At 55.5% G+C, this 222,406-nt stretch overlaps 9 protein-coding genes across 19 annotated transcripts; 3 read left to right on the plus strand and 6 right to left on the minus strand.

Annotated features, from left to right (window-relative positions):
* Nucleotides 1-2,773: 2,773 nt before the first annotated feature.
* On the minus strand, nt 2,774-8,165 carry LOC130263687 (promotilin-like). 2 transcript variants are annotated; one of them, XM_056511395.1, is made up of 5 exons: nt 8,128-8,165; nt 6,342-6,477; nt 4,813-4,935; nt 3,595-3,694; nt 2,774-2,893 (listed from the first exon to the last, which is right to left on the minus strand). In XM_056511395.1, the coding sequence occupies exons 2-5, from the start codon at nt 6,456-6,458 to the stop codon at nt 2,886-2,888; spliced, it is 348 nt and encodes a 115-aa protein (XP_056367370.1). In that variant the 5' UTR covers nt 6,459-6,477; nt 8,128-8,165; the 3' UTR covers nt 2,774-2,885. The 2 variants fall into 2 exon arrangements, with proteins under 2 accessions (XP_056367370.1, XP_056367369.1); XM_056511394.1 differs by having other exon boundaries at nt 3,595-3,697.
* An 11,655-nt stretch (nt 8,166-19,820) lies between these two features.
* Nucleotides 19,821-23,773, plus strand: LOC130263642 (green-sensitive opsin). The gene is made up of 5 exons (XM_056511308.1): nt 19,821-20,181; nt 21,726-21,894; nt 22,134-22,299; nt 22,775-23,014; nt 23,642-23,773. The coding sequence occupies exons 1-5, from the start codon at nt 19,821-19,823 to the stop codon at nt 23,771-23,773; spliced, it is 1,068 nt and encodes a 355-aa protein (XP_056367283.1).
* A 73,959-nt stretch (nt 23,774-97,732) lies between these two features.
* GRM4 (glutamate metabotropic receptor 4) lies at nt 97,733-137,253 on the minus strand. 3 transcript variants are annotated; one of them, XM_056511560.1, is made up of 11 exons: nt 137,087-137,253; nt 130,295-131,069; nt 123,382-123,598; nt 116,856-116,991; nt 113,755-113,909; nt 113,195-113,335; nt 109,350-109,550; nt 108,513-108,649; nt 107,152-108,087; nt 99,983-100,229; nt 97,733-98,512 (listed from the first exon to the last, which is right to left on the minus strand). In XM_056511560.1, the coding sequence occupies exons 2-11, from the start codon at nt 130,811-130,813 to the stop codon at nt 98,463-98,465; spliced, it is 2,739 nt and encodes a 912-aa protein (XP_056367535.1). In that variant the 5' UTR covers nt 130,814-131,069; nt 137,087-137,253; the 3' UTR covers nt 97,733-98,462. The 3 variants fall into 3 exon arrangements, with proteins under 3 accessions (XP_056367535.1, XP_056367534.1, XP_056367536.1); XM_056511559.1 differs by lacking the exon at nt 137,087-137,253 and adding an exon at nt 136,138-136,235 and having other exon boundaries at nt 97,743-98,512; XM_056511561.1 differs by lacking the exon at nt 137,087-137,253 and adding an exon at nt 133,933-133,978 and having other exon boundaries at nt 97,743-98,512.
* Nucleotides 137,254-150,441: 13,188 nt separating this feature from the next.
* On the plus strand, nt 150,442-157,823 carry HMGA1 (high mobility group AT-hook 1). 6 transcript variants are annotated; one of them, XM_056511506.1, is made up of 6 exons: nt 150,442-150,579; nt 150,814-150,937; nt 154,317-154,421; nt 155,109-155,189; nt 155,562-155,612; nt 156,680-156,815. In XM_056511506.1, exons 3-6 carry the CDS (start codon nt 154,320-154,322, stop codon nt 156,731-156,733), a joined length of 288 nt encoding a protein of 95 aa, XP_056367481.1. In that variant the 5' UTR covers nt 150,442-150,579; nt 150,814-150,937; nt 154,317-154,319; the 3' UTR covers nt 156,734-156,815. The 6 variants fall into 6 exon arrangements, with proteins under 6 accessions (XP_056367481.1, XP_056367480.1, XP_056367476.1 ...); XM_056511505.1 differs by having other exon boundaries at nt 150,443-150,579; nt 155,106-155,189; XM_056511501.1 differs by having other exon boundaries at nt 150,444-150,579; nt 155,562-155,616; nt 156,680-157,823.
* A 97-nt stretch (nt 157,824-157,920) lies between these two features.
* SMIM29 (small integral membrane protein 29) lies at nt 157,921-159,994 on the minus strand. 2 transcript variants are annotated; one of them, XM_056511507.1, is made up of 5 exons: nt 159,951-159,994; nt 158,974-159,147; nt 158,870-158,895; nt 158,694-158,799; nt 157,921-158,401 (listed from the first exon to the last, which is right to left on the minus strand). In XM_056511507.1, exons 2-5 carry the CDS (start codon nt 159,082-159,084, stop codon nt 158,339-158,341), a joined length of 306 nt encoding a protein of 101 aa, XP_056367482.1. In that variant the 5' UTR covers nt 159,085-159,147; nt 159,951-159,994; the 3' UTR covers nt 157,921-158,338. The 2 variants fall into 2 exon arrangements, with proteins under 2 accessions (XP_056367482.1, XP_056367483.1); XM_056511508.1 differs by lacking the exon at nt 159,951-159,994 and adding an exon at nt 159,713-159,893.
* A 7,038-nt stretch (nt 159,995-167,032) lies between these two features.
* On the minus strand, nt 167,033-191,069 carry NUDT3 (nudix hydrolase 3). The gene is made up of 5 exons (XM_056511595.1): nt 190,710-191,069; nt 179,676-179,786; nt 170,943-170,987; nt 170,233-170,317; nt 167,033-169,463 (listed from the first exon to the last, which is right to left on the minus strand). The coding sequence occupies exons 1-5, from the start codon at nt 190,806-190,808 to the stop codon at nt 169,294-169,296; spliced, it is 510 nt and encodes a 169-aa protein (XP_056367570.1). The 5' UTR covers nt 190,809-191,069; the 3' UTR covers nt 167,033-169,293.
* Nucleotides 191,070-192,152: 1,083 nt separating this feature from the next.
* RPS10 (ribosomal protein S10) lies at nt 192,153-196,153 on the minus strand. Its single transcript, XM_056511596.1, has 6 exons — nt 196,047-196,153; nt 195,373-195,522; nt 195,028-195,199; nt 192,991-193,068; nt 192,623-192,678; nt 192,153-192,246 (listed from the first exon to the last, which is right to left on the minus strand). The coding sequence occupies exons 2-6, from the start codon at nt 195,520-195,522 to the stop codon at nt 192,205-192,207; spliced, it is 498 nt and encodes a 165-aa protein (XP_056367571.1). The 5' UTR covers nt 196,047-196,153; the 3' UTR covers nt 192,153-192,204.
* Nucleotides 196,154-196,559: 406 nt separating this feature from the next.
* On the plus strand, nt 196,560-211,024 carry PACSIN1 (protein kinase C and casein kinase substrate in neurons 1). Of its 2 annotated transcripts, none has more exons than XM_056511597.1 (10): nt 196,560-196,894; nt 206,521-206,641; nt 206,957-207,113; nt 207,219-207,454; nt 207,617-207,772; nt 208,083-208,258; nt 208,466-208,586; nt 208,666-208,790; nt 208,908-209,101; nt 209,418-211,024. In XM_056511597.1, exons 2-10 carry the CDS (start codon nt 206,579-206,581, stop codon nt 209,525-209,527), a joined length of 1,338 nt encoding a protein of 445 aa, XP_056367572.1. In that variant the 5' UTR covers nt 196,560-196,894; nt 206,521-206,578; the 3' UTR covers nt 209,528-211,024. The 2 variants fall into 2 exon arrangements, with proteins under 2 accessions (XP_056367572.1, XP_056367573.1); XM_056511598.1 differs by lacking the exon at nt 196,560-196,894 and adding an exon at nt 200,735-200,829.
* Nucleotides 209,778-218,994, minus strand: SPDEF (SAM pointed domain containing ETS transcription factor). The gene is made up of 6 exons (XM_056511599.1): nt 218,692-218,994; nt 214,027-214,500; nt 213,535-213,732; nt 213,396-213,443; nt 213,006-213,146; nt 209,778-212,911 (listed from the first exon to the last, which is right to left on the minus strand). The coding sequence occupies exons 2-6, from the start codon at nt 214,472-214,474 to the stop codon at nt 212,733-212,735; spliced, it is 1,014 nt and encodes a 337-aa protein (XP_056367574.1). The 5' UTR covers nt 214,475-214,500; nt 218,692-218,994; the 3' UTR covers nt 209,778-212,732.
* Between the last annotated feature and the right edge of the window lie 3,412 nt (nt 218,995-222,406).

The raw sequence follows: 222,406 nt of genomic DNA on the forward strand, positions 1-222,406 counted from the left end.
GCCCCTTCATCATCCTGGTGGCTCTGGGAGCACCGAGCGGTGCCGAGGCTGCAGATGGGCTCGGCAAAAAGCGTTTTTTTGGCTGGAAACAGCCAGAACTGGCTGTGGGAAGCTGGGACAGCGTGAAGGGACAGCCTCCACCTTCCCTGCCAGCCCAGAAGTGCCTCAGAGCTGCTGGCAGCGGCGCCGGTGCCAGAGGAGCAGACGCTGCTCCGGTTCTGGCAGCCTGGGGACAGGGCTGGTGTGAGCAGAGCCTGGGAGTGGAGCACCCAAACCCTGCAGCTGAACCCAACCCCACATCCCCACTCACCTCCTCATCCCTGGGTTCTGGGTGTCAGCCCTGCACACGGCACCTGAGTGTGCCCGTTTGTCACCCTGTCACTCACAGCCGCTGCTGTGACCCAGGAGCCCTCATCCTGCCCCTCCTGGGCCTGCTCAGCACCTTGGGAAGTCAGAGGTGACTCCATTCCCTTCCCTCCTCTTTCCCTGCCTCTGTCCCCCAGACACTGGGCTGCTCATCCCACCATGGAATTCTTGTTTGGTTTCTGGAGCAGCAGATTCTTCCTGCCTGCCTGCTGGGTGCTGCTGGCTGTGCCAAAGCACCTTCCAGGGCAGGGGAAAATCTTCACAGACCTGTTCTGAAACCTGGAGATCGCTTCCTTCCTACCCAGAGCCACAGCCCTGACAGCCTGGAAGGGGCTGCTTGGGATCCTTCCATCTTTTTCCAGTGGAAACATTTCTGCTTCTCCTGCTCAGGCCCCTGAGGGTGGAAGGAATTTACTCCCAAAAGTTGAAGGTGTACTTTGGTGCATGTTTGGACATCACAGTTGGTGCAGCAAGACAGGACAGGAGTTTCTGTGGTCTCAGCCATTACATCCTGAGCTCATTTATAACTGGGACAATTGGGAAGAGCCACTGGCAGAATCCATGGCTGGGGTCAAAGCTGGCCCTTGCTGATGCAGCTTGTCTGGCTCCAAGGGTAAGAGCAGAGTCCTGCTGGTGGATTTCCCTCTGGAATTTTCCACAGCGTCAGCCCCACCATCCCCCTGGTGGGAAATTGTCCAGGAAGCAAATCCAAGAGGCTCATGTTCACTTTCCTGCTTTCCATCACTGGAAAACTTTCCTTCCTGGGTGGCTCAGGGGAGGTGTTAGCCTGGAAAACCATGGGAGTGAAGGAGCTGAGAAAAGGGCACAGGGGAGGGACAGCTCTGACCCACAGTGGAGCTTATGGAGGGGGTTTGGGAGCACTTTGCTCCGTGAGGGGGAATTCTCCTTTGTTTTCATGTGGCAGAATCAAACCTGGAGTAAAGGTTTGGGTGTCTCTGAAGTAGCAAGGCAAGAGGCCCTGTGAAGGGAACAGGGCTCTGACCTTGCTGCACACTGGTGTGAATGTGGCACAGCTCCCATGCCAGCTCTTCCACGGGCAGCACCCTCTGCAGATGGAGCTCCTGCAGCCCAGACTGCTCTCACTCCCAGCCTAATGGAATGTGCAATTTCCCATCTCCCTCCCACTCAGAGTCATTACAGAGCTTCCACACTGCCTCAGCAAGACTGGGAGAGCTGATCAGTCCCTGGACAAGGAGTGTGCCTTTGGATCAAACATTAGAGCTGTAATCCACTGCACGCTGCCTGTTCCATTACCCACTGGGAGCTCTCTCCTCTCCCGAGGGCTGCTTGTGGCAGGGTGTTGTTCCAGCACAAACAGAGCTCTTGGAATGAGCTCAGTGAGAACAGAACTCCTGTTAGCTTGGGAGGATAAAATTGGATTGGAATTGGATATATTCACGTACATACCATTGATCTCATCCATCCGTACTTTACATATGTTGGATTTCCTGCTGCCAGCAGAGAGGAGTAGCTCTCAGATAAGCCAAAGGTATGGAAATGGAGAGCAGGATGTTCAAGTGGAATTAGGATTTCACCTCGGGGTGTGTTGGAGAGGCAGGAGAAAGGGCAGAGCGCTGTTCCTCACCATGCTGGTGGATTTACAGCACCAGGCTGATGGAAGGGTTTGGGCACAGGGAGGGCTCCTGCATTCTCCAGCAGTGTGGGAATGTGCCAGAGCACCCTCCTGGAGCAGGTAGCTGGGTTAGGGACACCCAGGTCCCCCCGTCATGTCACCACTTTGGCCAGGAGATCTGGTAAAGGTTTGCCTCAGTTTCCCTCATTGCCAAAAAGGAGGGCTAAGACTTAGTACTCCTCAAAGATTGATTCCTCAGGCTTTGCCACACACTTTCACCAAATCCCAGAATCCTTGAGGCTGGAAAGCCCTTCAGGATCATTGACTCCAAGCTGTGCCAAATCCCCACCTCGTCCCCAGCCCAGAGCACTGAGTGCCACATCCAGGTGACACCTCCAGGGATGGGCACTCCAAACCTCCCTGGGCAGCCCCTGCCCATCCCTGACCACCCTTTCCATGGAGAAATTCCTGCTGGTGTCCACTCAAAGCCTCCCCTGGCCCAGCCTGAGGCTGTTCCCTCTCCTCCTGTCCCTGTTCCCTGGGATGAGATCCCAAATCCCCCCAGCTGCCCCCTCCTGTCAGGGAGTTGTGCAGAGCCAGAAATTCCCCCTGAGCCTCCTTTTCTCCAGGCTGAGCCCCTTTCCCAACTCCTTTAGCTCCTCACAGGATCCTCCAGAGGAGTGCTCAGGAAAAAGGGGTGTTCTCCAGAACCTGGAGCCTTCCCCCTCTCCTCTTTCCCACACTGGGCACTCCCCGTCTGTTTGAGAGGCTCGTGGGACAGAAGACACAAATCCTCCTTTTAATTACGCTGCACATTTATTATCTCACCTCAAATTTTGTTAATCTCTCTCACAGATTTCGTTTACATAAGTGGAGGCTTTCAGCTTGAGCAGCTCCAGCGCTTTCTCTTCTGATCCTGCAGATATCAGTCAGCTAAATAGAAAAGAGAGAAAAGCACAAGTGTCCTTAAATCTGGCATTCAGTCTTTCCAGAGCTTTATGTGTTGCTGCCTCCTCCTCAGCTCCTCAGCTGAAAGCTCAGAGGCAAACTGGGATTGGCAGAGCAGAGCAATCCCACAGGGACAGCAGGACCCCCTTTCCTGGCCTTAAACATCCCAGGAAAGGCAGAGGTGCAGGGACAGCCCCACCTAACCATCCCTCAACCTGCAGGCACAACAGCCTGCCCCTGGATATTTGCTGCTGCAATTCCCACACACCATTTCCCAAAGGAGAAGGAGGATTTGCAGCAAATTGGAGTGTAATTAAGTGTCAGTGTTAAGCCCCCGTGCAGGCAGCGAGTGCTCCGAGCTGGCAGCACGTGCTGAGCTGCCTCGCAGGTACAGCTGCTGGTGGGAGCTCTGCTGGAAATTGTTCCCTGGAGACTGAGGACTTTTTGGGAGGAGGAGGAGGAGAGAAGTGGCAAACAGAGCTGCTGGGAAGGGTTGTGCTGCTGCCACTCAATATCAGCACCCCTAGAAGGGTGCACACAGGAGAGGCTGGGGTCTGAGGGCTCCACAAAGTGAGCAGGCATGACACAAAAACCCTGCTGGGAATAGAAATATCCCCATGCTGATGAGCTGGTGAGAAGAAGGAAAGGCAGAATTCCCAAGGCAGAAATCAACCCTCTGACTGTACCGTCTGGGGTGTCCTGTAACAGCTCTGCCAGCAGTTTATCCAGGACATCTTGGTATTTTTCCAGCTGCCTTGGGGTGAGCCAAGCTCTGACAGGAAGGGCCTGCTGTGGAGGGAACCAGAGAAGTCAGAATGAAAAGGTGAGGGGAGCAGAGGGAGGGAAGCTGGGGTGCTTTGATCCCACTTGGATCGAGCTGATGGAGGGTTTAGGGTGGATTTGGAGGGAAGAGGATGATCCTCATATAGGGAAAAGCAACATTTTGAAGGCAACACGCTCTTGAGTTGTTCAGAGTGCTGTTGCATAACGCGTGGGCTGGCTCAGAAATCCAGATAAAGGCACCTCCTGGCAGCAGGGACTGCGAAGAAAATAATTTCTGAACCTTCTAATCCTCCACTGTGTGGCACATCAACCCTTCCAGCCTGAGCCTGCAGAGCTCCTGCCCCAGCAAGAGCTGAGGACGAGCTGTGGTCCTGCTCCAGCCTGCTGGGCTTGGAGCCAGCTGTGCCCAAAGCAAAGAGCTCTGTTGTGGTGCTGGTCAGCTGTGGGGATGTGCTGGCTATTTCACACTTGGAACTCGGATTTTTTGCTGTTTAAATCCTGTTCAAACTGAGTGTTGGTGCATCATGAGTGCCGGAGGAGTTGCACATTAAGCTGTGCCTTGGCCAAATTTCAGCCTGGTTGGTCCTGCTGGGTCTGTCCCTATTTGGGGGGACCTGCACCCTCCTTTTGCTGGCAGAGAACAGCCAAGATCCCTGCAGGAGGGAAAAGCTCCCTGTGCTCAAGTGGAAAAGCACAGTTTTCAGACTTGGCTTGCTGGTAAGTCTGCCTTTGAGGGCTTAGCCTGGCACTTCAATCCCTAAAATTGTCCATTTTCTGCTCTGTATACAGACTTTGGGCCCAGGTTTTTAAATAAGGCCTTGCCAGTGCAGAGAACTGTGGGGTCAGAGGTGACACTGAGCAGGAGCTGAAGCAGAACTGGGAGTCCCTGCCTTGCACCTGGCTGGGCTTCACTGCCTGGCAAAGGCACCTTGAGCTGTTCCCATCTTCCTCAGGGAGAAGCACTTGGGTCTCAGGGGTGACCTGGCTGCTGAACAACCAAGATAATTTGTGGGGTGGAGCTAAAACTTGTCTCTGATGTAAGCAGGCAGGCTGGCAGAGGACATCTCTTGGACTCCTTGTCCCCTGCACGTCCTCGTGGGCTTCTCAGAGGCTCCACATACCTGAAGGGTCTTGGCTGGGTTGACATCCACACCAGACTGCTCAGAGAAACCTTCCTCCTCCAGCTGCTGCAGTGAGCTCAGGGATTTCTTCTGCCCTGCCCTGTTCCTCTCCTTTTCCTGCAGCTTTGGGGCAGAGAGCAGAGGGGGCACTTGGTGATACTGGGATCAGCAGCAAACCCATTCTGTGCTGTCCCTGCAGCCAGGAACCCACAGAGATGGGCACAGGACCAGGGGATAGGGGAATCCTGGGATCATCTGTGCCCTGAGTGGCTTTTAGGGACTAAGAGATGGGGGAATCCTGGAATCAGCTGTTCCTTGAGTGGCTTTTAGGGACTGAGGGATGGGGGAATCCTCCTGGAATCAGCTGTGCCTTGAGTGGCTTCTGAGAACTGAGGGATGGGGGAATCCTGGAATCAGCTGTGCCCTGAGTGGCTTTTAGGGAATAGGGATGGGGAATCCTCCTGGGAAAGGTCCATCAGCTGTGCCCTGAGTGGCCTTTAGGGACTGAAACCCAGCAGTGCAAGGTCAGGTTACGGGTAGGGTGTGAAGGTCTGCAGTAAACAAGACCCACGTGTGGTGGGGAAGCTGTCACAGGCCATGGGAGCTGGCAGCACTGGGACCTCACCCAGCTGTCCCACAGAGCTTGGCCTGGCTCTGTTCTGGAGCTCTGGGATGAAATAAAACCGAGCCCAGCACGTGCAGAGCCCTGCCCAAAGCCCCGTGCAGAGGTCACGCTTTCCCAGCCTTTCTGCCGGTCTGCAATGTCAGCCCGTTCCCATTTATGGGGCTAAAGTTGCCTTCAGGACCCTCTGGGAAAAGCCAGAGGTGCTTTGGGTTGTGACAGATGCAGCAGGACACGTCAAATGCGGCACAGGCCACGCTCAGTGTCCAGCCTGAGAGCACAGGAGGAGCAGGGACTCCTTTGGGAGGCAGATTTCCCCTTTGTCCATCCAAAAACCTCAATCCCTGGCAGACACGGAGCTACAAGAACTGTGGGATACAAACCCAGCCCGTGTGGGTCCCCATCCTCCTCAAGAGCATTTTGTGCTCCCCACAAAAAGCAGTTGTTACCCAGGGATGGGCGCTGGAAATGGGATTTCTCCCAGCACCGGGGCTGCGTTCCTCAAGCTGCCGTCTCTGAGCCTGCCTGACACCTTTCAGCGCTATTTGTTTCACTTCAAAAGGAAAAACGTTCTCTCAGCACGTCCCAGAGGTGACAACCAGCCGGGGGATGGTTAATTATTTGTTACAACAAAAGAGCCATCACTGAGCTGATGGGAGGCTGCAGCTGCTCTGGGAAGAATTCCAGCACCGAGGAAAGGGAAAGGACACGCAGGGAGTGCAGGTGACACCCCCACAGGTGTGGCACAGGGGTCCAGGCTCTTCCTTTTATCTCACACCTTAAAAATTCCTTCTGCTTCCCCCCCTCCAAAGCCGTGGATTTGGGGAGAAGGATATCACAGAGTCTCCTGTTGATGGTGTGCAGTTTGGGGGATGCTTTGCTGGTTTATTCATTCCAGAGGGGTTACCTGCATTTTCTGGAAGTCACTCTGGGTGAAAAAGGGCATGAAGCCTTGGGTCTGCTCAGCCAGCACGGACAGCAGGGACACCAGCAGCAAACTGGCCACCACCTTCCTCGAAACCATCCTGAGAGCCGGGACAGCACTGAAAGGAGACACCGGGGCAGGAGTGGGGTTTGACAAAAAACGCCTTTGGCTCTGCACCAGCTGCAATCCAGCTCAGCCCCAGCCCACCAGAGGGATATTTACTCTTCCAGTTGCTCCTGAGCTGAGAATAGAAGTGCCTTGACTGACAATTCTCTTCTCAAAGCTGTTTGTGTAAACAGATTTGTTCTTGAGCAACACCTCCAGAGATTTCAAGCCCAGCCCTCCAGGACTGCTGGAGCCTCCCCTGCAGCTGTGTTGGTTTCAGACCTGAACACATCCACAGCAAACCCATCAATCCCAGAGATGCTACAAAGAGAAAAACCTGCACAGGTTTTGTTAATTTTGTTTTGATTTTCTCACCACTGGAAACCTTCCTGGATGGACTGGATCTTTTAAGAAGCCTCATTGAGTGCAAGGGAGATGGGAAAGGCCTTTTCCATCCTGGCTCTGTCTGAGCCTGGAATAAAGGGCTTTAAAAACCACCTCTAAAGTGATCTAACTGTGGCTTCACGTCAGGAAAGGACTTATGTAAACATTGAATGTTCTCTTTAAATATTAAAATATTCTCTCTGGACAGGCTTAATGAAGTCTGGTCCTACAGCTTAACTTCTCCACCTGATTGGAGCCTGATCCTTAATTAGTTTCAGCAGCCTCTTGGTTTGGACATTATTGAGAAGACATTGTTAGGTCAGATTTGTCTCCTGAATTAGATTTCCCATAAGTATCAGCTGGGATTGAACTGAGGGCCAGTGGAAGTTAATAAATATTCCCTTTCCATGGCACCTGTCAGTCACATCTCTGCTCTCCCTTCCCTGGGCACTGCACTGCTGCCATCTCCCCTGGGCCACCAGAGCCTCCTCCTGCCCTGGGACATCCCAGGGTGTCCCAGCCCTGTTTCCTGCAAGGATCCAGGCAGGAATTCTCAGGCTCTCCCCTTGCAATGCAACCTCAGCAGCATCAATCTTTGGTGCTTTTTTCATTTGTTCTATCACTGCAGTAAATATAAAAATAAATAAAATACTGCTGAATACAAAGAAAATAAACCCAGTCACCTCCTTCATCTCTTCTTGGTTCATGCCTTTGGGAATTGATTCTCTCCCTCTTCTCCCAGAAAAACACCCACACAGGCTTCTCCACTCAGAAATCTCCCTGCTTGGGCAGGACCTTTATTCCAGCTCAGCACCTCCCCAGGCAGAGAGCATTTGGTGGATTTGCTTCCCAGCTCCAAAGGGAAAAGAAAAAAGCAGGAGGACCAAGTTCAGCATCAGCACTGTGGGCACACAGGGCTGGGACAGCTCTGCTCACCCCCAAAACCAGTCAAGTGCCACTGGGGGCAGGAGGGGTGGGCAGCTGGCACAGTGACAGCACAGGACATTCACCTGCCGCGTGTCTCCCAAAAATTCCACCCTTCCCTGGCACTAGGACCTGTCTGAGGGTGGTTTTCTGCCTGCTCAGAGCAGCTCCCCGAGCACAGAGGGCTCCCCACAGCTCTGCTGGGTGCCCACAGGGGGCAGGAGCTGCTGGAATCGATGCACCTGAGATGGGGATGAGCCAAAAGCACCTTCCCCCGTGTCTCAGCATCGATTTTGTTCCCTCCTCCCCCTCCTCTGAGCTGGCTCTGCTGTGGGCAAGAGGTGCCAAGACCTACCTGGGAGCAGCCACAGGACACTGGAGCTCAGAGCTCTTCTCCCTCCTGTCACACCTGGATGCTGCTGCTGGGTCCCCTCCCTTTATAAACCATCCAGGCACTGCATCACTCACCTGTGGCCCTGTCCAGCTGCCTGGCCTGCCTGGAAACAGCTTTCCCAGGCAGGGAATGTTGTTATCTGCACTGGAGTGTTCTGAATTTCTCGTTTCCAGGCAGAGCCCCTCTGCTCCCTCTGTTCCCAGATCTGTGCTGCCTCACTTTCCCCATCTCTAAGATAAATTCCTCTCTCCTGGTTTGTTTTACATCCTAAGCCTGCAGGATAAGGTTTTTAAGATGTGACTGCCCCAGCACTAAAGTGACACCTGTGTCAATTATATTTCTACTGTAATTGCAAATCACAATAATATCAAAATTGCCACTTGGAGTCTTCGACTGATCCTCGCTGGCACACTGATCCCCCTCGGGAGCACAAACCCTGCACTGCCATCCCTCTCCAGACAAACGAGGTGCTGAGAGAGGGAGGGATTGTGCAAGAGCTCATCTGTGCTCATCCAGCCGCGAGCTGATGCCAGAGGGTTTGGGATCAGGCCAGGCACATCCCGGAGCAGCCAGGAGAGGGGCAGGAGGGAAAAACGAGCTGGGAAACCATGAAATCCTCCTGCATCCGACGGGATCTGTGCGCTGGGAGAGCGGGAGCAGCAGAGGCTGGGGAGGGATATCGGGAACAGCCATTGCCCAGCCCGGGAATGGCATTGTCACCTGGGAATGGCATTGTCATTAGGAATGGCATTTGTCACCCGGGAATGGCATTGTCACCCGGGAATGGCATTTGTCACCCGGGAATGGCATTGTCACCTTGGAATGGCATTGTCATTAGGAATGGCATTTGTCACCCGGGAATGGCACTGTCACCCGGAAATGGCATTGTCCAGCCCGGGAATGGCACTGTCACCTGGGAATGGCATTGTCACCCGGGAGTGGCATTGTCATTGGGAATGCCATTTGTCACTTGGGAATGGCATTGTCATTTGGGAATGGCACTGTCATTGGGAATGGCATTGTCACCCGGGAATGGCATTTGTCACCCGGGGATGGCGTTTGTCACCTGGCCCCATCGCAGCCAGTCAATAGGACACGGGCACACCAGGTGTCACCTGGACCCGCAGCCGTCAATAACGCTCGATTTGGGACAGAGTCCTCCTGGAAAACCTCGTGCCCAGCACTCAGGTGCTTCCCGGATCCCGGGGCATCCTCTCCACTTATCCCCCCTAGGCAAGCTCCCAGAGAGTCCAGCACAGCTTCGCTCCCTGGAAACCTCCCTGGGAATGTGGCTGGAGGTGATGGAAAGGATGTCACCCGCACAATGTGGGGTTGTCCCCTCCCTTCCCTAAGCAATTTGCACAAACCTCACCCGATTCCCATTTAATTGACTTTTCCAGTCCTTTTCTTCGCATGCTTATGATGGATGCAGCTGACGAGTCAGCAGATGGTGCTGGGAAGTGACAAATTGGTTACCAAGAAAGGTCACTTTTCCAAAGCACTCAACTTTCCCGTGTCTTGTCCCTCTGTCCCTCCAAGACGTGTCTGGCTGGCAGCTCTCCATCCATCTGGGTTGGAGCCTCCTGCCTCGGGAAGGACAACCTTCCAAATCAAACAGAGGGATGAAAATTAATCATATCTGTATTAGCTGCATGCAGCCTGCCAGCTTCACCTCTTCATTATGCAAGAGTGCTCCGGCAGGAAGGAATGGTGCAGCTGAAAATAAAGGATCTGGAAGTGCCAGGGCAGGTGGGAGCAACAGGCACCTCCTGGCTCTGGCTCAGCCCAGTCCACAAACTCAGCTTTTGGCACATCCTGCCTGCAAAACAAGGATAAATGAAAATTAAAAAAAAAATCCCAGCTGGAGGTCTCGCTGCCAGCACTGTAATTCCAAAATTCCATCCTGCAGCATCCCTGGCACAGCTTGCAACCTGCAGCCCCCTAAACCCCTCTTTGGGCTCCAAATGGCAGCAGAGGTTAGAGGCTCAACAGAAACATGATGTGCAGGATGGGTTTGGGTGCAGCTCTGCTTGTTCTGAAAGCTGAACGTTTGGCATGGCTGGGAGTCGTTTTCCCAGGAAACTGGCAGTGGAAGTGCAGCCACTGGGGCTGGGAGCAGCTGCAGTGTCAAGGAACACGGGGCAGAACGAGCTGCCCGTGCCAGCAGCACGGAGCTTCCCCCTCTGTGCTCCCCCTCCGAGCTGCTCCAAGCTCGGGGTGTTTGGGAGGACTAAAATCCTGCCTGGGGGTTCCCAGCAAAGCTTCTAGTTTAGGGCTGAGCATCACCAAGGGCCACATCCCCTTTCCCCCACATCCAACAACTGCTTGGGTGGAGCTGGGAATGGGGGACAGGATTTTGTGCAGCACCAGTTGCTCCCCCAGCCCTGCCGGACCCACCATTAGGAAATTTGGATTGGAAAAATCCCACACTCTACCTCTGGTTCCCTTCCTGGAGCCCCCAGGAATCCATTCTCACCCCATTCCCATGGAATTATTTTGGCTTGGGTCAGATGGGTCCAAAAGCCAGCAGGGGGTTGAAGGGCTGAGGTCTCACAGTGAGGTCACTTTGGGCTCCTGCTCAGGAAATCTTCTCCCAGCCCAGGCAGATGTTCCAGCTGCTGCCCCTGCATGGATGTGCCACAGATTTCATGGACTCCTGGGGCAGATTTTCATGCAGTTTTCCAAATATTAATATTAATTTCCAAATATTAATTAATACTCATTTACAGAATCACAGGCTGGGTCTGGATTTGCCCCTTCCTGTTCCCATCCCACTCCAGTGTAATTCCAGATCATTCCTGGCAATTCCTGGCTGGGGGAGGAGCAATAGGGAGGATTCACCTCCTGCTGCCTCCCCAGCCCAGTTCAGCTCCTGGTTCTGACAGTACAGGTCTCAGATTAATGGGGAATTTGTCTCATGGAGTTTCTGCCTCTCCCACTCTGGAGGCTCCAGGGGCTGCAGACACAGGGAAGGTTTGGGGGAGCAGCAGAGGCTCAGGAGCCTGTCAGGGGCAGGGATCTCACTTTTACCTCACTTTTATCTCACTTTACCTCCTCTATACACCCACCTGCAGCTCCCAGAGCTCCCTGAGGAGCAGCTCCATTGCAGCAGCTCTGGGATTGGGATTTACAGCCCAAAATTCAGACCAAAGCCTCTCTAGAAACCAACCCTGAGATGACCTGAGCACCCCAAAACTGGGGAAATTCTGTCTGTTGGTTCAGTTTCTCCATTAAAGAGTAAAAGAGAGGGGAAATTATTTTCTGGACAATTCTCTTTCACTGGGAATTAAAAAATAAAAAAAAAATTAAAAATCCCTTTTTCTAATAAAATAAATGTCTGTGCTTATAAAAACTTTCTCTTCTCTCAAATACGGAAAGAAATAAACAGGAGAAAAATGTTTCCTTGCCTCGTTTCTCTACATTTTTTGGTCACTCCTTTGCCACCCTCTCCCCGATCTGGAAGAAGTGAAGAGAGAGAGGAGAGGAGGTGAGAAAACACGATGGATTCAGCTCAGCTGTTCCCATTTTGGTTTTCAAATCTGAGCCACCCGGTTTTCACTTGAGGGATCAGGAATATTTTTAGGAATGGAACAAAATGCAGCCTCACACCCAGGGAGGGGCTGGGTGATGTCTCTGGGAACCCCACTGAGCTTTTGGGGTGCTGTGACCCCAGCAGGTGATGGGAGAGCCCAGCCAAGCCCTGGGCTGAGCTCAGAGGCAGGGAAATCACTCAGATTTCAGCCCAAGAGGTCCCTGCCCTGCTCACAGGGGATATTTATTGGCCTTGATGAGAAGAATTCAGCTTTTCCTCACTCCAGGCACCCTCTGACCTTTCACTGCCTCATTCCCTCCCTGCCCTGCTCCTGTATCAAACACCAGTGGATCAGGTTGAGCCCTGCAAGACAGCACCACCAAAGCACCTGAAAAAGCCCCAAATGGGTTTTTTTTGGGCATCTCACTCCATCCCATCAGCAGCAGGAGGATGGAGGATATTCCTTTGCTCCCCTGCCAAGTCCAGCCCCGTGCAGGTGAAGGGTTCAGGGAAGCTCAGGTGGGAGCAGGATCCAAACACCAGGACAGAGACACTCCTGGGACCATTGAGAGGGAAAGAGGGGTAGGGAAAACAACTGGGGGGAAGAAAAGGAAGAAAGGAAGGAAGGAAGGAAGGAAGGAAGGAAGGAAGGAAGGAAGGAAGGAAGGAAGGAAGGAAGGAAGGAAGAAAGGAAGAAAGAAAGAAAGAAAGAAAGAAAGAAAGAAAGAACTATTGGGGGAAGGGGGAAAGAAGGGCAGGAAAATTGGGAGTGGAAGAAGAGGAGGGAAAAGAAAAAGAGAGGGAAAGAAGGGAAGGGAAAACAAGCAGGAGGAGGATAAAAGGAGGGCAAGAAACAAAGAAGGTGGGAAGAAGAGGAGGAAAAGAAAGAAAAGAGGAGGGAAAGAAGAGCAGGGGAAACAACTGGGGGTTAGAAGAGGAGGGAAAGAAAGAAGAGGGAGGACAGAAAGGGTCCAGGTTGTGCTCAGCAGTGCTGCTGCCAGCAGTTTTCCCAAGACTGGATGATGCCAGGTTCCCAGGATTTATTGGTGCTCTCCCAGAGTCTCCCTGTTCATGCCAGCACCCCTCAGCAGTCAGTGGCCATTTATCTGCCACACAGGAGAAGGGTTCAGGCTCTCGAGGCACCAATTCATCCTGGGAGGAACAAGGAGTTAGAGCTGGATGGCTCTGGGTGAAAAAGAGACTGACATGTGGCAGGTCAGTGATCCTGGGAGAGACTGGGGAGAAGGAGCAGCAGCACAGCACATCCATCCCAGCTGGGATATGGGAATAACAGGATGGAAAACTGTGACAGCAGCAGAAAGATGTGCAGAGCCTGGGGGCCTGAGCAGCCAGGCCTGATCCCAGCACAGGGCTCACTTTGGATCAAATGCCTGTTTAATCCGTGGGAGTTTTGCTTAGGAGTGGAACAGCAACCTCAGCGAAAGCCTCTCAACCACAAAGGCTTTAGAGGGCTAAACAGTAAAGATTGGGAATTAAGGAGAATGAATATTAATGAAAGGGGTGGGAAAATCCATCATTTCTCCAGGCAGTCCTGCCCGTGCTCCTCTGCACGGGGCTGTTTCATTTACAGCTCTGTGGGGCAGGAGCTGCACCTGCTGGGATGGAACTGGGATGGAACTGGGATGGCACGAGCCACACAGAGCCTGGAGAGAGCCCACATCCCATGAGAGAGGGGAAAGAAAGCAGGAACTGCCCAAAAAACCAGCAGAGAACGGATTCAGTGTGCAGCAAACCCTGCGCTGGTGTCAGTGGCTGCAGGTCAAACCCAGAGCCAGCACTGTTACATAAAGGGATGGGGAGCAGCCCAGCCTGGGCTGGATGGAGGAAATGAATCCAATTACAGGATGAAGGGCACAGGGAGAGAGAGGATGGACACATTTGGTCTGCAGCAAATCCCTAAAAGGCTTTAAAGCAGGGACAGCAAGGAGAGGAATCACAGTGCAGGACACACAGCCACCACCCAGAGGAGCTGGGGCTTGGAATGGGGCAGGAGGCAGGAATGGGGCTCTGCACCTGGCTGGGGGAGAAACTCTGTGTCCTGGTTTGGAGGACAGGTGTCTGCCAATACAGGCAGGAGCTTCACTTTGAAATGGAGAATGTAAAACCCCTCTCTCCAAATTATTATCATTTGGAAATTAAGGGGCTCTCAGGCAGAGATATGGGAATTAGGAGTAACAGTTCTTTACAAGGAAAATTCAAATAGAAATGCAGTATTACACAGAACAATCCCAACCCCTGCCAGAGTCAGAATCCAAGCTGACACCCGTCAGTCAGTCAGGGTGTTGGCACAGTCCCATTCAATGGTGGCTGCATCCTCCTGCAGTGGCAGATGTGGTTCAGCTGGAGCAGTGCTCCTGGAGAAGGTGCAGTTTCCTCTGAAGCTCCAGGGATGATGTGGAAAGGTCTGGCTTTCCTCTGGGATCCAGTGGCAAAGGCTGCTCTGCTGTTCCAAATCTCAGTTTTTATCTGGGTAGGAAAGGCTTGGCTCCTCCCCTGGCTGGAGCATCTCCCATGGGATGATGGAATTTTATCAGTCATGCCCTGGGACTCAGTGGCCATGAACAGGAGATATCTCCTGGAGGGAGGATGGGCTGTGGGAAGATAAAGATGATTGCCCAGCTGGTTTAAAGATGGCCCATTAGCAGATAATACGTACCCAGATGGGGATAGAATCCACATTTCTGGCCACATCAACCCAACACACTCTGCCAGGATGTGGCTGCTGGGGGCTGGGACACCAGTTTGGCTGTTCCTGGGGATGTTGGAGCGAGGAGCCAGCCCAGCCCTGCTGGAAAGAGGAAACAAGCAGGCAACCCCCAAATTTCCTCTGTGCTGATCCCCATAAGATTATTACCCAGCTGCCCGTGTCACAGCAGGCTCCAGACTTCCACTGAGAAAAATAAGGGCTTGTATTAGAAAGAGAAAAAAAAAAATAAATAAATTGACCCAGTTATGACAAAACAAAGCAGCACGTTCAGGGCATGGCTGTGGAAGCCCATGAGCAGCCACAAGGCCCTCAGGAGTAACAGGATTCCACTTCAAATGAGACTTACAAATTAAAAATAAAAGTGCTGGATTATTTCTGTTGTGCCTGAACCCCCTTTCCTGGCTGCTCAGCTGGGCTCAAATGGACACTGTAGGGTAAAAAATGAAGAATTTGGGTAAAGCCTCTCTGACTTTGCAGTCCAACACCTGCCCCTGGTCAGGAGAAGGAGGACAGCTGCATGTTGGATCCCAAAAATCTCAGTTTTTTGAGCTTTCTGTGCTTTCTAGCACTGGAGAACACTGCTTTTGACCTGAGACCTTGGAGAAGCTTCCAAATTTGAGTGATGGAGTTAAAACCACGAGTGTGCAGTGAAACAGAGGTGTGTGCTTTCACATGGTGAAGGGTTTAGAATACAGTAATAGGTATAGGACAAGATGAAGGATTTTGGGTGGTGTCTATTTTGGTGCTCATCTTCCTTCTTCATGGTTTCAGGCAGTAGTTTCTGGTTGGTCAGTCAGTGTCACACTGAGGGTCATGGGAATGTAGTTATTTGGTTAAAAGGATAAATAATTTAGGTGTTAATTCTCTGTTGGACTGTTGAGCTTTAAGAGCAGCTGGATCTTGCTCCATTTTGCTCACTTCTAGCAGGTAGCTGGAAGTGCTGTTGAACACTCTGTACTCTTTGATAAAATTCAATAAACAACCAAACCCAAACATGAGAAAATCCGTTTCCTTCGTGTATTTTTTCAATCCTAGCTCTGAGTGAAGACAGAAGAGACTGAGACAAACCATTAATTAAGCAGTGCAGAACTCCCACCACTGATACAGCTGCACACAGATCCCTGACCCCCATCTCCCCCTGGCAACTCTTTCCCAACTCCTCAGAGAGCCCAGAAACCAGACTGAAACCCGGACTGGCTCCAGTTTGCACACCAGGAAGCTCAGAGCTGTGTTTTTCCAGGAGCAGGGCTTGCTCCAGGAGCGGGATTTGCCGCCTGCTCCTCGCTGCAGGGCTGGGGGAAGGTCTTGCACACCTGCCCACTCTGCCACAGCCCCGGGTTGTCACCGAGGGAGAAGCGTTGGCAGCGCCACGCGGAGCGGAGCAGGTTCGCAGCTGAGCCTGGATTGCTCAGCTCCTGGCAGGGAAATGCAGGGCCCGAGGAGTGCCTGCCTCTGCAAGGAAACCCTGCAGAGCTGGAGAGACATTACCTGCGTGGGGGAAAGGCTGGGAGCTGGCAGAGTGTGCAAATACCACCAGAAGAGGGATTTGGAGAAGAGGTTGGGTAAGGGGGAGCTCTGTCTGCATCCCAGCTGCTCTAAGGCTTGGGGGAGAGCCTGGAGCATGATGGAAAACCTGCATGGAAAATGGGAGCTGGTGTCCCTCCTGCTCAAATTTTGTGCAGGCAGCCTGCTGTGCACTCTTATTTTTTGGGACAGAAGCAAGGAAACCTCCTCATGCACCCCCAGCCCTGGCTGGTGCCACTAACCATGGCCAGGTAATCCCTGCTGGGGAGGAGGGCAGCCCAGTGAACCCAATTGTAAATACATCAGTGTCCTCCTTCTCCCTGCCACACGTTTAAATCTATTTGATCCACTCTAATGGATTGATCTACAAGTTTGTGCACACACATCCTGCTTTGGACGGGCGGCTGGCAGCGCCTCGCCCATCACGGCCTGTCAGCTCCACTCAGCCTCACCTCCAGCACAGAGAGAATCCAATTACAGGATAAAGGGTTTTCTTCCCCTCCATATGGTCTCTATAACGCTCTGGCTTTATCTTGCCTTAACCCCTTTCCTGGTGTGGGAGCTCCCAAGCCCAGCCTAAGCGGCTCAGCACCGTGACAGGGGTGGCTGCTATGTGATACAGGATGTGGGGTCTTCCCAGGGCACCCAGAGGCACATTCCTCCCTCTTTTCCTGCCCACTGGGGAGGAATGAGCCCCCACAGGAGGGATATTTGGGGCAGCAGTGGTTACAAAAGCAGCCAGAGCACAGGAGTGAGCTCAGCCGTGCGCCAGCCCAGCACCAGGAGCTCAGCACAGATGTTCCCTTCATGACTGATTTTTTGTGCTTTTGCATTTCCCTCCACCTTGCCCTGCCAGGTGTTCCCTGGGTGCCCCTGGGCGAGGGGCTCCAGTGGCTGCTGTGCCCAGCAGGGCAGGGGATGGGCACCACCAAGGGCTCCAGGAGCCCCTCCCTGTGTGAGCTCTGCCTGTGGCTGATCCCTGTGAACCAGGCGTGTCGGCTCTGTGCAAGCTGGTTATTTGATTATAATTATCATCCCTTGCTTTACACAGGGCATGAAAGCCCAGAGCAGCTCAGGGCCCCGTCACGAACAAACAATGAGAGAGAGACAATCCCAGCTCAGAGCAAAGCAGGAAAACCTGAAAGGGGCGAGAAAAGCCTTTTCTGGAGAGCAGCAAAGCTCTCCTCCTGCATTAGGAATTTGCTGTTGTCATAGACAGCACAGGAGCTCTCCAGGAGAGAGAGCAGCTCATAAACTTTCCCTGCTAACAGACACCAAATGAAAGCCTTATCTTTCCGAGGGCGCATTCAGGACACGTCCTGGAGGGACCAGCCACACTCCCCGGTGTCATTTCCCTGCTCTGGGTTTACTCGAGGCCTTGGCCATTGCTCCGGCTGCAGGCAGCTCTAAATCCACCAGCAGTGACCCAAGGGGACAGCTGGGGACAGAGGGGACAGCTCTCACACAGCACGGGTGGCTCAGCCTTACCTGCTTTCCCAGAGTGGGGGAAGGACCAGTTGAAACCCTCTCAGCCCAGTTGTCCCTTAGAATGGTGACTGGGAAAGCCAAATCTCCTCCACACTCAGCTGCCAGGGCGAGGGGAGAGGATCTGCTGAGCCAGGAAAGGTCCCTCTCCCAAAAAGTGCCCCCCAGCACCAGCCTCAGTGTCCCTCTTCCCCCCACAGCTTCCTCTGCACCACTCTTGACTTTAGGGGAGAGCAGGACACCCCAAAGGGGAGCCAGGAAGGGATGGGGGGTGACAATTAACTTTCCCATGGGATACCCATGTCCACATGCAGAAGCACCAGAGCCTTGGGATGCTGCAGGTGCTGCAGTGAGGTACAAGTGTTTTTAAAGTCAAATATTGGAGCTGAAGACTTGTCTTCTCTTTTGAAGGTGGGTCACAGTGAAATATTGGAGAGGTGCTGTCTCCCATGGGAGCTGGAATTGAGATGGATGCACTGCTGGTTTTGTGGATTAGAATTTCTGGGATCTCAGAATTCACACAGAATTCACAGAATTTTGGGTGGAAGAGACCTTCAAATCATCGAGTCTAACCCATGTCCTAACACTTCAACTAGACCATGGCACCAAGTGCCACATCCAGGCTTTTTTAAACACATCCAGGGATGGTGGTTCTACCACGTCCCCAGACAGACCATTCCACTACTTTAGCACTCTTTCCACTAAAAACTTTTTCCTAATATCCAACCTAATTTTCCCTTGACACAGTTTGAGGGAGATCTCCTTTGATATTCAACTCATTCTGCGACAATGCACTCGATTTTTGTACATCTGGAGCCCGACCACGGCCAGGAGAGGCAGGAAATTCCTCCAGGGAAATCTCTGTGAGAGCAAGGCTGTGGGACTCCTCCACTTTCCACTCAACCCCTCGAGGAAGACCTGGACCAGGAGTTTGGTGAGTGCTGGTTTCACAGTGTGATGATTCCAAGGGTCACATCCACCCCATGGGGAGCCCTCATGGGGGGCACCTGAGGCTGGCCTGACCCATTTCCCTGCTCCATGTCCTACTTCTGCTGCTGCTGGATGCACTCAGGAGGATCAGGGATTAGGACAGCATCCATCCCTTCCGCTCACAGCCTCCAGCTCGGAGGCGCGTAGGAGACCTCGCCCATCCCAGGGACCACGGTGACTTTTTCCATGGGCTGTGCCTTGGGGAGGGCAGCGAGGAGGAGGAGGAGGAGGAGGAGGAGGAGGAGGAGGCCCAGCTTAGCTCGTTATCCGATCAGCTCCCTTAACGCCCCACATCCCCAGGATTAATGGAAGAGCTTCCCTAAGGCGCCTTAGGCAGGTCCCCTGGAGAAGGAGCAGCACCCATGACCCAGAAGGAAGGAATGGGGAAGAAGAACGTGGATGAGATGGAGCACTGGCACTGGCCGTGCTGGGATGGGGATCCCACACTCCCTGCTGAGAGCCTGGGGAGAGCTGGGAGGCTGAGAGCCTCTCTTCCATCCCTCTGGCTCTCCCAGGCTGGGCTGGTCTCTCTGCACAAAGATCAGGACATCTTTGCTGTCCTTTGCCCCGTGGCACAACCAGGGGTGTGATCAAGAGCCTTGCCCCAAAACACTACATTTACCAAAAAATTGGGATGGGAAGTGACTTCCCCTCCTACCTTTGCCCAGCTCCAGGCCCTTGGCTGTGGCAGCAGAGCCTGGATTTGCTCTGGGATGGGAACACCAGCAGCCTCCACACTGAACCAGGCACTGAAACAGCTCAGACCCACAAAGCTCAGTCCAGTCTTCCCCCAGTGACCTCCCCAAGCTCAGTGGGGCAAAGACTCACTCCCCAGTCCCCAAATGGTCTCACAGGGTCCTTCAGCCACCCAGGGACACCCCGAACCTGTAGACCCCAGCACAGCCCCATAACCACATCGGCCACTCCCGAATTCCCCACTGCTCCTCCCACCTTCGCCCCTCTTCCCAAGCGCTCCCCACCCCATCCCTTCCTGGCCCCAACACCTTAAACAACATTAAACACTTAATGGCAATTAATACGCTTTAATGCAGGTTTTGGGGCCAACTGGCTGCTTAGAGGGTGCTTAAACCATCAACCCCTCTCAATCCCGTTGCCCTTGTCACACAAAGTTAGCCGAGCCCCTCGTCAGGCTGCCCCCTCCCTCGAGGAGGCCGGAGGGTATAAAACCACCCCGGGGGCGGCACGGCGCAGGGCACCACCACCTCCATCCCACCTTCTGCTGCTCCCTGTCATTCCAATTTTTAGATCGTGGGGGGAATCCTCTCGCTGCGCGCTGGGAAGGGGTGGGGTTTCCCTTTTTCCATTAGCCAGGGTGGGAGCGCAATTCGCTGCAGCAAACCCCTCAGGCAGTGCAGCTCCCGCAGCCAGGGCAGCATGAACGGGACGGAGGGGATCAACTTTTACGTGCCTATGTCCAACAAGACGGGCGTGGTGCGGAGCCCCTTCGAGTACCCGCAGTACTACCTGGCCGAGCCCTGGAAATACCGCCTCGTCTGCTGCTACATCTTCTTCCTCATCTCCACCGGCTTCCCCATCAACTTCCTCACCCTCCTGGTCACCTTCAAGCACAAGAAGCTGCGGCAGCCCCTCAACTACGTCCTGGTGAACCTGGCAGTGGCTGACCTGTTCATGGCGTGCTTTGGGTTCACCGTCACCTTCTACACCGCCTGGAACGGCTACTTCGTGTTCGGCCCCATCGGCTGCGCCGTGGAGGGATTCTTCGCCACGCTGGGAGGTAAGGGCTGGGAGTGGGGGCTTGGGGGTTCCTTCTGCAGGGCTTTGGGAGTCTGGTTCCGTCCCTTCATGGCATTGTTGGGGTGTGCAGCATCGTTCCCCCTCATCCTGCGGCTTAAAACTGGGGAGGAAAACAGATTTCTGCGTGTTTGACGTCGATAGAAAGAAACCTCCATGGCATGGTGGCAGGGGAAGGAAGCCTGGGAAGGGATCCTCATTTGTAGGATCCAGCTTGGGGTCACCTGGCCCTGCTGGTCACTGGGGGTGTCACACCAAGGTGGTTACCAGAGACCTGCCAGGGGTGACCACAGCGTGTTCCCAAATCAACGCCAAGCAGCTCAGACCAAGCACTTGATCACCTTAGAGGTCTTTTCCCAGCCTTCACTATTCCATGATTATTCCTTTGCCCAAAGGCTTCCCTTTTTGGGGAAATGGAGGGTTTAGAAGGGGAAGACAAATCCCCCAGGAAGGGAACCTCACAGAAGAGCTAGAGGCATGGAGAGATGAGAGGGCTCAGAGCTTATCCAGGGGCAAAAGGAAGGGGAGGAGGATCCAGGCTGTTCCCAGGCTCTGCAGGGATGGCTCAGCTCTGTCCCAGCTGCACCAGATTTGGGTGCCCTTGGGATTTTCCTTGAGGCGTTTCTCAGGGACAACAACACTTTGCCCTGTGGAAAAAACAGGGAGAATTCACTCAGCAGCCGGAGCCCACGCAGCCAGCCCTGCCCACGCCACACCTCGTGATGGATCTGACAGCCAACAGTCCTTGTTGGAGACACCCAGAGCCACCACACAGGCTTTGCTTTCATTCCTCTAAACAAGGCCATTCCCCACAACGACACTGTTCTAAAAATACTCATTTTAAAAACATGGATATTCTGCCAAAGGCACAGCTGAGTGCCCTGGTCCAAGCCAAGGAGCAAGGAAAGGTTTGGCTTTGGGGTCAGAAGATCCCAAATTCTGCCCCATCCCCACTCAGTGAGCCTTGGGCAGCGTTATTTTGCCTTTCCAATGTTTGCACCTCTCAGAGGAGGAGGAGGCTCCTGTTCCCAGGAAGCAGCAGGTCCCCAGCGAATCCCAGCACAGGGTGTCCTTATCAGCAGCTTATCACAGCTGGGGGCATTAGCAGGCTTACAGCACCGACTGAGCACTCCCAAATCCCCCGAAGTTTAATTATCCCTCAGAAATCCATGTGCACGTTTGCCCACCCACACAGCCCTCCCCACACCTCCCCCTGTTCCAGCGCCAGCGGAAGGCTCGTGAAATGCACATTTAAAGGAATCAACAGGTTTGGAGACATCTGGCAGCATTGCCTGGAATTGTGCTTCCCCACACCCAGGTGGGATTCACCCCCTTGATTTTTAATTCATTAAAACCCCCACGGTGATTCCTCCTCCGCCCCCAGCATCCCTGCACGTTACGGGTGGAGGATTCCCAGTTTTTCAGCAGGATGCTGCTCATCCCACGCTGATCCCCGTCCCTGGAAGCAGCAAGGTGGAGCCCAGAGGAGCTCTGACCTCTCCGTGGGCTCTCCCCTCCTCCCCTCAGGCCAGGTCGCCCTGTGGTCGCTGGTTGTCCTGGCCATCGAGCGCTACATCGTCATCTGCAAGCCCATGGGCAACTTCCGCTTCTCCGCCAGCCACGCCATGGTGGGCATCGCCTTCACCTGGGTCATGGCCATCTCCTGCGCCGCCCCGCCGCTCTTCGGCTGGTCCAGGTGAGCCAGGAGCCCCAGCAGCAGCTCCCGGATCCCTCCATCCACGCAGGGACAGCAGGCCGGGAATGCTCAGCCTCGGAGCGTCCCGTTCCATGGGAGGGAGGGAGTGTCACAGCAAGCTGGCACTGCGTGCTGCAGTGCACTCAGACCACGAGTGCCACCCTTGCAGCATCCCCCATCCTCAGGGAATTCCATCCCTGCTGCCCCAAGGAGCAGATCCTGACCTCTCTCACCGCCAGGTACATCCCGGAGGGGATGCAGTGCTCCTGCGGGCCCGACTACTACACCCACAACCCCGACTTCCACAACGAGTCCTACGTGCTCTACATGTTCGTCATCCACTTCATCATCCCCGTCGTCATCATCTTCTTCTCCTACGGGCGCCTCGTTTGCAAAGTCCGGGAGGTAACGGCCGAGGGGACTGGCGGGGACAGGGCAGGCTGTGGCCACCACTGAGGGCCCAGCCAGGGTTTGCCAGGCCTTTTTCAGGTTCTGAGCTCTTTTTCTCTTTCTCAGGCTGGGAGGCTTTTCCCAGTGTCTCAGCCTTTCCCAGGATGATAACTTTCTGGTAAACAGGAAGGAATTAATAAACAGAGATTAACACCTGGTGTTGACTGAGAAACAGTTTCGTGTTGTACATGACAGGAGATGTTTTCTCCTATTGTCCAATGAATTACTGTCCTGTTTGAGACTTGTGAACCACTCTATAAATACGGTTTGGTGTTTTTAATAAAGTGCTTCTTTAGCTTCTCACGCTCAAGAAGTCATTGCTGTCATTACATGTGACTCTCAGCGTCCTGCCACAGCAGCGGCTCAGGCAGGACAGGGGACGTGGGTTGTGGGTGGGAATCTGCCCCTTCACCACCCTCTGTGCCCACAGGCAGCTGCCCAGCAGCAGGAATCAGCCACGACGCAGAAGGCGGAGAAGGAGGTGACGCGGATGGTGATCCTCATGGTGCTGGGCTTCATGCTGGCCTGGACGCCCTACGCCGTGGTGGCGTTCTGGATCTTCACCAACAAGGGCGCCGACTTCACGGCCACGCTGATGGCAGTGCCTGCCTTCTTCTCCAAGAGCTCCTCCCTCTACAACCCCATCATCTACGTGCTCATGAACAAGCAGGTGAGGCGCCCCGGGATGGGCAGCACCTCTGGGGGCTCCACGGGCACTTTATCCTTCCAGGAGGGGCTGGATCTCAGTCCCTGCAGATTCCTGTAGCACTTTATCCTTCCCAGGAGGGGCTGGATCTCAGTCCCTGCAGATTCCTGTAGCACTTTGTCCTTCCCAGGAGGGGCTGGATCTCAGTCCCTGCAGGGATTCCTGTAGCACTTTATCCTTCCCAGGAGGGGCTGGATCTCAGTCCCTGCAGATTCCTGTAGCACTTTATCCTTCCCAGGAGGGGCTGGATCTCAGTTCCTGCAGATTCCTGTAGCACTTTGTCCTTCCCAGGAGGGGCTGGATCTCAGTCCTTGAGGGACTCCTGTAGCACTTTATCCTTCCCAGGAGGGGCTGGATCTCAGTCCCTGCAGATTCCTGTAGCACTTTATCCTTCCCAGGAGGGGCTGGATCTCAGTCCCTGCAGATTCCTGTAGCACTTTATCCTTCCCAGAAGGGGCTGGATCTCGGTCCCTGCAGGGACTCCTGTAGCACTTTATCCTTCCCAGAAGGGGCTGGATCTCTGCAGGAATCCCTGTAGCACGTCCCTGCTGGCCCCCCAGTGCCACATTCTCATTTATCTCCCCTCCCCAGTTCCGTAACTGCATGATCACCACGATCTGCTGTGGCAAGAACCCCTTTGGGGATGAAGACACCTCCTCCAGCGTGTCCCAGAGCAAGACTGAGGTCTCCTCCGTCTCCTCCAGCCAAGTATCACCCGCATAGAGCATGGACAGTTTGGACTGGGGTGACCTGCCGAGCTCGGGGATGCCCCACAGCCGCTCCCTCGTGCCCCAGCCCCTCCCCTGCAGCAGAATTTAGCTGTGCCCGTCCTGCCATAGCTTGTCCTGTGCACACCCCACCCCACACTTCCATGGGGACCCACGGGTGGCACTCTGAGCTCTGCCGCTCCGAGCCCAGCTCCCAGGAGCACCTCACCTCTGGGGGACTGTCCCTGCTGTCCCCTTCGGGCTCAAACAGCAGTGGTCAGTGGGGACCCCAAAGCTTTTCCTGCCTGAGTCCTGCTCCCCGCCAGCACCGCCCATCCTTGGGCTCCTGGGAGGGTCACAGGAGCATCCAGGCCTCATTTGCAAAAATCTAAATATTCTGGCTAAGCCCCAGGAGCAGGAGCCTGAGGCTGGGGTGGCCCCACCTGCCCCTCACCAGGGCCTGAGCCTGGGGCTCTCTGGAGCCGTGCTCCCGCTGGGATTCCCACCAGGAATCGATTCCTGCAGTCTCTATAAATCAATGTAACAAACGGAGCCTCCAGCGGGCTCTGCTCCCAGCCCAGCTCCCTCTATCCCCAAGACAACACTGTAGATATATTTTTTTGTCTTGGAACCTGTAAATATTTGCTCACCCTTTGAAGTCTTCATCCCTCTCAGGCCTTTCCTTTCTTCTCCTCTTCCCAACTCCAAAGCAGAGAAATTTCCTTTCCACCTCTGCTCTGGCTGGACAGGCACAGCCAACCTTGGAGGGAGGGGCTGGGACCCGAGCGCTTTCCTGTACATATTTTATAAATAAATAATCTCATGTCAGCACAAGGAGGTCTGCAGTCAAGGAGTAGGGATTTAAAAAACCACGCAATAAACAGCAGCAGCACAGAGAAAAACACAGATGCTCAGTCCTTGTCCTTTCTCTTGGGCTGTGGGGATGATGGTGGCCAGCGGGGGGAAACACGATGCTGCTCCTGGAGACACCAACGTGCAAAGTCCCAAAATCCCAAAAGAAGGGGGATCTGTGGGTGACACCATCCCCCACAAGGTGACAGCCCCATTAGCTGGGCATCAAATCTGTTTAGAGGAAAAAAAGAGACAGACACAGCACAGCTCTCACTGCCCAGCCACTGCTTTGGTGTTTTTTTAATATTTAAGATTTCCCCATGTACCCTTAAATAAAGCTCCAGCTGAGAGCTTCTCTCAGAGTTCAAGTCCCCGCTCCAGGAGGCATCGTGACAGAATTGGCAGAGTCAGGGAAAAACTGTTCCCTGTGGCAGAGAATTCATTCTGGAGCGGCTGGAGAGTGATCCTGGTGCCATCACTGCCAGAGCCTCGCCCTCCTCCCCTCCCTGCCCAGCTCACACCTGCCCTCTCCCGTGTTTTCCCTCCTTTTTGGCTCCAAGGCCATCAAAACCAGCGGGAAGCCCCAGGCTCATCCCCGGGATGGGCAGGCAGGGATAGGAAGCACTTTTTGCCCCAAAACTCCAGGTCCTGGCAGGGGGGAGGATGCAGCCCCAGCCCCGGCTCTCCAGGCACCCTCCTGAACCTGCACCCTCCCAAAATCGGGGCTCCTGGCCAGGATTGCCCTGGAGCAGCTCCCACACCTCTCCTGCTGTGCTGAATAATTCATGGCCACTCTGCCCATCCCAGGTGCCTTTTTTCCTTCCCTACAAAGCCCCAAGCACGGTTCCTTCTGTTCCTTTAAAGACACTGGGGCTGTTTTACAGCAAGCAGCTGAACCTGTGGAGGAGCCCTTGGCATCCCTTATCCCTCCCCCAAGATTCCAGAGTGAAAATATTCCAGGAACAGAGCCCTGGACCCCCTGAACAGGCCTGGCCGTGTATCCTCCACGTTTGTGATTATTCTTAAATGCTGCAGCTCTAGCCCAGGAATTCCTTCTGCTGTGGTGCAGTGATGCTGGGAGAATCCACCAGGAATCCAGAAGGAATCCACCAGGAATCCAGAAGGGATTCACCAGGAATACACCAGGAATTCAGAAGGGATTCACCAGGAATACACCAGGAATCCAATCCCTAAAAAACCCCAAAATTATCCAAGCTCAGAACTGATTTCTTCAAACCATGGGGGCAGCCACCAGACAACCAAAACCCCAAACCTCACCCAGCCCAACAGACCCAACCCTTCCATGGCAGAAAGCATCTCATTCAAAGATTCCTCTTGAAAAACCACCCAGGAGTTCTTTGTTTCCATTTTTCCATAAACACATGGATATATCCAGGCACTGCATTTGCAACCAGCAGGGACCATCCTGGCACCACCAGCTGCTCCAGCACCACTGGCCTGGCACTGCTGCCACCTAAATTCAGATTCAAACTGAGGAAAGCAGCCAGACCTATCCAGGGAATGGAGACAGCTGGAATCTGGGGCCCAAAGGGCATTTCAGTGTCTGACTCCCACCTTTCTGCAGCTGGGACTGTTCCTCCTCATCCCAGCACTGCTGTCAGCTGGTTTGGGAAAACTGCAGTAATTGGCTCGATTCATTTTAAATCAGTTCTCGTTTGTGCAAGCAGCACTCGGGGAGAAGCAGCTCGGAGTTAATCACATCCTGATTTGGAGCATCTGCAGGGATGAGGGGGAAATCTCACTGAGGTGCTCTTGGTCTCTGTCCCACAGCCCTGGGCACAGAGAGCCCCCAAAAAAGGGCCAAACCAGGGTCCTGTCCCTGTGCTGCTCCCCACAGTCCTGATCCTGCCCAGGGCTGATCTCTCCAGGCACTGCCTGGATTCCTTTTGTATCCCATCAGTGCAGAAGGAGCAGCTCCATGCCAGAGGGTCTGGCTCTGCCCATTTGTCTCTGCCACAGGAAAAACATCTCCTTGTCCAGCCACTCCAGCAGCTCTGGCAACAAGAAATTAAAACCCTCCAACACTCCCCCCTTCCCTCTGTGCCATCACACACAGACACAGATACCAGGGGGAAAAGCTGCTCCTTAAGGGAAAAACTGCTGGGATTAGAGCTTGGGAGTGCCCCTGACAGTGCCAGGGGGATCTTGCACAGCCCCAGCAGCCCAGGGAGATTCAGGCAGATTTGCCTCCCACCCAGGAGGGTTCAGGAGCCCCCACATTTGTGTCACTTCCCAGCACGGCCACCTTTGTGTCACATCCCCAGCCCCAATCCATCACAGCTGCCTGTGTCACGTTAGCAGCAATAAAAGGACTCAAACAGCAATTCCTTACTTTTATGAACAAATGGCCCTGGCTGGATGATTCAGGCAGCATTCAATTCCCAGTCAGAAAGTGTCAGCAAAATCCCAGCCTCTCACATGGAGGTGGATAACTGCAAATGAAAGGGAGGAATTATTAGCACTTAATACTGGCTGGGTTTGCACTCCCCAGTGCTCCTCTCTGGGAGGTGCCAAACGCTCCAGCAGCTGGGAGGGCCCTGCCAAGGGGGGCTGCAGGGATTGGGGTGATGGTTTTGGACACTGGGATCAACCTCACCCCACTGCCAGGGCCCTGCCCCAGCCCAGCCCTGCTAGAATCCCTTGTCTGCTCCAGCCTGTCCTTTCCAGAATCCTTTTACCTGCAGCCCGCCCCTCAAGAGCCCCTTTTCTCCTCCAGACTGTCCTTTCCACAGCCCCTTTTCTCCTCTGATCCATCCTCCCCAGAATCCTTTTTTCCTCCAGCTTGTTCCATCCAGAACCCCTTTTCTCCTCCCATCCCATCCCATGCCCCTTTTCTGTTTCCTCCTCTTTCTCATCCTCTCCAGAACCCCTTTTTTCCTCCATACCATCCTCTGCAGAACCCCTTTTTCTCCTCCAGATTTTCCCTTCCAGAACCCCTTTTCTCCTCCATCCCATCCCAACCCATCCCATCCCAAGCCCCTTTCTCTCTTTCCTCTTTCTCATCCTCTCCAGAACCCCTTTTTCTCCTCCAGACTTTCCCTTCCAGAACCCCTTTTCTCCTCCATCCCATCCCAAGCCCTTTTCTCCTCCCCACACCCCCTCTCCCATCTCCCCCTCCCCACCCTCCCATTCTCAGCTCGCTGCCACCACCACGGGAGCCTCAGGGACCCCAACCCCTTGGTGGCACAATCCCCAATCTCCAGAGGGATCTGGGGATGTTCCCCCATGCACCTGGGGCTGCTCCTGGCCATGCAGAAGCGCCCTCCAGCCTCCTCCAGACTCTCCATTTCTCCTTCACCCAGCCTGCCCGTATTTTTCTTGTTCATCAGACTGACAAATGGGCAGAAAACAGACTCCTGGCGATTTCCTGCACAGGCTGCCCACTCCTCCTCTCCCCTCGGCAATGACTGAGAGCTGAAAAAGCAGGAATAGCATATAAATTTCCTCCCTGCTTTAATAGATACCTCTATTACCTTGTGCTTTCCCCCAGCTCGCTGTGCAGCTCCTGCTGCCCGCCAGGCAGACGTGATAAACCAAAATTCCCATTTTTGTGGGGAACCAGCAGCAGGGCTCAGGCAGGCTGGGAGGGGTGAAGCTCCCACCTCGGGGGCCTGGCTGCAGCTTCACACCATCCTACAGGGACATAAATTAATCCATTTATGACTGAAGGGGAGCTGGGGTTTGTGTTTTGGACACCCTGTCCTGTGCCCCTCGGGGTGAGCCTGGGCTTTCCTGAAGGGTGAGAACAAGGACAAACCCTGCTGAGGGTGCAGGGGGAGCAGGAGGGTTTGGTGGTGGAGGAAAACCTGTTACAGCTGTGATCCAGCTGTGGGCAAAGCCAGGGCTGGATTTCTCCTCCCAAATCCTTTCTGGGGACAGGATGTGTCACTGTCCCCTGGCCAGTGCAGGAACATCCCAGCGGGATGCAGAGAACTCACTCCATCCCCACCCCATCTGAAGGAAAAAACCACGGAGCTGTTCCACCCCGAGCCCCTGGGGCACCGCTGTCCCCTGTGCCACCCACTGTCCCCATCCCCCTCGGCTCCTCCTCCCCCAGAGCTGCATTGATGGCTTTGCAAAGCCGGGGAAAAAAAAAAAAAAATTAAAAAACACCTTCAAAGGAGCATTAGGAGGTGGCAGCCACCCAATTCCCCCCTCAGCCAGCGATTGCTGTGTCTCATCCGCTTCCTGGAGTCTATTTAACTTCTAAATTTAACAAGCTCCTAAACAAGCAGCAGCAGCAAGTGGCAGCGCCCGGCTCCCACCCTGCGAGTGGCATTTGGGGGCCCAGCCCGGGAATGGGAAATTTCTCCAATGTCTCTTTGATTTATGGCTCTCGTTAATTCTCCAGGAGGGCCCCGAGCTGCCCCGAGTGCACCGAACCTCCGAGGGATAAATAATTTACCAGATGGTTAAATATTCTTTAAGGTCTAGAGAACATCAGCGGGAGCGGGGATTTGGGAGGGGGAGTGACACGAAAGTGCAAATTGAGCACAAAAAAGGGGGAGGGGATGGCCTGGAGCAGGGAAGGGACGGATCGGGATATGTCGGGAAGGGAAGGATCGGGACATGTCGGGAAGGGACGGATCGGGACATGTCGGGAAAGGACGGATCGGGATATGTCGGGAAGGGAAGGATCGGGACATGTCGGGAAGGGACAGATCGGGACATGTCGGGAAGGGAAGGACCAGGATCAGCACAGCCACGGCTTTTGGGGAATATCCCGTCCAGATGTGCCCTGCCAGCTGTGCCATGCAGATGTTCAGGGCTGTCCTGCCCCTCCAAGGGAAAGGATGAACCGGGAGCAGGGAGGGAAGGGAGGAAGGTGTCAGAGGATGCTGATGCCCCAAACTGGCACCGCCTGGTGCCCTCGGGGGCCGAGCTGGAGATTTTGGCAGCAGGACCTTGATGAAATGTGGTGCCAAGGGGATTTTCCCACCTCCTTTCCTCCTCCTCCGCTGGGATCAGGGCAGCATTCCCAGCGAGGAATCCCAGGGAGGGAGAGCACGGAGCAAGAGCAGAGGTGGGAGAGGAGAGTCCAAGCGCTCCTGCTGCGAGCTCCCAGCACTTTCCAGCCTCAGCTCGGGATGTTTTGGGCTCCCCAGAGCAGCGGGGCAGCGGAGGTAGATGGCAGCAGAGCCTTCTCCTTGTAGGGATGTGAGAGCCCCGACCCCGATCCCTGCTGCACCCAGCGCTCCCGGCCAGCCCCCAGCTCGGATTTTCAGCAGCCCCGAGCTGGGATGGGTCTGCCCAGGGAGGCGCTGGAGCCACCTGCATCTGTTTAAATAAATACTGGATGTGCCATGGTTTAGGTGAGGTGTTAGGGCAGGGTTGGACTCGATCTTGAAGTTCTCTTCCAACCTGGTCATTCTGTGAATTTATTTTTTTTTCTGTAAATGTGTCAGGGGTGGCTCAGACTCCTCTGTGCCCCGTGTTTGGCTCTGTGCTGCATTCCTGGACACCCCCACAAACTCTCACCCTGAGCTCAGGTTTGGGGCTTTAATTCAGTTTTCTCTGCTGGTCCTTTTGGGGAACACATGGATTTTGTCACAACTTGTCCTAATTCAAAACCCGATCTCAGCCCCTCCGGGTGCCTGACGAGGCTCAGCACATGATCAACAAATTAAAAAATGCTTTAGGGAACTCTTTCCCCCAAAATCCCTGCCAGAGGAGGCCCTGCTGTCCAGCCTCTAAAAGGAGGCAGGGAGGAGCATTACTAACATTAATTAATAACATTAATAATGTGTCCTGAACCACGGGAAGAGGAGCTGGGACTGCAGCCAGGAGGGACCCCAGACCCAGGGGCTGAGCCCCTTCTCTGCCTTCGCTGAGGGCTGTGGGGAGGAGGGGCTGGCACCTGGATTTAGGACCTGATTAGAGCCCAAAATAAACCAGAGTGTTTATTTGGATTTATACCCAAGGGTCAGAGAGGAGAGAGACCCTTAGGGCTGAGCTGGGACAAAAATCCTGAGCATTACTGAGTCCTGCTTGTTTAAAGGAACAAAAAAATACAGTTTTTCCTATTTCCTATCCCAAAGGAGTGAGGGAGGGGTCTCATCCTGCCCCTGCCCTGAGTTCTGGGGAATCCTGGGGCTCCTAAAGCCAGGAATTCCTGAGCAGGAGCAGCTCCCAGCATCAGGCAGTGGGGGCTGGATAAATCCATGCCATGGGCACAGGGAGGGACCAAGGCACAGCCACTGATGCCTTTTTTTTTTTTTTTTTTTTTTTTTTTTTTTTTTTGAGGGCAGCACTCACCACCTCCTTTTCCTCTTTTTTTTTTTTTTTTTTTTTCCTATTTTTCCTCCTTTTCCTCATTCTCCTCCTCCCTCTCCGGGCTGCAGCCTCCCTCCTGTGGTGCAGATGGCCCAGCATATGGGCAGCCTCCCCTCGTGCTCGCACCTCGTAAGCAGATCCTGCCAGGTTTAAAGAGGAAAAGCTTAATTAAGCAGTTGTGTGTGTACAATTACGTCCTTAATTATCTCCGCGTTTCACTTCTTTGTTGTTCCCCGTTTGCGAGAAGTTTGGGAACAACCACAGGCGTCCAGCAGCAGCTTTTTCCTTCCTTGTTTTCTCTTTTCCTGCCTCATTTTAGGGATTTCTGGGTGGATTCATCGACCCCAGCTCGGTTCCCAAACCAGAGCAGCGCTGCCCACACAAAGTGCAAGTTTAACTGCTCAAAAGCTGCCTCAGCCTCAGTTTTATCACACCCCACATTTGTGCTCCAGCAGCACCGACACCCTCGGGAATAAACAGACCCTGGGAAAGCATCGTCAGGGTGAGGCTTAATTCTCCCATACCCCAAAATGCCACCCAAAGGGCCGCCCTGACTAATTAATTCCTCTAATTACTCCATTCCCCCCCGTTTCCCAGCTGACACATCTCCAGGGACATCCCGGGGTGTCCTGGTCCCCTCCTCACCCTCCAGGGTCTGGAGGCACCTGCAGAGATCAGGGACAAGAGATGGCACAAAAATACAGTTAATTTGTGGTGGTGCTTTTATTTTATGCTCAGAGCACTAAACAGCCATAAACATCCCGAGCTGGATGTGGAGCTGGGGGTGTTTTTATTGTTTGTAAGTCCTTGAAATTTAGCCATGAAGCTTTTATTAAAAATAACCCCAAACTCTCGTTTCTCTAATTGAATGTATTTCAAACCCCACATGCCTGCATTTGTACCCAGGTATGTTTATATCACCACCAGTTAATTTTTATTTACTTTCTAGTGAAACTCATCTTCCCCCTTAATTCCCAGGCTTGTATTTGCTTTCAAATCAGAATTGGACCCAACAATCAGCCGTATATTTTAGGTGCCATTAAATCCTCTCTGCTCTCCCAGAGCAAACCAGCTCGGAGCACAGCAGTGACCTCCCCTTCCCTCTCCAGGCATCCCAGCGGGGAAAATGAGTCAAGTGAGAGGTGTCAAGTGCCGGGAATGAGCCGGGGAATGATCTGGGCTGCAAAGGGAGGAGATTGGAGGGAAAGAGGAGAGGAACAATCCGTCCCTCGGTCAGGGATGGAGGGATTTGGGGTGGCTGGGGAGGGTTCAGCAGGCAGGCGAGCTCCAGGAGCAGGGAAAGCTCAACCTCATCGCATCCCCCACCCCTGCGGACCCAGAGCTGCCAGGAAAGGCTTCGTGTCCCTGTCCGACCTGCGAACAGGGCTGGAGCTCATCAACCCCTTCCCCACCGGCCGGGGCGAGCTGGAGGGGCTGGGGACTGCCCGCTGCTCCCTGCTCCCGAGCTGCCACAAAAATCTGCCTCTCCGGTCTGTCCGTCCGTCTGTCTGTCCCTGCGCTGGCCCCGGGACAGAGCACAACGTCTCCAAGTGGGGCTGGGGCCCCAGTTCCCTGCCCCGCTCCCAGATTCCCTGTTCTGCTCCCCAATTCCTCTTCTCCACTCCCAAATTCCCTGTTCTGCTCCCCAATTCCCCTTCTCCACTCTCCAATTCCCCATTCCTTCTCCCCAATTCCCATCACTCCCCAATTCTCCACTCCACTCCCCAATTCCCTTCTCCACCCCCAGTTCCCTGCCCCGCTCCCCAATTCCCTTCTGCACTCCCCAATTCCCTATTCCTTCTCCTCTCCCCAATTCCCTGTTCTGCTCCCCAATTCCCCACTCCACTCCCCAATTCCCCATTCCTTCCCCCCAATTCCTGCCCCGCTCCCCAATTCCCCACTCTGCTCCCCAGTTCCCTTCTCCACTTCCCATTTCCTCTCTCCATTCCCCAATTCCCCATTCCTTCTCCCCAATTCCTTTCTACACACCCCAATTCCCTGTTCTGCTCCCCAATTCCCCATTCCATCCCCCCAATTCCTCCCTCCTTCCCCCCAATTCCCCTCTCCTTGCCCCCAGTTCCTGCCCCTCGGGGAGCACCCGCCGTGCGGAGCTCGATGCCGGAGCCGAGGGCAGGAGCGGCTCGGTGATTAAACACCGCTGAGGAAAGCTGCGATTCCGGAGGAGCTTTTCATCCTCTGCCGCAGCCGAGGGATGCGGGAACGCTCCAGAGCCTGGAGGTTTTGGAGATGTCTCACCCCAGCCTGGGGCTGGTTTTGGGGCGCAGCGGGGAGAGGATTTGGCACCATCAGCATCGGGATCGACACAGCCGAGTCCACGCCGCTTCTGTCCGGCCCCAACATCCCCATGCAGGCAGTTTTTGGGAGCACAGGGCAGGGAAATGCGCTGCACCCCAAACCCACATCCCCGAGGATGCTGAGAAGGCAGATTCAGGGAGCCCAGCGCTCTCCTGGCCCCGCTGTCTCTCGGTTTTTCCCAATTCCCGCGCTGTCCAGCAGGAATTACACCCTGCGGGAATTGCACCCTGCGGGAATTACACCAGGCAGCGCCGGCAGCCCAAAGAAAACACAATATTTTAAAGTCCTTCTCAGCCTAACCATCCCCAGCGCTATTAATAACACTTGTAAGGAGTTGTTCTTGAATAGATATGATTTTTATCTTGACAGCGTCTCCCTAAATCATTTTTATCCCCACGAAGTTTGCGAGGAGCAGATTTTCTGAGGGCCATTTATCTTGGCAAATATCCCCACCCCTGTTTATTGCTCAGTCTCTCTTTAGTTGCGGATGGGGCTGTTCCCCACCCTCAGCTCCCAAATCCCTCTGTCCCCTCCCTCCATCCCCCTCCACGTGTGTTTTACTGGTGGCAGCAAAATAAAATCAAATCCTCAAATCTCTGTGGCTGAGAAGCTGTTGGGAGGTGGGAAGGGGGTGTGAGCTCGCTGCCAAACATCCTCCTGTCTTCCCTCCCCCCGCGTCTTCAGCGACAATTCCAGTTCGTAAAAAGGCACAAAACCCCCCCTGAATTATCAGATTTTCTCGGCAGAAAAGCGGCCGCAGCCCCCTCGTTGTGGCAGATGGACAAAGGCACAGGAAAAGCTCGAGGCAGGGAAAGCAGTGGGGGACATTCCGGCTGTCACATCCATCACTTGCTTGGAAATAAAGACTTTTTTTAAGAGGAGAGCTGCGGGGAAAGGAGCAGATTCTCTGATATAGCTCGGGAAACACCGATTCTGCCGGCAGATGGTCCGGGCTGCTCCTCCTGGGGGGATGAACCCATCCCGGGGCTGCTGAACTCACCCCGAAGTGCTGAGCTCATCCTAAAGGTGCTGAACTTACCCAAAAGTTGCTGAACCAACCCCAAAGTGCTCAACTGACGTGCTGAGCTCACCCTAAAGGTGCTGAACTAACCCAGGGGATGCTGAACCCACCCCAAAGGTGCTGAACTCACCCTGAAAATGCCAAACTTGCAGGGACCGCATCAGGACCCTCCCAGATTTCAATGCCTGAGGGCAGAGCATCCCCTGGAGGGTCCCACCCAGCCCCCAGCCCTGGGGAGGGCAGAGCAGCTCAAAAGTGACTGGGAGAGGAAAGGGGAGGAGGGAGGAAGGAGCCGCTAGAGCCGGGAGTAATAAAATATTCCAGAACTCGATTAAGAAATGACAGGCAGGGCTGGGCAGGCGGTCCCGCTGCAGCCGGGCCCGGAGCAGGCGGCTCCGGTGGGATTTGGGGAGTTTATGGGATGTGGCACTTGGCCATCCCGCTGTGCAAATCAACCTGTGCACGGCTGGAGCCCAACAATCCGCCTCCTGTTGCTCCCAAAGCCCTTGTAAAGGAACACCTGATACCAGGCCCCGGTTAACAGCTCCGCCGGGAAATGCTGGAGCTGCTTCCAGGATTAATAATTCCATGATTGCAGGAGCTGAGCAGGGGAGCCAGCAGAGCCCAGGGGGATGGAGGCAGCAGAGCTTGGTGCCCACGAGGATTCCCAGAGGTGAATCCCTCACTCACCATGGGACAGAGGGCACCTCACACAGCTGGAGCTGGAGCTGGGGAAGCTGTTCCAGGAAAGTTCCAGGTGTGAGGGAGCCCAGCCTGCAGCCAGCCCGAGGGGCAGAGCTGACCTTTGCAGCTCAGCTGGAACCACAGAATGAGAATCTCTCTTCATCCCTAACACGGGTTTTTGGGGGAAAACAGGAGAGCCCTGAGCACCCGCATGGCCAGGAAGGGGTGACCTGGCATCGCTGGGGCTGGGGAGTTTGGGGTGATGCAGCTGCGGGGTCCAGGCTCACCCCACTCGTCCTGCCAAAAACCCTCTCCTGGGAATGGCACCAGGAGCCTGAGGCTTGGCACAGAGCTGCTGGAGGGCTCCTGTGGCTGTCACCGTGCCCGGGACATCGGGGCTGGAGGAATCCCCACGGCTTTACAGGACCGTGGGATCCCCCATAAGGAGCCACCCACACCAGGGTCCCTGCAGAGCTGCGCCAGGAGCTGGCAGGAGCCTCTGGGCCACAGCCACCTCCTTCAGGAAGGGCCAAAAAGCCCTGGGGAGGTGAAATTCCGTGATCTGAGCTCACCTCCCTGCCCAGGGGAGCAGAGGGACCAGGGGGTGCTGAGCTCATGGAACGGGGATTTGGGAATGGCTCTTGCTGGGGGAAGTTTCTCCCCCCAGGTGTGGGCAGGAGGCTCCTCCCGGCTGTCAGCAGCGCTGCGGAGCTGGCACCGGGTAATTAAACCTTTTATTCGGTGCCTGGAGGCGCGAAAGCATCAAGGGCTCTTATCAAAGCACGAACCCAGCGGGGCTGGCTCTGTGCAGAGGGGAGGGAGAGATGCCAAAGCTGCCTGGAAGAAAGTTTGGGCTTCACCCTCCTCTCGCGGCTCTTTGAATCCATCCTGTGAAGATCTAATCCGCGTTCAGCCGTGTGTCTGCAGGGCTCGGCTGGGCAGAGCCAAACCCTCCTGTCCCAGCAGCTCCAGTCCCTCACCCTCAGCTCTGCCCTGGCTCGGGATCCCGGCTCAGAGATCCCATGGATCCTCAGCATAAAGGGAATTTCTCTCTCCATCCACCCCAAACACCACCCTGAGCATGAGATGTGACCAGGGGCTCCTCCACCAGCTCTGTTGTGTCATTTGGGGATGCTCAGAGTGAAGGGACAGCAGCAGCCACTCACAACAGGCAGAGCAGGCTGTGCCTGGGGATGGGGGGACAGAAAACACCCCAAAAGTGCTGGCAGAGGTGCTGGCTGCAGCCCTGTCCCACACACAGCTCAGTGCAGGGAGCGGGGACAGGTCCTGGCTCTGCCCCAGGACCCTCCGTGTGTCCCCAGCAGCACAGACAGAGCTCAGCCCCTCTCGTGTTTTGGGGAGCAGCACAGAGGGGATGTGACAGCAGCTCCAAGGCAGAGTGAATTTTCCAGCTCTCGGATACAAGGAAGAATCATAACGTCGTTTATCATCTTTAAAGATACGCAGAGTTGGCGAGAGAGAATGAATTCTTCTTCATAAGCCAGTTCCCAGGATATTTTTACTGTGCATCATAAATTATAATACCTTTTTATTTTTGCTTTATGGCCTGTCCCCCGCCAATTCTGGTGATCTACATCCTCATCCCCCCCAGTGCTTTAGGAACAATCCCTGCCTGTCTCTCTCCTCCTCCCCTCAGCTCCCCAATCTCTCTCCTTCCACCAGCATCTCTCTTTCCCCTTGTCCACCCACGGATTTGGGGTTGGGGACAGGTGGCAGTCACCAGGAGCCCAGGGAGCTCCCCCTGCCCAGCCCAGCACGTCCATGGCACGGGATCCTCCATTCCCAGCAGGAGCTGGAAGGGTCTCAGGGTTTCCACAGCTCCTTTCTTTGCAAAACCTCCCCTCTTTAAGGGAAAATCTGTTTACAAAGCTCACTAGGTGGGGAACCCCATGAGAGAGGGGTGGCCAGGACTTCTCCCATAGCCTCACACCCCTCCAGGGGGGGAATTCACCCTAAAGCAGGAGCTGGCGAGGAGAGGTGAGTGTTTATCCCTGTGAATATGGAGATTTGCCTCGATGAGGCTGACTGAGAACATTACATTCGCCACGCTAAGCCGCAGAGCCTCGGGGCTTTGCGCGGGGCTCAGGCTCCCGTCAGGGAGAGGATTTTTTCAGCGTGTTGGGATTTACAGGAAAACAGGAATCTCCCGGGAAGAGCCAGCACGGCTGATGGTGCTGACAGCATGGTGATTCCCCGAGCTGTGCGGTGATCCAGGGCAGGGGCTGCGTTCCCCGAGCCCAGATGGGACTTTTAGGGCGAACAGAAAATCCTGATTGCAGTCATTCCCATTTTCCAGCGTTTTCACGGCAATCTGCAGCCTGTGCTCACCTCCTCCGTGTGGGACGGGTCTCTTGCACAGACCCACGTGGATAAATAAACCTTCTGATAAATAAACCCCCAAATCCAGCACGGGGGGTGGGCAGGGAGGAGCAGGAGCCGCTGGATGTGGAGCTGCGCTTGGCTGCTCCCTCCCCACCGCATCTGGGGCTTCTCGGGGGGAAAATGAGAGCAGGGGAGCAGGTTAACAGCCAGGAAAATGACTGCTAGCAGCGCGGCCAGGGGCTCGTTCCATCCCGTGTTACCGGAGCCTCGGTGGTTACTCGCCGGTAGTTAAAAGGCAGCGCCGTGTTATTGCCGGGGGTGCCAGGGACCGGAGGCTCATTAGCAGCAGGATGCCAGAGCATTCCCAGAAAAATCCCAGCAGCATTCCCAGAGTATTCCCAATATAATCCCAGCAGCATTCCCAGAGCATTCCCAGAAGAATCCCAGCAGAATTCCCAGAGCATTCCCAGCAGTATTCCCAGCAACATTTCCAGAGCATTCCCAGAGCATCCCCAGCCCATTCCCAGAGCATTCCCAGCACATTCCCAACTGCATCCCCCAGCCCATTCCCAGAGCATTCCCACAGCATTCCCAGAATAATCCCATCAGAATTCCAGAACATTCCCAGAATAATCCCATCAGAATTCCAGAGCATTCCCAGAATAATCCCATCAGAATTCCAGAGCATTCCCAGAATAATCCCAGCACATTCCCAACTTCATCCCCAGCCCATTCCAAGCCCATTCCCAGCAGCATTCCCAGCAACATTTCCAGAGCATTCCCAGAATAATCCCAGAGCATCCCCAGCCCATTCCCAGCGCATTTCCAGATCATTCCCAGCGCGTTCCCGGGCCGTGCTGGAAGCTGGAGCCGAGCAGGGCTCAGGGAGAGTGTGCAGGAAGCAGCACGGGGGGGATGGAAGGGCTGGGAACGGACACTCAGCTCTGCCAGAGCCTGGGGCAGGGAAGGGACACGGGGATGGGATGGGCTGGGGACCATTTGGGGTTTTAGCCACCCAAAATCTGGGAAAAGGAGGATGGAAGAGACTCGGAGAGGAGGATGGAAGAGGCTCGGTGGTGACTGCCAGCAGGGTCACCCCTTGTTCAGCCCATCATCAGTGTCTGGGGCTGCCTCTGAGCACAGCCAGCTCTGGAATCCCAAACTGAAGGGACAGAAAACAGCTCTGTGCGTGGCCCGGGGCGGTTCTGGGCAGCTGGAGGCAGAGCAAGGTCCGCGGTGTTGGGGACACATCGGCCCCGGGGCGGCCACGAGCCCTGCGAGGAGCGGCTGGGAACAGGGCAGCAGTGACAAATGAGTTTAATTCCTGGGCAGACACCGATGGGAGGGGGTGATTAATGAGCCCAGCACCTCCTCGTGGCCTCAGGAGCTCAGAGAGGTATTTTGGCAGAGGGTGGAGCAGCGGGGACTGGAGGGTGGAGGAACTGAGAGCAGACAGGAGGTGACAGCCGCTCACCAAGCCCCTCTCCCTCCTGCCCACGCCGCCCCTCTGACCATCTCCCAGCTCTGGCTCCTTCCCAGAGGTTGATGGATTAAAATCCTTCCATCATTTCTCCCGTCCTCTTCTCTCCCTCTTACCCCATCAAACACAGAGCCTGGCATGCCTGGCGCTCCAGGGAGGCATCACAGGGCTCCTTCCCCGAGCTGATGTGCCAGCACTGGTCCTTCCCTCCCTGCAGGAGCAGCGTGCAACTGGTTAAACTGGGAGCTGGGCTTCTCTCCTGCTGCATCCACTGGGATGTATTCCCAGAGGCAGCGATGCCATCACAGCCTGGCTGGGACCTTGGCTCCAGCTCTCCTCCCCTGCCCTGTCTGGAGCTGCTGGTGCCCCCCGCTCTCCCCCCGAGTGTTTCTGACTCCCAGCCCTGCTCTGGGTCCAGCTGGCTCCGGGGCTGTGCCAGGAGCAGCCCCTGGAGCGTTGGGCACAGCAGCTGCTGGTGCTGATTAAAACCAGAGAAACCCAACAATTCCCAGGCTGTGACAGCACCTGCTGCTGCTGGGGACAGGGCAGGGGCGGGGCTGGGTCCCCGATTCCTCCTTGGATCCCTCAATGCAAAAAATGCAAGTGTGCACATCCCAAAGGGAACAGGATGGGGATGTCCCACCCCAGAGGGATCCAGGGATGTCCAAACCCCAGAGGGATCCAGGGATGGGGATGTCCAACCCCACAGGGATCCAGGGATGTCCAAACCCCACAGGGATCCAGGGATGTCCAACCCCACAGGGATCCAGGCATGTCCAAACCCCACAGGGATCCAGGGATGGGAATGTCCAACCCCACAGGGATCCAGGGATGTCCCACCCCACAGGGATCCAGGGATGTCCAAACCCCACAGGGATCCAGGGATGGGGATGTCCAACCCCACAGGGATCCAGGGATGTCCAAACCTCCAAACCCCACAGGGATCCAGGGATGTCCAAACCCCACAGGGATCCAGGGATGTCCAACCCCACAGGGATCCAGGGATGTCCAAACCCCACAGGGATCCAGGGATGGGGATGTCCAACCCCACAGGGATCCAGGGATGTCCAACCCCACAGGGATCCAGGGATATCCAAATCCCACAGGGATCCAGGGATGTCCAACCCCCACAGGGATCCAGGGATGTCCAACCCCACAGGGATCCAGGGATGTCCAAACCCCACAGGGATCCAGGGATGTCCAACCCCACAGGGATCCAGCACCACGGATCTGGTGGAGCGTCTGGATGTGCCACAGGGCAGGAGCAGGGACACGCTGAGGTCACGAGTGTCCCCTGTGTGTGCCTGGCTCTCAGCTCCTCCAACGCCTGCACTCGTGTCTCTGCCAGCTGGGACACACCTGGACACGTGTGTCACTTCCAGCAGATCCCAAAAAAGCACATGGACACGCCCGAAATCCCAGAAAGTCCCCAGGGAAGGATCTGGACACACCTCAAGTCCCCAGGGAAGCACACGGACACCTCGTGTCCCCACCCAGCTCTGAGCAGCCTCCCCACCCAGCCCAGCCTCTCCTCATTAATATCCACAGCTGAATTATTTATTACAAGCAGATGTTCGAGTTTAAAGAGTGCTAAGAGGATATCCGTGGTTAATCAATTTATTTTTAACTAGTTTATGTGTTTATTACCGCCAGAATTTGGACTTCAGCTGCCGTTTGGAATTATCCCTCATTCATCACCGTGTGCTGCTTGGATACCTGTGCTGGGTCCTTGGGGACCACGGGAGAGCCACAAATCTGCTGTTTCCTGGCCAGGGACTGGGTTTGTTTATTCTCTCATTCCCATACACTGCACAAAATCCAGGCACTGAGCTGGAACACGCTGTGAACTCCCCAAAAATGAGTTTTGCCTCCATGGGCAGCAGCCAAGCTGGGCTGGGAGAGGAGGGAATCTCCTGGGAAAGATGGGGAGGGAGGAGGAGATGTTTGGGGCAGGACTCCAGGCCTCTTGGGAAGAACTGGAAATGAACTCTGGTTGTCTCTCTCCACTTCTCCTGCTCCCCTCAGCCCTCCAGGTAAGTCCTTTGCTTCTCTGGGAGCTCCCTGGATACTCCCAATGCTCCCGGTTAAATCACTGGGAACGGGGCCCATAAAATGCCCTGAAGGTAACTCTGGGACGAGACCACACAAAATCCAGGACACACCAAGAGGGTGCAATTTGTGCTCCACAGGTGCCCAGTGCCAACAAACCTCAGGTGTTCTCCAAACCCTTTAAAACAGATGAGCAATTTGGGAAGCAGGAGCAGGGAGAGGAGCATCCTCCAGGCTCCAGCAGCTCCCAGTGCTACCCTGGGACACATTTGGGAGGTGCTGGGCACAAGGAGGTGAACACAGAGCCCTCATCCCATGGGATGTCCCTCTGGAATGCAGCCAGCTCCGTGCTCGCTGCCACAGCCATCCCAAATCCCCGGGGAACCCGAGGGATCCCCCAGCCCGTTCATCACCCAAAGTCTTAAAGAACCTGTCAGCCGTGAGGGACTCGAACATTTCAGCTTGTCACCATTTCCAGGAGATATTGGGGGGAAAAAACCGAGGAAGAGGAGGAGGAGGAAGATAAATGGTCCCAGGAAGGAAGGAGATGGGAGACACAAAAGCGAGGAGGGGGTTAGGCTGCGCTGGGAGCACAGCAATTAAAGCCACCCTGAGCTCACCCAATTAAAGCGACTGGAGAGAGGAGGAATCCCAAAGGATAATTTCCCCGCAAATTGCTCGTTTGTCTCTCTCAGTGTGTGATGCTGGAACGCTTTGGTGTCAGTCAAGCCATGGAGCTGAGCCCTGGGGAGATGTTGGGAATTTAGCAGGCAAAAGGCAGCGCTTCCTACAATAAATCCGAGTGAATCCAGAGCTCCTGCAAGGCGGTGAGAAGGGTGCAGGAGGGAGGGGGGTGGATGGAGCACCCTGACCCTGCCCGGTGTCTGGATGGGATTCCTGCCATCCCCTTCCAGGACAGCAGCTGCTGCTCCTGTCCCTCTGCACGAGCTCTGACATTCCCAGCCCTGACTGCTCCACAAAGCCAGGGCCAAACACAGACCGGGAGATTTTCCGTGCCAGCGTCCAAACCTGGCGCTGTGGGGATGGGGGAATGCAGGAAACCCGAGCTGGACACTGAGCAGAGCAGAGTTCCAGAGGAGAGGAGAACCCTGGAGTGCCCAGAGCCAAACCCAAAGCACGGAGCAAAGGGAGGACATACAGCTTGGAGAAGCATCTCCAAGAAAAGCCCAGCCCTGAAACAGCAACCTCTGCAAAGCCAGGGCTCCGTGATGGGCTGAGGAGCTCCGGGACAGCCGTGGGATGGGTGGGAGCTGGGTCACAGCCTGAGGCTCACGGGGTGCAGCCAGGTGTCCCCCAGCAGCTCCCACAGCGGGTGGGAAGAGCACCATGTGGTTCCTGGCCCCTTCCTCACTCCTTCAGTCCCCATTCCCTGCTCCCCACTCCTTCTCCAGTTCTCATTCCCTACTCAGTCCTTCCTCTTTTTCAGTCTTCATTCCCTGCTCTCCAGCCCTTCTTCCCTCCTCTCCAGCAGCTCCTTCCCCATCCCCACTCCTTCATTCCCTGCTCCCCAGATCTTCTCATTTCCCAACCCTCGTTCCTTGCTCCCCAGCCATTCCTCCCCGCTTTCCATCCCTCTTTCTCCTCTCTCCTCATCCAACACCGGCGCCCCGGGTGCTGCAGCCGCTTTGCCAGCGCCGCAACCCCGCATCAGCCTGGCAGCGTTCAAGGGCCGTGCGTGTGCTCCTGCCAGCCCGGCACTGTCCCTTGTCACCTCCCCAGCACTGCCCCTTGTCACCTCCCCAGCACTGCCCCTTGTCACCGCCCGCCACCGCAACATTTCGCGCATGATTTCCCCAACCGCTGCCGGAGGCGTCGGCAGCCGCTGCTCCGGGGGTTTTGATCTCTTGTTTGCAGTAAATCTCTTTTTACGTTGTTTTTTCTTTATTTATTCTCCTTCTGCTTCTCCGAGTGATCCCCCCTCTGTGGTTAGTGGTGCCCTCGTGGACTTTCTGCCAAAAAGCATCGAACGAGGGCAGGGAGGCGTTCAGCACTTCTGGGGTGATCCAACCTTCTGGCGTTCCTCATCATCCCTGGCCCAGCCTGGGATTCATCCTCCCTCTGCTCTCCCTCTGACCCCCCAAAACACCCAGGGTAAAACCCAGAGCTGTCTCTGTCCTGCTCCCTGATCAGAGGGAAGGAAAAGGCACTTTTCAACCTGCACAGAGCTCAAGAAATAATCATAAACCTGTAGGTAAGAAAACTCCCCAAGAGCTCCACAGACCCCGACTCTAAAACAGGGATGCAGCACAGAGAGGGCACCCGCATAGCCAGGGAACATCAGGAAAACCCCACACCTTTATTCACCTGTCCCTCCAAAATGCCCCACTCCGGCCCTCGGGGGCACACCCAGGTGGTTGCAGGAGATTAATGACCTTGGCAAAAAGTAATTACACCCCGGGCCTGTGCCGTTAATGACTGCGTATTCTCCCTGTCAATGCGCCTTAATTGAAAATGAGTAGGCGACTCGCTTGGCAGTGGAGTCGGCTGCAAAGCGTCGGCGCTGTATTAATTGTAGTAATTAGCAGTCACTTTAGGCTGGAGTCAGCTATAAATAGGGGGTCCGTTCGTTTGGCAGAGAGTGTGATTTAAAATGCAAATATAATCGGCGTAAATCGCTTCTCTGCCCCAGCCCCCCGGATCTGATGCTGCTCTGGTGAGTTTGACTCCCAGAGATAAATCTCGGGGTGGGCTCAGTAGCCGAGGCACAGAGGTTTGTCCCCAGCAGTGATTTTGGTGTGCCAGGGGGATGGACAGCCCCCCAAATCAGCCCCGAACACTCCCCACCCCACGCTGAGGGGTTGGAGTGTGCAGGATAAACCCCAAAACACACGTGGTGCAGAGCTGACCACAAAGCCAAGCTCTGACCTGGATTGGGAATGCTGCAGGGACAAAATTTTTGGGGAAAAAAACCCCAACCAAGCGCTGTGAAGATACAGGAAAAGGGAACGAGTGGGGTCCCAGGCACTCTCTGGAGCGCTCAGCCCCTTCCTGACACGCTCCATTTATTTGATTATTTCCGAAGGAAGGACAAGTGAGAAGGGAAGGAGGAATTATCTCTTATTAATGCAGAATCGCTAAATTACAGCCTGTGCAAGCAGGGACAAAGTAATGCGCTAAACTAAAATCATGGCTCTGAAAGATCCCCAAAGCAGAGGCATTAAAAATTCAAAAACAAACACAAGAAATGCCTTTTAACTGCTGGGCAGTCCTGGATTTAACAGGGACCGTCCAACCCCCTGCCTGTGCTGGGTCGTGGAGCTGTGGGGAGCACCTGAGCGAGAAAAAATTATTTTAAGGAATTAAAAAAATAATAAAAAAGAGTGAGGGGAGGAATGAACAGGTCCTTGGTGCCAGCATTTGTGAGAAGTTCCTGCTAATTGTGGCTGCACTTGAAATATGTTCCCCCTGTGGCACGGGGAACACGTCAGATATAATATAATATAATATAATATAATATAATATAATATAATATAATATAATATAATATAATATAATATAATATAATATAATATAATATAATATAATATAATATAATATAATATAATATAATATAATATAATATAATATAATATAATATAATATAATTACGGTATATGTAATATATATAAGATTATATATGTATTATATACTTACATGTATATAATATGCAAGTACATATTATTAACTTCTCACGAACATTAAAAAGAATGCTATATGTGTAATTTTGGAAAACTTTGCTGTATGAATATAATTTCTTTTAGTTCTGTTATTAACAAAACTCAGAAATAGTAGTGTGATAAATACATATTTTTCTTGGACTACAACATGGTGATGTAAAAAGCTTTTGTTCATGTAGCTAACTCAGAGAATGGTAAAAAAAAATTTATAATCAGGGAAATCTTCATATTCTTGGATTACTGGACACCAGAACCCCAGGGAAGGAATTTATTGATCTTCCATTATCAGGGAGTACCAATAGGAGGGAGCTAAAAGGAGAAATTAAAAAATGTTGATTTATAGGTTGGAGGGGGGATGATTTTGAATAATGCATGAAAATCTATGAATATGCAACATGTTGATCCCAGCTGTATAACCTTTTGCATTATAGTTTGTCTGTTATTGTCTTTTATTAAACCTTTTTAAATGTACCAGGAAAGTGAATCTCGTTTTTCACAGGGGGGACAGTGGCCTTCTTCTCTTTCTTTCTCTTTCTCTTTCTCTTTCTCTTTCTCTTTTTTTCTCTTTTTCTCTTTTTCTCTTTTTCTCTTTTTCTCTTTTTCTCTTTTTCTCTTTCGCTTCTCCCAGACTCTGGGGACCCCATGGGCAAAGGGAGCAGCATTTTCCCCTCACTCTGGGGCTCCAGGCTCTGCTTGCACCACTCCAAACCACAGGTGACCCCTCTGTGTGCCCAGGGTGGTGCCACTCACCTCTGGCTTCAAGGAGCCAAACCCTGGAGCTGCCAGAGCTGCTGGATTTGGAGGACAGAGTTTATCAGGATTCTTGCTGAGTCCAGAGAAAAAAGCCACCCATGTGTCTTGGGTTGCAATGCAGGATGTGGCCAGAAATGTGGATTCTGTCCCAGTGCCCCTGATCTCCTGGCACACATTATCTGCTCATGGGCCATCTTTAAACCAGCTGGGCAATCATCTTTATCTTCCCACAGCCCATCCTCCCTCCAGGAGATATCTCCTGTTCATGGCCACTGAGTCCCAGGGCATGACTGATAAAATTCCATCATCCCACTGGGAGATGCTCCAGCCAGGGGAGGAGCCAAGCCTTTCCTACCCAGAGAAAAACTGAGATTTGGAACACCAGAGCAGCCTTTGCCACTGGATCCCAGAGGAAAGCCAGACCCTTGCACATCATCCCTGGAGCTTCAGAGGAAACTGCACCTTCTCCAGGAGCACTGCTCCAGCTGAACCACATCTGCCCCTGCAGGAGGATGCAGCCACCATTGAATGGGACTGTGCCAACACCCTGACTGACTGACGGGTGTCAGCTTGGATTCTGACTCTGGCAGGGTTGGGATTGTTCTGTGTAATACTGCATTTCTATTTGAATTTTCCTAGTAAAGAACTGTTATTCCTACTTCCCATGTCTTTGCCTGAGAGCCCCTTAATTTCCAAATGATAATAATTTGGAGGGAGGGGTGATCCAAAGAGAAGCTCCTGCCTGTATTGGCAGACACCTGTCCTTCAAACCAGGACACCTTGGAATTTCCTGTGCTTTGCTCACAGACCCATGGCAGGGATTTGCCCCACAGTGCTTCCCTCTGCTTTCAGGACAGGAATGTTCAAAGCAGGGGATGGCTCTGCTGCTGCAGGAATTAAAGGAACTTGGCTTTCATTCACACAACTCCAAAGCCCCTCATGTGCAAGATCTTCATGGGATGTGACTTCCCCCAACCCTCCTGGAGCTTTGCCCTCTCCAAGGGAGCTGTGGCTCCGTGAGTTTCACCAGCTGTGCTTTGAGAGCTGCCTCTCACCACTTCTCTTATCATGAGAGAGACAGGAGAATTAAAAAAAAAAAAATTGAAATAACTTGAAAATAAATACAGAAGCAACTTTGGCATGGAAGGCAGAGCAGGCCTGATCTTTTGCTTGACTTGCTCTGGAAATTGCTTCTCCACTGCCCGTTTATGCACATTAATTGAGCGTCTGGCCTGGCTGTGAGTCTGTTTAAGCCCTCAATCAATCCCCTCCTGGACAAGTGTGAGATCAATAGGGTGGTAATTTAATAAAGGGCATTTTCAGTTGGCTTTTAAAAGCCACAGAGGGGATTTAATTCTTCCCTAATTTTTAAGAAGGGGTGGTGGAAGAAGGGAACAGTGGGAGAAGGGACCCAGGCTCTCCCCTCCAGCAGCAGAATTCCAGACAAGGCTGTGCTGAACTCCTGGGCTCTCCTGCCTGTTCCTCATCCTTCCTGAGACATGTGACAAACACAACAGCCCTGCTGTGACCCTGCCAGCGCTCCCACAGGCCGGAATTTTTACAGGGGCTTCCCTTTGTTGTCCAGAGCTGCCCAGTGTGTTAAAACAAGGAGCTGCTGATGGTGCCCATCGGGGGCACTGCCAGGAGTCCCCAGCTCCATTGGCAAAGGCTCAGCATCACCTGGAGGAGTTTCCTGTGCCAGGAATGCCAGCCTGGGAGGGCAACTCCAGCTTTGATGGCTCCATTCTCCACTGAGGACCTGGATGGAGTTGTGGGAGGTTCCTGGAGCTGTGGAAGTTTCCTTGCCTGCAGCAGAGTGTTGGAACGAGGTGATCTTTAGAGTCCCTTCCAACCCAAACAATTCTGTGCTTCTGGGATTCCATGAAGTTGTTTTGTGCCAGCAGGATGGGGGAGAGTCCTGGGTGTCAGGAGCTTGAATTGGGTCCTTTCCCACCTATCATCAGCCTGGAAATTAAAAATCTGCCTGTGATTAGCAGCAATTGCAGTGGGGCAGGAAAGCATCTCCAATCCCTGGAGAGAGGATCTGGCTGGACACTCTCCCTTGAGCAGCAGCCACATAGGAGAGGAACTGGAGGAGCCCAAACCTATAAATAAAAGCCATGAATTAAACAAGATTCTTGCTGTTTGGAAGGGTGAAATGAATCCTGGGTCACTTAGAAATACCAGCTACTGCCACAAACACAACGGGGGAATAACAATAAGTGTTTGTCATCACTTGTTGTTTATTGAGTGGCATTTTGAAGGCCCCAACCTCACCCTGCCTGTGAGCGTGGAAGCCCCAACCCACACTGAAAAGCACCAACCTCCCCTGAAAAAAAGCAGGGGAGCTGTCCCAGCTTTAAAGCTGGGCAGGAATTTTCCCAGAGAGGTTAATTTGGCATCGTTTGGCAGAGCCAGGATCCCAGCCCAGCCTCCTGCCCTCCCAGCCAGGCTGGGACAACCAGCACAAGGACAACGGGGACCCTCCTTCATTTAGTACCTAATGAACCCGGCTGTGGTTCCCAAATTCCAGGCGTGGCTCTGAAACCTTTTTAACTCCCTAATTATCCTCCAGTTGTTCACCCCGACCTCGTGGCTCAGTGCAATGCAGGTAGAGCTGGGAAAGCCATGGCCAGCCCCTCTCAATTCCCCAAAATCCAATGGTTTGTCCTGTCAGAGTGTGGAACAGAGAGCAAGGGATTGGAGATGCTTTCCTGCCCCACTGCAATTGCTGCTAATCACAGGCAGATTTTTAATTTCCAGGCTGATGATAGGTGGGAAAGGACCCAATTCAAGCTCCTGACACCCAGGACTCTCCCCCATCCTGCTGGGACAAAACAACTTCATGGAATCCCAGAAGCACAGAATTGTTTGGGTTGGAAGGGACTCTAAAGATCACCTCGTTCCAACACTCTGCTGCAGGCAAGGAAACTTCCACAGCTCCAGGAACCTCCCACAACTCCATCCAGGTCCTCAGTGGAGAATGGAGCCATCAAAGCTGGAGTTGCCCTCCCAGGCTGGCATTCCTGGCACAGGAAACTCCTCCAGGTGATGCTGAGCCTTTGCCAATGGAGCTGGGGACTCCTGGCAATGCCCCTGATGGGCACCATCAGCAGCTCCTTGTTTTAACACACTGGGCAGTTCTGGACAACAAAGGGAAGCCCCTGTAATCACCTCGTGGGGCTGTTCTGTCCCTGTCACTCGCTGGGTAGCACAAATTTAATCACAGGTGTCAGATTTTCTTGATTCCTGCTCTCCCTGATTGGCCTCACTGTTAGTACCAGCTCAAAGCTTTTGCTTCTCTGAGGCTCCTGTTCCCCTCCTGCAGCAGCCACCACCTCATTCCCCTTCTCCTTCCATCCCTCCTGTCCCAAACATCCCAGAGCTGAAGATATGTGGAAGTTGAGGCTCCCAGGACTGAATGTGCCATTAAGAAGAGCAAGGGCACCACAGGATGTTCACCCCAAATCATCCTGGAGCCTTGGGATGCACTGAGGGATGCGCTCCAAACCTCTGAGGCTTTTTTTTAATTTTTAAAAGAATAAATACCCTGGACAAGTGGGTGAAATCAGGAATTAAGCCTTGCCCAGGCTCTGTAAATGCCCCCAGGCCCTGAGCTTGCCCAGGTGAGAGGCCCCAGGATCTGGAGGCTCCCAGGATCCAGCTCTGGGTTCCAGCACCTCCTCCCCTGCCAGGGCACCAGCCCAGCCTGGCAGATGCTCTGGGCACAAACCCTCAGGCACTCAGAGCCTCTCCAGTCCCAGGCTCCCAAAAAGACCTTCAGAGTGAGCAGCACTGTCAACAAATGTATTTCAATTAAAAAAAAACAAAAAAAAAAACAAAAAAAAAAAAAAAAAAAAAAAAAACAAAAAAACACCAACCCAAACCTAAACCTGATGTGATTTTAAATTGGAAAATAAATTAATCGCACTGGAGACAGAGGAGAGAATTATTAAAATCTACGTAGCTTTCCACGTTTTCCTCCCAAAATGAAGAGGTTGGATGCTCAGCTGGGGTAAATCTCCTCTAAGTGACACCTGTGTTAATGATCCTGCCCTGATTTACACCACGGGAGGAACTGGCGCCCTCTCTGCCTGGGCGTCTCTGCACATCTGTCCTGCCAGAACCAATAAATAAAACTCGAACAAAAAATATTCATCCACCATTTATTCTGCTTAATTATTTAAACTTCAGATTCTGGAAATAATAAAGGAGTAATAAAGAAGAGATTTACCATCCAGCACAATTGCTGGGAGCACTCTGGGTAATTTCCTCCTTCACATTTTAATCTCTCCCTCTCTTTCACTTCCTTTTTGCCTCGCCAAATTGAATCAATTTATTAAAATTGTTGCCAAACTGTTTTGCTCTGATGTGCTGGTGGTGATGAAGAGGAATGGGCTGCTCTGTCCCCCCCAGGTGTCCCACCCAAAGAAGGGGCCACGTGGCCACCCTGGGAGCTTTAATGACTGATTAGAGGCAGACTTGGAGGGTGATGGATCAGGAGAAGGATCCAGCCAAGAGGTCCCAGCTCCCAAAGATGGGCTGCAGAATTTAAAAATTCCTGCAGAAACCTGGCTGAGCTTCCAGCCTCAAAAAGTTGGGATGGGCAAAGCCAACTTCCTTTAAAAGACACTTTCCTTGATCTCTGCTGGAGCAGTCACAGGAAAAAAAAAATTACCTTCCCCATGTCGTGGGATGCTGCTGGGAACCAGGGAAAAGCAGCCTTGAAGCCTTGGGTTTCTTAGCCTGCTCAAGGAAAAGAAATTATAACAATGATTAAACACCTGCTGGAGACATGATGTTCTGCAGAAAGCATGATTTCAGAGAGGTGTTGCCTTCCTGGGCCAATGTGCCTTTTCTGTTCTGTGCACTAGCTACCCTGTATAAATACAGTGTTTCCTTAAATAAAGCTCTCCTCTGCTTCTACATTACACAAAGAACTATGTTGCATTATCCTTTCAGCCACTCCTATAGCCAAAATGCAACATCCCCACTGCCCAAAAATCAGCTGGGGATGGTTTCTGGATTTTTGGAGCTCTGAGTCTTGCTGGTCTTGGAGAGATCCACCTCTCCAGGTTTCATCAGGAGCTCACCACCACTCAAAAAAAGCAGCAAGGCAGTCCCTGGGGATGGGCACCAGGTGTAAAAGTGAACAGAAAGTGTTTGAGAAGATTAAAACTGCAGCTAAGTGTGGAGCCCACAGAGCTCCATCCCCAAATTTCCAGCACTGAAGGCTGAACAAAGCCACAGCCTGGCCAAGGGGCCAGGGACCCCCAATCCCACCCCTTTCCCCCAAGCTCCCTGCAAAGTGGCCTTTCCTTTTCCCAGAGCCACAGAAATAAATTTAAATTTTAAAACATGGGGGAAATTATTCACCATGGAGATTCACAGAGACAGCAATTAATTAATAAAAATAAGTATTGCTAATACTGGGCTTTCATGCAGCCCTTTAAATTGCAAATTCCTCTCAAAGCATGCACTATTAATTAAATCATTTGCATCCACTGTGACCCTCAGATAGAATTATTTATCCTGATAAATAATATTTTATTTATCCTGACAAACTTTTTTTTTTTTTATGCTGATAAATAATTGGTGAGGAAATGTAGGGCTGGCAACAAGGCCTGGCCTGAGCCTGCCTGCTGCACAGCGCTGTCTGCCTCAATCAGCCTCAGCCCCTGGGCCCCCCCAGCTGATTTCCAGCCTCTCAGAACACAAATAACAATTCTCCATCCCACATCCTTCCAGAAGAATGCTGTGGTTTTGGAGGAGCCAAGGCCTGGGGCGGTTTGAGGGCTGTGTGTCAGGGCCAGATGGATGCTGGGGATGGATCCTTCCCGATGCCACCAGAGCCTGGACCCGCAGCTGTCACCCCAAGTCCTGCAGGATTTTCAGGGGATAGAACAATGCTCTGTCCTGGCTGGACAGCTGGGCAGGACAGGCTGGGGACAGAGGGGCTCTGACAGAGCCAGAGCAAGGACGAGGTTCTGAGCTGCCTGAAAAACCCAGGGCAGAGCCTGAGCCGCAGGAAAGTGAAGCAGGAATTCCCTACAGGAACCAATGCCAGCATCCCAGGAAAATTAATCCACAAACACCAGAGGTTTATGTCCAAAACTGAGAGGAGTTCTGTAACTTTATTGGAATAAAGGGAGAGGCCGTGGGGCGTTCCCCTGGGGTCTCTCAGATTTTTAAAGGACACAGCCTCCTTTTTTGTCCTAATTTCCCATCTTCATTTCCCTCTCTCCTTCCCCATGGGCTGAGGTACTTGAGAGCTACAGACTTCCCAAAACCCAAATTCCTAAGACCCCCTTCTAATGTAAAACCCTCCCCTTTTTCCTTTTCCCTTGAATCAATCACTGGAATTCCTATGGGATTTATGCTTCTTCCCATTGTTTTTTTCATCTCTCAGTATCCAATTGGATTTATCAGCAGACCCCAATTTGTTTATAAAGACAAATCCCTCATTCCTTTCACTGGGTGGCTCCAGCTGGGCCTTGTGACCCCCCAATGGGTGAATCCTCACTTCCCCTATGGAAACCCGACCCTTCCTGCAGCCGTCCCTGCACAGGGGGGAATTCGTCCCCATCCCCAGCCCCACTCTTGAGATGAACTTTTCCCTCTGGGAGCAGAGGAATCCCCCTAAAAAAACACTCCCTCTCCTGGTCCAGCTGCCCCATTGTGGTTTTTTTCGCCTTTCCTGAGTCAGAATTTTGTCTTTGCCATTGCTGGGCAGGTTTTAAAGGATTTAAAGCTTGAGGCATCCCCCGGTGCCAGCCCGGAGAGGCACAACGGATGAGTTCAACCTGTGCTCGTTTTCCCTGAGTTTTTCCCCAAAAATCCACCTCAGCAGCACCCCTCCATCCCCAAACCCATCCCTGGGTGGCTCCGCAGTGAAGTGCTCGCTGCCAGGGCTCCCGGCGCTTTGGTGTGTAAATTAGAATTATTTCCACGCTCAGGGAAGGGAGGGGGAGGCAGCGCTGGATCCCAGCCCGGCTGAAAAATGACACCGAGCTGCTCCAGCTGTTCCTCAGCCATTCCACTTGTCTGCTGTAAAGTGGTTCTTTAAAGAGACCCGGGGGATTCCTGCACCTCCTGCCCCAGCCTGGGGCCGGGAGCAGCGAGGAGGGGATGCAGAGCAGGGCTGGGAGGAAGGATCTGCTTCTCCAGGGCATGGGAGAGCTGCAGAAAACAGACAGAAGGACAGAGGGGACAGCACTCAGCACCTGCCCCTGTGACTCTGCTGCAGCCACCTGGAGCAGTGGATGTGGGTTGGCAAAAAGTCCGATTGCAGGAATTGCAGAGCCAGCAGCAGGCATCACCTGCTCTGGAAATTAAACATCCAGCTCCAGTGGAGGTGTCAGCTCCTCACCTGCAACTGAATTCGATACAATCAACTGAGTTTTTGACAGTCTGCATCAAGCAAAACCCCAAAAAAAGCCAAACAAAACCCAAAAAGAGAAAAGAAAAAACACGACAAGCTAAACCCCAGCCGTGCACCAAAGCGATTGATCCTGTCAGAAGGAGGAAAAAGGCACCCAACAGAATCACAGAGCGAGAAGTTGCAAACCAGCAAGAGGTGACAAGTAATTATAGAACAGGGAAATGCAGAGGGAACTCATTTGGATGAGCAGCGACTGATTAACAGGCCCAACATTTATTTTCTTTATTTATGGCCTGGCATCACGGGAAATTGATACAGAGCAGCCCATATACAACATGGCTGGTGACATGTTCAGCAAATGAAGAAGCTGGGAAGAAATCAAACTGAATTATCCCCGCTGTTCCTCAGCCCATCCTCGCCTCTCCCATCCTCCAGAGGGAGGAGCAGGGCTGGCACAGCCCCGTGTGGCAGCTCGGTGTCCCCACAGCAGCAGGAGGGGACAGCCAGGCCACATCCCCATAGCCATCACTGCCTGGCTGGTGGCCACAGAGCTGCGTTGTCACTTCAGCCCAGGTGATGCTGTGAGAGCTCCCCTCAAACCATCCCCCCCCTGCTCAATTTGGAGGTTAATTAGGGTGGGATCGAGCCCATGATCCTCCCACCTGGAGCCCCAGGCGTCTCACAGAGGTTTTTAAATCCCAAGTGATCCCAATCCCTCTCCTCCCTCCTCCACCTCACGGAGGAACATTAATTTCCAATTAACGCTCGAGCTCTGTGCCCTCTGAGGACTGAGCTGCTCATCCCGGCAGGATTTGCTCCCCAGGGAGAAGCACGAGCTGCTGTTGCATTTTAGGCTATAGGAGAGTGGCAAAAAGGATAATGCAACGTAGTTCCTCGTGTAATGGAGAAGCAAAAGAGAGAGAGAGAGCTTTATTTAAAGAAACACTGCACTTTATATGGGGTAGTACGTGAAAAACAAAGTAGAAAAGACTCATTGGTCCAAGAAGGCAACACCTCTCTGAAAACATGCTTTATGCAAAACATCACAAGACACTGACACGGCTCTCACACACCCTGCAGGCGTTTAATCATTGTTTTAACTTCTTATCCTTGTGCAGCCTAAAAAACTCGAGGCTTCAAGGCTGCTTTTTCCCTGGTTCCCAGCAGTATCCCACGACAAGCGGCAGCCCATGGGATGGCAGGAGAGCCGCCCCATTCCCGGGACAAAAGCAGGACCATGGGAGGCTCCCCGTGCTCAGGCAGCCGGGGAAAGGCTGTGCCACACACGGCTCTGCCCGGGGATGAAAAGCAGCGGTGGCTTTGATGGAAAACTCCTTGACTGCAGAAAAAGGGATGAGAAGCCGCAGCACCTTGCAGAGGATCCCCCAGGAAATGAGGAGGGGAGAGGGCAGAGCCCAGAGATGCAGCAGAATTGGCCCTGATGTCATGGTTCTTACACTGGAAAATGCAAAAAAATTTTTTTCCACTGGCTTTTTATAGAAACCGGTTGTGTTGGGTTGATGTGGCCAGAAAATTATCTGTATTCTATCACCATTTGTTGAAGCCGGGTGGGGTGGTGATTTCCTTATCTCCGTGGCACATACTGTCTGCTAATGGGCCATCTTTAAGACAAGGTGGGGCAATCATCTTTATCTTTTCCACATCTGCCACTGCAGGAGGATGCAGCCACCATTTAATGGGACTGCTGCCAACACCCTGACTGACTGACAGGTTGTGTTCTGACTCTGGCCGTGTTTTGGGATTGTTCTTTGTAATACTGCATTTCTATTTTAATTTTCCTAGTAAAGAACTGTTATTCCTAATTCCCATATCTTTGCCTGAGAGCCCCTTAATTTCTAAATTATAATAATTTGGAGGGAGGGGGTTTACATTTTCCATTTTAGGTCTTCTGCCTGTATTGGCAGACACCTGTCCTCCAAACTAGGACACTGGTCAACAGCAGTAAAAGTCCATCCCAAGCAGAACGGGAGGAGCTTTGCAGGTGCTCAGAGCAGAGCATCTCCTCCTGGTTTGCCTTCACAAGTGCCAGCTCTCATCAGGATCTTGCGTTTTGTGCTGGAGCCTGGATGTGGTTAGGACAAAAAGGAGAAAAGCTTTCGACTGGCTAAGAACAGGCTACTCGAGTCCATCCAAAACAGGTTTAAAAATTTATAATTCCCTTCCATGCACTGTGCTATAAACTCTCCTTTCTGCTGCAGTTTCCTGCTGTCACCCAGGCTGGGCACCTCTGCAGCTGCCCCAGTTCTGCTCAGGGGTGACAGGAGCCCCTTCAAATCCCCTCTGTGCCTCATCCCAAGGCTGCCCAGCACCGTGGAGGGGTGTGGGATGCTCCAGCCCCCATGGCTGAGGGTCTGCGAACCAAAAAGTGCCATTGTCAGCCCCCAGTGTGAGCAGTGAAACCCCCCCGTGCTCAGCAGAGCCCGGAGCGCCCCTTTAAGAGGGACACTGGGTTATGAAACACGGGTGATTTAAATGCAAATGAGTGAAAAAACACAACTTCCTTTATTAAAATGGAAATTGCACTTCAAGTCGTTCCCCACAGCCCCGGGGTGTCCTGGTGCTGGCAGCAGCCACATCCTGAGCCACCACCTCGGTGTTTTGGGGGGACAGGGTGCCATGACCAGGCTGTGCCAGGGAAGTCATTCCCAGCCCTCTGTCTCCTGCACATTTCCTATTGTGAGAGGTGTCACTCAGCTGCAGCTTCCTGAGATCAGCTGTCCCCGTAGTGCTGTGCTGAAGGGAATAATAATTATTTTCCCATTTCCCGAGATCTCCTGACAAAATTTGTTCCTGTAGGAATAGAAAAAGGAAAATAACAAAATAAAGGCGGCCATGCCTCTCTGTTCCTCCCTGGGACAGTGAGGAATTGGGATTTTGGGACACTTGGAGCCCAAGGCAGAGAATCAGGGCTGATTCCTCCCTTGCAGCTCCCCATAACCCCCATCCCGTGTGACACTGGGATCTCCACCTGCCCTACTCCTCCAGGCACTCCTGGCTGTTGCCTTCAGCCACCAGCTGGCTCAAGCTGCTGGAAGATTACTGAGGGTAGCAGGGACTGGGAAAGCCCCAAGTGGTTATCCTCTCCAGCAAGCCCATTCCCGCAGGAGAGCATTTAATTGCCTTTTGAAGGATCCCAGAGCCTCTGCTGGAGCTTCCTGACCACCCAACCGTCCTGGCATTTATTCGTCCACGGGGCCTGACTTGAACTTTGTTTTCCTTTCACTTCCTATTACTGTTCCCCTAATCCTCTCCTCCAGCCCTTTCCCGTCCTTCATCCCGCATCTCCCGCTCTGTCCTTCCCTGCTGTGCCTCTCAAGCATCCCTGTTCTGATCCTCACCACGGGAAATGTCACTGTGAGGCACGGCAGGGCTGAGACGGACCTGAAACCAAACCCTGCCTGTAAACAGCCCCGAGCGCTGGCCAGGGCAGCCAGGGAGAGCCCAGAACGGCCAGAGAGAGACCAGGATGGCCAGAGAGAGACCAGGATGGCCAGAGAGAGACCAGCATGGCCAGAGAGAGACCAGCATGGCCAGAGAGAGACCAGCATGGCCAGGGAGAGCCCAGAACGGCCAGAGAGAGACCAGAATGGCCAGAGAGAGACCAGAATGGCCAGGGAGAGACCAGAATGGCCAGGGAGAGACCAGGATGGCCAGAGAGAGACCAGAATGGTCAGAGAGAGACCAGGATGGCCAGGGAGAGACCAGCATGGCCAGGGAGAGACCAGCATGGCCAGAGAGAGACCAGGATGGCCAGAGAAAGATCAGAATGGCCAGAGAGAGACCAGGATGGCCAGAGAGAGACCAGCATGGCCAGAGAGAGACCAGGATGGCCAGAGAGAGACCAGAATGGCCAGAGAGAGACCAGCATGGCCAGGGAGAGACCAGGATGGCCAGAGAGAGATCAGAATGGCCAGAGAGAGACCAGGACGGCCAGAGAGAGACCAGAATGGCCAGGGAGAGACCAGAATGGCCAGAGAGAGACCAGGATGGCCAGGGAGAGCCCAGAATGGTCAGAGAGAGACCAGCATGGCCAGAGAGAGACCAGGATGGCCAGAGAGAGACCAGGATGGCCAGGGAGAGACCAGCATGGCCAGGGAGAGACCAGGATGGCCAGAGAGAGACCAGAATGGCCAGAGAGAGACCAGGATGGCCAGGGAGAGACCAGGATGGCCAGGGAGAGCCCAGAACGGCCACAAAGGGTCTGGCACAGCCAGGGAGAGCCCAGAATGGCCAGGCAGAGACTGGCAGGACCCACACAAACCCCTCCTTGACCTCCATCAGGGCAGGGACAGAGCCTCAGCCTGTGCTGGGGGCAGTCGCCTTCTGGCTCTCACCTCTTCCACCTCCCAGGATTTTAGGAGCAGGAATGGGGAGAGGAGGCAGGTGCTGCTCGCCCACCACGGGCAGGGTGCTGAACAAACCACGGGAGAGACCAGAACTTTCTCATTTTCAGCACTTTAGAGAAATTACCCATTCACTTAAGGCATCTAAAAATTCATGTGTGACAAACCCAAGCGACGCCATGAAGCCTCCACACTCTGTGAAACTCTGGAGGAAGTTTTGCCGAGCAAATCCTCCAGGAGCTGCCCAAGAGGTCGCAGCCTCCATCCTCCAGCCCGGTCCTGCAGCTCCAGCACCATTTAATCACCATTTGGAGTTTAGCATCCAGCATAACTGGCTCATCGTCAGGCATTGTGCCAGCGTCGTGAAGCATCACTTCATCCATCATTGTCTCCCAAGCTGTCTCTCCTGCCTCCCGGGCATCATTCCTGCCTCTCCCAAAAAGCCACCAAGCCACCGAGCAGGCTCTGGGCCAGCGCCCAAGTTACAGCTCCTGAGGAATGAGCAGGACTCGCTGCTCCCTAATCGGGTCCCGTCTGCTGCTTGCAGAGCTGATGAATTTATTTTCATTACGTTTAATCCAGGGATGTTCTCCTCCTCCCACCTTCCCTCCAGTCCGGCTGCTGAAGCAGCAGGGCTCGGGAAAGGAGCCACCTTCCAGTTGATTTCTCATCCAGCAGAGCCAGGTCCGTGTTCCTGTCCCATTTAATTAGCACAGAGAGAGAACTGGGCTGTGCAGGGAGCAGCGGTGGAGCCGCCACAGGAACAGCAGCAGCAGGATGGGCAGGGGCTCCCCCAGCTAGTTCTCCCTCTCCTCACACCCAAACCCCCTGTGCCATCCAAACCAGCGTCCCCAGGTAGAGCAGAGATGCTCCAAACTGGATTTGCTGAGTCCCCAGCTTGTTGATGGATTGTGCAGCTCGGGGGATGGATTGTGCAGCTCCTCACCTGTCACAGCCAGGTGTCACTCCCAGGTGGCAGGAGCTGAGTCACGAGTGAGATGTGTCTACATCCTCCCCATTTCCCTGCACCTGGTGGGGAGCAATCGCTAAATCACCTCTCTCCTGCTGCTCCATCACCCAGCCAGGCTGCGGGGACACAGAGGGGAGAGGTTTGAAGCAGTTCTCTAGGATAAAAACAATTAAAAATAAGGATAACAACGATTCAGAGCCAGAGGAACTTTGTGAACAACTCTATTCCCAGTGCCAGGGTTGGGCTGAGCCCAGAGAAGCTGCGTTTTGGGGTTTGATGATGGCAGAGATGCAGGGAGGGAGCAGGGGCAGCATCTCAGGATCTGCTGCTCCAGCAGGGCAGGATTTAGGGACCCAAGATCATTCCAGAGCTGCTGGAACAGCCCTGGGCCGGTGCCCTGAGCAGGGCCCACAGCACCTTCACTGTTCAGTGCTGAGATGTGGAAAGGAGGGAAAGTTTTAGGGCCAGAGAGAACAAAACTCTTGTGTAATCAGTGCTGAATTATGCAGCAGGAATTGCAGGGGAAATATCCTTGGAGGCTGAATTTCCCATCGTGAGGAACTGCTCAGTGTTTGGAGCACACTAATTATTCCTCAAACAAGGATGAGCTGTAATTGGAGGGGTTTATCACTCACACTTTGCAATGATGTATTGGAGTGGCAATAAATAAATAAACCCCAGAGTAAAAGGAAGGTGGCAGGTTCCAGATTCCAGCCAGGAGCAGGGAAGGGAGCGGGACAGCATTTCTCAGGACTGGGGGCTGGTTCCAGAGATTCCAGAGGGTGCCCTGGGACAGCTTTTCCCCAGCTTGAGCTGAAAAAAGATGTCAGGGACCCATCCAGCCTCAGCAGAGCTGCCAAAGCAAACCCCACACCAGGGGTTCTTTTCATCCTTGCAGAGTTTGGGATCTGGATCAGTGCAAGGAAGCCCCTGCTGCCCTGCCTGGTTTTGGGTCAGGTCATTGACTGGGGAAGAACAAAAGCTCGAATTTCTCACCCTGAGCTCCACTCACACCTCGGAGCATTTCTGCATTGACTTGCAAAGCCTTTGAATCCACATTTCCCACGCTGAGACCAGACTGGAGCTGAGCAATAACAGGGATGCCATAAACTCCATCTCTCCCAGTAGTGAAATCCTGTTCAACACATTCTTAATATTCAATTACTATTTATGTAACATGCAGCAAAGGATTAGCCCATTAAACTGAAATTAAGTGCTTCGTTCATTAATTAATACAACTTATTTCAAGTGCTGCCAACATTTATCCCTGGAAATGTATTGTTTAAAACTAAAACTCGCAAATGAAGGGAAAGGAAGATGTTTGCTTGTTGCTTTTATGTGTTCTCAGAGATGAGTTATGGAGCCTGTGAAGGATCCATCCAGAATGCAGGAGGGGAATCTCTCAGGGAGCAGCAGAGGAGAAATCCTGGTTGGAAATGGTTTGTGTCTCCCTAGGCAGATCCAGCCCTGTATTTCCTCCATTTCAGCTGGAACAGAATAGAGAAAATCCTTCTTTTCCCAGCCTCAACAACCAGGGAAACCAAACATCCAGCCCCCAGCTCCTGGGGACTCCAGATGTCACCACCCCATGGATGTGGCAGCTCCAGTTCTGTGGGGTCGGATCTGTGCTCAGACCCTCAGTGACTGCTGCCACAGGACCACAGGCTGGTTATCCCATCCCTAAACTCCTTGGAGAGCCACATCCTGGTCCCACTCAGCCTCCAGGAATTACCCAGTTGGCCCATCAAACCTCCAGCACCGGCAGCAAGCGCCGGGAACCAGCGTGAAATCTAAATTAAGTCGAGAGTCTCTTTCCAAAACAAATTTCTTCTTGAAGAAGCAAGCCCAGACTTCATTACAACAACTCAATTATCCACGAGGCTGAGCTCTAGAGACAAGAGCTCCCCACGAGTGCTTCTCTGTGCTCTGCTCCCGTCACAACATTCCCTGCCTGCAAAAAGGAGGGTGGGGAACAGCTGGAGCTTCCCAAAACTGGGAATGGGAGGATTGGGGAAAGATGGAGCTTCCCAAAACTGGGAATGGGAGGAGCAGAAACAACTGGAGCTTCTCAAAACTGGAAATGGGAGGATTTGGAACAGCTGGAGCTTCCCCCAAACTGGAAATGGGAGGAACAGGAACAACTGGAGCTTCCCCCAAACTGGAAATAGGAGGAACAGGAACAACTGGAGCTTCTCAAAACTGGAAATGGGAGGATTGGGAACAGCTGGAGCTTCCCCAAACTGGAAATGGGAGGGTCAGGAACAACTGGAGCTTCCCAAAACTGGGAATGGGAGGATTGGGAACAGCTGGAGCTTCCCCAAACTGGGAATGGGAGGATTGGGAACAGCTGGAGCTTCCCCCAAACTGGAAATGGGAGGATTGGGAACAGCTGGAGCTTCCCCCAAACTGGAAATAGGAGGAACAGGAACAACTGGAGCTTCCCAAAACTGGGAATGGGAGGATTGGGAACAGCTGGAGCTTCCCCAGCACTGCCCATAAAACAAATCCCAGGAACAGAGGCAGAACTGGAGCTTCTCTGTGGCAGGGCCTGTCCCGGGCTGGGTTTCTGTGAGCTCCCTCCAGGGCCACTCTTGAGGGTGGAAAAGCAGAATTTGATCCCCAGAGCGCCCCATCTCTCAGGAAGAGGAATTAAACACGAGGTACAAGAGCTGTAAATTCATTTCTAAGCCTGTGGGTCTCTCTCTGCTGAAGGAACTCTGCTGGATTAATATTTTTTGAGTCATCTTTCACTTCAGATGATGTCTTTGGAAATCAAGTGACCCTGCTGGCTCTGCAGTAGCTTGGGCACCCTGAGCATCTCTACATTCCCAGGTTGTCCTGCAGAATCCTCCCTGCCAACCACAAAATCCCAAAATCTCCACTTCCAAGAGATGGAAACTCTGAGCTGTGGCTTCCAAGCACCCCAGTTCCCACTTTGAGACCCTCCTGCTCCACCCCCAGCTCCAACTTCCAGCCTCCATCTCTTTTGGGAAGCACCAAGGAGCAGTTTCCTCCTGTTTCCCCTCCTTTCCTTCCCGATTTCCAGCTGCCATTAGCTCTGTTTCCATCCCAGCAGCAGCTTTCCATGGACTCCTGGGGAGGTCACAAAACTCCGGGCTTTTTACAGAAATCCATCAAATCGCCTCTGAAAAAAAAAAAGCAAAAAACCCAAAACAAAACCCTGCAGGAAATTTTCCTGTCTGTTATTTTCTGGATTGAAGAAAGGGGGGAAAAAAGCAAAAAGAAGAATTTACAGGTAATTTCCTTGTCAAAAGTTCCTGTCTGTAAATACAATCAAGATAAGAGTGACACGGCAAATAGCTCCTTTTCTCTCCTGAATGAATTATTCAATTCGCCACTGATCCCCTCTAACTGCTCCAGGATTGCCTTCTGCTTCCCTGATTTATTTTACTTTATTTAGTTCTGTAGAGAAGCGCTGCCAATAATCGAAAGGAATTCAGGCAATTTCAGGATTCAACAAATCCCTCCCGCAGCCCCTGCAGCTCAGCCCGACCCCGGCTCCCCCCGGCTCCTTCCCACTCTGATCCAGGATTTTTTCTTCCCCAGGAGAAATCCCTGGAGTTAATCCAGATTATCCTTCCCTTGGAATGGAGCTGAATTTTGGTTGCAGAGACCCTACAGGGGTAGGGGTGTCCCATAAATCTCCCTTCCCGTTCCCAAAGGATGGAGGAAATCCCACCCAGGGGATGATGATGTCCCTGCAGGCAGCTCCTCCTCGGTCTTGTCCCTTAATTCTCCTTCTTGGAGAGACCACAGCCCCCATTAGGAACTGGGAATTCACCTCTCTAAACACCTTCGGGGAATTTTTTTTTTTTTTAGGACAACCCCAAAATCCCTGCGACACATCAATAAAGAGCAGCGCTGCAGCCGGCGGGGGAAGCAAGGAAATGATATTACAGCTAAAAAACCTCTGCAGCCGCACCAAAGCTAATAAAAATATGACTGGAGAACAGAACAGTTTCGGAGCCGCCAAATAATATCCTGAGGATGATTCAATTACAGGGGATTAGTGCCAGTCTGGCTGCAGAGCCCAAAGTTCCTCCACGAGGTTTGGAAGCGAGGGGCAGGTGACGACTTCATAAACCCCCAGCCCGCGGTGTGGGGGCTCCGAAGAATGCAAGAACAGGAGCAGCAAAGCAGAACCCAGACAAATAAACCCCTCATTCGACTCACGAAACAAATCACGGGGATTTCTGTTCTTTTTTCCCCGGAGCAGGTTTCAGGCAGGGCAGCGTTTCTTTAGGTTATCGATTAGCAATTAGAGAGGTGTTTTAGCTGCTTCTCTGCTGTGTCCGTTATTCCCTCCAGAATTTCAATTCCACAAGAGCGATTTCCACCCAGCAGTGGGGGCCAGGAAAGCAGCACTGCCTGACCCCCCCTGCCCCCAGGCTTGACAAAAAGCCTCGGGGAGGAGTGGGGAAGGCAGCACTCCGAAAAAGAAAAATAGGCTGGAAAGGAGAAGAAATAATCTGGGTTCAGTCCAGCAGGAAGCTTCACCCTGTGGTTTTTGGGAAGGGAAGGATGAGGAGAGGGGTTGGGATCACAGGGTGATCACAGGGACAGGATATGGGGACCTGCTGGTGCCTCTGTTACTGTCACCCACAGTTTTGGGGGGCTGGCCCCACAAAATGCCACCACAGTGTCCAACAGCTGCCACCAGTGAGGGGAGGCTCTGTGGGCAGAAGGCAAAGCTGGATGGGGCTTTGAACACCCTGGAGAATGTCCCTGCCCATTGCAGGACGGGCTTTAAGGTCCCTTCCAACCCAAACCAATTGAGGTTTCAGTGATTCCAGCACTGGCCACAAACCCCAGAACATTCCAGCCCAGAATCGATGGAGGAAAACCGCCGGAGTCTCCAAGGAAAGAAAGGCCAGACCCTTTCTTCAACAGCAATTTTCAAACCTTTTTATTTTGTTCCTTGTAAAAAGGGGAAAATAAAAGGGGAAGAAATAACAAACTGATTTCAGATAATTTGCTGGGGCTCCGGGTGCATTGTAAATGTGTGCTCCAGCCAACCGGCAATTTGATGAATTTCAGCCCTGCTTTTGTGTCGCTGCTTGCCGAGCAACATCCTCCACCGAAATTGTGGCTGCCTTAATGTTCTCTTTAGCACACGGCATAATTGCCCCCTGCAATTTGTTGCCTGGAAAGGTTACCAGGAAAGAAAAGAAAAGGGACAGGAGGACAACTTTGTTGGTGGGGGAACAAGGGAGAGAGAAAGCTGATGGCATTTGAAACGTGATTTATTCCAGGGCAAGGGATGCCGTTGCAGGAAGGCACAGCAGCTTCCCAGAGAGGGTTTGGTGGGGATGGAGCTGCCACAGGGATGGATCCGAGCAGCTCAGCGTGGGCTGGACATCCCTGCGCCCCAGGGCACGGAGCAGGAGGAGGGATGGCCACAGCAAAACAGGCAGCAGAGGGGAAGGAAGGAGGAAATCCTGTTGGAAAGGCTGGAGCAGGGGTGGGGAGGGGGCGGCAGGCGGCGGCAGCAGCCAGTGTTTATTAATTTTCTGCTTGGCTGCTCTCGCTGCCACAGCTCCGAGATCATGGAGCCGCTCCACACTCTATTAAATAATTCAATCTGCGAAGAATCCAAGTGTGTAAGCGAACACTCTTATGCGTCTTAAAATTTAATTGTGGAGCTAAACAAGATGAAGTGCAAGGAAGACATAAAAGATATGAAAATAGATGCTGCAGCTTTTGTTTCTCTGGCTGCTCCAGCCCTGCCCAGGAGCCTCTCCCCATTTTTCACACGCTGCCGCTAAAGAGTCTGAGCCTCCTTCATCTGCTCCCCTCCCCTTTGCTATTTACAGCTGTGTTTGCAAGCAGCAGGCCTGCAAATCACTTAATATCCATTAGAGCAGCTCCATTCACCCTGCTGGCTCCTGCTCTGCAGCCGTTCCCTTATAAATCCTCGTGTTCCAGGGTTTAGGGAATCAGCTGGGAGCACTTGCTCCGGCCGCCCCTTCGAGCCCACAGCCTCCCCCTTCCCAGCCTGCAGAGCCTTTCCTGCTCCTGCAAATCCTTTCCTTCCTTTCTGGAGGGAGAAAAGCCCCTCCACGCTGAGACTCCCCCCAAACCAGCCCTGCTGGAGGGTGAATCTCAGCTCTCTGAGGGTCAGGTGTGAGCCAGAGCCTTCCTGGGTGGAGGGATGGGAGCATCCCACACCCTGTGCCACTGCCCAGAAAACTGGGGAACCTCAGAGGAGGGACGAGGGTCTGAGATTTATATGGAAAGAGCAGTGAATTTGTCTCTTGGGACTGGGGGGTGAAGGAGAAGCCATCACTCCCAGAGGGTCAAAGCAGAAATCCTCATGAGCTCAACTGCAAGCCAGCCTCACATCCAAGGCGAGGCTTGGATCACATCAGCAATGAAGTGAGAGCAGCCCTGGAGGTTCAAAGCCCAGCTGTGAGCATTAGAGATTTGCTCAGAACATCTGCAAGTGCACAAAACACCTGTTCCTGCCCCAAAAGCCACACACCAGCTCAGGGCTGGTCCCACAGCCCCAACAGCTGGTCCAGCCCTGCTCCCAGAGCAGATCCTCTGGGGCTGGATCCCAGGGAATGGCTCAATCCTGAGCCACTGAGCTGCCAACACCCCAGGAGGGGGGTTTGGAGTGGGAACACAGGGCTGGGTGTCCCCTCTGCAGCTCAGAGCTGCAGCAGCACTGTGCAAACCATCCCCACAAAAACTACTCACACAGAGCTGCTGCATTTCCCCCTCAGTGCTGGAAGATCAATCACAGCCCTGGCTCATGACAGGAGCAGCCAGCTCAGCCCCTCCTGCACCCAAATTTGTGGAATTTCAGCTTTGTTGTTACACCCAGGCTCACAGGTGTATTCATGTAATTTCTTCTTGCAAAGGGCAGCAAGTGAGACCTCGGGCTGCTTTGTCTTCATTTGTTCTGCTGATGAGATTTTTGGGTTGCTCCAGGGGCTGGTGGGATGGGAACTGCCACAAAACCCTGCCAAGCTCCACAGCTTGAACCTCATCAGTTCCCCAAAATTTGGGGTGGGTTGCTGGGTGGGGGAAGAGGAGCTGAGACAGCAAATCAATATCAATAATCAATAAAATACACCAGCTTTGCTGAAGAATCCAGCAGGCTGAGGCACACTGGGACAGGGACCAACAGCAAAGGTTCCACATGGATGTTCCCACCCCAAAAAAACTGAGGGGGTCTCACCCAGCCCCCCACACTCCTCCCTGCCATCCCCCAGTGTTAGAGCTGCTCCAGCACTGACAGTGATTGACAGAGGGCAGAGCAACAGGTGAATTAAACAGGCACAGCCGCCAGGAGTGGTGCTAAATGTCAGAAAAGATCAACCCTGGCGCTGGCAGCGCGGCTCTGCTCCCGCCGAGAGAGGTGATGGAGTGGAAAAGCAGCCTGCAGAGAGGGGAGGGGGCTCGGGAGGGTGCTGAGCACGGCTCACAGCCTCGCCAGGAGCCCAGGGTGGGAACCATCACTTTGGATCCATCAGCTTCAAGGTCTGAGCCAGGGATCATCTCCTCCCCCTGGACAGGAGGGACCTGCACAGGAACCTCTCAGATCTGTGTTGCAGGCGCTGTGTGTCCTCCTTTGCCTGCCATGTGAGCATCAGGAGAGCAGTGCAGGTATGAGAACTAACCCTAACCCTAATCCTAACCCTGATCCTAACCCTAACCCTAATCCTAACCCTGATCCTAACCCTGATCCTAACCCTAACCCTGATCCTAACCCTAACCCTGATCCTAACCCTAACCCTGATCCTAACCCTAACCCTGATCCTAACCCTGATCCTCACCCTGATCCTAACCCTAACCCTAACCCTAATCCTAACCCTGATCCTAACCCTAACCCTAATCCTAACCCTGATCCTAACCCTGATCCTAACCCTAACTCTAACCCTGATCCTCACCCTAACCCTAACCCTAATCCTAACCCTGATCCTAACCCTAACCCTGATCCTAACCCTAACCCTGATCCTAACCCTAACTCTGATCCTAGCCCTAACCCTAACCCTAACCCTGATCCTAACCCTAACCCTGATCCTAACCTTAATTCTAACCCTGATCCTAACCCACTGGCTGTTCCAGATGGAACCCAAGACCAACCAGCCTCCCAGGTCCTGCCTGCCTTGCACAGTGCCAGGATCCAGGTAAAAACTTCCTGCACCCCACGAGGGATGTGCCTCTTCTCTCCTCCCTTCCCTTCCCCACCCAGCACATTCCCCCAGGATAACCAGAGAGAAAACAGTATCTGTATTCAAGAACACCGGCCCTAAAATAATGTTATTTTGCAGTAGTGCCACTTAAAATCTCGAGCAGTTGAAAAACCAATTTGCACTTAGAAACATTCAATTTGTTTGCAGGTGTTTTCCTCTTAAGTGGCACCAGCTAATGGGGGCTGGCAGGGGAGCCCCAGGTGCCACATTCTGGGGCCAGTGTGGGATGTTCCAGGAGAGTCCTGGGGCTGGAGCACTGGGAAATTCATTTGTCACCTTAAACGAGTGGGGACAGAAAGGGGCTGAGCTGAGCAGCCTCCAGCATGTGGTAGTGTGGAGGGTAGACCCTGGTCCTGTGGGAGGACTTGGGGGACAGAGAGGGATGTGGGGACAGAGAAGGACACAGGGAACAGAGTGGGATGAGTGACAAGTCCAGGCTTTGCCCAGCAGAGAGTCGGGAGGTGAGAGGGAGGGGAAAGGGGCCAAGGGTCCTCTCCTGCTGCCCTGGGATGGAGCTGCCAAGACTCGCTCTGCCCACGAGATTCCCTCTTCCCAGCAAGAAGGCAGAGTGACTAACCCCAAACCCAAACCACAAATCAACATAATCGATGTCCCCGACACCCGGCGCCCCCGTCCCTCACCCTGCAGCCGGAGCCTGGAGGTGTGAGGCTATTGATCCCCCGGATGCCCGTGTGATTGGAGTCTGCAATCCAATGCCTGCCAAGTCCAGCCGAGCCCAAACCTCTCAAATCATGTTGACACGTTTAGGAGGTGCCGGGCGCTTCATCCTCCCCGGTCCAATATGTAATTATGTCCTTGTCACCGTGATGTAGGGGCTTGGCAGGGCAATAAAACCCCCGGGGCCCCGCGGCCGCTCGGCGCCGCCGGCCAGAGCGGCTGCTGCCAATTCCTGGCTGTAGTTAGACTGCAGGAAATAGAGCTCCATAAAGCGGCGTGTGGATCACGGCTCAAAGTTTGTCTGCGAAAACAGGTGGGGAGATGTCAGGGGCTGCTGTCACCTCAGGGGTTTGAGCGTTATTCACTTCCTCCCCTTCCTGCTGCCAGCCAGGGGAAGGGCTGGAAATGCAGGATCTAACCCTGCTCCTTTCATTTCTCTGCTTCAGACACCGCCAGACTGATCTCAACAGACCTTCCAGAGACTGCCAAACCCTCCCCTCTATTTGTGGCATCCTGGAATTTGCTGTCAAACCGGTGTTTCCCAGCCTGTCTGTGTGCCCTGAGGGCTCCAGGACAGCCCAGGCACGGGTGGGCACAGCACGGTGCCCCTTCCTGCTGTCACAGCCTGCCAGCCTGGAAGGACATCAGTGGCTTTTAGCATGGCACAGCCAGACCCTCACCAGCAGCCGTGGCAAATTCCCTTTCTGATTCCCTAATCCCTTCAAAGCCCTCGAAGCTGCTCGGGAAGTTCCCACCAGTCCTGCTGGGAGCGGGGTGCTGGGAGGCAGCGGAGCTGCTCCCCTGTTTGATGTTCCCCCAAAGAGCACAGACAGTTCCCAGCAGCTTGATTCTTCCCCTCAGGGCTCGGCAAGCATAATTTTTCTTCACTAATACTTCTTTTGCTTGATGAGCTGTCGATGGCAGGAGGATTTAATCTCCCATGCCCTCGCTCTCTCCCAGATCCACGAAGGTGAAGGCACTTCATTACAGAAGCACTCAGCTGTCCGTTCCTATCGATCACACCCTGGCATGGGTGACCTTGGATCGATGAGCTGCCGATTATTTCGTGCCTGTTTGTCCACACCAAATGCCAGCAGGGCCACTACCAGCACCTGCACCCAGCTCTTGAAAGGAGCCTGGAGCAGCTCAGGAACTCACAGGCAGGAGCAGGGACACACAACCAACTCAGACACCAGGATTTGCCATCTGGGTACAATTTATCTCTCCTTTAAGTGGATTCAGGCCTTGGGCTTGATGTTTCCCAGAGTCCATCCTGGGCAACATCTCTCTGAGTAAGGGCAGTCCCACTCCCAACTCCCTGAGCAATTCCCCATCACAGCTTTGCTTTCAGGAGCCCAAGATTCCCATCAGGAGAAGGGCAGTGAGAGCCAGGAGAGATGGTGATGGGAGAGGTCAGCCCAGGGGAGTGACAGAGCCCCTCACTTTGCTCCCAGACCCAAACCTCCACCCTCAACTCTCTGGTGATTCATCCGCCTCCGCCACGTCCGTTCCAACCAGTCACTGCCTTACTTTTTAATCAAATCCTTTGCTTCCCTTCCCTTCAGGAGCCAGAGCCATTTTTCTATTACATCCTGATTGATCAGGCCCTCGCCAGCCGCTGTCAGCACCGTCCTGGTGCTTCATTTCCCATCCCCACACAGCGGGCTGTGGGCTGAGCCCGCTCGCTCCTGCACCAGCAAACAAATACATAAATGCACACAATTAAGGAGAGAAGACAGGGGAAATTTGATCCTACTTTTGATTTGCTGCCCCCAGCTCCACACCACGCATCAAAGGGAGGGAGAAGCCGGTTTTAACCCTGGAACACGGGGGCAGAGGAGGAGGAGGACACGGAGGTGAGCCCGCAATGCTGCTCAGCGCCAGGAGAAAGAGACTCCATCCTTGTGCTGTGCAAAAAAAAAAAAAAAAAAAAAAAAAAAAAAGCAGGAGGAGAGTCTCCAGGGCTGCTCATTGCTCGTGCTAATGAGTTGTTTTCCACTGCAAGGAACCAGGAGAACAAGCCCAGACTCTGCTAAACAAGGACTGTGGCTACGCCAGGTCAGAGATCAGCCACCCCCCGAAGAGAGCGCTGACAAGACGGTAAAACCACGGAATTAAACCTCTTTTCCCTCCTCCCTGCTCATTGCTTGGCAAATTGAACAACTCCAGCGTGTGGACACATGGCTGCAAAAGGCTCGGAGGTGCCTCGTATGGCTCGGACACCCCTGGCATCACTGTGGGCTTTGGAGGGCGAGGTGTGCCTGTGTTCCATGGGACAGAGCCAGGACAGGAGCCTGTCTGCCTGACCACTGCAAAACCCCACACCAGTGAGGCTGGACAAGCCCATCCTCACCGCTCCGTCACCGAGTGTCACCGCCTGTCCCAGCACAAGGCAGGGACAGCCGGATCAGCCCCATCCCGGCTGCTGGCGGATCCCTGCTGGCACGGAGCTGCCTTATCTGGGCTGGCACAGCAGCGCGGGGCTGCCCTGCCACCAGCCCCCGGCGGATTACAAGCCTTTATCAGTTTATCAGGGGACAAAAGGCGCTCAGCAGAAGGGTTCAGAGACAGTGCGAGTGGCTGATAAGAGATCACCCGGCTCCTCAGACACCCCAGCCACGCCTGGCACATCACGGGCGGCAGGACCCTGGTGCAGAACGGGTGCTCTGGGCAGCCCTGGTGGTGTCCCTGGTTCAGCCCTGGTGGTGTCCCTGGTTCTGTCCCTGGTTCTGTCCCTGGTGCAGCCCTGGTGCTCTCCCTGGCTCTGTCCCTGGTTCTATCCCTGGCGCAGCTCTGGGCACTGCGGGCACTGGGGAATCCAGCTGAGGTGCCGGGGTGAGCGGAGAGGTGGGAGCGGCTCCCCAAACCCAGGCTGGGGTCTGCTCTCCCTGCCTGAGCCCTGGGTGCCTCTCTGGGGTACAAACCCCTCAGGGTTTCCAGGGGGGTGGCAGTGCCCAAAAAAGAGCAAAAACCGCTGGGTGGGTGAAGCACCAAGGCAACATCTGTGGGAGAACCAGTGGAAAATCCCCAGGAGGTTTTAATTTTCCTTCCAAACTTTCACCCAGCTCCATCACTTCTGCTTCTCCACCTCCTCCTTTCCTTTATTCTTTTTCTTTTTTTTCCCCCCTCCTATTCCTCTTAATTAACAGTGTAATGGAACTCAATTCATTTGCAATCTATTCTGGCAAGAAACAACACTCCCCGGACTCCAAATGACCTGACTAATAGGGTTAGATGCTGTAAAAAAAGTGCAAGGCAAAAATTTTTAGTTTCCTCATCCTAATTATCTCCTCTGAGTACCACGACAGCGCTGTGACACAGCGGCACCGAGCCCTCCCCGAGGCTGCGAGGGGGACACGCTCTGCCTGGGCACGCTCCCTGCATTTCAGAGCTTCAAAAAAAAAAGCTGATTTTTCCCTCAGGCTCCCATAACACACAGCCCAAGGCGACCAGTGGGAACTGGAGAGGGATGAGGAGCAAGGGGCCGGCGAACTGGGCGAGCTGGTGTTCGCCACTGTGAGGGTGAGAGGGGAACGTGGATAAATAGGCTGGCAGTTAACGCTATTTAGAGACAGACAGACACAGCAGGTAAATAATGATAATGATCTTCTAACGAGCTCGCATCTGCACAGCACCTTGCCTCCAACTGAATCCCGAAATGCTTTACAAAAAATGAAACGATCCCAGCACGGTCCTGCAGCTCTTTCCTGGTTTGTTGCCAGCGCTGAAGGGGGATGTGGGGTGTGCTGGCTCCTCTCAGTGCTCCCAGCTCCGGGCCTGAGCACCCTCGGGACAATCCCAAAACGCAGACCAGGACCTGTTTGGAAAAGCCGCTCCTGCATGGCATCCTCGGATTTTTTCCAGCCGGGTACCTCCCAGCTCTGGGAACCATCATTTAGGAGCTCTTGAACAGATTCTTTTGGCATGTGACCTAAAAATGAAAGTTTTGATCCAACCCTTGGTTTCCTCACGAGCTCGGGGCAGAAGCTTTCAACAGACCTGGTTTAGGGCAACCTCCAAATCCTGATCCACCTCCAGGTTAATCACCACAGTAACCCGGAGCTGTTCTGAACTCTCTGCGGGCTGGAACGGCTGTGATTCCCCAAGCTGTAGGGGAATCTCGCCTCCAAAACCTTTGAAGTAAAAGGTGAGTATTCAGGGCTCAGTTCCAGTCCAGCCCTGCTCTAATTTCCAACTCTATTTGTTCTATTGAGTGGTTATCAAGTTAAAAATGCAAGGACTATGGATTTCTTTCCAGCTTAAACATCTGAAAACAAATGTGCTAATGAGCGATCTGACCACTATAAAAATGATTACTGACAGCACTTCAAGGACCCAACTTTACAGCCTTCAAAAGCACCAAGAGCAGCAGAATGCAGCCGGCTGTCCCAGGGCCATCCATCCAGCCTTGGCCAGCGGGAATTTCCAGATGAATGCTTATGGGAGAATAAAACAGTCAGGGAGGAAGAAAGGAAAGCCAGGAATCAAATAATCTCTTGCCAAAGCTGCTCCAAGCCTCCTACGACTGATTCGTGCTTAAGAGGCCGCGGGATGAGATTTCCAGATGCTCTGAATCTCTTCCACCACTGCAGCCCAGCACGGCAGAGAGCAACGCTCCGGGTGCGAAGGGACCCTCCCGGTGCAGGTGGGACTTTTCCTCCCGGAGATTTCCAGGCACAGCCTCACCGAGGGCTCTTTCCTGCGGGAGATTTCCTCCTACACCCACCAAAGGGAGAGAGGGAAGGAGGGAAAGAGAGAAATTATCGAGCTACTGGGATCCAGTTTGGAGGTATTGAACAAAACCGTGCCCTTGCTCAGTCCCGGTGACTGATGGAGCAGTTGGAGCTGCCCATCTGTTAGGATATAATCCTCACTGAAGGAACAAAGAGCGGCATTAAAAACCAAATCCTGCTCCATTTAAACACAGATTGGAGATTTATGGGCGTTTCACCGGCCCCTTGTTCCTCTAGTGATTGCCCATTCCGGGCGCTCTTTGTTTTCACAAACAACAGCCCATTCTCTCCGCCATCGCTTTAGAGCCGGGAAAAGGGACAGGTGCCAAAGATAAAGTTATTTAAGGTGTCATTCGAACATCCCCTGGAAGGGACAGGAGGGACAGAGCCAGCTTGAGACCACGGATGGGATCCTCTGGCATGGGTTGACAAGAGCGGGGCTGGCACTGGGAAGCGCTGCCATGGGGGATCCCATCCCCAATCCCATCCCATTATCCCATTATCCCATTATCCCATCCCATCCCCATGGGCTGGTGGGGAACACAAAGATTCCTCAGGGGACAACCTGGCCCCATTCCACCGTCCCGGGCAGTGCCAAGTCCGTGCCAGGAGCAGCTCAGGGAAGGAAGAGACCCCACACTCGCCACTCAGAAACCTCTCCTGGGTGAGACTGAATTAGACAAGATTGCGGCAGGAGGAGGGGGAAGAGCAGCTCAGCTCCAGCTCAGCTCCAGGGCGTGAGCAGGACCTTCCCATGCTGGCAGCTGGGCTAGAACAGGCGGCAGGAGGCAGAGACACAGCTCAGGCTTTGTCACCGATCTGCTGTCCCTCAGCTTTGCTCTCATCCTGCGTTTGCTCTCCTTGTCCCTCCAGACTGCAGCATCTTTCACACCGAGAGCTCAGAGCCTGCCCAGCACGGACAGCTCCAGTCTGAGGGAATCTCATCCCTGCAGTGAAATCGGTAATACAAATAAAAAGGAAAATAAAGGGCAAGAACGTTCCCTAGGGTGGTTTCCTCCCCATCCCCGAGACCAACCAGCCTCAGGCAGAGGGGCAGGGTCCTGCTGCAGGTCTGCCCTGCGCAGGCAGCCACGAGCAGCCAGAATTCCCAATCCCAGGGCAGCAGCAGCCCAGCCTGATTCCAAGGGCACGCCAGGATGCAGAGAACACTCTCCTGCCTTCAGATGAATTGAAAGTTAACCACAAATTGCTAAAAGCATGTCAGGGGATGAAAGAGGCTCTGCTGCTGACTAATTGGCGCTCAGGAGCAGCCCAGCTTTGGGTGGTTTTGCCAGAGCCATCCTTGCCCTGGCAGCTCCCACTCAGGTTTGCTTTAAGCCCTCATGCATTTGCAAGCCTGGCTGCTCCAGCCCTGCGCTCCTGCTGGGAGCTGAGAGCCCAGGGCTGATCCTGCGGGTTTGGAGCAGCCACTCGCAGGTCCCCTGCCTTGCAGAGCAAGTCGCTCCAGCTGCTCTGCCAAAGGCTCCTGAGGAGCCAGCGCCTCTCCTGGCACCCACAGCTGGCTCGGCAGGGCCGGCGGCACCAGCAGACTGCAGCCACCAGCCCTGGCTGGCACAGCACAGAGCCCACACTGACAGAGCAGGGGGCTGGCTTTGGAGTCACCTTCGTGTCCCCAAAGGCTGGGAGCTCGACCCCAGAGCTTTTCATGGATAAAGCCTTCATGGCCAGCATGCAGGGTAAGGGAAATTTAAGAGCTAGAGAAGTGAAAATCTTTTCCCAGGGTCCCTGCATTGCTTGGGACATAGCCCTGCTGTTCTGCCCAGGGTGATCCGATATTTCCCCTCCTTAGACACCTCTGCCCAGGTCTGGAAGTTCCCACAAAAGGCTGGGAGTGAGTGTGCCAGGGCACTGCCCAGCACGTCCCAGCCCAGCACGAGTCCAAACCCCAGCCCTCTGCAGATGAGCTCTGCGGAGGAAGCACCGACTGTGGCACGGAGCATCCCCCGCACGTCAGCAGAGCTCAGCCAGCACAGCCCTCCAAGGCTCGGGGAGGAGGGGAAACAACTGCTTCCCTCCCATAAAACACGAGTTTTATCAGCTTGGAAAGTCAAATGGCTTTGCAGGAGGATGAACAGCAGGGAAAGCTGCCCACATCGGCCCGATGTGAACTGGGAGACACAGAAGCACCTCCCAGGCCGGTGCAGCTCATCCTCGGAGATGAGGTTCTGCAGAACACGGTTCTGCTCATCCCAGCAGCTCCTTTCAGGTTAAATCATGCAGTCTCCATCCGAGAGGAGTGCCCCGATGGAAACCGAAGAGACAAACAAAATCCAGGCGACCCAGAGCAGTCACAACTTGCTTCCCTCTTGAGCACCAACAACTTCCCCAGCGCGTCCCAGAGCGATCCTGTCCCCTGTCTGTCCCCTTGCTGTCCCATCCCCCTGCGATGTCCCGTCCCCTTCCCCCGCTCCGGCTCGGCAGGCTCCCATCGATCGGGGATGAATCAGGCGGCTCGGATCGCCGCTTCTCACAAGTACAGCTCGCAGATCACGCAAACACATCCTCCCAGCAGAACACTTCAGAGAACCTTCGCAAGCAATTAACGTCGCCGGGCTCCCACCGGGGAGTGGGGGACATTAAAGGGAACAAGCTCTGCAACCACACAAACTCCGATTAGTTTGTTGACACCGACAGATCGGTGTTTTCTCCTTGCTCGTGAGACTGCTCCCGCTTCCAGGGAATTATCCTGCAGGAGGAGCTGGGTTTGTTCCTTCTCAGGGGGTTCTTTCTACACTCCAGTTTTGTCAGGCTGGGGCTGATCTTTGATTCCCAGAGGGATCAAACACCCTCAATTCCCTCATGGCATTAGGACTTCATAAAGAATTTATCCAAGCAATTGATGGGAAGAGTAGAACCTTCATTCCCATTTCACCATACCCCAAAGCCCCAGGCCATCCTTTCTTCCCCTAAATCCACTGGTTTGTCCCTTCCTCCGTTCCTGGAGAGGTGACCAGCAGGGAGCTGCTGCCCAGCAGGCACGGGGTGATGCTGCCAGTACAAACACCAATAATTACAGCACATTTACACCCCACAGCTTGCACTGCGCTGGATGAACTCATTTCAGTCAGCAACAGCGGGTCAAGCCAACAGTAACTTGTCTCCATCAGACCTACGGCAGGGCCAGGGGAGCTGCGGGAGGGAGAAGCCCTTTTATCCTAATTAAAGCACAACCTGGCAGAGCTCAGCTCCCACCTTTCCAACACCTTCCACCAAACTGCTTAATCACAGGCAAATGAGTTTTTGTAATTACAGCAGGAAGGGATTTATCTCGGGACGCAGGGGTGGAGTAGCAGGACAGAGAAAGGCGGTGTCAGCAAAGATCTCCGAGTCCCTAAATCCCTCCCTGATCCATTCCAGAGCCAGCAAACATCAGTTTCTGTGCGCTCAGACTCCAGGGATCGGCTCTGTGTGCTCTCTGCCACTAAACAACTTCTCCAGGAGGGAGCAGGAGCATCCCTGGGAAGGGAAGGATCCGTGGCAGGTGGGCAGTCACCCGTGCTGTGCTCAGGGAGTTTTGTTCCTGGCTGAGAAACCCAAACCCGAATCTGTTTTTTCCTCTCAAGACAAATGAAGATGTTTTTTCCAAGCTGAAATGGGATTTAACCACTGGACTGATTTTTTTTTTTTCCTGCAGCACTGTTCTGTCACAGCCTAAAAGAGGAAGAGAGGAGATGAGGGCACTGAAAAGGGGCTCCTGCAGCAGCTCCCCCTCCTCTACATCCATCCCCTGCTCTTGCAAACAGCTGGAAAAAGGAATTCCTCGGCTTCACCAGGGTCTTGTCTCAGCAGCTGAGTTTAAGTCAATATTTATTCACTGTATAGGCAACTTCAGTCAGGAAAACAAACTCGGGAAAACAAACACTGAGCACAGTGCCTGGGAGAGGCAGGGCTTGGCTTAGCACCATCTCCATTTTTCCTGGGGAAATCTCTGGAGCTGGAGCTGCTCTTGGAGAGCTCTGGAGCCCGTGGCACTGTCACCAGCAGCCCGGGGACCTGCCTGAAGCCACCAAGACCAACACAATGTGTGTCTGCTCAGGACTGGCAGTGTAACCGAGCAGGAGCTGCAGCCCCAGCCCCCGGTGATTGATGCTTCACACATGCAAATGGGCAGCACGGCCTCTCTCTGAAAGCTCAGCAGGATTTTTCCATCTCCGCTGCCTCCCCAAGGAAAACGGGGCACGGAATTCATTCACATCAGGCCATCACCGAGTCCATTTCCCAGTGTCTGGCTGCACCTCCCTCAAAATCAAGAGGAAAAACATTTCCCTCAAGCTCTGGGTTTGGAATTGAGTGAATGCAGAGCACTCAGAGCCCAAACAAACACAAGGAAGGGGCTGAAGGCTCCAAGCGCTGCCTGTCCAAGGCTGCCTCGGGCAGTCCCTGCGCTCCCAGATCCTGCCTGGCAATGGTTTGGGAGCTGCAGATCACATCTCACCTTCAGAGCACACTGCCACAGCAGACCCTGGCTTTTCCCAACCCCTTCCTCTTCTTTGCACAGAAATTCTTCCATTCCCACAGAATTTCCCACCTCTCCTGGTGGGTTTTCCTGAAGGGCTGGGCAGAGTCTTGGCTGCACCCCCGGGAATCCCATGGGCTCAGTGAAGCAGCTCCAGCCTTTGGATTAAACTGGCAGGAACATTAATTTTAAAAAAATTAAAAAAAAAAAAAAAAAAAAAAAAAAGACGAAAAAACAAAGAAGACCAAAACTACAACAGCAACAACAACAAAAATCAGAAGCTTCTGTTACACCCAGAAGCAGCAGGTTCATGCACTTTTGGAAGCACTTCTGAAAGGCAGATTAGATCAATACAAAGATGGAAAGCACGGGCAGCACACAGGCAGCAGTCCCTTGTTTTATTCCACACAAGATCACATTAAAAAAAAAAAAAAATTAAAATTGCCTAAACAAAAAAAAAAAAAACAAAAAAAAACAAAAAAAAAAAAAAAATACAGTCAGAAAAGCAGAGCAGGAACAATGATTTCTTGATTTCCGATATTTTATTTTCCCCACCAGCGACTTCCAGATCAAATCCACCCAGTTTCCAAGCCCCAGCCAGGGCTCTTCGCCCCCCCAGCTCAAGCTGAGCTCTTTGCCTTCACACCCCAAGCCCAGCTCCAGCCTCCCGCCCTGGAGCTGCCCCAAACAGGGCAGGGGGGCTCCAGTTCCCTCCTCCGCCGCTGCAGAAGGAATAGAAACCAAAACCCAGCCAAGTTCATTTCTGTGCCCCGGGACAGCGCCCCGGGTTTCTCGTTCTGGAGCCTGTCCTGGAGCCCCGCGCTCGATGCTTTCCCCTCGCTCCATTCGCTCAGAGCGCCCGACTCGGAGTGTTAATTAAAGGTTAATGAGCGTGCCCAGAGCACAGACATCAGTGCCCTCTACTGGGACCAGTCAGAAGGGTCAGCGGGGAGCACTGGGCACCTGCGTGGGTGGATGAGCCTGGAGGGGGAAACCCCGCTGGGTGTGGGAGAGGAGCGGTACCTCCATCCCATCCCATCCCTTCCCATCCCATCCCATCCCATCCCATCCCATCCCATCCCATCCCATCCCATCCCATCCCATCCCATCCCATCCCATCCCATCCCATCCCATTATCCCATGCCATCCCATGCCATCCCATCCCATCCCATCCCATCCCATCCCATCCCATTATCCCATGCCATCCCATGCCATCCCATCCCATCCCATCCCATCCCATCCCATCCCATCCCATCCCATCCCATCCCATCCCATCCCATCCCATCCCATCCCATCCCATCCCATCCCATCCCATCCCATCCATGGCTCCAGGATGGAAATGCCCCCAGGGAGCACCGGGACCAGCCCGTCCCTCCTCCCTGAGCTCCATCCACACCGTCCCCAGGCCGGGCTCCTCCCTGAATGGGCTGTGACAGCGCTCGGGAAAAGCAAATCCCCAGGGAAAGGGGAGGAAGGGGAAGGTGGGCTTCACAATTTATAAAACCACTCTCGGTTTGACTGCATTAGCTTTGCCTTAGGCTCCAAAACACGACGAAAGCCAAGCAGTGAGGGGGGAGAGGGACTGGGGGGAGAGGGGGGATGGCAACGAAGGAGAAAGCTGTAATTGCAATTGCTGGAATTCACTTTTAATGCTGGCTGCTGAATACAGTAAACACACTCTCAAGTCCAGGGAATAAGAATTGATTTTTTTTTTTTTTTTTGCAAGTGTTCCAGTGAAAAGCTTCAAATCAATCCTGTTCTGTCAGACACTTTTTTGCCTCTTGGCCTCCAATTACTCACTCACCACATCCACCCTTCTCAGATCTCACCTTCACCAGGCACACCTGATGCTGAAGGAGCTCTGTTTGATCCAGAATCCCACCCTGCACAGCCAGTGGGGCCAGGGAGGGATTCACATCCAGAGGAGAGGAGAGGAGAGGAGAGGAGAGGAGAGGAGAGGAGAGGAGAGGAGAGGAGAGGAGAGGAGAGGAGAGGAGAGGAGAGGAGAGGAGAGGAGAGGAGAGGAGAGGAGAGGAGAGGAGAGGAGAGGAGAGGAGAGGAGAGGAGAGGAGAGGAGAGGAGAGGAGAGGAGAGGAGAGGAGAGGAGAGGAGAGGAGAGGAGAGGAGAGGAGAGGAGAGGAGAGGAGAGGAGAGGAGAGGAGAGGAGAGGAGAGGAGAGGAGAGGAGAGGAGAGGAGAGGAGAGGAGAGGAGAGGAGAGGAGAGGAGAGGGAAACACCAAGCAGTCAGTCAATCCCAGTGGGAGCCTCCTCCAGTTCTCCAGGAGCCACAGGACCAGGTACCTTCCCAAAGTTTCGTTTTCCTGCTATGGCTGAGCCAAGGCAAAAGCTGGATTTCCTTCCCAAGCATTTGCAGGTTCTGGTGATGTTTGATCCCTGCCAGGTTTCCCAGAGGCAGGAGAAAAGGGAGGTGGGCTCTGTGTGACATCCCAGCAAGTCCCACCAGCTGCTCAGCCCCTGCTGGAAAGCTTCAAAGCGAGAGGAAAAGTGTCAGTGAGGCAGGGAACCACTCCAGGCTCCTTTGTACCCCTGCAGGGGGACGGTGTCAGACTGCAGCCAGAGTGTGGAGTGGCTTTGATTGTCTCCCTGTGAGGTGAGGGGAGGAGGATGCTGTCAGGGCTTTGATGCTTCCCAGGACTCTACCCCCTGGATGGCAGCATTTCATCCGTGTGCTCCATGAGCAGAGGGAGGAACATTGTCTGGGACAGACACAGCAGTCTCCTATAAACTCAAGGGTTACTCAATGATCTTGGAGGTTCTTTTCAACATAATTGATTTTGTGACAATAAGGCAAAGCTGATTCTTTGTCAAGTTTTAATTGCAGGTGAGGCTTGAACAACTTCTCTGCTCCCATGGCAGAGGGAAGCTCCAGCTGCCCGTGCTCATGGCACAATCCCACACTGTGGAAGCCAGTGCTGTGCCAGGGAAATGCCACCCAGGAGGGGACAGCGCTGTCCTTACAGCCTGGTCACACACATCCTGCCAGAAAGCCACAGCTGACATTTCCAAGAACAAAACTTTCTCCAAAGCAGGCACAGATGGAAGCAGACACTGATGTCCCACAGATCCTGCCACATGTGCTCTCCCTTTTCCTCCCTGTTTTCCCCACATGGATCAAGATGTCCTGGCACAGAGGATTTGCTCTCATTCCCAACACCCAGCACAAGAAAGAGTTACCACTGCAGTGACATGACCTTCAGCTGCTCACAGCCCAGACACTTCCTCCTGACAGCTCCCACATTCACCCTCAAATTATATGTACTGTATATGACTGTTAAGAATAATCACAGTATTTGCAGTGGTGTGTTAGGCACCAAATTATGTAGAGGCAAAGCGATTAGAGAGCAGAACAAAGTGGTTGTTCATGCAGCTAATGGCCAAAGTACCACAATTTTCCATCAAGACAATTTGCAGCCAGCATAGCATCTTCTCACTCCCCAGCCAGGAGCAGCTTTGCATGAAATCTTCAAAAACAACTCTGTTATCTCAAGTCTCAACAGCAGAGCTCAGAGGGGGTTGTAACAGGCCTGATAGTCTTTAATTCTTCTCACCCCACTGCCTTTCCCTCCTGTCCCAAGTGCCTTCCTCTGGGAGATGTGGCTGTGCTGCAGCCAAGTTGTGTACCCAGTACTTAATGGCATTAAAACTTCTGCTGACTCCCATCTTTAGATAAAAACCTGCTCTTTAGGTTTGTTTACTAAAAATCAAAATCAATAACCATCTCAGCTTGCTGTCCTACAAGCCTGCAGTCTCAGCCAAGCATCCAGAGCCCTGTTTTCCTGGAGGATGCCAGAATCTGCTCAAGCCATACACAAAATTCATGCCTTCCACCATCACCAAAGTCTTTTCATGGATAAGACGTCCTGGTCCAGGACCCCCTTGAGGTCCTCCCTCTTTTTTTCCATGGGTCTTGTCCAAAAAACCAATCACTTGCTTTATAAACCTGTCCAAGTCTAGAAGGAGCTCACCGGTGCCAGGTCCTTGGAAATAAGAGATCCAACACAGTAATTGCTGTAGTCAAATGTCAGATTGTCCCATGGGGAAGGAAGGAAACACCAGAACTTCTAGGGAGAGTAGGAATCTCAGGCTGGGGCTGATGGGAAACTCAAACAAAGGATGGAGAAGGTGCAGGAACTGCAGGGAAGGAAGAGAGGAGACTTTGGGAGCAGGAGAACAGGAGCGCTGGTGCCCTTGATAGCTCTGGCTCCAAGGTTGATGGAGCTGCCAGGAGGTACAGCATGTTCTCTCCTATTGATCTATCAATGTCTGCTCTCCAGAGGAGGGGTTACTCACTTCTGATAACACAGCAAGGTTGCCTCTGATGAAAATCAATGGCTCTGACTATCCAGCCTCCATTTAATTACATCACGCTGTAAATCCAGTGGGAGCAGAGCAGGGACAGTCCCCACCACCAGCTCTGCTCCCTGCTCATGCATCTTCTCAGGATGTCCTGGTCTGAAGGACAGGTGTCTGCCAATGAAGGCAGGAGCTTCTCTTTCCAATGGAGAATGCAAAACCCCTCCCTCCAAATTATTATCATTTGGAAGTTAAGGGGCTCTCAGGCAAAGATATGGGAATTAGGAAGAACAGTTCTTTACTAGGAAAATTCAAATAGAAATGCAGTATTACACAGAACAATCCCAAACCCTGCCAGAGTCAGAATCCAAGCTGACACCCGTCAGTCAGTCAGGGTGTTGGCACAGTCCCATTCAATGGTGGCTGCATCCTCCTGCAGGGGCAGATGTGGTTCAGCTGGAGCAGTGCTCCTGGAGAAGGTGCAGTTTCCTCTGAAGCTCCAGGGATGATGTGGAAAGGTCTGGCTTTCCTCTGGAATCCAGTGGCAAAGGCTGCTCTGGTGTTCCAAATGTCAGTTTTTATCTGGGTAGGAAAGGCTTGGCTCCTCCCCTGGCTGGAGCATCTCCCAGTGGGATGATGGAATTTTATCAGTCATGCCCTGGGACTCAGTGGCCATGAACAGGAGATATCTCCTGGAGGGAGGATGGGCTGTGGGAAGATAAAGATGATTGCCCAGCTGGTTTAAAGATGGCCCATGAGCAGATAATGTGTGCCAGGAGATCAGGGTCACTGCCCCACCTGTTTTCAGCAGATGGGGACAGAATTCACATTTCTGATCACATCCTGTATTGCAGCCCAAGATACAGGATTATCAGGATAAATGGCCTTAATGAGTGGAGTTTTGCTGTCTGTTCCTTAGCCAAGGAACGGACACGGGGACTTCTCCATCACCTTGGCCCACAGCTGGCAAAGCTGGCCAGGAAGAGAAGGACACCAGAGATGTACAGGCACATTCCTGGCAATTAGCTGTGTGGGAAGGAGGATTGGATTAAGACTGAGTGTGAGATCAGGCAGCTTTTTACAAGCTAAATAAGCAACAAGCAGTTTGAGAGAGATTTCTCCCCCTGTTTACAAGGCCAACCAAGGCCAGGTTAATTAATCTCTCTTTCCAGCTGCCCTTCTCACTAGGGCTTGTTCTTCACTTTGAGCAAAACACCCGAGACAGCTGCTCAGATCTCTCACATTGCAGGGTGATGAAAACAAAGGCACAGATGAAAATTGCTTTAGAGCTTAGCCTCTCACAGAAAACAAACGTGCTCGTGCTGTAATTAGGACTAGGCATGCAAAAAAAATAACAAAAAAGCAAACCAGATCTTTGACCCGTGGTTAACCAGGGATAGTAAATAAAAATAACAACAATCCCTTCCCCCACACACGGAGCACACACAGAGGCACAAAACCAGGCAGGCCTGTTTTCCTGGAGCTCACAAAAGAGGGTGGTTGGTGTCTCTTGATCCTGCACAAAGGCAGATCCCAGGCACAGGCGGCGGCTCCGGCAGCGACGCCCTATCAAAACAAGGCATTCAAACACCCTCTGCTGCCCCTGGGGAGAGTTTATACCCGGCACAGACACGCAGCCAGCAGTGGTTCATGAATTGCTCGGAGCTGTTCAGCTCCAGCAGCCGAGGCTGCGGTACAGAGCATCATCTGAATGGCACAGCCCCAGCCAGCAGCTGGACATGCCAGCACTGCCATTTGGAGCTGCCCTGCCTCCTCCTCTTCCTCCTCCCCCAGACATGGTTTAAGGCATTTAGTGGCAGAGATAAATTCTCCTGTGTTTGTATCAATGAAAAGGTCCCCAAAAAATGTTTTCTTTCCCTCGCCATTAACAGCACAATTACAGCTGTGAGGTCTCAGCCCTCCCCACACAAACACACTCCAGGAGCTCATCCCGGCTCCTTTCCCAGCACTTCTGCAGAAAACAGAAGGCAAAGGCACAGCAGGCACCAGCAGCAGACACTTCACAGCCCTGCAGCCAGCCAGCAGCTAAACCAAGGAGCTGTGGTGCTTTAACACAGCTGGCAAACATCTGTGTGTGGGTCTCCTGTCTGGGGAGGGCTGCAGGGAGCTGAAACTCCCCAGGTTTATGGGGGTTTGGGTGATGGGGTTGATGGGCAGCAGGATCTATCTGGCTGTCCAGAAATCTCAGTCAGCACCAGACTTTTCCCTGTCCCAAGAAAACATTTCTACTCTCACCAACCCCATGGCCAGCAGCAACAAAAAAACAGCTCAGAAAGTGCAAGAGCTGTCCTGGCTGGGCTGTAGGACAGCCTGCAGGTCCTGCAGGGCTGCCTGAGCATCCCCCACAAGAGATGTCTCCCTTCCTGCTGTCTCCAAGCATGTCCCCTCTGCCACGGCTCTGCAGCCAGGCTGGGAGCAGGAGGCAGGTGCCAAAGCCTTGAGTCACCAGGCTCAGAGCCCTGCCAGAGGCTGGCACGTCCCCAGGATCTGGGGACACGGGGAAGGAGCAGTCTCCATGTGTGCTCGCTGCTCCTCGGCGCCCAGACGTCATCTCCAGCCCACTTGCTGAAGGCTGACGCGTTCCAGGGAGGGATAAAACACTCTCAGGAACAGCTCTTCCTCCTCAGCAAGGGTGTCCTGAAGGGATTGCCAAAAATATGCTTTTCTCTGGGTTTTTGTGAGGGTTCTGCTGGCAAAAGCACAAGCTGCCACTCCAGGGAAAGGGGCTCTGGAGCCAGGCGTGCATCCTGCAAACACAGGGGCAAAAGGCTGCCTGGTCAGGAGTCATCAGCAAATTTTGGTTGGAGGGATTGTGGCAGGGATTGTCAGGAGAGAGAGGAAAGGAAAATACCCTTAATTTCTAAATTATCTTATTTCTTAGCCCTTTGTTATCAATTTCTTTGAGATATGGCCATGGATATCAGCAGACAACTTGCTCTCCTTATCCCTGGCTGTGGAACAACCCTAAAACAGGGAAACTGCTCCTGTTGGCCCAGTGACCTTGGAGATCAACTCCCCTTTCTCTGCTGTCAGCAGAAGGACTGGGCTAAGATACCAACAGCACATTCCCAAGATCCCTTCCTCCAGCGTGGCTCAAATTGGCTGATGCATTAGGAGATTATTGGGGTGGAAAGGGCAGGGGAGAGGGATGGAATGCAATCACCAGGGCTTCATTTCTCCTGGAAGCTCTATTAATGGCCAAGGAGCCCTTTGGCACATAGATAAGCCCCAGGCAGAGGGTAGCAGTGAGGAAGGCAGAAGGAAAATGCCTGCTGGGATTGATGCTTTCCTGCTCCACTGGCAGCTTGTCCCAGGCTTTCCCTGCATCAGCATTCACACAGGACAGTTCCCTGTCACACACAGCAAGAGCTGACCACTAATTAATCCCAGTGCCAACACTGCCCAACCTTTCCCGCTCCTCCCACGTTAATTTATTTAATTTATTGCTGTATTATTGCCAGACCCACGAGTTAACTTCTCTCCAAGCATCTGCAAAGGGGAAAGATCTGGAAGTTATCCCAGGGCCGTGTAAGACAGGAAATCATTTCCCACATCAGGTCCTGAGGCTCTCTTTGGTCATGTAAACACACACAAATCAATTGGCTGCAGGATGGATGCCAGAGGTGGGAGACAGGTATTCCAGGGAGCCTGGAGCCTGTGCTCTGGGAAGAACATCCTTTATCCTGGCTGGCTTTGATGGAGGGATGCCAGCTGGCATCAGGGAAGGTTTATCCCTTGTCACAGAGCTCCACAGCAGCGCTGGGAACACTCAGGCCCAGGAGCAAAGTCTCAGAGTGGATTCAGCAGACCTGGGCCAGTTCCCATCTCCAGGAGCCTCTGGCCTGGCACGGCGTGGCCCAGAACGTGGCACAGCTCAGTCTGGCTGGACTGAGTTCAGAGCTCCACACTCACACCCCCTGTGACGCCGTTTCCCTGCTCTGAGCCCTCCCAGCCGAGCTTGTTAAGCCTCATCACAAACTGTAAAGCTCAAGCCCAGCTCTGCCACCGCCCCGAGCTCGCCACCCAAGCGTTGGGAGATCTCTGCACGACTCCAGCAAATCATTTCATCCCTGCCCCTCCTTTCCTCTGAGGGATCATTCCTCCTCTGTTCCCCCATCCCTGGCATAAAGACCAAGCCCAGATTTAGTGGCTGGCACTGGGGGTCCCCAGCCAAGCTGATGGCCCAGCCATTGATCCCTTTGGATTTTAGCTTTTATATTTTTCATATATTTGTAATCCTGTAATTCTTTAGTGTATAGCTCTAAACTCCATATACAGTGCTGGCTGCTGCTTTCCCGTTTTGACAAAACAATTCCTCTCCAGGCCTGGGAATCAAGGACACCTCACTGACTCAGGCCCTGAGAGATGGAAACAAAAGTGACTTGAGGGGAAGTAAATTTGGGATAAATGACTTTATTACCTGAAGCTGTGATGGGAAGATTAACCCCCCAATATGCAAATGGACCAAACTTATAAAAGTGTGAAAACCCATCACCCATCATCCTGGGTTTTTTTTTGTGTGTAGCCCTTTGGGGGGGCTTTGCCTGCCTGAAATGCACTTCAATTAACATAACCCCTTTTTATTCCCTTTTTTCACTAGCCCATATTTTTAGGTAGCCCCAGAAAGGCATCAGAGTGGTGAGGAGGCTGTCCCTGCTCCCCACTGGAGCTGCAGCAGTGAGGATTAATTCCCCAGTGAGCTGTCCCTGAGCTGCAGCCCCCAAGGCTGCTGGCAGCACACGTGCTGCGGCGGCACGAGGAGCTGACCGAGCAGCTTATCGCCTTCCCCCCGGCTTATTACACCTCAACAGCTTTGTATCAGGGAGAAAGGAACACCAGGAACCATCTCAGGCAGCGCTGGAGCAGCCTTTGAGAGCAGGGAGCTGAGATAAACACACACCCTGCTTTGTCAGGGCTCCTTATCTGCCGCAGAGGGGTCTGTGCAGGGCAGGGAAGGAGCCCACAGATATCTCAGCAGGCTCTGTGCTGGCAGCTTCCCACCAGGAGAAGGTTTCTGTTCCATCAGCAGCCTGAGTGGGGTCAGCAGCTTCTCCCCCAGCACCCCCTGGCACGGGGACAGAAGGACAAAGCTCACCAAGGGAAATGCAGGTGGGAAATGCAGGTGGGAAATGCAGGTGGGAAATGCAGGTGGGAAATGCAGGTGGGAAATGCAATGCCGTGGCCAAGAGCCCTCCCTGGCAAACGCTGGGTCAAGCACAGTGGCCATGAGGGCTGGGGATGTGAGCTGGGGAGGGAAAGGATTTAACCCCAAGGATTTAACCCAGGCAGGCAGCAAAGTTCAATCACATCCAGGGCTCGGTGGGGTGAGCTCCAGTCACCAGCTCAAACACAGCCCATGGTGCCTGGCTTCCCTCTTCCAGCTCAAACTCAGCGCAGATTCCTCCTTTCTTCCTCTAGCATGGATCAATCCATGGAAATGAGCTCCAGCTCGGGGCACGTTGTTGGAATATGCTTAGAGATGCAGTTTAAAGAAACCAAAGGCATCCTGGAGCCCCAGGCAAGCTCCCTGCAGCGAAAACACCGACGTGGTGTAAAGCAGATTTTTCCTTTAATTTTGGACTCCCTCGGGCTGAGGGGAGCCGGGAGGTGAGGGCAGGTGGGCACCGTGCAGGGGGCTCTGCCCCACGCTGGCATCACCTCAGCCTGCAGGTGAGCTCCCCTGCCTCGACAGCAGGGCATGCAGAGGAAGTGTTTCTAATTAAGAAACCCTCAGAAAGCAGCTTTGGAATGAAATAATATAAAGGAAAAAATAATTAGGGGAAAAAAAAAAAAAAAAAAAAAAGGAAAAACAACCATATCTCAATTGCAAAGTTCCTGCCTGAGCTGTTTCATTTCCATTTTGCACCACAATAGGAAGAGAGCAAACAATGGCTGAGAGGAAGCAGCTTGATTGTGGGGAGGCAAAGTGCCACCAAGCTCGTTTTTCATCAAACATGGGTGACCCGGTTAAAAAAAAAAAATTAAAATATAAATATATGCATTTCCTCACTTCATTATCTCTCCCCAAAAAAAACCAGCACCTCAGGACAGCTCATTGCAGCTCCCAGCCCTGCTGCCCTGCACAGCCTCAGACCTGCTCAGTTTTCTCTCCCTAGAGTGGAGATTTGGGAAAGAAAGGGACATTGCAGTGCCACCATTCCCAGTGCCACCAAAACTATTCCCAGTGCCACCAAAACCATTCCCAGTGCCACCATTCTAGTGCCATTATTCCCAGTGCCACCAAAAGACCACAGTTCCAATGCCACCATTCTCAGTGCCACCATTCCCAGCACCACCATTCCCAGCACCACCATTCCCAGTGTCACCATTCCCAGTGCCACAATTCCTGTGCCACCATTCCCTGTGCCACCATTCCAATGCCACCATTCCCAGTGCCACCAAAGGGCCACCATTCCCAGTGCCACCATTCCAGGTCCACCATTCCAGTGCCACCATTCCCAGTGCCACCATTCCAATGCCACCATTCCCAGTGCCACTATTCCCAGTGTCACCATTCCCAGTGCCACCATTCCAATGCCACCATTCCCGGTGCCACCATTCCAATGCCACCATTCCCAGTGCCACTATTCCCAGTGCCACCACTCCAGGTGCCACAATTCCTGTGCCACCATTCCCAGTGCCACCAAAGGGCCATCATTCCAGGTCCACCATTCCAGTGCTGCCATTCCTAGTGCCACCAAAGGACCACGGTTCCAATGCCACCATTCCAATGCCACCATTCCCAGTGATGCCATTCCAGTGCCACCATTCCTGGTGCCACCATCCCAGTGCCACCATTCCAGTGACACCATTCCAATGCCACCAAAGGGCCACCTCTGTCAGGCTGGAGCTCATCCCACCCAAAGAGGAGAATGAGGAAGAAAACTCCGCCAGCATCACTCCCAGGAGGGCCGGGAGGGCGTCCCTTGCCAGCAGGGCGCCTGTTCGGGGTGACAGCTCGGGTGACAGCTCGGGGTGACAACTCTGGTGACAGCGATCGGAGGGATTCACCACCAGCGTTCCCATGGTGACAGGCACTCGGTACCGCGTGTGAAACACTCCACTCGCTTATTGATTGAGCCGCCGTCAAATTCAATCACAAGTGAAAATGGATTTTTTAATGCGACTATTAGCTGCTTTTGAAAGGCAAATTGAGTTCAGTTATACCGAGGCAGCCATCAAAAAACAATTTGCCGTCAGGCAGACGGGCCGGAGAGGAGCCCGGCCGGGAGCAGCGGCTGCGCGCCCGCGGATCGGGAGATCCGAGACGGGGCTATGGGGAAACACGGCTTTTCCTCCTCAAAAACGCGCCGGATGAGGAAGGTGAGGTGCGAGGATGGGCTTTGAGGGGTGGCATGAACACGGCTGCTTGTGGTTGGAAAGGAGCAGAGGGTCTAAGGAGCAGTTTTTGAAACCCAAGCAGGGTTTCGGGGTGAGCACGATGGATGCTGTCCCCAAATACTGGGGAGCAAAGGGAGAAGGACGCACAGCCCACAGTGCTGTGGTGATACCCAGAGTGTGTCATCCCTCCCTGTGTCACCCCTCCCTGTGTCACCACAACCCGACAAAGCTCATTTCCTTCCAGCCGCTGGAAAATAAGATTTTTCCCTCGCTGATTAGGGAAGCAGATTCTCATTACTATGTTAAGTGAGGATCAATATCGCAGCCAAGTCTGAAATCAGCCCTGTCTGGTGAGGTGCTGAGCACACCAGTTTCCCCAGTTTGGGGCTGAGCAGCATCTCTGGGAGGCATCCACAGGGATGGAGATGGAGGAAGGAGCTGGGACAGGACAGAGCAGTTTTTAACTGAGTTTGAAGTTCAGACAAAACTCTGCCAGATGTGGGAGGAGTTGCCTGTACACACAAATTTTTAAATAAAACCATCTAGATGTTTAAAATTCTATAGAAAAATAAATAAATATATTTTACCCCCACAGAGCCTAAAGATTATAATAGAGCCCTCTAATTAAAAATCCATTGTTTTCAGCCCCCAAGAACCCTCCAATAAATAAATAAAAATCCAGCTTCACGTTGGGGTGCCACCTTTCCTGATTCTCCTCTCAATCCCACGAGCGAACTCACAGGCCTTATTAAACATTGCAGGAGCAGTCCAGGAATTTCTAGAGCAGCATAATCCAAAGATCTGCTTTCAAAGAGCCTCTGCTTCCCGCAAAGCTCCAGCCTCTGCTAATGAGAGCTTAACCACATGTTTGTGGTGGATGAAATAGTATCATTTTGCAATTATTATCATTCAAACATTATTTATTTAACCCGCAGCCACATTATATTGACTGCAGAATTGCTGTCATTTTTACTTTTGATGGCTCTCTTATTGAGCTGAGTGTGAGGAATTATGTTCCCAGTGTGGGGGAGGCTCTCCCTGCTCCCTCAGCCTCTCTCCAGCCAGGTCCAAGTCTCTGCCCCAGGGTTGGTGGTGTTTGGTACCAGAATGCCCCAAAATGGGCATTTTCCCATCTTTTCCTCTGCTTCACTGGTCATATTTGGGTTATTAATCTGTTCTGACCAGCAACACAAAGCCCTGTGCACCAAAGAGTTCCAGGCAAGGACAGAAGGTGGATTTGGTGTCACCCCCCAGCAGCTCTGAAATCTCTTTTGTAAGAGCTGGAGAGGGGAGGCAGCAGCTGAGGAGATCTGTGCACCTCTGAAATTCCAAATACAGGGATAACAGAGAGCCTTGGGCTCAAAACCCTTCTCCAAGGGAGCAGCAAGATGAGCCTCAGCCAACATCCCTGGGGTTTGCAGCAAAATAAACACCAAGGGGTGCAGACTCAAGATCTGAATGTCAGCAGGGTGGAAAAAAGTCCAGCCTCCCTCTCCCTCCTGGCCCTGGTTCTTCTCTCACACGTCACTCTCCCAAAGCCTGGCAAGATGTATTCACACAACAGGAAATCCAGCATTCCCCTTCGCCTTCTTCTTTCTTCCTCTCCTTTAATTTTCCCCAAATGTAAATGAGGAAGTCATCTCTCCTCCGGTGATGAAACATCTGCCTGGAGAAGCTTGCAGTGCAATGCAACATATTTTGATCACTGCTCCATCTAATTACAGAGAAGAGAAGAGAAGAGAAAAATCACAAAGCAGGGTTTGGGACTTTTTTTTTTTTTTCCCCCAAAACACAAGGCATCTGAAAAATAATAGAAAAACAGCAACACTGACAATCAGAGCAGAGGCAGCTTCCCCATCAGGCTTGAAAAACAGCACTGGAATACAGAACCTGCTTGGAAGGAGAGGGATTTCAGGGTGAGATAGGGAAAGATGAATTGCTCGTGCCAAGGACATGAGGGAATGGAATTGGAATCTTGGTATCCTCAAAGCCAGAGGCTGCTCCAGCCAGGCCACAGCGATCTGGCTGCACATCCATCCCTTGGGGCTCACCAGGGCCAGGTTCGTGCATCTCCCTGTCTTGGGCTGCAGTACAGGATGTGACCAGAAATGTGGATTCTGTCCCCATCTGCTGAAAAGAGGTGGGGCAGTGACCCTGATCTCCTGGCACACATTATCTGCTCATGGGCCATCTTTAAACCAGCTGGGCAATCATCTTTATCTTCCCACAGCCCATCCTCCCTCCAGGAGATATCTCCTGTTCATGGCCACTGAGTCCCAGGGCATGACTGATAAAATTCCATCATCCCATGGGAGATGCTCCAGCCAGGGGAGGAGCCAAGCCTTTCCTACCCAGAGAAAAACTGAGATTTGGGACACCAAGGAACCTTCTTTCCACTGGATCCCAGAGGAAAGCCAGACCTTTCCACATCATCCCCGGAGCTTCAGAGGAAACTGCACCTTCTCCAGGAGCACTGCTCCAGCTGAACCACATCTGCCCCTGCAGGAGGATGCAGCCACCATTGAATGGGACTGTGCCAACACCCTGACTGACTGACGGGTGTCAGCTTGGATTCTGACTCTGGCAGGGGTTGGGATTGTTCTGTGTAATACTGCATTTCTATTTGAATTTTCCTAGTAAAGAACTGTTATTCCTAGTTACCCTATCTTTGCCTGAGAGCCCCTTAATTTCCAAATTATAATAATTTGTAGGGAGGGGTTTTACATTCTCCATTTCAAAGAGAAGCTCCTGCCTTTATTGGCAGACACCTGTCCTTCAAACCAGGACACTCCCTCACACCCAGAGCACAGGGGAAGGAAGGACAGGAGGGAAGAGCCTCAAAGAGCAACTCATGGTCGCAAGTTTGAAACCCCACCAAACACTCGATCAGGAGCCAAGATGCAGAGGGAGCAAAGCCTGAAGCTCAAAACTGGGATGCACTGGCTCACCCAAGACTGGGACAATAATTCTTCTCCAGGAGCAAACCCAGGTTCTTCCAGGGAAGCTCTGGAATCTCAGACACAGCTTCAACCTGGCACAGGCAGGGGCAGAGCCCTGGCGCTGGCCTGGGCTCCTGAAGTGGCAACAGGAGAGGCCTCAAAGGCACAGCAGGCAGCACCACCCACACCCCTCGGCATTCCAGAGGGGCTGATTGCTTCCCTTGTTTATCTCTGAAAAACTCCACCGTGAAGCACAGGCGGGGTGCAGCCTCCAGCCGCTCGAGGATGTTGTTCACCGCGGGAAACGGAGCGTTTAGGAGCTCCAAATAAAACCCTAATCATAATCGTTGCTGTTCCCCTGTCTTGCTCTTCAAGCTCAAAGGGAGTCCATGGCTAAGCAGCAGCAAGCAGCACCTCTAACGAGACCTTGCATGGCAAGAAACCAAGCCCAGCACCGGGGGAGCCTGTTCAGCAGCCTGACTGGAGGAACGCTGACAGGTTGTTTATAGCAGCTTACAGAAAGGCAGTGCAAAATAAACAGGAGGCTACCTGCCTTCCACCCCTCTCCCACCCAGATCTCCAAGGGAAAACTTGATTTCCCTTCTAAATGTTTCAAGTTTCCAGAACAGGAAAACAAAACGCTGCCTGTGATGAATGGAGGTTGGCAGCTGGTGGGGACAGGTACGGCACTTCAAGCAGTGGGAAACTGGCCCAAAACATTCAGGAGCTGCAAGGAAACAAAAAAAGCTGATGGGAAGGATGCCCACAGACAGGCAGGGGGGTCCCAAGCCCCTGTTTTTCTTCACAGAGATTTGTCAGCAGCGTTCTGCTGGCAAACAGGCCCCTGTCCATCCTGCCTGCCAGCTCCAAGGATCGTCCTCGCCGTTTGTTATCCTGCCTGAGCAGGAATTCACACAAGTGAGCAGCAGGTGCCTGTCTGGAGCCAACAGTGCACAATGGTTTAATCCAAGTCCATCTGCACGTGGAGAACAGGGGGAAGAGCTGGAGCCTACAGAGCTCATCACCACCACCAGGAAAACAAACTGATCCACTTCAAAATCGCGCCTGTCACAGACACCCAGAGCTGCTCCTGGAAGGTCACATCCCTCCTCGTCCAAATCCAAGTCTTGGCTGTCAGGGAGAGAGAAAAGCACAGGCCTGAGGCTCTCCAAGATGGAATTAATCCTCTGAATTCTCCCCTGTGGGCACAGGCACGTGTGTGTGTGTGTGTGGGGAGTGCGTTGTCACCTTGGCAGAGCGCCGTGTGCTCCCTCCTTGAGTACAGCTGGTGCTGACAAGGTCAGCAGCAAGAAGAAAACTCACCCTGGGCTAACGGGAGGCAGAGAGTTGGAAGATTAGTCACCATCCAGAGATCTGTGTTTCCTGGGAAATAAAGCAGCTGACGAGGGGTGGAGGACATGAGGGACAGGACAGTGTGGGGATTCCACGCTGGAATTCAGCCCCTGGCTCTGCCCCAAATCCACACAGCCTCTGCTTCCCTCTCTGCGTGTCCTGATTCACCTCCCGCTCCCCTCGGGGCACTGGAAGCTCCCTGGAGTTTGCCAAGGGCAAGTTCTTGCAAGCACAACCAAAATCCCCGAGTCCCCCCAGGGCCAAAAAGGGAGAACTGGCCCTAACCCCAGCCAGGACAGACAGACAGACAGGGGCTCCTCCCCAGCTATTCCTGCTGTCTCCCAGGACACAGGAGAGTTCCCAAGCGGATCTGTCAGTCTATTTGGAGCATCAATGTTTGCCTAAGCAAATAGCTGGGATAGCTCCCCAAATAGCAGGAGGGCTGGTTAATTGGGAGGAAGGCAGAGAAGCACAGAGCAAAACACACGCGGGCAACACCAAAGGCAGGGAAGAGCACGGCTGAGGGGATCTGGCCACCCCAAGGACACGTTTGCCCTCCATCCATTGTTTTCTCTGTCCCAGCACCACTGTCAACAACACTTTCTGCATATGCAAATAGGACCATACTCCCGCAATTACATGGCAATCAGAGGCAAATTACATTCTTGCTGTTTACTTTCAGTGTCCTTAATTAATCCGGTTATTAGACGATTAATGAAGCTTGTTTGGTGAAAAACTCATAGCATTTACAGCTTGGGCTCACGCGTGCAGCCGGCTGGCATCTGGCACGTGGGGCTGGAGGCGTCCAGCGCCTGTCCCCAAGGCCAGCACAGCAGGGTGACACCGACACCGGCCCCGCAGGGCTCCAGGGGGGCTCAGGGCTCGGCTTTTCCAGCTGTGCCTCCTCTCCGGGAGCTCAGTGCTGCAGCTCAAGCCGAGCAGAGCATCCCAGCCCCGAGTCTGGAGACACAGCCCCCGCCTCCCTGCTCCTCTCCAAGGGCAGCAGGACCCGCACCGGCAGCTCCCACCGCTCCGGCAGCTGCTGGAGAACGTTCCCAGCTCCGTGCAGCCGCTGGTCCCCATCATCCTCCTCCTCAGGCTGCTCCCTGCCCACCCCAAAGGTCACCCCAGCTCGTGTTTGGTTAAGCTGCCGATAATGAAGTGGCATGTTCATCTAATGATCAAATTGCTGCACCGCGAGCATGAAAGGCTGAGGAGAACTAATTAAGAAGCTCATTTGCATACTCCAGCCTTTCCGGTGCACGTATGGGGTTCCCATAGCAACCGGTACAAAAGCTGGTGATGGTGTGTGGGTTTCAGTGGGTTTTAAGTGCTGTTCCTCCCCTTTGTCATCCCCTGCAGATCACAAAGGCTCTGCGAGGAAGGTGCGGTGACACCGGGCTGGGGAGGGACATTTCTGCACAGCAGGGGTGGGGGACAAACGAGCTGCGAGCGTGGCAGGGGTCCGAGCCCGCCCCCAGTGCCACCAGCTCAGGTACCCGAGAGGGGAGCAGCGATCTGGGGGCTGAGGACACACTTGAATAGAAATCCCTGGCCCGATACTGCTCTACCCAAAACTTTCCTGAGTCACTTTGGCCTCAGCTCCGTGAGGAGGCAGCAGCTCCAGAGGGAAGTTTTGCGGGGGACTGCAGCAAATCCCGCAGCATCCCAGAGCCCTGAGGAGGGACTGGCTGCAGGGAGCTCGGGGTGACGCCTGCAGCACCCGGCGACATGGGGACACTGTGGGATGGGACCCTGGGACACCGTGGGATGGAGACCCTGGGACACTGTGAGATGGGACCCTGGGACATGGGGACACCGTGGGATGGGATCCTGGGACACGGTGGGATGGAGACCCTGGGACACTGTGGGATGGGACCCTGGGACATGGGGACACTGTGGGATGGGACCCTGGGACACTGTGGGATGGGACCCTGGGACACCGTGGGATGGGACCCTGGGACACCGTGGGATGGAGACCCTGAGACACGGTGGGATGGGACCCTGGGACATGGGGACACGGTGGGATGGGACCCGAAATGCTGCACCCCAGTGTGGGAAGGAGGAAAGCAGCCCCGGCCAGGTGAGGGTGGCAGCTCCAGTCCCCGCAGTGCGGTGCAGTCCAGCCCCGGCTCCTTCCATCATGTCACTTTTCCTAAGCACCGAGATTTCTTTTCTGCTTTGTATTTCTGGCAAGAAATCTTTGCATTTAGATAAGGAATAAAGCCTGGAATCAGATCTGAACTCTGCAGCAGAGATCAACATTTTAATGAATTAAATATATTCCAAACTAAATGTAACCTCTTAGCGCTCACATTTTTTGAGTGAGACTAACTTAAAGAAAAAGCCAACAATCCAACTCATTTCAGCTCTCCCCGACTGTGAACTGGCCACAGGCCAATCAATTATCTCGAATTTATTCGTTATTCAACTTCTCTCCAACAGCCAATTTCCAGGCTGTGAATTGCAGGTGAGCGGCTCCTGCGGCCGCGGCTGCGCTCTCCTTCCGGACCAGTTTGCAGGCACTGGTTTCACTGGTTTGCCCAGGAGCTCTGCTGGCCCGGGGCCACCAGCGAGGCAGGACACTCGTGGTGGCACGTTGGGCGTCAGACAGCAGCGGGGGGACTGCGGGGACAGCGGCTGTGTGACATCCAGCAGCCGCGTTGGCAGATGCAAATCGAGCCCGAGCATCCCCCGAGGGCTGCGCGGCGCTGTCAGCCCTGGCAAGAGACAATTAATTCCTCCCTGTTAATTCGGGGCTGCGCAGGGAGAGCAGAGCCGCTCGGGTTTGGTCGCTGGGGGCAGAAGCTGCAGCTGGATGAAGCCCTGCGTGCCCACAGATGTTTGCTCGGCTGGGAAGGGCGATTTTGGGAGTCCAGCCGCAATTCCAGAGCCTGGCGTTTGGGTGAGGGAGGAGAAGGATGCCAAGGAGCAGCAGCTGGTCCCTCCTCTTCAAACACCTCACCTCGCTATTTCCAAGCCAAACCAGGAGCTTTTCCTCTGTCCCCAGCCTACCCAGCACCCTGGAACGAGCTCCCAACCCATCAAGCTGGAAGAAGTCCCCTTGCCCATCCAAAGCTTTCTCCTCCCCTAACATTGTTTTCGTTCCCCCCCCCCCTTTTTTTTTTATTCTCAATAAAAACATAATTACAGGCTTTTAAAAAAAGCAAATTATAGTGACATACTTTAATTATCTCCAAGCAATGGAGGACTAAATTACACAGTCAGGGAATCGGAGGTTACCTAAAAATAAAAGCAAGAAGCTTCATTAAATGCTAATTGCAGCTTTCACCACTGAAGTGAGATTTCAACACAGACCACCATTGACTCACTGGGCCCTACAAGAGAACATTGGGGCTGGGGGGAGCCCGTGGCTCCAACCACCCTCCAGAGGCTCCACTGCTGCTGGACCAGCAGGGCTGGGTGCTGCCACCTCCCTCCAGGGCACCCACTGTCCCCTCAACCCAACCCAGAGGCACTGCCCACCTTCCCAGCAGCATTGAGGGGCTCATCACAGCCCCTCCAGTGCTTTGGAGCAGAAAAACGAGCTTCAGTTTTATCCTGAAAAAAACCACAGCACCCACCTCAACTTTGCTGCCTGTGCTCTGAACCCGATCCCCACCTCACTCTGAGCCCCACTGGGTCCTTGGGGTGAAAATGAGTCCTTGGGGCTCTCCTGGTGGCAATGGAGCCCTGTCCTCCTGTCCTCTCCAAACTCAGCCCTGTTCTTCCCATCCCCTTCCTCCAGATTCCCTCCCCAGAGAGCTCCTACAGGAGATCTCCAGGCCCAGAGGGAGCTGATGTTCCCCAGGACACAGGAAGGGAGGCACGAGGTGGCAGGCAGGCTGGAAAATTCACAGAGAAATTATCTTGTTTTTCCATTTCCCATCGAGTTGGCCTAATTATGCCACCAAAGTCTGTAATTTGCCTCTCACAGAAGAGAGTTAATGACTGGTTCCAGGCTGCTGCTGCTCCAGGCAGGGGCACAGCTCCCACTGCAGCCCCCAGCTGTGCCCTGGAACCCCAAAAGTTCCTGCTTGTCCCTGGAGAAGGGAGCTCAGGAGAAGAGCTGGAAATTGGGAACAGCAGCCAAGGACAACAGAAAGTTCCAGGAGGAAGAAAGATTCAAGCAGGGGATGGAGGGAGCTGGCACCAACCCAGGTTTTTTTCCTTGCCATTTCTCAAAGTCCCAGAAAAAGTGAAAAATCTGCAGGTCAAGCACTCAGGAAACTCAGGCAATTATCGTTGTTTAAATTCAACAGCCCTTCACAGAAATAAGAGAAAATCAGACAAGTGCTTTTAAAGCTCTAAGGGAAGCAAGGAGGAAAAACGATGGCAACAATTTCCAGGTACCTAATTGAAAAAATAAAAATAAAAATAAAAATAAATTTAAAAAAATATAACCAAAATACCAAAAAGCCAGGAATCTGATATCCAGGAATCAGCATCCAATCTGCTCTTCTCCCCAGCCACTGGCAGAGCTACCCTCAAAAATATTGAGCAAAGCAAAAAAGCAGAATCTGGATCCTCATAGGTCCCTGCTGCAACATCCAGAGCAGAGCCTGGCTGGATCCCCATCCATCTCAATGGCTCACAGGCTGCTCCCTTTTAATTAGCTCCCATAATCAAAGAGGTTGTTGGAATTAAACAGCACTGTACCATGAGGTGCTGGATAAAATCCACCAGCTGTGTTGGGAGGTCACTGCATCCACCACTGGGATGGGCTGGGAGGGACAGGGGTCCTTCAGCAGCTCAGGTTTGGGGTGACAAGAACAGGGGGGTTCAGAACACCCCCCTCACAGGCACGGCAAGGGGAGCAGGTGGAGGCTGGAATTAAGCCAGAATCAGCCTTTCCAGCCATTATCCAGCAGAATTCAGGGTGAAAGCTGCTCCTGACACCGTGGGAGCCGAATCCCCGAGCCAGAAGCTGCACCAGAGACATCAGCTGGGGTTTTCTCAGAGCCCTCTGAACCAGGCAGAGCCTCACATCCCATCTGACAGTGATGGATGCTCTGGGAATGAGCAGCTTTTTCTCCTGAGAAGCTCTTTTGACAAGTATGATCTTATCAAAGTTTCCAGCTTTTCATTATGCTGCTTTTTTTTTTTCCTTTTTTAACTCTTGCCTTCCAGCCAGGCTCTGTCCTCTGTGCACAGGCAGGGAGAGGCTGTGATTCCCTCTGGCACCAATTCCTGGCTGAGGCTTCCCTGGGGCTCAGGGCATCCAGGTGCTCCCCACACACCCCAGGGTGAGAGCAGAGCTGGGATTAACACACAAACAGCTCTAGAATTGTGTAAAATGCTGGGGTGACATCACACAGGCTCAGAGAGGGGGAAATAGCACTTTGGGGTTGGGGGAACAGGCACAAAGGGACAGGGAGCCATCCCAGCACCTCCTCCCAGGCCAGCTCCAACATTTTATTGGGCAGCTGGAACAAAGCTTGTCCAGAAGCTGGAGGCACCCAGCATCTCTCTGCCTCCTTTCCTCCTCTCCCAAAAAAGAGAGGTTTGGATTCTCCTCTCCTGACCCAGCAGCCAACAAGCACAGCCAGCCCCAACCCAAGAGGGAAACACTTGGAATGCCCAGGCCAGAGACACCAAAGTCCCCCAAAAAGGCACAGCCCAGACTCTGGGGACAGCCACATCCCCCAGAGCCCCCCAAAACCTTCCCTGGCACCCCCCAAAACCAATCACCAAGAGACAGCAAACACCAAGTGCAAAACCAGGGTCTTTTATTAGAAATCTCCTCGTATAAAAATGATCATGCTCTACACAGTCATCGAATAATTCATAAACATCCAGGCACTGAACTTTGTTTTTTTGTGTGTTTTTGTTTTTTGACTGGTCAGTACATAAAGCAGACATATTTCAATCCATATGGTCATCACATACATTAAGGAACCACCTATAGAAATCAGCACTTTGAACACAGTCTAGGTTTTATTTTATTTTATTTTGCTGTCTGTTTTTTTTTAATGTAATTTTAAAGTATTTTTATTTATTTTTCCTTTTTGCAACATATAGAATTTGGTAGGATATGGGGGTAGAGAGTGAAGAGGGACGGAGGAAGACAGGAACGAAAGAAAACGGAGGATTAAAAAAAAATAAAAAGTGGAAACAGAAGGTTCTGCACAACCACAAACAATCTCACAAATTCCAGAAAAGGGAAAATGTTGGGGCTCTTATTTTTTTTCTCTCTCTTTTTTTTTTTTTTTTTGCCAAAATACAGAAGAAAAAAACAAAACCCAAAGACCTGCTGAAGTCTGTCCCGTCTCCGTCCCCGCGCTCCGCTGTTCCTCCGTGGGAGCCATGCATTGCCACTGTGGGCACTGGAAGAGTTTTAGTGTTTTTTTATGGATTTTTTTGCTGCTGTTGATGGCATTTTTCCCCTGGGGTGTGTCCACCAGTTGCCACCTCGCTGTGCTGTGCCTCTGTCCCTCCAGGAGCTAAATGGCGTGGTTGCTGTAGCTGACATAGGTCTGCTTGGTGGCCAGTGCTGCAAGGAGACACAGAGCCCACGAGGATCATCAGCAGGGCCACCTTCCCCTCCTGCCCCCCTGATTGTGCCAGGGGGTGACAGCAGGGCTGTGGCAGGGTTTGCTCAGGGATCCTTCCCCACTGAGCCCCTGTGGGTGCTCCTGAAGGGGCATCACCCCAAAGAGAGCCCTCAGGATGTGCCATGAGCAGTGGGAATGTGGCCTCAAGAACCACGTGTGTTCCCTCAGCAACCTCCTGCGGACAGATCCACCTTCCACAGCTCAGCCTGGGACAAGCCATGGGGTCCCAGGGGGTTCTGGGGTCCCAGCTGGGTACAAAATCAACCATCCTGGCTGTCCCCTCAACCAGAGGGTGCCACAGGGACACAACCCTGTGCCACCCCCCAGCTTCCCCAGCCCTCAGACACACCAGGAGAGGAGGCAGCGACGGCTCCAAAGCCACCACACGTCCCAGAGTGGCACTGGGGGACACAGCAAAAGCCACAGAGCAATGAAATCCCCACTCCCTGCAGCTCTGTGCCACTGCCCTCGGTGGGGACAACGCTCTGCTGAGACCCCCATGAGGTCCCCAGGTACCACAGGGTCAGCAGGCACAGGAACACCCTCCAGCCATGGGTATGGGCAAGTGCTGGCACAGCTGGCACAGCCTGAGTGGCCCAAACGTGTCCCCATGGAGCCCACAGGGAGGGGACACGGGCAGCTCACGGTGCCTGGCTGGCAGGGGAACCTTGCTGCAGGTTTCCAACTGGTGTTCCCAGATAACAATTAGATAGAGCAGAAGGAATTGGAGCTGACAGAGCTATTTGTTAGCTGCGATGTTTTCGTAGCTGATCTGCCCGTATCAAAGCCCTGTGAATTATTTATTCTGTTGTTTATTTAAGGATACGTGACCCGGCAGTGACAGAGTGAAAAATGTCCCCTCAGTGCTGTGCTGACGTCCCCCTGCACCTCTGCTGTGCCCATTCCCTCCCTGGGCACCACCAGAGCTGCCAGCCCTGCTCACCCCCAGCCCAGTGTGGCATCCACTGGAGTCAGGGATGTGCCCATTCCCTCCCTGGGCACCACAGCCCAGCTCACCCCGAGCTCCTCTAGCCCAGTGTGGCACATGCTGGAGTCAGGGATGTGCCCATTCCCTCCCTGGGCACCACCACAGCTGCCAGCCCTGCTCACCCCCAGCCCCCTGTGGCACCCACTGGACCCAGGGATGTGCCCATTCCCTATCTTGGCACTACCAGAGCTGCCAGCCCAGCTCACCCCAAGCTCCCCTAGCCCAGTGTGGCACCCATTTGACTCAGGGATGTGCCCATTCTCTCCCTGGGCACCACCAGAGCTGCCAGCCCTGCTCACCCCCAGCCCCCTGTGGCACCCACTGGACCCAGGGATGTGCAGATGGAGCTCAGCTCTCCCCGTTCTCGGTGTTTAAGATCCCCAGGAAATCCCGCTGGGAGCCCCTGCAGGAGCCACCTCACCTTGTGTTTCCAGGTTTTCGCAGAGCTCCGACTTGGCCTCTCCGTTGGGGCGGAATCCTCCCTTCTGGGAGAACTTGTTGGACATGGTGGCCGCTGTCACCACGGCCTTGAGGCTGCGCTTGCGCTTGGGGACGTTCTGCTCCGGGTGGAAGAGGATGATGTACACCTTGGGCATGTAGAGCATGCCCAGGGACACCGAGGCACTCAGACTCACCGAGATGGTGAGCGTCGTGGTCTGGATGTACATCTGCAAGACACAAGGCCACCAGCTGAGAGCTGCCCCAAGCCCCTGGGCTCCAAAAGGTGTCCTGGGCTGCAGTGCAGGATGTGGCCAGAAATGTGGATTCTGTCCCAGTGCCCCTGATCTCCTGGCACACATTATCCGCTCATGGGCCATCTTTAAACCAGCTGGGCAATCATCTTTATCTTCCCACAGCCCATCCTCCCTCCAGGAGATATCTCCTGTTCATGGCCACTGAGTCCCAGGGCATGACTGATAAAATTCCATCATCCCACTGGGAGATGCTCCAGCCAGGGGAGGAGCCAAGCCTTTCCTACCCAGATAAAAACTGACATTTGGAACACCAGAGCAGCCTTTGCCACTGGATCCCAGAGGAAAGCCAGACCTTTCCACATCATCCCTGGAGCTTCAGAGGAAACTGCACCTTCTCCAGGAGCACTGCTCCAGCTGAACCACATCTGCCCCTGCAGGAGGATGCAGCCACCATTGAATGGGACTGTGCCAACACCCTGACTGACTGACGGGTGTCAGCTTGGATTCTGACTCTGGCAGGGCTGGGATTGTTCTGTGTAATACTGCATTTCTATTTTAATGTTCCTAGTAAAGAACTGTTATTCCTAATTCCCATATCTTTGCCTGAGAGCCCCTAAATTTCAAAATTACAATAATAATTTGGAGGGAGGGGGTTTACATTCTCCATTGGAAAGAGAAGTTTCTCCCTTTATTGGAACACACCTGTCCTTCAAACCAGGACAAAAGGGAAAGGAGGAAATGGGGGAACAAGGGAAAGTTGGGGTTAAATGAATGCAGTGGGGAGACAGTTCTGGAATGTTGGCAGTGCTGGGTGTTCAACATGAGGTTTGATGCTCCACCAGCCTCAGGCCAGGAGCTGCAAGGCTGGTGCTGGGCACAGCAAGGAAACCTGATCCCATGGCACACCCCACTGCCCTTCTCCCTTCAACAGGTAATTCCCATTCCCCAGCTGACTCCTGGGCTCTTGTCATGTAAGTCACATATTACACACCAACGCTGCCTTTTTGCAGTCAAAACTAATTTCACGCTCACTGTCCAGGACTAACAGTGACAGATGTTTTGCAAAATGAAAGCCCATTAATCTGACTGTAGAATAATCCATTTTTCTATGGAGAGCAGTTGGCAGGCTCCTCTCAAGCCGGGGCATCTGAAGCAGGTGGCAAGTGGAGGCAGAGACCCCCTCCCTCTGCCCATCCCACCTCTTGGGGAGGCTGGGAGGGCAACTCCCTGCTCCGTGGGCATCCCTGCTCTGCCAGCACCTGGCTCCTTCCTCTCCAGCATCCCCTTCTCCAGCAGGCTCTGGGGATGAGCAGGGAGGGGGGTCTGGGTCTCCAGATGCCTTTGCACATCCCTGTGTGCAGGTCAAGGCTTTAGAAGGAGCCTTAAAGCAGTTCCTGAGCTCCAGCTGTGACTCAGAGTCCAGGGATCCCCCTGCAGGTGTTTCCCAGGTGGGGTTTCATGTCCTGGGAGGAGGCAGCACCTGCAGGAGCCAGGGAAGCCTGGGGGCTGTAACAGCAGCCAGAGGAGGGTTCCCCATGTGCCCAGGGCACACATTTCACCTGAGGCTTTCTGAAGTGAAAAGATGATGGAGAGCACACTCTGAGGCAGAGGCTCTGCACAGATCCCAAAAGTGAGAGCTGGTGGGGCACAGCTGCTCCAGGACCCCTCCAGAACCCACAGATCCCACCTGTGACCCCCCCAAAGCCAAGCAGCACCTGGCCCAGAAGGGAAAATCAACCAAGCTTGTTCTGAGTCAACTGAAAAACTTTGGTTTGTCCCCAGAATAAAACCTCCTGCTGTCACACACGCCGGTTTGTTTGTTCCACCTTCTCTCTCTAGGCAGTTTTTGGAAATAAAAATGTCATTTCATCAAGCAAAGTCAAAACACATCTCTGTGCCAGAATATGTGCACTTTTTTATTTCTTTCTTTTTTTTTTTTTTTTTTTTTTTTCCCTCCTCCAACTCTCCAGGCTCTGCCATGGGTGTCCTGGACTGGCCAGGAATGAGGGAAACACCCAGACCCCAACTCCAGGCACCCCAAGCCCTGCCTGGGGACCAGACCCCGTGGGGCACAGCTGAGCTCAGCACCCCTCCTCTCCCTGCCTTCCCTTGCCAATCCAGCAATTTCCATATTTTGTGCCTCTGCAGAGTCCCCCCTCCCTGTGCCTTGGGGGTGTTTCAGCAAGGAGGGAGAGAGTAGCTGAGCTGAGCTGAGCTGAGCTGAGCTGAGCTGAGCTCAGACACCTCCATGTGCGCTCCCCTGGGACCCCACCAGCACCAGCCCCAGCTCCCACCCCACTCTCTGCCCCCTGCAGCACTTTTGGGGTCTCACAGGGCCCTGTGGCACCTTTCCCCCCAGGATGTGTTTGCAGGAAGCGTTTTCTGCCCCCTCCAGCCCCCGCAGCTGCATCTCGCCGCAGCAAACCCCTCACCAGCTCAGACAGGAATATTTTTAGCCCTGGAGACTCCACACAGCCGTGGAGCTCTGCTCAGTTAACCTTTTGCCACTGCGAAAAAAAATGACCATTTCTCACAGTTTCACTTCCTACTCTCTTAATTGGCTTCCAGCCCAGGACTCTGCTTTGCCCCTCTGCTAACAGCACTGGAGCTTCCCCCAGAGCCCTGGGAAGTGTGAATGTGCTTATTGAGGAACTTCCAGCTCTTGCTGCCTCGTGGGCTGGATCAAAGAGCACAGCCAGCCCTGGCTCAGGGCAATGACGCTGAGGGACAGCAGTTACCCAAAATGACCCCACACCAGCCTCACACCCAGCTTTGCCCAAGCTTTGGTGAGCTCATCCTGCCCAAGGGAGCAGCCCAGGCTTGAGGCACAACCCAGGCATTAAATTTCTGCATCAATGGGAAGCTGTTCCCACTCTAAATCCACACCTGGCCCTGCCACAAGGGGTTTTGCACCGTGGAAGGGCAAACCTGCTCAGCGCTCCAAACGCCACTGGACAGTCCCTCTCACTCCTTCCCTCTCCCTCTTTTCCCTGGCTAAAAGCAAATGTGATAAACAGGGAAGCAGACAATGACTCCACTGTTCTGCTGCCACCTTATCAGCACAGGAAATTGTCTCTTTCTTTAGATCCTCTGTTATTGCTATTTCTGTAATCCGCCGGGATCGGCGGGGATAAGAGGTTCTTTTCAGAAAAGGCTTGGGGGACTTGTTACAATAATGTGCCACCTCCATGTAAAGTTGTGGGCACGAGGTAAAGCAAATAGAAGTAGAAACGGGGATTATCATCCAGCTCCTGCAGAGCACCAGGCAGCCTTGGCTGCAGCCCTGCAGCCTCAGGTCAGGGTAGAAAAACCAGGGGTTCACGGGTGTGGGTTTGCCCTGTGGCGTCCTCAGGACTTCAGCCATGAGAAACAGCCCAGACAATGCTCCTGGATTTTTTTTTCTCAAGGGTTCAGACACTCCACGGAGCCCAGGAGGCCTCAGTCCCAGCAGCAGTGGGGTGAAGGTGGTGGGATCCCTCCCAGGGCGAGCTGGGGCTGCCCCGTGGGTGATGCCAATGCCAGTGCCACCAGCTGTCACCCAAGGACACACTCAGAGCCACATCCTCCACACAGGCTGTGCAACAGATCCTTTTCAACCTTCTTCTCCCCAGGAGTGCAAACCAACAACTAAAGCACTGAGGGAGCCCCAATCATCTTCTCCCTGCAGCCTCATTTGAGCACATCCATCATCCCTCAGCTGTGACTCAGGGACACTCAAAACCACATTGATATAGCCTGGGGACACTCAGAGCCCATTCCCATGGCTCAGGGACACTCAGAGCCCATTCCCACAGCCTGGGGACACTCAGAGCCCATTCCCATGGCTCAGGGACACTCAGAGCCCATTCCCACAGCCTGGGGACACTCAGACCCCATTCCCATGGCTCAGGGACACTCAGAGCCCATTCCCACAGCCTGGGACACTCAGAGCCCATTCCCATGGCTTGGGGACACTCAGAGCCCATTCCCACAGCCTGGGGACACTCAGAGCCCACTCCCATGGCTTGGGGACACTCAGAGCCCATTCCCATGGCTCAGGGACACTCAGAGCCCACTCCCACGGCTCAGGGACACTCAGAGCTCATTCCCATGGCTCAGGGACACTCAGAGCCCATTCCCATGGCTCAGGGACACTCAGAGCCCATTCCCACAGCCTGGGACACTCAGAGCCCATTCCCATGGCTCAGGGACACTCAGAGCCCATTCCCACAGCCTGGGGACACTCAGAGCCCATTCCCATGGCTCAGGGACACTCAGAGCCCATTCCCACAGCCTGGGGACACTCAGAGCCCACTCCCACGGCTCAGGGACACTCAGAGCTCATTCCCATGGCTTGGGAACACTCAGAGCCCATTCCCATGGCTCAGGGACACTCAGAGCTTATTTCCATGGCTTGGGGACACTCAGAGCCCATTCCCACCACTTAGGGACACTCAGAGCCCATTCCCATGGCTCAGGGACACTCAGAGCTTATTTCCATGGCTTGGGGACACTCAGAGCCCATTCCCATGGTTTGGGGACACTCAGAGCTCATTCCCATGGCTTGGGGACACTCAGAGCCCATTCCCATGGCTCAGGGACACTCAGAGCCCATTCCCACAGCCTGGGGACACTCAGACCCCATTCCCATGGCTCAGGGACACTCAGAGCCCATTCCCACAGCCTGGGACACTCAGAGCCCATTCCCATGGCTTGGGGACACTCAGAGCCCATTCCCATGGCTTGGGGACACTCAGAGCCCATTCCCACAGCCTGGGGACACTCAGAGCCCACTCCCATGGCTTGGGGACACTCAGAGCCCATTCCCATGGCTCAGGGACACTCAGAGCCCACTCCCACGGCTCAGGGACACTCAGAGCTCATTCCCATGGCTCAGGGACACTCAGAGCCCATTCCCACAGCCTGGGACACTCAGAGCCCATTCCCATGGCTTGGGGACACTCAGAGCCCATTCCCACAGCCTGGGGACACTCAGAGCCCACTCCCACGGCTCAGGGACACTCAGAGCTCATTCCCATGGCTTGGGGACACTCAGAGCCCACTCCCATGGCTCAGGGACACTCAGAGGCCACTCCCACATCAGCAGAGCAGATCTCCAAGCTGGAATCCCAAAGCCCCTCCGGGCTTGGCTCAGCAGGCTGGCGGCAGGGCTGGGCTGTGAGACAGAGCTCTGCGTCTGAGGGGAGTTTAAACATCACTTTTTCCGCCTCTAATCAGCTTGTTAGCAGCCTAATAACAGAGCAGGCCTGTGCATTACAACCCCCAACGAGAGGCACAGCCTATTGTGGAGCTCTGCCTGACAGGCAGCGTTCAGCAGCCCTAAATTATCCCGTGACAAGCTGCAGTGAAGAGGTGAGCAACCTTGCGCATAATCTACAATCATTATCATTTCCATCTTTATTACCCACAGTATGCCAAGCACATTAAGGAGGCTTTCAGGGAGCTTTTGTTTTGCAATAATTTCTTAAAAAACCTGCTTTCTTGTTAGTATCTCCCCTGCCATCTCATCAAAATGGAAATGCTGCAAAAGGCTCCATTTATTTCCTTTAATTCTCCTTCACACTTCCAGCCAGAGAAGGCCTGGTGGGACTTTTTGGTTGAGCCAAGGTCAGGGGTGGCTGGGCAGACTCAGCCTCCTCGAGGGATGGATGTTCTGACAAGAGATGCTGCAGGACACGACAAACTCAGGTGTCCACAGCAAAAGCTCCCTCAGCAAACATTTGCAAGAGGTGTGTCCTGAAGCCATGGTGTCAGCAGCACGGGGACACACTCAGGGGATCCAGAGAGGGGTTTGGGTGCTGGGACACCCCAGGGATCTCCAGCAGCTCCAAGGTTTGTTCATCAGAGCAGCCTGGGCTGGCAGGCGGGAGCTGTTTGACAGAAATGCGATGATTCCTGTTTTGGCTGGCAGGCAAAAGGATTTGGGTCTCATTCATGAGATTTTTATTCTTTGTTCTTAATCCCTCACACTTGAGCACGGAGCCTCATCCAGGCTGGCCTTGGTCCCAAGGGAACTCTGCACTGGGAACAGGAGCTGGCTGGGCAGCACCAGGTCCCTTTCTGTGCAGAAATTGTGCCCATGACACTGGGGACCTGCCCTGGGGGATCATCCTTCCCCAGCCCACACTGCAGCAGCCTGTGCTGCTCACTGCCCCAATCCACGAGGGGCAGTGGGGCCAACAGAGCGTGGAGAACTTCCCGTCCTGTTGGGAAGGATAAGAACTGACAGGAAGGTCTCACAGATGTGTATGTATAACAGAAAGATCTTTGAATGTAGAATCTGAAGAAGGTACAGAAATGATAGCAAGTTTTGATGGAGAAGAGAAGAATTGCTGAGCCAGTCTTACAGGATAAGTAAGAAGGCAAAGAGCAAGTGGGTTGGAAGAGGCTTTTGTGACTTAGAGTAAAGGATAAATCCACCTCAAACAAAAGATGTTTTTACCAAGCAGAAAGGTTTTCCCAGACAAACAAAAATGCCATGTTGCAAGTAGAGAAAAGATCTCCAAAATTTCCACTGCAAGAAAACTGAAAAACAACTCCTAACTTAAAATGTAATGTACTAACTCTTTGTAATTGGAAAATAGTAACATGAATATGGTAATGTTAGTAGTCATGATAGGCTATAGGTAATAGTAAAGGTATTGATTGGTTGTCATGTTTTAAGATGCTCTGTAATGAAAAGTATTTAATGCATTGTAACCAGAACTAGAAGAAGCTTTCAGACGAACCCACAGCTGGGGCTGATAGGCCACGACCCATGAACTGCTGCATCATTTGGATACAACAAACAACATTTTAAAGAGCCCTCCTGGAGCTCTGCATCCTTCATTTTAGGCTCTTACACCACCCCCATTCCCAAGCTGACCAGGGCCAGGCCTCTCCCCTCCTCCCTTACCTTTTCCGCCGACTGCGACGTCCCAAAAAATATGGGGATGAAAGCTAACCACACAATGCAAGTGGTGTACATGGTGAACCCAATGGGCTTGGCTTCGTTAAAGGTCTCGGGGACCCCGCGGGTCTTAATGGCGTACACAGTGCAGGTGACCATGAGGAGCATGCTGTACCCGAGCAGGCAGATGAGGGACAGGTCCGAAATGTCACACTTGAGGATGCCCCGGGCAAAGTGGGGGTTTGTAGTCCGCTGGTCCTCGTAGTCAATGACGGAGTGGGACGGGTCCACGATGAACCAGATGCAGACGCCGACGAGCTGCAGGGAGATGAGGCTGAAGGTGATGACCAGCTGCGAGGCGGGGCTGATGAAGCGCGGGGCGCTCACCGACTTCTTGCCCTGCTCGAAGATGCGGTAGATGCGGTTGGTCTTGGTGAGCAGCGCGGCGTAGCTGATGCTCATGCCCAGCCCCAGGAAGATGCGCCGCAGCGAGCAGGTGCTCAGGTCGGGCTCGGCGATCATCAGGAAGGTGGTGGCGTAGCACAGGAAGATGCCCGTGAGCAGCACGTAGCTGAGCTCCCGCCCCGACGCCTTGACGATGGGCGTGTCGTTGTAGCGCACGAAGGTGATCACCACGAACAGCGTGGCGAGGATGCCCACGATGGCGATGAACACGGGCACCACCGCCCAGGGCGAGCTCCACTCCAGCTTGATGATGGGGATGGGCGTGCAGCTGGTGTGGTTCTCGTTGGGCCGCTCGTTGAAGTGGCAGCGCTTGCAGTGGAACTCGTCCAGCTGGTACTGGTAGCCGTCGCAGCGCTCGCAGTGCCAGCAGCACGGGATGCCCTTCACCAGCTTCTTCCTCTCGCCCGGCTTGCAGGGCAGGCTGCAGATGGAGCTGGGCTGCTGGCTCCCACCCCCCGGCCACAGCATGTTCTCCACCTGCGGGGCAGATGGCACCAGCCATGCTGAGGGCACACCTGGCCACAGGGGATGCCCTGTCCTGCCCTGCTTGGATCTGGGCCCTCAACCCATCAGCACATCCCACAGAGGGTCCCAGCCCAAGCTGGCATGGGGACAGGCAGGTGGTGAAGCTTTCCATTGGTCTTTTGGGAAGATGCAACACCAGGAACCCAAAATGAAGTCCCTCCTTCACTAAGGAAACTCTATCTGCTCTGCTGTGGCTCCTGTCCCCTGTCCCATACCCAGACTCTCTAGGGTGTGGTCACACGTGCTGAAGCACAAGGGGACACCTTCCCCTCTGCCCCTGCCACCTTTGGCTGCCTGCCTTTGCACCCAGGGGCTCCCAGACTCTGTGTGTTGGGAAGAGAAACCTGCAGGACCTTCCCCTTGGACCACGCCCTTACCTTGAGGTGCAGGTGGTCTGTCCACTGCCCGATGACTTTGTACTCGGGGGTGGAGTTCCTGATCTGGTACTGGTAGATGTCATAACGCCCTGGAGCATCTCCGTTCTCATTGAATGTCACAGGAGTCCCAGCAATGCCTGCAGGAAAGGGGGGTCAGCACCCACAGCACCCCCAGCAGCCCCCACCCTGCTGATGGGCTCCAGGGGAGCTCTGCCTTGATGCTCCCCCCTCACTGCTTCTTTTAAGAAAGGGGCAAAAGCTGCTTTAGAAGTTCAATCAAGTGAATTCTGGAGATAAACACTAATGAAAGCGAGGAAGAGAAGAATCAAGAGAGAGGGGAAAATAAATAAAAGAGACACTGTGGAGGAGATCAGAGGGTGGAGATAAATAGAAATAATAAGGGGACCAGACAGAAAATGTTTATTAAGGAGAGAGGGCAGAGGAAAAGATGGGCTTGCAGAGGAGATCTGAGGCAGACAAGGGGAGAGCAGCGGGAGGCAGTGGGACCTGTGCCAGCTGGGAGAGAGAACTGGCAGGGGGAGAGGCTGGGCAGAGCAGCAGGTGAGGGCAGGGTGAGGGCAGGGTGAGGGCAGGGCAGCAGGTGAGGGCAGGATTGCTGCTGGATTTACACTGCAAAGGCTCTCAGGAGATGTGGAAGCTCAGACCTCCTCACCTGCTGATCCACTGCCCTCCCTCCACACTGCATTCGCAGCGCAGCAGCTGCCAAATGGCACCAAAAAATAAACTGTGGGTGCTGCTGTGTGACCCACACTGGGGACAGCCAGGGCACAGCACACCTGAGAAGCTCACAGCACACCTGAGAAGCTCACAGCACACCTGAGAAGTTGACGTTTCGGATGTACTTGAGCAGCTCCACGCCGTCCACCGGGTCCATGCGGGGGCACAGCCCCACCTTGCCGGGGCACAGGTTCTTGTGCATGTTGTGCAGGGCGTGTCCCATGGCGTAGACGGCGTCGATGACGAACTGCACCTTCCCCTCCTGCTCGTAGGAGGAGTCCTGGCCGATCCTCTCCCGGTCTGTGGGGACAGGGGAAGGGGGTTGCACCTCCTGTGCCCCTCCTGTCCCCCCCCAGCATGTGTCTGCTGCAAACGAGCCCACCCTGGGCTGGAGGAGCTGGAAATTCCAACCCCATTGCCAAACCTGCACACTCAGGGGACGCACAGCCAAGGAACATTCCTTGGGGAACACCCAGCTGACCTCCCCATCAGGTGGTTCTGAAAGTGTGGGTGCTGGCACCCTGCTGTGTTTCCAAAAGCCCTTGGGATGTCACATCCCTGTGCCATCCCTGAACTCCCAGGTCCCCCAGCAGGACACGGGCTGGGCTGTGACCAACATCCCACCCTCACCCCTGCGTGTTTCATCCCTCCATCTCCTGGGAGTTTCCACCAGCTCAGGCTCCACCAGGGGTGCCAAGGACCGCCCAGGCAGCATCCATCACTGCCTGCCTGTCCCTCATCTCACTGCCAAAGCCTCCTGTCACCCACTCCCCTGTCACCCTCCCGCCTTGCTGACCCCACAGCATCCCTGGCTGGCAGGATCCTGCAAGGATCTGACAATTACCAGTGACAGCTGCCTTCCCCCCTGTCATAAGCGCCCTTAATGGGACCACAGACATGTTTATCACTTAGCAGAAGACACCGATTAACACAGCACGCTGTTAATTACAGCTAAGAGAGCATCTCCCAAGGGGCCCCGGCCTCTGCCCCTCCATCCCTGCCCCGAGGCACGGCTGGGCATCCTGCCAGCTCTCCAAAGCCAAGGAGGGTTTGTCAGGGAGCCGAGGGCACCACCTCCCTCCTCTGGAGAGGCTGCACATCCTAGAAAGCCACGCCGGGATGCCCAAAATTAAGTGCAGCTCCACCAGGCAGGGACGCACCCTGCTGCAAGGTGGGATTCACACCTGATCCCTTCCTCCCCTGCTGTGGGGGATGGGATGAAGCTCCAGTGAGAGGGAGCAGCACTGGAGGTCCCCATGCCGGGACCTGTGCCACTGACATGACACTAAAATGAATTGATAACGAACTGACCGACAGGAAAAGATGATATCAGGGAGGTGAATTCATAGCCCATCCTTCAAAGTTATAAAAACACTTTTGGAACGTGGAGATTACTCATGCAAAGCCCTGCAGGTGATCCCTCCTTCCACATTATTGACAGGAGCCATTAATCTTCCCCCTCAACTTCAGGCCCTTCCCCATATTCATCTCCGAAGGTGCAGACAGGCCACTCTGTCTTGTCAAGATAATTACCCATTAAAAGAGGAGCTGTAATAGACTGTCCAGGGGAGCTGAGCCCGTGGGGATGTCACAGCCCTGCCACCATCCACAGCACTGTCCCACCCAAGGGACACACAGGACCAGTGCTGCTGCCTTACAGCTCAGCTTCCCTCAGCCACCTCCGTCCCACTACATCCCAAAATCCAACCCGCTGCAACAGCACAGGCTGTGCAGGCTGGATTTGCATCCCTGTGCCAAGGCTGAGCAGTGCAGATAAGGAGACATCCCTGGGGCTGTCCCTCTGTCTGTCAGCACCTTGCCCCAGCCCCAGCTGCTTTTTTCCAGACGGGAATTAGGCGGGTGCACAGAGGGGCAATGCGGAGCAGACAGCCGCGGCTTGTTCCCAACCTGGAGACAATAAATCTCTGCCAAGCTCCAATAGATGAGGGCCACGGAAGGGAGGTGACCTGCTGATTATAATGGCAGGGTTGTGCGTCGTTCTACAGCGCTGGTAATTAATTTTCAAGAGCGTGACGAGGCTCGGCGGCCCCCTCGGAGGAGGGACGCAGCTCTTCCCCAGCGGCGGATGAGACGGGATTAGAATCAATTCCCAGCACACCCCGGTCCTGCCTTTTGGCAGGAGTTAATCAAAATCGCTCCCAGCACTTCCATGGGGAGCTGGGATGGAGAATCTCCAAATCTTGTGGGTGCTGGCGGCAGCACCCAGCACGCCTTGCTGTGGTTTTGGGCTGGGTGAGCCCAGCTGGGAGCAGGGACGGTCCCTCCACAAACATCTGATGGGTTGCTAGGGTTGGTCTCCCACCAGCACCACCAGGAATTCCATCAGCTCAGCCCTCACCTTCCTCCCAGCCCTCCAATCTAGGAACAGGAGCCGGGTTCAGGGTGAGATCCTCTGGTTTGACTTTTGGGGTAGAATAAACAAGCCAAGCTGGAGTTTCTTGGGCATGAGGAAACCTGAGGAAAACAGCCCCAAACTGGGTATTTGCATGAGCCCTGCAAGGCAGGAGCTCATGGATCTGCAGGGGCAGGAGATTTGCTTCACCAGGCGTTAGTTCCCTGCTCTATCTGCCAAGCAATCACGCGGGAGATGGTTTATTTGCTGACAAATTCCCATGATTTAAAGACAGCTCCTAGGACATTTGCCACGTCGTAGTTTCAGCTGCTTCCACTGACACCTTAGCCCTGAAATATCACCTGTTTAAAAGCTACATCACGGTGGAGATGAGGAGATCAGCACTCCCAGGGCCTGCTCATGCATCTCCTGGTGCTGAGGATTCCGTGATGCTCTGGGGAAGGATGAGGAGCTCTTGGCTACCCAAAGCCATGGCCACTGGCCAGTTTTCTGGTGAGCCCTTGCTGCTTGCCCAGCTCCCACCCACCCAGATAACCAGCTGAACATCTGGAGAATGCCTGCAAGGACAGGGATGTGGGAACACCATCCCAATCACCAGCTGAACATCTGGGGAATGCCTGCAAGGACAGGGATGTGGGAACACCATCCCAATCACCAGCTGAACCATTTTGGGAATGCCTGCAAGGACAGGGATGTGGGAACACCATCCCAATCACCAGCTGAACATCTGGGGAATGCCTGCAAGGACAGGGATGTGGGAACACCATCCCAATGACCAGCTGAACATCTGGAGAATGCCTGCAAGGACAGGGATGTGGGAACACCATCCAGACCACCAGCTGAACCTTTTGGGAATGCCTGCAAGGACAGGGATGTGGGAACACCATCCCATTCACCAGCTGAACATCTGGGAAAGCCTGCAGGGACAGGGATGTGGGAACACCATCCCATTCACCAGCTGAACATCTGGGAATGCCTGCAAGGACAGGGATGTGGGAACACCATCCCAATCACCAGCTGAACATCTGGGAAAGCCTGCAAGGACAGGGATGTGGGAACACCATCCCACCCATCCTCAGTGGTGAAAGCAGGGGGAAAACCAAAACTTTCAGAATCCAACTTCGCAGGCACAGCCAGGTCCCTCTGTCTGACGGATGGCTTCAACAGACACCCCTCCCAAGGGGACCAAGGGATGTGCCAATGTCCCCAAGTCCTGCCACGTCGCAGCCCGCGAGCCACGGCGCCGTCATCTGTCTTCAGCCGGTGCCAGGCAGGCAGTAAATCTCTCCCATCTCTCAGTAAACATGTCACCTCCCCGAGCCTCCAACCATCACCTGACAGCAGCGCTGTCAGCAAGACAGATCCCCGGCTGCCTTGTTTACTGCACTCGTCCCTAAAGCCTCTTTTGGCTGGAAATGACTCAAAATGCACAGTGGGGCTTGAGGAAGGAGTTGGGAATCTGCAATTGAGCTCTGGCAGGATCCCCACCAGGCAAAGAGCTCCATGCTCACAGCCAGAACCGCAGCCCCCATGAGCCCCCACCCTCCCACAGCAGCCCCCCAGCTCTTACTGGTGCATTTCTTGATGCTGCTGCCCTTCCTCAGCGCGTGCCGGCTCAGCTTGCAGTGGAAATTCTCCTCCCAGAACTCGGCAAACCAGATGTTCCGGCGGTTGTTGTCCAGGGTCCTGCTGGAGAAGTAGCGGTCGAAACCTGCCCAGGGAGAAAGTGCACAAAGGGGATAAATCCCACAGAGATGGATCACACAGTCCCAAATTCCCCAGGCAGAGGGGAAGGGAGCTGTTGTGAGCGATGGGGACACAGAGTGTGGTGGGATTGTGTCCAAAGTGCCACTTGGGCAGAGATGGGAGTGGAAAATCCGCTCAGGGAAGAACCTCTGCACAGCAGAGACTTTCTGGGACTTTGAGAGCAACAGGAAACATCTCTCTAGGTACACTGGTGATAAAGGGAGAGTAGGGGAAACAAGGCACGTGGAAAATGAGGTGATTGGTGGGGAAATCAGGAGGTCTTTAAGGTCCCTTCCAACCCATCTGTGAATCCATGATGGTCTCACAGCCAAAACCTGCAGTTAAGGAGGACAAGCTCAGGGGCCCGTGGAGCACAGCCCATACCTCTGACTGAGACCCTCTTGGGCAGGATGGTGACAGAGCCCTCAGCCACCTCCTCCAGGTGCAGGACTGGGGCAATTTTGGAGCCCCAGCTGTCCGAGCCCATCCAGATGAAGTGACCCGTCTGGTTCGCCCTCTTGGCCGCCTCCAGCACCCTTCTGTGGAAAGAAGCAGCAGAGGCTGGGCCACCAACTCCTTGTCTGAGCCACCAAATTCTTGTCTGGCCCCAGGGACGTGGGGATGCTGGCACAGTGCTGGTGGCATCTCCTGCTCCAGGCACAACCCAGTGTATATGGACATAACAAAACCCAATGGTGCCACTCAGTTCCCACACCCTCTGTCCTCCCAGCCTGGGCACACAGGCTGCTTCTCCCACTTCATTTGCATATTTGCTGACTGGTAATTGAATTTCCCCTTAATTACCCAACATTAAGAAAGGGAAAAAAAAAAAGAATCAGGTTATGCCGCAGCAGGCAGGGAAAGCAGCAGCGTGGAGAGCACGTGCTCCCAGCATGGCCAGCCCTGGGAGAGGAGCAGCCAGTGCTGCCAGCGCCCAGAATGGAGCTAAACTGGGCTCTGCTGGGCTCAACTGGGCTCTGCTGGGCTCAACTGGCAGCTGAGCAGCAGCTGGGAGCAGAGATGCCATCGGTCCTGCTGAGCATCCCTCCTGGTGCCAGACACTCAGACACGCCTGCGCACTTCTCCAGTGCCAGCCAGGTCAGAAACTCGGTGGGAGGATGGGAATGGAGCATTCCTGGATGTGACCCTCCAGGCTCTGTCCCTCGGGGCTCCTGTGGGTCCCCAGCCATGTGGGAGTGGGGCCCAGGGCAGCTCCATCTCCCTGTGCAGAGCCAAGGCAGGTTGTGACTCACCCCCCGAGTCAGAGCTGATCATTTCAAGTCCAGATGGTGTTTGAAATGTGAAATAAAGGAAAAAAATCCCATAGAAATCCAGCAGAGAGTGCAGACGAGATGGGAAGAGGCAGGCCTGCAGTGGGAGCTGTGCAGGCTGCTCTGTGCTCATCCCAGGGCACTGGGATGCTCATCCCTGGGCTCTGGGCACATCCCACCCTAGGACAGTCTCAGCCCCTGTCCCACTCTGTGACAGCAGCACCTCCAGCTGCCCCTGGCCCCTGTGCAGGGCAGGATCTCCCCAGGACACTCCTGTGGGATCAGTGATTTACACCCAAACTGAGCCAGGCAAGAATTCCAGCTACAACCTCCCCAGTCTGTCCTTCCCATCTCCCAGGCTCCACAATCCAGGATCATGGAGAGCCCCACTCCTGGGCTAAAGGATGCTGCAGAACCCCGCTGCCCAGGGCTGCAGTCCCATTTGGATGGATAAATTCGAGCCCTGGTAACAGGAGCTGCCATTTATCCTGCAAGGTAAATCCCTTTTCCCTCTCACCCCCACTCGATGTCGGCTCCGCAGACATTTCTATTAAGGCAGGCAAAAAGAAACTGGGAGAGTTTGCACATCTGATGTAAACTGATTTAAACTTGCAGTTTACCCACATTTGCATAATGTTTGCTGATTAATAAATTAGACACTTAGGAAATCAGGGGTAGCTCCATGTGAATCATTCTGCTCCATAAACAACAGAGCTGCAGCCGCCGCTTCGCCTGCAGAGCAGCTCATCACCCTCAAGTGCAGCCACAGCCCCGGCCCTGCTGGGCACAAACTGATGGGGAGGTCCCCAAAAGGTCCCTGAAAGGTCCCCAAGATCTGTTCCTCTGCCTCACTGGGGCTGGGGCTGCTCTGCAGAGCACAACCAGTGCCTTGGTCCTACCCTGGCCAGTTTGGAGCAGCCCCTGCGTGGTGTGAAGCAGCAGCTCGTGATATCCAGGGCTTCCAAAACCAACAGAAGTGGGATTTTCCTCTGTTGGGCTCTGTGTGGCTGTGGTTGGATGGCAGCCACTTGCCAGGTGGCCACTCTGAGTGGGTCCCCACTGCAGACATTCCCTGCCACGTCATGCAGTGCATCCCCTCCCCACTGCAGACACAAACCAGTGCATCCCAGTGCAACCCAGTGCATCCCAATGCATCCCAATGCATCCCAGTGCATCCCAGGGCATCCCAGTGCAACCCAGTGCATCCCAGTGCATCCCAGGGCATCCCAGTGCAACCCAGTGCAACCCAGTGCATCCCAGTGCATCCCAGTGGAACCCAGTGCATCCCAGTGCACCCCAGTGCATCCCAGTGCATCCCAGTGCAACCCAGTGCATCTCACTGGAATCCAGTGCATCCCAGTGCATCCCAGTGGAACCCAGTGCATCCCAGTGCACCCCAGTGCATCCCAGTGCACCCCAGTGCATCCCAGTGCAACCCAGTGCATCTCACTGGAATCCAGTGCATCCCAGTGCATCCCAGTGGAACCCAGTGCATCCCAGTGCACCCCAGTGCATCCCAGGGCATCCCAGTGCATCCCAGTGCATCCCAATGCATCCTAGTGCAATCCAGTGCACCCCAGTGCATCCCAGTGCAACCCAGTGCATCCCAGTGCATCCCAGTGCAACCCAGTGCATCTCACTGGAACTCAGTGCACCCCAGTGCATCCCAGTGCATCCCAGTACATCCCAGTGCACCCCAGTGCATCCCAATGCATCCCAGTGCATCCCAGTGCATCCCAGTGCAAGCCAGTGCATCCCAATGCATCCCAGTGCATCCCAGTGCATCTCAGTGGAACCCAGTGCATCCCAGTGCATCCCAATGCATCCCAGTGCACCCCAGTGCACCCCAGTGCAACCCAGTGCATCCCAATGTATCTCACTGGAACTCAGTGCATCCCAGTTCATCTCAGTGCACCCCAGTGCATTCCAGTGCACCCCAATGCATCCCAGTGCACCCCAGTACATCCCAGTGCATCCCAGTGCATCCCAGTACACCCCAGTGCACCCCAGTGCATCCCAGTGCACCCCAGTACATCCCAGTGCACCCCAGTGCATCCCAGTGCATCCCAATGCATCCTAGTGCAATCCAGTGCAATCCAGTGCATCCCAGTGCATCCCAGTGCATCCCAGTGCATCCCAGTGCATCCCAGTGCACCCCAGTGCATCCCAGTGGAACCCAGTGCATCCCTCCCAGCCAGGCCAGCCCCTCCACACCTGATATCGTCCTCGTTGGCGAAGATGATGACAGCTCTGGCGTGGGAGGTCTCCAGCAGCCGGCGGATGATCTTGTCAAACTCACCCGGTTTGGGCTCCCTCGGGATCTTCACGGACTGGGCCACGCAGACCCCGCCTGTGGCAGAGAGAGCCTGGCACTGGGACACCCCACAGTCCCCATTGCCTGGGGATGGCCCCTCAGCCCACACCTCCTGCCAGCACCCAGCCCCCAGGACATGTCCCCCATCCCTGTCCTTACCCCTCCTCTCCCAGGTCACTGCCTTCACCCCTCCTCTTCCCCCAGCTCAGCCCTTCTGCCCCACATTCCCCCCAGTCTGTATCTCTGCAGCTCCTCTCTGCCTCCCACCCACTCCTCTGGTACCTGTCACCTTCAGCCACCACCACATCACACTCCAAATGTCCCTAGGACAGACACACGGTCCCATCCTGAATTTTCCAGCCTGTTCCAAGCACCAGCCCCTCCCCAGCCCAAGATTTGCAGATTTCTGCACACAGAATGGTCAAACCCTGGCAAAACCATCCCATGGAAAGAGCAGCCAGGCCCTGCAAAGGGGTTTATTCCCATCCCCATAGCACTGGCCAAGTTCCAGCCCAGCTTTCCAAGGAGCCACTGCAAAAGCAGGTAATTAAAAATTAAAAGAGACAACTGGAAGATCAATTGGAAGAGCCCCCACACTTCACTGCTGGGCTCCCAACCTCCAGCTCCAAAATGCCAGAACCCTCCTGCTCCTGCATTTCTGCAGATGCCAATAAAGAGGGAGATGGGAGAGAAAATTAAACATTGTGGGACCTTCTGGATGTAATTGATGGTCCCAATTTGCATAGTAAATGACACGGCTGATGCCTCCTGCCACTAACAGATCACAGCTTAAGCAAAGGTCAGCATAATTACCACCCAGGGCTGGGAGAGACTCCCAGAGCACGGCCCTGGAGAGGAGCAGGACAGGACAGGGTGGGGACAGGCTCCAGGAGACTTCACTCCCTACCTGGGGCTGCAGAAAAAATGGGAAAAACCCAAGAGCAGAGCAATGTGCTGGGTGCTGAGCAGGCAGGGAGGGATGCAGGGATCAGGCACAGCATCCCCACCCTGTCCTCACCGGCCAGGGCTTTCCAGGGGTGTTTTTGGGGTTTGTTTTCCTGTGGTAAGAAATTGGGCCAATTTGCTGGTTGTTTCCCATATGGGGAGCCAGATGGATGGAGAGGAGGGAGTTGGATAAACAGACAGATCAGCCAGGCGAGGCGGGCAGCAGCCGGCAGCGCCAGCAGGGCAGGAACGTCCCAGCCTGGGGACACGAGCCCTGGTCACCACCGAGCCCCCAGCCAGGCCAGGGTGTCACAGCACACTGCCAGGGGCCAGTGCAGCTTAATTACAGTTTCCATGGCAATCAATGGAGAAAATCCAACAAAAGCAGCAGTTTGCAAACACTGAGAGCCTCACAAAAGCCCCGGCAGGGCCAGGCGGGAGCGCGCACACCAGGGCTGGCACGGGCACACACCTGAGTGCCACCAGGCACTGGAGCCAGGGAACAGCTCCCTGCACACGTGGCAGAGGAGATGGGCCCATAAATAACCAAGGAAAGAGGTTAAATCGATGGCAGCTCAGAAACGACCGTGATGTTACTCAGCTGCTTCGTTAAATCAAACTAACGAGGAACGCGGCTCCTGCAGGTGACAGCCTGCAGGGCTGGGGAGCCCCTGGTTCCCACAGCAGATGCTGGCAATGGTTTTACCTTCTTAATTAATGAAAATATAATCGAGTAAGTCCAGGGTGTCGGGGGGGCAGGGGCTGCATGCTTTGGGGCGCTGTGTCTAATATCTGCATTATTCACACCCCCAGCACCACAGGCGGACAGGATTTGCTCCCACTGTCTTCACACAAAAATCCATTTAGTCAAAACACTCCTCTAAAGCCAGAAATCAAAGTGAGGAGGTGGCAGCCATCGGGAGGAGGCGACCACTCTCTCTGTTCCAGTAGGATGGCACAGCACTGCTCCCTGACTTGGGACAAGGTGTGACTCTGGGAGAAGGCAGCAGGTGAAGCGTGGGGACCCCTCTCCTCCTCCCCCAGCTTGGAAAAGGACCAAAGAGGAACAGGAATATTGGGGATGGAGGGGAACATCCCACAGGCAGCTGCTGGAGGCAGTTTGGAGCCAGGCAGTGGGGGGATGCTCAGAGGAGATCCTGCACGTTTCATCACTGGTGGCACAGGATGCAGGGCACCTATGGTAAAAAACAGTCAGGAAAACCCAGCCAGGAAAACCCAGCCTGAGCCCCCTTCCAGTGACATCCTCAGGCTCATGGCCCTATCCCCCCATCCCACTGGGGTCTCTCCACAGCCCCAGGGACTCTCCCAGCGCCACCAGGGAAGCTCCTGCTGTCAAACACGGGTCAGGGTTTAATCTCCACCATTACAGCTCGGTGGGAGTGCAGCCACTCCGGCTTCCCCTCTTGATTGCTGCTGTTTAATTAGCTCTTGGCTCAGGGGGTTCTGCCTGGGCTCCTGCAGAGCCTGCCAAGCTTGCAGCAAGCAGGGACTGGGGAAGGGGAAAAGAAGACCCTGGCCCAGGACTCACTGTGTCACTTCAAAGCCTTGAGGAAGCAACTGATTATAGGAGATCAGGGACAGAAATCTGTGCCTTCTCTGGAGCATGGTGAGAGCAAAGCACTGCAGTCAAACCTCCTGCCTCAAGAATTTGGGAGTGGCTTTTTGGGGGCGACCTCCTGGTGCAGCCACCGCGAGTAATGAGCCCGGCTGGAACCAGAAAGAGACAGCCAGGGATGTCACATGGGGATGAGCAAACACATCACAAATATACATCAGGCTCTTAACTAAAAATATGGAAAACTTAGTGAAGGATGAAACAACAGAGGGGGCGAAAACGGCAGCAAAATTGATCCAGGTACACAACTCAGGAGTCCTGCGCTGGGCTGGGAATATTCCCCTCTGCACAGACACAAGGTGTGGCACACACCAGCTCTGTTACACAAACACCCATCCCAGGCCTCATCCCCAAGAGCCTGGAGACAGCAGAGACCTCAATGATGCAGAGCCAGAGGATGCTGGGTGGGTCTGCCCGACCCCAAAATGATGCCACAGGTCAGGGGTGTGGGGAAATGCTGGACAGAGGGGCTGGAGGTGGGGACAGCAGGGACACCTCGGTGTGACAGTCACTGCCAGTGCAGGATGCTCTGGGGGAGTAGGATGGATTTTGGGGGCAGAATGCACTTAAAACGCTTAAAGATGGCTGAAGAAAACGCATCCTTTGCAGACTGAACATCTCTGCAGTGCTAAAAACCAAACAGCAGCACTCCAGCAAACAAGAACTCTCCAGCCACCAGTGCAGCCACCAGCAACCTCCAGGGGCCAAGAGCATCATCGCCAGAGCGGCTGCAAATATGGATAAAGATAAAAAGATAAATGAATAAAGATGTAACAGCCACCCAGGTCAGTCTGTCGTGGTAGCCCAGGGCCAGCCCCAGCTGCAAGAATAACCCATCTCCAGGGCCAGCTTTCCCCTGCATCGCTGTCGGAGGTCGCTTTGTGCCTCAAGCAGAACTGTTTTCCACTGCGCTGCGAAGCTTCAACGTGAGGCTCTGCTAAAAATTGAAACTGAAGGTCAAGTTGATAATGCATCAGAAAGCAAACAGCTTGAGTGCGAGCTGCTAACGACAGCAATGAGCATTATTGCCTGATGGAAATAAAACCCGACTCTGAAGGCTCAGGCTTGGCATGAGAAATGAAGCGGAGCGCTGTGGGGAGGAGAGCAGGAGCTGCTCGCCCTGAGCCGGGTGGGTGAGGAACCTTTGGGGGCTGGGGATGGGACTGAGATTGTTCCTGCCTGTTCCCCCAGCATAAACACCCCCACAGGGGATTTCCAGCCAGCCAGCCCCTGGCACAGGCCAGATCCTCACTCAGCTCACAGCTCTGTCCGTCCCTCTGACGGGCTGGAGGCGCCTGGAAGCAGCGACAAATCTGCAGGGTCCTTCAGGCTGCTGGAGAAATGCAACTGAGAGCCAGGAATATCCCACAGAGGGCACAGATCCTTCACCCTTTCCCAAAGGATCTGTGCTTGTGGCAAGGTGTTTGACAGCAGCAGAGCCCTTTGCTCAGGGGAAGACAGAGAGGTGAAGCTGGCAGAGCCTGGCTCTTCCTCCAGCCATGGGTGGCGTGGCACGACTTGGGGGGTTTAAATAAATAAAATTAAGGAAAAAAAATTGAAAAGTATGTTTTTGGTCCAGCCTCACCATTATTGATGACTGTGGCTCTACTTCCATGGGCAAAGCAGTGTGGATGACACCCCACACTCGCTCCCAAGGGAGATGCTCCAGGGAGCAGCTCAGAGCCCACCCAGGGCCCCACACAGACACTTCCCAAAAATCTCCATCCTGCAGCGTGTCAGGGACACAGCATCACCACCGGCACCACACGGGCTGCCCTCACACTGCAGGCACCGTGGAAATCTGCTTTTTGATAACTAAATTATCACTAATGCACATAATGGCCGGGTTATGTGGATACCCAAATTACAGGAGTGCCGCAGCCCCGGATTAACACGGGGCTGTTTGGCTCCGTGTGAGCTCCTTCACTCTGCAATTACGCTGTCAGATCGTTAACATCTGGTTAGAGGAGCTCCTGGTAACAACAGGTATCTCCAAGAAAAAGAGCTCAAGCCACAGCAGGACCACCAGTCAAAACCACCACTCCTTACTGGTGCTTAGTGCAGGAGGAGCGTGGGTTTGAATCGTGCCTGTCGTGATCCCAGGGGGATGCACCCATGGATGGGGCAGCAGAGCATCCCCCAGCCCCTCCCCAAACCTGCCAGGCACTGTCACACACACCCAGCACAGCCCCTTTGCAGCTCCACACCCCCTCGGAGCGTCCCCACGCGCTGCTCCTTGCCAAGCCACAGCCCCGTGAAAAATATTCTGCTTTTCGAGTGAAAATCCTGAAGAGCAGCTCCCAAGCTGGATCCCCAGATGGGTTTCTCTGCATACTAAAAGCACAGCCAGCTCCTGTGCCAGGGCACACGCACGAGAGACGGAATTAAGGCTGCTCCTATTTATAGGGCTTTGATTAGGAGCTCATCACCTCCAAGTTTTTATTCCCTTTATCCATTTATAAGGCCATAACGCAGTTTGACTGGCTCCAGATAGGCCGGTGTCCCACCGACTTTGCCAGAACCTAATGTGCCATTCAGACACACTTAAGCCTGTAATAAGCAGCAGCCTGCGCCCTGCAGGGGTTTAACTGTCTCCAAAAACACCCTTTAGCTCCTGTCCCACCCCGTGCTGGGGGGCTGAGGTGATGCCAGAGCCAGGAGTGACCCCAGTGCTGTGCCAGCCCCTCCGTGGGGTCCTGGAGCAGCTCTGAGTTTGTGGCAGCAGCACCCACAGCAGCGATTCCCAGGGCTCCTCACCCATCCTGGGGTTGATTTTGAGTCCCCACAAGCTCCTGTGCTGCTCCCAAGGCTGCTAATCCCCCCTAAGCATCCCAGAGTTCCTGTCAGCAAAATGCTTTCTGCCTCCAGACAAATCCTCCCAAAGAGTTTTGCTGAGCACGGACTTTCTGCCTGTCCAAAGCCCATAGACAAATTAAAGCACCTGCCCTGGGGATAATTCCACTAAAATTGGGTGCAGCTCGTGGTGGTGCCAGCTTGATTTTCTATTAAAACCTGAGAGTGTTTGTAAAAGTCTTGTCTCCTGGAAGGCGCCTAGTGCCGTGGCTCAGAGAGGGAGGGGTGAGACCAGCTCGGTGGAGCAGGGACTGGGATCTCAAGATGCTTCCCCAAAGCAGCCAGAGGCAGCCCAGGATTGCTGCTCCCAAGCCTTGCTGGAAAACTTGGATCTTTGGGCAGCCCCAAAAGCCACACTGCATCGGGGCCATCCCCCAAACCACACCATCCATCACCTCATCCCAGCTCAGCAGCCCCAAAACCCACACTGCATTGGGGCCATCCCCCAAACCACACCATCCACCACCTCATCCTCATCCCAGCTCAGCAGCCCCAAAACCCACACTGCATCGGAGCCATCCCCCAAACCACACCATCCACCACCTCATCCTCATCCCAGCTCAGCAGCCCCAAAACCCACACTGCATCGGGGCCATCCCCCAAACCACACCATCCACCACCTCATCCCAGCTCAGCAGCCCCAAAACCCACACTGCACTGGGGCCATCCCCCAAACCACACCATCCATCACCTCATCCCAGCTCAGCAGCCCCAAAACCCACACTGCACTGGGGCCATCCCCCAAACCACACCATCCATCACCTCATCCCAGCTCAGCAGCCCCAAAACCCACACTGCATCGGAGCCATCCCCCAAACCACACCATCCACCACCTCATCCTCATCCCAGCTCAGCAGCCCCAAAACCCACACTGCACTGGGGCCATCCCCCAAACCACACCATCCACCACCTCATCCTCATCCCAGCTCAGCCCAAGGCGTCCCACCAGACACTTCCCTCCATCCCTTCCCTTCTCAGAGAAATCCACTCACCATCCTCCCTGGACTTCTGGATGAAGGCCTCCACCCCGCTTTCGCCGTAGCTGCCCTCGGAGGCCAAGGTGGAGACGTAATTCCACTTGAGGGCTTTGACAATGTCCACCATGGCCTGGGCCTGGTAGGTGTCCGAGGGGACGACGCGAGAGAAGAAGTCGTAGCGGCTGTTGTCGCTCAGGTCCGGCGCCGTGGAGGCGTAGCTGATCTGGGGGATCTGGGATGGAGCAGGGGAAGGCACAGAATCAGGGCAAGGAGGGGATGGTCTCCACCCCACAGCCATGGCCACGCTCCCAGAGCCCTGCTCTGGGGCAGAGGGAGGTGGGAAGTGAGGATGAGTATGAGGTAAGTGCAGCATGTGCCACCATCAGGTGTTCTATGGGACATCAGGGTTTGGGAGCTCAGGAACACCCAGCAGCACCCCAAAAGGGTTTCTGCAAAGAGAAACCAAAGAAAAAAACATAATTCTGTCCTAGCCAGCACTGCCAGGGTCTACACTCCCCAGGAAGGACAAATCCACCCCATCCTGCCCCCCCTCCCCAGCCCTAAATAAGCCCCTTAAATTAACCAGAGCCCTGCACCTCCCCCAGCACGTTGGAATGATTTAGCACCACAGGATCAGGCAATGTTTAACACTTACACAGCACTTTCCATCTCCAAAACGCACCACACATTCTCATTTATCTTAAAGATGGAAAAGGCTTATTAAATTATCAAGCCCAGGTTCTCCCCAGCAGCTGTGGGAATCCAAGTTGGTGTAATAAGCCCCAGGCACCTCACTGGGAGCCCAGCTGGGAGCTGCATCCCAGGGCCACCCCACAGACCCTCCTGGGTGTCCCAACCCTCCTGGCCCCACTCCATCCTCCTCCAGTCCTGTATCTCCAGCTCCTCCTTTGTTTCTCTGTGATTTCCCCTCTCCCACTCCTGCCTCTCTCTATTAAATGCAATTCTGGTGTTATAAACCCACGACTGCACCTGAATGCTAAAAGGCCCCTGGAAAGGAGCAGCCACCCTTCTACCTGCCTGAGAAACAGGAGATGAAAAAAGGGAGAGATGGAGCGGGAGAGGGAGAGGAAGGAATCTTTATCAAGGCACAAACAGGATTACTCCCCGTGACAATCTGCTTTGTGCTCTGTTCCAAGGGGCTCTGATCTGCTGGTTGGGGATCTCTGGCTGGAGCCTGGTGCATGAGGCTCCATTAAAATTCTGCTCAGCAGGTGAAGCGCTCACCTGGCAATCGCTCATCCCAGGGGGAGCAGGGGGGCTGCCCCCAGCACAGCCCCTGCTCTTCCCTGCCAAGCCTGCAGGATGGCCACAGCTCAGGATGGAGGCACAGGCAGCAGCAGCAGTGCCCATGTCAAAGGCAATTTAGGAGCAATGATCCCAAAATTATTTTCCCCCTGCCAAGAGTTTTGGTTCAACCTCTTCCACAGGGCTCTGATGATGGAGAGTTCCCAGCTATTCCCCATCCCATCCTGGGATTAAACCCTGGCCTGCCCATCCTGCTCCAGCCTCAGCTGGAAAACAAAGCCCAGAAAATACCTGTTGATCCTCAGGCCACGGGCTGGAAGCTGTATTTTAATAAACAAAAGGAAAGGGGTTTTTGTCTCACTCCTCTGCCTTGGATGAAAGTGAAAATAAAATACCAGTTCCCAAGTGACCATTTCATAGATTTCTTCTGCCTTTTCCCCCCTCTGCCTTTTTGATAGCCCAACTCCTGGCACCAGCTATTTTCTCAGATAAAAGACAAAAGTCCTTTTAGGTACATAAAAGCAAAATGCAGGCAGGGAATTCAAGGTTCTTAGAAAGATGCAGTGTGAAGAGGGAGCTGGAAACATCTCTCAGTTGCAAAGTTGGGCACTGGTGGTCTCTTGTCTGGCTCATCTCCAGCCTGGGACAAGCACTGTGTTGAGGAAATTAGTAAATCTCCTGAACCTCGAGAGTTCCTTGTCCCACCAAAAGTGGAGAGTGATCCCAGGGCAGGGGGTAAAACCTTCCTTGTCGTGTTTTGAATCAAAAACCATCACCCAGAAGCACCCCAAGCCTGGAGGAACATCCCTTGGGGTAAGAGAGAGGTGGGAAGTGGGGTTGGGGGTGTCATCCTGCTCCCCCTGGGTCAATGGACTGGTGTGGCTGACTTCAAATGCTCTGGGAAAGCTGCATTTGGCACCTGCCATCATCACCTATCATCAACGTGCCTCAGGAGCTGCTGTGGTGTTTTCTCCACCAGCAGAAGACAGAATCCCCCCAGATTGGGAAGAATTAGGCAAAGGTGGAGATTTCAGCACATCCCAGCACAAGCTTAAACCATTTATGTCAACATCAGGCTAAGCAGGCAGGAAAGAAGAACCAAAAACCAACCAAAAATCAATCAAAAACCAACCAAAAACCCCAAAACCAGAGCCAGAGCTGGGCACACTGCTCAGGAGCACCCCACGAGCAGGGGCTCCTGCACCAACCCTCCCAATGCCAGAAACAGGGTCGGGAGCAGCTAATTCCCTCCCCATAATTATTAATTTCACGCATATCTTATGCAGACCCTGGTTCGCCGACAAGATGGAATTGATTTAATTAGAATTTCCATCATCGAGCCGTTTGGATGGCAGCTTTTAATTAGGGAGAGCGTTAAGCACCGCAGGGGCTGCTCAGAACTCAGCGCTGGGATGGAAGGAGCTGCAGCCCCATCCTTGGGCACGGGGTCAGGCCCAGGATCCTGCCCTCAGCATCTCCCTGGAGAGGGAAAAAGCAAAGATAAAACTCCAGGAAGCACAGCAGGTGTGCAGAATGCTGTCCCTGATCCCTGCATCACCTGTCCTGTCCCTCTCCTCAACAAGCTGTGCCCAGGAACCCCTCACAGCTCAGGGCAGCCCAGGGGAGCCAGGCAGCCTCGATTTGTTTCAATAAGTGAAGAGCAAAGAACTGAAGTGGCAGCAGAGGGTGATGAATCAGAGCATCCCCAGCCGGCCGCCACCTTCCTGCTCACTGAAGGTGATTTACCTGCTGAGCGGGGAAGCGTGTCCTGAATCGCTCCAGCCCACTGCCCCCACTGCCTTGGGGTACCCAGTGTGAGCCAGGGGGGCTCAGCACTGCCATGGGGGGCTCAGCACTGCCTGGGGGGGCTCAGCACTGCCTGGGGGGCTCAGCACTCACAGGGGGGCTCAGCACTGCCTGGGGGGCTCAGCACTGCAATGGGGGGCTCAGCACTGCCTGGGGGGCTCAGCACTGCCATGGGGGGCTCAGCACTGCCTGGGGGGCTCAGCACTGTGAGGGGGGGCTCAGCACTGCAATGGGGGGCTCAGCACTGCCATGGGGGGCTCAGCACTGCAATGGGGGGCTCAGCACTGCCAGGAGGGGCTCAGCACTGCCAGGGGTGCTCAGCACTGCAATGGGGGGCTCAGCACTGCCATGGGGGGGCTCAGCACTCACAGGGGGGCTCAGCACTGCCGGGGGGGCTCAGCACTGCCATGGGGGGGCTCAGCACTGCAATGGGGGGCTCAGCACTCACAGGGGGGCTCAGCACTGCAATGGGGGCTCAGCACTGCCATGGGGGACTCAGCACTGCCATGGGGGGCTCAGCACTGCCATGGGGGGCTCAGCACTGCCAGGAGGGGCTCAGCACTGCCATGGGGGGCTCAGCACTGCCTGGGGGGCTCAGCACTGCAATGGGGGGCTCAGCACTGCCAGGGGGGGCTCAGCACTGCCAGGGGGGGCTCAGCACTGCAATGGGGGGCTCAGCACTCACAGGGGGGCTCAGCACTGCCAGGAGGGGCTCAGCACTGCAATGGGGGGCTCAGCACTGCCAGGAGGGGCTCAGCACTGCAATGGGGGGCTCAGCACTCACAGGGGGGCTCAGCACTGCCATGGGGGGTTCAGCACTGCAATGGGGGGCTCAGCACTGCTGGGGACGGCTCAGCACTGCTGGGGAGGGCTCAGCACTGCAATGGGGGGGCTCAGCACTCACAGGGGGGCTCAGCACTGCCATGGGGGGTTCAGCACTGCAATGGGGGGCTCAGCACTGCTGGGGAGGGCTCAGCACTGCCAGGGGGGGCTCAGCACTGCAATGGGGGGGCTCAGCACTGCCATGGGGGGTTCAGCACTGCAATGGGGGGGCTCAGCACTGCTGGGGAGGGCTCAGCACTGCAATGGGGGGGCTCAGCTCCGCCATGGGGGGCTCAGCACTCACAGGGAGGGCTCAGCACTGCAGGAGGGGCCCAGCACCCGGGGCTGCCCCAGCTCTGCCCCTGCCAGCCCCAGGCAGCACAGCCTCGTGCACCTGCAGGTGCGGCTGCAGCGCCGTCCCCAGGTGAATTATTCATGTTGTACAACAGCCCTGCGCTGCAGAGAGCGGCTGCCACCGAGGAAACAATCACTTCAAAGTGCCTGGCACGTGTCAAACCCAGCCTCTGGCTGCTCACCCCACCTTGGCACAGCTCTTTTTGGGTGGGGACAAAAAAACACACCTCAGATCCCAAAGCAGCTTTTAGGGGATCCCGTCTGCAGGAGGGATCCTGGTTTCCTTGGCACCATCAGCGCTGTGGTGGGCAGAGCTGGGGCTGGAGAGGCAGCAGGAAGGGGTGGGAAGCAGCTGGAACGTGCCAGAGCGCTCTGGCAGTGACGCCACAGAGATGCTATCACACGGGAAAGGGGAAAGGATTTTCTGCAGGCAGAGCGACGAGGAGTGATGAAAGCGGCTTGGACAGAGGATGCTGCATCTGCAAGTTGTTCCACTGATGTACAGCTTTAATTAGGAGGCGGCAGCTAACGAAGGACCCGTTATTTATTTATGTAGTGCAGGAGCAACAACAGCCCTGGCAGGGAGGAGCAAGGCTGGCCCAGCAGGGAGGGCTGGGGGCTGTGCAGGGGATGGAGCAGGGATGGAGCACAGGAGGGTGTGGGATGGTACAACGGGACCACAGCAGGGAGAGCATCATTTTGAGGCAGGAACAGCCACCTGCAATGCACTCATGGTCACAGGAGAGAAGGGGGAAAACGGGGGGGCTGCTGTGCCCCAATCCCAGCCAGGGCTCTGCAGGACTTGTGCAGACTCCTCGCCTTGGTGGACTTTAATTCATTCCATGCTGGAGCTCTCCCAGATGTTCTGGAGTCTTTCCAGATGTGCTGAGAACCACTCGAGCACTCCAGAAACCAGAGGGCACTCGGAACACCCCACAGGGAGGGTCCCCTGCCCCAGCTCCCAGCACTTTCCACCAGCGTCGCCGTGCTGGGGCAGCACCGAGGGGGACAGGAGTGACACAGCAGCAGGGAGCAGAGGCAGTGCCGTGCCCCAGGGAATGGGCAGAGGCAGCTGCCTGTGCCTGAGGCAGCCAGCACTTTGCTGAACCTCGGAGCAGAGTCACCCGCGCTTAAAGGTCAGCGGCGGCGCGAAATGGAAGTCGCCTTATTCTCATTTTAAGCATGTCCCTGCCATAAAAGCAGTGTTTGAATAACAAAGAGCAGCAGAAGCACTCGGGTCGGAAAAGCCTCCACAACCCCCAAATCTCCAGTCCCTGCCTGGTGCAGGAATGGCTGTGCCCAGATGGGTGGGATGGGATTCCCAATCCCATGGGAACGGTGTCCCTGTGCTGGGAATACTGAGGAGGGCACCAACCCCCACGCTGGGATTCACTGCTGTCCAGGAAATGCTGAGATTTTCCTTATTCTCCTCTCCCAAAGGGTTTTGAGGTCTTCATCCTCTACCTGTTCATCCCCCCCCTATCATTCCTGCCCTGTTGGGCTGGGATCAGCTCTGGATTAAAGCTTCTAGGGTTCTGGATGCACCAGCAGCAGCACCAGTGCCTGGCTGCTCAGCTGGACCAGGGCTGCCCAAGGACTAAAACTGGAGGAGAAGGATGAGGGGAAAAAAAGAAAGAACCTATAAAGACTTCACTTGCCCTCAACTATTCTGACTGTCACTCTCCTGCCTCCTTCCACACTGCCAGCATCCCTCCTCCTCTCCAGAGCAAGTATTCAATCTTTTTTGTCTTGGCAAATAGCTTTTAAGTTCCTCCCACTCCCTCTAATTTATATTATTTTAATTATTGAATAGCCCTCTCACTCGTCGCCTGGAACATTAACACATTTCTTTAAAAAAAGGGACCCAGAAAAATCAAACTCCATCAGCAATCTGGTTTTTCCGTCTTCACTAACAGCTTCCAGCCCTCCCAGGAGGGGACCCAGCTCTCAGCACGGGGGGCTGGAAGAGGAAGAGGAGGGGGAAGAGAGAGGGGGAAACAGCGCCAATCCTGCAGAACACAGGGGCTTCAGGGTGCTGGGAGAAGGCAAAGACGGGATGGGGTCCCCATTGCCACTGGAGGTGCAGAATATTTACATTTCTCTCTCATTTCTGCAGAGGAACCCTTGTTCAGACGCTCTGCAGCCCAGGGACGTGGTTGTGGATAAATAAATGTACAGCAAGGAGAGGAATTATCAACTCCTCAGCATTCCTGCAGCTGGCACAGAGCAGGAGGGAGAGCTCTACTCATCCCACCACAGCCTGAGCACCCCTGGGGCTGGTGGCACAGCACAAGTGTCCCCAGCCTGGCTGATGTCCCCAAGCCGGAGCAGAGCTGCCCCCTGGCATTGGCCACCCTGGCTCAGGTGGGATTTACATTTTGGCCATCCCCCGGAACCAGCACCAAACCCACCCTCAGCCCTCCTCCCATCCAGCCCCCATCATGGGGTGGGAGCACCAGTGCCACAAAGCCGGGGGAGATGAGACAGAAATCCTGTTCCGAGTGTCGTCACTGCAGGGGTGGGGAGGAAAGGATCCCCAGGGACCTGGGGGAGGCAGGAGAAGCATTTCAACAACACCAGCTCTGCCTCCCCCCAGCTGTGGAGGGTGAAACCGGTGGAGAAGCACCACCAAAGCACCTGCAGCGGGTTTCGCCGAGGAGCTCCCTCCAGCTGGCCCTACCTTGAAGAGCCGCAGGATGTTGGCCACCATGATGGACACGGAGCTGCCCGAGGCGCCGATGACGCCGACCACCCGCTCGGGCTTGGTGATGATGGGGGGCCCGCCGCTGACGCAGCGCACCTCGGTGCTGTCCTTCTCGATGAGCGCCTGCACGAAGGTCAGCGACTGCTCCAGGGCGTGCGTGTCCCGCGAGCACGTGTCCAGGATGCGCGCGCCCAGCGTGATGTTGGGCAGCAGCTCGGGGTCGTTGTTGATGCGGTCCAGGGCGAAGAGCATGGCCTCCAGGCGGTGGATGCCCTTCTCCTTCTTCAGCTCCCCGCAGGCCTTGCCCTCGGCGCCGCGGCCGTGCACGGGGAAGAGCCCCCCGAGCGTGATGTCGCCGTCGATGCGGATGGAGTTCATGTGCGGGTAGCCCTGGCCTTTGGGCTTGGCAGCACCCCCGGGCGCCCACCCCCAGCCGCAGGCACTCAGGAGGAGGCAGAAGGACAAACGCTCCATGCAAAAGTGAGCCCCGCTCATCGCCAAGGCCGTGCTGGGGCAGAGCTCGGGCCGGGAAGGCGGCTCAGGGGGCCGGGCAGGGCCGGGAGGGCGGCATGGCTCCGCTGGGATCCCGCTCCGGCACCGTCAGCGGCTCCCCACGGTGCCGCCGGCCCCGGCGGGGCTGAGGGAGGTCGGGATGCAGGAGGGTGCCGGGGTCTGCATGGCTACACCAGGGAGGAGAGGCAGCAGCACAGACACGAGCCCACGCAAAGCTTGGGGTGCTTCCTCCGGAGACCTTAAGGACAGGGGAAAAGGGGAGAGAGAAAATTAGGCAGGAGCAGGGAGAGGACATTGGCTATGCCAGCTTTCATCAGGGAGCTGGGGGAAATTAGCACCGGGGATTATTGCAAAAAATAGATTTGGGATTCACTGGGTCTTTGATTCATGCCAGGGTTTTGGTTTAGCCCAAACTGCATCCAGGCAGAAGGGCTGGTCAGGCCTCGGGGACACTGTGCCCTGCAGAGCAGGACAGAACAGCTCAGAAGGGGACCTGAGACTCTGTCCCAACCCTTCTTAAGGGAACTGTGGGGGTGGGACAAATCCCAAGACAATGCTCAGAGTGGGGCAAACCCCACACACACACTCCCAGCCCTGGCCCCTGCCTATCCTAAAACACCTCTACTTTTTCCCAACAGGTTTTTCAGTCACCTTCCACAAGCCCACTTGTCTTGAGCCCCACAAACTGAGGTCTGCATCCTCAGCTAGAGCCAGGCACTGCCAAAACCCGAGTCACAGCCCAAAGCACTGTGCTCCCGTCGCTCTCCCTTCAGGCCACTGATTTCTGAACCAGCAGCTGCTTCCGTTATCGACAGCTTCCAGCAGCAGATATCGACAGCACCTGAGCTGCCCCCGGCCCAGCACACAGCCCCTGCCTCAGTTTCCCCCCGAGGCAGGTTCCCCCTCCCACCCATCCCCGCCGTCTCCCAGCAGCCGCTGATGGATGCTGAGGGCAGCGCATGATTAATGCAGGCACCAAAAGCAGCGCGGAGCCGAGCAGGCAGATGCATTCCCCAGGCAGGACGGGCAGCAACAGTGAGAGCGAGGAAACAGCTTAAATTAACCTCAGCTCAAGCCCAGAGCCGGCACCCAAGCCCACAGCAGCCGGACAGAACCTCACCAGCCCCGAGGGTGCTCCCGCTCCGCTGCCATCCCAGCCGGGAGGACCCTGGCTTCAACTCACCTCCATAAATTATGCACCTCCCCGCCCGCCGCAGCGCTTGAAGGCCCATCTCCAAAGCGATTCTGACAGCCGGGGCTTTTAAGGAACCAGAATTACCCGGTGCCCAGCTCTGTGCTTCCAAAGGCAGGAGGCTGGGAATGCTGCAGCAAAACCCCCGCCCCAGCCTGCCCGGAGAGCCCCTTGGGGATTAGGGACCGGGATCAGCCTCTGCATGGTCCTGTCCCCTCTGCAAGGACCATCCCACGCATCACCAGTGGGCACAGAGCAGGGGAATGTGGCTCCTGGGAGCGGGTCAGGCTCTGCCCGTACTGGGGAGGAGGAGGAGGATGGGGAGATGGAGGGATGCTCAGACACCACAGCTCCCTTCACAGCCCCGCACCAGCCAAAAGCAGGTCACCTCTCCCACCTTCATCCCTGGAGCTGCAACATTTCTGCCCATCAAAGGTGGGATGCTCACACCATGGACCCGCTCCCAGGAAAACCCTCAGAGCCCACGGCAGCTCCCGCTGAGCTGGCAGTGCCCCCAGAGCCCACTGCCTTTCCCTTTCTTCTTTTAAGCTTTTTCCCTCTCTGTTCTCTCCCCTTTGTGGCTCCTTTGATCATATAATCTGAACGAACTGAAGGTAAAAATATCACGGCAGGCAAGAAGAAAGCACAAATAATGGGGAGAGGAGGAGGGAACCGGTTCGGAACCCTCACGGATTCACTGGGGGAGATGGAGCTGGAGTTACCCGATAAGCCCCTGCTGCAAACGGCCCAGGAAGGGGTGACAGATGAGCACCCCTGTCCCCTGCACCTGCCCCCAGCAACCCCTCAGCCACACACGAGTCACTGCTTCCACACAGCCCAGACCTTGCTTCCACCATGCCTGAGCCTCCCCAAAGCAGCTGCTCCACCAGGGGCACATCTGGAGGGAGATGCACATCTGGAAGACACCTGCCTACAGCAGGTGCTCATGGAACAAGGAATTCTCTCCAGGCAGCAAGGGGCCACAGCTGCCCTCCTGCCCCACCTGCACGGCTCCTGTCCCACCTGCCCGGCTCCACAGGGGTGCCCCGAGAGTGGGAATAACAGGGTGGGATCATCACCCAGCCCCGAATGAAGGAGCAATTCTGCTTTCTCCTCCTTGCACCAGCACAGCCTCAGTGAGCACGGAGCCTCCCCATCGCCCTCATCCCGGCTGTGCCGCAGCCCGACTGGGATCTGGGAGGTGGCACAAGGACCAACCAAACCGAGATCTCCAGAGCCCGGGTCCTGCCGTGCCCGAGCCAGGCTGGGCAGAGCAGCCCAGGGCAGAGGGAGCCGCTGCTGGGCGCTGCTGCCCCGGGACAGGCAGAGCCCTGCGGGTCCCGGCGCTCCGGACACGGGCCGGGCAGCACGGTGGCATCCTGCCCCCCTCTAGTGGTGGCCATCGGGCTACCGGCATCGCCAGCCACGGAGGGCCCTGGAAGGAACAGGAGCGGCTCAGCTGGGCAGGCGAGCCCCCCTCGGGGAGAGCTGATCTAGTGCAAGGTGTCCCTGCCCGTTTCAAGGGCTGGAACTGCAGCAGCGTTAAGGTCCCTTCCAACCCGAACCGTTCTGTGATTCCATGAATCAAACTGATTAAAAATTCCCCCACATCACAGAGATCTGCTGCAAAACCCTCTCCAGTGCCCGGAGGAGCAACCAGCCACTCCAGGCATCACCTCTGTGGCTTCTTCCCACAGATCCTCCTGCACATTCCAGCGAGCACTGTCCAGGCTGGACTGGGTGGGACACTCCGGACAGACTCCACTCCCCAGAGTGCCTGCAGCACATCCATCATCTCCCAGTTCAGAGCCAGGGCGTTTTCTGGGGCTCCTTAAACCCAGCAGAAGCTGAGCTGGCTACACAGCCCAGGAAATGCAGCAGGAATCAGCCAAGAGCACCCAGCACTCACCTGCATGTCCCCATCCCCAGCTGCCAAAGAAAGCTCCACCAGCACCAGAGACTCCAGTCCAACCCTGGCACGGGGAGGGCTGTGCCAGCTTAAGTCACACTGGCTCCTACCAGCTCCACAGCATCTTTTTGAAAATCAAGGCTATTTCTTTCCCCACCTGCTCTTCCTCCAGCAAGCAGGGCCAGCCAGCAGGCAGCACAATATCCCAATTAGTGTACACTCGCTCTTCCCGCTCGCAAGCAGCTACAGGGTACTTTGCTTGGCTCCTGCTCGTTTTAATTGCAAAAGCTCCATGAAGTAGAGCAGAATTGAGATGTGGACAGAAGGAGAGGACGCCAGGTTAAGTTCTTTCCCGACAGACAAAACCTTAAGTATTCAGGTCCAGTACCCCGGCGTTCGCTGGGAGAAGCAAGGCCACGGCTCAGCAGGCAGCCGTGAGCAGAGACCCCGGATTATGCCATCCAGACCCCCCCAGTAAGCTCCAAAATGCAGCCCCTGCCCCCACAGTCCCTCGATCGATGCATAAACCAACACCACAATGCTCAAACAAGCCCGAGCCCATCACCAAAGTGTCCTCTTCACAGCCAGGTCCTGCCAGCACCTGGCTCAGAGCCCCACGGTGGAGAAAAGCCGGGTACAACCACCCACCTCAGTGTTCCAGAGCATCTCCTGAAGGATGCTGATGTCCAAACAAAAGTGCTCCCGTAGGGTGCAGATGAGATCCAGGGAATATTTATCACACCATATTTATATATGCCCTCAACTGCAGCAAGCCCTCTCCTTCCGCCTCCCTCCCGCTGCCAAGCAGGTCAGGGCTAATCCCTCACTTTGAAGGATGGGATGGCGCGGCAGGGGGGGAAGGCGAGCAGGATCCAGCCCCGGAGCAAGCGGAGAAAGAAGAGCGGCTCACCTTGCGGGCAGGCGGCGCGGGGTCTCCGCCGGCAGCCGGCGCAGAGCTCCAGCGGGAGCGGCTGCAAGGGAGGGAAGGAGCCGCCGCTCGTCCCCGCTCCCGCCACGTGCAGCAGAATCCCGCGATTAATTTTTTATCGCCATCTGCAATTTGGGACGGTGCTGGCTCCGAGTGAGAGCGCGGCCTGACTGCCCGTGCCCGGTGCGCGGTGTCCCTGCTCCCCATCACACCCACGCCCCGACACTGCGGTCTGGCAGTGCCAGCCCCTGCCCACACCCCCCCGGCGGTGACTCCAGAGACCCCCATCCTGAGCCAGGCTCGGTTTGGGGCCATCCAGGGAACTGCAGGGAGGAAAATCCTCCCGGAGACGCAGCGCCCGGGAGGAAGAGCCGGTGCCCGCAGCGGGCGCGAAGCCGGGGATGGCGGCGGGAGCGGGTTCACGTATGTTATAATTAGGACCTGCCACTTCTTGAAGCCGTTGCCTTTCTGGGAAGAGCTGGAAGGGGGTGGCTGAGCTGACAAATCCATCCTCCTCCTGCCTGATGCCAAAGTTGAAGCACGTGATGCTCTTTTTTGGGGTGCCGTTAGGCTCCTCCGCAGGGCGATGCTGGCCTCTGGCATGTGGGGCCAGGCCACGGCTCCACTCGAGCTTGGGTTCCCATAGGAAAATCGCCTTGAGGCTGCTCCGACACGCCGGGGTGAAGCTCAGCACCCCTAACCCAGTGCCTGATGCTGGTCTTTGCCTGTAGACCCCCAGCCTGGGGCAGCTGGAGCCACCACTGCCCCCATGGGGACCCTCTGCCATCACAGAGAGGGACCTCCCTCACCAGGGCGCCCAGCACTGCCCCTCCAGCACGCCCAGGTTGGCCAACATCAGGCGGGATCTCTGCACATCCCACCGGATCGAGCCTCCCGGCGAAGAGCTGGCAGGTCACAGTGAAAAGGGTCTTGTCCCAGCTGTCCCCCCGCCACAGCCCTGCCCAGCACATCCCCCGGCGCTTCCCCCGCTGCCTGGGGCGGATAAACGCTGCTTACAGGGCGCAAAGGCAGCGAAGGAAACGAGCGTTTTCTTTTGGCAGTTCTCGTGGTGTTTTCCCGAGCTCCTCGCTGCATTCAACAGATCAGCTCCGCTCCTTCCCTTCATCCTTCCGTCCCTCCCCGAGCCCTGCCCGGGGCGCACGGCCACCGCCGATGGCTCCTGAGGTGACCGCCAGCCCTGCCTGGTGCCACCCCCGCCGAGCCCCGAGCCACAGGTCACCTGCAGCGCGATGGCGATGGCAAAGGCAGTGACTCACCCGCAGCCTCTCCGCCGCAGCCGAAGGCAGCGGGCATCCCCCAGCGCCGGAGCAGCCCACGGAAAATCACCCGGCTGGCAGAGCACGGCAAACTCATCACACCGAGGGGAGGAGGAGGAGGAGGAGGAGGGCTGGCGGGGCTGCACCCCGGCAGGCAGTGGGAGAGTTCTCCGGTTTTTTCTCACGGCTGCCAACTTCCCCAGCGGCTCCCGACGCCTCAGATCCGCTCGCCCGGAGAGCGCCAAGGAGCGGGAGAACGCTCCGGAGAGGAAACCGAGCCCGTGCTGGAGTGCGGCTCTGCCCGGCTCAGGGCTGCCTCCGAGGGGTGGCTCCGGCACCGGGGAAGGGTCGTGTCCCCCACGGCCCCTCCGAGCTGGCAGGGAAAGCGCCTTCAGCCCTTCTCCGCTCTCCTGTCCCCGCTGCCCTGCCCTGCGGCGGCTCTGCGGCGAGGCGAGGGCAGTCCCCTCCGGTGGCTCGGACACGGTCACGGCCACCCGCTCCTGCCCGCCGCCTCCTGCCCCGACCCCTGCCAGCCCCCTCCGGCCGGACGAGCCCCCAGCTCCCCTCCCGGACCACCGCAGGGCAGTGGGCACCTCTGGGGACAAAGGTGGCAGGTTGGGGACCGGGGCAAGGGGTGCTCTCCGTGCCCCTCGCGGAGGGGAGCAGCGGGGCGAGGAGGGGGCAGCGCTCCGCAGTGCCCAACAATGAATAAATAATGCGATGAGTGCGGGGGGCAGGGAGCGCTGGGGGCTCCGGGCTGCAGCCCCCGCTGTCGCAGCCCCCCCAGCTCAAAGATAAGAAGGAAAAGCGGAAAATTCGCGGGAGCGTTGTGGAGTGGGGGGAGCGGCGAGGCTGCAGGGAGGGGGAGCGGGGGGCACTCCAGCCCCGGGGGAAGGTGCGGGAGCACCGGGCGTCCCGGGGATGCTCCCCCCGCGCCGCCCGCACTTACCCGCGGGCAGTGCCAAGTTGGCGGCGCCGCTGGCCCCGTCTCCGCCCGGTGCCCGGTGCCGCGATCCGGCCCCGGCCCGGGGGCGCGGGCAGCCCGGGGGGGCCCTGCGGTGTGCGGCGGGGGCGGCCCCGGCCCCCCCAGCCCCGGCCCGGCCCGGGAGCCGAGCGAGCCGCAGCCGGGCGGGACCCGCCGCGCTCCGCGCACCGCAGCAGCGGCGAGGAGGAGGAGGAGGAGGAGGAAGAGGTGGAGAAGGGGGAGGAGGAGGGGGAAAAGGAGGAGGAGGAGAGCCGGGGCCGGGGAAGTTTTGCATGAAGAGGAGCTGGGAAGCCCTCCGCCAGCTTTGCCAGCCTCTTAAAGCACTAGCGCTGCGCGGGGACCCCCACCCCGGCGGACCTCAGGCATCTGGCCGAAGGGTCTCCCCGCCAGGCTGCTGAGGATCTCCGGCTCCCTGCAGTGACTGCCATCCTCAAATTGCCTTTCCCAGGTGGGAGCAGCTCCCGCAAGCAGCTGCGAGGGAGGATGCTCTTCATCCCAAGCCGCTGCCCTTCTCTTCTCCCTCCCACCGCCCGCTGCCAGCCCCCCGCCCCGCGGAGCTCGGCTCCTGTCTCGCCTGCTTTCCCCATCAATCCCCCCCGCCGGGCCCCGCGGCTCCGAGGAGCCCGTCGTGCCGTGTCGATTCATTAATCCAGAGAAAACACAACCCCCTGGTAATGGCCATTGACACACTAACTGCTGCGATCCATCATGGTAATGACACGGTGGTGATTGCTCGGTCACCGGAGCAATTAAGGCACACCCTGGCACTCACCTGCGGGCACGCCGGGGCTGCCAGGGCTCCCAGCCCCTCCTGGGGGACCCATCCCGGCAAACGTAGCGGGGTCTGGCTCTGGGGAGGGCTCTCTGCCCCCTCCCAGCACCAAAGAACCAACCACGAACCACAAACACACAATTCCAGCCTCACCTTCCCTAAGGGGTGACTTGTGTTGCTCGTTTGTAACAGCGAAATCCCGGCCCTGGTGAGGGTCAGCCGGGGCCCTGGTGGGCTGGATGCCCTTGGGAAAGGTTCCTTTCCACCCAAATCCTAGTTTAGGAGGCTGGAGAGGAGCAGGTTTTGCAGAAGCACTGGGGATTGCCCAGCTCCAGCTCGATGCCCTTTGAGAGAGCCGCAGCCTCCCCAGTGAGATGCACGTCCTGAAAACCTGCCCAGCCACCCTCCTGCCACTGGAATATTCCCGTGGATCCAGGTGCTCACAGGATGCTGCCCAGAGCGTGGCTCCTGCAGAGTGACCAGGCTGTTGCAGTGATTTTGTTTACAGCAAGAACAGGAGTGGTTGTGGCGTTTGTTGTTCCTCTGCTCTAGTGGGGCAGAGCAGGGGGGCACAGCCTCACCACCCCCCGTGTGAGCAGTCTCAGGAATTGAAGCAAAAGGAAATCTGCACTGTGGTCGATGGGGGAGGAACATAAAGACCAAGCCCCTGGAAGGACAGGACCCCCTGCCTGCCCCAAGCCAGGACTCAAGGGGCTCCAGACACCACGGGATAAGCCAGGCACAGATCCCTTGCCCAAAAGTAGCTTCTAGAGGCACCCTAAGGTCAAGGTCCCTGCTCCAGATCGGGTGAATCCCTCAGCTCCTGGGGATTTCTAAGACACGTGTCTGCCTTCAAGGAGAAACAAGGGTGCTCTGCTCACAGCCTGGTCCCAGGTCCCGAAGAATCCCTGGGGGAAGGTGTTTGGGATAAATTATGGAGAATTTTGGCCGAAGCACCACCTGAGCTGCTCCAGCAGCCAGCTCATTCAGGAGTGCCTCACTGCTGCCTTGGCTCCAGTGGAAAATCATAATCCCAAAGTCTTGGGAACCTGAATCCCAGGGACTGCAGGATGCTCTTCCCACCATGGCTGAGCTGGCAGTGCCTCTCTTCTCCTCTCCAAGCCTCAGGGCTGCTCATCTCCCCTTCTCACACCCCTCTGCCAGCCGTCAGCCAGAACCCAAAATACCAGCACAGCGCTCGTGTCACTGCCGGGAACGTCAGAGCCCAATTAACATTTGGAAATCCAGCTGAGGCACAGCGGGAAAGGCCACGGCGTGGTGAGAGGATGGGGGTAGGATGGGAGACACGCCAGTGATCCCAGGGGTGCAGCCCCTGTGTGGGGTTAACCCCACAAAGGTCACCACGAGGGCTCCTGCTCAGTGCCTGGGTCAGATCTGATCAAATCCTCCAGGAGAGTTCGATGCCATCAGCAAATGGACACGGAGAAGGCTGCCAGGATCGATATCCCCTCCTTTGGCAGGCACAGAGCCAGAGGAGCTGAGCCAGTCGCTGCCTTTCCCGTCCCGAGGGCAGGGCTGGGGCCACATCTCCTCGTTCCTGTTCACCCAGGGTGCCCCAGCACCTCCAGAGCCCCCAGCAGCCTTTCCCTGAACTCACAGAATCCGTGCAGGAGGCTCTGGGTGCCCTGAGCCCGCTCATCCCACAGCTATCCCCAGGCAGGCACAGCTCTGGGCTCACAGCTCCAGCCTCCCACTGCCCTGGCCCCTGGCCAGCTGGGAAGGTCACTGTGTCCACTGCTGAGGCCACCCAGCGCCATCCAGGAGACACAACTGCTTGCAATTTGATTTTTTTTTTTTTTTTTTTTTTTATAATATAGGAAAACTTGAAACCGCATCTTATGGACTGGACATTCCGGCTCAGCTCTGCAAAAGGGTTTTGAATAATTTATGGCTGAGCCACCACCTCCTCCCTCCTCCTTATGGGTCACTCCTGTCAAAGAGATGGAGGCTCAGGAATCACACCCGGCTCTTTTCATCTGGGGGCTGCAATTGCCTTGGGTGTGGATTCAATTCCCTGCAGGATAGAAGGGTGCGGAAAATAAATCTTTAATTCAAAGTGAAATATTAATAGAACCGTAATTAGCTGTAATATCTACACAATTAAAAAGCAGGAGGCCTGGCAGGAGCTATTTTCATGTGTATTTAAAGAAAAAACAAGTTTGCAGGGTAAGGGGTGGGGGTGGCTGGGGATGCTTTTCTGGTGTCCCAATTGTCTGAGGGAGAAGCAGCAGCACAGGGACACGGGTCCTGCAGTGCTGGTGGAGCTGGAAGAAATAAAAGGACAGGTTGGAAGAAAAGAAAAGAGCAGAAGAAGGATTTGAGGAGAAAAAGAAAGAAAGAATGATGACGCTTTTGTCCTGCTCCTTGGGGATTTTGCAGCAAAGGGAAGATTTTCAGTGATGTCAGGCAGAGCTGTAGCAAGAGGATGAGGATGGGAAAAGTCTCTGTGGAAGTTGGCAGGGAATGAGCAGGGTGACCCTGGCTCAGCCCCCACAGACATTTTCCAGCAGGAATTGCAGGAGCTGCTTGCAAAAAGCCATCAGCTCACCCTGAGCTGGGCAGCTACCAAAGGGACAAACAAAACTGCACAACAAAACCAGCAGAATAATTCAGCTCAGCCCCTCCAAAACCACCTAAATAATAGGCCAAGGAGAGGAAAAAAAAAAAAAAAAAAAGGCAGCCTTGGATTTCTTTCCCAAAGAAAGGGACTCCCACACAGCCCAGCACATGAATGTGGGTAATAGATCTGGATTTTGGAGAGCAGGAGAGGCACTGCCTGTGCTCACATGGGCTTGACATTCACACATCGGGTCCTTGCCTCTCTCCAGAGTGGGGATAATGGGATGCCGAATGTCAGACCACTTATATATATATATAAAACTCATTATACACCTCATGACTAACAGATCTTGATGGGAAAAGTTGCATTTTAACGAAACGACTGGGGAAAAAAAAAAAAAGAAAAAAGCTCATCCGGGCTTGCGGGGAGGAATTAGCAATGAACGAGGGATGATTCGGCTGCAGGCTGGGAGTGATGACAACTCCTCCTCCTCCTCCTGGTGAGGAAGGCTCCTGCAGCTGTGCCAGCTCCCTGGCAGCCCTTCACCCACTTTGGGGGTGCCAGGCTCCCACCAGAGGCTTTCCTGCAGCTCAGGGTCCTGCCAGGCACCCACTGCTGAGGTGGGACCCCCAGAGAAACCCCGGGTGATATCACAGGGCCAGCCCTGCCTCTCAGAGGCCACCAAGGGGGACATTTCCTGCACTTCTGGGCTCTTCCCCCACGGCAGAACGAGGGGATGGAGCACACCGGGGAGCTGCCACTGAGGCAATGCCTCTCTCCTGCCAAACCTCCTCTTGCTGCAGCCTCAGAGCCTTTCCCGGGGGGTTACTCCTCTTTCTTGGGTGTATCCAGCCTAAAAATTCCGCTCTGCACCTCACTGCTGCCAGGACACGAGGACAAAGGACCCGTGCCCGGCCGTGGCCACTCGTGCAGCCCGAAGTCGGCAGCGCTGTCGCTCTTCTCCTCTACAACACTTCCACCTAATGGCGAGAGAGCTGCTGAGACACCAGCCCAGGGCAGGGCGGCTGGGGACACCCGCAGGAGCAGAGCAGAGCACAGCTCAGCACAGTGATGGACCCTCCAGCCTCACCCCTCAGTAAAGGAGAAGCTTTGTTTGCCCCTGCACCAACCCCTGAGCTGGTTCCAGCATCTCCAAAAATCGGGGAGTTTTGTCAGCTCCATGCTCTGGGCCATGTCCTGCCTCCCTCCTGCAGTGCTGGGAAGGAGCAGAGGATTTGGGAGCCTTGGAGCCCAGCCCTGCACCCCACTCTGCTGCTCACAGGAAAACTCGAGGGCTGCTGCAGGGTGTGCCCTCCAGTCTGATCCACTCTGTGCAACTGGTGAACTGGTCCCATCCCAGTTAGGAGCTGTTGCTTTACAGAAGAGGAGGAAAGGGCTCAGGCCCAGGGACGTGGTGAGTGGCCAGAGGTTATTTTGGGCAGTGATTACTCCAGATTTGGGGTTTAAACAATACAGAAACACGAAAAGCTGAGGCACAATGTTCTCCTGGAAATCCCTCGTCCTGCACCATCAGCAGATTTTTGTGCTGATGCTTCAGAGAGAGCAGGACCTGCCCCCAAACCAGCACCCCCAGAGGCACCAGGGTCCCAGTGGTGCCACCCTGCTCCCATGGACCAACCTTCCTGTTCTCCCACCAATTCTGTATTTAAAGCCAGAGATGTCCCCTCGTCCCCCAACATCCCAAAGGCACAACCCTGTCCCTCAAACCCAGCACTGGGAAAGGAAAGAGGGACAGACAGCTCTGTCTGCTTTTCCATTTGGGTGCTGGAGGGGATTTTTATCCACCCACAGGGATCGTGAGCAGCTGGAAATGTTTTCTTTAAATCTCAAAAAAAAAAAAAAAAAAAAAAAAAAAGAGAATAGGGAAGGAGAGAGAACATTTGGTGGTAAAATTAACTGTGACGGCCAGGCAGCACACACTCCCTCTGCACCCACAGGACAATTAGAGGAAAATCTTTACACATTAACTAACACAGAAGGCAGGGATGGCATGGAAGACACCCCCCTCGTTTTTCCCAACCAGCCTTGCTGCAGGAGCAAGGTGACAGCAGCACCTGGGATGCAGGACACGGGCAGGGCACAGGGCAGAAGGGACAGGAGAGCAGCAGTGAGGGATGGGCACTGGGTGGGCCCAGCACCAAGCACCAGCATCTCAAGCACCCATCCTGGCACAAGGACATGGGGAAAGGCAGGGAAGGGCTCCATTCCTTGCTTGTCCCCCCCAGGTGCCCTGGGAAGCTGCTGTACCCCCCTCACACACCTCCAGACTGGCAGCTGAGCACCCGTCCCACGTCCAAGCCCGTGCCAAAACTGCCCCGCTCACTCTGCAATACCAACCTGCTCTGCCGGAGAAACTGCCCCAAACTGGGATGGATTTGCACCAGAGGCTCCTCCAGCACGCCCTGATTGCTGCTGTGGTGGGGAGTGAGGGGCACACCTTGCCCAGCACCCAGGGAGAGGAACTCCAGGTAAAGCCCCACGGTGCCAGCGCAGCCTCCAGCCCGGAGCCGACCCCAGCCAGCAGCACCCGTCTTCTCCTCCCAACATTTCCATAATTCATGCAACAACCTCCTGAAAGAAATATCCTCCTCGGATATAAAATATTCATGGCCTCATCCTTGCAAGGAAACACTGTCTTCCTTGGAGTGCAACCAAGCAGCCGAGGCCAGCACGGATTTGCCTTTGCAGGAGTAATTATGTTGGTCATTGATCGGGTGCTGCAGTGAGGGGCTGTGCTGGGAGGGTCCCCACACACAGTGCTGGTGTGACCCCCCCTCCCCATGCTAGAAAATGGCTTTTGGAAGTCACAGAAGGGTTTGGGGAAAGAGAGGAAGGATCCTGCACCGTGCAGCAGCATCCCAAGAGGTTCCCCATCCTCGTGGCTGCGTCTTTGCGCCAGCAAATTTGTCCCAGGAGGGAGAAGCTCCTCCAGCAGCACCCTGGATCCCACCCAGATCCACTCCAGTCACATCCACCACCCCTCACACACCACAGGCTCATGCACCTGCCAGCAGCCACCCCCCAACCCCCTCCAGTCCCCCCAGCTCCTTTCTGCTCCCAGTTTGGATGCTGTCAATCCAGAGCTCTTTCCTGTTTCCCTGCTTTTGCAGAGCTCAGCAGAGGCTCCAACCCCATTTCACTGCACAATACTCAAAATCTTTATTATAATTTGTATTTATATTTTTTTTTCTATCTTGCTTTTTCTCTGTCCCACAGCTTCCCGAGCCCCAGGCAAAGGGTTCCCTGTCCCCAAGGAGGAGATGGAAGTGGATGCATCACTCAGCTTCAAGGGGGCTCAATGGTGGGGAAGGAGAGGAGGGGGCTGTGGGTCCCAGGGGCACAGAGCACCCCAGCAGTGCTCTGGGAGATGATGCTTGAGGGGAGGGGGACTCACAAGGATTGTGAAACACAATGTGAAGCAACCTGTGCAGCCGGATCGGAGCCAGCCTTGGCCAGGGCCGGGTCCCGCAGGAGCTGCCAGCCCGGGGACCCCCGGCTGCCGCAGACCCCAGCCCACGCTCCTGCGCCGGGCTCGGCGCTTCCAGCGAAGGCCAGCACTGCCTTCCCGTGGAAGCCGCGCTCACTGCAGCGTGCAGCGGAACGGACCCGCCACGGGGGATCCCATGGGGAAAAGGTATCTGGAGCAATCGTTGCCCTGAAGTGAGGACCGTCCCTTCCTGCCGACGTGCAAAGGTGTGGCACAGCCTGAGCAAGCAGCTCCTGTGCATCAGCCTGCCGTCACCTCACAGCAGGTGAAATACCCCCCCAGGATCTTCCCTAAATCCCCAGGCAGATCCCTGCTCCAGCCGATGCACCCCAAACTTCTTCCACAGGTGCTGGGGAGCAGAGACTCTCCAAGAAGCCACTTATTCTATTTAAGGGCGACAAGTGGGTGCCGGGTTGGGCTCGTTCGAGGGTGTTCTCTCCCACCCCGCAGGGACTCTGGGACCGCTCGTCAGGGATGGGAACAGCGCTGTCCTCCCCCAGCTCCGAGTCACGGGGAGCCGCCCCCCAGCCGTGTCGTGACGCTCCCCTCGAGGGGAGCCACGCGTGCGGCTCCGCTCCTTCCCACGGACGAGCAGTTGCCAAGGGAGCCGTTCCGCGGGCCCGGAGCTGGCTGGGAAGGTGGGTGACAGCCTGGCAAACTCCCACCCTGCTGCTCTCATGATGGGTGCGGGGTACCAGGGTACCAGGAACATCCTGCCCCCTCAAGCACTGAAAGGGATAAAGGTGCTTTTCCTGGGCAGGATAACCACAGGCTGCTCCCTCCCCCGTGGGTTTGGGGGCACTGAGGGCTGGGGTGCTCAGCCCCTGAGCCCCTCGGTGCCCCCACAGCCGCCCTGCCAGCCTGTCCCTGCCATTTGAAAGATGAGCCCCGGGCAGAGCCGGGCCAGGCACCGAGTAACCGGAGCCGGCAGGGAGCGGTGACCCCCGGCCCGTTATAGCCGGCCCTAATCCCGGCCGGGCTCGGTGTCACATTCCCCAGGAGCGGGAGAGCCGCACCGCAGGGGCAGGGACACGCCATGTGCCTGGGGGTCCCCAAAGGGACAAACCCGCTGTCCCTGAGCCCGGAGGTCCGGGGACAAAGCGAGCAGCAGGTGGAGGGCTCGGTCCCGCAGCCGGGTCACCAGCATCCCCCGAATGTCCCTCCCAGGGGACCAAGCACCTCCCCGCGGGCACTGCCAGAGGCAGAGACGGGAACTCAGCCCTGGCCAGCCCCACTTTGTCCCCAGCACCGTCCTGCTGCCGGTGAGGGATGCTGGGACCCATCCAGGGACGGGCGGGGGGAGGATGCGGAGCCCTCCCTCCATCCCGCTCCACAGCCGCAGCCTCTCTCCGTTAGGTGGCAGCAGGAAACCGCAGCGTTGGCTTTTCCAGCCTAAATTATTCCATAATTCTGATTCTGGCTACGTGGGAGAGCGTTCCCCGCGGGAAAACCTGCCGCTTCCATCTCAGGTCACTCCATCCCGCCCTGGCTGCCGCTTCGGGTCATTCACTGGCCACTAAGTGAATGACCGGCCTGACCCACCTCCTCCCAAAGCCTGGGGTCAAACCCCCAGGCCACGGATGGGACACGAGCAGGGCTGCTCCGGCTCCCGCTCCCTCCCTTCCACCAGCAGCCAGCTTGGCCCCACTCCCCATCCCGTCACCTCCGGCATCGCCTCCCGTTCCCATTCCCCCGCCTGTGTCATCCCTGGCCCCCCTGTGCCTCCGGAGCCGGGGCTGTGCCAGCGGCTGAGTCACCCCGGTGACCAGCACCTGAGTCACGGGGACGAGGGAAGTCCCCCGGTGCTCGATGCTTTTCCAGCCGGAGCTGAGTAAATGGGAAAGTGTCCAGGAATTTGGCTGGGGACAAAAAAAAAAAAAAAAAAAAAAAAAAAAAAAAAAAAAAAAAAAAAGTGTTTTCTTGGAGCCCCGATAAGGTGCAGTCTCTCTGGTGCATCCCCTTTGCCACAGTGAACCCGCAGCTGGACAGGGAGTGGGGGGCTCCTTCCCTATCGTACTGGGAGATCCCTGGCCATGGAGGAGCTAGGAACGGCTGGGAAAAGCAGGAAAAAAATCCCCTGTCCCTTGTACCGCGTGTCCTCCAGCCCTCTGCAAGCGCCCTGCAGTGCATCCCCCCACCCCTCCTTGGATGCTGCCGGCAGCCACCACTTCCTTCGCTGCCCTGTTCGGATTTGATGTGCAATAAAATACCTTGATTAAAAAAATACCAGGCGGCCAGACTCCCCTGCGAGCCCGCCAGAAAGCCCGCGATTAATGACCCTCGCATTCCCCTCCACCGCGTCCCCGTTAATGATTTACAGCGGCTCCTCCCCGGCCTGTCCCCTCCTTCCCTCCCTCTCTCCCTCCCCCCCGGCACCCCCAGGCCAGAGCAGGGGGAAGGGGCTGCATGGAGCCCCCGCAGGGATTTTCTCACCCCCCTGGCACATTCCCTACGTGGGGACACCAGAGGTGAGGAAGTTGCCACCACCCCCAGCCATGGGTCAGTCGCATCCTTGCACAGAGGGGACGCGCATGGCTCCATTCCTGGTGTTTGCCTGATCGCTGCCAGGCGGGAGGGACCCCGGCCGGGCTGGCAGCCTCCCCCCACCCAGCTGAGCCCCGGCACGCTCGGTGCACATGTGCCGAAGTGTGGGGAGGGGGCCGGGAACGGGGCCAGCGCTGCCCCCCGCCGCAGCCCCAGGCTTTGTGCTCCCGGCAGGCAGCCCCGAGGAGGTTTCATGTTACTGGGAAACTGGGATGGCGGGATGTTCCCGGGGCAGCCCCGCAGACAAAAGGCCATTGTGCAGCGGCGCAGCGATGGCTGCAGCCCCAGAGCATCCCGCTCCCTGCCAGAGCCAGCAGCCACCCCAGCTCCAGGAGGTGGCACAGCCGGTGGCCAAGGAGCACAGAGGGCCTGAGCGGCTCCCCAAAACTCGTGGGATGCTCCAGCATGGAGTACCCCAGCCAGAGCACCCCGGACACGGCCCCTCACCCATCCCCACCCCACCAAAATGCATCCTCTCCATGCCGGGGGACAGGAGTGGCACTAAACCAGACCCTGCTGGCACCGAGCAGGGACATGTCCCCGCAGGTCAGGACGCGCAGGTGAGGGGTGGCTGAGCCTGAGCCGCTTTCCAGCCCCACCGGCTGATCCTGCTCGCCCTGCGGCCGCCGTGGATCAGCCTGTGCTGTCTCGGGATCATCAGGGCACAGGGAGTTATATATGTGCATTTCCCTGTGCGGGGGCTGTGCTTTTTGCAGCCCCAAGCACTCCGGAGCAGGCAGCACCTCCATCCCCCGCCACCGAATTATCTGAATCTCCAGCTCCCAGCCGGGGGATCCAGCCCCCGCCACGCCCCATTAACCGCTGTTCCAGAGGGTTCTGGAGGTGACAAACACACCCGCTGTAATTAGCCAGGTGGCCCTTCCAACCACCCAACAACCTGAGCTGACTCAGAGGATCGGGTTTCCCCTTTCCCAAGGAAATTAGCAGGAATTAGGCGCCCAAATCCCAAACGCAGCTTTGCGGTGCTCGGTGGCAGTGCCAGGACGCAGGGCAGGGCAAGATAAGATAAGTGGCACTCAGGGCCACCCTCTGGTCCCCCATGTCCCCTCTGGATGGTTTTCGGGACAGCCGATCAGCACCTGCGGTTCCGAGGAGCCCAAAGAACTGGGGGTGATTTCAAGCACCTTTTTTTTTCAGAGCACTTTCCAGAGGTGCAGCTTTTCCCAAGCACAGGGCGCCCGTTTCTCCACCAGGGTTTCTCCCGGGCTTGAAATTTGCTAAATAAATCGAGATGCAAAATAATTCATGCGTGCACGCCCCATTTACAGCTCGTACACCCCACGGCGCTGGCCTGGGGCTGCGTCCTGCAAACCCCGGGCTCAAATCGGCAGCGCTAAGCCTGTAAGTATCAGGTGATTTAGGAATTTGTCCCCAGAATGGGTCTGCAAGAAAACGCTGCCCTGGTGAGAGCTCAATCTGCTCCAGGGGTGAGAAGGAGGAAGCAGCCATTTAATCAAATTAACAGGCCTGTTTTAGGGTGGGTCCGGAGCTGTTTGGCCACATGGGGCTTCATCAATGGGGCCATCGGGGAAACAAAGGCGGGAGGGGAAACAAAGGCCACGTCCCTGTCCCTGTCCTCCCGCGCTATGGCCGGGCAGCCCTGCGAGCAGCCGGGACATCCCTGCTCGCATCCCGGATCCCGGAGGGCTCCCGGCCCGTTCGGAGCCCGGGGCTGCACCCGGCAGCGAGCCCGGCACGGCACCGGCTGCTCCGCCGGGCTCAGCTGCCGTGGGGGGATAATAAACCATTTGTTTCCCCGTTTGCAGCCATTTTCAGCTTCTCCTCTGGCTGCAGAACTCAACCGCGGGATGGGGGAGCTTGCCCAGTCCTGCTCCCAAACCCACTCGGCCGCGAGCTGTAAATCAGGAGGCAAAGTGTAGAAACAAAAGTGAAAATGTTCTTCCCTGCGCCCAGCCCCTGGGCTCTGCTCCAGCCCCGTTTTTCCCCTGTTCTCCCCTCCTTGCACGTGGCTGTGTGCCTGCACCTGGCTCCTAGGCCATCTCCCCACCCTTCTCTAGTTCTGGGGCAGCACCACAGCTCTGTTTTTCTTTAAAGACCAAGTGGTCACCCCACGGGTGAACCCAGTGTGGGGAGGCTCTGGTGTGGGCTCAGAGAGCCAAAACTTGGAGGGATTAAAGCAGAGCAGCCCCGGTCGTTTGCAGGACTCAGGCTGCTGCCATTCACCGGCACTGCACAGTAAATAACGAGGGATATTAATAACAACGAGCCTCTGCCAGGACAGAAACCGAGTTCCTTGTTGGGCTCACGGCAAAGGGGAAGCCTGAGAAGCAGCGTTGGGGTAAAAGGCACATTCAAACTCACACAGGGCTGTCTGCAGGTGGGGAAACGCTAATTTTAGGGGGAAAAAATAATACTTGGGGTCTGCAAACAACCCAGACTTGAGGCCCTGGGATGGGGGAGACCCACCCAGGAGCTGCATGGGTGCAGGCAGGGTGGTGCCTGCACTTCCTGCAGGTGTTTGGGAACAGAAACTCTCTTGCAGGAGGGTTCTTCCCCCTCTTTGCTTTCATTTTTTAACTGTCAGAAACGGACACTGCTCCGATTGTGTTTTAGGCAGGGGAATTTGCAGGGGATTTGAAAAATCCAAATAACAATTAGCAGAAACAAGTGCCCCAAGCCTGGCTGGGTTTGGTTTGTTTTGCATCACAAACCTTCCCTGCCAGAGCAGTTTTGCACAGGCAGATACTGAGACTTTCACATTTCCTCTTTTTAAAGGTCCCTTTTTTTTCTGTTAATAAAAACTTGCTTGAAACTTAAATCCAGCAATCTGAAGTTCAGATCCCCATTCAGAGTTCAACCCTTAGAGTCAGGATGGTCAAAAGCACCTAAATCAGAGTTTCTATTAGATTTGTGATTGTTGTTTTCACAGTTGGCAGAAACTTCACACAATGGGATCCTGAGCTCTGGATTTCATGGTATCCCATCGAGGAAAACAACTGCAAGACCCCAAATGCTCAACATGTTTTAGAAACACTACCCTCACACAGTGGAACCTGGGTTTTGGGGTACTTTATCCAAGAGCTGATCTCAGCTGATTCCAGACTGACCCAAACCACTTCCAAACGGACCAGAGGAATTCTGAATAAAGCTTTTTACTGCAGACTGAGTTCAGCATCTGCTTAAAGCCCAGGAGAGCCTCAGGGCCGCTCACAAGTCCCCCAACCCCTACTGTGCTGAGCAGGACCTGCTCCCAAATCCCACTGTGCTGAGCAGGACCAGGCCCCCAAACCCCAGTGTGCTGAGCAGGATCTGTCCCCCCAAACCCCACTGTGATGAGCAGGATCTGTCCCCACAAACCCCACTGTGATGAGCAGAACTTACTCCCCAAAACTGCACTGTGCCGAGCAGGACCTGCTCCCCCAAGAAGGACCTGCCCCCCCAAGAAGGACCTGCTCCCACAGCCTCCCCTTTCAGCAGCAGTGCTGCAGTAAAATATTAAATTAATATCATGACACGATCCAGGCAGCCCTGGGAGCCCCGGGGAGGGAGCCCCCACTGCTGGTGCCTCCAGATGGGGATCAGAAGCTTTTTTTTTAATTTTTTATTGGGGGATTGACCTGGCGCGGAGGCAGCAAACAGGAGCACGTGCTTTGGCCATGAGCACATGGCCTGTGATTGCCCCCACGGCGTGGGGGACACCAAGCCCAAAGCCCAGAGCGGGAGATCCGGGGATGTTCCTATGGGGGAACCGGGTGCACCCCCCCCTTCCCCCGCACGGCCCCATCCGGGAGCACTCCCAGAGCGGGAACACGAGGCTGTTCCAACCCTCCCGGAGGAGCCTCCATGTGGCCGCAGGGCCGCGGGGCGGGCAGGGCCGGGGGCGCAGCCGCCGCCGCAGCCCTTTGAACGGCCCTATCGCTCCCGGCCGCGCCGCCCCGCGCCGCCCCCGCCGTGATGCGGCCCCGGCTCCGCCTCCCCCGCTCCGCCGGCGCTGGGAGCTCCCTTCGCCTGTTTGCCCTTATTTAATTTCGAGTGTGATTTTGCTATTTTTAGCAGCTGGATCCCCTCCAGTAAGGCTAGGAGCTCGCTCCGGTTTTTTTTTTCCCCCCCTCTCCCCCCTTTTCCCCCCCCTCATTTTTTTTTTTCCCCCCCCTCGTTCCCTGCAAATGATTTTGACCCAGCTTCCTTCCTCTTGGAGCATTTTTTTTCTCTCTCTCTCTCTCTTTATTATTTATATAAATACGCGGGGCCTGGCGGGGCCGGGGATGCGGGGCTGAGCCGCAGCCTCTCTCTTCTCCTTGCAGATCCGCAGTCGCCGCGGGCGGGGGGTCCCTTCGCTCCGCAACACAGACCCGCCGGGAAAAACAAAACCATCGAACCGCCCCCAAAACCCCACGGCGAACACCCGGCTCCGGGATCAAGCTGACTGTGAGTGCCGCCTTCCTCTTCCTTCTGCTGCGGGGGGCGCGGGGGGCTCTGCTTCCCCTGGCCGCATGCGGGGCGCGATCGGGGTTTGCAGGGCTGCATGCGGCTGGCGGTGCTTGGCTTTATTTTTGGTATTAATTATTGTTAATCGCGGGGTGATGCACCTGGCGGAGTGTGGGGGGGGGGGGGGACGGGCGGGGGTCGCCGAGCGACTTTGCCGCGCTCGCTGGGTTGGCGGGTGATGCAAACGCCCCGCAGCGAGCGCGGGGGCCCGCACGGCCCCGGGACGGCCCGCGGGGCCGGGGCCGTGCAAGGTGCGTGGGGCCGCGGCCGGTGCACGGGCGTGGGAGCGGGGCCGGCCTTGGGCCCGGGGCCGGTGCGAGGCCGAGCCCGGCTCGCCGAGAACGCGCACACGCGGCTCTCGGGGCGAAGTTGCGGCGCTGGGGCTCAGCCGCCCCCCGCGCGGTGCCCCCGCACCCCGCCAGCCCCGCATCCCGCCAGCAGCGCGGGCTCCACGAGGGGTTTTATTGCCCGCCCCCCCCCTCAAGGACAGGGGCTTCACAAAGCCCTGATGGTGCCCTTCCTGCCTCTTTTCTTTCTCCTCCACCTCCCTCCTTCCTTTGCTTTATCACTTCCTTTTATTATGCATCCCAGGAAGGAAGGGGGGGACTTTCCTCAATGGCAGCCCCGGGGTGGGGTTCAGAGCAGCCCCACGGCGGGTCTGTGCTAAGGAGGAGCCCGCACATCCCTCCCGGCCCGCACCCCTGCCCAACAGGCTCTTCAACTTCTGCTCCACGATTTCTTCCCCTCCTCCTTCCCCATCCCTCTGCCAGGAGGTGCGGCTGGGATCCTTCTCCAGCTGCCATCAGGCTGGATTTTCTGGGCGTGAAGAGATTTTATACATATATATATATATATATATATATATATATATGTAAATATATATATATAAATTTATTTTTTTTTTAAATATCTAAGCCCCCGCCTGTCTCCCCGCTTCTCCTGGGCCAGTTTGTTTAATCTAAGAGTAGGTGGTAGGAGCGGGGGATTTATGGGGTTATCTGCACGGAGCAACATAAGCCAGCGCAGGCGGCTGGGAAGGCAGGACCAGGCCCAGGAGCAGCCGGGAGCGCGGTTCCGAGGGGACAGGTTGGGCTTGTGCAGCCCAGAGGTGGCTGCTGAGCACAGCCCAGCTCAGGCTGGGAGCAGAGGGAGCGATGGGGCTGGGGGAGGAGAGCCCGGCGGCCCAGCATCCATAGGGATGGCGAGGGGAGGAGGTTTCCTTCCCCCAGCTCCATCAATCGAGAGGCAGATGTGGCCCCTCCACCTCCAAACCGTGCAGAGATGTTTTTTCCCCCCCTCCCCGGCCGCGGGGAGCCGGGCAGCCCCTACCCGCGTCCCCCACTGATTCCTCCCTGCCTGGAAAGGTTTCTCCCTCAGCTGCTTCCTCTCCTCCATGGCAACCCAGCTGCTCCCTCCCTCCCTCCATGGCTCTGATGCAGGGCCGGAGCTGCTCCCGCCATGTGCCCGGCATCGTCCCGCGGGCTGGGAGCACAGCCGGGGCCCGGCAGGTGCTGGGGGCACCGCGGGGAGCTGGGGCTGCTCTCGGGAACGGGGGGTTGGCTGGGAACGTGCTGGGGTGGGAGAGAAGCATCCCCCGTTTGCAGCATCCTCCTCCCACCCCCCTCTGCCAGAGAGGGGCTCCCTGAGTGCCCCCAGCTCTGCAGCCCCTGGGGAAAGCTCTGAGGTGCTGGAGGGGTGGGATGAGGAGGGATGGATGGGTGGGATGCAGAGGGATGGGTGGGAGGTGCACGTGCTTTCTCCAGCGCCAACAACTTTGCAGCAGCAGGAGCTGTTGGGGGTTTGGGGCAGACCCAGCGGCATCCCCATCCCACGGAGGGTCCCCTCGGCATTCCCAGCTGAGCTTCTGTGGGGTCTGGTCCCTCCTCCAGGGGAGGAGAGCACAGCAGGGTGGGGGCCATGCTGAGCCCATCTGTTTCCAGCTGCAGGAGGGGGCACGCAGCAGCTCGAGGCTGCTCTGACAGAGATTGACTTAAAAAGAGACAAAACCCCATCCCAGCCCGACCAGCAGCCGGCCCTTTGCTGGCCTAAATCTAAACCATACTTCTTTTTTTCCCTGAGAGACTCCTTGATGGGCTCTGGGATGCTATGAGTAATATTTTCGGGGTGTTTACACTACGGCATGGTTTCTGTCTCCCAAAAAAAAAAAAAAAAAAAAAAAGAAAAAAAAAAAAAAAGAAAAAAAAGACTCCGAGGGTGGTTTTTGTTGTTGTTGTTCTGCACTCATGAGTCACTTCCAGAGGGGAGCAGGAGCTGACGCCTGTTTTTTTGAAAAGGCTCAGAGGTCTGAGTGTGGCTCCTCGGGCTGCATGTCCTGCCCACACCCTCCCCAGTGAGGCTCAGTGTCCCAGGGGGCTCAGCACCCTCTGCCCTCACAGCCCTGCTATCCCAGGTGCTCAGGACCAGTTCCTCAAAACTGAGCATTATATCCCAGAGGTAAAAGGGTGCCTCCATCAGCACACACAGCCTGGGATCTGCCTCTGTTCCTGCTGGGAAGCCTCACATCCCACTCTGGGCATGGACATGGCCACCTGGCCCTGTGTGGGGTCTCCAGCAAGCAGCAGGGCTGTGGCAGCAATCCTGCTCCTTGCCACCCTGAGTCCATCCTCCCTGGCAGACAGGCATGGAGCCGCCCCCACAGCTCTGGAAAAGCAGGTTTTCCCTGTGCCCCTGGCAAGCAGCGAGGTGGAGAGGGGAAGATGGAGCCTTTTCCTCTGTGGGATTGCTCCAAGAGCCAGGGAGAGCTGCCCAGCTCTTTGGGACATGCACAGGGAGCTGAAAACCCAGTGTCCCCAGGTCAGAGTAGCTCAGTAGCAGGGGCAGGGGTGCAGCAGCCACCCTGGGTGCTGCAGGGCTGAGAGTGGGGTGGGGAGCAGGGCTGTGGGACCCTGAACCCCACTCCAGGGCCTTGGCACCCCTCTGGGGACACCCAAGGTCCCCAGTGCCACCACTCATCCTGTCTCAACTCGTGGGTGCCAGCAGCACAGATGGGATTTCAGATTAAATCTGGAGCCACTCTCCTCTTTTGAGGAATGGGGCCAGGCTCTGCAGGATGAAGCTGCTGCTCCCCAAATGCCTGAGGGGACCCCAGGAGCTGCCAGGTCCTGCAGGGTGGCCGTGCCATGGGCTTGGGGCACTGCCCTGCAGTCCCCCAAAATGCAGCCAGTGCATTTTGCTCCCCAGCCAGTGCCAGGAGCACGCAGGGGGCATCTCACCTGGCCCAGGGGGAGGGCTGGGGGTGTCACTGCTGGCATGGTGAGCCAGAGCCGTGGCTGACTGACCTTCCTCCCTCCTGGGACAGACAATGAGTGAATCCAGCGCCAAATCCAGCCAGCCCCTGGCCTCCAAAGGGGAGAAAGACGTGTCGGAGAAGAGGGGCCGAGGGCGGCCTAGGAAGAAGCCGCAGGTACGTGGGGTCCCCTATGAGAAGGGAGGGACTGGGCACCCCCAGGGTGTGGGCAGCAGGGAACCCCCCTCACCCCTGGGCTGGGGACACCCCCAGTGCAGCCCTGCTACCCCTTTGGGCAGCACCCACCCAGCACTCACCAGCAAGACCATCCTGGGGAGCTCCAGAGCCCCCCCAGAACTCCTGGCCGTGTCTGGGGGCTCTGCTGCCCCTCCCCAGGCCCTGCTGAACCTGCCTTTGCAGACGGGCTAATTAAAGCCCCATTAGCAAAAGCTGCTCAGAGAGATAAGATGCTGCTGGAGCCTTTATAGTACCAAACCCCACTCAGCCCCCCCCGAGGCAGGTGGGGTTTGTGCACATGGTTTTGCTGCAGAAAAGGTGATTTGTGGCTTCCTTGGGCTGCAGCAGTGAGCAGGGTCTGGGCTGAGGGGACCATCCACGTGAGCTGAGTGTGGGTGATGCTGGGGGTGGGAAAGGTCATGTATGCACAGCTGAAGGACACACAGGAGCCAGTGCCTGGTGTCTGATCACCAATCCCAGTGTGACCAGTGCTCCCAGTAGCACAGGGAAGAGCATCTCTGCTCTGGCAGGGTCTGCTGGGCACAACGGGGCTCCCAGGCTGGAGCATCCTGGGGTGCACTGGAAGCCACTGTGGGCATGCAACCCCCTCTGCTCTCCCTCCAGCAGGAGCCCAGCGAGGCCCCGACCCCCAAGAGACCCCGTGGACGGCCGAAGGGCAGTAAAAACAAGGCCACCACAAAGGGCAGGGTAGGTACCCAGGGATGGGGCTGCTCCAGGTCTGCTTTGAGCTCAGTCATGGATAAGTCAGGGCAGATCTGCCTCGGAGGTGGGGATGGGGGGAGTGAATCTGGCCCAGGGAGGGTGGGGGAGCTGTGTCAGCACCAGGACACCCGAGATGAACCTGTTTGCAAAACACACGAGTCACATCCTGCACCCACTCGTGACTCATGGGGCATCCCAGGGCTGGGGGGGCTCGGGGGGCTGGCAGCAGCACCCCAGAGATTCCACTGGGGTGATCAATCTGGCAGCCACGGGTGGGAGGAAGGAGAGCACCGCCCACCCCTGTCAGCCTCCTGGGACAGCCTGATCAAAATGCCTTTTTTTGTTGTCCTGGCTCAGAAAGCTGCAGTCACGCCAGGGAGGAAACCTCGAGGGCGACCCAAAAAATCGGTGAGTGGGCTTTTCCCTTCCCCATCCAGCCTGGCAGGGTGCTGGGCACTTTGGGGGCACAGCAGCTCCCCAGAGAGCCCCATGAGTGCGGGGTGGATGCTGTCAGGTTGGAGGAGCTCAGAGCAGTTGAGCAAGTAGGACACGGCACTGGGTGGGCTCTGAACCCCCTCCTGGTTTGGGCTGGGGGTTTGGGGAATCCTGGCCCCCCCCTCTCCCCATGGGCCCCAGAGCAGCGTTGGGTGGTTGGTCCTGCCCTGGGGATGTGCTGGCACACGCCTGCCCAGGTCCCTGCACAGCATTCCTGCAGCCCGCGGGTGCAGCCACCCCCTCCTTTCCCTCCTCCATTCCCTTTTTTTTCTCCTTTCCCCCTCGGTTCGCAGCTCAGGCTGCTGCCAGGTACCCGGACGGTTCCATCTCCTTTCCCTGCCTGTCCCAGATTTTACTCCTTTTCCCACTGAAATTCCTTGCACAGCCGAGGGTTTGGGAACCTGCAAAACCCGAGGTGGCATCCTGGGGTCTCCTGTGCCGGTGTCACAGTGCCAGGAGCCGTTTGGGGACGCCAGGGTGGGCAGGGGTGTGGGAGGAGCCTGTCCCGTGCCGGGGACACCGTGTCCCGCTCTGGCAGGCGCGGTGGCGTTTTTGTGAATGGAGCGGGAGGAAGCGGGGGCCGCTGTGACTCAGGCTCACTCAGCCCTGAGTCACCGCCGTGTGCGGGGTCACAGCCGCCCCCCCGGCCTGGGGACACCCGGGACCGGACAGGGACAGCCGCGGCTGCCACCACCCCCCGGTGGCCACTGGGGACCGCGGTCCCGCACTCGGAGTGTTGTGCACTCAGGGGCTGTGATCTCCCCTCCTCACTGTGAGCCCACCCTGGGGGGTTCCTCACCTGGGATTTAAGCTCTAAACTGAAGTTAGGGCCAGTCCTTTAATCCAGGAGGGTGCTGTGCCTCGGTTTCCCTCGTTGCACAAGGGGAGTGATGATTCTGGCCAGCCCCTTTGCTCGGGGGCAGTGCAGTGGGGCTGCACCCCCTGACACCCCCCGGCCACGCTCCTTTGCCTTGCAGCAGCAGGACGAGGAGGAGGTGAACATTTCCCAGGAGTCATCCGAGGAGGAGCAGTGACACCTCCCGAACCGGCGCTACCTCATCGCCCGACGGCCCCGCAGCGGCCGGGGGAGAGGGGCGGGGAGAGACCCACTGTGCCGCCCTGGCTTCCTCCTCCTCCTCCCTCCTCCGCTCCCTCCTCACCCTCAGACAACGGCAGCACTGGAAAATGGCCCAACTCGGGCGGCCCCCACAGCCCCCGCCCGGGGGGGGCACCTGCCCCAGCTCCCCCTCCCCAGCCCTGGGCTTCGGGGCAGCCCCACTGGAAAGGGGGATCACGGCAGAGAGCTGGGGCTGGCACCCCCCACCTGCACTGCCCCCCATGCAGTGATCTCACCCCACCAAAGTGGGTGCTGGCTGTCCCCCCCGCAGCACTGGGGCCTCTGCAGGGAAGAGATGGGGAGGGGGCAGTGAAGGTGAGACCCCCCCCCCAAATGCATTAGACCTTAGCTCTGGCCCTGCTGCTACCCTGGGCAGCCCCTTTGTCCCCCCAGTCCTGGGTGACTGCACTGTGTGCGGGAGCAGCTCCCGCAGCGCTGCCGGGGCCCGGTGCCCACCCTGGGGTGCCCGTCCCCGGGGGTGCCAGTCCCCAGGGGTGCCCGAGCACCCCTTTCCTCATAGGTTCTGGTATATATATATTTTTTTGTTGAGTACTTTTTTTTCCTTTCATTCACAACTACCTCTGGATATTTAAGTTCAACTCTCTGAACTCACAGACGTGCTGCTGCACTGCTGGGGCACTGTGGGCTCGGTGGTTCCTGTTTTCGGGGTGTTGCTGGAGGCTGTGGGGTATTTTTTTTTTTCCCTTTTTTTTTTTTTTTTTTTTTTTGGGCTCCATTTTTCTGGTTTTTTTTAAATCGTTATTTTGAGGTCTAGTTCGCTCTGCTGCTTCAAGGGATCGAGGCTGGCAGGGCAGAGGTGCGGGGGGACCATGGGGTGCTCCCCTTGCCCCTCTGCCCCGGCACGACGGCTGCAGCGGGACCGGAGGTCGGTGCCGGGCGGCCCCGGCGGGAGAGAATCGGGGTTTGGTTTGGGTTTCTTTTTTGGTTCACTGTTAACGACCTTTTGGGTTCCTATTTGCAGTTACTTGAATAAAACATTTTATGGATGTTTGTGTCGCCTCTGTCCCCGGCTGGGTGGGGCAGGGATGGCTCCTCCCAGGGCATCTCCACAGGGACATCCTTGCTGGTGGCAGCCACCAGCCATCCACGGCGATGAGCTGCCGATGGAAACACAAACAGGCAAAGCCCTTCTGCCCCCCAAAATCCCGCCCAAGGCCGGGAAACCCCAGCCCCACACCGAGCCTCGGGGCCAAGGCAGAGACACGTTTATTTATCCCACTTCCCCCAGGCATCCCGTGCCTGCTGCTCCCTGCCACTGCCCCAGCCCCTGTGAGCCCTCCCGGCGCTTTCCAAGGGGCTGCTGGAGCAGTTCAAGCAGGAAAAAAAAAAAAGCAAAATCAGGCACTGAGGTGGGAGATGTCCTGGTCAGTGCTCAGAGGTGGGGGCAGTGGCTGTGGCACCACCGTGGCACATCCTGTAGTTTTGGCTGGTGGTACCAGTGCTGACACCGTCCTCCCGTCCCTCCCGTGGGCAGGATCTGGTCCCGGTGCTCCAGGCAGGGTCAGGCCCTCCAGTCCCTGCGCGGGGGCCAGGGGGAAGAGGGTCCCCCCCAGCCGGGCACCACCTGCAACACAGAGGGACACACCTGCAGCCCAGGGCAGCGTGGCGGGTGGGGAAGGCACTGCCCACGCAGCCCAACCCTCCCAAAAACCTCTGGATTACACCCAGACTCCCTCGAGGTTCGACTCAACCTTCTTGGAGGTCTTCCCCAACCTCCTTGGAGGTCTTCCCCAATCTTAATGATCCCACGATTCCCACAGCTGCCTCGGGACAGGCGCCTCACTTGCTGCTGCTTCAATTTTTCATGGAAAAAAAAAAAACCAGGATAAACGCCAATTCCCACCACAGCCACCTACCTGAGCCTCCTCAGCCTCCACCAGCAGCTCCTGCTCCGACTCGGGCGGCTCCTCCGCCGGGTCGTAGCTGTACATGGGCAGCAGCCGGTGCCGCAGCCGGTCGGACCTGCGGGGGGTCAGTGGTGAGCGGTGACCCCGCAGCCCCCCACGGCCCCCAGCGCCGCATCCCCGCTCACCTGCGCTTCTTCTTGACGTACATCACCTGCGGGGAAAGGCATCAGCAGCGCGGGGCTCGGCGCTGGGCTCGCTGCCCCCCGGTACCCCCTGCCCGCCCACTCACCGCAGCCAGGAGGGCGCCGAGGAGGGTGAGGAGGAGGAAGGGTCCCAGCACGGAGCCCACCAGCGAGTCCCCCGCCGCGCCCGGGGCCGTGGGGGCCGTGGCGTTGCTCATGGCCCAGCGCCGGCTGCTGCCCGCATGGGGGGACGCGCCTGGCCGGCCCCACGGACCGGAGCTCTGCAAGCCACAGCCGGCCTTGGGAGTGACCCACCGGCCTCGGGAATGACCCCCGCCCCGGGAATTCACCGCCCGGGGATGATCCCCCCCCCACCCCGGGTATTCACCACCCGGGAATCATCCCCATCACCCAGGAATGACCCCCACCCCGGGAATTCACCGCCCGGGAATGATCCCCCCCCATCCCGGGTATTCACCGCCCGGGAATCATCCCCATCACCCAGGAATGACCCCCATCCCGGGAATTCACCGCCCAGGAATGATCCCCCCCCACCCCGGGTATTCACCACCCGGGAATCATCCCCATCACCCAGGAATGACCCCCACCCCGGGAATTCACCGCCCGGGAATGATCCCCCCCCATCCCGGGTATTCACCGCCCGGGAATCATCCCCATCACCCAGGAATGACCCCCACCCCGGGAATTCACCGCCCGGGAATGATCCCCCCCCACCCCGGGTATTCACCACCCGGGAATGATCCCCCCCCACCCCGGGAATTCACCGCTCGGGAATGACCAGCGCACAGGTAATAACCCACCTCCCGCCCGGTAATAGCCAATTACCCGCTAATGATCCCCGCACCCCCCTCCCCGCAGAACTGGGGCTGGGAGCGGATCCGCCTCAACCTGCGGGAGGGTTCCCCGCAATGGGCTCTGCCCGGGACACCCCGGATCCCCGATCCCCTCCCCAATTCCCCAATTCCCCCCCTTTCCTCCTCGTTCCGGTTGCCCCGGGCTCCCCCCCCGCCCGCCCCCCCACTCCGGGGATCCCCGCGCGCGCGCCCCGCCCCGCCCCGCCCACCTGCGCGCGCCGCCCGCACCCGGAACCCGCGCGGCGCGTGACGGGCGCGGGGGGCGGGGCCGAGCGCGCGCGCGGAGGAGGGGGCGGGGCTTGGGGAGGGGCGGGGCTTGGAGGGAGGCGGGGCGGTGGCGGCGCGCGGCCGGCAGGGGGCAGCAAAGACCGGGCGGGGGGGCGGGAAAAGGCGGGAGGGGAGCGAGGGGAGCCGGGTAAGGAAAGGCGGGGAAAAGGGAAAAATAAACGGGAAAATGGGCAAAGAGAGACGGGGAAAATGGGGAACTGGGTATAGAGAACCAGGGAAAATGGAAAATTGGGGAACTGGGTAAAGAGAGACAGGGAAAATGGGAAAATAAATGGAAAAATGGGGAACTGGGCAAAGAGAGACAGGGGAAATGGAAAAATGGGGAGCCAGACAAGGAGAGCCAGGGAAAATGGGAAAAATGGGGAACCAGGCAAGGAGAGCCAAGGAAAATGGGAAATTGGGGAACAGGGGAAAGAGAGACAGGGAAAATGGAAAAATGGGGAACCAGGAAAGGGAGGAAGGGAAAAATGGGGGAAAAAAGGAAGTAAAGGTCCCTGGGAGCAGGGGGAGAGTGGAGTGGTGGGCAGAGAGATGGACGGGGGGATGGGGGAGTTGCACATCTGGCAAGTGAGTGCACAGCTGGGGTGTGGGTAGGAGAAGAGAGATGGATGGATGGATGGATGGATGGATGGATGGATGGATGGATGGATGGATGGATGGATGGATGATGTAGGTGTGGTGTGAGACAAGCAGCCCGGAGGGCTGGGTTCAGGAACACGGACAGGGTCATCCACACTGGGGGCACCTGTGGGTCCCTGGCCAGGGGCTCCTGCTGTGGCTGCACCCCTGGGGGTCCAGGCAGGGGCTGTGACGGTGCCAGCAGTGTCACCCACAGGGGTGGCCGCGCCCCGGCCCTGATCCCGCCGCAGGGCTAATCCGCTTTGCCCGCAGGGAGCAGATGGTGCCGCTAAGTGGGTCAGGCAGGAGCGGGGACACCAGCAGCGCTGGGCCCCACTGCGCTTCCCAACAGCTACAGAAAATAATCATCGAGTGGGGTGAGGTGAAAGAGGAGCCTGGACATGGAGGAGTTGGGGGGGAAACAGCTCCTGGAGTGGCAGCAGGACAGGGCTTGGCCACTGCAGAGCATCCAGAGCTCCTGAGCTGGGGGGAAAGAGCAGCGGCAGTCTGGGATGAACTTGCCCATGGCACAGTCGGTTGCACCCTGGACTCTGCCTGTGCCCAAACCACTGCCAATCCCTGCACTGCTCCCTCACCTCCTGCACAGCCCATGCAGGGCGTTTTCCCCTCTCCAGAGCAGAAAAGGGCACCAGTGTCCCGAAAGGGACCAGCAGCTGCTGTTCCCAGTGTCCCTTTGTCCCCAGCGGGACAATGTCAGCGGGACCCCACTTCCCTCAGCAGTGGCATTGATCTCCTTGTCTGTGCTGACTCCTCCTGCCCCAGAGCCCCTTCCCAAACCAGCCCCAGCCCCTGTTCACCACGGCAAAGGGGGAACCACGGAGTGGGACGGGACCCCCAGCCCAGCACTGGCACCTCGGGGACCTTCCATGCTGCCACCATCCACCGCTGCCCATCCCCTCCCGGCTGAGCCCTGCTGTGCCACGGCTAAAAATAAACCCATCCATTTCTAGGAAAGCTCCTTGGAGAGCATGAGCGAGTGGGAGCACATGGCCAGGAGGAGCATGCGTGCTCCAGGGGAAGCAGCATCCTGGGGGGAGACGGGGGGCCACCCCTCCACATGGCCAGAGCCAGCCCAGGACACCTGCAGCATCCCCAGATCCCGTTTTTATCCCAATCCACTGCTTCCCAGAGCACCCAGATGAGGGAAAAAGGGGAGTTAAAACTGGGGCAGCACAGGATCTGCTCATCCCTGGAGAAATCTCCCCCTTTGCCTTGGGGTGGGGAAGGATGTCGGGGGGGCTGAGGCAGCATCGCCACCCACCCTGGGGACAAGGCACCGCCGTGATGGGGTGTAAGGGGCGTCAGCCAGCTGGGAAAAGCTGGAATAGCAACACGGGCTATTCATTCCTGCCCCAAACCCGCTGTGAGCCATCAGCCCCCTCCCCTGCGCTGCTTGGCCCCCAGCACATAATTGGGGACAGCTTTGCTGAGCCGCTAAGCTCCCGTTTAAGCAGCTGAGCGCAAGTGGCCGGATTTCCATCCAGCGCATCCCTCCGGCTGCTCATCCGCCCAGAATCGCGGGCTGGGGGCCGGGTGTCCCCGGCGCTGCCTCCGCTCGCCCGCTCGGGCATTAACGCCGCCGTCAGCGCGGATTAATTCTGCCCTGGGCTCCGCGCCGTGCAAACACCAGCCCCCGTGTTTTCAGCAGGAAAACATCCCGGTCCCAAAGGGAATCTGCAGAGGCTCGCTCAGGGATGGGTCTCCGCACCAGGACGCGTTTGCTGAGCTCACCTTTCTGCGGCGTGGCCGGGGGTGCTGGGGCTCCCTGTGCGGGCTCCACCCGGCCCCGCCACAGCTGCTCCCTTGGGAAGGGTTTTGTGAGAGGTGGGAGCACATTCAGAGCCTCTCTCCTTAAAATGTCCCTTTTTATGACAGAGTGCATGCCCCATCTCAACACCAGGCTGCTGGGGACATCCCTGCAGCTCCTCTTCCAGGCTGTGACTGTCCCCAAGCCACTGCAGGGAGGGTTTTCTCCTCGGGTGACACCATTGCCTGATTTCTGAGTTCACATACACGGAGAACAGCGCTGGGATGGAGAGACCAGGCAGGAAGCAGAGCCGTGTGAAATACTGGTGTGTTTATTGTTGGCACTAGATTACAGCCCACACTCTCGGCAAACTGGCATCCACCAATTTAACTTTTTCAACTTTTCACTCTTTTAAAGACAGCAATGGCCTCCCTCTCACACAAACTCAACAGAAGAAACCTCTCATGACAGGACCCCACCACACCACCCAGCTTCACACACGGAGAGCCCTCCAGCCTTTGTGGAGACACTGTAAATGAAATTTCAGACTCGTGTAGGGATGTCCTACACCTGCCAGTCAGGAGCAGGAGCAGAACACCTGCATTATCCAGAGGCTCCAGCTGAGACAGAGCCCCAAAGGAAACAGAACGTGTTTTCTACTTCATATGTGGGACTTTGAACAAAGCTGTTGTAAGAATGAGTCAGTAAAAAAGAGAAAAAGCATCCACTGCAATGCTCCATTTCCAAAGGGCCTTTGCAGTTGCAAAGTGTTTCTGCAAACTGTGTAATTTATTGTAACCCTCCCATGTGAAGCTCACCAGGAGATTAGAAACACCAAATGCTGGAGTGAGGAACAGAGATCTGCAGCCAGGAAAATAAACCCAAACAGATTATGGGAATTACAAGTACAAAACCATCTTGAATTCACGGACATTTGAGTATTTCACTTGCAACTCATTAATTATCACTGAAAATAGCAGGCCTCTTTTAATCCTAATAACTCAGCAAGTTCATTGTCTACATCAGTTTTCCTCCTGCAAACTTGCTGACACTTCCCTGTGAAAGGCAGGTGGCAGGAGCAGCACAAGAACCTCCATGAGACATCCCAGGTGACCCCACCACATCCCACCTGACCCCACCATCACATGGAGCACAACACCCAGGGATCCCTCACCATCAGCCCCCACTCCAGGGGCACGTTTGGGTGACTTGGATCAGTATCTGCAAGGCTCAGAACCTGTTTTCCCTCACACCAAGATCAGTGCCTGGGTCAATCCCACCCTCAGTTGTGGGGGTGAGGTCGAGGGTTCCAGCTCAGACACAAACCAGAGACAGTCAAAGCCCCACAGCCCTGACCTGCCATGGGAATTCCTTGTTTTGGGAAGAAGCCTCAGGCAAACACACCCATGGACAGGAGGCTGGACAGTGGACCCTGGTCATTCATCCCTCAGATGGGATCTGGGGTCCCCTCCTGATTTGGGGGCACTGCCGGGAGCCCCCCACGTACACAGAGCTCATGGAAGGACTGAGCAGCAAATGCAAAGTGATCATTCCAGATTTTCTGATTTAATAAATATAAAATAGGACACACAGGAAATTCAACAAACACTCTCAGACCTCGCCAGGTTTCTGAGACAATTCTAGAGAAAATTCATCAAGAATAACATCAAAATTCCCATCTTCCCACCAAAAAAAGAAGGAAAAATAAAAAAAAAAAAAGAAGAAAAAAACCAAACCTCTATGGACTAGCACCAAAGAGAGATTTATAAATCTCCTAAATACAACTTCAGTCCAGTTCAGTTTCTTTTTCAGCAGCTACACCTTAGTTATGTACAGACCCCTGACACTACCCTAGCACAGCACTCCAGGATCTCTGCAGCTGGATTAGTTCATTCCAAGGTCAGGAAAATGAGGATCACACCCTGTGTGTGCCAGGGGCTCAGGGAGCAGCTGAGGGACACCCAGCCATGAGCTCACCACTTCCCTGAAGGGCTGCAGCCACCTGATGATGCTTTATTGAGCAGGAGAATGGATCCAGGAGGGAAAACCCTGGGTCAGCCAGAGGGAAAAGCTCCTCACACTGCACCAGTCACTGCTTGCTGAAGATGCAGCTCTGATCCCCCTCCCAGAGAGTCAAACCCCAAAGCAACCCCTCACCAGCCCCCAGAGCTTCCTGTCTGCCCTGCACAGGGATGGGTGTGAAAACACAAACACAGCAGTTTGGGATAAAACAGAGAGAACAGGCAGGAAAACCTCCAGCTCTTGTACAAGGGGTACCCACTGGACCTGTGCAGCCTCCAGCCTCTGATCCCCACTGGCTGTGGAATGCTGAACACAGCTTCTGCATGCAAAAGCTGAGGCACAGGCCCAAAGCCCCTGCTAGATCCGGGAAGGGAACTGAGGATTCCTGACATTCCCTACCCACATTTTTAGCCACTGAATACTTTGTGGCCGCACAAGGGAAAAAGCAACACTTGCAGATTCCAATCCCTTTTCATTTTTCCCTTTACAGAGTTTGCTTTAAGGCACATTCCAGCTGAGGCTGAATGAGCTGCCTCGGTGCTGGGCAGGACAAAAGGGAAGAGCACACAGCATCCATCTGCACAGGAACAGAGCTGGTGGGAATGCTGATACTGCTGCTCCTTCCAGCCCCCAAACCCAGCTCCCACCTTCCCCCAGCACCAGGGGGTTTTGACAACAGCAGCTTTGGGTGCTGGGGGTGAGGGACCCTGATGTGCAGCCCCCAGGCTCTGCCCCTGTCCTCTATTCCCAGAACACACCCACCTCGCTAAGCTGGAAGCAAACCAACCCGAGGAGACTGTCACCATGTCCCCTCCCTGCTGTCACTGCCTCAGTCCTGGGGAGTTTTTACAGCCTGAGGTTTAATATGTTTTCAATTTGAAAAAAAAAAAAAAAAATCTTTTTGTTTGCACAGTGGCTGTTAACTCCACATCCAGGGAATGTTCTGCCTAATGCTGTACCTGGAGAGGTGAATGCCAATGGCTCAGAATTCTCAGTGCCACGGCAGTTCTGAGCTGGGGTGTGCTGGCCCTGCTGAGCACACAGAGCATGGAGAGCTTGGCCACTGCTGCTGGGAAGTGGCAACACTGCCCTGAGATAGGGGAGGCACAGCTGTGACACCCAGGTTCCAACAAACCACTCAAACAGTCCATCTTTGGGAAGCTACCAGAAGTACTTTAACATCACTGAATTCCAGATTTCAGGGAGAATGGAAAAAACTCTTCCTGCATTCACTCTTCTCTCCCAGGAAAAGGCAGCACCTCCCAGGCCCAGCAGTGGCTCAGCCAAGCAGCACCCACCACCCAGCAGGGAAATCCCCCAATCCCCAGCTGGGGTTCACCACCCTGCACTGCAAAAGGCTTCCTCCCTCTGAAATGTGCCTTTGAACAACCTCAGTGTGAGCAGAGCCACATCTGAAACCCAAACACACCCAACAGCAACCACCTCAGTCAAGGGCTGTGTGGTTCCTGCCACACGATTTCCAAGCTGCCAAAGAACCAAAATCCCTTTTCCACCACAACAAATCCTTGTCTGGGAGAGACTCTCCAAAACAAGAGCCCCACAGTTCCAGCCCTGCTGGGTTTCATTACTCTCAGCTCTCTCAGCAGATGCCCACCCACTTTACACATCATGTAAGACCATCACAGAGGTTTGGGATCTGACAAATCCTGCTGGAAAGATCAAGCAGCACTCGGGCACACAAGTACTCCAGGGGTGTCTTCTCCTGCTCCTGCTGGAGTCACCAAATTGGTGCAGAATTCCCTGCCCCTCCTTGGTGTACCAGGAGTGGGGTGTCCTCGGCCATAACTAAGGAAAGTGGCAAGGGAAGAAGAGACCAAATCAGTGACAACACCGTGCTCCTGAGGAGCTGCAGAGGGACCCCCAGGGCCCACAGGTGATGAAGAGCAGCAGCCCCTCCTCACCTGCACCGTGCTCATGCCCCAAAACAGCATTTGAGACCTGTCAGGACAACTGCTGCACCTCACTGGCTGGCTGGGGACACCCTCTGTCATACTCAGCTCCCAGCAGTGCCCTGAGAGCACAGCCAGGCTGAGAGCCAGCTAAGAACTGCTCCCATGGATGCTGAGACACAGAGTGATGCTCCACATAAGGGCCAGGCCAGCTGAGGTAAGAATCCACTATCCAATGCTACCAGCTTGGAACAGCAGCAGTTTGAGCACAGCTGGAGCTAAAAGCTTTAGCACAGGCTCATCCCCTGGGGTTCAGCACGCTCAGGACAGTGGCCCCAGCAGTGAGACTGAGCAGCACCATCAGGGCTGCAGAACCAGAGCCACCCTCCCCTGTGCCTCACACAGACAGGGCATCGGTCAATCCCAAACCAGTTAACACCAGTTCAGATAAAACCACTCCAGCTGCTGGGGGTGCAGCTGTGCCAGCTCTAGAGAGAATCTCAGATGCTGAGGAAGATGGGAATTGTGTGGTGCAGGAAGAGGTTCAGGGAGCACAGGTCTCAGGCTTGATCTGAAATCTGCATCTCTTCAATCTAGGCTATTCCTGCCCCAGGAGCCATTTCCAGTTACAAGGCATAACATCAGCCACTCCGTGGTAACAGCATCAATCCATGCCACATTAAAACACTTTCTTGGCACAATTTATTTTTTCTGACCCAAACAAAGAAGCCATTAGCAAGTCATTAACAATATTCTACCCTAAATTGTCAGTTTAACAGCCCTGTAAAAACATTTTTAGTTTAAAAACAAAAGTGTGCATGCTGCTGATATTAAAACTGCAGTTACTCTTTCAGGAGTACCAGCTGTTTTGTTGCAAAGCATTTCCAACATACTAATCTGTACAGTAGAGACCAAGACTCATTGAAGGCAGTAGATGGCTGTGTCAGGTGCCTCGCAGGGCACGGGGACAGCGACTCTGGGAATTTCTTGGACACTTCCAGATAGAATATTCAAGCCCTTTTGAGAGTTTGGTTCAGGCTGACCAGCACATAGTGAGAAAGGATTGTACATTCGTCTCTAAGTTGAAGTGAGCTGAACTGGTGTAATTTAGGCTCAATTCCAGACGCTTGGGTTTGAGCTACTCCTTGAATAATGGGCTGTTCCTTACGTGTGGTTTTCCATGTCAGCGATCACTGGCACTGCTTTTGGCCTTGCTACTCCACACCGATGAAAGCAGGGAGAACAAGGAAAGGAACAGAGGAGGATCTTAAAATGAACAGCTTCTTGCCAAACCAGCAAGGATACCATTCCCCCTTGTCCCAGGCTCCATGGATATTTCTATCAGATTTTCATATTGTAAGCGCTTCTCAGGAAGAGAGAAAACTCCAGAACAGTGAGTGTTTATTAGAATATTTTTGTTAAATAAAGAGCAGGAAAAAAAAAAGGAAAAAAAAAAAAGTACTGCAGATTTAATTTCACATCTTGGCTCTGCTCTGACAAAGGAGAAGTTACTGAACTCAGCAACCACTTCTTGTCCCAAGCCAGGGATTAATTAATGCCCCTCCCAAAACTTGTACCTGTCCCAACCCACCCTCCCCCAACCCCAACCCTTCCCATTTTATTTCCCAACTAGACAACACTGTTGGCAAATCAAGACAGCATGAAACTTACAGCAATAAAACAACAAACCCCCGTGTGAAGTGTGCCAACGCTCGGGGAGCTCCCCTGTGCTGCTCCCCCGGGAGTGCTGCCTGCAGGAGGCAGCTGTACCTTTCAGGGAGGGCACACCCTGAGCACGCTCCACACTGCGACCCCAAGTGTTGCAGAACCACAGGACAAGAGACTGAACACCTGAATTTTCCCCCGTCCCCTTTTCTCTCCAGGGCCTCGTGGTTCTGCGGTGAGCACGATCCGATGCTGCAGCACAAAGCCCAAGTGTCCAGCTCAGCACGGCGTAAGGCATGTGGACAAGAGAGACACGAGCAGGGAGCAGGGACAGCGTTGGTGAGCCACACTGCAGGCTGGCTGTCTGTCTGTCTGTCTGTCCGACCCCCTGCAGCCCCAGCTCCCACTGCAGGGTGCCATTGGGTGCTGTCACAGCTGCTCAGGCTGGTTGGTGGCCAGCGGTTCCAGCCCAGCTCGGGTGGAAAGGCAGAAACGTTGGCGGAGCTGTCGGAGAAGCCGCAGGGATGGCTGCAGGTGATCCCAACTCTGCCCTCAACTTCAAGTGTCACTGCACTAAATCGGGAGATACTGCATTGGGGAGTAAACTGGCCCAGCCACTAGCACTGTCACAGAATGTGTGTTTTTAAAAAACAGAACAAAAGGCAAACAGATTAATTATGAACCCTTCTTTTCAGAAGCAGACCAGGATTAAAAAAAAAAAATTCCCGCAAAATTAAAATGTTAGATTCTCCATCTAAAAAAAAAAAAAGTTTATACAGATGTGCTGCGAGTGATCCCCACACGGGTCTGAGCAGCACCTTACAGTACAGACTAAGACTTGAAAAACTGATCTCACATTGGAAGTCTTTTACTTAAAAAAAAGAAAAAAAAAAGTGGCTCTGGCTGGGGTGACACAAAGGGGACACTTGGGACACTTCAGAGCACAAGGCAGAGGCGGGGCTGGCAGCCTCCAGCCCGTGGAGCGGAGTACCAGGGAAGGGGCACTTCATGCACAAAATGTATTTTACAAAATACAAATCCAAAAAAAAAAAAAAAAAAAAAGAAGAAAAAAAAAATCACAAAAAAAAAAAAAAAATCAAAAAAAGCCAACAAAAAAAAAAAAAATCCCACCTTGCACTAAATCGCAGCACTCTGAACACTTGCTCTGCCCCAGGCAGCTGCCCATGCCTGGTGTGAGGGAGGAGGCATGGGGACAGGGAGGGGAGGGAAATCCAGGTCTCAGTCTGCTTTTGGGAATTGCTCTGGCAGGGACCTCGTCAGTCATCTGATGTCGGACACGGAGCTCTCGGAGTACGGCGTGCTCATCACCGGGGTGCCGTTGTTGGCCAGGCAGCCTTGCCTCAAGGTCTCAAAATATGAGGCCTGCACTGGTTTATGATACTGCAGAACTTTTATGGCATCCTCTATCTTAAACCATTCCCTTTTCCTTCCTGGGGGCAAAGAGAGAAATCAGTCGATGCAACAGAAGGATCTCTCTGATCTCAAGGGTCTCCCACTCCAACCCCACACTGACAGTTCCCCATCCCAGGGACAGGTGTTTGTTTAGGGCAGTACATTCCCTGTCCTGCATTTCTTAATTAAAAAAAAAAAAAAAACACAAAAAAACCAAAACCAACATTATTTTGCTATTTCTGTGATCTCTGTTCAAGCCAGATGCTCATTTTACAGCAACTCACAACACACACATCAAGCACCACCCAATTTGCATCAGTTTGCAGGTGGACTTCAGTTGCCTTTCTTTTCAGCTCTCAGTTCTTACTCTTTCCATAAAGAGCCTGAGGGGAGTCATGTTTCATTTGCTGCAGTGCAGTCACAAACCTTGTGGCAACAACAGGTTAATTTCCACTTGAGAATCCAATTTAAACACAGAGATTTCATGGGAATGATTAAGCCACTCTGCCCACGTGTATTTCCTCTAGTCTCAGACAGGACAATCCTTCATGCTCTTTGCTTGGTACCTTCCAGTGCAAGAATTAAACACAAAATTGCTGCAGAGGCAGCTGGACACTTACTTGGCTTCTCCTGGGCCACAGAGGTGACAAAAGCATCAATTTCACTACAATTTTTTTCCTAAACAAGCAAAGGACACACCACTGCAACTTTTCCCAATGGCACTCACACAGACTCCAGGTCCCAGAGGGATGCTGAGCTGACTTGTGGTTTGTCCCCACCAGTTAATACAGCATGCACCAAGCTTACCAATATTGACAGAGTCCTCCCAGTCCTCCAACACTTCGGTGACGATGAGTACGTAAACATAAGTCCTGTGCTTCCTGTCCCGGTTCTGGAAGGCAAAGGGGACAGAGTAACACCCAACTAACAGAAACAACAAACATTTTTAGGCAGGAGGGCACTGGGCCACTGCAAGATGCAAACTGCCCACCCTGGGTGCAGCTATTCCTACAGCACAACTCACCCTCAGCTACTAAAAACTGTGGTGCTTTAAATCGGAGAGGTCTGAAAGTGTTAACAGGGACACCCAAAAGTGTAGTTCCTGATCTGTGGAGCAGTGGTTTGTGGATGTGCTTACAAATTAGTCCAGCTGGGAAGGCTCTGACCTATTTCACATGAGTTTGAAGGAGTCAGTGACAGAACAACAGAAGAAGGGCCGTGTCTGGTACCTCTGACTGTGCCAGCTGTGGCTCTGAGTGCTAAAAATGAAGGGGGGACCCCACTCCCCAGCTTTTGGCAGCACCAAGAATATTCAGCCACACCAGTTATCACCAGTGACTGCACTGAAGTGCCCATTGCAAAGATCAGAAGTGCTGAGTGGGTGTGTTTTTATTTACCAGGGACTCAGAAATTTGCACCAAACCAGCATCCCCTCACTCCACAACCCTGCAGAGCCATTGTTACCCCAAGATGATTTTTTGCAACAAAATTTTACAGCGCCCATGTCTGAAACTTACCTCAAAAATTCCCACTAATCTTCCTAACGTCCCTTTCACTCCAGCCTAGGGAAGTTCAAAGAGAAAAGAAACATGCTTTAACAACAGCTCAGTACGTGTTTCCTACTTGGTGTGCAGGACCAGTTCCTTTAGGACAGGAAGAAAATGCTCTAAAATTCTGCTTGTCTTAAACCAACACAGTCACAAGGCAAAAGAGAAATGTATCCCAAGCAATCAACATCCAAGCATTCCCAGGGTTGGTTTTTTTTCTCTTGTTTTCTTACATTCCAACAAATTTGAATTCAATCTGGAGGAAGAAGAAATATTTGAGGAGTTACTCTGTGCATACCAATAGATTCCTCGTGACCAGAATCTCCTCTGCAGGTTATTACAGCCTGAGCATGGGGAATATTGCCTTTGAGGTTTGGCAGTTTTACCTCTTCAAAATCAGAATTTAAGGAAATAAAGTATGTGTAGGACATTACTTACACCCCAAGTGACGTGACAGCTCCCAGCTATTTCAGGGGTGTCCTGAATATAAACACAGAATGCTGTGATGTGGCCCCAGCAGCAGGAACAAGAGGGCTTTGGATATAGCACAAAGGGGAGATGCATGCTGTAATAAAGCTCTTGAATCAAGCAGAGACAAAAATCAAGAGATCTAAGCAACAGTTTTGTCTGTTTGAATACTACTGAGGATGTACCACTCCATCATATTTGGTGCCCTTTTGGTACCTCTCAGCTGGCTCCCTCCTCACCCTCCTTACTGCAAGAAATAAAAGGAGGAACTAGGAGCAGCAAATCTCTGTACAAAATCCCAGCCCACTCTCCTGCCCTTGCTTTATATTCCCTCTGTTTTATGACTGTAAATGGTTGGAACTCAAGTGCTACAGACCAAGATGAGATCTTGCTCCATGATTTAACAGGTCTGAAGCAGCCCACACAGCCTGGCACACGACCCAGCCACAACTGGGAGGTAGAGTCGGCTCCATCTCCAGCAGCTGGAACACATTCCACGAACAGCCCAGGGAAATTGTGCCTCTTGTAGATGAGACACAGAGATCTGATTATGCCAGGCTTCTCTTTTTTTAAAAAAAGATGTTTGAGTCACATTAATTCTCAGTAGGGCAAATTCTCTGCCCTGCTGACCAGCTGCTGCACAGTCTTGTGCTATCAGAAAGGAAGAACTTTCTTTAACGAGATGATTTTCCTGGTTAAGTTCCAGCCTCCTGCATGAACAGGTACCAAACAAGCCAGCCAGAGCACACCTCACTCCTGCTTCCAAAGGGTGCTGATGTGGAATTGCCCCAGGAGCAAAGGGTTTGGACCTCCCTCACTACAAGCACTCACAGACATCTATAAATCCTCTTGGTAACACACTCACTCAGCTCCACTTCTAGAAACTGAATCAATTGATTCTTCTACTTCACTTTTGGACACAAACTCTATTGTCTCACCAGCACTTGTGACATCCTGCTCAGCCCAGAGGTGCCTCACTGACTGTGACTCCAGGGGCTATTTCTGGAGTGAGCAGCAGCAATTCCATGGAGGAGCAGCAGCAATTCCATGGAGGAGCAACAGCAATTCCATGGAGGAGCAGCAATTCCATGGAGGAGTAGCAGCAATTCCATGGAGGAGCAGCAGCTCCATGGAGGAGCAGCAGCAATTCCATGGAGGAGCAGCAGCAATTCCATGGAGGAGCAGCAATTCCATGGAGGAGCAGCAATTCCATGGAGGAGCAGCAGCTCCATGGAGGAGCAGCAATTCCATGGAGGAGCAGCAATTCCATGCAGGAGCAGCCATTCCATGGAGGAGCAGCCATTCCATGCAGGAGCAGCAATTCCATGGAGGAGCAGAAGCTCCATGGAGGAGCAGCAGCAATTCCATGGAGGAGCAGCAGCAATTCCATGGAGGAGCAGCAATTCCATGGAGGAGCAGCAATTCCATGGAGGAGCAGCAGCAATTCCATGGAGGAGCAGCAGCTCCATGGAGGAGCAGCAATTCCATGGAGGAGCAGCAATTCCATGGAGGAGCAGCAGCTCCATGGAGGAGCAGCAATTCCATGGAGGAGCAGCAATTCCATGCAGGAGCAGCCATTCCATGGAGGAGCAGCCATTCCATGCAGGAGCAGCAATTCCATGGAGGAGCAGAAGCTCCATGGAGGAGCAGCAGCAATTCCATGGAGGAGCAGAAGCTCCATGGAGGAGCAGCAGCAATTCCATGGAGGAGCAGCAGCAATTCCATGGAGGAGCAGCAATTCCATGGAGGAGCAGCAATTCCATGGAGGAGCAGCAGCAATTCCATGGAGGAGCAGCAGCTCCATGGAGGAGCAGCAATTCCATGGAGGAGCAGCAATTCCATGGAGGAGCAGCAGCTCCATGGAGGAGCAGCAATTCCATGGAGGAGCAGCAGCTCCATGGAGGAGCAGCAATTCCATGGAGGAGCAGCAATTCCATGCAGGAGCAGCCATTCCATGGAGGAGCAGCCATTCCATGCAGGAGCAGCCATTCCATGCAGGAGCAGCCATTCCATGCAGGAGCAGCAGCAATTCCATGGAGGAGCAGCAATTCCATGGAGGAGCAGCAATTCCATGGAGGAGCAGCAGCTCCATGGAGGAGCAGCAATTCCATGGAGGTCGGTGCCCACGTGCCCAGGACAGGCTGGGCAGAGCCTGCCTGACCTTTGAGGGTGAGCAATTCCACCTCCTGTGCCAACCCTGCTGACCTGGGCTCAGCCTTCTCAAGGCATCTGGAATGCAAATGCTTCAAATGCATTTCCCTCAAGGAACTCCTTCAGCACTGGGATTTATTTTTAGCTAAGCTGTGTTCAACAGGCAGCAGTAACACAGGGAGGAACTGGAGGCTCCCACCTTCACAACACACAGACATGAATGCAGTAACAGGTGAAGCATAATCAAATATTTCTGGAAAATAACTGTCTTAAGCCAATGCTGTATTGGTTCCTGGAAAAGGTTGTTGAGTTTCTGCTCTCCTTTCCTGTAGGCACTGAATCAGAAGCCAGGGATTTTGTTGTGATGGTTTAGTGAACTCTCAAGTCTGACTAGAAATAAATTTATCTCCAGGCAACTGGCCAACCTGGAGATGAAGGATGAATTCTGCTCAAGCAGCCTCCCAGGCAGTTTATCCCAGCTCTAGAACTGTGCTGGAAGTAGCAGAGGGAGGTGAGGAGCCCTTCCTTCTGTGCTGGTGAATAGAGACTATGGAAATAATGCTGTCGGCAAACCAGGATCCTCCTGCTCTGTCTTGCCTGGTCTTATTTGCCCAAAAATGCACAAAAAACGATGCCAAGACAAACATGTCTTGTAGAAAAATCATGTTGAATTATCATCAGACAACTGGAGAAAGCTCTAAGCTTTGCTTCATGCACAAACTTCTCATGTGCAGTTGCAAATGGTGACATAAAAGAATGGTTTGGTTCAAAAAAACATTGGGCTGATTTTATAAAGCAGAAGCCTACAAAACACATCAGCCACTGCTTCTGGGGGCCAATGCCTCTCTCAGCCCATTTTTCAGGTAGAGTGGATTTCAAAGTCAACATACAGGACACCCAACACCAACAGGATTGTCATACACCTGTTTTTGATAGAGCACTAAACTCCCACACCAGCAGGAGAGCTGGTCTCCGTACAATGGAATAAACAAGCATGCAAGTGGAATTCACAGTCCCACACAAATTTCTAACATAAAAGTTGCCCAAGACACCTGAGAAAATCATCTACAGCTTGGTAACCAGCAAGAGAACTGGCAGGCTCTTCTCTGGGCAAGCTCCCCATCTCATATGGGCCATGAGCATTTTCTTGGAGAGTTAAAGCACAGTCCCAGGCTCACACAGGACTGCAGCAGGCTCTAAATCTTAATTCGCAGCAGATGACTCAGGAATTTTCTCCTTGACAGTAAATTAATTGAGAATGCTGTGCCCTCCTGGGCCTGAACAGCGAGTGAGGCAGAGGCAGCACAATTGATTTTGTGCCACTCTAAGCACTGGAAGTGCTGCAATCCTCAGACTGCATGGAGAATCCTAGGAGGATCCCAGGAGGATGCTCTTGAACCCATGAGCAGGGGCAGGAGAGCACCAGCACTAACTGTTCCAGCTGCAGGTGTGGAAACAAAGCAAGGCAATCACACAACAGGAGAGGCACACTCAGGTACAAGAGGACACACTGAGCTGGCAAAATGAGCTTTTTTTTCCTGCTCTGCTGATCTAAATCAGTGTCCAGGGGAGGAGGAAAAAGCAGCTCTGGCAAGAGCACATCAGACACTGCCAGAGCCAGCTCCTGCCCAGCACACACTTCAAACCCCACTGCTCCCAGAGGGGTGGGCTGGGAGCTCAGGACAAGGAACAAAAACCCAGAGGAAATGAAGCTTTACTAGTTCTGCTGCTCATGGAACAACTTGTTTTAATAAAGAAAAATTACTGAAGACATCCAAGAACAGCAGGTTCAGGTTTCAAAGCTGAAAATAAGTTGGGGTCAGATGCAAAAAGCAGCCTGCAGCAACACCATCTGTTCCTCGGGACAGCTTTTATTTCCTTCCATCTGAGCTAAGGAAAATGTGGGTTGGAATTTCAGCTATTTTACTTTGCTCTATTAGGCTCAAAGCCTGCATCTACTACAGATTACTGCTGGGCAAGAGGACTGTTGTGGAACACCCAAATCTTTGCTCTAAGACCTGCACTACTGAAGGTGCAAATCCCACCCAGGAGGGCTGTGGACACGTTTGAAGGATGCTGATTCCAGGCCAGCTGGGCAAACTCTGCCATCTCTGAGAGGGTCAGACTCATTCATCTAATCCTGTACTGCATGGCACCTTTATTTGCTTCTACACTTGTGAAATAGAAATGAAATTCCATGTCAGAATGAAGAACTTTCAGACACTGCACTCGTTTTTGTGAAGTCTGAGTACACAGGGTAAGGGACAATGACTTTGAGCCACCATCTGCACTGGGTATGACCAACTAGGAGGTGTTCAAGGCCATCATCTCATCATTTATCTCTGGGCCCTGCAGTACTTTTAAAAAAAAAATCTTCCTATTTTAGCACTGAAAGGTATCAATATCTGTTTTCTAAATCACTAACAAAATGCATGGAACAGGAAAGATTATCTATAAAGGATGTTTAGAAGAGGGGAAAAAAACATTTCAACAACCAGATCAAAGTACTGCCATGATGGACTGCTCCTGATATTGGCAGCAATTGCCTGTTTGATCACAGATCAAGCACAGATTATCTGGCTTTTGACTCCCATGAAGAAAGCACAACCAACACTCCTGCAGTGTTATCAAACTGGACATTTACTAAGTATTTAAAGGTCAGGATGTGAAAAATGAACTGGTGCTGAGGTTCACAATGAGTGTGGAGGCTTTTTTCAAAGTCACTCTAGAACAAGTTTAAGGCATCTATTTCTAAACCATGATGTTCACCAGGTGCTCACACCCATAAAAATGCCTTATTCCTAAGCAAAGAACAAACTCCATGAGCACCAAGACCTGTTTGAAAAGGGCACACACCTTCCACAAGGGAAACTTTGGAACTCACATGGAGCTCCCAGCTCTGTAAGGCTGACTACAGCACTTCTCAGCAACCTGTCAAAAATAAGAGGGTTTATTCTGAAGAGGCTGCTCTGACCCAGAGCTGCTGTGTGTCTGCTGTCACTCTGCACAAACAGTGCCCAACAACCCCAGTCACTTCCAATTTCATGCAGACAACAGCAAGCATGACAAGTGTTGGTACCTGTCTGCTTTAATACTTGTGCTGGTACAGACTAATATAGATAAGGCTACCTCAAACTAGGACAAGGACTTGAACTCAAACTGGGACAGAGGGATCACAGCCTTCACTCTGAATAATTTCATTTTTGGAACAGAAAGAGGGAAAAGTTAGGTAACTTTAGATGACAATTATTCCAGCAATAACATGGATAAACACAAACACATACACAGTAAAATTAAAACAGTGAATACAGAATTTAAAATGTTCATTGAGGGAAGCATGTTAAAAAAACAAAATGCACACTATGCAAAAGAGAATGAATTGAGAAGACAGCCTATTGTCATCCTCAAAAGCCACAAGCAACGGGAAGGGTCACAAGTTCTTACAGCTCTTCCAGCTGGCTCTTATTAAAAACTGGAAAAGGCATACCAAAGCCAAGGAAAGAAACCCCACACATCCCTCCCACAGCTTTGAGCAGCATTGCTTATTGACATGGGGGAAACTGGATTTTCCCTCTCCCATCTTGAGCAACAAACTGGAACTGCTCAGCTAACCTGTGTCCCAGGAGAGAAGCAAAGACCTCAAACCTATTCAGAAATCAGCCTCAGCAACTGACCCCAAAACATCTGGATTCACATGGAAGGGAGAGCAAGAGCTCCCAGCAGCCTCCCAAAACCCTCCCTGCCAAACCAGCAGCATGAGCTGGGAAGGTGTGTGCTCCTGCCTTTCCCAACACTCCTGCTGTGCTCCAACATCCCCCTGCAGGAAGCAAACAGCTCCTGGAGCTCGAGGCAGGGGATGTGGGGACAGCTCAGGGTGCACATCCTCAGCAGCAGCACATCAGCACAGCCCACCTGGGGGAGGCCTGGCAGCCCTAAAGCTCTACCAGCACCACTGGGAGCTGCAGGGTGCTCATGTCAGACATAAGTGTCAGCTCCTCCAGGCCTGGGGGTGTCCAGGTGAGTGAGGGGTGCTCAGGTGAGCCACAAGTGCCCAGGTAAGAAGGGGGTGCCCAAGTGAACCATGAGTGCCCAGGTAAGCAGGGGGTGCCCAAGTGAGCAGTGGGTGCCCAGGTGATTCCCGGGTGCCCAGGTGAGCCAGGAGTGCCCAGGTGAGCAGAGGGTGCCCAGGTGATTCCCGGGTGCCCAGGTGAGCAGTGGGTGCCCAAGTGAGCAGTGGGTGCCCAGGTGAGCCAGGAGTGCCCAGGTGATTCCCGGGTGCCCAGGTGAGCAGAGGGTGCCCAGGTGATTCCCGGGTGCCCAGGTGAGCAGTGGGAGCCCAGGTGATTCCCGGGTGCCCAGGTGAGCAGAGGGTGCCCAGGTGAGCCAGGAGTGCCCAGGTGATTCCCGGGTGCCCAGGTGAGCAGTGGGTGCCCAGGTGATTCCCGGGTGCCCAGGTGAGCCAGGAGTGCCCAGGTGATTCCCGGGTGCCCAGGTGATTCCCGGGGGCCCCTGGCTCTCCCAGCTGCCGCCGTGCCGTGCCGGGAGCCGCGGGCAGAGGTGCCTCGCTGGGCAGAGCTCAGCCCTGCCAGGCTGCCAGGGCTTGAGTTACACTGGCAGCGGGCAGCGCTCCACGTGAGCAGGGAACACCAGCCGAGGAGCAGGATTATCTCAGCCAGCCCAAACCAGTTCCTGCACAGTGGGAGCCCTGCCAGGGCTCCCCTCCAGTAGCGCTGTCATGGAAAGAGCGCGGCTCTCCCAGGGCGCTGCAGGGAGTGCCCCTGAACATTTATTTTAAGGGTTGAGAGGAGAAGCTCTGCACCTCCTCAATGAACCCTGGACTTCTGTATCAAATCACTTCATTATTAATAATGCTTGGGCTGAAAAGCAGGAGTCTGCAGCTAAAAATATTTCTATTGTTCTGGTTACGCTCACTTTGGCTTGTGAAGTAGTTGAAAGGTTGCCGAGTTACTGGAAAAACAGGAGCTGGGTTACAAGCTGGAAATAAAATTTGCGAGCAGCAATTCCCAGTATTAGAGAGACCTAAAGACACTTAAAAATAAACTTTGACTGTATAATCTCTTTCTGATAAACTGCTAGATTATAAAAACATCCAAAGAGAAACACACAACTTGAGATCTGCCACATTTGGTTAGTTCAACATTCTGAATATTCAGGGTTTTGTTAGCAGGAGGTACTTCCAAATAATTCAGGATACCAGACAATTCAATAAAAGCTACAGGAGAAGCTTTCTCCCAAGTCCCATCAATTAGCTCTTGCTTTCTATTCTGGACAGAGCTCAAAGATTTATAACCCCATCAAAAGCATTTTTAATCCTGCCTTATGTAACTGTGAACCTACTTGGCCATTCCATCTATAATCATGCAATCATTTCTGAACCTAAGCATCTCCCCAATTGGTTAATATTCAGAAACAAATTCTAAAAACATGTTTTGCATACACTGCAGTCAACTGCCATTTGCTGCCTTTACACTTCTTATAAAGAAAAAAATTGTTCTTCCAGCTTTAAGAGAAAAATATGCCTTCTGCCTACAGCCCATTGATCTGTGTTTGATCTGCTGTTTGATCTCCTTCCTGAAACAGCTTCAAGCAAAAATGAGAAAATTAACCAACCAACCCCTGCACAGTTTAGGAATTGCTGCTGGTAACTTACGGCCAATTTCACTTATTCACATAAAACCTCACTATGTATTCTAAACCAAAACATACTTAGGCCCCTATATTTGGAGTGCATTTAGTGGCTCCTAACTATTTATTTCTACCTAGACAAGTCCACAAAGGCACAGCTGAATTTTGAAGTTCTCCTACAGAGAAAATGAAGCAGGGACTATATATACATTGAAGTGACTAGAACTAAACTTTATTTTCAGTTAAAGGTATCAGGCAAGGACAAGTTCATTCCAACTGAGACGTTTAATTACATTCCCATGTTCTCTTTATTTAGGACTCTGCTTTTCTCCCACGTGGGATGGGGCTATCACCAGTGACCCTGTCTCCCCCTCCACATGGAGGAGAAGAAGGAAGAGAGATGAGAAGAAAGGCGGAGGGCAGGGTGAAGGCACTCACCTCCTCACAGACCTCGCGCACGGCGGCCACGCCGGGCTCCTCCTCGGGCTCCATGCCACCCCCGGGCACGATCCATCGGTCTGGATGGCGACTGCTGCTCACCAGCAGCACCTGTGGAGAGCAGAGCACAGCTGATGGGGCACCAGCTGCAGGGCAGAGATTGTCTGTGTGCCTCACACACCCCCAGACACCACACACCCCAGGCAAGGCTTTGCCATTGCTTGCTTTTCCCTCAGCCCCATGCACACAGCCATGGAAATTCCAGCAGCAGTGACACCGAGGCACTCCTACACTCCTTACTTCAGCCACTGCCTCTCCCTGCTCTGATACATTGTCCTTGCACACCAAAACACTCATCAGCACTGGACACAGCATCACTCTCAGTGTGAGTTCACTGCAGAGTGCTCACAGCTCAGGATACACCTCAGGCAACAAGAGAAATGCCCAGATGCTGCTCAGCACCTCCATCCTTTGCAGAAGTACCTCAGTTTAGTTATCCTGGTGCCTTTGGCCTTGCCTGTCCCTGCAGTTCTGTCACTAACAACATGTACATGTACACAAATTCCCACTGCACTATTTATGTGCAATTGCCTGAGCACAGATTCTCAGCCCCACTGTTTGTCACTTCTTCAGCAGTAAGCACTGAAGAGTTCAGCTCTGCAGCCAGCACTTGGCTGCTTTTGGTTTAGAAGAGGTTGTTCAATGAGGTATAAGCAAAATAAAAGCCTATATTAAACATATTAAACTTAAAACCCCCTAGGAATGGGCTGCACAGAAGGACAGACTGTTGTGAATAAGAAAAATGGTTCAACCCTCTTCCCAGGAGGGATTTGCCATACACATGCTTTGTGGCAGGTTTTCTTGAAACAGTATTTTTTATTCCAGGGTAATTCTGCTCTGGAGAAATTCAGGTTCTGATCTGCCACCTCCCAGCAAGACGAACTCTAACTAACACTCTCAACTGGCTACAGACTGTCCCAAAGAACAATGAGACACTGTGCTTATTAAATCTACTTGCAATACATCCACGAGCAGAGATGGAAACTTAAAACAACACTAATACTGTTGTCCAGCTCTCTAAACAAAGCTCGTTCATTAGAGTCATCCTGCTGTACTTCATCATTTCACTGGCACAAAGCTTGCAGCCAAAGCGACTTGCTCCAGAAACTTTCCAACATACCAGTCCAATTAGGTTCCAGGCCAGCTGTAACAGTGTCAGACATTTGGGAGTTACACTGTGGAGACACTGAAATCCCAGGCTTTACTGGGGAAACAGTGATTTGCCAGTAGGATGAAAAGATTTGCACTAATTACCCAAAGGAATCTACCTACAGAAGTCAAAATTAAACTTCCAAAACAAAAACAAGCACAAGATTTCCAGGGTTTTACAGTTGGTTTATCTTGAAAATTCTCATCTGCCAACAGACCAAACTCATACTGGAAATAAATGAAGCTGCATGAGCCACCTCAGTTCCACAAGTGGGATGGTGCCTGCCCCATCCTCTGTGACAGAACTGAGTTTGCTTTACAGTGACATCCCAAGTGTTTGGCCCTCTCCAGGAGGAAGGCAGAATTCCTTTCCCCCAGGCATCCAGTCCATGTAAAACCACCAGAAAGCCATGCCTAAATAGGGAATGTAAACTTCATTCATCCTCAGAGCCCTTGGGACAGCAGCCAGTGCCTGCCAGGCCATCCCCAGCCACAGTTTGCCACTGTGCCTCTTCCTAGCACAGTGCTTGACTCCTACTCCATCCTCCCTGGTCATCCAGAAGAGATTGGACTCAAAATTCCTGACTCCAGGTCAGCTGGTGATTCTGAGGACAAGGCTGAAAGAGCAGGAACAGCCACTTCAAGTGTACCTTTGCTGCCAGGTAAGGAAACACCAGCTCTGCCACTTCCATTGCAATTCAGAGCTCCAGCTCAAGGAGGGGAAAAAACCCAGAATAATACTAAAAAGAGCTGCAGAACCAGATCTTTGAAACTCAGCAGAGCACACCTCATAGCCCTGAACTCCTGCCACCTTCCAGGCGTGAGAACAAGGATCTGCTCCAGAACCCTGGACACAGACTGCTCCAGGAAACCTGCTCAGGCTGAGACAATGCCTCAGCAACACACCAGGAGGAACTTCTGGGTGTAAACAATGGTTTGAGGCAAAGTAAATTAACTTCAGCTGCTCTGGCAGTTGAGCATTTTCTGAATAGAATTAACATGAACAACCCTTGCTGGGAAGGAAAAACCTGTCATTCTCACACTTTTATGTAATCAGACTATTTCCTGTTTAATAAAAAGGAAATCCCATCAAGAGAGTGAAGGAAACAAGCCCTACAAGGTCATTCTTTTAAAACAACTTCAAACAGGATATTGCTACCAATGAGCTCTCCCAAGACAAAGGGGCTGAGTTCCAAATGAGGGGGAGACATTGCTGTGTTGGAAAAAAAAAACCAACACCAGTCCTGGATCCTGATACATGCAATGCATTCAGAGAGATCAAGGGAAAAGTTGTCATCATTCAAATCCCAAAAAGGTTTGGGTTGGAAGGGACCTTGAAGCCCATCTCATTCCACCCCATTCCATCTTCCAGTAAACCAGCTCAGGGTACAGCTGGCTTTTTAGCTCATTAAATTCTTTATTACATAAATAACTTTTATTTTAATACATTCTAAAGTAGTTAATTTAATCTAAACAGCCATCAAAAAATAAACAAAAATTTACTTATGTTTTTAAATCAGGCTAGAACACGTAGGAAGGTCAGACATTTCCATTCTATCCTTGCCAGGCACCGTGTTTAAAATGGCTACTGAGACTCTTGGTCTGCCAGGGATTTTGGAGTTGGATTTTGGAGCCACATCTTGCAGACTTTTTGGAAAAGCATTTGCAGGTAACACGTCACATGGCCAAGTTGTGTTTTCCAGTATTTCAAAGACAATTATGTCATTTCAAAGCAGGGAAATGAGCAACACAAGCCTCTCTGAGGTGGTGGCCCTGCTGAAACTCTCCCACACAATCCCCCACAAAAGAGAAAGTTTAGATAAATAAGCCAAGTTTGAAGTGTGCAGCAGGGGCTCGAAGCAGAGCCTCATGACAAGAACCTTCAAAGCTGCACACAACAAACAAAGCCAAACAAACCTGAGCAGTGCTAACCCTGCCTGGAGGAGACAGGAAAACCCACCAAGACATCTAAGACTGCCCCAACAACCACGTGGAATAAGGAGCTCCATGGGAAATGGGGTAAAGAGTTTTGTCCCCAAGATAAATCTGGGCATCCCCAATATACAACACTGACTTTCAAACAACCTACACAAACCTGCTGTATCCACATGGATGGGTTTTTCTAACTTTTTTTTAGGAATAACGAGGTGCTGCAAAGAAAAAACTGGGCAATCAGGATCAGGCAAAAATGAACTTATCATCTGTGGAACAGAGGAGGAGAGATTCCCAGGTTCTCCACGCTATGGTGGATTTAAACAACATCCACCACCCATAAATAAAACAAGAGCAGCTACACCACAAGGAACACGATTCCTCGAAAGAGGCTCCACAGCAGACAGAGCAGACAGAAAGAGCCACAGTCTGCAAGAAGCTGGGCCACAGTGTGAGTAGAAAATGAGCTGAGAACCTTCCAGACTTCCAGGAAAAACCAGTGCTACCCACCTGTGCCAGCCAGGGCCTGGAGAGCTGGCAGCCAGCACAGGGAACAGCAGGCAAGATGTTAAATCCGGGGTCTGGCCCAGCAGCCTCCTGCTGCCAGGAGCTGATCCATAGCTGCTGGCTCCTGACACAGCCTCTGCACTGCCTTACAGGCTTCCCCTCAGGATTTTCAGGTTTTCCCTCAATATTGATATGCTTTCTATCAATACTGTCGTGTTTTCTATCAACATTAAGCCATAAATCACATCATTTGCACAGTGACTCTGAGCACTGCAACTCATTTCCCACTCTAGCATCATTTATCAGAGCACAGCCTGCAAGGAAGCGCTGCTGCAGAGGCTGCAGGAGCTGGGAGGAGAAGATGGCTGACTGCAAGGCTTTTGCTGCTCAATCTGCCTTTGTCTCCAAGTTTCAGTTTAAAACCAGTGTGTTCTCAGGAGCTGAGCTGTGCTCCCATGTCCCCCATGGCCAGGCAGATCCCAGAGCTGGTGCTATGTCCAGCATAACAAACACCTTGGGTGCTTTGCTTAAAATTAGCAAACATTCTCCCAATCCTCAAATATCAGAACTGCAATGTTTTTCTACCTGACAAAAGTGGGATGTTTATCTGACCACACCAAATCACCTTTAAGCCCTAAGACCAGCAAGGGGTGAGAACTGGAGGAGCAGGGGAGAGAACAGGGACACTGCTGTCACCAAAGCTGTGCAAAATTAATCCCCAGCAGCAACACAGCCTCGATGATTCCCCAACAAATCACGTGTTTTGCCAAACTGCAAAGGCAGGATGGCCCCAGGGCACAGCCAGGGCTTACAGGAGGGCTTCTCCCACCCTCTTGCTATTCCAGGCACGTTCTGGAGCTCGCACATGGTAGGAGTGAGTCCAGCCGGTGGTCAGCAGGGCTACAGCCAGCTCTGCACCTGGCAGGATCAGCAGCTGGGACCACAACACACACTCCTACCAGCCACAGAAATCCCTCCCCTGCCCATAACAGCCTGTCCTGCCAGGAGCATTCCAGTTCCTCAACAGGATATGTTTCCTTAGACAAGTGTTATTTTTGCACATGCACCTGCACCAGATCCATGGGATAATGGGATTTAACTGACAACACGGGATTCCAGGAGCTGGAGGTGGGAAATTCATGACAGGACGTGCAAAAGGGAAGGGATTCACACAAGAGAACTTGACAAAAGCAAAGCACAAGTTTTGGAACGGGAGCAAGAGGTGAACTGGAAGAAGTTCAAGTCATTTCAAGTGCTTGGATCGCACCTACAGTCTAAAACCAGAGAGGAAAAAATACAGCAGATTCTGTTGGTTTTTAGGCTGCTGGTTAGAATAACAATAATAAATCACCACGTACTGTGCTGATGCTCTGGCTCCAGAACTCCACAGGTCCTGTTACTGCTACTGCAGCACTCCTGCAACTTCAGAGCCACTGCCTGCTCCTACCAGGGAGGAACACAATCCCAAGTCCTCCCCCTACAGCAAAATTATGGTTTAGATAACCACAGAAATTATCTGCAACATGCCTTCCCATGCTTCAGGAGCAGCTGAACCGCCTGCAGCAGCAGCCGCTGCTTTCAGAAGCCAAGGGCTGATAAGGGGCACTCCCAGAGAGAGACCCCAAAGCCCAGAACCTATTTCTGCCTGTCAAAACCAGTTTGGTGACCACTCAGGGCTTACACAACTTGTCCAGGCGCACCTTTTCCAGGCGAAATGCTGGCTTGTAAAGTGCCTTCTGGAGTAAGGGAGGGAAAAAAAGCAATGAAGAGGTATTTGGGCTTTTTACAGAGTCCAAGTGACTCTGGCTGTCAGCAGCTGCACACTGCTCTGGTTAACCACCCTACTCAGGAAATACAGCACACATAAACTCTTGGGAAGCTATTCAAATATAAATAGTTAATTCTACATACAGCATCAATATATATCACTTGCAGGAGGAGAAGTAACTCCTGAAACATCTGACAAAAATGTACCCAGCAGGTAATCCTATCCCTCCAAATTTCACAGGTTAACGTGAAATTTCTGAGAACAAAGAGTCAGTGTGCAATATCCAGAGACAGGAATTCTGGAACAAATACACACAAAATTTGAGAGATCTTTGACTGCTCTGTGCAGTCTTTCAGCTGAAAAAGAACAAGTGTTTAAAGAAACAGAGGCTCTGCTTCCCAACCCCTGGATGTCACCTACATTCCCACATGGGTGCTTGCTACATGTAAGGTAGAACTGAGTTTGTTAATTTTACTCTATCCAAGCAAACCAGGAGAACTCTCCTTATTTTAAAAGAATGTAAAAGTCCAAGCACATGGTTGTTTTTTTTTTTAACTAAGAAGGGAAGTTGTTTTTCCAGACTGTGAGAGACCATCCATGGAAAGATAATGTCTCCTGGCAGCAGTACCTGCTGGGTGCACCCCCAAATGTTGGTACCTGTCTCCACACTGCAGGAGTTTGTCTGAAGGGTGCTCAGATGAACTAAATCAGGCAACTGGGCAAGACTTTTTTTTTTTTTTTTAAAAAGTGGGGTGACATGACACAGAACACACAGAGTGAGTAGGAAAAACAGTTTCTAGTCAAACACCCAAAGGATCTGAGGTGGAAGAGAATCCAAAGCAGTGTTCTGCAGAGAACACACACAGCCACCACTGTTGGGTCCTTCTCCACAGACCCAGGGTGGAGCACACCCTCTTTCCATAGTCATCACTTTTCCCTGAGCTGCAGCAGAACAAAACTGACTCAGTTCTTCAGTTTCACAACAGCTCGCTGAGCTTCCAGTAAATGAAGTGAAAATTTAACAATTTTCATTCTTTTGTTGTTTGGGAAAGTACAAGAGATCATGGAATTGCTTGTAAAACTGTTTAGTGACAGCTGCTTTTGTAGGAAGGCAAAACACTTTTAAAGATGAAAGTCAGGTTTTGCAGAGGTTTATCCATTCTCCTGCTCTTGGAGAACACAACCTACAGATTCTACACAATCTACAGGGCTGAGAGGGACAGGAGAAGCACAGGCAAGAGATCCACTTCCAAGCTGGCCTTATCCCCCTGGAGATGTGGGAACTTCACTTGGGTTCAACCACAAGCCTTTTGTGCAGCAGATGGGAGCACAGAGCCAAGCCCAGCCAGCAGAACAGGGATTCTGAGGCTGTATTCCACGGAAAGCAGGATGATCATATGATGCTGGGCTCACTTACATCCCAGCAGAGAAGCACTCGGGCTGGTTTGAGCTGTTATTGGTTCACACTGGAGCCAAGGCTCAGGGGACAGTCCAGGAGCACCTCGTGATCCCCACCACACTCGGCAGGTTCCAATCCCAGCTCTGCTGTTACATCACAGCTGGAGTAAAACCGGCCCAGGAGAGGCCAGAAGGAAAAGAAAAAAAGGTTCGTTTGCATTCCAATGGCTTTCCCAGGGGCCACCCGGCCCAGCTCTCCCCTCCCCGTGACCAGCGAGGGCTCGGCGTGTGCCAGGGCACCGGCCCCTGGGTGAAACCTCTCTTCTCCCAGCTCCATTCAGGCCTCATTCACTGCTCAGAAAAGATTCTTCCCGAGGCATTTTCTCAAAAAAAAAAAGGAAAAAAAAAAGTCTTTAAAACCGCCCGTGGTTAACGAGCAGCTTGTCCTTTCAGAGGCACAATGTGGGCATGTTCAAACCCGCCGGTGCCCCTGCACGGACCCACGGTGCCCCTACTGCTGTCAAACTGCACCCGGAGCAGGGCTCCAGCTGCTGGGGCACACCGAGGCATCAGAGGCATTTTCTGGGATGTTTCCTCATGGAACAGCTGGGCCACACCAAAAAAAAAAAAAAAAAAAAAAAAAAAAAAGATGTGTGTTATGTAAAAATAACCCCCTGGTGGCAATGCTGAGGGGCAGGGACACCCCGAGCAGTGAATGCACAGAGGTACCGCAGCACTGGGAGCTCTCCCTCTGCTCTCTCCTCCCACAGGTCTGCAAACATCCCAGAGTTCAGGCCATGGGAAAAGATGGGAATAGCACTCTTGGTGTCTGGCTGCTGCAAGATCCTTTGAAGTCTGTTCCCACTCTCTGAATGGACCCCATTACTGCCCCAGCTCTCCTTGTTGCCCAAAGAGGTGGACTGTGATTTCCACAACGCCCAAAAAATGAAATTTTTTCTCTCCATTTAAGATTCACGTTGAAATTAATTCTCCCTGCGCTGCTTTGTAAAGGCATATGTAACAAAGGCATCTTTTCAGCCAATGTTTGGTCTTCCAGAAACGTTCCAGAGCTTTTTTCATGCTCAAAAGTAGTGGCCTCCAAATGCAATGCAGAGACAATGTGCGACCTCCAGCAGCATCAGGAAAAAATAAATCACTTAAAAACTAAAAAAGAACCAAAAATTTTTCTGTTAAGACTCTTTATTTGCAAATGGAACACCAAACTAAGGACATGGTGTTTCATCAATCTCCAGGGATTGCAAAGATTTCAAAGAAAAATGTATCAGTGAACTGAACAGTCAGGAGGAAACACCTAAACAGAAAAAGTAGCCTCCTCTGTAGGTGTAAACAGAATTCTCTTATTTCTTCTTGTCCATTGACAAACTTTTTAAATTCAAGAACTAATGAAGGGTTAAAAACAGGGAAAATGGGTTTTTTGAATTCATAGCAGGAAATAAAGAAGAAAGGCAAGAGCAAAGTTCTACTATTTCCTAAGCACTTAAAAGAAACAGTAATGAGAAACAGCCAGTCCTAGGAAAAATCCTACTTTAATATAGAAAGTTTAATTTATTTATCAAAACATGCTTCTTTTCTTCTCTCTTCTTTTCCAATACTAAGCTTTTAATAGCTCTTTAATGTACATACTTTGGCTCTAGCTCTTTCTCCCCTCCCTGGAGAGACCTTTTAAAGATATCTCAATTTCCATTTAAATAGAAGCAATCAATAATAAAATACATCAGTAACATTAAAAAGTATTATTGTCCAAGAGCAAACCAAGAAATCTTTCACAGCCATTTTAAATTCTGTACTTAAATGTGTACAGGTAACACCTTCCATTCTATCAAAAAGATGCTAGTAGCAGTGAGTGGACACCAGTCACCTTTTCTCAAAGTTTATTTAAAAGCCAACAAATGAGAATTACCCAAGAAATAATTAGAGAGAAAAATTAACAAGGTGTCCTGCTTGCTGATTTCACTCATTGACACAAGTTTAACTTCAATGTTTTTGGCCAAGGCCAAGGGCAGGATCTGGGCACAGAGTACATCCCAGTGGGGTTAATTCTGTGGGATTGGGTAAAAACTTTCCCAGACATATTTGTGACAAGCCCCCTTCCTGGGCAGCTCCCACAGCAGGGCTGTAACAGGTGGGAGCAGAGGATGCAGTTTCAGCTTGGGGTTCAACTCACAGGTACCACACAGAGCCCTTCAAAGGCTCTGAGATCAGAACCATCCTTCCCTGAGCTGTTCCTGCACGGCCTCCTCACCAGCAGCACATCCCAGAAACCCACCCCAGGCAGACCCTGAGGAACCTACCCCAGGGAACCCACCCCAGGCACACCCTGAGGAACCTACCCCAGGGAACCCACCCCAGGCACACCCTGAGGAACCCACCCCAGGCACATCCCAGGCACATCCCAGGCACATCCCCAGGAACCCACCCCAGGTACACCCTGAGGAACCCATCCCAGGCACATCCCAGGAACTCACCCCAGGGAACCCATCCCAGGCACATCCCAGGAACCCACCCTAGCCTAGCCTGCAGCCCCTTCACAGCAACCACTGCTCCCTCCCCGAGCTGTCCCAGGGCAGCACAGCCACTGCCAGCTGTCACTGCGAGCTCAAGGACACGGCCACCAACAGCGAGCACGGGGACAACACGATGCTCACCCAGAACCTCCACTGCCCTGCACACAAAAACCTCCCCAGAGCTTACAGACCCCTGGGAGTGACCTGGCACAACCAGCACAGGGAGCCAGCTCCCCCAAACCCTGCCTGAAATCAGAAACAGATCATCCTACTCTAGCTCTTACCTAGAAACTAGAGCCTGAAGGAGTTTAAATTCAATCCACTGTAGGTGGAGATCGCAGCAGAGACACAACTGACACAAAAGTGGTTTTAAATCTCAGCCTCACACCAACCTGACAGCTGAGCCTGCTGGAAGCATCCGTCCCACGGCAGCATGCCTCTGGAACGAGTTCACTTTCCTCCTTGAAGCTCTTGGGTCAGCACTGTGACACTGCCACACAGCCTGGTGTCCCAGCACAGTGAGGGCTCTGACACTTGTCATTAACACACCTCAGTGTCCCCAGCACCGCGAGGGCTCTGTCAGCAGCTCCCACGGGCCGGAGGGATCAGCTGGAGCCTGCGCAAATCTGCAGACTGAGGTGTGTTAAAATAAAACTCACCACCAGTCACATGCTGACTGCCTCAGGCACCTGTTAAAAGTACTTTTCTACCCTCAACCACACTGCAGTCACACACAGCCAAGCCTCCACCTCTAGAGAAGAGCCTGCAAACTGCCCCACTCAGCATCACCACACAAAACAACGATGTTCTTCTTCACAGTCAGTCCATAAATTTCCTGGAAGTCCGTGGGAAGGACCGGCTACACTGAACGCTGCACCAAACACACTGCTGTCATTTGAGACCATTTCTGCTGAAACGCTGACACTCCTCATCACGCCAGCACAGCTACAAAGGGCTTGTGCAGCCTCCTTCACATTAAATAATCACTGGATGTATGCTAATTGCCTTTCCTCCAGTGAACTGTCTGCATTCCCTTCCGATTTCCTGTAGCTACAAATATGATAATCAGGAGAACAAAGACTTTAGCACAGCCACTCGGGCACAGCAAACGCAGTGGAGTGTGTACGCCTGACTCCAGCAGCAGCAGCAGAAGGCAGACCCGCAGCCCTGCTGCTCTGAGCACCCCGAGCACACCTTCAGGAGGTGTCAAGGCAGACTCGTGTCAGATCGCACATCCGAGCCAAGTTTCTCACTGTAACTTCGCGGACAATGCAGCCCCTTAGCAACGCGGCCGCTCTCGAACCAACCCATCCACCTCTAATTCCCACTTCCTCCCAAGCTCTCTGGACAGCAACTTCTGGCACTCCATCAGTCCCCTTTTATCCCAGTTTCTTTTTATAAATCCAAGGTCAGGTTTCCTCTCCCATCTCATGTGATGTGCTGCACTGAAGTTCTGCCAGCGTGGTCGCTCCCCTCGGCTGCCAAACCCCCTCCCGCGCTGCCCTCAGCCTGTCCCGCCGCCCACCGGGCATCTCCCCGGCTCCAGCGGAGAGCAACAACCAAGTGGGAGCCACCAACTCCCCCAGCCACGCTGAGTTACGCCTATTAAAAATAAAACCGCGCTGGGACCGAGTCCCCCCACCCCGGCTGGCTCGGGGGTCCCGTGCCCGGCCTCGCCCCCGGCCCGGCCCTCACCTCCTCCTCGCTCTCGCTGCGGAAGCACAGGCAGGCCGCCCGCTTCTTGTAGCCGTCCCCGTCGTAGGTGCGCGTCTGGTTGGACTTGAGCTTCATCATCCTCCGCTCCGAGGACGCGCGGCCCGGAGGGCGGGGGCGGGCGGGACCCGCCGGGCGGCGAAGGACGGGGGGGCGCTGGGGGAAGCGCCTGCCCGCGACAGTCTCTCTCTGGGTCTCGCTTCGTGGGTCTCGCTACGCGCTACCGCCCTTCGCCCGCCTCACCCCTGCCCTCGCTGCCGGCCGCGCCGCCGCCACCGCCCGCGCTCCGGCCACCGCCGACGACGACCGCGCCGCCATCTTGGGGCTCGCTACGCAAACGGCGTAGCGCCGCCGGGCGGGGAGGCGGTGCTGCCCCTGCAGCCTCACGGCGCGCTCGCTAAGCAAAGTGCGCAGCGCGGCTTCCAGAATCGCTCCCCCCGCGCAGGCGGCGCCGCCACGCCCCCGCCCCGGCTCGCGCGTTCTGCGCCACTGGCGCACGCCGCGTTCGGGAATACGGCGGGGGGCGTAGAGCGGCGGCGGCGGGCGCTCGGCCTTACGCAAACGGCGCAGGGGCCGGGCCGGCCGCGCGCACGTGGCCCCGCTGTGACAGCGGCTCCGCGGGGACAGCAGCGCCCGCCTGCGCCGCGCGGGGGCGCTGCGGCAGGGCCGGCACCGGGGGCCGCGCCGGGCTCCAGTCCCGGGGACACCGAGGGCCCTTGTCCATCCCCCGGGGACATTCTGTCTGTAACCAACCCCTGGTGACACCTCGAGCCGTGTCCATCCCCCTGGTGACATTCCGTGTGTGTGCATCCATCTTCCCCTCCCGGGTCTGCGTCCATCCCCCCCGGTGACATTCTGTGTGTGTGTGTCCACCCCGCCGGTCACACCGCAGGTCAGTGTCCATTCCCATTCCGGTGACACCCGGCTGGGTGTCCGCTCCCCCCGCCGGTCATCGCGGCCATCCCGGGTCCGTTACCGATCGTTGTCACCGGCTGCCGAGCGACACCTGGCGGCGGGCGGCGGCCACCGCGCCACTCGCCCCCACCAGGTGCTGCCCCAACCTCGCCCTGAGTCCCCACAAGTGACAGTGCAGGTGACAGCGCAGCGCTGCAGGACACGCGGACCCGCCCACGCGGGCTGTGTCCGGATCAGAGGGCCTTGGGCTGGCAAAGCTGAGCTCTCCATCTGCACAACAGCTCAGTCCCAGCCCAGCCCTGCTGCACTGCTGGGAATCAGCTTGGCCCTGGGCGGACGGAAACGCTCCCACATTCCTCAGGACTCACCTCCACACCCCCTAAACTTGGAGAGTTCCATCACTAGAACCTGTATTTAATGACTCCCAAAGTGCTGTTCCAGATACCAAAGATCTGAGTCACACTGTGCTTAGTGAGCTGTTTGTGCACTTCAGAGAGACACAGGCATGAACCCAGTGGCATTTTCACCTTTTTTATTATACACAAAACATGAGCACGAAGTTCTACTGCGGGGGCTGACCACGTCCACGACCAAATCCACCTCTCTGCAACAGCAAAAGGAGAGTGTTAGAAATCGTTATGTCAAGCAATGACAGCAAGAACAAACATCATCCAAGCTCTTTGATGGCACAGGTCAGCCAGGTGAGTTCCACCATCAACCCATTCCAGCCAGCTCTGTGATCACACCTAAAATACTTTTATTTCTGAAGTATAAAATCATGGATCTCCAAAGAGGCCAGCTTGCTCTCAAAGCTGTCACTTGTTTCTGTGCCACCACATCCTTTCCCCACAATGAGCAAGCTGCACATGAGGAGTGACAGTTTCCAGCCTCTCTGACACAGAGTCCTACAGGCAGGACCTTCCAGCTTCTCCCATCAAAGCCTTCAACAAAGGAAGCAAAGTTCAAATGCAAATACTCACGAACTGGAATTCCGTGGCTGCTCCAGCACCAGCCTCAGCCTTCTTGTCAGCACCAGCTGCAGAGAGAGGAGCAGTCAGTGCCCACAGAACCCCCTGCCTGGGAGCAAAGCTTTAACCATGCCACAGAAGTAATGCTGGGGCTAAACACAGCAAAGTGAAACAGCTTTAACTGAGCATGTTTGGGAGTTATTGAACCAACCCCAGAAAAAATCCCACAGCTTAGCCAGACTGAACTCCAGCAACTCCCATCTGAACTCCCATCCACCTGCACATGCAGATTCTAAGCTATGCCAAGAGTTTCATCTTGCCCTTTTCTCCTTCAGAGGAGCCCTAGAGTGGGACAGGGGTCCCCAGGGGGGCACACTCACGTGGCACGGCGCTGCGGCGGTACGTGTCCCGGTCAGCCTCGCCCCGCGTCAGCCGCGCCGGCCGCTCGCCCTCCAGACCTGCAACACAGAGCACAGCCTCAAACACTGCCCAGCCAGGGCACAAACTGCTCCTCCTGCACCCCAAGGTGCTGAGCAGCATTGGGTGTGCCAGCAGTGCTGCACCTGGGGCAGCTCAGGGAGAATAAACCTAAGGAGAACAGTGATTTAGTACGGGAAACTTCACTTTAAGGGTGAAATCTGCTCAAGTGTCCCAGCTTGTGGCAGGGTGGAAATTAAATAATGTAAGAAGTGGGCTTACAGCATCATCTCAACAGTTTTCTGGTCATCAAACTGGTGCTGAATGTTATGGTTAGCAAAAATCTCAGGAATACTGGCAATCTGCCGTGTCCTACAAGCCTGTGCACAGCTGAGTGATAAAGTGCAGGACAGAATTCTGACCCCATTCTGGAACAGCCACACTACCAGTACCCCAAATCCCCCCACAGAACACGCTCACAACAGCAGCAGCAGATTATCTGTGGAATCTTAGATTAACAGCAGACAAAACTCCTGCAGGAACACCCAGCTGGTGTGGGACCACCACCTCTCAGGGACTGGGATGTGTCCCTGGAGCCCAAACTGGGTCTGCCCACCCAGGCAGGGCCCACTGAGGAGCAGCTGTGCCTGGCACATCCCAGTGTTCTCCTGCACATCCCCAGGCTTACAAAAACCCAATTCTTGTAGTAATTCTTTTATTGCACCACCTCTGTGGCTCCCAGGCTGCTGCTGCCTCAGGCAGGTCATCCATAGCAAAAAAGATCACCAAGTGCAGCATTTCCAAATATCCCTGCCCAGATGGGGCTGAGGAGGGTTCCAGCATCAGGACAAGGCTGTGACACCACACACAACTCCTCCTGCACAAACCCCAGCCAGCTGCCACCTCTCCCTCCCTCCCAGCAGGGATGCAGCCAGCTCCTTTAGCTCACTGGATAAACACAGCATGTAAAGAACAAATCTTGGAACATCTAAGCAACTCAGAGATCAAAGAAAGCAGCATCTTCCCAGTTTCTCTGCAATTCCTTCCTTTGAAGCAGGTGATGCTCCCGTTTTGTTTGGCTCAGACACAAACTGCAGCAGCTGGGGGTGAACTCCCAGCACTCCCTGGCCCCCAATGTGGCTCAGAAGCAAAAAAGCACAACCCATCTGAGCCCCTAGAGCCAGAGCACATCTGGCTACACCCCCTGCACTCAGGGGTGTGAAAATCAAGAGAAAATCAGAGCTGCAAGTCCAACACACAGAATCACAGAGCAGCTGGGGGCTGATCTGGAGATTATCCAGTTCAGCCGCTCTCAAGGCAGGGTCACTCAGAGCAGGTGACACAAGAACACGTCCAGGTGGGTTTGGAATATTTCCAGAGAAGGAGACTCCACACCCTTCCTGGGCAGTTGCTCCAGTGTTTTGCCACCCACATGAGAAGTTATTCCTCATGTTGAGGTGGAACTTGCTGTGTTTTAGTTTCTGGCCACTGTTCCTTGTCGTGTTATTTGGCACCATAGAGAGTCTGGCAGCATCCTCTGCTACATCCCCTGCAAATATCTGTGGGTTATTTGTCTCCACTTCTCCAGACTAACCAGGCCCAGGTCTCTCCTCACACAGAGATGCTCCAAACCCCTCAGCACTTTTGTGGGCTCTGCTGCTCCTCCACCACACATTTGCTGTTAACCTTTAACAACAAGCCCTGTTCCAGCAGCACGTTCAGTGCTGTGGGGAAGGCAGAGTGGGACACCACAGGTGGGGCTCAGCCAGCCCTGGACAGTACCTCCACATCCCAGTCTCAGCAGCCATGTTCCCAGCAATCCCAGTCCCAATCCCCACTCAGAGCACTTCCCTGTGCATCCCAGCTCTCCCCACCCCTCTCAGGGGACACCACGTACAAAAGCCACAAACCCCAACCACATTTCCTTGCTCTGTTGACAATTTTACACCCACTCCCCACTGCCCTGAGTGCCCAGCACCCCTGTGCCCACCCCTGCTGACCTTTGGGCCGGGGTCTGCCGGTCTCGGGGCGGCTGCGGCGCAGCGTGGCCGGGACGATCTCGGGGGGCAGGTGCAGATAATCCCGCAGGTACTGGATGCCCTCGTTGGTCAGGTACCAGTAGAAGTGTCTCCAGGCAAACTGTTCCTTCACGTACCCTCGGGACTTGAGGGACTGCAGAGAGAGCTCCCAGTTACTCCCAGTTAAAGCTGAGCCTCTCCCAGCTGCTCCAGCAGTGCCTCACAGCCCGTGGGGTTCAGCAGGGGAATGGGGATGTGGGAATGGGAACAATTCACATGCAGCACACCCCAAGGACCAACACTCCCAGTGCCCCCAAGCCCTCACACCTGCATGGCTTTCATGACGTGCAGGTTGGGCACGTTCTTGTCCACGAGCTCGGGGTGTTTGGGCATGTGCACGTCCTTCTTGGCCACCATCACCCCCTCCTTGAACAGCAGCTCATAGATGGCAATTCGGTTCTTCTTGGGCATCAACATCTGCAGAGGGCACAGGAAATAGGGCTCGGTGACATCTGGGTACCACCATCTGCACAGAACCCTACTGGGTGACCCCAGCGCCCCCCGAGCTGCCCCGGGACACCCCTTCTCGAGAGGGAAACCGAGCAGTCCCAGCTTCTGCTCCTTAAATCAGCCCGCGCACCGGCCGGGACACGGGCACAGGCGGGGCAGGGCCGCGGCTCGGGGGGAGCCTCTCGCCCCTCCGGCAGCAGGAACCCCGGCAGCGCCCCGGGACGGGAACTCGGCTACGGGCGGCGTTCCCAGACCCGCCGGGCCCGGGGCGCGCGGTGCTCTCCGTGCTCGGGCACGACTGAAGCCCCGCGGCAGCGCCGGGGCGGAAGGCCTCGGTTTCAGAGCCGGACCTCCGGTATCCCAATCCCAATCCCAATCCCTCCCTCCCCGCCCAGCCGGGCCCGGTGCCCCGATGGCGGCGATGCCCCGCGGGAGGCTCCGGGCGGCGGGATGGCGGCGATGCGCGGCCGATGGCCCGAGCGCGGCCTCACCGTGGCGGCAGCGGCGGGGCCCGAGCGGAAAGGGCTGCGCGTGCGCCGGACCGCCGCTTCCGCCGTGCGAGAGGCCCCCAGCGGCGCGGGTTGGCCGCGGTGCTGCCTGAGCGGAGCGCAGGCCCCCTCCCGCCTGGGATCGGCAGCCCGCCGCGGTGCCTGATGGGGTCGGCAGCGACCCCCGCGCCCCCCTCACCGTGCCACCCCAGCCGTGTCACCCGCACATGTCCCCAGCCGTGTCACCCGCAGCTCCCCGCGGTGCCCGGTGTCCCCGGGAGCGGGGCTGTAAAGCCCTGCCTGGAGTCCCATCCCGGGCCAAGCGCTCGAGGCTCCGGAGGCACAGCAGCTCTGTTCCCCAAAACACCCGCCGGGAGCCGGGATTGACCCGAACCCCATCTCGTTCCGGGGGATGGGACTGGAGCCGTGTCCCCTTGGGCACACCCCGTGTCCCCCCAGGCCGGGGCTCTCCCGCCCTGTTCGCGGTTTAAACCCCCCGGGAGCGACAGGAGCGGGGAGAACCGGGAAGGGGACACGGCCTCGCTGCCCCCTAAACACGCCGGGCATTTGGCACATGGCACCGCCCGGAGCAGCGCCGGGTGGGGACAGCAAGAGGGGCAGGGGGAGGCGCGGGGACCCCCGCCGCCCCCGGGGCTCATTGCCATCCTCGCCTTGTCACCTTGCGCGGCCGAGGAGCCGCCGCGCCGCGCCGGGGATTGGTCGGCTAAAAATGCCGCCCTAATCTCCGAGCTGATCTTTACCCCCTCCCTCCGCCCCATCTGCCGCGACCTGCCCGCGATGCGCAGCGCCGGCCCCGGGAGAGGCTCCGCCGCTGTCCCCGCGGCCCCGAGGTACCCGAGGCGGGGGGCGGAGGGCTGTCCCCGGGGGGCACGGGGGATGCCGGGGGTCGGGGCGCTGTCACAGCGCTGTCCCCTCCGCTGTTTGAACCGGGTCCGCGCCCTGCGCTGGGGAACGAACCCGCGCCCGACCCGTGTTAAGTGATTTCCAACTTGTGCCGGACCGTGCCGGGTGGGGAACGGGAGGGAGCGAGGGATGCGCCGCATTCCTGGAGCTGCCCGGTGCCATCCTGAGGCTTTGTACCGTGTCGTCCCCTCCTTTCTTTCTTTCGGGAGCGAAGCCCCCACAGGGTGACCCCCAGGATGCTGCGACAATTGCAGCATCCCCCGGGAGAAACGCACACCCCGCTCGTCCCGCGGAGCAGGAGCTGTCCCTGCTGGCTTGGAGATGCTGCCCATGGACACTGTCGCAGTCCCTGTCACTGCTGCATCTCCTCCTCACAGCTCGTGCACATCCTGCCTCGGAAATGGCAAAGCAAGTGCTTTCCTAAACGGATTAGAGCTTTCCCGGCAGCCTCACCGGCTGCTCCCGCATCCCTCAGCCCCCGCCTCGCCTTCCCCGGGCAAGCCCCATCCCTAAGCCAAAAGTCCCGGTCGAGGCTGTGGCCGCAGCGCAGCAGAGATCAGGCACTGCGGCTCCCGAAACCTTCCCACCTCCTGGGGTTTTGTGTTCCCTTTGCAGGAGCGCAGAGAAACCCGGGAATTCACCAGGTCGGTGCCGGAGGTACTGCCCTGCCCCGGGGTCTGCACTGATCTCTGCCACCCTGGCCGCTTTCTTTCCCTCCCCTCCCTCCCCTCCCAGGGTGTGCAGCCGCCGGAGGGGCTGCGGCAGGACGGGAGCGGGATTTAACCGTGAAAGGATTGAGGGAAGAGAGCCCAGGCACTGGCAGGGAGCTATAGTGACGTGCACAGGGCAGGGCGAGAAGGGACATCAGCAAAGCGCGTCAGCACCAACCAGGGCCACGTCCTGAGCCCAAAGCTTGGCTTTAAGTGGGATCCCCCTCGCTGGGAATGCCCTGTCCCCAGCTGTGCTGCTCCCTGCCAGCGCGGGATGGCACGGGGATGGAGCCAGGCTCCTCCAGCACAGCACCTGGCACGGCTCTGCCCAGGGACAGACTTTGTCCTGGGGCTGCCAGCCTGGCCGGCGTTTGTGCAACACCTTGAAGGCAAACTCCAGACCTGCTGAGCTCCTGCAGGTGATCCTGGAGGAGGAGAGGCCGCATCCGGCTGGCAGCCTGCGGGGGTAGCCAGACCAGTGTCTGGCCGGAGGCAGCGAGCCCCAGCACCTCTGTGGTGGCCCTGGGTGCAATGTACGGGCTCCTCAGGCAGCTGCCTGCAGCCAGCTCCACGCTGCTTCCCAGGAAAAATGGAGCCTTTATGTCCCGGCCCCAGCCCCTTCCCCGGCAGGGCTCGGAGGATGCCCCGGCCGGTCACAGGCAGACAAGAAGGGGATTGTTTCGGTGGGATTTGGGTTTCTGGGAGCACCTGCCCCGCGCGGGGCCCTCCACAATGGCTGCCTGTCTGCCGCAGAGCCGCCAATTATCCTCCGCGGCTAATTAGAGATGCAAAGTAGCGCTTGCATTCTCTCAGCTCCCCGGAGGGCTCCTGGGACCGGCGGCACATCCGCAGCGGCGACGCAGCCCGGGCATGGGGCGAGCGTGGGACACTGGCCCCATCCGGCCCCCCGAGCCCCAGGGAAGAGGCAGTGGAGCGCAGGAATGGGCTAGGGATGCCTGGGATGCCCTCTGCCCCCATCCACACCAGTCTTCCCTGGACCGCACACGGGCTCTCCCGTTGCTCCCACAAAGAGCTGAGCCCCGTAATTCGGGGCTCTGCCAGGATTTAGGGAACACATTTTCCATTCCTTGCTGGGGAGGCAGACGGGAGCTGGCTGTGCTCGAAGTCCCCTCGTTCGTGTGAATGCCGGCACTCCTTCCTGGGTGATGGGCAGGCGGCTGATCCCTGGTGGCACCTCTTCATTCCTGCCCGCTCTGGCTCCAGCAGCCGCCGGGATCACGGTGTGGGCTCATGTGCTCTCCGACTTCTCCATTCGTGCTCATGGAGCTGTAATTCCAGAGCGGCAAGTGGCCCGATAAATCAGGGCTTATTTCCTGCCAATACCGTCTGCTGCTTCCCACAAGGAAGCTCATTTACAGCAGGAGAAGTGACTTACCACTGAAAACAGTAAACGGTGGGATGGTGAGAGCCGGGGAAAAGTTTGTCGTGACCGAGTTTTTGGTGAAGGAACTGAGGAGGCAGAGCTCCCACCTGCTCCCTTCATGGAACAGCCCAAGTTGCAGGGAAGGAGACCTGAGCTGGTGCCACCTGCACAGACCACAAAGCTGGTGGCAATGGCTCTTTGCGCTGGGGAACCCCCCCAAGTCATTGGGGTACCCCCATCACCATCCTGGAGAGTGTTTGCCACCTAATGTTTGATGCCAAGGACATTTTCCCCTCTGCAGCAGGGATGTTGTCAGGGCAGATGGCAGCTGGGACATCCCAGCAGTGACCCTGTGCTGAGAACTGCCAACTCACTGCTTGAAAGGACCATGACCAGTTATTCAGCACCCTGAAATGCCAACAGGCAAAGATCCCACTCTTCTGAAGGAGCCACCATCCATCCCACTCCTGTTTGGGATTAAATCACCGGGGTCTCACCCCAATTGCTGCCGGGCGTGAAATCTTCCGGGGGCCGTTCTGTCTGGCCATGAGGTGGGCTGGCTCGGGTGGCACGGAGCTGGAAGGAGCCGGAAGGCAGGCGGGCTGGAGAGCCCCACCGAGCTTCATTAGGCAGTCGAAGGTGCTTGTTAGGGGAAAGCTGAGCCGGCGTCGGAGGCCGGCAGAGCCCCCCGGGACCGGGTCGCATTCTCTGGGCAACCCGATCCCGGCGGCGGCGGCCCCGGCAGCCTCATTACTGCGGCTTCTGCAGCGGCTTCGGTTACTCGCCTGGACGCTCTCGTCTCCTGCTGGCTTTTAATTTCCCTGACATCCCCCGCGAGCGGGGGGATGCAGGCGCAGTGTCGGGGAGCCTGTCATCACCCCCACCCGCATCCTGCCAAATTCCCGACGGCTTCCAGCCCCCTCTGCCCCCGGGACTCCCATCCCGTAACAAGCCCCGGTGACCCCGGGCGTGAGCCCCGGGGCTTGGGAGGAGGCAGATGAGCAGATGGCGGTGAGGGGGAGCTGCCCTGCTCCCCTCCGAGAAGCCTGAGGGAGTGCAGCCCCCTCACCCCCTTCCCCAGCCCTGCCAGGGGGAAAACGCTGTTCCTGATTCTCTTGCCCGCCTGTTCCCAGCTGGCACATTTGGCAAGGAGGCGGCACCGGCTGCCTCTCCGAAGGCGTTTTGGGGTGTTTGTTCCTGCAAAAGCTGTGGCTCAGCCCCAAACCCCCCCTGCAACCGCGGGGGTGACAGAGAGGCTGGGGCAGCAGGGAGGGAATACATGGCTCTGTCCCGTCCCGTGCAGGAGGGACAACGACCCCCGGGTAACAGGAGCAGGAACCGCGGGGGGAGGGGGGTCCCCAAAAAGCCCCCCTGCCAGGGTGAAGGAGTCCGATTAGGCCCCGGCAGAGCCCGGGGCCCGATCCCGACATCCAAACCCCCCCGGGCCGCATCCCGGCCCCGCTGGGTGCCCTGGGCGAGGGTCTGTGGCCGGCGGGTCCTGCGGGGGCTGGCGGCAGTGCGGAACCTCGGGGTGGGAGCGGACACGGGGATGGGGAGGGGGGTCCATTCCCGCCTCCCCCCCCCCCCCCGATGATTTTCGCAGCAGCGGCTCCATCCCGGTTGCCATGGCAACGGGCGGCTCGGGCAGGCGCGTGCCCGCGGCCGTGCGCGCCGCCGCTGCCCGGCAGGAGCGGAGCGAGCGGAGCGGAGCGAGCGGAGCCCCGGCCCCGGGCCCCCCCGGCCCCCCGGCCCCCCCGGTCCCCGGCAGGTGAGCGCGGCCCCCGCGGGGGCAGCCGGGTCCGCTGCGGGGATGGGTGCGGGACACCCGGTCCTTGCGGGGATGGCTGCGGGATGCCGGGGTTCCTTGCGGGGATGGCTGCAGGATGCCGGGGTTCCTTGCGGGGATGGGGGCACGGCGCGGGGGGTGCTGTGCGAGGAGCGGGCAGTAAGGCATGGCTTTGCACCCCCCGGCAGGACACAGTGTCTCCTGATCACTTCTGCAAGCCAGGGAGGTTGGGGGGGGTCTATGACCTTCACCCCCTCCTTGTGTCTAGTGGGGTGCTGGGGAAAGGGACACCCCTTCTGCAGTGCTGCCGCACTCCTGGATTTGTGCCTCAGTTTCCCCTTCTTCAATTAATGCGGGGAGCTTGTGCTGCCCCTATCATGGCTGCCCCACTGCCCACATCAACACCTTACCCCATCGCTGAACCCCCTCCTTTCAGCAGTGTCACCCCAGCTTTTCCCTTGCTGCTCCCCCCATCTCCCCACTTTCCTGTCCCCTCTGGCTCCAAGTCTGCTTCCCCACCACAGAGAGCTGAAATTCCGCTGTCCCTCCATCTCTCCTGCTCCCAGCAGCCCCATTTGCCTCCTGTCACCACCAGCTCCGGGTCCATCCCACCACGGCTCAGGGGACGGGACCCCCGTGGCAGCGCGTGACGCTCCGCTCCCCCCTCCCTGATGCGGGAGCGGGGGGATGGCACCGCCGTATCCTCCACCATCCCTGTTTGCCACTTCTGGCTTTAATTGCAAACCTCATCTTTGGATTCCTGCCTAAACGCGGCTCCCGGGACCGCACAAATCCCTGCTCGGTGTCCGAACAGCCTTGTTTACCGCGGCGAGCCGAGGCGGCAGGATGAGGCAGAGCTGCAGAGCTGGGCGGCCAGTGGAGCCCCCAGCTGAGGCTGAGCCCCCTCTCCCTTCCCCAGGCTGAGCACACGCAGGGGGTTGGCAATCCTGCTGCTGCTGCCCCTCCCGGGATCCCCATCCACATTCCCCATCCGCATTCCCGGCACATCCTCTGTCCCCGAGCTGGGCTGCAGGCTCCCCTGGAGAGACACTTGCGTTATCTGCAAATGCCAAGAAAGCTTCCAGAAATCTTTGCACAAGGTTCCTAAAATCCCTAGAATATTAATGGGTGCCCTGAGCAGGGGGATTTTGGGAGCACAGGGGGAAGGGGAAGGTCTCTGCAGAGCCCACATGAGCTGTGAAGCAGATCACTGCCAGGGCTTGGAGCAAATGCGTCTCCCCTGGCTACTGCAACCTGGCAGCACCTGGCCCCCGGTGGCCTCCTGCTGTGCACAGGACACAAGGCTCCTGATACTGCTCCTGGATCACTGAACCTCCTTTCTGGTCTGGGGGAGCCCACCAGCCCTGACCCCACAGGGTCCAGCAGGTCCCCAGGCCTCCTATCTCCCCATCAATGCAGATGACCCTGATGGAAACAAGGAGGCTTCCATAGGCACATTCCACCCAGGATTTGTTGGAAAAGTGGCTCCCAGAAGTTTCTCACCATTACCTACATGCCCCATCCAGGGTCCTGCTGCCCTTGCACCCACCTCATGCACTGCTGGAACAGCAGGTCCCAGGCAGCCCCAGGGTGCTGCTCTGCTGAAATCCCATGGAGAATCACCCACGATTCTGGATTTGGCTCTTTGCCCAAGGGCTCCAGCCCTGCTCATGTTGCAGCCAAAGAGTTTTTGCCAGGAGGGACCCTACATGAGCCTGCTCCCATGGAGACATTATGCTGGGAGGGCCCAGGCTCACCTGGCATTGTGCTTGGTTTGATAATGAGGGGGCAGGATGGGTGCTGAGGCTCAGCCCTGAGCCCTGGGCACTGCTGGTGCAGAGCTGCCAATGAATCAGCAGCACCCACTTAACCATTTCCTCACAGGGTCCACATGGGGGTTCTGGAGGGAGCCATACCACAGTCAAACCCTTCCATGCTCCTTGAGCTCTGACCCTCCCCAGCCCCATGGGACACACAGACCAGCCCTGAGGTGGGAATCCCACAGCAGCTCCTCTGGGTCAGAGCTGAGCAGAAACCAGGCACAGCTCCTGCAGCTGCAAAGCCTCTTGTGACACACGTCGGTGTCACGGGTTTTCCCTGGGACCTGCTGCTGTGCCTTGGCCACTTCACCCCCCATGTGTGGCCACTTCACCCCCCATGTGTGGCCACTTCACCCCCCATGTGTGGCCACTTCACCCCTCATGTGTGGCCACTTCATCCCCCATATGTGGCCACTTCACCCCCCATGTGTGGCCACTTCATCCCCCATGTGTGGCCACTTCATCCCCCATGTGTGGCCGCAGTGGGAGCAGCACATGGGCCCTGGTACCCGTGGTGGATGCAGCACAGCAGGCCCAGAACATGGTGGGAGATGCTGCTACCAGGATCCTCTGGACTTCCTCAGCTGAACCCATTTGTCTTTGCCACAAGTGGTGTCATGTGGCCACAGTGGTGGCATTGGCTCTGCACCCTGAAATGGACCCTCTAGCAGCCCTGTGCTAAGGGAGAGCAAATGACCTTTTCTGTGGCCGAAAGCCCAAGGCCCAGCCCCCTTGCTTGGATTCCCACAGAGCAGTGCAGCTCCCAGTGTGGCTTCCCCTGCCCTGGATGCTCTCAGCAATGGTCACTGCCCTCCCAGCAATGGGCTCATACCTGGTGTGAGCCTCCTGCCTGGGGTCAGGGTGGGGACTGGTATGGGGGCACCATCTCCCTCTGTGCTCTGCTCCTCTCCTTGCAGTGCATCTGCCTCCATCCTGCCTTAGCCAGGGGCTCTTTGCAGCAGTGGAACCTGCACCAGAGGCTCTGCAGCCACTCCTACCCCTGGTCCCACCGGGCTCAGCCAATGTGCCCAGAGGCAGGAGTGTGGCATCCCCATCCCTGCCTCTTGGCTGCAGGAGAGATGCTGGGTCTGGGACAACAAACACACCTGGAGAGAGCAACCTGGGAACAGGGGACAGCAGGACTGGACTGTCCTACCTTGGTGGGGACAGGGTTCTGCCAGCCAGGGCTCTGCCATGGGGGTGCAGGCAGCTGCCCATGCCCTGCCCACGGTGTCAGCAGCTCCAGCCTCTGCATTGCAGCAGCCTCCTGCCTGCACAGGGCCATGCCACAGCCTGGCCCCACAGAGGGCAGACACCCCCCTGCAGCAGCAGGACAGCAGGAGCTGCCTGGAGGCTGAGGAGAGTCGTGTCAGTGCTCAGCGCCGAGCAGGCTGACAGGAGAGACGCGCAGGGGGGCCCTTCTGCAGGAGCAGCCCAAGGGCACGTGGAGCAGGAGCTGGGACAAACCCCACCGGCACTTGATGCCAAACACTCCGTGGCTTCTCCCTGGCAGCTCTGTGGAAGCGAGGGGCTGCAGCAGAGCCCCCCGGGCCGAGGGCACCCGAGCGGCAGCGCGTGGCTGGGGCTGGCAGCTCTCCACGCTCTGCAGGCGCCAGGCATCACCGCCAGCCGCCCTGATGCGAGGTGATGGGCTGTGCCAGCAGGGCCGGGGCTGGCAGGGGCTGGCAGGGGCTGGCAGGGGCTGGCACGTGTGGCACAGGCGGCCTGGCACGGTGGGGGCACACGCACGAGGATGGTCGGCCGTGGGGCTGCGTGGCAGGAGAGTGGCACCGAGGCGGCAGCGTTAGCTGGGAAGTGATGCAGAGCCAAAAATAACCCCCGGGCTGCGGCTCGGGCCAGGTACTGGCTTGGGGAGGGAGTTTCGGCAGCCACGTCCGCAGTGCCCCTTGGCACGAGTGGCTCGCTGGGGGCAGCTGGGGCTGGCACGGTGCCCGTGGGTCCTGGGGTACATCCACGTCCCCTACAGTCCCCATCCCAGCCCTGGCACGCTGGGGGTGTCACCCTGAGGGTGCCCTTGCCATGCCAGAGCAGTGTCTGCAGCAAAACCCGGGGGCACGGGACTGGGCACTGCGCTGTGCCCGCGGCTTTCAGGGGGATGATGCACGCAGCGCCTGCAGGGTCCCCTGGGGCTGTGCCACCAGGGGCTCTGTCACCACTGCAGGTGCACCAGGGCAGCCTGCGGGTGCTGGGGTGGGGAGGGCAGTGCTGTGGTGCCAGGCAGGAGTAGTGTTGGTGCTGTGAGTGCCAGGCAGTGACAGTGACAGTGCTGTGAGTGCCAGGCAGTGACAGTGACAGTGCTATGGGTGCCAGGCAGTGGCAGTGGTGGTGCTGTGGGTGCCAGACAGGAATGATGTTGGTGCCATGGCTGCCAGGCAGCGGTGGTGACAGTGCTGTGGGTGCCAGGCAGGAGCAGTGTTGGTACTGTGAGTGCCAGGCAGGGACCAGGGGCTGTGCTGTGGGTGCCAAGCAGTGACAGTGGCAGTGCTGGTGATGATGCCACGGGTGCCAGGCAGTAGCAGTGGTGGTGCCATGAGTGCACAGTGGTGTTGTGGGTGGCAGATAGGGACAGTGGCTGTACTGTGGGTGGCAGGCAGGGACAGTGGCAGTACCGTGGGTGGCAGGAGGAGTGGTGGTGGTCCTGTGCGTGCCAGGCAGGGACAGTAGCTGTGCCGTGGGTGCCAGGCAGGGACAGTGGCTGTGCCGTGGGTGCCAGTAGGAGTGGTGGTGATGCCGTGGGTGCCAGGCAGGCGCGGGCACCGTGTGCTGCCAGCTGCAGGGGGACGCTGCTGTCCCCCGTCCATCTGCGTCTCGGCGGCTGAGCGAGGGACAGTCATGCGTTTATTTTTAACTGTCTGGGGAGGGTGGAGGGGATTGGTGCCTCCCTGGTTATATCACTAAATCCCTGCCAGGCCCTGTTAGTTCCAGCACAGCGAGCCCTGTGCTGTGCTCCAGTAACTGTTTGAGATCCCCGTCCTCCTGGGGCTGTGCCCTGCCTCAGCCCGGGGACACCTCAGGTGCAGCTGTGCACACAGCTGGGGAGCCTGGGCACTCACCAGTGTTCCCCACGGGACCTTGTGTCTCCAGCCCTGCCCTGCCACCCCAGGACAGGGCACAGGCAGCCAGGCCTCCCTCTGCCCATTCCACCTCTCCAAGGAAGGGTTGGTGTGTGAGATTCATGGCCACATCTGTCTCCCACAGCCCTTTTGGGGACAGGGCAGGAGGAAATTTAAGCTGCTCATGGCCACCATGTCCCCATCCCGGTGGCAGATGCCATGCAGGATAGCCCCAGTGCTTTCCTGTGGAAACACTGTCCAAATCCAGGTCAGGATGGGGATGATGAGAACGCCTACGAAGCAGCCACCACTCTGTCCCTGTGCAATGTCACCCCCAGCCACCAGCCCCCTCCCAGCTCTCAGCAGAGTGGCAAAGGGTTAAGCCTCGCAGCAGGGCCACGTGACACTCCGGGGATGCCGTTTTTCTAAAGATCAGGACGGATTAGGGTGGAATATCAGCACGAGAATTTCTTGGGCGGCGCATCCCCTGACCCAGCCACGGCCCCTCGCCCAGCAGCTCCCAGTGCTGAGCCAGGCCTGGCCCAGTAAACACCCACTGTGCTGCTCCTCACGATTCCCTGCCAGCACTGCTGGCTCTGGGGGTGTTTGGATGGCACCAGGTGGGTGGTGGGCACTGCAGGAGTCTGTGGGTGCAGAGCTGAAGCGGGCACTGTCCCCATGTCTGTCCCCTGTACCTGGATGCTCATCCCACAGAGCTGTTGGCAGGAGGAATGGGGGTCCCCTGCAATCTCCATGACTCCCCTCTCCTGTCCCCTCAGTGCATGAGGCTGGTGTTTGCCCAGGAAACCCCCAGCGCCTGCTCTGACGCCGGGAGCCATGTCGGGTTCCTACGACGAGTCGGCGTCGGCCGCCGAGGAAACAACCGACAGCTTCTGGGAGGTGAGTCCTGCTCCCGGCCATCCTCTCCTCCCACAGACCCCACCACCATGTCACTGCCCCCCAGGGTGTCCCCTGCCCTCCCTCCTCTGCCTTAGAGCATCCCTGCTGTGGTGGCTCTGTGTCTGAGCTGGCTCTGCCCATGGTCTCACTCCTGGCTGTTCCTGAGTGACAGAGGGGTTGGAGAGAGTTGGGCTTGAGCAGTCCCAACCCAAAGCTCCATCCCTGCACCTCCAAACTGCCTGGTGCTTCCCCTGTAGCCACCCCAGGCAGGGTGGTCAGAGCCCCCACACCTGCCTGTCCCCGTGCCCATCCCAGGTGGGGAACTACAAGCGCACGGTGAAGAGGATTGATGATGGACACCGGCTCTGCAATGACCTCATGAACTGTGTGCACGAGCGGGCCAAGATCGAGAAGTCCTACGCCCAGCAGCTCACTGACTGGTCCAAGAGGTGGAGGCAGCTCATTGAGAAAGGTACCATGGCTTCCCTGGGTCTCCATGTGCCATCACAGCTTCCCCTGGCAGAAACGGAGGGGGTAAGGGCAGTGGGTGACCCCCAGCTGTCCCCTCGGCCCCCAGGTCCCCAGTATGGCAGCCTGGAGAAGGCGTGGGCGGCGATCATGACGGAGGCAGACAAGGTGAGCGAGCTGCACCAGGACGTGAAGAACAGCCTCCTGAACGACGACTTCGAGAAGGTCAAGAACTGGCAGAAGGATGCTTACCACAAGCAGATCATGGGGGGCTTCAAGGAGGCCAAGGAGGCTGAGGATGGCTTCCGGAAAGCGCAGAAGCCCTGGGCCAAGAAGCTCAAAGAGGTGAGAGAAGCACAGAGTGTCCTGGGGCATCCCTATGGCCCCAGGTCCAGCTCTGTGTGCCCAGTCCAGGCTGGGAGAGACGCGTGGCACCTCCTCACAGGCAGAGGGGCTGGCAGGGGGCTGTGACACTATTCTGATGTCCCTTCCCTGTCCTCCCCACAGCTGGAGACAGCCAAGAAAGCTTATCACCTGGCATGCAAGGAGGAGAAGCTGGCCATGACCCGTGAAGCCAACAGCAAGGCAGATCAGTCCAACACTCCCGAGCAGCAGAAGAAGCTCCAGGACAAAGTGGAAAAGTGCAAGCAAGACGTGCAAAAGGTGCGAGGCGCTGCTCTGTGCAGGATACATGGGGCATTGGGCAAGGGAAAGCAGTGGAGATGGCCACCACATCCCTTTCTCACCAGTTCCCATTTTCCCATCCCTGTACTCCTGGAGAAGGATGAGGACTTGCAGGCAGTGCTCAGGGGAGTGTGAGCTGGGCAGGAATTCACCCACTTATGGGGGCTGAGGCTCCTGTCTCAGTTTGGGCTCTCCAACTCTGGTGACCCCCAAACCAGACCTCTCAGCACCCAGAAATGGCCTCTGAGGAGCTTGAGGTACAACCAGGGTCTCTCCTGTGTTTTTGCAGACTCAGGAGAAGTACGAGAAGGTGCTGGACGAGCTGAACAAGTGCACCCCGCAGTACATCGAGAGCATGGAGCAGGTCTTCGAGCAGTGCCAGCAGTTCGAGGAGAAGAGGCTCAACTTCCTCAAGGAAATGCTCCTGGACATCAAGAGGCACCTGAACCTGGCCGAGAGCAGCAGGTAGGGACAGTGAATGCTGGCCAACACGATGGTCACCAAGAGGTACCGGAGTGGCAGGAGGCTGTGCGGGAGCCTGGCGCCCCCCCGGTGCCTTGGAGGACACGCAGCCTGTCCCCGGGTGACACAGCCTGGTCATGTCCCTGTCCCACACTGTCCCTGGGGCCCACCCTGACCTGCAGCCACCTCCAACCACGCCTCTCCCCACAGCTACGCCAACGTGTACCGGGAGCTGGAGCAGACCATCCGCATGTCGGACGCGCAGGAGGACCTGCGGTGGTTCCGCAGCACCAGCGGCCCCGGGATGCCCATGAACTGGCCCCAGTTTGAGGTGAGCTGGGCCCCAGCTGGGTGCTGGCAGCCCCGAGGGGCAGCCGGGCACTCAGGGGTTGGTCGCTCTGTGCTTGCAGGAGTGGAACCCGGACCTGACGCACACGATAACGCGGAAGGAGAAGCAGAAGAAGGGCGAGGGGGTGGCCCTGACCAACGCCAGCAGCGCGGGCGACACGGGGGCTCAGGCGGGCGAGCGCGGGAGGTGAGGGCTGGCGTGAAGGGGAGATGCCATGACAGGCACGCCCTGTGCCTGTGCAAGCATTTGAGGGGGCTGGATGCCCTCGGTGACAGCCACCCCTCCCTGTCCTCCCCATCCCAGCGTGAGCAGCCACGACCGCGGGCAGACCTACAGCGCCGAGTGGTCCGATGACGAGGGCAGCAACTCCTTCAACGCCAGCGAGGCCAACGGCGGCGCCAACCCCTTCGACGAGGAGTCGGCGGGGAAGGGCGTGAGGGTGCGGGCTCTGTACGACTACGATGGGCAGGAGCAGGATGAGCTCAGCTTCAAAGCAGGTACGGTGCCTTGCCAGTGCCGGGGAGCATGGGGCTCGTCTGCTGGAGATGTGGGTGTGAAATCTCTCAAATGATTTCTGAGTTGGCCCAGCCCTTTGAGAAGTTGAATGGTCAGAAAGGGGGAGGCAGGAGCTTAGCCCAAATGAAGAAGGGACAGGGCAGGTGAGGGCTCATGGGTCACCCCTTGCCTTTCTATCCTACAAACTGGTGATGAGTCCTGCAAACCCCCAGCAGCTCCATCTCAGGGAGAAAAAGGGGAGTGGGGGTGAATTTCTAGCACACACAATGATCTCTTCCCTTCCACCTTCCTCTCCAGGTGATGAACTAACCAAACTCGGTGAGGAAGATGAGCAGGGGTGGTGCAAAGGGCGCTTGGACAACGGGCAGCTGGGGCTGTACCCCGCCAACTACGTGGAGGCAATCTAAGTCTTGTGGTGTGCTCCTCGTCACCGTCAGCAGATAAATCCACCCTCCGTTGTCTCCATCTCTTCCACCAGCCAACCAGCCATTCTGCCGTCTGGTCCTTCACTCCTCACCCTTAGAGATTCAGACATATTTTCCGACCAAGCTTTTATTTTTTTAAGAGTTGTCTCCGAAGAGTATTTTGCATAGTCGCTTTCTTCTAAGATAACGTGAAGCGAAAGATGACGTTGTCCGTTCATCTACGTTAGTTGAATTATTTTTTTTTTTCTGAGCGAAAAGCCGATACCTCAAGATCTTAAAGCCCAACCAGTGAGAGCTTCTGATTGGTTGGTTTTTAAAGATACTGAAATCATGAGCCGCCTTCTGATTGGCTGGAACTGTTCCGAAACGCACGGCGCCGAAGCTCCTGGGACCAACCAAATTCATCCCAGAAAACCAAGAGGGATTGGAGTCTGACTCCGTTGGTTATTTTTTTGGTTTTTCCATGTTCTCCCCAGTTCATCCTCCCGCCCTGAGGAAGGAGGTGAATGCCCCCTTCAGCCCCACGGCCATCCTTGAGATGCCCAGGTGAGGTGGGACCAGCCCTGCCATGGAGCTTTCGGGCATCTCCTCAGCTTCCTCCTCCTCCTCCCGGCTGGGCTGTCGGCACAGCTGGAGTGGGCGGAGGCTCCCGAGGCGATGCCCGCTCTGTGCTGCAGGGAGCAGCATCGCCCTGCGGCTGGGCAGGTATCCAACGCACACCAGATCCACGTGAGATGGCCCCTAAAATCAGGAGCAGGACCCAGCAGGGCCCAAGGCTGCTGGAAGCACCTTCATGCCCAGCCTGGGATAGCGAGGGCTGCCTTGGCACTGCTGGGTACATCTGCCCCTTCCTGAAGAGAGGCTGGAGCAGAGCAGGGACGGGGGGTGAGTGTGGTGCAGCCTTGCAGGGTGCTGGCAGGAGCTGCAGGAGCGCTCAGGATGCCCAGCCCAGGCAGAGCACAAACAAGACACACCAAGGCAGGGGAATGGCCACAGGTTTTGCCCTTTGCTTGTCCCCACGGAGCTGTCCCCCTCCTCCCCTGGGCTCTGCCACCCAGCACAGCCACCCCCTACCCCAGGTGCCACCCTGAGCTCTTCCCTATGGATCATCTCTCATTTCTTTCCATCACTCTTAGCAGCATCAATGCCATCAGCTTCCCGCACGCTCCTCCTGCTCCTATCCCACCCCCTCCGTTGGTTCGTGAATTTTTTGGCCCCAGGGATCCTCCAGTGTTCTCGTGGATGCAGGGGAAGCACCGTGTGCTGGGCACGGTGGGCAGGAGCCATCCAGCCCCTGCCAGGTACCGGAAAAAAACCCACAAAGTCAGAAAAGACCCAACCAACCACCTGTCTCAGCAATGCACCCTGGTTTTTGTACATTGATTGTGTAATTTAAGAAGTATATATATAATATATATATCTCTCGTGATTGTATTTCCGTGGATACAACAACAAAAAGCAGCAAGAGAAAATAACCGAGCTCTGTCAGCGTCCTTGGCTCTGGGGTCTCCTTTGCTGTGCGTCTGTCTCACCCCTGGGGGGGCAATTATGGACCCCCACAGCACCCCCAGGCAGCAACACCCCCACCCCAAGGTTTTGGGGTGCAGCAGGATGGGGGGCTCGGATGCATTGCTGGGGGGACAAGGAGAACAGCCTTTGGGGACTCCTGTGCCACTGCCGGACAAAGCCTTGGGAAGCCCACAGAGGGGTTCAAGATGATGCATTTTTGGTTTTGGGGCTGTTCCAAGCACCAGCCCTGACCCAGTGCTCTCCTGAGCCTGTGAAAGCCCTGGCACAGCAGGCTGATGTCACCTCCTGTCCCCTCCCACCCTACCAGAGGACCTGTGAGTGGGACCCAGGATCTGGGGCAGCACCAGCCCATCCTCACAGTTCCCCCGCACCGGCTGCGTCGGGCACACACAGCAAATCACAAGGCACACTTTGCTTTTTGTTTTCCCCCATTTTTTCATTTTTCTACTCCCTTTTCCAAAGGCCAAGGCAGTTTTCTTCCTCCCCCTGCTCCTCACTGCTCTCCATCCCTCCTGCCAGGATGTGAGCAGGGCTGTCTGGATCCACTGCTCTGGGAGCAGCATGGAGCAAGAACAGAAGGGAAAGGCAGTAGCTGGCACCAGCAGATATTTTAAGGAAAAAAAAAAAAACAAACAACAAAAGACCAAGAACCAGGTGTTTTTCCTTTTAAGCTCCCACAGAACATCCCTGGAAGCCCAGGCCACCCCTTGGCATTTGAACCTCAACCACAACTCATCACCAGCCAAAACCGAAAAGCAAATAAACAAATAAAAAAACCTATAATATAAAAGATCAACATTGCCAGGTAACTCTGACTCTGGTGCAATGAGCAGGTGAAGCAATTCCCAGCTCTCTGCCCCAGCCCAGCCTCGGCAGATCACACTCTGGATTTACTGTCCAGAGGGAAATGGCAAAGCTGCCATCTCCATTTCCCCAGACTCCAGAATCAGGCAGTCCAAGTAAAGTCTGAATCAGGGGAGGAGTTTTGTGCCAGGGCACAGAACCTGTGGTCTTAGGAGGACTCTGGTGGCCCCATCTTGGGGGACCCCCACTGTGCACAGCCTCCCACCCACATTTACAGCTGCTCCCTTTGCAGAACTCCCATTTGCAGCCCCAAATCTCTGTGAAGGGGAGAAGCTGAGCATGTCCTCGAGTGAAAAGCAAAGGGGGGATGCACCTGTCCCAAGGGGGTGCCCAAGGAACCAGTGGCACAGCTCCCGTGGCAGGCAGCACCCTCGGCTGGTGCCAAGCTGCTCCCACAGGGACTGGGGCAGGACCCCACCACGAGCAGAGTGGATGTCCCTGTCCCTATGGATGTCCCTGTGGGTGCCATTGTCTCAGCTCTTGCCCCAGGCTTTTTCCTCCCTGAACAATGGCTGGGGTGAAGCCACCTACAGCCAGAACCGGGAGGGAGGAGAGCAGGGGGCACAAGCCCAGCCACCTTGCCCGCCCTTCCCACGGGACACAAGGGCTCTGCACGGTCCTTGCCCCGCGCCAGGGCCTGCTGGAGGTCCCTGTGTCCGTCGCCAGCAGGTCCTGGCAGGGGAAGCCCCGCAGCCCAGGTCCTTGCTGCTGGCAGAGGGTCTCTGTGGCTGGGGCAGGGGGAGGCAGCCAAGGTCCCCCGTCCCTCCCGGCGCTCAGCCGCTCCCGACGCCGCTCAGACCGGGTGGACGAACTGGTAGACGAGGCGCTGGGAGATGTCGGGCTTGCGGATGATTCCTTTCTTGTAGTACTGCCGAATGGAGCGGCTCAGCTTGTCGTAGTTCATGGCCGGGCGGTTCTTGCGGATGCCCCACAGCCGGGCCACCTGCGCCGAGTCCTCGATCTTGAAGATGCCTGGCAGGGGAGCGGGGCACGGAGGGTTACGCATCTCCTGCCCCACCTCAGCCCCCCAGCGCCCGCCCAGGGCCTCTGGAGCATCCCTGCCCACCTTTGTCCTTGTTGAGCCAGCGGATGAAGCGCCCGTAGTTGTGCGGTTTCAGCAGCAGCTCCTTGAGGAACTGCCAGAGGTGGATGGGTTGGCCGGCGCAGGACGAATCCACCTCGCTGTCTGCCCAGCTGCTGTCACCTCCTGCCAGGGAAGGGACGGGTGAGAGGAGAGGAGAGACGGGGCAGATCCCGCTGCTGTGCCCCATCCCAGGGAGCTGCGAGTCCTCACGGGAACCCCGCCCGATGCCGGAGGGTCCCCGGGGCTCAGCTCAGGCACTGGGTCCGCAGAAATCCCACAGCAGCAGCTGCTCCGGAGAATTGCAATTAAACAGGGAGGGACCCCTCAAGTACCCCGGACCTGCCAACGGAGCTGAGCCCGCACAGAACTCACCGCAGTATCGCACATCTCCGGGGGCAGCCTTCTCCTTCATCCAGGCGGCTGGAAAGGAGGAGCGGGGCATCAGGGGGGCATCTCCTGCTGCACAGCATCGCCCACCCTCCCCAGCTCCCTCCCGCTCCCTGGCACCCACCAGACTTCCAGATGTCGAGGTGGGCGTGCAGGATGTCGCCGCAGGCGGGCGAGCGCTGGCAGAACTGCTCCTCGGACATGGCGCACAGGTCCTTCCCCGACAGCTCCTGGAAGGACTTCCCGATCTGCGGCAGCCGGTACTGGTGCTCGGTCCACAGGATCCACTTCTGCACATTCCCGGGGCTCCAGTCCGCGGGGTCTGGGGGCGGAGGGGGGTGAGTGTGGCCAGGACCCTTCCCCACCTCCCATGAAGGAGCAGCCACGCTCCCCCACACCCTCACCCAGGCTGCAGCCCCTCAGGAACCATCCCCTTCTCCTGTGGGGGAACAGCCACGCTCCCCCAGACCCTCACACAGGCTGCAGCCCCTCAGGAACCATCTCCTCCTCTCTGCGGAACAGCCACGCTCCCCCAGATGCCCACATGCAGCTGCAGCCCCCCAAACGCAGCGTGGCTTTGGCTCCCACGCCAGCACATCCCTCTGCCCGCACGCACCTGCGGCGATGTTGAGGAGCTTGCAGGCTGTCTCGATGTCCTTCAGCACCTCGCCCACCACCATGCTCTGCACCTGCTCCAGCGAGTGCTCCTCCAGGTGCAGGCTGTCCTGCAGGTCCCCCTCGGGCCCCAGCCCCAGGCCCTGGCTGTCGATGATGGGACATTGCTCCGGCTCCTTCCGCGCCTCCTCCCGCCCGCCCTGGCCGCTGCTCTGGGACGCTTCCCCGGCGCCCTTGGCGGCCCAGGCCGTGTCCTCCGGGTACAGCATGTCGAAGTAGTGCAGGCAGAAGGCTGGCAGGGGCTGCTCGGGGGTGCTGGGCGGGCTGGGGCTCTCCGGGCAGCCCCAGGTGCGGGGGTGCGGGTCCCGCGGGGGCGGCAGCAGCGCGGGCTCCGGCCAGGCCAGGCGGCCGGGGGGCAGAGCGCTCAGCCCGGGGCTGGCACTGCCCATCCCTCCGCTCAGCGCCCGCTCCGAACCTGCCCGGGGAGGAGAGAGAGGAGCAGAGCTCAGCTCGGCACCGCTGCTGCCTTCCCGCCAGGCAGCCAGGCACAAAGGGAGGAACTAAGCCTGTTAGAGGGGAAAAACCCTCCAAAGAGCCGCACTGTGCTCCGGAGCCCGCGGGTGAGTGCGGGGTCAGCCATGGCTGGGGGGGCTGTCCCTGCTTTGGGAGGACCAACAGCAGCAGCCGGCAGGGAGAAGGAGCTCAGGGGATGAGCAGGACCTGACCCTGCTCAGGGTCTGGTTGTTTGGGGTCTCCCCAGCACCCCAGGCTGGCAGCAGCTCAGTCCCAGGTGGAGCTGAGACCTCAGTGTGAGGCAGTGGGGGACACTGAGGGGCTCCCCAGCACCTGTACAGGACAGCCCTGGGGTGACAACGGACGCCTCAGCCACAAGGACACGTTTCTGAGCATGGAAAACATCCTCTGATGCTTCCACCTGAGGCACAGCAGCCCCCAGACCCAGATCTCCCTGGAGGGACCGAGCCCAGCACCACAGCACCCGGCCCTTGGTCGCTGTTGCCAACCCCACGTGAGAACTTTCCTTGCAAGACAGGATACCTGCAATCACCTTCACTCTCTTGCAAGGAAAACTGCCCAAAATCAGCCTGTCCCCATCTCTCTCTGTATGCAGGGAGTCCCAGAGGCCATGGAGAAGAGGATGAATCTGCTGAATTTCCATGGCAACACCAGGGAATGGCTTCATCTGTGTAGAAACCTCCCCAAAAACCATCCTGAGACTTTGGGAAGGGGAAGCCCCTGCCAGGGAGAAGCTGCTGATGGGCATGGCCAGGGCAGTGCCCAGTCCCTCCACCTTCAGCATGGTGTTTTACAAGAAGAAGTAGAACCATCCCAAACTGGTGGTTTAAAATTAGGAAAAGGAGCTTTAGCAATGGGGCTGGCACTGGGAAAGGAGAATGCAAAGCTTGAAACTGCTCAGGACACCAGGCAGCCCTGAAGGGGAACAGGGAGCAGTGGCCAGGGAAAGGGGGTTGCTCCAAACCCCAGCTGGGGGGAAAAAGTTTTAAAAGACATAAAGACATGAGAGAAAAACATCCCACAGGGTTCCTCCAGGCAGAGCACAGCCCCCAAGCACGGGGGTGGTCAGAGAAGGAGGGACACTGGGGACCCAGCCCCATGTCCCATGCTCAGGGGGGAGTTAATGCAGTTCCTGAGGATTCAGTGTTCCCAAGAATATGGGTTTTGAAGTTCTGCACTGCCTGCACCTGGAGGAAATTCATCACTTCATCCTTGGAATAGCTCAAAGAGCTCAGAAAAATCCATGGAAGAGCCAGGGACACCTGAACAGCACCATGGCAGCCTGAGCCTGGGGAGGTATGTGGGGTCAGGAGCTGGAGCTCACATCCCTGAGTGGTTTTGGTGGCACTGCAGCAAGGAGGAGGAGGAGGGAGAAGGGGCTACCCAAACCCTCTCCTGGTCTGGGGCTGCCTCCACCATCCAAACAGTTTCCCTGAGAGATGGTTCCTGCTTCCAAACCTCTCCTTGATTTGCTCAGGATTAAAAGAAGAGCTTTAGGAGATCAGCCCTAAATCCAGCCTCACGCTGCTCCTGGCACAAAAGGGAAGTGGCAACAGCTTGTGCAGCTCCTGTTGCTGCACAGTGCTGGCCGTGGGGATCTCTGGGGAGGGGATGGGCCCCTCATTCCCGAGGCCTCTGGGATGCTGTGAGGTCATGGCTCATCCTCACACACGGAGGAACAGGGCTATGAACCAACCTCGGAAATGCTGCAGGATGGACGGCCCCAGCCCCATCTTCACCCTCATCCTGTTCCCCTCCTCCCAGCTGCGACCAGAGGGACCCAATCCCTCGGGAAGTGTCCCCAAAAGCCTGGGCTGTGCCCCACCAAGGGCGCTGTACTCTCAGGGCGGGGGCCGCTGTTTGACTTTCTCCCGCTCTGGCACGCGGGCGGCCGGGCTGGGTGGGACCTGTTTGCTCTGAGAAGCCGCTTCAGGTGGCCTTTTCCCCCCTTTCCTTACTCCTTTTTGTCTTTCTCTGGAAAAGGAGAGCTGCAGGGGCAGCCTCAGGTGCCCTGGCCCACATGGCACCCAAAACCCTTCCCGTTCCCTGCCCGGGCTGAGCCAGGCTGGGCTGGGCATTGCATCAGCCTTGGCAGACGCTCCCCGGCTGCTGCTCCTCGGGCAGTTCTGGCTCCACGGGGCTGAGATGGGGTGGTGGGACAGGAATGGGTGATGGGACTGGGGTGGGGCTCCTGCAGTTCCCAGGGCATGGAGCCAGCAGGAGCTGTGTGTGGTGCTGGGTCACGGCTCAGCCCCACAGACCTCCAGGGACCCAGCCTAAGCCCTGCAGCCGAGGGGAAAACCTACGGAGCCAAGGACCCCCCACATCACCCCCGAGCTCTCCTGGCAAGGACAACCCACCGTGGCTTAGGGTGGGACATGGGCACCAGCGGGGATGGAACGCTGGGATCAGCCCTCGAGAGTGAAAGAGAAAAAAAAAAAAAAAAAAAGGAAAAAAAAAAAAAATTCACCCACCCCCCAGCCTGGAACAATGGGTCCGTTAATTAAAATCAAATCCGCGGTGGAACAGGTTGTGCCGGAGCCGCTCGGAAGCCCCGTGGAGGTTGGTGCGGGAGAGGAGCTGCCCGCAGCCCCGGGATGGCTCCCAAGCCCCCGGGCACTTCCCAAAACCCTTCCCAGGGCCGGGCTCCAGGGTCACCTCCAGCCCCAGGCTGGGGACAGGGATGTGCTGTGCTGACCCGGGAGGAACTGGTGATGTGTGGGACCCAGAGCTGCTCCAGTCTGCCCAAAACAGCCTGGATTAAGCAAGAAGTGAGACCTGGGGTCCCTGCACAAGCCAGGGCTGCAGCAGGCGCTCAGGTGGGTGTTCAGAGGCTGCTGACAATTTGAGATCCTGCCAGCAAGTCCCATGCACCCTGCAAGCCCCAGAGTGACAGCTGTGCCACGTCCTGCTGCCAAACCCTGTGCCACGCACCCTTCTTATCTCTGGGTGGAGGAAGGAGGGTTGGCCAAAACCTCCCCGGATTCAGGGCAGGGACTGGGGACGGCGCTGGGGGCTGGAGAGGACCAGCCCGGGGAGCTGGTTCTGGTATCTGCCTGGTGACAGGACTGGGGACAGGGCTCACGCTGAGGTACCCCCGGGGGGACGCAGCCCTCCCTGGGGCCCTGGACCCTCAGCTCCCCACCAGCCTCCTCCAACACCACCGCGCTGACCCGGCTCCTCCTGCCATTACCTGCACGGCTGCTGGCACAGGGAGCAGGTGTCCCCACGGGTCCCCACGCCCTGGGTCAGGCTGCCCTCTCCATCAGCGCAGGGAGGCAAACAGAGTGACAGGGGACAGGCAGAACCCGCCGGTGACCTGAGCAAAGCCTGGTGCTCGGTGTCCCCCCGGTGAGCAGCAGAGCTTGGTGTTCCCCATTTGGGGCCAGGGAGCCCCTGTTTATAGCAGCACCTTCCCCCCCGTGCTCCCAGCCCCAGAGAACACCGGTATTGTGGGGATTTGGCACCCTCACAGCGTTTGTGTTTCACTAACCGAGCAGAACCACAAAAACCAAACCCACAGCCAAAGCGACTTTAGGGCTGACAAAAAAAAAAAAAAAAAAAAAAAAAAAAAAAAAAAAAAAAAAAAAAAAAAAAAATCCCAGCAGGAAAGCTGCTGGGGCAGTGAAGGTCTGGAAAAGGGGTTCAGCTTCACAGAGACACCCCAGAGCTGCAATCCCTCAACAGCCACCCAGGATGCTCCATAAAGGGTCCCTGCTGCTGGTTTGTCACACAGTGCCCCAGAGCTCCTTGTCCCCTGCCTGGCTCAGGGGCTGAGGGGACCCTGGGTGTCCCAGCTGTTACCAGGGGGGCTCAAGAGGAGCCAGCCCCAGGAGTCCTGGCTCCATCCCACCCTCCCTTCTTGAGCAGGAAGAGGTTGCAAAGACACAAAATTAGCAAATCTCAGTTCATTTTAGGTGACACCATCCAGAGAAATGCCAACAAGGGGACAACCCATCCCTGTTTAGCCCTACCGACGCCTGAAGGTGCAAGGAGCTGTGGGATGGGATTCTGATGTGGGACAGCACCGTGTCCACCCCAAACTGGTGCCAAGAGCAGGAACCCCTGGAGGGAGGAGGGAGGGGAGTTGGGCTGGGGAGCTGGCCGGGGGTCGTGGCAGAGGTCCCCTTACCTGGAGGGTGTGCGAGCTCAGAATCCGCATGGATGCCAGCGCAGGGTGGGAAGAGCCGTCCCGGTGTCGCTCGGCGCGGGGGCTGCGGGGGACATGGCCCCGGGGGAGGTGTCCCAGCCCCCGCGGGCAGCACCGCGCCCGGCTCAGCGCCGGCTCCGCCGCATCGGCCCCGGTGGGCACCGGCGGAGAGGGGACGGGGATGGGAACCGGGCACCCCGAGTGGCTCCGGGGACAGCAGAGGGACGAAGCCGCCGGCGGCTGTGCGAGGGGGACGCAGTGAGTGTCAGAGCTCAGCCAGGGACTCCTTTGCCCATTATATCCAATTCCTTCCTTATTTACCTGAACAAACAAGCAGTGCTTACCTCAGCCGAGGTGTTTGAACAGCCCGGGCCGGGTTAACCCTTGGCAGGTGAGTCCAGGGCGGGCTCAGACCAGAATGGGCCTTGGGAGGAGAGTGGGGCAAACCCGGGCACAGTTAACCCTTTCCCAGCCTCACATGGGATCAGGGAGGAACATTGACAGGGTCAGGGACAGGGACAGACACCTGGCTCCTCGTGGACCCAGACCTGCAGCACAGAGACCTGCAGTCAGATGTGTGAGCATCCATGGCATGACATCATTCCCAGAGCAAGTTGGGCAGTGCTGGAGCCAGGAGCATCCCTGAGGGACACCCCTGACTGGTACCCAGGAGCATCCCTGACCAGAACCCCAGAACCATCCCCTGCCCAAATGCTCCAGGGACGGAGCCTGTGAGTGAGGATGCACTGTTGGGAGTGAAGGGAGCCCCTGACAGCCCCCAAACCCTCCCACCTCACGGACACAGCGCTGTGCCCTGCCCGGGGGTCTGTGACTGCAGGATGGGGCATGGGGGCACAGCCAGAACGTGCCACACTCCAGGCCTGGGTTGTCCCCACCGGCATGAGCAGGAAAAAGCAGTTCTGAGCAAGACAGACACTGAGCTGGTATTTATTGTCCCTTTTTTTTAGCACATGAAGCAGGCAGGGCAGTTCAGGCAGTTCTCCTGCGCACGTAGCACTGCCAAAACCAAACTCCCCCGTGCCCTAAAAACCCACGTCAGACAAACCCCACCACAAACACCCACGGGCTGGCCCCACGTCACTGGGTCCTGGCAGGCACGTGGCCCGTCCCCAGCCCTCACAGTGGTGGCAGAGCTGGCATCCCTCTCTGCCCTGACCCGGGGCAGGCACAGCTGATAAGCCACCCATCGGAAATGTTTGCTGTGAGGAAGTGGAAACCCTGGAGGAAGGAGACCCCGGAGCTAGCACTGGGAAAGGGCTTCGCTGCTATCGGCAGCGCCAGGAGTTTCTGCCTCCCTTTGAAATGCCTCAATGTTATCTTATCGTGGGGAAAGCTCCCCCTGGATCAGGGCTCCTGTGTCCCAGGGGAGTTCTTTCCCCCTGTTTTGGTAAACATGGGCCTGGGACACGTGGCAGTGGCTGTGGGGGGATCCTGGGACAAGCAGCTGTGTTGGAAAGCCACCAGCCCCTGTCTGGGCTTTGCCGGGGGTTGGGTATGTTTGTTTGGGCTGTGGCACAGCCAGGAGAGGGGTCCAGGCCACCCAGTGCTCCTGGCAGCCACAGCAGGGCTCTCAGCCCACTCAGAGCATCCACTGCTTTGGACAAGGCCCCACAAGCATCTGAAGCTGTTCCCATGTCACACGTCAGGATACCCAGAGGGCACCTGCAGTAGGAGCATCCCAGCACAGCCCTGGGGTCCTCCAAGCAGGGATCCCTTCCCCAGAGCACAGAAACAGGAGTGTCTCAGCTGTGGAAACTGAAGATGCAGAGTGGAGTCACGTGTAAATTTGACACCAGCCTGGCAGCAGCCACGCTGGGAAAGCACCAGGGCCATCCCATCCTTCCTGTGGCTCCTGCCCCACGGCCGGGCTGTGACTCGGGGGATGTCTGGTGAGCAGGGTTTGGTTTGCACAGGCTGTGCAGGCTGGATCTGCTGTGACACCACCTCCAGGTCACCCGTGTTTATTTGGTTTCTTTACAACTTTTCTCCAGAGCAAACAGCAGACCAGAGCACCAGAAGGAGTCAGAAGGAAAGCGGAAGGGAGCACGACTGGGGACACTGGACAGTGTCAGATGTCACCAAGCAGTGGGGAGTCCCCAGTCCCAGACCCAGAGCATCCCAGACCCAGGTCATCCTGAGCTGTCTGGGGACCTGTTGCCAAACTCACACCTGGGTCTGAAAGAACTTTACCTACTTCATTTATCGGTAGCAGTGAGATCTCGATAATGGAAAGAGATTAAAGACAAAAACATTTGCTTTTCTGGGCTCAGGGAGAGCTGGGCAGTGCAGCACAGCGCTGCAAAACTGGGTGAAAGGCCCCAAAATGAGACCTCTGCTTCACTCCCAGAGGGCTGGGGGACTGGTGTCACCAGTTTCTACGGGCTCCAGCTGTGCTGGGCTCTGGCCACGCCGGGCTCCGGCCGTGCCGGGCTCTCCCCGACACCTTTCGCAATCGCAGCTCGGCACTGATCTGCTTGCATATGCAAACCAGGAAAAGGGGAGATTGCAACACCTGAGGAACAACAAAAGAGGGAAATGAAGTCTGGCTTTTCTGCCCCGTGTGCGGTTTTCAGCACTTTTTCCTTGTCCCCCCTGTCAACCCATCAGCTCCGATTCCGGTGTCTTTTGCCACTGCCGAAACTTCAATGCTTGGGAACGCAGCCGGAGGGGAGAGATGGAGAAACGACTCGTGAATCAGCCTGAAGGAATCTCTGCCCACCTGCCTGCAGCTAATCTCTGGCTGCATCACAAGAATAATAGATAAGCAGCCATGTCACATATAATAAAACTATTGAAGGCTCTTGATGTCACTGCACAAACCACATGAGCATGGAGCCCGACTGGTCCCCACACGCAGCTGTGTTTCCTGGTCCCCTGCAGTGGTGGGGCTTCCTCTGCTCCAGCTCCTGCACTACTTTTGGGACAGTGAGTAGAGGTACAGTCCCTCTGGGAGGCTGCATCTTGTACCCCACGTCTGTGCCATGGGGTGACAATGGGATAGGATGAATCCTTATTCCCAGGCTGCAGGGTGAGCACTCTGGGGCTTTTTAGCAGCCCAAGGAGGCTGGAAATGTTGAAGTACCTTTAATGCATTCTCCCCATGCCTTGGAGGGGTCCTGGGAGGGGAGAAGGTCTCTCCAGCCGAGCCCAAAATTACCCAGAGGGTCAGGGAGCACAAGTGCAGGAACCCACAGGTGTGCACAGAGGGGACTGTGCTTTTGTTGGTGCAATGTCCCTGTGCTGATTTACCTGGGAGAGTGTCCAGAGCTCCCGAACTGCTGGCGTGGCTCCAGACCCAGACCACCGCAATTCCCTCTGACTCCTCCTTATCCCAGCCAGACCTACCCACTTCCCGTGCAGCCCCAGGGCAAGCGAGGCCGCTCCTCTTTATTCTCTTTATTACCCCCCCGGCTCCCCCATCTCCCAGCTGCTGTCATAATCGTCGTTTACGGGGCTGCGTGTGTGCTCGGGGCAAACAGCCGCGTTATTGCCGCTGCACCCGCCCGAGGCCCACCCTGATAGAGGAGCCGGGGCTGCCGGCGCTGTGCCGGCACTCGGTCCCTGTTCTGACACTCGGTCCCTGTTCCGACACTCGGTCCCTGCTCCGACACTCGGTCCCCGCTCTGTCACTCGGTCCCTGTTCCGACACTCTGTCCCTGCTTCGATACTCGGTCCC

Source organism: Oenanthe melanoleuca, chromosome 26 (genome assembly GCF_029582105.1).
Source record: "Oenanthe melanoleuca isolate GR-GAL-2019-014 chromosome 26, OMel1.0, whole genome shotgun sequence".
Classification (NCBI taxonomy): domain Eukaryota; kingdom Metazoa; phylum Chordata; class Aves; order Passeriformes; family Muscicapidae; genus Oenanthe; species Oenanthe melanoleuca.

Bases quoted from the DNA above. Each gene is read 5' to 3' on its own strand.
- LOC130263687 (XM_056511394.1), bottom strand. From the start codon at position 6,458: ATGGTTTCGAGGAAGGTGGTGGCCAGTTTGCTGCTGGTGTCCCTGCTG. The intron at 4,936-6,341 runs GTAACCCCTCTG...TCTGCCCCAAAG, and splicing joins GTGACTTCCAGAAAATGCAG to CTGCAGGAAAAGGAGAGGAA. The intron at 3,698-4,812 runs GTATGTGGAGCC...TTCCCTCCACAG, and splicing joins ACCCAGCCAAGACCCTTCAG to CAGGCCCTTCCTGTCAGAGC.
- LOC130263642 (XM_056511308.1), top strand. From the start codon at position 19,821: ATGAACGGGACGGAGGGGATCAACTTTTACGTGCCTATGTCCAACAAG. The intron at 20,182-21,725 runs GTAAGGGCTGGG...TCCTCCCCTCAG, and splicing joins ATTCTTCGCCACGCTGGGAG to GCCAGGTCGCCCTGTGGTCG. The intron at 21,895-22,133 runs GTGAGCCAGGAG...TCTCACCGCCAG, and splicing joins CCGCTCTTCGGCTGGTCCAG to GTACATCCCGGAGGGGATGC.
- GRM4 (XM_056511560.1), bottom strand. From the start codon at position 130,813: ATGAGCGGGGCTCACTTTTGCATGGAGCGTTTGTCCTTCTGCCTCCTC. The intron at 123,599-130,294 runs GTAGGGCCAGCT...GCTCCATCCCAG, and splicing joins ACATCCTGCGGCTCTTCAAG to ATCCCCCAGATCAGCTACGC. The intron at 98,513-99,982 runs GTGAGGTGGCTC...GTCTCCTTGCAG, and splicing joins CGAAAACCTGGAAACACAAG to CACTGGCCACCAAGCAGACC.
- HMGA1 (XM_056511500.1), top strand. From the start codon at position 154,320: ATGAGTGAATCCAGCGCCAAATCCAGCCAGCCCCTGGCCTCCAAAGGG. The intron at 154,422-155,105 runs GTACGTGGGGTC...CTCTCCCTCCAG, and splicing joins GGCCTAGGAAGAAGCCGCAG to CAGGAGCCCAGCGAGGCCCC. The intron at 155,617-156,679 runs GTGGGCTTTTCC...GCCTTGCAGCAG, and splicing joins GCGACCCAAAAAATCGGTGA to CAGGACGAGGAGGAGGTGAA.
- SMIM29 (XM_056511507.1), bottom strand. From the start codon at position 159,084: ATGAGCAACGCCACGGCCCCCACGGCCCCGGGCGCGGCGGGGGACTCG. The intron at 158,800-158,869 runs GTGAGCGGGGAT...GACCCCCCGCAG, and splicing joins TACGTCAAGAAGAAGCGCAG to GTCCGACCGGCTGCGGCACC. The intron at 158,402-158,693 runs GTAGGTGGCTGT...TCTGTGTTGCAG, and splicing joins TGGAGGCTGAGGAGGCTCAG to GTGGTGCCCGGCTGGGGGGG.
- NUDT3 (XM_056511595.1), bottom strand. From the start codon at position 190,808: ATGATGAAGCTCAAGTCCAACCAGACGCGCACCTACGACGGGGACGGC. The intron at 179,787-190,709 runs GTGAGGGCCGGG...TGCTCTCCACAG, and splicing joins GCAGCGAGAGCGAGGAGGAG to GTGCTGCTGGTGAGCAGCAG. The intron at 170,318-170,942 runs GTAAGTTTCAGA...TTTGCCTTCCAG, and splicing joins GATTAGTGGGAATTTTTGAG to AACCGGGACAGGAAGCACAG.
- RPS10 (XM_056511596.1), bottom strand. From the start codon at position 195,522: ATGTTGATGCCCAAGAAGAACCGAATTGCCATCTATGAGCTGCTGTTC. The intron at 195,200-195,372 runs GTGTGAGGGCTT...CTCTCTCTGCAG, and splicing joins ACGTCATGAAAGCCATGCAG to TCCCTCAAGTCCCGAGGGTA. The intron at 192,679-192,990 runs GTGAGTGTGCCC...CTCTCTCTGCAG, and splicing joins CCGCCGCAGCGCCGTGCCAC to CTGGTGCTGACAAGAAGGCT.
- PACSIN1 (XM_056511597.1), top strand. From the start codon at position 206,579: ATGTCGGGTTCCTACGACGAGTCGGCGTCGGCCGCCGAGGAAACAACC. The intron at 207,114-207,218 runs GTACCATGGCTT...CTCGGCCCCCAG, and splicing joins GAGGCAGCTCATTGAGAAAG to GTCCCCAGTATGGCAGCCTG. The intron at 207,773-208,082 runs GTGCGAGGCGCT...GTGTTTTTGCAG, and splicing joins GCAAGCAAGACGTGCAAAAG to ACTCAGGAGAAGTACGAGAA.
- SPDEF (XM_056511599.1), bottom strand. From the start codon at position 214,474: ATGGGCAGTGCCAGCCCCGGGCTGAGCGCTCTGCCCCCCGGCCGCCTG. The intron at 213,444-213,534 runs GTGGGTGCCAGG...CCTCCTTTCCAG, and splicing joins CCTCGACATCTGGAAGTCTG to CCGCCTGGATGAAGGAGAAG. The intron at 212,912-213,005 runs GTGGGCAGGGAT...CTCCCCTGCCAG, and splicing joins CTGGCTCAACAAGGACAAAG to GCATCTTCAAGATCGAGGAC.